Source organism: Mauremys reevesii, linkage group 9 (genome assembly GCF_016161935.1).
Source record: "Mauremys reevesii isolate NIE-2019 linkage group 9, ASM1616193v1, whole genome shotgun sequence".
In the NCBI taxonomy this organism is placed as follows: Eukaryota; Metazoa; Chordata; order Testudines; family Geoemydidae; genus Mauremys; species Mauremys reevesii.
Genome location: NC_052631.1, coordinates 34,908,217 through 35,196,574, shown reverse-complemented (window position 1 = coordinate 35,196,574; position 288,358 = coordinate 34,908,217). Strand labels below are relative to the sequence as shown.

Genomic DNA, 288,358 nt, shown 5'->3' with positions numbered 1-288,358 from the left:
TGGGTTTGCTTGATTAAAGATTGGGGATTTTTTTTTTCCAAATTGCTGTAGGGGAATCCAGCAGTTTATGAGAAATTAGATTAATTTGAGAGATGTGGCTGTACAAACTGGTCAACGACACAGATAAAAAGTGAAATTTGGCAGAAAAGAGCCTAATCTTTGATAATAAAGTCACCATATGGAATTGTTTCTCTCTTGATGATGCATTTGGATATCAGAAGAAAGAAACAGTATTTCAATCAAAGCTCTCAGCAGTTATTAGTGGGATCTCTGTTCCCGTCAATTGTTCTTTTTCTCTAATTTGCTTGTAAGTAATAATTCCACAGCTGTGTCTTGTGAAACCAATTGCAAATCTATAGGTCTCTATATTTAGATTGCATACAAACGCACACAAAAATTAACAAAGATATAAAGAATACTGCTTAGCCTTTAGCAAAATCATACAAAAGAGCTAATGAAGCTTACTCTAATAGGCTATGCAGCATGACCAGCTGTAAACCTGCATTTGTATTCCACAACAGGGATGCTCATTGTTGAGGAGAAAGTTACTCTTCTTCAAAAGAGATCAAGTTACTTTTTCAAGGTATCACATGAGCAGGCAGCAGCAGTTCCTTGCCCCCATAAGAAACACTATCCAATGAGTCAATTTATCTCATCTAAAAGCTGATACTGCTCCCCAAAACAGCAAACTTCATGCGGTAAACATGGCACTCACTTTTACTCATTGTCTTTCTAATTTAAACCAAGGGTTTAACTAGTTACCTAAGCCTGTCCAGTACCACAGGTGTGCTGGTGTCAGAGGTAATGATGGTATTAGTGCATTCCTCCATCACTAATCTCTTCTAGCCACCCTCCTCAGCAACCATCCAATTCCCTATATGCATCACATCCTCCTCTTACAGTCTTTCTATTTCTGCTCCCTGTTATGTGTCATGACAAGCTGAACCAAGTGGGCACGAATTCCCAGGGTAAAGAAAAGAGCTTAAGGCCTAGCCTTTTGGTAAATGCTATTCTGCCATCCACTTAGACATGGAGCCCTTAGCCAGCACCTTCTTATATTATGCGGCATGCCTAAACTGTTCCTTGTTTGCAGTAAAAAAGAAGTTCCTTCTGTGGTTGTTGCATACTATTTTGCCAGACAGTTTATATAGCAGTGTTGTAAAACTGAAGCCTAATTTAAAATCAGATTTTAAAAAGGATATAGAAACATAAGAATTACCTTGCCATTTCAGGCCAATTACACCTGGCTACTGTCAAATCTGTACACCCATCTACTGTCAAATCTGTAGTTCCCTGATGCATCAGTAGGTTGCAACAGAGTGCTAAATACAGTCTGAAATCAACTCCCTCCCACTAAGGTTCTGGGATAAAAAGAAGATAAAAAAATAAAACATGATAAAAAGATTGTGTCTGAGCTGATGGATAAATTCTTCATCCAGGGACTGGAGGGAAGATGACCCGTACTCATGATGTAAGGTATTCTGACAGTGTGGATGATAGGATACTACTATCCATCTTAGAGACATAGCAGATAACTGTCACCCATCACTACTTCCTTGGAGAGATGTGAATGTTAAAACTGGATCCATTTCATATCTGTTCTCTCCTGCTAGTTGTCTGAAGTGGGACACAAGTATCCCAGTGTAATGCATCAGAATAGGGTAGTATCCCTTTAAATAGACTGTGAGCCTTCTAGTGGTGCTGACCATGTTCTATGTTTTATAAGCCAGCAGAACCCAGGCAGAACAGCAGTGTGCAAGTGTGTGTGTATATAGCTAGGCATTGAATATTGTGTATATCCAGCAAACACAGTTAATTTAGACTCCACTGTGCCCACGTGGCTCCTCCATTTTGTTATTCCTATAAAGATCAAAAGATCCAACACTCATGATCAGCAGAGTCAAAATGCTTTCCCCCATCTTATTTAGCAAGAGCAAGAAGCCATAGGAGGAAAATCATAAAACATCATGGACACAAATACAGTACTAGCAACACACAAATGGTACTCAGCTCTAGATCTTCTTCACTTCTGATGCAGTTTACACCATCTCCCAATATCCCAGTCTCTAGTTGAAATTAGCACCTGAACTAAAAACAGCTTTTTCAAGCTAAACCCAGAAAAGATGTAGGTCATGTCTGCGGAGAGAGGGAAACAGCTCAAGCTACAATCATCAGTACATCCCTGTTCTGAGGGTGTCTACAGATCATCAAATGTGAGCATCTGAGAGGTCCTTAACTCATCAGTCCTGGATACTTCAATAGCCACGGCTACTAAAAATGCCTTCTTCCATCTGCACCTGGAGAGATGACTATGCCTTGTCTGTGGGAAAATAGCTGGGCCACAGTGAGACACAATTTGTTTACCTCCACATTGGCTTATTCAGCCTTACTGTATCTCACTATACCTAGGAATGAGCACATCAGCACAGAAGAAGCTTTCATTTGGTCTTGTATTCAACAACAGGCATCAACGCAGTGCACTGTTCATTACAACACCGAAGAGAGCTAAGTACTGGGAATAGACAAAGAAGCTGGTAAGGAAGTATAATCAGCATATCTCAAGCTGATAGCATTGCTAAGTATTTCAATGGGAGGTGCTGTATGGGGAAAGATTCCATGTCCTCCACAGTGAGTCTGTGGGGTCTCTCTGGCAGGAGATTCTGCAGTGGGCTAGGGCAGGCCCTCACTCATCTCTGCCTGGAGCTGGGAGGTTTCATAACCCACTCAGGCAGCAATGTGTTCTGGTGAGGGGTCCCTGAGTCAATGGGAGAGGTGCGTTGTCCACTCTCAGACCAATTCCTACAGAGAGGGCTGAAGGTGGTTCGATCCAGGCAGCTATATGGTCTGGTGTGGGGTTCCAGCAGGGGTAGTGGGAGGGATGGCAGCCTGCATCACCCATCGTACCCTTGTTCCTACTCACTGTCAGAATGGCGACAAATCTCAGGCCCTGCAGAACTAAACGTAAAATTCACTTCAACTTTCCTTCAGTCACAGCCAACACAGCAATAAAGATTATGACCAGAAGAGGAAAGCTAGAGAGAGAAAGGACAGCTTAAAAAATGTCCCTACTGCTTGGGGAAGCAGAGAGGAAACTAAAGCACAGACCCATTTTAGTTGTCACAGAAGTAAAAAGACCAGCAGTTCAATGCTGTCTAGGGGTTCTGTTTAAAATAAATAAAATGTTTGGCTCAAGTGCTAATTTAACATGTTATCTACTTGTAGGAACTAAAAATCAAACACCTCCCACCCCAGTTACCTTACCAAGCATTTCTGCCCACTTTGAATCACTCAGGAGTCCTTAGGAACATGAAGGGCATTTGTCGTTGCACTTGAGAAAAACACAATAACCACATATTTACATATAATAAAATGGACAAAGTCCAAACAGCGATGTAGGGTTGTGGCCAGCTCCCAAATCCCAGTTAGCAATTGCCTGACTTGCTGAGGCCTGGAATTCTAATTTGCAATGCAATCTCCAACCACCGAAAACCTCACTCAAGAACCCTATTAGACCCAGCACATAGAGCTAGTTGGAAAATGATCCAGCAAATTCATCAGCCAGCTATTTAAAAACTCTTGGATGCAATTTATCTGGACCTGATATAAAAATGTCTTACTTTAGTAGCTTCTGTTTAACATCCTCCAGAGATGCTAGTGGAATGGAAAGAGCATTATCCTAACCATATGATACTATATCATCAGTTTTTTCCCCAAATATAGAACAGAAATATTTATTGAACACTTCTGCCTTTTCTGCATTATTATTGATGATTTTACATTTCTATCTAGTAATGGACCAATATCATTCTCAGGATACTGTTTGTTCCTAATATATTGAAAAAACTCCTTATTGTCCTTAACTCTGCTGGTCATTGGTTTCTCCTTGTGTCCCTTGGCTTCCCTTTCCAATTTTCTATAATTCCTAACTTGTGCTTTATATTTATTATGTATGTCCACTTTTCCATTTGTTGTGTATTTTTTAAATTATTTTTTACAGTTGCCTTCACTTCCCCTGTAAACCAGATTGTTTTTTTTAACTAGCAAAGCCTTCTTCCTCAGTTGTGGGATTGTGCCTTTTTGGGTATCTAATTAGGTGTCCTTAAATGATTACCAATTATCATTCACATTTTTCTGATTAAATTCTTCCTCCCAGCAGATATGGCTTGCAATCATTTTCAGCTTTGTGAAACTGGCCCTAATAAAAAATATCAGATATCCTTCCTCTTAACCTTTATTTATATTAAAAACCCTACCCTTATTAACAAAACTTCATTTCAAATGATCCCAAAACCATGTTTAAAAGAATAAAATTATCTCCAATCCACAGGGAAACTTATTACATTAAATATAATCCACTTATTACAAAGTATGTATAAAAAAAGATTCCAATAGATGGGAGAGCTTTAGTCTGACTGTCTAGAAATTAAATGATTTATTCAAGATGTGCATATTTTCATGTTACTTGCTTTCTCTTGATGAATATTCTAGTAGGTTTCCCAAAGTCCTGGTTTAATGAATATGAAACGATGTTCACACTGTTTTTTTGTTAAGGAAAAATGCCAAAAATACAGCTAAAGAGGCGAGGTTTGTAATGTGGGAGGGACAGTTTGGGAATTCCTAATTTCCCTCTATTTTTCTGACAGCCAGTATGGGATTTCCAGTAGAAAGGACCCTCCATTAAGAACTGAAACAACTCTCCCATGGTTTTATATTGAGAATACATTTCTGGGCTCAAAGTGTGATGGCTATATTTTAAAGGCTCTTTGGCACCCACAAAGTCCTTTAAGAAATCTGAGTTCATTGATGTTTAGTAAATCTGTTAAAGTGATACTGTTGCTAAAAATTGGAGGCCTCTGCTTGGCCGCCTACCACTCTGGAGAGATATGAAGCTCAGGGTTGACAGGCAGCAGTGCAACTTTGAGTATTGGGAAAGAAAAAGAAAGCGGAGACTCGAAGATATCCTCCAGAAAGAAACTTTAAAGAATTTCAAACAAATTATATTAGAATACCAGATAGGAATAAAGGAGTCAAAGTAGTGAATCAATGTTTAAGTCAAAACACCACATTTTGCTCTCATTTACAAAGGTGTAAATTTGGAGTGATTCCATTAATGTGCATACTGTTACTCTGGGTTTACCCTGCTGTAATGGAGCAAAATTTGGCCAAAGGAAGGCTTTATTCCCTGTACATATACATATTATGTATAATACACATAATGAAGCATTGTGCTTAGAATATATATATTTATAAAGAATCAAAGGATGGGAACATAAATGCTATTTAAAATGGGTTTATGGAAAATAGATCCTGTCAAATTAATTTGATTTTTTAAAGAGATTATTACCTTTATCCACCAAACTTGTAGTGTTATATAATATACTTAGACTTCTGTAAGGCATTTGACTTGGTACCACACAATATTTTGATTAAAAAAAAATAGAAAAACCATAAAATTAACAAGCCACACATAAATTAATTAAAAACCAGCTAATGGACAGGTCTGAAAATGTAATGATCCACAGGGAATCATCATTGAGCAGGTGTATTTCTAGTGGAGTCCCTCAGGGATCGGTTTTGCCCTATTCTATTGATCATTTTTATCAATGACCTGAAAGAAAACACAAAATCATTGCTGATTATGTTTGCAGATGACACAAAGATTGGGGCAGTGGTAAGTAATGAAGAGGACAAGTCACTGATATAGAGCAATCCGGATTGCTTGGCAAATTGGGTGCAAGCAATCAATATACATTTTAATGCAGCCAAATGTAAAGTTATACACCTGGGAACAAAGAACATAGTCTGTATTTGCAGGATGGGGGACTTTATCCTGGGAAGCAGTGACTTTCAAAAAGACTCAGGGGTCATGGTGGAGCTGAAGATGAGCTCTGAGTGCAATGCTGTTGCCAAAAGGGCTAATACAATCCTTAAATGCATAAACAGTAATCTTAGTAAAAAGTGTATGTAGCACTAGTGCAACCTTGATTGTAATCGTTCTGGTGTCCACAATTCAATCAAGACAAATTGGAAAGGTTCAGCAAAGAATGATTAAAGTATTGGGAGACATGCCTGATAGTGATAGACTGAAGGAGCTCAATCTATTTAGCTTAACAAGGAGAAGCTAAGGGGTGACTTGATCACAGTTTATACGTAAGTACACGGCGGAACAAATATTTGATAGTGGGCTAACAGACATAGACAAAGCTATAACAAAGCTATAGCAGAGCGGACAGGGAGCTGCAGACAGGGGAGTTTGAGAGGGAGAGCAAGAGATCCCGCTGCTGAACAGGCTACCGGGTGAGAGTACTAGCTGTTGGTGTGAGTGAGTGTGCTCGACTGTTTGAATTTTAATTGTGATTCTGATTTCAGGTGACTTCAGTTTCAGTTACAGCTGCTGTGGCAGTTGGAACGGAGTGCCTGACCTTGTTCCCTTGATTGTTCCCTTGATTGCCTTTGATTGGCCTTCCCCAGTGTCACCTTATAGACTAACAGACGTTTTGCAGCATGAGCTTTTGTGGGTGAATACCCACTTCTTCGGATGCAAGCAGTGGAAATTTCCAGGGGCAGGTGTATATATAAGCAAGCAAGAAGCAAGCTAGAGATAACGAGGTTAGATCAATCAGGGAGGATGAGGCCCTGTTCCAGCAGCTGAGGTGTGAAAACCAAGGGAGGAGAAACTGGTTCTGTAATTGGCAAGCCATTCACAGTCTTTGTTTAGTCCTGAGCTGATGGTGTTAAATTTGCAGATGAACTGGAGCTCAGCAGTTTCTCTTTGAAGTCTGGTCCTAAAGTTTTTTTGCTGTAGGATGGCCACCTTAAAATCTGCTATTGTGTGGCCAGGGAGGTTGAAGTGTTCTCCTACAGGTTTTTGTATATTGCCATTCCTAATATCTGATTTGTGTCCATTTATCCTTTTCCTTAGAGACTGTCCAGTTTGGCCGATGTACATAGCAGAGGGGCATTGCTGGCATATGATGGCAAATATTACATTGGTGGACGTGCAGGTGAATGAACCGGTGATGGTGTGGCTGATCTGGTTAGGTCCTGTGATGGTGTTGCTGGTATAGATATGTGGGCAGAGTTGGCATCGAGGTTTGTTGCATGGGTTGGTTCCTGAGCTAGAGTTACTATGGTGCGGTGTGCAGTTGCTGGTGAGAATATGCTTCAGGTTGGCAGGTTGTCTGTGGGCGAGGACTGGCCTGCCACCCAAGGCCTGTGAAAGTGTGGGATCATTGTCCAGGATGGGTTGTAGATCCCTGATGATGCGTTGGAGGGTTTTGAGCTGGGGACTGTATGTGATGGCCAGTGGAGTCCTGTTGGTTTCTTTCTTGGGTTTGTCTTGCAGTAGGAGGCTTCTGGGTACACATCTGGCTCTGTTGATCTGTTTCCTTATTTCCTCGTGTGGGTACTGTAGTCTTGAGAATGCTTGGTGGAGATTTTCTAGGTGTTGGTCTCTGTCTGCGGGGTTAGAGCAGATACGGTTGTACCTCAGTGCTTGGCTGTAGACAATGGATCTTGTGGTGTGCCCAGGATGGAAGCTGGAGGCATGAAGGTAGCGGTTGGTAGGTTTTCAGTATAGGGTGGTGTTAATGTGACCACCACTTATTTGCACTGCGGTGTCTAGGAAGTGGACCTCCCGTGTAGCTAGGTCCAGGCTAAGGTTGATGGAGGGGTGGAAGCTGTTGAAATCATGGTGGAATTTTTCCAGAGTCTCCTTCCCATGGGTCCAGATGAAAAGGATAAATGGACACAAATCAGACATTAGGAATGGCAATATACAAAAACCTGTAGGAGAACACTTCAACCTCCCTGGCCACACAATAGCAGATTTTAAGGTGGCCATCCTACAGCAAAAAAACTTTAGGACCAGACTTCAAAGAGAAACTGCTGAGCTCCAGTTCATCTGCAAATTTAACACCATCAGCTCAGGACTAAACAAAGACTGTGAATGGCTTGCCAATTACAGAACCAGTTTCTCCTCCCTTGGTTTTCACACCTCAGCTGCTGGAACAGGGCCTCATCCTCCCTGATTGATCTAACCTCGTTATCTCTAGCTTGTTTCTTGCTTGCTTATATATACACCTGCCCCTGGAAATTTCCACTGCTTGCATCCGAAGAAGTGGGTATTCACCCACGAAAGCTCATGCTGCAAAATGTCTGTTAGTCTATAAGGTGCCACAGGATTCTTTGCTGCTTCTACAGAACCAGAGTAACACAGCTACCCCTCTGATACTTCCCCAGTGTGACTCACGAGGGGGTGGGACAGACCTAGGCAAGCAGGCTTTAAAAGCCAGAGGCAGAGCGACCAGGGGAGCAGAGTGGACAGGGAGCTGCAGACAGGGGAGTTTGAGAGGGAGTCTGACAGAGGGAGGCTTACGATGGTTAGGAAGACCCGCAACACCTGTGCCAGCACTGCTTCTGTCTGCACCTGTAGCCAGACAGAGCGCCTGAGCATGGATGCTTCTACCCAGATCCTAGTGCGGTTTTGCAGGGACTGTAACTTGCAATTTTCATTTACTGATATCCAGGCTGGAGGTGGGTGCATCCAATGTGAAAGGTGCCTACTGGTGGAATCTCTCAGGCAGCAGGTGGGAGAGCTACAGGAGGAGGTGGCTAGGTTGAGGAGCATCCGAATCTATGAGCAATTCCTGGACAGTGTCCATGTGGAGACAGCTGAGGTAGCTGTCCCAGTACACAGGACTGCTGACAGACCACTGGTGGAGGAGGAGATGGCTCAGGGTGGGCACTGGCAGCTGGTTACTTCTGGAAGTGGGCAGTGCTCCACCCCTGTTCCGAACCCTCTTGCCATGGTAATAGGTAACTGTTATGCTCTTCTTGATACAGGAGAGAAGGAATCACCCCCTACAGTAAAGGAGGAGAAGCCTCGTACCCCTAAGGCTGAGAGGTCTGCTGTCACCATTGCAAATAGGAAAGGTAGGGTGGTGGTGGTGGTCAGAGACTCTGCTGAGGGGGACGGAGGCGCCCATCTGTCGCCCTGACATTTCATCTCGAGAGGTATGCTGCCTGCCGGGGGCCCGTATCCAAAACGTTACAGAGGCATTGTCGAGGATTATCCAGCCCTCTGACTACTACCCCATGCTACTCATCCATGTGGGCACAAATGATACTGTGAGGTGTGACACTGAGTGGATCAAGAGTGACTACAGGGCTCTGGGAGTACGGGTGAAGGAGTTTGGAGCACAGGTGGTATTCTTTTCGATTCTTCCTGTCAAAGGTAGGGGCCCAGGCAGAGACAGATGCATCATGGAGGTGAATGCCTGGCTGCGAAGATGGTGTCGCCAGGAGGGCTTTGGCTTCCTCAACCACAGGATGCTATTCGAGGAAGGACTGCTAGGCAGAGATGGCGTTCACCTTTCAAGGAGGGGAAAGACCCTATTTGCACACAGACTGGCTAACCTAGTGAGTAGGGCTTTAAACTAGGTTCAGTGGGGACAGGTGAGCAAAGCCCACAGGTAAGTGGGGAACATGGAGACCTGGGAGATGGGTCGGAAACAAGAGGGAGCGTGGGCTATAATGGCAGAGAGAAAGGAGGGTCAGGGCAAAACTGGGAGGGAAGATCAAACCAGAATCTTAGATGCCTATATACAAATGCAAGAAGTATGGGTAATAAGCAGGAAGAACTGGAAGTGCAAATAAATAAATACAACTATGACATTGTTGGCATCACTGAAAATTGGTGGGATAACACGCAATTGGAATGTTGGTATGGATGGGTACAGCTTGCTCAGGAAGGATAGACAGGGGAAAAAGGGAGGAGGTGTTGCCTTATATATTAAAAATGTACACACTTGGACTGAGGTGGAGATGGACATAGGAGACGGAAGTGTTGAGAGTCTCTGGGTTAGGCTAAAAGGGGTAAAAAACAAGAGTGATGTCATGCTCGGAGTCTACTACAGCCACCTAACCAGGTGGAAGAGGTGGATAAGGCTTTTTTTAAACAACTAACAAAATCATCCAAAGCCCAAGATTTGGTGGTGATGGGGGACTTCAACTATCCAGATATATGTTGGGAAAATAACACCACGGGGCACAGACTATCCAATAAGTTCTTGGACTGCATTGCAGACAACTTTTTATTTCAGAAGGTTGAAAAAGCTACTAGAGGGGAAGCTGTTCTAGACTTGATTTTAACAAACAGGGAAGAACTCATTGAGAATTTGAAAGTAGAAGGCAGCTTGGGTGAAAGTGATCATGAAATCATAGAGTTTGCAATTCTAAGGAAGGGAGTACAGCAAAATAGAGACGATGGATTTCAGGAAGGCGGATTTTGGTAAGCTCAGAGAGCTGATAGGTAAGGTCCCATGGGAATCAAGACTGAGGGGAAAAACAACTGAGGAGAGTTGGCAGTTTTTCAAAGGGACACTATTAAGGCCCAAAAGCAAGCTAATCCGCTGGGTAGGAAAGATAGAAAATGTGGCAAAAGACCACCTTGGCTTAACCATGAGATCTTGCATGATCTAAAAAATAAAAAGGAGTCATATAAAAAATGGAAACTAGGACAGATTACAAAGGCAAACAACACAGGAATGCAGGGGCAAGATTAGAAAGGCAAAGGCACAAAATGAGCTCAAACCAGCTATGAGAATAAAGGGAAACAAGAAGACTTTTTATCAATACATTAGAAGCAAGAGGAAGACCAAGGACAGGGTAGGCCCACTGCTCGGTGAGGAGGGAGAAACAGTAACAAGAAACTTGGAAATGGCAGAGATGCTTAATGACTTCTTTGTTTCGGTCTTCACTGAGAAGTCTGAAGGAATGCCTAACATAGTGAATGCTAATGGGAAGGGGGTAGATTTAGAAGATAAAATAAAAAAAGAACAAGTTAAAAATCACTTAGAAAAGTTAGATGCCTGCAAGTCACCAGGGCCTGATGAAATGCATCCTAGAATACTCAAGGAGCTAATAGAGGAGGTATCTTTGGAAAATCATGGGAGATGAGAGAGATTCCAGAAGACTGGAAAAGGGCAAATGTAGTGCCCATCTATATAAAGGGAAATAAAAACAACCCAGGAAACTACAGACCCAGTTAGTTTAACTTCTGTGCCAGGGAAGATAATGGAGCAAGTAATTAAGGAAATCATCTGCAAACACTTGGAAGTTGGTAAGGTGATAGGGAATAGCCAGCATGGATTTATAAAGAACAAATTGTGTCAAACCAATCTGATAGCTTTCTTTGATAGGATAATGAATCTTGTGAATAAGGGAGAAGCGGTGGATGTGGTATACCTAGACTTTAGTAAGGCATTTGATATGGTCTCACATGATATTCTTATCGATAAACTAGGCAAATACAGTTTAGATGGGGCTACTATAAGGTGGGTGCATAACTGGCTGGATAACCATACTCAGAGAGTAGTTATTAATGGTTCCCAATCCTGCTGGAAAGGTATAACAAGTGGGGTTCCGCAGGGGTCTGTTTTGGGACCGGCTCTTCATCAATATCTTCATCAACGACTTAGATGTTGGCATAGAAAGTACCCTTATTAAGTTTGCAGATGATACCAAACTGGGAGGGATTGCAACTGCTTTGGAGGACAGGGTCATAATTCAAAATGATCTGGACAAATTGGAGAAATGGTCTGAGGTAAACTGGATGAAGTTTAATAAAGACAAATGCAAAGTGCTCCATTTAGGAAGGAACAATCAGTTTCACACATACAGAATGGGAAGAGACTGTCTAGGAAGGAGCACAACAGAAAGGGATCTAGTGGTTATAGTGGACCACAAGCTAAATATGAGTCAACAGTATGATGCTGTTGCAAAAAAAGCAAACGTGATTCTGGGATGCATTAACAGGTGTGTTGTGAGCAAGACACAAGAAGTCATTCTTCTGCTCTACTCTGTGCTGGTTAGGCCTCAACTGGAGTATTGTGTCCAGTTCTGGGCACCGCATTTCAAGAAAGATGTGGAGAAATTGGAGAGGGTCCAGAGAAGAGCAACAAGAATGATTAAAGGTCTTGAGAACATGACCTACGAAGGAAGGCTGAAAGAATTGGGTTTGTTTAGTTTGAAAAAGAGAAGACTGAGAGGGGACATGATAGCAGTTTTCAGGTATCTAAAAGGGTGTCATCAGGAGGAGGGAGAAAACTCGTTCACCTTAGCCTCTAAGGTTAGAACAAGAAGCAGTGGGCTTAAACTGCAGCAAGGGAGGTTTAGGTTGGACATTAGGAAAAAGTTCCTAACTGTCAGGGTGGTTAAACACTGGAATAAATTGCCTAGGGAGGTTGTGGAATCTCCATCTCTGGAGATATTTAAGAGTAGGTTAGATAAATGTCTATCAGGGATGGTCTAGATAGTATTTGGTCCTGCCATGAGGGCAGGGGACTGGACTCGATGACCTCTTGAGGTCCCTTCCAGTCCTAGAGTCTATGAATCTATAACAAAGTCCAATAGCCAGAAGTTTAAGCTGGACAAATTCAGACTGGAATTAAAATGTACACTTTTAACAGTGAGGGTAATTAACCATTGGAATGATTGACCAAGACTGTGGTGGATTCTCCATCACTGGCCATTTTAAAATCTAGTTAACAGGCCTTATTTGAGGAAGTTCTATCGACTGTGTTATGCAGGAAGTCAGCCTAGAAAAGATCACAGTGGTCCCTTCTGTCTTTGAATCTATGAATCTGTGTAGTCTCTGCTCCAAGATACATACAATCTAAGGACCCAAAATTACATTCCTTGCACACCCAACACTGCCAGTGACTATTGGGAATTTTACAAGCAATTTAGGATCAAGCCTATAGCACATATAATTTTCTACTTCCCATTCAAAAACAAGGCTGAAGAAAAGACATCCCAGGAGTTGAATATTTCATTGCAGACTTTGATTGAGGAGTATGGAAATAACTCATGAAAGTCTCCCACCCAGCAAAACAAAAACAAATTAGATGCTAAGATCTTCGGGACTATTTTTCCCTATGCATTGGTACAGTGCCCAGCACAATGGACCCCAATTTTGATTAGTGCCTCTGGGTAGAAGCATAATAAAATAATAAACCTTACAGCATACTGATCAGGTCATACATTGTTCAACAAACAGTAACAAAATTATCAAAAAAATATGGAAAAGTACATTGCAAGAAAATTATTAAACCCTTAGGTATTGCATAATTTGGGGGCTGTCATATTTCCTCCAACTTTTTTGACTCCTGCAGGTCCCAAATAGAGCAGCATTCATGATCCAAGGATATAAGTCTAGAAAACAATAGACTATGTTCTAACAGTTCGAGGCATGTTAGATATAAATCAGAGATCCAAATCTCTCTCAAAAAACAGTTTGTCTTACACACACATTGTATTTTAGACATACTAGACCAAATTCACCCCAGGATAGTGCCATTGCAATACATTGTTTAAAATCAGTTACAGTTAGGTACAGTACTTCTTGGGTGCTATAATAGGATACGGTCTCTGGCATTATTATCAGTGCCTGTAAATAGACTGATTGACAGTATGGGGTGGGAGGAATCAACCATTAAATGCACATTCTGCGTGTTGTTTAGGGCTTTATTATTTACTGAATGTTAACAGTGTGCTTAGCGCTGTACAGATCAAAGATCCCTTCCTGTGATTCAGTGGGTTATTGATACTGAAGGTTAAGTTGGAGAATAGTCAGAAGAAGTGAGAAATATGTGGAGGAAAAGAAGAAAAAAATAGTGCAAGTGTAGAATAAAAAAAAAGTATGGATGTCAGGAGTGAGAGGTAACAGAGATTCTACTTCTTAGGTGAGATTTATGAGCTATTCCATCTTGTAGGTGCTCCCAGGAGAAAACAAACTGATCCAAGTTGTTTCCTGACAGGGTAATTCTGACAGAGTGCAGGTGGCATTATCTGCTTTCCAGTGCACAAAGAGTTCCCTCTAATTTCACTTTCTTCTGCTCCCCTGGCACTCGTGTGTAGGTGAGTAGTTGTAGCATCGAGCAGCTGCAGCAGAGACAGGAGGAAGAAAATGCCTGGTGGAAGGCAGCTTTCCACACCAAGCTCCTGAGTGATTCCCCAGCTGGGGGAATCTCATTTGTTATGTTTGTTTTGCTGATGGTAACTTGTTTTGATTTCTTGCTCTTGCTGAGTCCTGCTGTTCAGTTTCTGCTGAGTCAGAATCACCATCGTACAATGATCTTCTGCATGATGAGTGTTAAGAACATCTCCTCTCTCGATTCACTTAAAGAGAAAGGGTCTTGGACTTTCCAAACATTTAGGAAACTTCTTTTGAAGAGGTCATTTTTTTTAAAGATGCTAGAATAGACAACGATGATGGAGAAACAATTAACACCATGTGAAAATTCCTCCCGGAAGCAATAAGATCCTGATTTCAAAAGTGCTGAGCCCCCACAAAACCAGTTGAAGATGCTTTGCATGTCTGGAAATAAGATCCTAAACTTCTCAGAGATCAAGACCAGAATGGGGAGAGAGAAGAGGAGCGGGGGTAGGGGGGGAGAGGGAGGAGGCAGGGGAGTGCCCAAATCTACCATTCCATACATTTTCAATAGATAGCATCTTATTCATTAATTCAATTCCTGCCATGTCTCCCACCTGAATTAATAGGCATCTTTCTCTCACTCTCCCTGTAATCCTTTTACCTTCTGCCAGGTGTTCACCCCCCTACCACCAGTTCTTACTTACCTTCACCTGTGAATAACAAAGTTAAACTCACCAAAGCCAGTCAGTTTCACTGTGAAGTCCTGCAGAGCAGCACGGTGGGGTCTGTGCTGGATCAACTGCAGGAGAATGAACAGTGGAAGGAAGAGAAGGGGCAAACAGGGAGGAGGAAATGATGCAAAAGGAGAAGGAGGGAAAGAGTAAGTGGGAAGGAGGAGGAGCAAACAGAATTGAGATGGGAAGGGGAAGGATAGAAAGAGGAAGAACCTACGAAGAATAGTAAATTGTAAAGCATTGACTTACAATAAAATAGGGGAAGTATTCAACTGAAAAAAAGACACAGAATCCAGGTTTTTCTGCCTGCCTATGGGGTTAGAATGTTGCGCCATAAGAATTCACGAAGAGCATCCGGCTCTCTCCCATTCACTCCAGTAATCAGTTGGAAGTCATAGGCAACTCTGCTCTCTCACTCCGCTTAACACATAGTAGTGCTCTTTGCGGCTTCCTTTCTCTGGCCAGCTGTGACTTACATCCCCACCAACTTCCCTACCCTCCCTTGGCATTTCTGCCTTCTCTTGTTTGCCCGCCACAGCCTGATAGCTGTATAACTCACTGGGGGTGGACACCTTTGTCCAAACCTCTAGACCAAGACTGAGAGGTGTGTGAATAGTCCAGAAACTTTTTATCCTTCATCAAATCTCCTTAGAGATTACACGTTATGTCTACACAGGGAAAGCAATGGCTGGTCTGGGTCAGCCAACTGGAGTCTGAGCTCTGGAACCTTGTGAGGATGGAGGGTCCCAGAGCTTGGGTTCCAGCCTGAAACATCTACATAGCAATTTTTAGCCCCGCAGCCCAAGCCTCATGAGCCTAAGTCAACTGAGCCTAAGTCAGGGCCAGCCATGACCATGCCATGGGGCTTCTATTCCCATGTAGACATACCCACAGAGTTCTCAGCTCTTTGAGGGCACTTGCCTGAAATTACCCATGACAGTAATCTTAACAAAAACAGCATTTGTTAAAAATAGAGAGAAACTGAAATTAACAATAAAATAAATAATTTGCTTAACATATCTAGACTTACACTTAGCATAGGTCAGAGACATGTCTGCCTCCCAGACTCAATCTCCATATCTGCCTCCATCAAGTATAGTTACCCCAACCCTGCTTTCAAAACCATTTTCCCCCAAAGACTTTGGCCTGGTCCACATTTAAAAATTAGGTCCACATAGCTATATTTGTCAGGCATGTAAAGAAACCTCCCCCTGATTGACATAGCTATTTCAACAGAAAAATGTTTCTGTCATCCTATCTACCATTGTTCAGGGACATGTTCCCATACCGACTGAAAACCCCCACTCTGTTGGTGTAGGCTGGATCTACGCTATCGGATTATGCTGGCATAGCTACAGAAATGTAGCTATACTTGTTTATGTATACTTGTTTGTGTACACTATGTCTGTAGTGTAGACATACCCTTACCTAAAAATTTGGATTTCCGTTCCCACCTTCCTGGAAATGGTCCACAGAGAAAAAGAAAATCCTTAACAATGATAAATGCTTTTTAATGAGTCAGTGGCCTAGCACAAACAATGCTTTGAACAGACTGTGACCATAAGAACCCCTGAGTGCCAACTGGCAAAGGGTTCACTGTTCTGTCACCAAGTACTATCAGGCTTGAAATACTCACTATACCTAATACATCGCTGTCATTTTTATCTATAAAGAATGTTGTTTGAGGTATCAAGTGAAAGCCAGTGACATGCTGACCATTAATATAATTGTGAAATACATGTATTAACATTACATGAGGAATATATATACACCTACTGATACTATGCTTTAAAGACTTTACCAAACAAAGGGAGAAACAGGTCTCTTCCAGACAGGAGGGAAGGCAGTTATCACTATGTCAAATGCAAACTAAGTATGGTAAAGCTGACACAAAGGAAGCCCCATTTGCATGCAGTCAATAGGAAAAACAAGTTGACATGGGAATGTGAACTCAACATGGTGCCAGCATGCTGGAGAACAAGCTACAGGGGAGAAGAGTCTTATCTGGGGGTGCTCTTCAAAAAGACTCATTTCAAAGGTTTACCAGTCTTCTCTGCACAAAGACTTTGAGGGCAAGAAACTGGGGTTTAGATAAGGGGTGTAGCCTAAGTTAAACTTCAGTCTCTAGAAAGCATGTTAGACTTTCATTTGTAACCATTTGTTTCCATTATTCTTACTCAATACTCACTTGAATCTGTGAATCTCTGTTCTTTGTTAATAAACATATGTGTTTTCATATACTTGTTGTTATAAAGAACTCGGTCCTAAGGTGCAACCTTGCAGCTCTGTGTACATGTCTTTTTGGGAGCAGCTTATCTGGGTACTGAGAGTGCCCAGCTTCAGGGGCTGCTGGACACTGCAGGGGATGCTTCTGGAGAGTTTGGGGACTGGGGTACACCAAGCATCACCCTGAAAGGCAAAGTAAGGGCTGGAATAGTCCTGAGGAGATTGTTGGGGTGGCTCACTGACTGAGAGTACCAGAGAACTATCACACAGTTTAGCACCAGCAAGACTCTGTCCCAGAGGCAGAGGGATAATACAGTAACCTGTGGTTCTGGAAATATCACACAGACCGTCTTGTAGCCAGTTTCAGTCAGGCTTCTTGACAAACTCCCTAAAGCAGTATTTGCTTTTTTTTCCTTTTCTCATGAGCTATGAATTATGGACAGAGGCCCAGGTCCTCTGCATCACCAGGTTTTTCAGGTGAGGAAAGCTAATGTGTGGAGCAACTGATGGAGAAGAGCTCCTGGGTGATGAGTGGCCACTCCACCAAGAGAAGTGTGATGAGGAAGGAGATAGGTATGCAAAAGTGGTAGATAGAATTCAATCAAAGCTCAAATATACCAACAGAAATGGAGGGGAGGGGAAATATATCAGAATAAATAACTGACAAGTCTCTCCTTCTCTCTTTTTCCCTTCGTCCTACACAGAAAGTGAACCTACAACATTGCATTAGCTCTCCTAGAATCTTTTGTGACATTATGGACCAAGTTTCAGCCCAGCCATATTGTGCCATATTCGTGCAAATAATTACAAGAACAAACAAATGGAGAAAGGAGAGGCCAGAGTTTGTAAATCTGGCTGTATATCAAAGACCCCCAATCCCATAGGACAGCAACAAATGAAGGATGGAAAGCCCAGGTCCCTGTAGTGACGTGGTAAGGAGTTGCCTGAAGATTGAAAATTTCAGCCCAGAGTTGTAAATCCCAGCAACCCTACCAAAGGGGTCTTGGCCCGTAGCTAAGGCTCCTAGGAGCTATGGTAATACAAATAATAAATAATCGCAAACCCAAGCTGTATTTCAGATTGGTAACAAAACCATTCAGGAAAGGTAGGCTCTAGGGGCACATGTGATTTGTGAATCTTATTGAACCTTTCTGGAGTTTCTGGATGATAAAGAGAATCTGAAATTAAGCAAATTTCAGCTGGATTTTCAGTTTCACTGTGAAAGGCTTACAGTTCTCTGAGAAGAAAAAAGCTGCTTTTTGTTTATTAAAATTCTCAGCTCCTCAGCACATAAAAATTAAGAATATTAAATAATTAAAAGAATGACAAATAACATGGTCTGAAAAAAATAAAACCTAACATACAAATATCCACTGAAGTTCCCATCTGTTCAAGATGAGAATGCTAATGAGAACTGGAAAAGGCAATTGTATTTTTATTTTGTTTTTAGTTGCTCTTTTCATCTATTCATAAAGTGCAAATGGGAAAACTTGAATAAATTGTCATAGTTTTATATTCCTGCATCTGATCTCCACAAACACCAAGGATCCCTTTCACTCCTAGTTGTCTCTTTTCCTTCTAGGTCCTCCAGGCTCTAGGAGAATCTCATATCTTTGTATTTTCATTCAGAATCCTTTGCAATTTGGCTGTTGACTCCTATCCTATCACTTAGCTCTGGTTGCTGACCTGAGTCCCCAAAGCCCTCAAATCTTCCTGAGCTTGTGATATCTCAATCAGAGATTTTCTCTATTTCCCTGCAGGCAGCAGCTAAAAACTGCTCTTCAGTTAAGGACTGCACATTTTGCACTCTTACCAGGGGCAGGACAAGGCAAAGCATCACGGAGACAATTTCTCCTTCCCTCTGGATAACCCTGAATCTTAATAGCCACTTTCACCCAATCAAGATTTTTTTAATGGGGAAATTTTGGTTACTAGCCCACAGGAGCAACTCATGACCCAACATGAGGTTGAGACCTCTGTGTTGGAAAACCATGACATAATGCTAATATGGTACTGTGCTGCAGAGTTTTGGTGGGTGGAATTTCTGTAAGTTGATCTAAAATGCAAGCGTATCTCTAGCTAGGCATAGATTCTCTCTTGCTCACCTACTTATTAAAAACACTTATTTTTCTAATTCAGCTCTGTAATCTTATGTACTAATACTCCAAAAAACAAAGAGGGAAGATGCCATTGTAATTAGGGAAATATTTTATTAATGTAAAGTCTGAGAATAAATTATGGTAATAAGAGTGACAGGTTTACACCAAAGGCAATATCAGAGGTGTGTTCACTCAAAAGCTATTCACATTACAAATGACAGACCCTAACTTTAAATACAGCATATGCAGAGAAATAATTAACTGCTCAATGTCTTCATAGTTGAGCTGTTGCACATTGTTTATTCCATTGTACCTGACTGTCATTTGAAGTTGTATTATGGCCAGCAGCAAGTGGTGCAAAAGATTGTCCCTGTTTTCCCTCATGGTCTTTCACTGCCTTGTGTATTCTGGCTGTAAGCTTTTTGTCTCTCACCATGTGTTTGTACAGTGCCTAGCACACTGTGGCGCTGATCTTCAGTCGAAGCCTTTAGGGGTTACTATAATTCAAATAATAATACACCCAGTTAGTAATATTTTATTTTAATTGTAATAGAAAAAATCATAGATGCCCATCTTGGTAAATATCCCATGGCTTTGCCTCAAGCTAAAATACAGGGTAAGTGGGCTAGAACTAATAATGTCATCTTTGTGATCACTAATGCCTTAGTTAAATGACTATAGTTATAATCAAATAAATATCTGAATCTCATTGTATGAAATGCACAAAAATTGTTTTAATTAAACCTGATTACAAAACAACCTATATTAAAGCAGCATTTTTTAGTATTTCAGCTGTTTAATGGAGTATTAATCACTTTGATTTTCACATTTGAGATATTACACAAATAACTAGAAGTAAATGGAATTGTTTTCATGTCCTATATAAATTCATTGCCAAAAAACAATGTTAATGGAAAGTTATAGCTGAGAAATGAAATATATGAGTCTGGAAACTCAGTAATGGTTTCCCCAGAAAACAGACCTTTTTCTGTGCACATGTAATATTTTGGATTATTACAGACAATGTTAAATTTTTAGGTCTTAATAGAGACCATATGCATATTGTATATGTGCTCTGTGGTGGAGTTACAGTTGCTGTGGGAACCATCACTTTGAATTTCCTAACAGCTGTGTTTATATTCTCAACCAAATGGCTGAATTAAAATAGTGTTTGGCATTGGTATCTTTGTTTGCTTTTTTATAAAGTAAAAAGAAAAAAATGTTTATTTCTGTGACTGTCCAACTGCAGATTCAAATCAACACACTAGTGAATTGTGAGAATTTGAATATTCTCTCATTGCTAATTGGCCACCCACTGAAATAAATGCACTTGGAAATCAATTAATTTCTTTGACACATTGACCTAAATGACCTTATTTCACTTTGCTGGGTTTTCAATCTGGAGTGACATACCTCAGTGTGCTAAGGTGACTGGAAAACCTCTGATTGTACATGGGCAGTAAAAGCCTGATTTGGTCAGTGCCTTTATTTCTCATTGAAGCTAGGGTAGAAGAGAAGCCTTAAGAGATTCCAATACTAAACCCTGACAAGCAGTATTAGTGTTGAGCCTCTTGCCTGCAGGAAAACTATGGTAAAATAAGGCCTGTAAGTAGAAAACAGGAATAGCTATGAGGAGGGAAGACAGCACACAGTCCTTGAACTTTAATATTGAGTTCATTTTCTTTTCTGCAACACACATATCAATTTACAGGTTCAGGTCTGGGAGGCTCTCTTTGCAGTCAGAATTGCTAAAAAATTATTTTTGAAATGAAAGTTTTAAAATCTGCCAAAACCAAGTATTCTCCATAGGTCTAGGCAACTGATGAACACATGACAATATTCCACCTCTTAGTGACTACCAGAATTGGTGCTTCCACCATATACATTCAACTTCAACTTTTATTAAAAGACATTAAATGTAGCTGGTGACCTCAGCTGAGCCTATTTCCTGCTAGAATACCCAGCAGAACTGCCTCACATAGAAATCGATGGTTTTTTTGTAGATTATTAGAATGAAGCATTTCTGATGAGCTATGAAGGAAATGTGAAATTTCAAGCTTATGAAGTCAAGATCTCAGCTGGCATAGATCAGCTCCAATGTAGGTACGTCAATGTAAATTAGGTGAGAATCCAATGGTAGGTTTCTTTCTATGCTCAGTGGTCCAGAGTGCATGAGGTGTTATAGAAGTATTGATATGTCTCTCTCTCTCTCATCAGCTTTCTGTACCTAACTGTCATTTAACAATTCAAGTTGAAATTTCACTCCAACAATGGGATTCTGGTTTTAATTTCCTAGCCAGTGCAAGACTGTCTTCCACTGCAGCTCATTGAGACTAAAAAAAAACAATGAAGTCTTTCTGCTGCAATATTTGTTTGCAGTTATTATTGCCTTTTCTGCAGCCCCATTAGCTAAAAGTAATGGTAATGAGGACTTGTGGTAATCAGTGTGCTGATCTCTTATTTCTGTAGCTATGAACCTTTGCTACTATAAATTAGGTCCCTGACTACTGTTAATTCTTTTGGCATATACCACAAGCATACGCACTTTTGAGGTTTCCAAAAACCTGGCTTCTGGTTATCCCAGGTAAGCTATCCTGATATATCTGGAAAAAAGTCAATAACCACTAGATATTTCTACTCTTCTTGTTCACACAAGCTACCATTAACCTGGAAAGGGGCTCCATTTTATGGCTCTTTTCTTCTAGCCCAATATAAGAACCTGACAAATGTCATGTCGTATTGAAAAAAAAGTCTGAGATCATTAGGGTTGTCACCACCACACAGCCATATTATCTTGTTTGAGGAATTGTGTGAGCCCTGGTGACTGTCAGGAATTCAAACAGTGAACTTAGTATAATAATCCAATGCTAGTAAAGCAGTAAGTTTCTCACTGTTCAGACATAAACGGCATAAAATTTCCTTATGGTTTAGGAACATGTCTTGGACAACCCTTGGGGTGTATTAGAGGAGAATTTATAGACTTCTGTGACCTTATGCTGTTTTCCCCATTAGCCTTTACTTCTCTCTTGGCAGTTTTCTAGTCACTACTTTTTCCACAAACAACCCACAGGCTGACTTGAAAGTGAGTCAGTGACATAATTTCCTTGGAACATGGTCTGTCTTAGCACTAAATCTTGTAAAGCAAATCAAGCATCAATGATATCAGAGAAGCACTTTATTTTTACATCTAACACTGTAGCCTCTGTCTCCCACAAGTCCTGATGGCCCCACCCCACCCCACCCTGAAAAGGCTGAAATGCTAGTATGATAGTTACTACTGATGTTCTGGTGACATGCAGGATGAGCTGCTTCCTGCTGACTGAGTGCCCAGGAAAGATATTAACTTGAGCATCATGGGGAATCAGATCAGCTGGCATGTTAGTTCTAGCTATGGCAAATCCCTAGGTCTCCATCCCTTCTCCACCTACTCAGACAGGAAACCTCCACTCACTTCTCCCCTGTCTCCATAGACACAAAATTTTGGATACATTCTCTCTTGTTTATACCTTGCCCTGATTTGTCATTTGAGACATCTGAGATGGTCACATGCAAATATGTAAAAGAAGGTTTATAGTTGAACAACTTCTAACTGAGTTCTAACTTTGCCTGAACCGACCCGTTATTTAACACAGCACATAGACTCTGAGCTTCTCTGGCAAAATAACAAAGGAATCCTTCCGGAACTTACTGTTCTCTCTCAGTTCAGTCCAAGAGAAATTGTAGGTTTGGTGCAGTCCAATGGTAGAAGTATCTGTGCTTCATGTTGCTGTCTTGTTTAGTCAGAGCAGTGGTACTGATCAATAATGGAAAGTATCTTGCTCTAACAATAAAATGTGATTCACATGAAAACTATTATATGCCCTGGCTCTATTCTTTCCTTAATTTTGCCCATTTCAACCTTCAGTATTTGAATTGTTCACTTCATCCTGAGGAATTGATTACATTTCCATTAAAGGTGTGGGTTCCATATTTATACAATCACTCAATTTAACATAATGTGAATAACAACTCTCACAGAAAAGGGCATAACTTTTATTCTCTAAAAAAATGCCATCGCTTTTCCAAGCAATTTTCTGATATTTGTCACATGGCTGTAGCCTCTCCCTTTATGTCGAAAGGCATTCATTCACAATTAGCATAATGGCACTGTGACTGGTTGGACCCCCCCATCCAAGTTGCCGCCTGATGTGCTGGGGTTACACTGAGCCCACACATTCCACCAGCCTGGGCTTCCTCACCCTATCTTTGCTATGCCAAGCCCTCAAACCTTCTCTAGCACACATGCACAGGTAAGGTCACACCCAGCTGCAGACACAGACTGAAGTCAGCTCTGTGTGAGAGGATTCAGCTTGGGGATTCACCCAGCACTCAAGTGCACACTCCCTTTAGGGAGTAAATCCAAAATAATATTGTCTTGCGCTGTACAGAAAAATCTGCACAGTGCAAGCTCATAAAAATCACCCTCTCCCTCAATGTGGAAAGAGATCTGCACAGCTTCTTGTCCCTCCCCCCCAGATATGAATTGCACAAACTGGGTTATGTTATAAACAAGAAATAAGTTTATTAACTACAAAAGGTAAATTTTACGTGATTATAAGGGATAGCAAACAGAACAAAGCAGATTACGGAGCAAATAAAACAAAACAAGCTTAATACACTGAAGAAACAGGTTACACACACTAATTTCTCACCCTAAATGTTGTTTTAGGCAGGCGTAGAGTTTCTGCAGCTCAGAGTTGCAGATAAGTCTCTTTACAGGTTAGACCCCCGTTCTCAGCCTGGACTCAGCCCTTGGCTTTCCCTAGCTTAGTTCCTTGGTTTCTTCAGAAGCTTTCAGCAGTCGTCCTTCTTGGGTGTGGAGGTAATGGAGAGCCAAGATTGCCTTGCTTCCCAGCCTTAAATAGAGTTTACATAAGGCGGGAAGTCTTTGTTTCCACTGGAAAAATATCAGCAATGTCCACCGTGGTATTTTGTACCAGGTGACATTATCACATGACCTTGCAGTGTCAGGGCAACCGTGATACTAGGTTTATTTGCAAGGTCCACAGGAAGGAACTCCTGGGAGGATAGGGGATTCACATCTTCGAAGACTCATTGTCTTTTCCTAATGGCCCATTAAGGCTGATTGCTTACTGTCTGGTGGGCGTTTCCCAAGAACATACCCATACAGTTGTAATTGTTACATAGACAATATTCCTAACTTTAGATACAGAGATGATACATGCATACAAATTAGATAAACACATTTAGTAAATCATAACCTTTCCAATGATACCTCACATGACCCATCTTGCATAAAGCATATCTTAGTTATGTCACATTCATATCATAACAATATTTCTATGAAGAATATGGGGTGCACCGTCTCAGGCACTTCCAGACAGAAGCAGCAGCATCTTCCTTCAGATTTGATAAAGACGTTGCTGCAGACATTGTTTAGCAGAGTTCAGTATTAAGGCTGTCTTCCAGTGGAATAACACACTGTGAGTCAATCAGCTTTCACTAAAGATATGCTGGGCACTAGAAACCTGATTCTGGAGTTTAACTAACTCTCTGGGTACTGATGCTGCACCATTAGCTTAGTTCAACAGGCCATTATAATTATGGAAAGTGCAAATTCTTTATTAAAGGTCAGAGAGGAATCACTGCAGCGTTTGGGTAGGATTATAATGGGACATTGAATGAAATGGGTCACTCTAAAGCTCTTTTCCCTTTTCACCAAATTTATTTGTGAGATTAAATTAACATTTTGAAAGATGTACTGAAGCTCAGGATTGATTCTGTTTGGCTTTATGTTGAAGACTTTTTTAGCCTTGATGCTTTAATTAGCAACTCTTGCAAGTAAAACTTTAAGTATTAAAAATAGAGAAACAGTAATATAGTGAATTACATCTATGTAGCATGGCCCAAATTTTCAAACTTTGGTGCCTATGGTTGGGGACTTAAATAAGAGGCCCAATTTTAAAAGGTCTGGAGTATCCACAGTTCCTGATAAAGCCATTAGTTGCATAACTATAGATTTAGTGCTTAATTTTAGGCACAACTTTCAAAGTTAAGAATTGGTATTCTGGAAAAAACTTGATTGTTTGAATCCTGATTTTCTTACAATGCAAAAGTGGAATTCTGAAATTAGAATTCCCAGTTTCTGAAATTCTAAGTTTTGGCTAAGCCTCCAATCATCTGGATAATTGAGGTGTACCTGTGCATAGATGAGAACTTAGATTATGATTAGTAAAAGATTTGCCCACATTGTGGCTTAAACTAAGTTACAAAACCATACTTTAAACTCTCTCAACAGGGAAAATAATAGTTTGTCTCTTAAATGAAGCACAAGGGGGAATGGCCACCCATGAAGGATCCAGAACATGGTCACTAATCATTGAGACTCTTCCCCCAAGGAAATCTGACAACCTGGTAAGAGCAGGAAGTGACAAGAGCAGATGAATGACTGAACCACTGGCATCTCTAAGTTTGCCTAAAGCAAATCAAAATGAAAATAATAGGCTCAGATTCAGTTTTAGGTCTGTGTGAAAGTCCCTCCCCCTCCCCTTCTTCTTCTTTTCTTTCTCCTTCTCCAGAATGAGATGAATATTTGAATGCAGTTTGCTATGACCCTGATCCAAGGAAGAATCTCCATTCAGGAAATCATTTAAAACACACAATTAAGCACTTTTCTGATTCAGGGCCTATATCTTCATTTTAATAGTGCTTTCATGCAAGCATATGAAAAGTAAAAATCTGAAGAACATAGTTTGTTTCTAACCTGCTTTTGCCAGCAGTATTCTGTTAAGAAGGATTTCATAACTCTTTACTCTTTAAAAAGGAAACTGCATAAACCATTAAATTATGAACCTTTTATTCCCATTGGAAATGGGACTAACTGCTGTCAGGGGACTGCTTGCCCCTGAGCATGAGGGATTCTCCATCCGGCCTTCTATTATTAAAATAAAACACTCTCTGCTAGATTTCTTGTCTGGTGCACTACATGTTCTACTGAATGTAAAAAAAAAAGTTATTTTATATAATTCCTGCAATCTACCTTATTTCAAAACTAACTAGGCATGTGTGTGCTAAGGGGAAAAAAAAGCAAAGTGCACAAATTGATTAAAAAATAAACACAATTTGTATACAATGTTTTAACTGACATCTGAAAGTATTTTCTTTATCAGGGTAATTGAATGATCTTCTTGCTGTGTAGTCCCTCGGCAGCAAGCCTTTTAAGTAATCTAATAGTGTAAAATAATATAGCTTTCCCGAATCAGTTTGGCATTCTGCCATACTCAATCTGCCAGTCAGTTGTTTGGTATGCAGTACGTGAAGCCCTCAAATGTGATCAGATTAATCCTCTTCTTTTGACTTAAATTCACCTTTCTGTTCACTATTTATAAGTGCAAAAAAGGAATTGAGCCAAATTCTGTTTTTAGTACACCTGTGCAATTCCATTCAAGTCAGAATAGAAGAGCAGAAATTGGCCCAGTTTGTTCAATCCTGCTTTGATAAACATACAATACAATCATAAATAAGATAGTAGCTTCTTGTCTAAATTGTGTATAGTGTATATTACTACTAATATGTAGTGAGTGCCAGCAGTGTGCATAGTGCTGCAGAGATGCAGAAGAGTACAATCCCTGCCTGAAGTAGCATATGCTCTGTGGTCTTGTCTACATACAAACTTGCACTGGTTGAATGAAAGAGGTGTAGTTACATTGGTGCAACTCTATGGGCATTCTTATTTCAGAATGACAGTGACTTATTGCAGTGTAGTTTAAATCTGTTCCTAATTAACTTAAGCTAAGCCCAAATAAGGTTGGTTTAAACAAAGTGTCCACACAGCCTTTTTGTACCAATTTAAGTAAATCAATTTATAAATCACATCTTAAGTGAAACCCATGCAACACAGAATGTAAACAAGCCCCAAGAAAGAATGAGGATTAGATTCTGCTGTCACCTGTAATATAGTCACTCCACTCTGGTGGAATTATTGCAGATTGACATCGGTATATGAGGGAAAATTTGGCCCAGAAAGTACAATCCAAATATAGTTGTATACATACAGTAAAGCACTGTGGATTTGTGGGTAAAACTTTCACTCTTGATGGAGTATTATTAATTTATAAATTTATGTTCAGTATTTGGTGGATCGTCATTAAAACACCTCATGGACAAAAAAAATGGTTTCTTGAAGGAGGGGTCCAGTTGTGTAGAGAGGAATTTCTCACAAACCAGGAGCGGTGTGAATATCATACTGTCATCTCTCTACCACTCTAGGAAGAGGAGAGAAGATCCTGTCTCCTAGCTCAAATGGAGAGAAAAAGAAGCACAGGGCTCCAGTCAGGCATGGCATAGTCCCTTGACCCAGATAGAGATGGATGAAGACAATACACATACAAGACCCTGTATATCCCTTCCACTCGGCCCTGGGAGCAAAGTGGAGTACCTCACTCTTTACCTGCAGTCCTGCACTCCTTGGACTAAGGTGTGGAACAAGGAAGAACCCCCAGCTTGATAAATACCATTTCCTTGGTCCAACTGGGTCAGAAAGAAGAGGACATTCCCCTCCTCCCTCCCGCCCTCACCTTTTCCAGCAGATTGTTAATTCTCACTCTCTTGAGTCAAAAAGGTGGAGGAGAGGAATGGGTAAGAGAACCCCTGATGGCCCCAAAACCCCATTCCACTGCCTTAAGTGCCCCAAATCACCAGGGACGGCTCTAGCCATTTCGCCGCCCCAAGCACGGCGGCACGCTGCGGGGGGTGCTCTGCCGGTCGCCGGTCCCACGGCTCCGGTGGACCTGCTGCAGACGTGCCTGCAGATGCTCCACTGAAGCCGCGGGACCAGCGGACCCTCCGCAGGCACGCCTGCGGGAGGTCCACCGGAGCCGCCTGCTGCCCTCCCGGCAACCAGCAGAGCGCCCCCCGCGGCGTGCCACCCCAAGCATGTGCTTGGCGTGCTGGGGCCTGGAGCCGCCCCTGCAAATCACTATGGGCCTGATTGTGGACCCCTTATGAGCATCAGTGGGACTAGTCAGAAGAGGAACTTCTCACTGTTGTTTAAAGTTTCCTGTTATATTCAGCCTTGTATTTGAAAGCACGTTACCTACCAAATAGCTGTATGAGGAAATGTTTTGTTTGTAAAAATGAATCTACAATTAAAAAGTACAAGAACCTAAATCTATGGAAAATTAAAGAAATAAGATCCCCCCCCCGCCCCTGATAATGAGGGACTCGTTTGATGGATTCTCATTTTTGTACCTGAGGCAAAACTACATCTGTGACCCTCAGAACATATTTTGCATAAGCCAAAGTAAAATACCACTTCAAAAGCACACAGTCTGAAGAGGTAGTTATTGTACATTACTATCCACGGACTTTTTCTTTTTCCAATTTCTAAGTGTGAAAAGGATTAGGATCACATCCAACTACTTGTATATTGGATTCCTTGCCGAATTGGCTACTGGTGTATTAGATATTTTGCAAACAGCTATTGCTTAGGATCATCTTTGCCCTCTGCTATTTGTTAATTAAAAAGTTAAATCCAAAACACTAAGAAACCTGGCCTTCCTATTTTTAGTTTCTAAATTCCTGTTTTTAATAAAATTTATTGAAAACTAAACATTGAAGTTGATTGAAAACATTCAGCTTCTGATTCAATTTAAACATGTCGGGCCAAATTAACCTCTCCTGTAACTCTCTTGGAGCCACTGGAATTACACAAAGGACATTAAATTACACAAAGAGCATTAAAAATACGATTCCTGCCCTAAACTGCTGGCAGACACTAGACAAAGAGCAGCAGAAAGGGTGTCACTTTTTTCATTATTGTTTATAGGGTACTATCAGGCAATTACTGTTTGATGTAATGGAGAAAAAAGGTAGGTTTTAAGGAGGGATTTGGAGGAGGAAGGAGAGGGTGGGTGAAATACAGGTTCAGGGAGGGTATTCTAGTAATAGGGGAGAGAATGGCATGGGGTGGAGGAAAGAAGGGAACAAAGTAGGGTGAGGAGAGAGGTTGACTTGCACCGCAGAATCTGAATGGATAGTAGTGGGTGGACCAGTGAGTGGCAAGATGTAGGTGGGGAAGAGCTGCTCAGAGCATTGACTGTGAGGATAAGGAGCTTGAAATGGATACAGAAGGAGATGTAGAACTAGGGAAAGTTGAAAAAGATTATAATGGTATGTGGGAAGATGGCTGGAACAACAGGATAGGGGAGATGAGTTTGATGGCAGCATTTGATACAGAAGAAGAGACTCAGTCAGATGTTGGATATTGGGTCCATGATTTATACTATTAATTCCAGTCTGCTTCCTGTCTAGTTCTTAACACTAAGAAAACCTTGCATACATTTGCAGTGACAATAGCAAATCTTTGTTCCTCCTGTTTAACTTGCAGAATTTCAACATTTCTGATTGTTAACTCTTGTTACAACACCAGCATCATTAGATTGTTTATCTGGCACTGATTGGTACAGTTGAAACGTTAGCTTTTGACAGCTCACAATAAATCATCATTGGTCTTCATATATCTAACATGTTTTTTGGATGCTTTAGTGATCCTCAGGGATTTATCTTGAATCCCATTTAATTTTACTTTTCTTGCTCTTACTGTGTGGTATCATTCAGGCCCAAGGTCTCAGTGCCAATAAAAGTATGATGATGATACATGGTTTTTCTTCTCTGTCTAGACTTCACAAAAGCTCTCTCAGTGCTATATGATTGTTTGTGTGACACCGGGGCTTGATGTCTTTACATTTCCTGAAGTTAAATGTCAGGCAGTTTGAATTATTATCTATTGGTCCCCTGCAGCATCCAACTGATTTGTCATCTTTGATACTAAGTCTAAAAGTACAGTGCTTAAAACCTTTGGGTTGCATTTGAATGGTCTTGCTGAAAGATTCAGCAGTGTCCTCTTCAGTCTTTACTTGGATTCAGCTTTATTGAATGAAACCTGCAAGGCATCCAATTTACTCAAAAGGGTAACTTCTAGCCTTTCCATTGCCCTACAGAGAACGGTCAATGGACAATTAGCTTCCACCTCCAAAGCAGCAGACTCCACTGCTTTATTTCTAGGAACAAAACTATGATGACACTACAGCCCCACTGGCTTAAAATGCAGAAATAACTGGGGCTGAGAGCAGAGGCTTAGCTATCTAGAGAGATCAGACATCAGGTCACACATGCTTCCATCACCTCTTATCTTGTTGACTCAGTTTGCCCCTCCTCAGGTATTTGGATACTCAGGCACATTAGTGATTGTAGCACCTTGACTCTCAGGCCAAAGCAAGAGTCTTCCCCTTCCAGGATCAAAGCCCAGTTAAAATTCCAAACAAAATGAAAAACCCCACAGTCTTCTCACCAGTTTCTTCACTGTGTCACAGCCCCTCTACAAGGGCCTAACCTGCCTGCACCCATCTCTAGGATGTAACAACACTTCTGGACTACAGTTTCCTCTCCTAGTTCTTCCTTTGTTGCCATGGGCTTCCCATCACTTCCCGGTGGCACTGTTGTGGAGCCTGGGCCCTCCGTCTACGCCAAGGTCTAACCCTCAAACTCCAAACCCATCTTCATTCTTTCCAGTGCAGCTTCTTACAGTGTCTTTTTCTAGGCCAACTACCTAGTCTCTACCCTGTAGTCCTCTGCCAAACTGCTGCTGTTCCCCAAGTCTTTCCAGGCCTCTTTCTTTGGCCACTGGAGTGAACAACACACCAGATCTTGTCCCAATCCATGTCTCTCTCCTACCAAAAAACTGCCTTTTAGATTTCCCAGCATGGCTCTCAGTCATGTGATGTGTGTGTGTGTATATATGGCTGGGGGTGGGGAGAATGGGGAACCAGTTAAGTTCCAAGCTAGGAATTGAACCAAGGAGTAAGTGACAAGAAAATGGTAAGAGTAGGGCCAGCTAGGAACAGCACTGTAGTAGCAACAGAGAAGACAGACATCAGTAGCAGCACAGCTCATGGGTAGCCCAGTGTTGAGCAGAATCTATTGGATCCATTATACCCCCAACTATTACATGATCTATATTTAACACACAGCACTGGACAGAACAGGTCGTGCAGGGGGAGGAGTGGCACTATATGTGAAAGAAAGTGTAGATTCAAATGAAGTAAAAATCGTAAGTGAATCCACATGTTCCATAGAGTCTCTATGGATAGAAATTTCATGCTCTAGTAAAAATATAACATTAGGGATCTATTATCGACCACCTGACCAGGACAGTAATAGTGATGATGAAATGCTAAGGGAAATTAGAGAGGCTATCAAAATTAAGAACACAATAATAGTGGGGGATTTCAATTATCCCCATATTGACTGGGAACATTTCACTTCAGGATGAAATGCAGAGATAAAATTTCTCGATACTTTAAATGACTGCTTCATGGAGCAGCTGGTACGGGAACCCACAAGAGGAGAGGCAACTCTAGATTTAATCCTGAGTGGAGCGCAGGAGCTGGTCCAAGAGGTAACTATAGCAGGACCGCTTGGAAATAGTGACCATAATACAATAGCATTCAACATCCCTGTGGTGGGAAGAACACAACTGCCCAACACTGTGGCATTTAATTTCAAAAGGGGGAACTATACAAAAATGAGGGGGTTAGTTAGACAAAAGTTAAAAGGTACAATGACTAAAGTGAAATCCCTGCAAGTTGCATGGGCCCTTTTTAAAGACACCATAATAGAGGCCCAACTTCAATGTATACCCCAAATTAAGAAAAACAGTAAAAGAACTAAAAAAGAGCCACCGTGGCTTAACAACCATGTAAAAGAAGCAGTGAGAGATCAAAAGACTTCCTTTAAAAAGTGGAAGTCAAATCCTAGCGAGGCAAATAGAAAGGAGCACAAACACTGCCAACTTAAGTGCAAGAGTGTAATAAGAAAAGCCAAAGAGGAGTTTGAAGAACGGCTAGCCAAAAACTCGAAAGGTAATAACAAAATGTTTTTAAGTACATCAGAAGCAGGAAGCCTGCTAAACAACCAGTGGGGCCCCTTGATGATCAAAATACAAAAGGAGCGCTTAAAGACGATAAAGTCATTGCGGAGAAACTAAATGGATTCTTTGCTTCAGTCTTCACGGCTGAGGATGTTAGGGAAATTCCCAAACCTGAGCTGACTTTTGTAGGTGACAAATCTGAGGAACTGTCACAGATTGAAGTGTCACTAGAGAAGGTTTTGGAATTAATTGATAAACTCAACATTAACAAGTCACCGGGACCAGATGGCATTCACCCAAGAGTTCTGAAAGAACTCAAATGTGAAGTTGCGGAACTATTAACTAAGGTTTGTAACCTGTCCTTTAAATCGGCTTCGGTACCCAATGACTGGAAGTTAGCTAATGTAACACCAATATTTAAAAAGGGCTCTAGGGGTGATCCCGGCAATTACAGACCGGTAAGTCTAACGTCGGTACCGGGCAAATTAGTTGAAACAATAGTAAAGAATAAAATTGTCAGACACATAGAAAAACATAAACTCTTGAGCAATAGTCAACATGGTTTCTGTAAAGGGAAATCGTGTCTTACTAATCTATTAGAATTCTTTGAAGGGGTCAACAAACGTGGACAAGGGGGATCCGGTGGACATAGTGTACTTGGATTTCCAGAAAGCCTTTGACAAGGTCCCTCACCAAAGGCTCTTACGTAAATTAAGCTGTCATGGGATAAAAGGGAAGGTCCTTTCATGGATTGAGAACTGGTTAAAGGACAGGGAACAAAGGGTAGGAATTAATGGTAAATTCTCAGAATGGAGAGGGATAACTAGTGGTGTTCCCCATGGGTCAGTCCTCGGACCAATACTATTCAATTTATTCATAAATGATCTGGAGAAAGGGGTAAACAGTGAGGTGGCCAAGTTTGCAGATGATACTAAACTACTCAAGATAGTTAAGACCAAAGCAGATTGTGAAGAACTTCAAAAAGATCTCACAAAACTAAGTGATTGGGCAACAAAATGGCAAATGAAATTTAATGTGGATAAATGTAAAGTAATGCACATTGGAAAAAATAACCCCAACTATACATACAACATGATGGGGGCTAATTTAGCTACAACGAGTCAGGAAAAAGATCTTGGCGTCATCGTGGATAGTTCTCTGAAGACGTCCACGCAGTGTGCAGAGGCGGTCAAAAAAGCAAACAGGATGTTAGGAATCATTAAAAAGGGGATAGAGAATAAGACTGAGAATATATTATTGCCCTTATATAAATCCATGGTACGCCCACATCTCGAATACTGTGTACAGATGTGGTCTTCTCACCTCAAAAAAGATATTCTAGCACTAGAAAAGGTTCAGAAAAGGGCAACTAAAATGATTAGGGGTTTAGAGAGGGTCCCATACGAGGAAAGATTAAAGAGGCTAGGACTCTTCAGCTTGGAAAAGAGAAGACTAAGGGGGGACATGATAGAGGTATATAAAATCATGAGTGATGTTGAGAAAGTGGATAAGGAAAAGTTATTTACTTATTCCCATAATACAAGAACTAGGGGTCACCAAATGAAATTAATAGGCAGCAGGTTTAAAACAAATAAAAGGAAGTTCTTCTTCACGCAGCGCACAGTCAACGTGTGGAACTCCTTACCTGAGGAGGTTGTGAAGGCTAGGACTATAACAATGTTTAAAAGGGGACTGGATAAATTCATGGTGGCTAAGTCCATAAATGGCTATTAGCCAGAATGGGTAAGAATGGTGTCCCTAGCCTCTGTTCATCAGAGGATGGAGATGGATGGCAGGAGAGAGATCACTTGATCATTGCCTGTTAGATTCACTCCCTCTGGGGCACTTGGCATTGGCCACTGTCGGTAGACAGATACTGGGCTAGATGGACCTTTGGTCTGACCCGGTACGGCCTTTCTTATGTTCTTATGTTCTTATGCACTTTGATACTTACTAATGGACTGGCATAAAATAATTATGCAATTAGAAAGAAAGACTAATTATATATCGTCATATATTCAAACTAGTGTAACTCAGCCACTCCTCTCTTATTCATGAGTGGATCTGCTCGCACTGAGAACTTTAATTTTCCTCTTTACAGACTCTCTCAGCTCCAACCCTACCAATTCCAGTTTATCCAACATGCAGTGGCCAGGTCTCCCACCTGCACCTGAAAGCACCAGCTATGTCCTGAGAAATCTTGACTAGCTTCTTGTTCATTTTAGGGTAAAGCACTAAATATACGTCCTAACCTGAGAAATCTTTCATGGTTATAATCCCCACTTCTCCAAACCGCCTTCTATTCTCTGTGTTGCATGTACTACTTGAATGCTACACCTCTTTCTGCCCCTCCCCCCCACCTTCCTTGTAAAGAGCTGATGTAAAGAGCTACACAAAAGAAGCTATTTGCAGTCCACAGTAAGAAGTAATTTTATTGATCAAAACCCAGGAGCTATGCTACATGTTCTTAAGCACCACTTATGGGCACCTTATTTATTTACATATATACGGACATAGAGCATTCTCACAGCATTCTTGTTTCTCCACAGCAAGCACAGTTCCTTCTCCAACTATTTTCCCTCCTACTTTGGGCATGGCTACACTTGCAGATGTAGCGCGCTGTGAGTTAAACCTGCCTTCGGAGAGCGCAGTAGGGAAAGCGCTGCAGTCTGTCCACACTGACAGCTGCAAGCGCACTGGCCTGGCCACATTTGTGGCACTTGCAGCAGCATTGGGAGCAGTGCATTATGGGCAGCTATCCCACAGAGCATCTCTTCCCATTCTGGTGCTGTGTCTTGTGGGATGGGGGCATGGAGTGCAGGACATTTTGGGTCCTGTCCCAATGCCCCGTGATGCATCGGTTTGCATCCCAGCAATCCCTCTTCTTCCGTCCACATTTGGCACCATCTTTCAACATTTTTGTACTGCACACTCTGTCTTCCCTTTAGGTCTGCGGGAATGGAGCTCGAACTGCTGAGGAGTATGCTGACACGTCTCACCAGCACATCACATTTGGCAGTCGAGTTATTCCTTATGATCCAAAGTGACAGTGAGGGATCCGACGATGTCGACTCGAGTAACGTATATGACATGAGTTTGCTTGTGGCATTCACGGACATGCTCACCACCATGAAACGCTGCTTTTGGGATCGGGAAACAAGCACTAAGTGGTGGGGTCACATCGTCATGCAAGTCTGGGATGACGAGCAGTGACTGCAGAAGTTTCAGATGAGAAAAGCCACTTTCATGGGACTGTGTGAGGAGCTCACCCCAACCCTGCGGCGCAAGGACACGAGATTGAGAGCTGCCCTGAGGATGGAGAAGTGGGTGGCTATTGCAATCTGGAAGCTGGCAACTAGCGATCGGGTGCTAACCAGTTTGGAGTGGGAAAGTCGACCGTTGGAATGATGTTGATGCAAGTTTGCAGGGCCGTTAATCGCATCCTGCTCAGAAGAACCATGACTCTGGGTAACGTGCATGGCATTGTGGCTGGCTTTGCACAAATGGGTTTTCCTAACTATGGAGGGGTGATAGATGGCATGCATATTCCAATTCTGGCACCAGTCCACCTACCCTCCGAGTACGTTAATCGAAAGGGGTATTTCTCAATGGTTCTCCATGCGCTTGTGGATCACCATGGACATTTCATTGACATTAACACAGGCTGGCCTGGAAAGGTGCATGACACATGCATCTTTCAGAACACTTGCCTGTTCAGGAAGCTGCAAGCAGGGACTTTTCCCCCAGACCAGAAGATCACCGTAGGGGAAGTCGAAATGCCCATTGTGATCCTTGGAGACCCCCCTTACCCTTTAATGCCGTGGCTCATGAAACCCTACACAGGGAGTCTTGACAGCAGCAAGGAGCAGTTCAACAACAGGCTGAGCTGGTGCAGAATGACAGTGGAGTGTGCTTTGGCCATTTAAAGGGCTGCTGGCGCTCTCTGTATGGGAAGCTGACCTGGCCAATGACAACATCCCCGCAGTTATATCCGCATGCTGTACCCTCCATAACATTTGTGAAGGGAAGGGTGAAAGATTCACTCAGGCATGGACCTCGGAGGTTCAACACCTGGAGGCTGAATTTGAACAGCCAAAGAGTAGGGCTATTAGAGGGGCCCAGTGTGGGGCTGCAAGGATTAGGGATGTCTTGAGGGAGAAATTTGAGGGTGAAAGCCACCAGTAATGTCTGGTGCCCTGCATGGGAACGAAATGCAGTGGTTCCAGTGTTAGTAGGAATCTGTGTTTGCTATACTGACTTGCAGTGCCTGTTTCTTTCCTGGGCTAAGGTATCTTTTACTTTATGAAATAATAAAGAATGTCTTCAAAGCCAAAAAATCCATTTATTGAAAAGAAACACAACTGCTTGGGAAACAGAAAGGGTAAGGGGGGGTGGGGTGAGGAACGATACAATCACAGATTTGTGTATGTCCTGTCTGGAGTGCTGTGCAATGAGTGCTGTATTTTAGGATGGCTATACTGCATGGTGATGGGGGTTGAGTGCAGTGGGTAAGGGTCGTAGTTTTCAGGGCTGAAGCTACAGGTGTTGGAGGCAGCTGGTGGTGGTAAGAACCCAGATGTTGGGGAAAGTGGGTTGGAGGTGACATGGGGGCACAAGGGAAAGAGTTTTGGGACAAGGACTGAGGGGGGGTGGGGCGACATGGTAGAGCTCCGCCTGCATTGCTACGAGCGCCTGTATCAAGTCTGCTTGGTGCTCCATTATGCTTATCAGCCGATCATGCTTTGCTGCCGGAGCACCTCGCTTTTGTGCCGGCACTCCTCGTTCTGCTGGTGGACCCTCCTTTCACTCTCCCGCCACTCCTGCACTTTTTGATTTTCATTACTTGAATGCTGCATAACTTCATGCAACATGTCTTCCTTGCTTCTGTGTGGCCTCTTTCTGATTCTTTGGAGTCTTTTGGCAACAAATGTTATTCCACTTGCCGAGGTGGAGTACCAGCAGCGCTGTAGCCACGGAGTCAGAGCGCTCTACGTGCCTTGCCAGTGTGGACAGGGAGTGAGTTAGAACGCACTGGGCGGCTTTAGTGTGTTCTAAATTGCAAGTGTAGCCAAGCCCTTAGAAAAGCCTTCTTGTGCCTAACTATCCTAATGACTTGTCCAATTCCAACTCAGGATCCATCTTTCCCTTGCCCTGTGACTCCTAAAATTATCTGTAACAAAATAATCACATCTTACATTATTATTCTTGTGCTTGCCTCTTTCTCTTCAACTTGGCGTTTCTATCCTTCTTATCTGCAATCTACCTGTAAGGGCTAGGTATTTTTCTTATATTTTGTTATTGTTATGACACAACCATACAGTATCTTCTAACCTACACATGATTCTTGTAATTATGTGTAACAGTTGTAGTCAGCTGGGAAGAGATTTTTGATATTTCTCAGTGAAAGCAGTTCTTGAAAAGTAAATAGAATTGTAATGTTTCTCACAGATGTACAATTATTTCTTAACACTGTTTATTTTTGAAAGTACATAGAAATGATGTAAAATATTTTATAATAATAAATATGTTTGTATTATGCTTATGTGCTCAGGGTGGAGTATTTTCCATGCATCTGATAGAGTAATAATTTCATTTTTAGCCACTATGTGCTCCCCAACTAAGTCCCACTGTCAAAGTTATGGTCACGGACTTCTGTCCAAGAAGGAATGCTTGTGGCTCCCATCACAGTTCATCATGGCCTCCCCTTAATGAATGCCCAAAGCACTCTGACTACCATCAACTGAGTGCACTGCATCCATAATACTTACACAATTTCTGCTTGGTTTAAGAAAAAAAGAGACCAGAAGTGGGTACTCTTGCATGTGAGTACAGAACTGTACCACTGCACCACCTGTACAGCCTCTCTTTTCCTTTTCTCTATTTGTTACTGTTTTATATTTTCTAATTTAAAATCTGTAACTCCCTGATTTCTCCAGTTCAACAAAAAACACACAATGTCACTGCTAATCTCTCTCTCATCACTGAGCAGCACTCAGAGTATATGAAAACGCACAATGCCTGCAGCCATACTACCTTAAACTGTGATCTTGTCAGAATTCAGAAGAGCAACTGGATTTGTATTTGAATGGCAGGTCTCCAAGAGAAACCCAAGTGAGGCTAGAAGTTATATTGGTAAATCAGTAGGTGGCACTCTACTTTCAGAGGGACATATTCTTCTCTGATACATACTCCTCCCAGCCCAACTGAACTCAACAGGTGAAATTCAACCCTGCTGTGAGTGGCTACAATTTGGCCCAATAAGATCACATAGTATGTAAAAGAGGGCAGAAAGTGGCCCAGTGGCAATGCTAAATCAATATCCCAGCTTTGTGTATGGAATCATTCTAGAGGGAAGTGCTATCTTTTGCATGAGATGTAAAACTAACATCCTTGAATGTTTGTGCCATCAAAGATCCCACAAGACTTTTTGCAAGAAAAGGGCTGTTAATCCGGGAGTCCTGTCTGAATTCCAATTTGAGCAGTTCTTCCTTTATAAATTCCTTCTGTAATTCCAAGTGGCCATGTTGCTATTCTTGAGATCATTAACTACCATGCTGTTAATTTCTTGCTATGTTTTCCCCAGAAATGGTTAAGTGATTTCTAGACACTACATATAGTTTGTACAATCTGTTAGGTTAAAGTTTGTAAAGCATTTTGGGATCCAGTTGGATGAAAGCTGCTATGAAAATTTAAGATTACTATTATTGTTAATATTCATTGAGTGGGCCAAAATATGTATTTAGGAAGAGCTACTAAAATAAAATCTGTGTAACAGTAATATTCAATATTATAGATGTAAACAGATTTTTCACCTATCGCTACACCTACAGGGGGGGCATGGATCAGCATTCATGTTGCACTCCCCATCGGTACCTAGCCCAAGCTGGGGAAGCTAATGATCCAACCAGTGGACTGAAGTCAGTGATGAATCCTGGTCACGTGCCACCTGAGGCACGTTGTGCATACGCTAAGACCATGACTACAGCTACAGATAGAACACAGTGTCTCCTCTGGTGTAATGATGTATTTAACCAAGTCCTCTGGAGGCATTAAGAAAGAGCTTAAGTCAAAGCTGGTGCTAAGATAAAAAGTTCTCTCAAAAATGAGATTTTCAAATTCTACTTGCAATATCTCACATTTCACACATCTCTGATCTAATGGACCATATTTATAGTTTATTTTGGCATCCCAAATATCATCCCCAATCCTCTGTTTCTGCCCAGAAGTGCTTGGCAGAACTTAATGGGTAGGAGAGGGCAAAGTTAGCTTTAAATCCTCACTTCCCTCAGCCAATTCTTGGATCCCTCCTCACTGGATCAGTCAAAACCAGAGCAACCTGCACTGATGGCCAATGGCCACAAGGGGCTGCTACAACAGACAGGGATCTGCAAGGCAAACGTCAATCGTGGACATGCCTTTTTTTCTTGGCCACATTGGATAAAAGCTGGGAGCTTCATAGGAGCTGCTATGGCAGCTCTCCACCTTTCACAGATCTCCTCTTCACTATGTTGGGGGTGATTCTCCCATGGCTGGGTGGCACAAAGCTGCCCTTACACTGGAGAGAATCAAGCCCAACATATGTCGCTCTGACTCTGTGTGGTAGCAAGACATCTAAAATGTTTTGGAAAAAACATAACGAGGCCCCTGGGCACCGTGCAGCAAACCCAGTAGTAAAGAAAACATAACAGTCATTTATTTTTAAATACCCAACAGCATTAACTCATTTTAGGGACAAAAAAGCCTCTTAAAATACAAAAAAATTATCGGATGGCGGTTTTGAAACACAAAAAACAAATAGATATGATACCCCAGCTGAGTTCTCATGCAAGATTTCAGTCTGGAACATTTTACGGCAAAATGATAAATCTTTGAAAACAGAAATTTAAAATGGAGACTCTGATGGCTACTAGAGTCATGTTAAGAAGGCTTCCTCCATAATAACTATTAATTTCTGAGCCAGTAGTCATGTATCAAAGAAAGTACACCTCTACCCCAATATAACGCCACCCAATATAACACAAATTCGGATACAACGCGGTAAAGCAGCGCTCCGGGGGAGCGTGGCTGCGCGCTCCAGTGGATCAAATCAAGTTCGATATAACGCAGTTTCACCTATAACTTGGTAAGATTTTTTGGCTCCCGAGGACAGTGTTATATTGAGGTAGAGGTGTAATATGTCTAATAAACATTACTCAGTGGATTTCATAGATACAATGGAAATTACATTTCATATTTTAAAGATGCATGTCATTGGGTCAAATTTATGTCAAGTGTAATAAAAAATATTTGGAAATCAGTGGTGTTAACCCCAGGGATGTATTTGGCCCATAAGGTTAACAGCCTGATAAAATAATATCCCTTGCAAGTGCCTGCTTGTAAGTGACTTAGTCACACACCCCTCATTTTTAGAGCATCATGACGATGGCTGTTCACATGAGGTTGGGTTAACTGAAGGTTTTGATATGGACTACATCATTTTTTTGTTTTTAATACTCTACCTCTTTTCATTCAAAGGTCTTAGAGCACGTTATAAACATTCATGCAGAAAGTATCACAATGCTCCTTGGAGGTATGTATTTGAGATGTAAAAACAAAGTGGTTAGCATCTTTGAAAAGGTTTCTAGAGTCTGTAGAATTGTAATTAATTCTAGGCTTGGGTATCTCATAGGCTCCTATTCTGGACCCAATCCAAAGCCCATTGAAGTCTATGTAGCACAGCAGTTTGAGTTCAGTAGGCTGGGATTTTCAAAGGACAGCAGATACTGAAAGCCCATTGAAATTGGCCACCTAACTCCCATAGACCTCTTTGGAAGTCCCACTCTTGGTGACTAATTTGTCTCCATTTTCATATATTTCCTGGAAAGTGTCTATATTTTATATTAACTTGCTCTAGTGTCAAATCCTGTATGATCCATGTATCATTGTATTATGTGGTGTTATGATAAATTCATACACTATTTCATATATAATCAATATATGCTAAATAGATGTAAATTGTAGGATTATAGAAGTATAGGACTGATACATATTTAGGATTGATGAGCGTGTGCTAGGTATACAAGTAAAGCATGGCTGGAATGCAAGGCTGAGACCTGTAAGACTGTTAATTCTATGGTCTAATATGGCTAAACTAAGAATGCTTGACAGGAGTGAGTGACCCAGGAATAACCCTATGCCATCAAGATCACAAGATTACTGCATATGATGTGCCAATAGGTGAGGTTACAGAAAAATGGATTGCAATAGACCTCTATGTATTGTCCAAGACCACAAGACACCTGATTGTAGCATCTTTGAGTGTTGTGTGTAGATGCTAATGAGACTAAGAGGAACTAAGAACAAACTATGAAAAATGGGGCTCTCCAATATTAATGGGGTGTGGAAGTATAGATAAGGAAAAGAGGGTTGACACTTTCATGCATATGCATAAGGTGTTAGGTGTGGCCAAAATTACAATATAAAAGTGGGTTCCTTGGTTGGATAAAAGTGGGAAGACCCAAGGGATGACCCCATGGGAAACCGCAGCAGGAACCATCCCTCCGGCAGTGATTGTCTATTGGGAGGTCCATCAGACCCTAGAATATTTTTGAGAATGTCAGTATGACTACAGTTATAATTATTGGATAGGTTTTTGTAGGATTTTTATATGCATGGGTAATTGTAACTTAACTTATTGCTTTAATAAAACTTGTCGTACAGATAAGACTTTGTACTTGTAATTGTGTCTGTGGTCACTATCCTTGGACTTCATGTATTCATAGAGTCTCCAAACTGAGATCAGTACCAGAGGTTATTTTCACTCTGAGCTTGAAACTGTAGCAACTGGAGCCAAACCGATGGTAGTGTAATATAACATCCCTAAATTAACTTTAAGCAAAATGAAAGGCCACACCTGACTGGCCATTGGGTCCTGGTGTTCTTTAGCTGGAATGGAGCATTGCCTGGTAGGGCACACAGCACTGGTCCTCTGATGGGGAGCAATGTTTGTAACCTACTAGCATTTGCTTCTGCCCACAACATATACACTAGCTGGCTGGAGACCAGATCACACCACCTTACCTGCTGACTACATGCCCATGGTGATATGTGGTTTAATCCTGTACCCATACAAGTCAATGGAGTTATGTCATTAACTTCAGCAGAAGCATGACAAAACCCATGGGGCCCAGGCTAATGTATTCATCATCCTTTCTCCAAGGGCTTTCAGGTGCTATGAACAGCTCCTTCTCTTCTGGTAGCATGGGAGTAAGAGGCTCTGCTTTCCATGTTCCTCCTCTAAGTGCAGCAGGATTTTGCTCAGTGTTTCAGGACACAAATTTGTCTAGTACAGATTGTTAATCTTATCACAGAGTTCCCCAGAGTAGGATGTGTGTTTAGTCTGTCATTTTGTTTTCTGAACTATAGCTAAGTCAGGGCATGCTCATTGATCTCTGTCTCTCCAGGTACTTCTAAAATGCTTATCACTGTGGTACCAGAGCTGCTGTTGCTATTAGCCTAAGTTTCCATCATAACTGGGAAAATGCTGTATTTGGTTTGTGATTATAGATGACCAAACTTCCATCCTAGAAAATATTTATAAACACAAATATGCCATATATTCATAAATACAGTGCCATGCAGTGCAAAATGTGACAGCCAATCAGAATACACCACTGATATTTGCTGTCTCTCCCAAAATTTCCTTTTCTTACGTGCAGGAAGTCAATGATGTCAACCTGCAAGACATACGAAAAGGACTTAGTTGTCCTGTGATGACTTTAGCTGGAATGGAGCATTGCCTGGTAGGGCACACAGCACTGGTCCTCTGATGGGGAGCAATGTTTGTAACCTACTAGCATTTGCTTCTGCCCACAACATATACACTTGCAGCAGGCTGAGCAGTGAACAGTAAGGGGGATAACTGCCACCCGTGAGTGGGGTGGCAGGCCCACCCACTCCACTGTGTCCCGGCCCAGGGCCCTAGGCAGCGGTCGTTACTGCTGACGGTCAGTGGGGATCCTGACCGCAACACACTGACATGGGTATTGTCTGATCAGTAGCCTGACTGAGGTTGGCTGCCCCCGGGCCACTTCCCATATCCCCCTCTTGTCCTACCTGGTCCGCGGCGTCTGGTCCCGGGAAGTCCCACTGCATGGGCTCCTCACAACCCGGGCTGGGGGGTAGATCGGGTAGTTCCCCGGGGAAGTCCGGCCAATCCTGCTCCGGGGGTTCCTCGGGGTAACAGCACGGTAGCGGGGAAGTTCCTACGGGCTCCTCATCGTAGGTGGCGCGGGGAAGCTCCGGCAGGTCTTCCCAGTAGCGAGGTGGGGTGCTCTCCGGCCAGTCCAGGCAGCTGCCCGGGGCTCCAGCGGTTCCTCCGGTAGGAGCTCCCTCAGGCAGGTCTGCTCTCCCCGGTGGCTGGGCACTGACTGGGCTGGAAGGGCCGGCTTTTATCCTTCCGGGTCACCGTCTGACCCTCTGAGGGGCGGGCTCACCACTCTGTAGCCCTGCCCCTTCCTGTGTCCGGGGCTCAACCCTCTCCGGGGAGGAGGGGAGCCACACCGGCCCGCTACATTCCTCCCCCTCCCCCCCAAGCCTGGCTCCCATACCTTGGGGCCAGATCCTTCCATCTCCCCAAGGCGGGACAGGAAGTCGGCATTTGCGTGGTCCTTGCCCGCCCGATGCCGGATGTTAAAGGCATAGGGCTGTAGGGCTAGGCAGGGCCGCCCAGAGGATTTCGGGGGCCCGGGGTCTTCGGCGGCGGGGGGCCCTTCCGTTCCGTGACCCGCTGCCGAAGTGCCCCGAAGACCCGCGGCGGGAGCCCCCCGCTGCCGAATTACCGCCGAAACGGGACCCGCCGCCTAAGTGCAGCCCGGTCTTCGGCGGTAATTCGGCGGCGGGGGGTCCCCGCCGCGGGTCTTTGGGGCACTTCGGCGGTGGGTCCCGGAACGGAAGGGCCCCCCGCCGCCGAATTACCGCCGAAGACCGAGCTGCATGTCGGCGGCGGGTCCCGCTTCGGCGGTAATTCGCCACTGGGGGGACCCCCCGCCGGCGAAGACCAGGAGCGAAGAAGCTCCTGCGCCCTCTTGCCCCGCCCCCTCTGGGCGGCCCTGACCCTATCCACCCCCCCCCACCCCAACCCCCCCCATGCCATGTCCCCTCACCCCCCCCAACCTCTGACCCCTCCCGGTGCCCAGACTGTCCCCAGGACTCCCTGCCCCTTAGCCAACCCCCCCGGCCCCAGCCTCTTACCCCCTGCTCCCTCCTCACCAGAGCCTCAGCGCCTCGCCCGACAGCTGCAGCGTGTCTCCGGCGGGGCCTGAGCTCTGTCCCGCTCCGAGCCGCGTGGTGAGGCGGGGCTGCAAGCTCCACGCCGAGCGGAGGGAGCTGAGCTCAGCCCGGAGCTCGCAGCCCCGCCCCCTCACCACGCGGCTCGGAGCGGGGCGGGGCTCGGGGGCCCCGCCGGAGACACGCCGCTTGATGTGCTAGGGCTCCAGGAGAGGGGCGGAGGCGGGAGCCTCAGCTGTTCTCTTGGGGGCCCCTGCGGAGCCCGGGGCCAGGGGCAAATTGCCCCCTTTGCCCCCCCCTCTGGGTGGCCCTGGGGCTAGGTACCACCGCATGATCCGGGGGTTGTTACCCTTCATCCGCATTAACCATTGGAGGGGGTGCATGGTCCGTGATGAGGGTGAACGGGGCACCTAGGAGGAAGAATTGGAGGGCATCACAGGCCCACTTCACCGCTAGGGCTTCTTTCTCGATTACTGCATAGTTTCACTCGCGGGGGAACAGTTTCCGGCTGAGGTATATTACTGGATGGTCCCCCCCCACTCTGCTTCTTGAGACAGAACCGCCCCTACGCTGGTCTCCGATGCGTCCATCTGTAGGATAAACGGTTTGTCGAAGTCCGGGCTGTACAAGACCGGTTCCTGGCACAGGCGGTCCTTAAGGGTCTGGAAGGCCACCTCGCACGCGGCCGTCCAGCGTACTTGCCGGGGGCTATTGTTCGTGAGGAGTTCGGTTAGGGGTGCGGCAATTGAGGCGAATTGCGGAATAAACCGCCGATAATACCCGGCGAGGCCTAGGAACTGCCGCACTTGGCATTTCGTTGTGGGTGTGGGACAGTCCGCAAGGGCTTGTACCTTGCCCACCAGGGGTCTTATTCATCCTCCACCCACCGCGTAGCCAAGATAGGTGGTCTCCTGCCAGGCGATCCTACATTTCTTCGGGTTGGCGGTCAACCCTGCCTCTCTCAAGGTTCGTAGGGCCGTGGCGACCCGGTTGAGATGATCTTCCCAGCGGCGGCTGTAAATTACCACGTCATCCAAGTAGGCGGCCGCATACTCCTGGTGGGGCCGCAAGAGGTGGTCCATCAGCCACTGGAAGGTCGCGGGGGCACCATGGAGGCCGAAAGGCATTCGATTGAATTGATAAAGGCCTGAGGGGGTAGCAAAGGCCGTTTTCTCTTTGGATGCCTCGTCGAGTGGGATCTGCCAATATCCTTTGCTCAGGTCCAGGGTGGTGATAAATTGGGCTTCCCCCAAGCGGCCCAGGAGTTCGTCCACCCTGGGCATCGGATAGGCGTCAAAACGCGAGATGGTGTTTACCCGACGGAAGTCTATGCAAAATCGGCGGGTGCCGTCCGGTTTGGGGACCAGCACCAACGGACTGCGCCATTCACTGCGGGAAGGCTCGATGACCCCCAAGGCCAACATGGCTCGGACCTCTTCTTCTACCTCCTGCCGCATCCGGTATGGCAAAGGCCGGGTGGTTTCCCTGATCGTTTTCCCTGGCTCGGTCAGAATCGTGTGACAGGCCAGGGTCGTATACCCTGGGACTGCCGTGAAGGTTTTTTGGAAAGCCTGCAGGAGACACTTAGTCTGCTTACGCTGCTCTGCCATGAGCGAGGGGCCTATCGGGGGTTCCTCCACACCCCTCGTCTCGGCCGCGTCCGGGCCCAGTTCTGGCTCAGGCGGGCAAGGGTCGATCAGTAGGCCCTCTCGGTCACACCATGGCTTTAGCAGGTTGACGTGGTAGACCTGGAGCTTCTTCCGTCGGTCGGGTTGGCGGATTTCGTAGGTCACGGGTCCCACTTGTCGCACCACCTCATAGGGCCCCTGCCAGCGGGCCAACAGCTTTGACTCGCTGGATGGAAGAAGCAGGAGGACCCGGTCCCCGGGAGCAAACCCCCGGGCCCGTGCCTCTCGGTTATAGTTCCGTCCCTGCTTCGCCTGAGCTTCCCGCAAATTCTCCCGGGCCAATGTCCCGGCTTGAGTTAAGTACTCCCGTAGTTGGAGGATGTACTGGAGGAGGCCCTGGGTTGGGGAGGCCGACTCCTCCCATGTTTCCCGCATCAAATCCAGAAGTCCGCGGGGTCTTCGCCCGTACAACAGTTCAAAGGGGGAGAACTTGGTCGACGCCTGGGGAACCTCCCGGATGGCCAGCAGCAGGGGCGGTAGGAACTGGTCCCAGTGCCGCAGTTCCCCAGGGGGGAATTTCTTTAGCATGTCCTTAAGGGTGCGGTTAAACCACTCTATCAGCCCGTCGGTCTGCGGGTGGTATACAGACGTGTGAAGCTGTTTCACCCCCAGGAGTTTGCAGACCTGTTGGAGCAGCCGGGACGTGAAATTAGTGCCCTGATCTGTTAGGATCTCCCTAGGCAATCCTACTCGGGCAAAAATCTTCATCAGTTCCCCCGCAATGGTCCGAGCGGTGATGCACCGCAGGGGGACGGCCTCGGGGAAGCGGGAGGCATAATCCACGAGGACGAGGACATATTGGAACCCAGCTGCGCTTTGGGGAAGTGGGCCTATCAGGTCCATGGCAACCCGTTCAAAGGGGGTCTCGACCACCGGCATAGGGACTAAGGGCGCCTTGGGTAACCGCGGCGGGGTGGCCAGTTGATACTCGGGGCAGGAGGTACAATATTGCTTCACCTCTTGGTGGATACCGGGCCAAAAAAACCACGCCAGGATTCGGGCGAGGGTCTTTTCTTGCCCCAGATGCCCGGCGGCAGGCACATCATGGGCCAACTGCATCACGGCCCTCCAATGGCAACGGGGTACCAGCAACTGCGTCAAGGGTTCCCGGGTGCGCGGGTCTCGGTCGATGCGGTAGAGCCGATCCCGACGCAGCTCAAAATGGGGCCACTGCATGGCCCGATGAGGATCCACTACGGAGCCGTCAACGGCCGCAAGTTGCTCATAGGCCCGACTAAGCGTCGGGTCCACGCGCTGGTCGCGGCAAAAGTCCGTGTCGAAGCAGGGCTCAGCGAGGGGTTTTCCCGGTGGTGCACTGGCTTCTTGGGCTCCTCCTACGTCCTCCTCGCCAGCCTGCTCCGCCTCTGGCGGAGGTGTCTGGGGTTTGGCTGCCAAACCTGGCGTTGACCTGAGGATCCTCTCGAAGGTGGGCCAATCCCGTCCCAGAATCACGGGATACGCCAGGCAGGGCGCCAAGCCAACTACTACCTGCCGGGTGATGCCGTCCACCGTTAGCCGGGCCCAAGCGCCCGGGTAGGGTCGGACGTCCCCATGGATGCACTGCAATTGGATCGGTTTCAGACGGGGGTCGGCTGGGGGTCCCAAAGTCTGGCGAACCAGGGTCTGGCCGCACCCAGAGTCAATCAGGGCCCGTGTGGCTTGGTCCCCCACCATCACTGGGATTGTGAGCTTGGGTGCCTCTGGCCGTCGGGCCCGGCCGTCCCCTGCGTAGACCTGCCTGAAACTGCAGTCCATTTCGGGACAGTCGCGTTGTCTATGTCCCGCCTTCCCGCACCTAAAGCAGGGACCGAGCTCAGGTCGCCCACTCCGAGGGAGGCCTGTCTGGGTACTTGGGGGGGGGGGGCTTCGACGGCCCTTTGGAGCTCCCTGGTTGGAGGCCGGGGTGGTCAGCCGGTAAGCCGCCTCCGAGCCCGAAGTCTGGGATCCCGGTTGAGAGTCTGGCCCATGGCCCGAGCCCCATGGGCTGGGCCGGTCCGACGTCTTCCTCTCCTCACGGGCCTGTTCGGGCCCGGCGATAGGTGGCCGGAAGGTGGGCCCTATAGAGGCTTCAGCGGCCAGGAAGCCCTCCATCAGCGCGACGGCATTAGCCAAGGTCGTCGGCCGGTGGTGGAGTACCCAGGCCCTCCCCTTGGCCGGTAGGGTATGCACAAATTGTTCTAAGACCACCTGCTCGGTAACCTCCTCTGCCGTCCTGACCTCTGGCTGCCGCCACCGGCGGCAGGCTTCTTTTAAGGTCTGGGCCACTATCCGGGGACGGGCGCCCGCAGGCTGGTGTAACGCCGGAACCGCTGTCTAAACGTCTCGGGGCTGACGTCCAAAGCGTCCAGGACTGCCGCTTTTACTTGGTCATATTCCCTGGCCTCTTCGGTCACCAGCCCACGGTAGGCTGCTTGGGCCGCCCTGGTCAAATAGGGGGCCAACAGAGTGGCCCATTGGTCTCTCGCCCACCCTGCGACGAGGGCCACCCGTTCAAACGTGACCAAGAAGGCCTCGGGGTCATCATCTGGGCCCATCTTGGTCAGGCGCAGGGGGGCCGCCGACCGTGGGCCACCCCCAGCACCCATCCCCGCTGGCCAGTCGGCAGGGCGGGGTACGGGCCCCAGGAGGTGCTGTAGCTGGGTCCCCAGCTGCTGGACTAACTGCTGTTGCTGCTCCAGCTGAGCTGCCTACTGCTGCTGCCGGAGCTGGGCTGCATCTCGCAGCTGCTGCTGTTCCAGCTGGGTGGCATGCTGTTGCTGCTGCTGTAGGAGCTGAGCTGCCTGTTGCCGCTCCTGGTTTTCCACCAGCAGCTGGAACAGCCGGTCCATATCCATTTTCCTGGCTGAGAGGGGGCATACTGCCACCCTGTTACCGGCCCCTTCTCACAGGGGCAAGGGATCACGTCCCTGGTCAGGTGCCACTTGTAACAGGTGGGTCCGGGGCTCAACCCTCTGAGGGGAAGAGGGGAGCCACACCGGCCCGCTAGTCTCACGGGGGCTCTGTCCTGTCCCTTTAAGGCTAGGCAACAAAGAGTCAGTTGGGGCTCAGGCCTTTTGCTGCAAGGCTGAGCTGCAAATAGTACAAACAGTCTCGGAAAGGCCCAGGCCCTCTGGTACAGGGGCTGGGCAGCAAACAGTACAAGGAGAGCTCAGGCCTCTTGTAGCAGGCTGAGCAGTAAACAGTACAGGAGCTCAGGCCTCTTGTAGCAGCCTGAGCAGTGAACAGTAAGGGAGCTCAGGCCTCTTGCAGCAGGCTGAGCAGTGAACAGTAAGGGGGATAACTGCCACCCATGAGTGGGGTGGCAGGGGGTACACAGGCCCACCCACTCCACTGTGTCCCGGCCCAGGGCCCTAGGCAGCGGTCGTTACCGCTGACGGTCAGTGGGGATCCTGACCGCAACACACTGACATGGGTATTGTCTGATCAGTAGCCTGACTGAGGTTGGCTGCCCCCGGGCCACTTCCCATATCCCCCTCTTGTACTACCTGGTCCGCGGCGTCTGGTCCCGGGAAGTCCCACTGCATGGGCTCCTCACAACCCGGGCTGGGGGGTAGATCGGGTAGTTCCCCGGGGAAGTCCGGCCAATCCTGCTCTGGGGGTTCCTCGGGGTAACAGCACGGTAGCGGGGAAGTACCTACGGGCTCCTCATCGTAGGTGGCGCGGGGAAGCTCCGGCAGGTCTTCCCAGTAGCGAGGTGGGGTGCTCTCCGGCCAGTCCAGGCAGCTGCCCGGGGCTCCAGCGGTTCCTCCGGTAGGAGCTCCCTCAGGCAGGTCTGCTCTCCCCGGTGGCTGGGCACTGACTGGGCTGGAAGGGCCGGCTTTTATCCTTCCGGGTCACCGTCTGACCCTCTGAGGGGCGGGCTCACCACTCTGTAGCCCCGCCCCTTCCTGTGTCCGGGGCTCAACCCTCTCCGGGGAGGAGGGGAGCCACACCGGCCCGCTACAATGTGCCGTATCTTATTTATACTGTCCTGCATTTAGAGTTCTTCCAAATGTTTCTGGTTTGATGCACAATTATTTAATAATGGTTACTGATATAACAAACACATATGCTCATCTTGAGAAGAGGCAGAAAAAGAAGATGTATAGTACAAAGATATACAAACAGGGATTTTGTTCCTGTACCAAAGAGACCTAAGTTAAGGACCTTTGTCCTTGGATTTATTAGTTTTCAGCATCATTCTTGTTTTAATATTCTTTTAGACTCAAATTCAAATGAGCAGGAATTTGATAAATAAAATGTGAAATACTGTAAGCTACACCAAAGGATACCGTTGAGGCCAGACAAGCACATTCACATTGCATTTCTGCTTTTGTCTAGATTGTTGACTGGAATGTGAATGATTTTTTTAAACTTCTTTCAAGATAAAAACATGAGTGGATCTTAATTTTTAAACCAAAGAGGTTTATTATTAACATAACTGGATTTGTCTAAAGAACTGCTCCTTCAAATCTGCCTTCATAATCAGATGAGTCATTTGTTTACTTCATTTCTTTTTCAAACCTGCAAGGGGGTTTCCAAGCTGTCCCTTTTTCAGCAGATGGAATACTCTTATGATTCCATCCCCATAGCAACCACAGCTGCACCAGGCAACCAGTGCTCTGTTGATTTCCACATGCACGTGAGGTCACTGGAGCCTGCAAAATCTTCTTTATACCGACCCGTGTCCTCTTTGATTTAATGCAGTTTAACATTTGATTTGACCCATATCCCAGAAAATATTACTAATACTGAAAAATAAAATGTAACATTCATCTTAAAAAATATGGCTGCATATTTAATCCTGGGAAGTGTAATTTTTTAAAAAAAGAAAAAACTAATACATTTATAGCCAATAATTATTAATAATAAATATAGTAGCAATTATATTGAACTTTTCATTTACAAAGCACAACTTATAAATAGTATTTAAAGGAACAAAATGCAACATTTTATTTCTGTCCTATACAAAAGTATTAGATGCATCACATTACCTTGTTTCAAATGAAATAAAATCAATATCTGATGACCATTATGTAAATATACAGTACTGCTGTTCCACTAAACTAATTTTTAAACTTATTTTTATTTTTTTGCAGAAAGTAGCTAGTCTTAAAAACAGAATATGAACCAGATTCTTCTCATTGGCAAAGAAAACAGTGGTATGTGTTTTTTTGGATTTTGTTTGTTTAGGTCAGTATTTTCATTGCATAAACATAAAAATGCAGTCTGCAGCACCTTTCTATGGCTTTATTTAATGTTGTTGTAACATGTCAGTTACCATTTATATTAAAAATGAACCATTATCCTCATGTGTAATGTTCTCTTCTGGTCAGATAATTCCTGGATAGAGGTTGAATGTAAGTACTCTATATCAGTGACATCATTTACTAATGCATGATGTCTCCTTAACACCCTCCCTTTGTTATAAATTGTTAACAAATCCTCTTCAAGTGACAAATTATAACATTTTAAAAAAATCATGTGTAAGACAGATTTTACAGAATGCAGACTGGGTGAAGCCCTGACCCCACTGAAGTCAATGACAAAACTCCCATTAACTTCAGTGGGGCCAGGATTTTACCCACAATTCCTTGTGGAAGGCGGGCTTTGATGACTTTTTTTTTCCTGTGTACTACAACTTTTAGTTCTAGACACTCTTCCTGTATATGGAGTCCAGCAAAACTCAGTGCAGGCTGTCAAAGGAAGCACACACTATTGTGTTCTTTCACAGAGATTATTTTTTTCAGTTGTTTCATTGTTTTCTCCATCAGATCATCATAATTCCATATATATATTTGCTCTTTATGTATGGAAAACAATAAGAATTATAACGCTATCTTTTCCAAATGGCAGAACATGAATTTTGAGAAATTGCCATTGAAAACACTTGGTAAATACTCCCAGAGGAAATTCACTTGTTTCACACCACCAAGAGCACAATCCCTGTAGAAATTATTTAATTTTAAGATTCAGTGTAGTTTTGTACAGTTGGCTGCATATTTGTGAAAACAACCTAGTGTTAACATGAAGGTTGATATTTTTATGAATGGGATTATATGATGAGGTTGCTTGCAATACCAGAGGACTGAACTCAGTGACCCAGGAGGCCCCTTCTAATCCTATGTCCCTATGTAAAATTCAGATGTAAAACAGCCTAGAATTTTGTGGAATTTGAAAATTTAGGAAAAATTATCACCAGATTTCTATTGGGCCTGGACAGATGTGTCAGTTCTTTGAGGTTTTTCGCCTTCCTCCGCAGCATGGGGCAGGGGTCGCTTGCTGGAGGACTATCTGCTACTTGAAGTCTTTAAATCAGGATTTGGGGACTTCAACAGCTGAGTCAAGGGAGAGAATTATTTCAGGAGTGGGTGGGTCAGCTTTTGTGGCCTGCATCTTGCGGGAGGTCAGACTAGATGATCATAATGGTCCCTTCTGATCTTAAGTTCTATGATTCTATGATGAAGTGTGTAACACAAGGAATTCATGATAACACCAGATACTATTAATAGACATTCTAGATTGACAGTATTTCCCTAGGCATCATGGTAATTGTTTATGGCTTGCTGTAAATTCCACTGACATTTTTGTATTGATAATTTTAGATATGCTTTATGTTAGTATTACACAAAATGATGTGTGTGCTTCAGATGTGCACACAGTTTGCCCTAAATTAAAGTATGGTAGATTTAGATTTCACATCTGATTCCAGCCTAACAGTGTCTGGAAGATTGTAACTGTGTGCACTGTTTAGAAACCTGTATCATCTAAACACTGGTCCTTCTTTTAAGTGTGGATGAAAATTCTTAAAGAGAAGCAGTAATGGTACTTTGCGAATTCCAATGACATAATCTAGCATAGTTTCAGTTGTTAATATTATGTCACTAAGAGACTTCACAAGTCATTTTAATAGATAAATACTTTAAAAAGGAAATTATTTTATTAATAATCCTTGGACTCACACATACACACAAAGGTCAGCCAATTAGATACATACACTGTCAGGATTATAACACACACAATATTTGCATATTAAATACAAGTCTCCAATAGGATTGCACATGGGTCCTTTGATTCAGGATTTAGGTTTGGGTTCAGATGAGGCTTGAGAAAGTCTGGCAGTTGACTGAGTGAGGTTATTATTTGCATTATTGTAGTGTCTAGAGACTCCAACCAATATCGGGGCCCCACTGGGATAAGCAATGGGCAAACAGAGTAAAAGACAATCTCTACCCCAAAGAACTTCCAGTCTAAAATCAGAAATAAACAGACAAACAATTGTCAACCCACATCTATACAGTACAGCATTGGCCACTGTCGGAAGACAGGATACTGGGCTAGATGGACCTTTGGTCTGACCCAGTATGGCCGTTCTTATGTTCTAACATATCAGAAATAGAGATTTTGTTATTTGCATTTTCCTCCCTTTTAAAATTTCCCTAAACCAAATCCTCCACACCCACCTGCTTCAGCAAACCCCAAGAGCTCTCCATTCACCCTGCTCACACCACATAAACAGCATTCTGGTGTGTGTGTGGGGCTGGGGGGAGGGAACCAACCGAAAAAAACCTACCAGTCCAACCAGAAGCATCTAAAGGCATGTTCACTGGCTGCTTCTCTTCCCCCAATCCCCTTGCAGGAATGGACTGTGCCCACTGGAAGGGGACACAGGATAATAGGCAATAGGCTAGCTAAGAGCTTAGTCAGCTGAACTTTGAACAAATTGAGCTGTACTTCAATAAGAAATTTTACTAACTGAAGCACTTGACAGAAAGGATTCCCCAATGCAGCAGTGCCTGGGGGTTCCCTGGCAGCACTGTTCCAATTATCATTTATATAGTGGTATCACCTAGAAGTTGCAGTCATGGACCAGGATCTCACTGTGCTAGGTGCTGTACAAATGCAGAACAAAATGAAGGTCCTTTGTCCAAAGAGCTCCAGTGGAGTATTGATGCTGAGGTAGGGGTGAGCCCAGGCACCAGAGCTATTACAACACTGGGTCTCTGCCTGGATGGCTCTGGCCTCATGCTGACAATACATGATCCACAGTTTTCAGGGTAGATCCTGCATCCTGTTTCACTGGGAGTTCTGTGGAAACCCTAACCCACTGTAGAGCTAAGTGAGGAAATCGTAGAGGGTTTGTTTTTTTAATTGCAGGAGGAAAGTAATCCAGCTCATGGAGTTTGGGGGATTTGTGAGTATTTTCACGAATACCTGGGACCCGCCTGAATACCCATGAGAAAACAAATATGACCTGGCGGCTTTATTCACGAATCACTGTGAATTACATTCAACCAGCTCTACCCAAATGCAATGGCACGTGCCTCCCACATTTAAGGCTCCTATTCACCTCTTCCTTCTGAAGCTTACTGCTTGAATTATTATAAAGCAAGTCTCCCAGACAGTCCTTTGATGTGATTAGAGAGGTGATATGGATAGAGCTGAGTCTGAAAGAATGACCATAGACCATGCTATTTATTCAGTATTGTTACTTTAAGAGATTGTTTGGACATGCTGTCAAAACTGATCCAGGAAAATCTATCTCAAGCATGTTAGGAATCGGCTAAGTGGTATGATCAGCAGACATTAGAAAAAAGAGCTTTCAAACAAAGCAAGGTGTATAACTACAAAATAAATAAATCAATGAACACATACCACCAATCTCAGGGCCTCTCAATACAGAGGTATTGGTACCCAGAACAGTATAAAAATATCCCTGTATAGACAAACACCCACCTCCCCCATTAACTTTGAAGGCCCCTATCAGACATTTAAAGAAAAAAGATGTCAATTATATTTGAACTTTTAATTGCTGTTTGTTACCCAAGGCCCTCATGACACTGCAGTCAGATCTGTGAAAGCAAAAATTCAAACACAGAAATTATATATATAGAGAGATATAAATCTATTCAAAACCCTAAAAATGTAAGATAATGTACAGTAAACCAAAATACAGTGTACATGTGTGCAATGTGCTGAGGCCTAGTTTAATCAAGCTGATATGGAGTTGAGACATTAAAGGAAACCAGAAACCTCAGTGGTTAAAGGAGGCGGTACAATCAGGTAAGTACGGCATGTTGGACTGAGTTTAATTAGAAATCAAAAAGATAGACTCTCCCTTGCAATTAATGTCACTTACTGAAGTATAGCCAGTAGATTGATGGCTCAGGAGATATTAGAGCTTTTCACTTTTATTTTGCCAGTTCAAATCTACCTCGACTCACTATTGGCCAAAAGATATTGGATACAAATTCTGCATTCCTGGCCCACTCACCCCTTGTACAAGATGGTGTGTGAAATGAATAGACACAAAATAAAAATAAAAAAAACAGCAAAACCCAATGCAGGACTCTTTACACATTTTGTTTTGTCAAAATCAAGGTGTTTCCTGTGAACACGTCAATTCAATGAAATTTTAATATTTAATATTCTATTATACTGTTCAGAGACTGTTGAAAACAAAATGTGTATCATCTTATAGAAATGTTTTTAACCTTATCAAAACAAAATGTTTAAATGGTCCTGAATTGACTTTTTTTAAAAAATTTTTGCACCATGGAAAATGATGGCTTTTCGTTCTGATTCAAAATTCCAGTTTCCAACCAGCTCGAAAAAGGAGTTTGGAAGATTAATTCTTTTTCAGAGTGGGTAATTTCTCCACACCACTATACCACCATTAGCACTAATTGGTCTCTTTGTTGGCAGTCTCCTCTGAGAGACCAAGGACTGACACTCTTAGAGAGAGTACTGTATACTGTTCTTTTATTTCTTAGCAGGTCTCTTAGCCTGTCAGGATTGAAGCTTGCATTGTTATTTCACAGGCAGTTACCTGGTCTGTGATTGAACAGAGGACTTTACAGGGTTGTCAGTTTGGCACCTTTCATCAGCACAGAAGAAAACAAAAACAGAGAACAGCATTGGATAGCTGAACACAGAGTGCTGTGTTGAAGTGTGACAAGACTAATAAAATACAGAGTTGTCAAAATGGCCAATTTTTTGACCAGTCAAAATCCAGCTAGATTTTGATTGATATGAGATGCCAGATGCTGTGTGTGACTAGCTACTCCTGTGGCTCAGATGTGCCTTTAAGGCATTGGCCTGCCCCAGGAGGCGTTCTGGACCCACAAACACCCGGGGGGGGGCATGGTAGCCTCTGATCCCCTTGCCCCAATAGGGTTAGTATTCCAAGGAGGGCAAGTAACACAACTGAAGCCAGCCTCTGCACAGGTTCCTCTGTGACCTACCTTTACTCACCAATCCACACGCAGGGGCTGACCACGATTTGGCCCCCAAATCATTGTATGTGAAGAAAAATGAAAGGCCCCACATAATGAATTGAAATACATTTTCATGTCTGCAAAAAACTTAGGGCCTGATCCAAACAGGAGTCTTTCATTGACATGATTGGATTTTGGATTAGGTCCACCACAGAGCCACTTGTCTTAACCATATAGAGCAACCTAGAAACTCAGAAAGACTCTATATTCAGATAGCTATATTTGTAATCATGCATTATGATTTATATAACACCAACAGCATACAAGGATCCTCCAAGCTAGGTACCATAAAAGATTGCCACCACTAGGTCGAAATGGGGAAAATGTCGTGGTATTTTTCCACCCACCAAATACCCACATGAGTAGTAAAATAAAATGCTGCTCACAGTAGATTGTGAAGATGTTCAAAATACAGTTGTGCAAATAGCCTAGTGGAGCTCAGAGAGCTGATCTGAGCTTCCCCTCAGTGGGGCTTGAATATGCCATGGGCTCTGGTAATCTCCTTGGACTTCGCTCTTTCTTGATCAGGAAAAATAAAAAAGGAGTAGTGTGTACTTCCCAAACACCATCCACTAGTGGCATCAAAATGAGGTGTCTTACACATCTGTAAGCCTCCCTCTCTTCTCTTGTCTGAGAAACGAAATAGTTAACAATAGTGTGGTACTCTGTCCCCTTCTACTTCTGGCTGGGCCATATATGGAAGTTCATGAGTCAGTTGCAGCCTTGGCTAACAGAGTTGGGTCTTTCAGCTAAGGCACTAGAGACTCATGTTTTCAGTTCAGAGGTCCCATCTTCAATCTCTGCAGCAGATGACCCACCCAGAGACCATGTCTTTATATATATTTCAGTCTTTTAAAGAGGCATCTCATTCCAAAATTATAAAAGATTTAAGCAGGCTTTTGCAGTTAACTTAAGAGGCTACGACAGCAAATGTTGATGCTTTTATTTTTTATTGTAGACAACCTCTTATAGTAATAGTAACTTTTCTTAATCCTACAACACATTTTTTAAAGAATATATCGTGTTTACTGCTGCACAGACAGAAATGCTAGCTGATAGTATAGTGATGTCTCCTCCAGACAAATTGGTATTCATCATTCAAGCAGAAAAATAAATTAAGTGCAACATTTAGACTCTCTATATGATGATGTTAAAAAGCAACAAAAAAAAACAAATCTTATGTCAACTATTGACTATAGAAATGGGATAATTGAGGAAAATGAATTGCCTACATTTGTACAATCATATAATTCAGTATGTACATAGAAGTACGAGAGTTTTTAATAGTTTTTGTGGGGATTAGCATTATGCTTTAAAAAAACTGGGATCTGCTTTATAAAAGACACAATTTTAATGATAGCACCAGCCAATTTAAACAATTTAATTCAATAATATAATAAATTAGAGTAACAGTGTTATTAGCATTGAAAATTTAGCGACTATTAATTGTGTTTTGCTTCAAACTGTTACATTATAATAAAGCTATATCTCACATTTCTATAGTGTCATCAACACTTCAACCTCTGCAAAAGCAGAGAACAGGAATTGAAGCGTATTGTATCCATCTGAAATGGGAGGAGGAAATTATTTCATAATGCACTCTATTACTGAGCTTTCATATATTAGGTCTTAATCTTGCAAACACTTACTATGGAGCATAGTGCTTATGATCACAAGTAGTCCCACTAACTACAGTCATCATCATTAGATATTTTACATCACCCAAAAGCTATGCTAGTAGCCTATCAAAAAATAGAAAAATATACAATTTTGAGTAGTTCAAATGATTTCTTCCGATGTGCATTGCTGTGTCAATACTAAATGTCATTTAACACCATGCTGCCCATTCACTTAGCTACATTTAGGAATTCCTCACTCTGGATTAACCTAATTAATTTTGTGTCATTTTGTAAGTTTTGTCACCTCACCGTTCAGCCTCTTTTCCAGGTCATTGATAAATGTATTCCACATTGGTCCTAGTACAGAACCATGGGCCAGCCCCACAGTTAACCTCTCTCTCTCTCTCTCTCTCTCTCTCTAAAAGCCCATCATTTATTCCTACCCTGTGTGGTTGTGGTGGTGGTCATATGTCCTCGACCAGGGGTTCTCAAACTCCATTGCACCGCAGCCCCCTTCTGACAACAAAAATTACTACATGACCCCAGGAGAGGGGATTGGAGCCTGAGCCTGCCTGAGACCACCTCCCTTGTTGGAGGGGCCAAAGCCTGAGCCCCACCACTCTGGACAGGAAGCACAAAGGTGAAACCTGAGAACTTCAGCCTCAAGCAGGGGGCCTGTAACTTGAGCCCTGCTGCCCAGGGCTGAAGCCAAAGCCTGAGCCCCGCCACTCAGGGCTGAAGCCCTCAGGCTTGGGCTTCGGCCCTGGGCCCCAGCAAGTCTAAGCCAGCCCTGGCAGCCCCAGGTTTGAGAACTGCTCTCCTAGACATAACTCTGACCCATGGTAGTGGGAAGCAGCTAACTCACTCCCAGCCTCTGATAGGACTGACAATTTTAACATGCAGAAACTACTTTCATAACTTTTGGAGAGCCAGGGAAAAGTTGTTTCATCTGCTCTCCCACTAACTTCATGCATTCCTGTACACCATAATCACACCACTACTCAAAGCACCAGCCTAATGATTTTGGGCACAGTTAAGCCACGTGATTTTTGGAATAAATCCCAAACTTAATTGACTTATTTTATCTGAGGAATGTGTGCACAGGGGAGATCCTGCTGTGGAATTTGAGCCCAGTTGCTCCTTCCTTCCTTTCCATCCTAGCAATCAGCTTACAGGGTTTGCATTGGGGTGCATAGATTTCTGTTTTCAAGGCTTTTGGCAGCACAGGCTGGGGCATGTAACCGTCAGTGCTCTGCATGGCTACAGCTGTAGTGTAACACCTATTGAGTGCACTAATGCAACTAGTATAGTTGCCAACATCTAAAAAGTGTGCAGGGACAATTCTCCAAATAAGCCAGGGGTCTGTGATATGCCAAGCCCCTAGCCACTGGAGGGTTGTGGTGTGTATCCTGGTGGATTTTAGGTTATTTGGATATGAATATCATAATTATAAAAAGGTTGAGGTTCACAATTATCAGAATGTGGAGTGCCTACACACCTGGATAGAAGCTTCCAATGCCTACAACATTCTGTTCCCAAACCATATGATCTCTCATCTGCAGCGTTCTAAGAAGGAAGGACATTGACCTGTTTGATCCCTTTCTATTGTCATCTTCCATGTGAGGCTGGAAATCCTATTGCTCCCCTCTGCCACCTTTAAAGGACATCCCTCCTCTTATCTCATCCCAGGGGATGGAAGCTTCTCTCCAACTGTTTCTCCATTGGGGACTTTGGACTTTTCATCTCTTTGTCTATCCTGTGAGATTGAGGAACTGGCATTTGCACCGTCCCCATCTACCTACTTTCCCCTTGTCAAATTCTACAACTTTGTCCTCTTACCTCCTGTGTCCCTCTATTTCTGCCCCTATCTCTCCATGCCCTTCCATTTTCCCTTTAGCCTCATCTCTGTGGCTCTTGATAGTCCCACTCTCAATACTTCAGGTGCAGTACAACTCTATACAATCTATTTATGTAGCTCCTGACATTTTTACATGCCACCTGTATATGCCATATAAATCCACAGTTGATGACTGTATTCCAAATGTTCTCAACAAAGAAACTCAAACCTAAGAAAGTTCAAGGTAACACTTGTGACTGACAGCGTACTCCTTCCTTTGCCACCAAGAACCAGTCATTTTATGAGCAGGAAAGAAGGTGACAAATGTAGTAAGTGGCAAAGGTAAGTAACATGATGCGTTATCACTACTTAGCAGTAGTACATTCAGTCAGAACTGGAAGCATAACAAACTTGATAGGGAGGAGAAGGGTTGTACTAGCAAGGTAAGTGTGAAAGAATAAGTGGATCACAGAGGCTGAAACTGGGAAGCTCCAACCAGAGACAGACACAAAGATAGAGGTAGGACAACCAAACGTGGGGGGTCTCAAAGACATAGGACTCAGAAAACAGAGAGACCATGCTATGGTGGGTCTAGAAGGCAGAAAAAATAACCCTGGAAGCATGTGTATGAAATTTTTCCTTCATAATTTTAGTTGATCATACTCTACATAAACTCCTTTCAACAATACTATAGAAAGGTTGGCCTTACAAAGTTTATTCTGTTTTGAAAGGTTCTACCAGTTCAGTAATGTTCTCTATATTTAAAATCTTTCTGAAAATTGAAGAGATGACCACTGTAGCTATAGTGTCTGGCAAAGCTGACACCTTCTAAATATATTAACAGAATTGCAGGATCTCTGGCTTTTACATACACTATTAATGCGACATACATACAGAAAACTAGGTTAGCCATCTCACTACCTATGTCTGGGGCAATGCCTTAGTGAAAAGCCCAGCCCGTCTGCCACCCTCAAGGGCTAGGACTACTACAGGAACTTTTTTTTCTAAACTCCACCTTGCATATTAGCTTCTGACTAGTAATTGTCTCAAACTTGATGCTGTTTTACTTGCTGGAGTGGAGGAGGAACTCCTGTTTCTTCATCCTTTTCAAGAGCTGTTCAGTTGCTGTGTTGGGTAACTCTCTGCTAGGGTCTATAGATGGCTGAATGATATTCCGGCAATAACTGATTCAATGACATTTTTCTGTCAATGTTGAATAAATCAATTTTTTCCTTCTTATTTGACCAGCTCTACTATGCGCAAATTGCCCTGCGACTGTCCAGCACAGCCCAATAAATGGTACATCACTCCTGTTTGCCTACCTCATCCTAGAAAGTCTACATAAACCACCTCTTGCCAACATCTGCCTACTATGACTTCCATAGCCACTTGCCTGATGCACTCTGTGACTGGGGTGGAGATTAGAATTGCCGCTTGCTTCCTATGTTTATCTTCTCCTTGTGCACAGGCACATTTCCAGCCCTTGCCAGCAGGTACAGGATTGTCCCCACAGTGCACTGTTTATTCTTCTAGCTCTTAGTCAGACAGCCTGATTAAAAGCCTAACGCATCTCCCATTAAAGTCAATGGAAAGACTCCTATTGACCTCAATGGGAGACTAGCTGTCCATGAATTTTGCTACACAGTTTTAAATTAATAACACTGTAGTTTTCCTTACTTGAAGTTGGTCATCATAAGGTAATTTAATTTATTGTGAATGAAAAATAATTGGCTGGTAAATTTGAACATTTGCCTTAGCATGTAAAGCTGACTTTTGTAATGCAGAGTACTGTATTGAGACGCTTCTGTATACCTGGAATACAGTACAGCCAACAGCTGTTATTCAAAAGGCCTGAGGAAGAAACCCCAGACACTTACAGTAATTCATCTGACCTACATATTTTTGTTAAATTATGTAAAATATATTTAGCAGACAATTTTCCAACTTTCTTTTGCCTTAACACTGATTATTAACAAAAATATAACATGTATGTAACTCTTATGTTTAACATTGTAATTAATTGTTATTCTTTAATAGTCTGTATATATCATTCACCATATATTTGAACTCTAGATGATGAAGACAGATGGACCAGCAGATGGACCTTGGACAGGATTGGTTAAAATGTCAGTGATAAAATAACAAAATGAAACACAGGAGATTGAAGAGGGCATTCAGCTGAAAAGCTTGTCTGCAGAAATGGGTTTTATTCAGACTCATTAAAGTACACTTCAATTAAGTAGTTTTGACATTTTCTGTTCAGCAAATCTTGAACTCACACAGCCTTCGCCAACTCTTTTGCCGATTCTTTTTGTTGAATTTTCAAAAAAGGGACCTCTAATATTATGTTTGCACCTATTAGCCTGCACAAAAAAATCTTAAAACATTTGCACATGCAAATAGCTAATTGTGTGCCCAGGCACCAGATTTGCAGTTGTGATTTGCATACACACATTCAGATTTTGAGTATACAAGTGAATGTGTGTGCAAAATTTAGGGGCTGGCTAAAAAAATAGCACTCAAGAATAAGCATGAAAGCTGACAGCCTGTTAACTTCTGAGTGATCCTAAGGTGACTTAGGCCCCTGATTCTGCAAAGACTTTGTACGTACTCAACTTTACTCATGAGAGCAATTGTATTGAGTTCAATTGGACTAGTCTTGTGAGTAAAGTTAAGCACATGTGAAAATATGGCTCCATTTGCAGGATCAAAATATATATATTTTCCATTAAATGTGCATCAGGAAGCAAGGCAGGATGGGTCTAAGGTAGATTCTAAGCAGATGCTGAGCAGTGACAAACAGAGATTTACTTACACAATAATACAATCAAGATAATATTTTCCTGATTTTATAAAGTTGTTAGTCTATTCTTTGAGAAAAAATGACTACACCACAACTAATGGTGGGCAGAATTTCTTGGAGCTTATCCAAAGAAGGGCAGCTCTGCTTTGGGGGGGGGGGAAAGAAGAAGGTCAGAAACTGCTGTAAAAAAGGAGCTCGCTGGTCAGCTGTGCAGTGGTGACTCATCCCCCCCTCCCTCTCCAGGAAGGTGCATAAAGGTACGGAACCTGAGCGGGGCAAGTCTCTTTGCACAATTTTTGTGGAAAATTTGGCAAATTTGAAATCATTTTCCATTTTATGGAGTTTTTAAATGATTATTTCATTCCCCAAATTTTTCCATAATTTTTTTTTCTTCAATTTGGACATTTGAGATCAGGAAATATTTGAAATAAAAATGTTTTCTATTTGACACAATTTTATTTTACTATTCTGAAGCTTTGTGTCCCTAGTATTGCACCCTAAATAAATAGCATACATTCTTTCTTTTTATACATTTGCAATCACTTGTGTCAATATTTTTGCCACCATTTTGTTACCACCCTGTAAATAAAATTTCAAATACCCAGTTAAGTGAAATCAGTAGTGTTAGACTGGTATAAGCTCAGAATCAGGGACCTTTTTCAATCTTTGGGGTATTCTTGGGTCACATTTTCAAGCTTTTCTCTACAACTATGAGGACTAGAAACGTACCTTTTAAAAAATGAATTCTCAAATTCTCACATTCACATGGAGAATTTCACATTCGCTGGAGCTGGGGCTTTAAGAAAACCACCAAATAAGGTGAGACTCAGGATAATATTGTGAGTTGGCAGCACTATTAACTCTAGCAGCCTGTATGTAAACATTACAATTTTTTTAGTACCTGTATATGGAACAATTGGCAATATCTCAGTTTTATAAGGTGGTACTAGGACCAAGAGAATTTATGATGTTCTACAGGGAGAGAAGAGAAGACTTTATAATTAAATCTCCATTTTGCCTGCATGTTGTATTCAGAGCTGAATGTTACTGACCCCAAAACTGGCTTCACTCCACAACCCTAGTCACCACCTTGAGCTTTCTGCATGAGGTACCCAATGATTAGATTAAAAATGGTTCAAGCAGCCTGTCCAGATTTCTCTTTGAATAGCTGGACTGGATACAGAAGCCAGATCTACAGGGTTCTGCAGCAGGGAAGAATATCATTTCCACCGAATATAGCCCTGAGTTATTAGCTTCCTCACATAAAAAGTTCTGGCATCTCATATCATTCTAAATGAAATGAGAATGCAAACAACAGTAGGATTTTCAATCTGTAAATCACAGAACCATACTAGAGGAACTAATAGGATTTGAACATGACTCATGAGGTGCATTTTGAAGTTCTTGATTATTATTTTGAAATGTCACATTTCTTTGCAGCACGGAAGGAATTACAGTCCTAACGACCTTTAGCTTTAGGTAACAGCCCAATTTAGGAAAATAAACGCTGAAACTTTAACATGATGTAGAGAGACTTAAAACAATGCAGGAATGTAATAAGCCAAAGAAATAATATTTTTTGTTGAAAAATTTTAAAAGAATGTAGATTTATGGTAAAAATATAGCCATGTTTATTTACAATGTAGATTAATAGCAATACAGCATATACTTAGGATGTAGATTTATGGTAATGAATAAGACTGTCACATTACTATGATTTATATAAGGAATTTTTTTATAAGCCCTGTGACTATCATACAATATATGTGTGTCCGTTGTGTATTTGTGTGATGGTTCTCACAGTCCTCAAGGGAATGTGAGTCACTTTGTTACCTCAAGTATCAGAGGGGTAGCCGTGTTAGTCTGGATCTGTAAAAAGCAACAAAGAGTCCTGTGGCACCTTATAGACTAACAGATATATTAGAGAATAAGCTTTTGTGGGTGAATACCCACTTCGTCAGATGCATGTGGATGAAGTGGGTATTCACCCACGAAAGCTTATGCTCCAATATGTCTGTTAGTCTATAAGGTGCCACAGGACTCTTTGTTGCTTGTTACCTCATGCCTCCACTGTGATGGAGTCTTGCTTGAGGTAACTGGGTGTTAACTCCCTAACACCACCAGCCTTTCAACCACTCAAACACTCTCATCCAGGTTGTGCCAACCCTATTTTTGTCTTGCAGGTTAACCAGAGGTGCAACCCAGTCCCCAAGTCCCCTTGAATCATTCATCTGTAATATGGAACTCCTGACACTGGCTACTCACAGAAGACCGAGATCCTCTGCACCCCCAAAGGAGCAAGGTGCCCCAGTTTAACCTTAAACCACTGCTCCTGTATAACACAAAGTAATGAAACAAAAGAAGTTTTATTTAAGAAAGTATGGAGATTCCACTAGAAACAAGAGAGAGTAATGGAAACGGTCACAAATACAAAACAAAATCAAAGTGCAAACTAGATCCTACACCTATTAATAGATACCTTTCCTATCTAATAAAGTAGGTTTCCCGCCAAGATTCAGTCTGTTGCAGAGCTGGCTGGCTTCACAGCAACCAGGAGCCACACTTTCATGAAAAACAACCCCCTCAACAAGATGTCTGCTTGGTGAATTGATACAGAATGCCTCTCCTCACCCTCTGTTATACTGAAACTATCTTTTGTCTTTATTCATCAACAACATTCATCACATATCTGTCATAATGTCCTTTCATACCTCAAGGAGCTTTGCCTGTTTACAGTTCTCTCCGATGGTTTTCCATTGATTGTTCTGTGATGGTGCAAGGGTAGACAACTGAGCCTTGCATACCCTAGCTAGCCAGGGAGGGGTAGCAACTCCTTCCTGCATGACTAGGCTGTCACCAAGTAATATCACTCCCTAGTGACTCCTTTTAATCTTAAGGGCATACACTTCAATATAGTTACATTATTCCTTATATAGTACCCATGCACACACAACACCATAGTTATGAACATCGATAAGTTGTAAGTTTTCAGTGGAGACCTTTCATGTTGCCCTTTATGGACAAATACCCTGTAAGAAATGTATTTGATGCAGTGAGTTTGTCAGATCTGAGTTGAGAGTTGTTTGTAAAGAACAGTGGACCCTTTGCCAAGGGGCCTTTGTGTCACAATCTGTCATACAATCTCAATCATGTATCTGATTTCCTATATTTGATAATGAAAATGGTTAATAATTTTTGGTAATCACTGTTAATGGGACCCAATATTAGAACTATGGAACATTGTCTAGCAGTGCCAGCAGTTCTCAAGTGAGTAGAATAATAGATTCTTGGACATTAATAGCCAAGTAGTCTTAGCTATTAGCTAGAAACAGAAAGGCTGTCCCCTCAGCCATCAGTGGAGTGTGTGCACTTTTCACGTTTTGAAAATATAAAATCCTCTCGTTAGCTTGCCCCATGTAATTAGCACAGAAAATCATGGATCTAGTTTTCAGACCAGAGAAACCTCATATTATATATATATATATATATATATATATATATATATGCTAATTTGATATTTTAATCCCAACAGTTTTTTACATAAACTGTTGGGATTAAAATATCAAATTAGCATAATTTTATTCTTCATTATTTAGTGAACGGTCCCCCTGGTTTGTTTGAGGCAGTTCATTACCGTGAGCACTACACCTGATAGTAATAAGCAAATGGCACTACTAATCAAACCCATAAGGTAATTCTGATTAAGAACTGGTAAGTGCTGATTATCAAATTCATTTTATTAGTGAAGGTATCACATGATCTCTGCATGCTGAGCAGCGAGGCCGCACACACTTGCATTGCTTAAACAACAAGGTAACACTCTTGTGACTGACAGCGTACTCCTTCCTTTGCCACCAAGAACCAGTCATTTTATGAGCAGGAAAGAAGGTGACAAATGTAGTAAGTAAAATTTTCCAAAGCACCTAATGGATTTGGGGGCAAAGTTCCTTTGACCTTCAAAGAGACTTAAGTGCCTATATCACTTTTGAAAAATGGGATTTAGGCCTCATCTAGACAGCAAGTTATGGTGCATCAAGCCAGGATGTGAATGAATCTACAGCATACCAGCTTGCCGTGAAATAACATCCCACATAGACACTGATACAGTGCAGTAGAAGTAGAAGTCCTGGAATGTGGCCCAGGACAGTCAGAGAATTGTATTGTAGTGGTGTCCACATGAGACATTACTATGTAGCAAACTGGTGCACTGTAGATTCATACCTTGGCTTCTTACACAACAACTTGCTATGTAGAAAAGCCTTAGAAAAGGTTTTCTGGTGTAGCTATACAGATATACAGCTATACAGATATAACCCTCCTAGTGGAGGTGTAGTTTACACCGGCAAAAAGCTGCACTCATTTGCCAATATAACTGCATCCACACTAGGAATTTTGCTGGTATAAAAACGTCTTCAAAACCATCACACCACTAACCAACATTACAATACCAGCAAAAGGGTAAGATCTGGCTTTGGGCACTTCTGAAAATTTTACCCTAGATGTAATTTCTAATATAAAAACAGAAATGGACAATGTTTTGGTAGGGTTTAGAGACAGCTTAGATTCAGATCTGAATCTGGATCTGAACTCTGCATCTTGAGCCAATCAACAATGTATGTAACCTTTTTTCTTCCTACAGAATCCTAAAGCACTTTACAAGCTTTATGAAGGAATTACAAACTATCTAGCGGTAAGTCTTATCACCACTGAAATGTCTGCCTAAGGTTGAATAGTGAAACTGTTCAGCAGCACACAGAAACATTATACAGTTATTTAGGTCAGGGAGAGAAGTAGAATACAACACCCAACTGAAACTGTAGGAGTAATTTAGATCGGCATGGTATAATTACCCAATTTGGAAGGCAGCCAGGAGAAGGGATTAACACACTACTTTTAGGAAAGGGCAATGAGATCTTTAATTACCATAAGAGCTGAGCATTAGTGATGTGAGAATATTCTATTATTTGGATCTTCATATTTGGGGATGTTAGCACTAGGGAAATATTCAGACCCCAAAATATGAACACCATCCTACTGATCTGAGTCCCCTTTCTCTTCAACAGACCTTCCCCTCTTCCCAGACTTCACTCCCCGCTCCAAAACTACAAGAAAGGCCGATCTGGAAAGCCACCAGCAGGAAGGGCCATCAAGTGGGATACACAAGCACCCACGACTTTGCATACCTTACTCTCTGTATCCCCATCTGAGCGTGCACCTACTACCCTCCCATCTGCTATCCTACTGAGATCCCACCCTGCATACCTTGCATGAGTAATCGGGGGTCAGTCATTGCTTGCCATCTAGTGACTTATATTCAACATCTTTCCCCTCCCCCCGGCCCCGCAGCTTCGGAAACCCTACCTGCCAGTGACACACTTGGCGATTCTTCTACCCACAGGACAAAACATTCTCACATGCCCCTAATGTCAGTTGCCTCTAACTCAAGTGGTTTCCAGAGTTCAATGGCTCTGAGCACCCCTGCTATACAAATTGTTCCAGCACCCCTGGCCAGCAGTGGTTTGCTTATGGTTGGAGGAACACCAAAGCGCATTCAACAGCATGTTCCACCATTGCTATCAGGATTCTTGTAGCAGAGCTTGGACTGCACCGTGTCTCTCTTCTCTATCAGTGCTGGAGGGAGAGTTGAACTTGGTCTACAGTGCATAAGGCAGCACTGCAGAGGTTAAGTAAAACAAAAACACACAGGGACAGATTCTATTCAGTGACACCTGTGGGACCCCTCTGAAGTCAATAAGGTACCAAGGATTGAATGTGGCTGCTAATTGTAGGTGCTCATTGACAGGAGGGCATAAAAGCCACTAGTATTCGTCACATGACTACACTGAGGGAGGAACATACCCATAGTGTCATTCACAGAATTCCTCTGATGTTTGGTAACATCTCTAAAAATTTATGAGAACTGTAGGCTGTTTCCCTAAAAATAGCATCTACTGCTTTGCTATCTTCCGCAATAGCTGACAGGATTAAATATATGATAATTCCATGGAGATCTCTTAATTTGCATTTAGTCTAATTCTTAAAACTGAAATTTGGTAAGGTTTTTAGAAAGCCTGATCCAAAAAGGATGATGAAGTTAGTGTATTGTGTAGCAATCTCTCCCTGTGGACACAGAAATAATCAAACTGGTAGTTGTGTACAGAGAAGCAGTGACCTTTCTTTTATAAATGTGAATTATTCTTTATTATTATTTTTATATATTACAATAGCACGTGGAGGCTCCAACCAAGATAGGACTTCACTGGGCAAGGGACTGTACAAATATGTAATGAGAGAGACTCTGTCCAAAGAACTTGCAACCTAAGTAGAAAAGACAAACTGGAGGAAACAGAGGTGCAAAATAACCTATCCAAAGTCTCACAGAAGGTCAAATGATAGAGCCAGGCTCAGAACCCACATCTGCTGAGCACCAATCCAGTGCCCAATCCACTGGAGTACACAGGCTCTCAATTAGTCAGAATTGTGTACTCATGTACCCTACATTTCTCTCATGGGTAACACTCCCAATGAAATCTCACTCCTGTTAAAGTTAATTGGAATTTAATCCCCAGCAAGGAGTGCAGGATCAGACCCTGAGAACATTATATTGTTTGAATTCATTACGTCTGGCTAATATCTTAGATCAGATATCTGCTTCTTTAAATGATTAAAGTTCAATTGTCAAGTCGCCATGCGTGAAAGCATTTGTTGGGATTTTGTCATGTGAGAAACATTTGCAAGGATTTTTAATATCCTTGGCCAGATTGTTCTCTGTGCATATTTGTTATTCCCACATCTTGACTTTTAATAAAAATGGCTAAGCCACTACATCTGCATAAGACAGAGACAACCTGTTTTTGACTGTCATTCATTATTACTGAATAGGACGTCCAGTTATTTATGAGAACTTTATCCTATTCACTTGCACACATCCCTCTTTTCCTTTTATCCACACAAAATGAACCACAGAATGATAATTACGGAACAATCTTACTTTTAGTTCTGTGTACCCACGTGTTCTGAAATGGCTTTTTCTTAGTAGATGATTTAGGGAGCTTGCATACATTTTGAAACCATATTAAGTTGTTGTCGTCCCCCCGCCCAGTTATTTACTTACAAACCGGGAACAGGATTCAGAAATAAGATTAGAATTCTGTTAGTACTGAGCATATGATCAACCATAGCACTTGTCTTTGCTAAAATACACAAGCACTGGCTGCTGCTTCTCATTTTCATACACATTGTGCAATCATTTAAATGTAGGACATGTTGATGCCTGGCACACATGAAGTGATTCAAGAGTTTTATATTTTGTAGGGCCAGATCCTCCAGGAGCATAAATCAGAGCAGTGCTGTTGACTTCATTGAAACTATGCTGATTTACACCAGCTGAGGATGTGGCTTTATATTTTTGTTTTTAAAAGACATTTAAAGATATGCATTGTTCTATAGTGGTCACAGTGTATTTCGAACACTTTCGGATATACGAATCAAGGCCCTGAACCTGCAGTAAGCTCTATGCAGTCAGACCTCAGTGCCTGCTCAGAGCCCCATTGACTTTCTTCAGGCTCTATGTGGGAACAAGAGTCTGATTGCAGGGAGCTGCTCCATGTGGACATGGCAGGGCCAGATTCATCCATTACCGGACCCTGGGCAAACCCCCACACCTGTCCATTCTGCCAGGGCTCCCCACCACTCCTGTTCTGGCCAGCTTTCCTACGCCACAAATCCCCATCCTTGCAGCTGGTCTTAATGCTGATGCTGAGCAAGTCCTGCAGGCAGAGCAGAAAGGACACAAGCTGTTGGAACCAGGGAAAAGCAAGCAGGCCTTTAGACGGGCCTAATTTGAGTGAGTGGCATTATGACATGGTACATAGGGTCAGAGCAGCACTCAGGTTGGCCCCCTCCTACAAACTGGGCCTAGGCATGTACCTAGGCTGCCTATGCCTTAATCGAGCCTGCCACGTGAAGAAACAGATGTCATCCTGCGGGATGGTTCACCCAGCAACTACAGAGGAAGGATGGTCTCAGGTTAGGGTGCTAGCTGAGGCTGTGGGAGACTTGCATTCCCAGCTCTGCCCTAGACTTCCTACATGGCCTTGGGCAAGTCACTTCATCTCTCTGTGCCTGAGCTCCCCATCTCTCACAGCACTGCCCCACCTCCCTGTGGGGTTATGAGGCTAAATACATTACTGACTGTGAGATGCTCAAGTACTATAGTGATGGGGGCCATAAGTACTTCTGATAAAGAGATGGCAATTTTCAAAAGGCTAAATTCACTTATAATTTTTAAAATAAGAAAACCTAAAGTGTTGTGTGTATAGCTGAAAACAAGGGACATTGTTACCTTCCCTCCTTCCTTCCCACTCCTAGCCTGATGTCACCCCATCCTGTGCCTTGAATCTAAAATATGTGATAAATCAGGACCATTATGAAGAGAGAGGAATAAAAAACTATTTGGATCCTAAAAGAGTAAATGTAGTGTGATTTGGTACTTATAAATAAATCTAATCTTCCTTAAGAAGGACAGTCTAGCAGATAAAGTACAGGACCAGAAGTCAGAAGAGCTGGCTGTTTTTGGCTTGAGCACATACCTTTGTGTGCTCTTAGGTAAGTTACTTCAGGCTGTTCTAACCACAGATTTTGTACCAACTTTAACTACATTGATTTAAAAAAACAATATAATAAATATGGTGCAACCACCTAGTGTGGACACAATTATACCAGTATAATGGTGCTTTTATTTGCCAGAGCTTATTTCTGTAAATTTACTGGTTCTAAACTGATACAGTTATAGCCATACAAAAAGTGTGTGTAGACAAGCCCTTAGTCTCTGTGCGTCAGTTCCCCACCTGTGAAATGGGGATAAAAATACTTAACTATTTGCACAGAGAGCCATGAAGCTTTCTAGACATTAATGAACTAGGACTATTGAGTCCTCAGATGGAAGATGCTTTGAGATTGCAAATTATTATTATTCAGATGCAGAAGTTAGTAAGCCAGCTCCTCAGCTGGTGTAACTCTGAATAGATGCACTGAAGCTACTTTGATTTATACCAGATGATGATCAGAGCAATTTTTTTAAATAAATGATTTTTAATAGGAATTAGTTTATTATAATTATCTTGAAAGTATCTACAGTTGCTAGGATATGAATCTTTGAGGCATAAACACTGATTTTGGAAGTAATTTCACAAAATGCTAAAGGAACTGCCCCCAGAAATCTAAGTGAATGAATAAATGCTACTGTTAAACCAAAAAATTATCTTTTGTTGCTATTTCAGCGACTTATTTAAGAAGTTCCTATTTCATGTAGAAAGTGCTTCATTTGGTTTCTGTGCTTCCAAATCTACATGCAATTTTGTGTGCAAATGACATTCTGGATAATACTGTCTTACAAAGTTGGGAGACAATCCTGCCACACACACACTGCATTTTCTGGATCAAGCACACAATTATCTATTAAAGATATATGAGCTGTCTGCAGTGCAATCAGGTTATTTGAAGTTAGGGGGGAAAAAAGATGTAAATGGTTCCATGGGAAACAGTCACAATTAACTTCATACTTACTCTAGGGCAGCCTGGGCTGGAGGTCTGAAATGTACTGCAACTAATGATGGAAGATCTTCACACAGTGCAAACTGTAGGAACTGTCCAAAGACTGAGGAAGAAGTCAGCTGGCAACACGAAGAAGTAAGAGACTACTAGGCATTGCCCCCCTAACCACAACCTTCCTCTACCAAAACATCCAAGGTAATAGTGGATTCCTGGAGCCTTTTTGGAGGGAAGGGAATCAATTGATGAATACCGAAGCCTCTTCCACATATGCAGGGAGACTTAGAGGTTCCTTTTGGATGCTAGAATTTAAATTCAAGCCTCCAAGCAGCAAACTCTCCTGGACTGATTTGTTTTCAGCCTAATGCAAATTGAAGTGGAGGGTTCACGTAGTGAAACTCATAATGAACTCAATCCTGCAGGATATGCTCAGTATATGTCATAAGACTGCTTTGTTCTGGGGCGTTGTGTAAACAATTTCAGGCCCCTATTCAGAGAGATTTTGAGTTGCCTCCTGAGATGCACAGAGGATTCTCAACACCCATTGCAGTCAACTGGAATTGAAGGCACTCACCTCCCCACTGAAACAGGTTCCTAGACATTAAGGTTTGTTCTTATTTGAAGGCATGAGGGAGTTATGTACTTAATTCACCTGCATATTGATGTAGCGCATAGACCATTAAGTAGAAGGCAGCTAAAGGCAATTATTCTGATAATTAAAAATTATAATCAGAATAACTTTGAATTTAGTATTATGCTACAGATACCAAGAGAGATATGGATAATCATAGGCTTAGTCACCGTTCCAGTTTCAAGGAGACTTGTATTAGACTTTGAAGTATTGAGTAAACCACCTTCAATGACTTTGTGTAGTATTTAAAAAAGAAAGATTTTGCTAAGTAACGTGACTTGCTTTCACAAACAAACAAAAAATGGATTCCAAAAATCTTGGGAAAGTTTGCACTAGTATTACAGCTGCATTTCTTGCATTATTAATTATATTTTAGGAATGAAACTTTCACAGAAAAATAATACCGCCCTTTCAGCAAAAGACAATGGCTGTAGTTTTAATGAGATGAGTCTGAATTAGAACCCTGGATCCAAACTTACTCCTCTAGCAGGGGCCTTAAGTACATCACAGTAAACCACATTACCAGGTGCTCTCCTTATGTCAAACTGATTCACATATACATTTGAAACAGGTAAACAAACAAAACAAGAAAAAAAAGAGTGCTACCCCCTATATGAACTGAAACACTGATAAAAACCAAGCTATACTGTGGGACAAGATTCTAATTGATTAAAAAGACACCTTTCAATTCAGATTCTGGTAGCTCTTCAGACACTGACAGTGTTGCACTCTCTTATTTCTCTTACATTTTCAGAAGCTTTTCTTGTTTGACAGAAAAAAAATATCATGCAAATTATCTTTCTAAATCACTCTCTTTAAACATTTGCCTTCCTTTTCATGTTTGTCACTGACCTATTGTAGACCCCCTTTACATGAAAAATTACTCAAGCACTTCTTCCACATCAGCATTCATTAGCAGCTAAGGGTTCCTGGCACACAACAGGGGTTTTGCCTATTATGCAGTTTGGGAATGTTCTAGTCAGAAACAGGGGCAGATAATGAGGAAGAGAAATACAAATCTATAAAATTTATATCACCATGCTCTCTTTTCCCTAGGCAAGCAGTAATGGGGAAATATTTTCATAAGTCTGGCTTCTTTTTGTACACTTTTTATCATCTTAAAGATAAATATCTTTGAGTCCTACTTCATGAGCTGTTATTCTATTTCCCCTTTTCTTATATAGGTTCTGGTTCATCAAGGTACTTGGTGCACATATTTAACTTTAAGCATTGATTTCACTGGGACTCAGTATGTGCATAAATGTTTGCAAGACTGGATTATTCATTAAACATATTTGCTTATTTCAGTTTGAGCATAAGACAAAACATCCACATTTGTAAAAAAAAGAGTCAAAATGCAGTAAAATAATCACTGCAGAAAACAGTCTTCCAAGATTTCAGAAAAATGGGTTCCAACAAAAAGGATTTAATCTCAAGCCCCCTGGGTCAGTGCTAGGGTGACCAGATGTTCTGATTTTATAGGGACATTCCCAATTTTTGGGTTTTTCTTATATAGGTTCCTATTACCCCCCCGCCAACACCCATCCTGATTTTTCACACTTGCTGTCTGGTCACCCTAGTGCTGAGGTGGATAGAAAGAGGATGTCCCTCAGAGCTGAAGCTGGCATAGGATAGAGGCAAGTACACAATGTGTGAATAGAAGGTGAATACCTTGATCCAGAAATGTGAACTGGTCTGAAACAGAACTACAAGGAAGTCAGTGATGCGAATGTCCTATGCTAGATTATCACGTTTTTAACCAGGAGGATATTACTTATGTAACCCTTCTGCCAGGCGGAGCTGGCAGCAACCAGGTCCAGGTTCAATATCTAGGGGTTCCTTTTCAACAGTACAACACAGGACTGGCTCAAGTCCCCACCCAGTAACCTGGGAAAATTACACAGCACCCGTGGGCGCCTCTGAGAGGCAATACTTCTCCACTCGCAAGCACAAAGTCTGAGTGTAGAAAAGAAACTCTGAATGAAAGGAGGGAAGTCACCTGACATTAAGGTGACCAGATGTCCTGATTTTATAGGGCCTGTCCCAATTTTGGGGTCTTTTTCTTATATTACCTCTATTACCTCCCACCCCCGTCCTGATTATTCCCACACTTGTTGTCTGGTCACCCTACCTGACATTAATTAGGGAAAATGCCACAAGTGGGATTCATAATCATAAAACTGTGAGCAGGACACCCACCCCAGAATGCATGGGGCAGTGCCTTCCACCTCATGTTCTTGAGTTCTACAACCAAAAGTTTATTTTCTGTGCCCCTCTCTGCTCCCTCACCATACCCCACTCACAGTGGTTGCCTTTGGTCAGTGAGGACCCAGGGTTCAGAAGTGCATCTATGTGAGTTCACCTCTCACCTAGGGAAAAAAGAACCTTGCTTGTACTTGCTCTGGCTGGCTGCCCCGCCAGCCGTGGTTCCTCTCCACTGGCCACCCTGCCAGCCGCTCGTTGCCTCACCAGCCACTTGTTCGCTGGCTGACTGTCAGTCACCTTCTCATGCCACCTGCCTCTCTGCTGTGACCTCTGCACATCAGTGTCTCAGTAATTTTCAGCTGTTTGAAGGCTGGGTAGAAACACTGCCCCATCCCAAGTGATTTCAGCTCTCATATGAGCACTTTAACATAACAAAGATGCTCCCAATGAAACCTATTTATCTCTTAGAGAGATTCCACACCTCCTGGCTGAGACACCTGTCTCCACCTCTCTTACTTTCACAGGGGTCTGGATTCAAGCTCCTGGCTTAATGAGGTCCTTTCAGCTGAGGGTGAACCCCTCATTTGGGACAGGTTAGGCACAGTTCTGTTCCCCTTTATTCATACCAATAATAACAGCAACACTGATAACAGTGTTTCACTACCCCTACATTCAGTACTAAAGTGAGTTGTAACCCAACCCCTGCCAACGTTGATTATTTTGAGCAACACCTCTCTATCTGCTGGGTATCTAAACAGAGTAGGTGTGTTCATGTAAATACAGTTTGCTCCTGAAGTCTCTCCCTCTCCCAGCTAGCTGTTGGGGAGAATTCATTCAGACCCTGCTTAGACTTATAGTGAAAAATCTTCAGTGACTGCCCTTATTAGCAACCTAATTTCTTTAGAGACTGCCCCAAACCTATTGAGTGCAGCTATATTCCATTTTTATTGGAAGGCAAATTCTTTCAAGAAGCTGATTTTGTTGCTTTGTGGAGAGGTGCAGATACACAGGGCTTCTATATGAATGAACCTTTGTTCCCAAATCTGGCAGAAATATGGGTAATGTCACCTAAATTTTTACCAAGGGGAAGTAAACCCCCTCCCCCAGCATGTTGTGGGGCAATCTCTGCAATGAAAAATATCCCAGTCTATCCCAGGCTTTTCATGCAGGGGCCAGAGGGTGACAATCCAGCTTCTTGTTTAAAGAGCAGCTAATAAAGTGAAAATGTCCACTAAGTGATAGGAAAGGGCCAGGTGAAGGAGTCAGGTTAGTGCAATACACTCCAAAGTTCAGGTAGGAAGGTGAACTGTGGTTCTAAAAGAGACAGTGGTGGTAAACACATGGAGAATACCCAGAATGAAGAGATGGGCTTTCAAGGCCACTTCAGTCACATTATTTTGCATTGCCAGGCTTATTGGTCTTGATGAAGGCAATGGGAGTTCACTGAATGTGGTAATACAGATAATCAGGTCAACAGAATCTCAGCCATACTACAACTAAAGGGCACAAACCCTTGAGAACTCCATACCACCACCCATTGTTTCTTTCTTCGTTGCTTAGCCCATGTACAATGCACATTGGTAACTTTTAAAATTATTATTTCCTATCACTTTACAAGCTCTCTGTCCTTAAATGTCCTTAATTCCTTATGAGTCCCCTAGACCTTTTTCCTGCTAATTTTGTTTCTAGAACATGGCAAGAATGTCACAGATGACATGCTTAAGAAATGTCCCCAATCAAATTGTTCTTTTAATACAAATCGGCTTAAAATTTCCCATATTCCTTCAGACTAGCATATTCTCTACATTTTGCAGACTTATTCCAACATGCTAAAACTGTTTTCAAAAGTGACTGTCAGTTTGAAAAATTAGCCTTACTTACCATGCTTTCTATACTGGAAAGGAAAGCTGACGGGTGCATCAGCAGCAAATAGCCGAACATTTCTATGATTAAGCCTTCGAGTTCACATCAGAGCAGATGAAAGGATTAAAAGGCTTAAATCCTTAATTTTTTTTAATCCTAACTGAACTTTAAATATTTAATGATTCTTAGAAGACTTTAGGTTTTTATATCTTGTTTATATAATATTTTAAGAACAATTTCAGAAGGTCTTCAATTTCTTTTTAATTTTCTAACCCATTCCTTTGTTTTAATTGGAGGAGCCACTTATCTAGTTGGGAGAGGGATTTTGATAAAAATGATGTAGGGCTTAAAAGTAAAGCTAGGTGCAATCAGAATTCAAACAAGAATTGCAAAAGTATCCAAAACTAATCTTAAAAATTGTTTAACTATATTGTACCCCCTTAGTATAACACTTTTTCAGAAAAAAAAACCCAAAACAAACAAAAAAACTATTTTAAAAGATATTTTGTTTTCTGCATTTTCTTGCCTTCTTAACTGCATCACATTACAAAGTACATAATAAAATTATATAAATAAAAAGAACCACCTCATCACATATGGCACCAGTTCTGGACATCTTATATATGACCAGCTCGGCCTTTTAGAGCATAAAGTGATTGCCTCTGTGGGCTTGGCAGTGACTCTTCTCCCTCTGGTAAAGTACTGAATTGTTGGCCAGATGCAGTTGGAGCTTAATCCAAACCCAGTGAAATCAATGGAAGGACTCAGTGAGCTTTTGATTGGGGCCTTATCTTGCTATCTTCTTCTGAAGTATCGAGTACTGCAGTTGGAGGTAGAATACCAGACTAGATGGACCAATTGTCTCCTCCGTATGAAAACATTGCTACTTGCACTTGGCCTTGTCAACCAAGAATAATAGTATTCTAATTAAACAATATTTTTCTACACAATCTAAGATACTGGTTAGTATTTTTATGCAAAGTACTGTTGAAAAAATAAACCGTGCATGTGCCATTCTCATTTTAATGAAACTCAGTTTCATAAAATAATTCATAATAATAAATAATAATAATAAAATCACATAATGAAACTGATGCCCAAATTGCTCAGCAAATTAAATTCTTATCAGATAAGATACTCCACTAACCACATATTCCTTTACTACAAAATGCCCCTTTGAAATCAATGTGGTCACTCTCCTGATTTGTAAAGGAATTCGCATAGTAAAAATGTTATGTGATAATATTTTATAAACGAATCATACAGAAAGGGAAAACATATTGTGAAAACTAACCACTCTGCCTGTGTGTTAGCAGTCAATCTCTGGAACATAAATCACTCAGCAAATTCATTTTTCATAAATCCTTTTCTTTTTTTTAAATAAAAGAAACAAAATAAACCAGGCAGAGGGGAAAAGAAAAATAAGCAAAAGAAAAAAAATCAAAGTGCTGAGCACGGACTGTGGCATGGGTAGGTTGTGGGAGGGTAGGTAAGAGAGTAGGTAGGTATACCAAGGTGGCATGCCTGCACCTAACTATGTTCTAGCTATTTTTACTTCCTATAAGTGTCCATAGGAGGCTCTGACTTATGCAGGGTCAGCCTCAGAATCTTTACATCACCTTTGCCTGCTACCTTCTTTCCTGAGACTAGCTCAGCCTCAGACAGACCAGAGAATTGGGGCCAAGATGGATAATGGAAAGCATGACCCAGCATTAAAAGAAGTGGCATCCCCAGCAATGTGATATTTAGCATATTTTTCCTACAATTACTTTTGTATTTTTTCCCTTTTTTCAGTAAAAAAGTGAAAAGCATTCAGCCAGAGTAATTAGATCTCCTTTAACAAAACATTTGGGGTTTGATTCACATTTAAAGAAACAGCAACTGTTTTTGCAGCAGTCAAAAAGGTAAAAACAAAACAAAAAACAGAAGCCTTATATTTTTCTGAAGTCTCTTTCAGCAACCAAGGTATATCAGATTAGGAATCGCGTATCATCCTCCACCACATACAATATTATCATTTACTGGTCTCAAGTTTGTGTCTATTAAACAAACAGATTTAGAGGAGTTACACTTAGCCTAGCTTCCCAAAAGTGAGATAAAAGTTCAAAGACAAGGAAATCGTGTGTCACATATGAACAGCCTATTTAATTATCTGGCTGAGGCAATAATGTTACATTCCAGCAACAAAACAGCATTTAATTACATTGGCATGAATATTACAACAAGAACTATACTTAGAATACACACAAACTAAATGCTGGCATAATCTTTTCATAATGTACTTAACAGTCGCAATAACAGAATTGATTTGTTAAAATGTTATCTCACAAAATAGAAAAATATTCACTAAAAATACCAGGCCACATGTTCCCTTCCTGGAAGAAAGCCCATGGGAAGGGCTCAAGAAATGTTGTGGTTTACTTACCAGAATTTCTTTTGCATTTTTCTCTCAAAGAAAGGGGCTTGGGAAAACCAAATAACAGGCAAGACCTAGAAAAAAAAATCTATGGAACCTTAGACTACGGAGATATGGTGAAATCCTCCACTCCCACAGTGAAATCTATAACAAAATGCCCATAGACTTCAATGGGGCCAAGATTTCACACAGTGTCCATATGTGCGAATCACAAAGTGGTCATATGAGAGGACTGGCACCTTCATAGTACTCCCAGACATTCTGTTCACATAGAATCATAGACTTTAAGGTCAGAAGGGACCATTATGATCATCTAGTCTGACCTCCTGCACAACGCAGGCCACAGAATCTCACCCATCCACTCCTGTAACAAACCCCTAACCTATGTCTGAGTTACTGAAGTCTTCAAATCGTGATTTAAAGACCTCAAGGTGCAGAGAATCCTCCAGCAAGTGACCCGGGCCCCATGCTGCAGAAGAAGGCAAAAAACCTCCAGGGCCTCTGCCAATCTGCCCTGGAGGAAAATTCCTTCCTGACACCAAATATGGTGATCAGCTAAACCCTGACCATGTGGGCAAGACTCACCAGCCAGCACCCAGGAAAGAATTCTCTGTAGTAACTCAGATCCCACCCCATCTAACATCCCATCACAGGCCATTGGGCATATTTACTGCTAATAATTAAAGATCAATTAATTGCCAAAATTAGGCTATCCCATCATACCATTCCCTCCATAAACTTATCAAGCTTAGAGTTGAAGCCAGATATGTCTTTTGCCCCCACTACTCCCCTTGGAAGGCTGTTCCAGAACTTCACTCCTCTAATGGTTAGAAACCTTCATCTACTTTAAAGTCTAAACTTCCTAATGTACAGTTTATATCCATTTGTTCTTGTTTCCACATTGGTACTGAGCTTAAATAATTCCTCTCCCTCTCTGACATTTATCCCTCTGATATATTTATAAAGAGCAATTATATCTCCCCTCAGCCTTCTTTTGGTTAGGCTAAACAAGCCAAGCTCTTTCAGTCTCCTTTCATAAGACAGGTTTTCCATTCCTCGGATCATCCTAGCAGCCCTTCTCTGTACCTTTTCTGTACCTTTTCTTAAACATGGGAGACCAGAACTGCACACAATATTCCAGATGAGGTCTCAGCAGTGCCTTGTATAACGGTACTAACACCTCCTTATCTTTACTGGAAATACCTCACCTGATGCATCCCAAGACCACATTAGCTTTTTTCATGGCCATATCACATTGGCGGCTCATAGTCATCCTGTGATCAATCAATACTCCGAGGTCCTTCTCCTCCTCTGTTACTTCCAACTGATGTGTCCTCAATTTATAACAAAAAATCTTGTTATTAATCCCTAAATGCATAACCTTGCACTTTTCACTATTAAATTTCATCCTATTACTATTACTCCAGTTTACAAGGTCATCCATATCTTCTTGTATGATATCCCAGTCCTTCTCTGTGTTAGCAATACCTCCCAGCTTTTTATCATGTGCAAACTTTATTAGCACATTCCCACTTTTTGTGCAAAGGTCAATAATAAAAAGATTAAACAAGATTGGTCCCAAAACCGATCCTTGAGGAACTCCACTAGTAATCTCATTCCAGCCTGACAGTTCTCTTTTCAGGTTGACCCACTGTAGTCTCCCCTTTAACCAGTTCCTTATCCACCTTTCAATTTTCATATTGATCCCCATCTTTTCCAATTTAGCTAATAAATTCCCCATGTGGAACTGTATCAAATGCCTTACTGAAATCGAGGTAAATTAGATCCACTGTGTTTCCTTTGTCTAAAAAAATCTGTTACCTTTTCAAAGAAGGAGATCAGGTTGGTTTGGCACGATCTACCTTTTGTAAAACCATGTTGTATTTTGTCCCAATTACAATTGACCTCAATGTCCTTAACTACTTTCTCCTTCAAAATTTTTTCCAAGACCTTGCATACTACAGATGTCAAACTAACAGGCCTGTAAGTATCCGGATCACGTTTTTTTCCTTTCTTAAAAATAGGAACTATGTTAGCAATTCTCTGAGTTTACAGATTCATTAAAAATTCTTGCTAATGGGCTTTCAATTTCATGTGCCAGTTCCTTTAATATTCTTGGATGAAGATTACCTGGGCCCCCCAATTTAGTCCCATTAAGCTGTTTGAGTTTGGCTTCTACCTCGGATGTGGTAATATCTACCTCCATATCCTCATTCCCATTTGTCATCCTACCATTATCCCCAAGCTCCTCATTAGCCTCATTAAAGACTAAGGCAAAGTATTTGTTTAAATATTGGCCCATGCCTAGATTATCCTTAACCTCCTCTCCATCCTCAGTGTTTAGGTCCCACTTCTTTCTTTGTTGTCTTCTTATTTATATGGCTATAGAACCTTTTACTATTGGTTTTAATTCCCTTTGCAAGGGCCAACTCTGCATGGCTTTTGGCCTTTCTCACTTTATCCCTATATTTTCTGACCTCAATAAGGTAGCTTTCCTTGCTGATCCCTCCCATCTTCCACTCCTTGTAGGCTTTTTCTTAATCACCTCTCTGAGCTGCTTCCTCATCCAGCTTGGTCTACAATGTCTGCCTATGAATTTTTTCCCCTTTCTTGGGTTGCAGGCTTCTGATAGTTTCTGCAACTTTGACTTGAAGTAATTCCAGGCCTCCTCCACCTTTAGATCCACAAGTTCTTCAGTCCAATCCACTTCCCTAACTAATTTCCTTAATTTTTTTAAGTTAGCCCTTTTGAAATCAAAAATCCTAGTCCCAGATCTATTTTTGTTTATCCTTCCATCTAGTTTGAACTGAATTAGCTCATGATCACTCGAACCAAGGTTGTCCCCTACAACCATTTCTTCTGTGAGGTCCTCACTACTCACCAAAACCAAATACAAAATGGCATTCCCTCTTGTTGGTTCAGCATCTACTTGGTGAAGGAATCCATCAGCTATTGCATCCAGGAAAATCTGAGCCCTATTATTATTACTAGCACTTGTCCTCCAGTCTATATCTGGGAAGTTAAAGTCTCCCATGATCACAGAATTCTCATTAGTATTTACTTCATTTAAAACATTAAAGAGGTCTCTATCCATATCCAGATCAGATCCTGGTGGTCTGTAGCACACCCCAAGCACTATCTCAGGGGAGGCTCTAGTAGCTTTCTTCCCCAATGTGATTGGCAGTATGGTTCTCTCAGATCCTATTAATTATGCTCTGGGGCTTATTTTTTGTTTGTACCTTCTTCCATCCTCTAATGTTCTGCAACATTTCATGTCTTGCCCCTCTAGTTACATGCTTGCAGTACCCATTTCAGACATTTAGAAAGGAGCTGTCATTCAGCATGAGTTTTAAGGGGCCAACTGAGAGGAAAGCCTGCAACAGGATGAATTCACACAAAAAAGGTAAGTTGCTCTAAGTGGGAGTTAGGCACAGAATGGTAACCTACTAGCAGAGGTAAGTGGTACTAAGTATAGATAACTGAAAATGTTAGTTAGGAAATGGACAGGAGATTGCAAACAGAAGAGTTGCAAACCATCTTTGCCTTGTTTCTCTTTTCACTTGACTTACCCTGGTTTTAGAGCCATGTAGCACTATTTGCTTAAATGAAGCTATTCTTGATTTGCACAAGTGCAGTGAGAAGAGAATCAGGCCCCTTGAAACTGATAGGTTCCAACAAGTAAGGAGAGATTCTGAATTAAGGAAGGTTTCAGAGTAGCAGCCGTGTTAGTCTGTACCCGCAAAAAGAACAGGAGTATTTGTGGCACCCAAGAGACTAACAATTTTATTTGAGCATAAACTTTCGTGGGCTACAGCCCACTTCATCCGATGCCTGCAGTGGAAAATACAGTAGGAAGATATATATATATATACACACACACAGAGAACATGAAACAATGGGTGTTACCATACACGCACTAAGTGTTCTCTGTGTGTGTGTGTGTATATCTATCTATCTATCTATCTTCCTACTGTATTTTCCACTGCAGGCATCTGATGAAGTGGGCCGTAGCCCACGAAAACTTATGCTCAAATAAATGTGTTAGTCTCTAAGGTGCCACAAGTACTCCTGTTCTTTTTTAATTAAGGAAGCAACTGAAGAATCGCAGCAGCCTCTTTATGCACAAAGACTACAACAGGACAAAATTAAAGCTGAAGGGAAAAAGGCAGAGATGCTGAACTGTTAGGTGAAGTTAGAGATAGAAACAAAGGAAGCTAAACTACAGAGCTAAACTACAGGGAATGAGGTGTTCCACCTTTGATAAAATGAAGGAGGCTAGATGGCAAAGAACCCAAAGAAGGTCAATAGTCCAGCCAGCGACCAAGAAGCAGGCTCTGAAAGGCAGTCATCAGTAAACAAAGAGGTAAGCAAACCTAATTAGTCACTCAAATTTGCTTAAAAGCAGGCTGGGCGGAGGTGAAGGGAGTGGAAAAGGACAGGCATGATGGGCCAAGGAGTGCCCAGACTAAAAAGTAGCCTCCAGTTTTAATTCATCTGGCGCAAAGGGCAGATTTTGCAGCAAATGATGTGACCAGAGAATATAGGCTCCAGGCTGCATATCTCAGTCGCCATGTGCCATTTTACACGTGTTACAAGCAAGCAGAGTACTTCCAAGTTAAACCCAGTAAGGCTCCAGGAACCAAACTATAGAGGGCATGAACATAACCAGCACTCTGTATCTTTACATTGCCCACAGAGACCAAACATTTCATCTCCATCATCAAGTTCTCTCTCTATTAGCCCAGGACCACTCTTGTCTGTTCCTATATTGCCTTTGTCAATCTCTCTGTTATTTGCGCTGCTGCTGTGCATTAACAAATGTGCATAGCATGGTTTGTATGGAGGGGAAAAAATGGCTAGCTGGTGTGTCCTGGAATGCTAAGAATCTAATGTTAATTAGGTATTGCTTTTTAAAACTACATATAACATTAATTTACACAAGTGTCTTTAGGTTCTTAATGGTGAATTAGAAATGTGGAGATATGCACTCTTCTAGGCTCTTTCCTCTCTTAAAATATATAGTACTTTACCACTTCAGGAGCACAAGTCTGTCATTTCCCTTAAATCATCCTGTGCTTTTAGTGTCAATTCTAATTCTGCAGGGCTGCAAATGACTCAGTTGTCATAGGAGACCGATTTAAGCATGATATCGCTTTCAAATGATTTATTTCCATAAAGTACATAAGTCATTTTCAAATACATAGGCTTAATACGCCAAGGGGGAAGCTATCGAATAAAGAGAAAAAAATCTTAATTTGTATGAGGGATGTTGAGAGAAAATCTCTTGTATTAAAAGAACTACTGATAAACTGGGTCAAGGCATTTTCACATTTTAAAAGGCCCATATGATTAAATCATTGGAGGGAGTGGAGGAACAAAATAATGCTACACCACACTGGACCTGCAGTCCATCAAGTCTGATGTCTTACCTGTCAGAGCAGCCAACACTTGATGAATCAAAGGAAGACATTTCCCCCTCCCCGTCAAAACCCTCACTGAACCTGGGCAGTTGTGCAAAAGTGATATAATCCACCTTTGATATGATAAAGAATCAGACTATGAAAGACCAGCTCAACTCCTTAACATTCTTTCCTGACCTCATTGAAGTAATTTTGGATTCCCTCATTTTCCCCTTTTATCTTCCACATCCTCAAAGGCACTTCAGAGAGATGACTTAATTTTTGCCTCAGAAGGAGGGCAGGAGGCAGCTCTCTCTATGGTGTATCAATATTACAATTGAATCAGAGAGAAGAGGTCACTTGAGAACAATACAGAATGCTTCCATTCCCCATGGACTGAATGAATTGTATCTGCATACTTCTAGATTCTGCTAACCCAGGAAACTCAGGCTCTGAACTCCGACCTTTGAAAACTTTGAGAGTATATTGCATTGCTGTTAGACTGCCAAGCTGGGCCATCAGGTTTTGTTGGAGCTTGTTATGTTTTAAATCCATGAAGACCACTTGTTGTTTTTCTTATGAATTTAATGGGCTATTGTAGGGAAATCGGTAATTACTGAAGATCAGCTCTGCCAAAAGCTAGTGAGGCCTAGTAAATTTCACACTATTAGAAGCTAAAACAAAAGCATTTCCCCATATAATAGCCCAGGAGCATTTGCCTCCAATTCTCATTGTTTCACTGGGAAATAATGGTTTCTACTAATTATCATGTGCAGATGTAACACGGCATGAAAATTTGCAAGTATCTAGAATGAAAGGTAGCAGTTATGCCCTCAGGACACAAAGTGTATGCAGGTTAGAACTGATGGTGGGGAAGTCATGTGACCTAGGCTCTTCTCCTGACTTCCACAATAAGATTTAAAAACCTTTGATACAAGGCCTCTCACTTACTGACCAACTACTGTGCAACAAATACTGCCCTTTCTTTCCTGTGGTTTCAGGTTATCTTGGCAGACTGACTGTTTACTGTTTTCTCTCCTCAACCCATCAGCCACTAAGTAGGTTTCCTTTTTCAAGGGTCAGCTCAGAGGCCTCTTCCATCCCTCCCAGTGCTCTGTGTCCTCTTCACTTTGAGTACCTTATGCTCCCATTCTCCACTGTGGGTCAGGCTCTCTGGCCAGACTACATCTCCCATGATGCACAATGACCACAGACTTGGATGACACACACCCCTCCCCCATCAAGCAGGGAGAAAGTGGTCATCATCATCATGGTGCATCCTCACAATCCCATTGCACATCCCCAGTACCCTTTTCACCCCTCTGGCTCCCCAGTGTCTTTCTCCTGCTTTCCCAGGCAAACACTGTTATGTTTTTATGCATATAAAGAGCATATTCAGGCACTGGCAGGGTTTGGGGAAAGTTGAAACAATTGGGTATTCCAGAGCCCAGAGGAAGCAGCCTCAAATATGGGTAGGGCTTCTTTGGGGTCTGCAGTGACATCAAATCCCAGCTCCGTCCTTTATATTACATCAGCCTTGAACCTGAACTTTGAACCTTTGTGTAAATTTAACACAGATCTAGATTACTGTCCATCTCCAGTCTCTATTTATATATGGCTCCAGTGATATGATCCTGACCCTTTCCAGGAGATAATGTTCCACAGATATTTTCCTCAGAGGCTGTCAAAATTTTTCTTTTGGTTAATTTTACCTCATTACTTCTACCTTTGCATGCTTGGAGCATCATAAACAATTCATCTCCTTTCTTGGCAGTCATACCTTTCAACTGCTTGTTGACAGTTGTCAGATCCTCTTCTTTGACACTATTTAGCTGCTTTATACATATTTGATTCTTTAGATCTTACCCCTTAAATCAGTCCTGCTATATCTTTAATAATTGGCGCTGAATTCCATTTAAAATGAATGGAATGTTAAGATGTGACAAGCATACCCGGTCACACTGTGTAAACACCTCAAACGGGATGTTCCCGGCTAACAATATGTAGCTGGTAAGAAGGATAATAGGATTTCACACTGAAAACCTCATGGAAATAACATTCTGTTATGGAGATTGCCCCTCACCATTGTACAGGTGTATGGGCTGGGAGTAACCTCCCCAGTTGGCCCCCACCCTCCCTGCACAAGGACTACAGATGACAGCAATTCCTGTTCTATGGGGAGTGCTGGGCTGTCTCCCTAGGGTACAATCCACCCCAGATTGGACAGGGAGGAGAGTTCCTTCCCTGCTTCACACCACAGACTGGGCATGCCAGAGGAAAGATACCACCCTCACTCCTGTTCTACATGCTGTGGAGGAAATTATGCCTTCCTTTAGGGGTGGCTCCTGACCACACCCTGAATGAGTAAGTGACTAAATGACACAACCTGGCCTTTTGTGTTCTTATTTCAGTCTGATGGAGCACTTATATTCTGCTGGATACTTATGTGCACTCATCTGACGGCAGAATTTGGTGATTAATACGTATGTGGTCAAGTCCCAACATTCAGAGTCTTTGAACCCCAAATTTCAGGAGTATTTGAATCAGCAATTTGGTTTTGCCCTTTATAAGGATAGGAGTCATTTGCAAACCTGAGCTTCAGATCCAGGTTTGGATTTCAGCCCCTCCTGTAAAATATGAAGCTTTACAATTAACTGGCTTGATTTGCATTAATTTCTATACATCAGAAATACAGTATTTTAAAACACCCAACAGCTTAAATTCTAGAGAAAAATGTCATCTAAAGAAAGCCTTTAGGGAGTATCCTAAACACTCAGAATTTGTGCACTTTCCATATCTGTGTGTTGCTATAATCCTTTTCCATCATCCTTGATTGTGATGCCACTGAAGTTGTGGGAGGATGGTTTTGTCTGTTTTTTGATGGCTCTAGAAATTCATATGCCTTCAAGAGAACTAATTCAAAGTGCTCATGTATATGTTACAACTACAAGGCGACTGACCAAAATAATTGGGAGGTTCCCAGAATCCGTGAATGAGAACACTTCATTGCCTGCCTTCATTTTAAGTGCCTTAAAAAAAATAAGAATGCGAGAGAAATAGGTGATCAGAAATGTATATTGGAGATAGTCTGTTTTTACTATCAGCAGGAAAAACCTCAAACTGAAACTGCTTTGTTGAAAAAAATTTATGTGTTACCACTCACTGGGGGGAGGGGGTAAGAGTTCCATTGTTTACATTTTGCTGCATGTATAGCGTGAGAGGCTGTGACATTTCATTCACAGTTGCATAGAAACAGACTTTGTGATGATGAGGTCTTTTGAGTACACACTGCTTAAGAATCTTAAAAAAACCAAACAAACACACAAGGAATGTCTGTTTCTTTATCAGAAATAAGTTACCACACGATAAACATTCTGCATACATCCAAGAATATTTTTGACTAGTTAACAGCTGAAATCCACAGGAATTATTTTTAAATAATATTGGAAGCTTTATCTCCTGGAAAATGCTATGGGCTTTCAATTTTTCATAGCTCCCTCTTGATAGACTAAAGGTAAATGAAAAGTATTCCCTCAGATGCATTAAGGTAAAGTATGATTCATTCTGCTCCAGTTACTGGAAAGACCAGAGTAGTGGAAATAACTGAACTCAAAAATCCTATATAATATACAACTCCTTCAGCTTCTGTAACCTAGGATGCTTTTCTTAAATCAGGATCTTCAAAAGCTCCTCTAAAATCCTAACCAGACCAGCAAACAGTGCTTTAGAAAGGACTGTGACTGCATAAGGCTGCAGTGGAGTTATTAAGCATAAATCTTTTTCAGGGTTAACTATTTATTTGACAGGTAAAGTGCTACTGGTTATCTAAAGGTACCATCTTACTGAACAGAAACATCAAAGAAATCAAATCCCACAGTTAAGGAGAGCGCAATGAAAACTTTGTATTTTTAAGAATACAGTAGTTGTTATCCACTCAGAGAGAATCCACCCTCTCTGAACACAGCTCAGGTAAACAAACATTATACAGTAAACTAAGGATAAGTTTGGGGAACAAAATGCCCCTCCCCCACCAAGCGGCCTTAGGCGGCAGGATTGCAATATAGCTTGTTTCATGCAGCTATTTCAATCTATGGATTAGAATAGTAGCTAGTGTTTTCCTTCATCCACTCTAAGGAGAATGCCAGTTAACAATACTGATCATTAAATGTTTAGTGTTCATTGATCAGCCATCACAGAGGTAGGTTAAAACATAACTAAAAGCAGTACTTATAAAGTGAAGCCTAGCCCAAATATACCATGCAGTGTAGCAAAGAGGAAAAGAGTTGTATGGGGTGGCATTGCAAAGGTCAGTCGGGCAGAAAAAATATTACAAAGGGACTTAGAGGTATCAAAAGTCTGAGTAGAAATAACATTTGATTCACTTTCAAAAACTGCCAGTCAGTATATTGAGAGGAAAATGATCCAAAACACATACTTAATTGGCATTAGAAGCTTGGGAAGTAGTAATATAGAAAGAGATCTAAAGTGTAAGAATAGGCAGTAAATCAGACAGGAGCATGAAATGTGATATAGAGGCAAATGCAAGCGAAAGTCAATATAATTTTGGGTCACATACAGACAGGGCTCACCTCACAAGGCAGACAACGTCCCATTCTATATAGCTCAGAAATGACTGTGCCTAGAATATTGTATTAATTTATATATTCATTTTACCTGCATAATATTGAGAAATTGGAGGCAGAGAAGAGCAACAGAAATGAATCAGGGACTGGAGGAACTGCTGTGTAATGTCAAAATGTGCTCTCTCTTTGGGAATAAGAAAGGGAAAATATACCAGAAATTAGTACTCACCAGCTGAAAGAAAGGGAACTGTGGCAAACACTAACCAGTTACAAAATAGCTGCTTCAGGGCCACAGCTGCTCAGCTCTCCTGAATGTAAAGGACCAGTCCCTGCAATGGCATCTGGGAGGTGAAGTCGGGGGGAGATGAACCCTATAAAAAGGTAAACCTGAACTAGAAGAGTGTTGTTAGTGAGAAAGTAGTCAGCTAAAGTAGGTGTGCCTCCTGTGTGTTGCATATCATTCCTGTATCACATATAAAGAAAGATTATGAGTTAAATGCATATAGTTTAGCTAATTGAAGGCAAAAGAGCAACACAATAACCTACAGATATGACATATTTAAAGGGATTAAACACCACTGAGAACAAGGAATTTTTATGGTAATACACATGGGTAAATCTAGGTCTAATGGGAGGAAAGGAAACAATATATTCTCAATATCAGGAAAAATCTTGAGAGTAATATTTATTAGGTTGTAGAATACAGCCTCTAGGGAAGTGGTAGAAACACAATCACTTAACTCTTACAAAACCAAACCAAACAAAACTGTAGGGAATAATCATATACTGGCAAAGGGATATTCAAAAAGGTCTTCTCTATCTTTAAAGTCTCTGATTCTGTGCTTATAATTTTGAGTGAAATAAAAAGAGCATGACATACTCAAACTACATGCATAAAATTAAAAAAATCATTTTAAAATCATCTTCATTAATATATGAGCCTTGGTAATTTCCAGATTAGATTTAAATCTGCGTTTATTTTAGCAACATTGTATTGTGAGTATGTAGTTAAGGTAAAATACTCCAAGGACTGGGTATTTGTTTGGCTGATATTTTTTGTGTGTGTAGTGTCTGAAGTTAAAAAGGAGATCTGGAAGTGCTTGGGAAAGAATCCAACAATTTCTTATACTCCCGGTAGCCTATTCTAAGCACTAGATAATATTTTCCCTAGTGATATACCAAGATGCAATAGCAATAATAATAAACATCTATTCCTACTAATACACCATCAGTGAGGTGGAGAAAAAATACCTTGGCTTAAACAAATAAAATGTATAATATTATATAGTTGCCTTTGTATGTTGTGAAACTCTAAAAGAACACAAAACCAGTAGTAAGATCTTTTGGTTTCTAAAGCTGACTGGTGGCCTGCTGTTTGCAAAACAAGCTGGTAGTGCAAGTTCACTCTGGGTATATGTCACAAATACCACTGAATCTAGTTGGCACTTAATACCTAGTTGCTTCATAGCCCTTTTCATAAGTAGAGCTCAAAGTGCTTTAGAAAGAAGATAAGTATTGTTATTCCCATTTTACAGAGGGGGAAATTGAGGCACAAAGAGATGAAAGGACATGCCCAACATCATCCAGCACGATAGTAGAAGAGCCAAGAATAGAGTTCCAGTCCAGGGCTCCATCTTCTAGGCCACACTGTGGATAGTCTCAGCAGACAGGTTAAGGACTGAACTGGCACAAAGTTGGTCCTTGTAGGGTGAAGCACATTAGCTGGAGAGTGTGGGGAGCTTGCTTTGTTGCTTTCTATAGTGTGTCTGTTCCATGGTCAGAGAACTTTAGACTGAGGCTGCCTAATGGATATGGGTGCCCATTTCCCCTTAAAATGAATGGAACCAAATCCTCCAGGTAGCTTTGAAAATCCTATGCTTGGTTTCCAGTGCTATCAATCTGTTACCTTTCACAAGCACTACATTCACTTAAATAAAATAAACAGTTATAAGGCATGCTGACACAAGACACAAAGCTCAGTGGTTTGAGCATTGGCCTGCTCAACCCAGGGTTGTGAGTTCAGTTCTTGAGGGGGCCACTTAGGGAATCTGAGGCAAAATCAGTACTTGGTCCTGCTAGTGAAGGCAGGGGCTGGACTCAATGACCTTTCAGGGTCCCTTCCAGTTCTATGAGATAGGTGTATATCTCTCTCTATATGACTGATAAAACCAATTTTTAAGCAGCAGAAGGGGTTGAAACAAAACATTATATAAAAACATTCTCTAGAGGTTCCCGTGATAAAACACTGCATCTCGTGTAGGGTGAGATCCCTCACCCCAGAAGTCTTTGCATAATAAAATCTTCCACTGAAGTCCTTGAGCAATTGTCTTACACAAGGAGCACTGAACTGGACCTTTACTGTGTTCTCTTGCAGATTAGGGCATCCATGATCACTTTATTGCAAAAGGAAGGGTTATGGTACAAGAGAGTGCACTCTAAGGCTAATATAATTTCTGTAATTGCGTTTTCCTCTGTACTTGATATGATTGTGTTCTTTATGCTCATGCCTTCCATTAAGAGGCATTTCTGTAGGAATGAGTAACAATTGGGAATGCTAATGGGATTCATCTAGTTTATCTGCTAAGTGTGTTGTACGCATGGATTTCTGAGAGAGGGTTGTTTTACTAGCTATTTGAATATAGTGGATCTTAGCAGTATATTTAGACAATGTAATATCGTATGTATATATGCTTTGAGAAGTAATCCATGCATTTCATCCTCAGGTAATTAATATCATATTTACATTCCTCAGTCTCCATTCAGCAGCACCCACTGTTTAACAGCGAGGAAGTTAAGACCATGAAAGAAGCATCATGGGAGGGGAAGCAGGGGGTGGGAGGGAATGAAGTAGATTTCTCTGACTTAATCTGCTACAGCCCAAAGTATCATCACTCTAATGTCTCAGGGAAGATTCCTTTTAGCATATCAAGAATATTATTTCTTTGGAGTTCTCGCTATACTGTATCTGTCATTTATACCCAGTCACTTTAGTTACTGTTGTGGGACTAAAATTAGCTTTTAAAAAATAACCAAAATCTATTCCAAACATTGTTACTGAAACTACAGCTCCACACTTTCCATTTCACCAAGGAATTCCTTTGGGACAGAACAAACTAACAAACATGCTCCCTTTCATAATTACCAAACTTTTCAATTGCAGCTTCTGCATGTTTAAACACATTGAAATATTGACCCTGCAGTCTACCCCACAGCAGCTTGCAGTCAAGTACCATTGCCTCTGACGTAGAAAGCAAGGCTAATTTTCTCTACCTTAGCCTCTGTGGGGAAGCCAGAGGCAAGTAATGTTCTCAACAAAAGGAGTCTAGAGAAAACTGTTATCCCACCACAAAATAGTAAACAAAATGCTTCAAAGAGCTGTTACTGTAACTGAAACGACAGGAAAGAGGAAAACTTTTCAAAATTCAGTTCTAGATATTATCCATTCTTCACTGAACACCCTAAAATGGTCCAAGAAATGAAGCAGAAAAGCTCCTTAGAGAAATAGAACACTCATAAAACAACTCCATTTCCAGGAGTAAGTGAAGAGTTGTCACAAGTGAATTGTTCCTTAGACTCGCTGCTGGGACATTCACCACCTGTTTATTTTCTTCCTCCTTAGACCAAAAGAACACTGATAGTAAATACAAAGGCAGGAGCTTCTTGGATTATAGCCTGTAGCCATACAATCTCAAGCTGTGATCTCATCAGCTTTCATAAATTAAGTAGGGGAAGCTGTGCCAGAGCTTGGATGAGCAACAGCTAGGGAAATCCTGCACACTATAGTAAATGCTGCTTGTAATTCAGCTGAGGGCACTCTCTTCTCGGAGGCAGAATTGAACTGGTGCCTGGCTATAGTGTTTAGGGAGAATGTGCTGCTGGAGTTGCCAACTTTCAGTGGAGACGTAAAAGTTTGGTTCTGACTCCTGACCACTTGCGTCCAATAAAAGGTAGATTTTTCACCTCTGTGCCTGCAAAAACACATGGATATTTGGACACACAATTACCATGATTGTTTAGACGTAAAATTGAGATATTAATAGTTTAGTAACTAGTTGCTAATAACTGCTCCTTTGTGCAGGCATTGCCAGAAAAGGATATGCAATCATGGTAAACGTGCACACAGCTGTATGTACACAGTTCTGAAAATCTGGCCTGAAATATTTCATGGCAATATTCAGAAGGAAGAGTGAGTACTACTTCTAATGATTTGGCCATATATCAATTTGTATAACTGCATTCTGCCTAACTACACATTCTGCTACAGTTTCAGATGGATTTAGGGCAGTTTTCTTCACTGCCCAAACCATGACCTTGCTTTGTATTGTGAAATAGTTGTTGCAGAGCCCCACATAGTTAGATAGTGGAAAAACCAAGTCCTATATACAATTGTTGCTACTAAAGTTTGTGTTGCACTTTGGGATTCCTTTGGATGTGGAATACTATATAAATGTCTAACAGCAACTACTGGAATTCAGTGGGTACGAGTGACCTCTATCATCTGACAGGGTTGATTGAAAATTTTCCACTGAAATAGCTTTTTGATGGAAAACGTCCACAAAAAGTGTCTGCTTTCCATAGAAAATGTTTTGTAGAAAACTTTTTGACTGAAAACTTGTGGTCTTCATTTTTTTAAAATGGAAAGTCACAAATTTCCACCCAGCTCTAGTTAACCTTTTTTACCCTGATTCTGGTCTGGTGATTAAACCCAGGAAGTAAAGTTCAGTCTTTCACTCTTTCAGCTCCCCTGCCTGCTACATCTTTATTACAAAGTTTAAGTTCACAGGACAGTGTTTCTAAAACTGCGGTGCAAAGCAGGCCATAGCACAGACGGAGTGTGTTGGGAGGTAGCCCATAACTAAAGGGGTCTTATAAAGGGGTCCAAAGAATGAAAAAAGAAACTTCCCTGGGCCTACTCAGCTGTGAAATTAAGCATGTGAGTAAGTGTTGATGGGATGGGTGTCTAAGTCTCTCCTGTGCAGAGTTGCCCTCTTATGGAACTCTTTCTTAGTAGGCCTTTCTGAGGCTGTCCAAGGAGCTCTGATCCTAAGTAGCCACATTGTGTAAATCAGGGGGTCGTGAGGTTATTACATGGGGGATCATGAGCTGTCAGCCTCCACTCCAAACCCCGCTTTGCCTCCAGCATTTATAATGATGTTCAATATATAAAAAAGTGTTTTTAATGTATAAGGGTGTCGCACTCAGAGGCTTGCTGTGTGAAAGGGGTCACCAGTACAAAAGTCTGAGAACCCCTGGTGTAAATAAATTAAATGCACCTTTTATTTATTCTATTCCAGTTGACATATTTGTTTTATTTGGTAAAATAATATTTTTTTGTCGGAGAAAGGGATACATGATGGGTTTGCAATTAAAAAAACAAACACAACAAATTCACAGTATGAAGCCTGACTGTGTTGCCTAGATAAATTGGGATATCTTCTCTAGTTGAAGTACAATTGATAACCACATAAGCGGAATGAGTCAGAGAGAAAAATGTTTTCTATAAAAGTGAGAGAAACAAGGTAGACAAAGTAATACTTTTACTGGACCAATTTTGGTTGTTTGAAGGGCACGCTTGACGAAGAGCTCTGTGAAGCTCAAAAACTTGTCCCTTCCAATAAAAGTTATTACCACACCTACCTTGTCTCTCTCATAACCTGGCATCAGCACTGCAAACATTCTATAAAAATGTAACTTTCTGGCTATAGCCTCCACTTTATGGTAGTTATCAGTGCAATTTGTGTTCATAAGTTCTTTGTCCTAGAATAGATTGTTAAATGGGTTCTCATAAAAGGAAAATTTCAGCTGATCAGCATCCAAAAATAAATATACCGCCTTGGTTTCACCACCATCATATGGTGAGTGTGGTGTATCACCCTCTCTTACCAGCTGTCTCCCAGAATCAGTTGTGTGACTGAAGAACAAATAAAAGCAGGCCTGGATTAGAGTAAGAACAGGGGCCATAATGTGTGGGAGATGGGACAGCAATGAGAAACTGCAATGCAAACCTGGAACTTTAATTAATGTTAAGAAAAGCCTCTCTTTCCCCTGTATTAGACACTCTCTTGTTCCAGGTCTCTTCATTATAAAATTGTTACAGTTTTAGGACTTAGCTGCACACTGTGGGGTTGTGATTCGTAAAGTGCACTCGCATGAATTGGTCTGTGTAGACCATGCTAGTACATATTAAAGGTTCCCTAGTGTGCATTAACATAGTGCAGACTAGCAGGTCTACAGGGGCCAACTAATGTGCAACACACTTGTGAGCTTTAGAAATCCCACCCCCATAGTGTGCATGGCCCCACTGTGTAGACAAGCCCTTTTTTTAAAGTTGAAAGGGTATCTGTGCTGTTGTAGTGATTTTATCGCATTGTGTGTCTGAGCTATCTGTGTGGCACCTTGGAGGCTACACCAGACATGGACTGTCTGGTTTATTATTGCTACCACATCACTGCCCCTATTGTCTTCCTTTGGTGACAGTAAGGTTGCACTGTGTGACAATATAGTCCCCGCTGCTCCCTCCTTGTCTTGTGTCCCTGCAATTCATTTGTCAGGCATTTGCAAACACAATGTATCCATCCCAAGGTGCACATGGGTGGAGAGGAATAGTCAATAATAAGTAAAATTAGCAAACGTTTTAAAAAATACAGTGTAAGTGTAATAGGCCAAATCCCTGCCTCCTTTGAATTCAGTTTGTCAGTGAATTAAGATTCTATTGACTTCAAAGTGAATTTGTCTTGTGGGAAGAATTTGGCCCATTGTGATTCCAGATGAGTTTGAATTGGAACTCAGGATCTGAATCTCTTGAGATCAGAAATCCAAAATTTGTGGTATGAGGCTATCTGAATAATGGCCTTGAACTGGATCCCAGGATCTACACACCTCTGAGCTTTGGGAGTGTTACAGATGCATAGGGAGCGCTGTAGTTTTTAAATAGTAAATGCTCACCGGGGGACTGCTGTTAGTACCCACAAGTTGTTGTCTGGGGGAAGAAAAAAAATTGACTAGGCATTACTTCTTGGGGCTCCTCTTCCATGCAGGTGGACAGTCATCCATATTTCCCCCCCCCAAATAATAAGAGTTCATTATTGCTGCTAACTAAATTGTGATTATGTGTGTTCCTCATTACACAAATATAACAGGAAGATTAGAAGGCCTATCTAACTGTGCTTGGTTATAAAAATTGCTCTCTACCTCCTAAAGGAGCAGTCTCCTATGCCCTGATTTAGCAAGGTACTTAAACATGAATGGCTCCAGTCCCATGCTTAAGTCCCATTGGGGCCTGTGATGGAATGTTCACCCCCACCCAAGAAAGAGCAGGTTAAATTAGTTTAATTAACCTTATAGGTTGCAACTTGGCTCAGCAAGTGCTTGAAAGGCTGGTTGAAGGTGCAGCCCAGCTGAGAAGGAATAGGCAGTGCTGGTATAAAGCCAGAAAGTTGGTAGCACAAGGGAAATAGTCTGCAGTAATTTCTTGAGAGAAAAGAGCTGTGTTTGGGGCTATAGATTTAGCTAGTCTGCAGTCACTCCCTGGAAGGAGGGAGTTTGGGCTGGTATATCCAGAGACTAGAAGATATAGGGTGGGACTAGAAGATATAGGAAGGAATCCTGTGAAATTGCCACAGGGGCTGGGAGAAATCAACCACAGTTGCTAGACAAAGGGTCCCTGGACTGGAACCTGAAGGAGTGGAATAGCCTAGGTTCCCCTACTAGCCACTGAGGAAGTGGCACAGACTGGGCAGTGGAGTAGAAGTCTGTCTGGGACATCTGTCCAATAGGACTTGACTACCCTGACCCTTGACTATAGTGACCTGTCTAGAAGGCAAATCTAGGAAGAGAGAGCACCCTGCATAGAGAGGCTGTGGGGTGTGAGAATCAGCAGCAGCTGGGGTATCAGAGCTGGAAGGAGATAATCCCCATAGCACAGTAGAAGGCTATTTAACAGTGAATGAACTCCATGATAGGGCCTTAGGGAAGATACTTATTGTTTTAGTTATTACAAGTTTCCTACGCTACAGTTGTCCTCCAGTAAATCTGAACATCTTGCTATTGTCTTACATAGTTTTTTTTTTTTAAATCAAATAAGGTCAGGATTTCTGATTGAAACCTCTAGTTAAGTTTATGAGGGTGGGGAGAGAGGAGAGGAGAATCTTGACATGGGCAACATAGTTTATTACTTTTCTGTAGATCGTCAGATCACATGTTTAGTGAAGAAATTATACATCTAATGCAAGAAAGGCAAAGGACAGCAGAAATGAGCCATCTGGTGGGTGATATGGTGGTGAGCAAGCATTTATGCATTACATTCACATATGAGCACGGGGAAAACCACCACATTCACTATGCAGAAAATAATATGGGGGCCCAATCCTCTGTATGCAGAACTTCCTTGGGGCAGGGGAGAGAAACATCCTAGGGAGCAGACCCCTACTGTGTGTAGAATGTTTTCAATACACTCTCTTCCCCCTACTCCCCACTGTCTGTTTTTCACAAATTTAATATAGGTGATTTGTAATTCATACAGTGGCATAGATGTGCCTGGTCTTTTACACACACATGAAAGGACAGATCCTTACCCTAGGAGAGAACAATTAAAATTAGGCATAATATAAAAATAAGCAAAGGGAAAAAGGAGAGAGAATGAGGGGAGAAGGGTTGTAATGGGGTGTAGAAACCAGGTAAGGAGTTGCTATGTGCTCCAGCACCCCGTCCTGCCACACCTACAAATGATGTGAGGACTGGAAGAAGGGCCTTTTTAAAAAAAATAAAAAAAGCCTGGCTCCGTTGGCAGCAGCCTTGTGAGGAGGAAAGACCTCCAAGCATCAGCCACTCTCTAGTCCAGAAGCTGGCAATAGGGGCTGTGGCCATTGCCTGTCTGAATACCTTGAGAGAAAAGGGGGGCAGAGTTACCAGTAACTCTCCAGTAGGTGCTTACCTGTGATGGGGCCTGCAGAGGGTCCCTGGAAGGTCCACAATGGGCTGCTGGTGGTTGTTCATATTTTCAATTACAATAACCCTAGAACGGGTAGACCGCTGTGGGACTCAGACAGAGAGCTAAATCTCCCACATCTGGACTTGTGTCTTTTGACCACTGGATGCTGATGATTGGAGTCTGGATGAGTCCAAGGCCCCGACTCACCTCGAAGCGGGGGTGCGTGTTAAGCCAAGCGCATGATAGGTTGCCTTAGTGTGAGATCATGTGGTGTTTTCAGTGTTCTATTTGCATTTTGTTGGTTCTTCTGAGAATATTGCTGTTCCTGCTTTAAATCTGAAGCAGGAAGCCAGGCAGAATAGGGTTGGGGAAGCTCCTAAGCAAAAATTCTGTAATGAAAAAGAGAGGGATGGACTTTGCAGACAACTGTTCCATTATTCTAATGAAGGTAGAACATTAGAAAGAGACTCTGTGATCCTTTATATTGTCACATAACACGTATGCTGTCAATTTTTTTTTATTTTCAAATTCATTATTAAAATGTGCTTCTCCTGCTTCACACAAAGACCAATACAGGATATAGGAGCATGGTCCAGGTGTAAAGGGTAGCATGGGAAGCTTGGAGTTGCCTCTGGAAGAAGGGGCAAAGGGATTAGCTATGAGAGATGAGTTGGCATCTGACAAAGTTACCATGGCATTTTTTTTAATCCCTTTTCCTTTTAGCTAAGCATTGATCTGTCCAGTTCCTAAGAAACCAAATATTATCTCTTGCTTACTTCACCCAGCCCTTGTCTGCAACCTCTCTTTCCTGGATTTTCATTTCTTCCATTGTACCCCCAACCTACTTGTGACCAACCATTACAGCAGAACTTTTCCCTGTTATGGCAACAAATGGGATGTAGTATCCTCAGAGGGTCCGTGAACTAACATGAATAGAGTTTTGTAAGAGCTGTGCACTTGGCATCTTCCCTCCAGAGACATAAATGACACCTGTGTCAAAACTGATCACAACCAGTGCAGAGAGCAAAGTAAAGTCTCTCTTGCCCTGTCTCCTACAGCCGATACAGGGGAGGGAGGAAGAAGGGGCGGGAGAGGGTTGTATACTTGATGCTTTTTTTTTTTTTTTTAATATGAAGGAGCAGATGAGTATGGATGCATTAGAGTGAAATTGGTATAGCATGAATAGTCCTCTACATGGTGAATGTTTTCTTGTAGTGTATTTTAAAGAGATACGAATATCAGACAAAGCTGTTTCTGAGTTATGCAACCAATAAGTCTGTGAGAAACATTCCTGTCACAATCTTTCTGTTTGTTTGTTTTTAAATATCTATTAGGAATGTCATGTGTAGATCTGCACTGTTTCTGAAGTAAAGCACTCAAGTATCCTGCATACAGCATGTGTAGGTTGGGTTTTTTTTTTTTAAATGAAAGTGGCCCAAAGGCTAGAATTCAGAGTCAGGCTTATGTTCATTTCTTCATTAACCACTTGAATTGCACTGTCATTGTTACTAATAGACAATAATACTCAAAATGACACTATTCCAAAACTCCAAACAATTCTGCATTCTGCAATTGTTCGCTTTAAATAACAATGCTTTGCTTCATCATAGCTGTCCAGCATGGTAATACTGATATTATAGTAATGAGAGTGGGTTATGAAATAGTAGGCAACCAGTATCTATGGTTGTCCATTTATCAGCTTTAAAAAACAATTTGTGGTGAGATAATCAGATAGCACTTTTCTGTTCTGACCAGCTAAGGCAGTCAGATTGGAGGATAATGCACAAAAGAGGCATTTTGAAAAAAAAGACTTAAAATCAAATGCATTTGAAAAAGCTGCCAAGAAGAAATTCGTGTTAATTACCTTTCATCTAGAAAGTTTAGAGCAAACTCTAGGTTGACCTCTAGGTCAGTCATTTTGCAGTAATACAAATGCCTTACTTAAGGAATATTTAAATATTGCAAGATGGGAAAATATCTAGATATTGTTACTGTAAGTGTATTTCTACAGCTACATTATTGAAGAGCTAGAAACTCAAAAGCACATTAATCTCAAGAATCAAAATTGGATCTAAAGAAGATTTCTACATAAGTCTTCAGAATAGAAGAACAGCAGCAAATTTGCCTGCTTCACTGCTGCTGCCACATGGAGCCACTCTGACTAGCTGAGCTGTTAGAACCAAGCAGTCTTACCTCAGGCAATTTAATCAGTCCTTACGATCATTATCAAATGCAGTGCTTTCAATGTGGGCATAAAAAGAGGCTCTCTGAGGTGTCTCCCTAGCTGGCTTAGGCCCCTTGCCACACCCAGATAGCACCAGCAGGTCACCCCAGTTCAGGCCCCAGCCTCTTCAGCCAGGTCTACAATACAGACCTATATCAGTATAACTGTCACACAGAGTGTGAAAAACCCACACTCCTGAGCAACTTAATCATAACAACCCAACCCCCTACATAGACAGCTATGCCAATGGGAGAAGCTCTCCCATCAGAGTGTCTTCACTTACGTGCTATAGCAACACCACTGCAGCATTTTAAATATAACTGCCCTTGATCTTTGCAGTGGGCCCCAACCTTGCAGGCCTGTTTTCAGGTGGGAGTTCAAACTCAACACAAAACATGCCCCTCCCCAGGTGAACACCCTTACTTCAGAGGTGCCTGGGATCAGCATTAGTGGAGTCCTTACAGCCAGCTAGCCAAGCCAGTCTCTCCCTACCAGACTTACCCCTCGGGTTTGCTGGACTCCTCACAGAACTGAGAATTCTCTGGCCTGGGGAGTTCCTCCTGCTTCTTTCAGGAACCATTCCCTTCTCAGAGCTTCATCCTTGCAGACTGCAACATTCTCCTTTTAAAGCTCTCCTCCCTACCATGTATGACTGTCAGGCCAGGACAGGGCTACCTTAGCCTGGTCCCTGTCAGTGTGGGGTTTATACAAAGCCAGCAAAGACCCCGCACTGACAAGCAATTGCCTCTGGGATGATGAGGCATACATTTAATACATATGAGAGGGAGGTTTGGCTGGGACTAAAAATTTAGGTTTTAAGTGTCTCAGGTGAGTGCTAAGCTAAGCAGAAACTCTCTCAATACCTGACCCAGAATCCTTTATAGCATTTTAAGTAAGTCTCTTTATAAATGCAATTTAAGTGCCTGTTCTGTCCCATTTCAGACACTAGAACGTTAGAAAGGGGCTCTGAAATTCGATATTCCAAAAATGGCACTAACCCAGAGATAAATGTGTATTGGATGTTTGAAGCTAAGTGTGTATTATGCATGGACCTGGATATAGATATACACAGAGCAACCAGTTACCATTTTGACAATATTTTTTTCAGCATACATGAAGAAAGCTGTGATACGAATGAAATATGATCTAGACAATTTTAAAAAATATACAGCCTTTCATTACTGCAAATATAACTATAAGTCACCACCCTGGTCTGTCTAGGTTTGACACAAAAGCTTGCCCACTTACATTGGAAAGTATAACATATTGAAAACACAACAAATGTTTGTACTTCCTCTGTGTCATCTACCTAATCAGCAACCAGATCATCCTGTTTCACAGTTCTCTTTGACTTAATGTACTGTACTAATATCATCATTGAGCTAATTGTTAGGGGCTCTTTCAAAGTCCATAATGATGCTATGAGGATGTATAATTTACTGGCTATGGCTAAATATAAGATGCATGTTTCTGTAGGCCCAGCTTCTTTTCTGAACATGGATTTGAATTATAACCCCAGATTGTAACTCCTGGATCTAGGGAATTTTAGATCCAGATTTGAATTTAGCATCTGTGTCTAATTCTTTAAAGGGCTGAATCAAAACCCCAAATCTGAACACCTCCTAATGTTAGGTTAGATCAGACTATATACAAACTGTGTGACTCTAGACACGTATTTTTTGGGAGGAATAAGAAACCCTTCTTCAGGACCTGAGTGCAACAATATTAAGCCATTATATGGTATGAACAAGTAGAGCTGACTGAACAGATTTTTCGATTCATTTGCAAATTTTGAAGAGTTGAATAAAACTGCATTTTGGGTTGAACTAAATATTTTTTTTTTCAAAAAACATTTTGATCATTTTATAACACTTGATTTTTTAAAAATTAAATTAAAGGAAACTTTGAAATGAAGTAATTTCAAACAAAAATCAAAACATCTTGTCTGGAAAAGTTAGATGAAATCAACATGAATTCATGATATGTTTTAGTCTTGCTGAATCTAAACATCTTGCAGAAAAAAGAAAAAAAAGTTGACCAAAAATGTTACCCAGCTCTATGAATGAGCCAAGCATCTTGCACCATAGATTCCCCATGTCCCTTTAGTAGTACTTCTATTCCGTGCCTACTGGAAAAAATGAAAGCCTTTCCTATACCTGGAGCTTCCATGTAATTCTCTGCTGTGCAACCAATCAAACCACTCACATTTGGTCTCAAATGTAGAGTCATATCTAGACAATTTAATTGACCTTACATTTTAATGGCATATAAACAACTCGGGAACACAGTGCCAGAGTCTGCTCTCATTTGCACCACTGTTATCCCAGAGTAACTCTACTGTAGTCCATTTGAAAAAGAAATTTAATATTTCATGTTTATAGTTAACTTGAAACATAGCTTACAAATAGAAAAAGAGAAAGTCAGGACATGCTTTAACATCTCCACCCTGTAGTTTGGTTAGGGCTGTGCTGTTGAAGATGTGAAAGTAATCTGTGCTTCGTAATAGTAGAACAGAAGTCATTACCAAGCTTGAAGTGAACTAGTAGTGAAACTGTTGTGGCAGAAGCAATATTATTGTTTACAAGATTGTATGGATCATTGGCTCTTGATATTAAAGTGACCTATTAGTATGAAAGACCTCTTTACAAAAACTTCCCTTTTCTTACACAACATTAAAAGGGGAGAGCCAGCACAGTATCCAACATAACTATAGAAAAACTGACTCAAAGCAGTAGTGGGGTGATCAACACACACACACAGTCCCAAGAAGCTTCACCATCAATGTGTTACATAGTGGATGCAGGTTGCAGCAGATGTGGGGTGGATAACGGCCTTGTTTTTCCTAAGGTTTTGGCTTACATCTTCATACTGTTAGTCTATAAGGTGCCACAGGATTCTTTGCTGCTTCTACAGAACCAGACTAACACGGCTACCCCTCTGATACATATCTTCATACTTGGGTCCTATAGCGAGGTAACGACTCACTAGCGCGGCGCCTCCTGCTAATTGTCCAGGGAATTAGTTCTTTCCCTCAGGAGCACCCTCTGCAGCCCCATGCCTCACTTGCCGCTGGCCCAAGTGTCCCTCCCCAGACCCTGGTGCCCCTTCTCTGGGGGTTCTGCCCCCTGCAGTACCCCCCAGTCTTGCTGGGTCTCCCCTCCCCAGGAAACCCCCAACCCCCTATCTCCACCTCACCGTCAATCTTTGGCTACTGCCAGTCACCGTCTAGCCCCTGCTCACTGGGGCGGACTGCAGTATAATTGCCACTCATCATTGGCAAGGAGGGTTTGGACCTGCTACCTCTGCTTACCCTTGGGCTGCCCCTCTGCAACCCCAGTACTCTTCTTGGCCTTTAACAAGGCCTGCAGCCTGGGGGTTTTCCAGGCCAGAGCTCCCCAGCTCCTCTGGCCTTTCCCCAGCCCTGGTACAGTCTGGGTCCCCTGCTCAGCAGCCAGGCCCTCCTCTCAGTAGCTAGAGAGAGACTGTCTTAGCTCTAGCCTCGCAGCCCCTTTATAGGGGCTTTATAGGCCCCCTTGATTGGGGTGTGGCCCCATCTGAGGCTACTTCCCCAATCAGCCTAGGTTTTTCTCTCAACCTCGGCCCTCTCCAAGGCTGCTTTTACCCCTCCGGGCAGGAGCGGGGTGATTACCCCTCTACAGGTCCCTAAAGTTAGGCTCCTAAATTTAAGCTTAGGCACTGTAATAAGAGTGGTCTGATTTTTTTTAGAAGTGCTTATCATTATCTTCACCTTTCATTGTTATCAAAGGGAATTGATCTTTTGGCAGAAATGAGGAATGGAAGGGATTAAGGGATATGTGTACATGTGCGCTCATAGACAGTCTTGCCAAATGTGCTGTTCTGGTAGAATTGTGAGGGCTGTGCTGAAGACATGGTGTAAGATGCCTGATCTTGCCTATTTGATGCCGCACTAGAGTCAGGGAAGGGATACTGGTCTGGATGAGGCCCATAGAGACCACCGTACAATGCATTATTGTAGGTAATGTAACTACCAGCTGTTGTTGACATTGTGCATTTGCAGTTAGAACACCAAGAACTTCAGAGGCAACCAAGTGATCTGGATGCTAGGGTTGCCAGTTTTGGTGGGACATATTCCTGGAGGTTTCATCACATGACATAATCTTTAATTAAAGATTAATCTTTAATTGCTGGAGACTCCAGACGAATCCTGGAGGGTTGGCGACCCTACTGGATGCCGCCCCCCAGATTCCATAGGCAGCTTTGAAAAAATATTTTTAAAAAATCCTGAAAATTGGTCTATATAATGGAAGCACATTGACCTGTTATCAGCAGTTTTAGGATTAGTTGTTATAAGAACTAAGACTTCAGTAGGAAAGTTCTAGCAATTAAAAAAGTATCTATTGTATGAATCTAATTCATACAAATGATAAGACAGTGTGGTGAGTTCAGCCTGATCAAATGAAGTAAACCATTTTTATCATCTTTCTGCACAAGGGTTTGTCATAATATCCAGAAATACTATAGCTAAATCATTGAGTGCAGGGCTGCCAGTCAATATAAATCCTGCCAACACTGGGAAAGCCACTATACAAAAGAAACAAAAGCCAAAAAGGAATAAAAAATACACTGTGCTAAGTGTTAAAAGAACTGAACAGTTGGCAAAAGGCTAAAAACATCTGTTTAGCCTGCAAATGGTTGTCGATCTGGCAGGCCTGGATCTAGGCCAAGAGCACTGACAAAAGTAGCACACAACTAGAGCTGTTTGATTAATTCAATGCAGCCAAAAATGGGTGGAGAATGACATTAAGTATATATTTCTTAGAATTTTGTGTGTGCATGGGACCTGTCTGGTTCATTGCTAGGTGAGATAAAGTTAAATTGTTGGAAAATAAATTAACATGCACCAAGAATGAGTTCATTAATCCTGATTAGTTGTTAAAATGCAGTGGGAGGTAGAATTAGGAGGAGGAAGACCTTTAAGTTTCTGGGATGTATCTTTTGTGGAAAATGGAACCATATAGTAACAGGCTGTGGCCTCAATCCTTCAAACCATGGTGCCGTGAGGGGTTTAAAGTTAAGGATGTCCATCTGTGTTTGTAGGACAGGGGTGTAGATTTGATAATCTGGCAGAAGAATAAATTTAGAAAACCCAGACACAAGATACCAAAAACACAGATGTATTTTATTTAAATTTTTTAAAAGTAGGTGTCTCCACCTTGCTAACTGTTCAAGCTATTGGATTTTATTTAACATAACAATTTACAATCACCATTCCCCTAGGACTAGTTACCAGGTTTATGGATCTCATGATGTACAGCAGAGCTGCAACAGCAAACCATGCACACATTTCATATGGCATGATCGCATTCTCTAAATTGTAGGCGATAAAGAGTAAACCCCTATTGACTTTTGACTTGGCTTCATAATGATAAAAATGTCATGCTTTATTATAATTCTGTTTCATTAGTGGAAATCCTGCTTCATCTTCCACAGGTCCCCAGATGCAGTGGAACCAGTGTTGTATGGGCAGTCCACACAGAAGGTACACATCCTCTTTCACATGGGGGCTCCTAGTATACTTTTGTGCACAGAGGATGGCTGCAGAGCAAGGCGGGCAAAGCTGATAGATTCATTGCTACAGAGATTAACAGACACTGCCGCCCATGGAACAGGACTGTGGGAACTATAGTAGCTTTAAGCAGTGGTGTAGCCAGGATGGGACATTTGGGTGGGCCCCGACTTCGGCTGGGTAGGCAAGCCCCCACTCCCCAACCCTGCTCAGAGGGTGATCAGATGTCCCAATTTTTTAGGGACAGTCCTGATATTTGGGGCTTTTTCTTATATAGGTGCCTATTATCCCCCACCCCCTGTCCCGATTTTTCATGCTTGCTATCTGGTCACCCTACCTGCTCCCCAGCTGGAGCGCTGGGCGAGCCCCTGGCCTTGCTTTCTGACTGGAGTACCAGGCAGAGTGGGGTAAGCCCCCACACCCTGAACCCACTCCCCAGCAGGAGCGCTGGGTGGGTGGAGTGGGGCAAGCCCCCGCGTCCTGAACCCACTCCCCAGCAGGAGCGCGGCTAGCTCTGGACCCCACTCCCTGGCTGGAGTGTGGGGCAGCAGGTGGGCATAATAGGGCAAGCGCTGGGGCTGGAGCACAGTCGGGGCTATGGGGGTGGGTTGGAGGCTAAGTGGGTGGGCCGTGGCCCACCCAGGCTCACCCATAGCTATGCCCCTGTCCCACCCAGGCCCACCCATGGGTATGCCTCTGGCTTCAAGACTACAGGTAGGTGCTGTGGACTAGGTGGGATACTAAAGTACAGACACTATTGGATTCCTTTCTTTCCCACCCCTCTTTGTCATGATCTACATGTCTCAAATCTGGGTCTGCCAGGCTTTTGGGCTTGGGTGATCATTATGCTCCAATCCTCCACCAGCAGGCTTATTGGCATCACCTAGAACTAAGACTCCTTGAAGTGCAGCTCAGATAGGACCCTGCTTGGTTGAATCCCAGAGATCCTGATTGGCTCATTCCCCCTACTTAAGCCAGAAGGAGGAACAGGAAGTTGTCCCACTGAGTCCCACCCTGCTTTGGAATGTTCACCCAGTGCTACCTGCTCTTCTCTCCTGGTCCTGACCTCCTGGTTTCCTGACTCAGCCTGATTCCTGGTATCTTAGCCTCAGTTTCTGGCCTTCTGATTCTGAATCCAGACTGGTGTGGGGGGGTCCCAGCCCTATGCTAACCACCAGGCCTGGCCACCTATTTCCCAATCCTACCATTCATAGAGAAACCCAGACCACTGCACCACCATTCAGGCTGTGTTATAAGTCAATGATTTGTCCTTTAGGGATTAAGGCCCCAGTTCAGCAAAGCACTTTGAATCAGGACCTAAATAACAAGGACAGAATATTCTATCAATATTCCCACAGTCACCCACAATAAACTGTATTATGATGAGTGTTGATTTGGTTAGTTCTTTAGGGCACTTGAAGAAGGGAAGTGGAAAGCAGAATGTAAACTCTTTGTTCTGTGTTTTGTGCAGTACCGGTCCCAGTGGTTTGCTAGCACAACATACCTAGTAAATAATAATGGCTTGCATGCCAAATGGTTTTAATTTCTTTTACAAATCTATGTAATATTGTCATACATAAAGAAATGTATATCGTATCGCTAGGTGAGCCTATAGACAAAGTTGCACAAAAAGAAAATTTCACCTGTGTACTTGTGTTTGCACCAGACATCCTTGTGCACTCCTTCGGGGACCAGGAACAACAGTAGGTGACTTTCTTGACCGACTGTAGCCAGCTAGGACATTATGAATAATGAACACCACACTACCATAAAAAGCTCTTTGTGCGCAATCAGCCGAGTAAAATAGATACAATTGAAAAATAAATAAAATGGTCATAACTTTTGGTCACTATTGACTTGATTGGAACTAATAGCTTAGCCATGAAAGGATCTGAAGCTCATTGCTGGTCCCTGGAGCCATCCAATCCTCCAGCAGTCAGGATTTCACATAAGCAGCCCTTCCTTTTCCCTCTCCCCACCCCCAACCAGCTGACAAGCTAATATAAATGGTATGAAACAGAAGGGTAATGGGGGGTGGAGAGACTGATTCAACGTAAACAAATTAGAGCTGTTGACAGTGTGGGTGATTTTGAGAAGTGCATTTCCATTAAATTCACAGATACAAATCCTGACAGATAACAAGCCACGGTAATTTATATAAACAAGGAAAGAGGACTAAAAATGAATGGATGTTAAAATCTGACAAGAATTAGGTTGTTAGTCCAGCACAAACCATTCTGGCTATATGGTTAAAGAACCTCAGAAAGCACCTGCCATTATAAGGCCATGTAAGATTCCCATATGAAAACATCTTCCCAGCATGTCACCACTGCCCAGTCCTAGAAATGTTTCCTTCTATTGAACATGTTAAATAGCTATGCACCCATACAATTATTACTTACAATATCTGAAATACATAACAAAGACATTTAGTCCCCATAGATTAGATTGTAAAGTCTTCAGGGAATTTGACAGCCTCTTGTTGCTCCTACAATAAAAATAATCTGTAGTACAGTAGATCTGTTCCATTACTTCAGCTAGCAGAAATGCTATAAAAAACAAAATCAACCATCTTCTCCTGTCTGCATCTCCCCTGCAAAAAACAACAACATTCCTATATGAGATTTCTTAGGATCAGTCTTTAGGAGCCAAACCTGCAGCTCTTACTTGTGTAAATATAGACTGCGGGATCAGTTCTTCAGACCAAGATTTCCAGAAGTGACTAATGAATTTGGGGCTCTCAATTTTGGAGGGTCTAACTGAAGTTGCCTAAAAGGAACCTGATTTTTCAGCAAATGCTGAACACCTCCCTTTGAAAATCAACCCCCTTTAAGATGTCCCAGGTTGAACACATAAAAATGGTGGCATCCAAAATCCCTGGTCACTTTGGAAATCTTGACTGTTAAGCCTGTTTTTGATAATGCTGTGTAAGAGTGCAATCCTGTTCTGTGCTGGAGGCCAAGGGAGTTGTGGGTGCTCAGGGCTGCATAGTCTTCAGCTAGTAGCGATTATGGGAATTAGGCTGATGCTTCATCACTTGGAAACTTTTTAATCATTCATTGTTTCATACAACTCAAGTTGAATCTTAATTTTGCATGCTCTAGGTTCAAAGGTGATCCATTGATAATAAATTCAAAATTACTCCCTGCCCCTGGGCATGTCAGAAGGTGAATATCCATCTGTTTTGTCAAAAATTCTAACTTTTCATTGAGACTAAAAGAAATGGACACATCTATTCAAAAATTCAAGTTCTTGTATTTTTTTTAATGAATACTATTAATTATAAATTTCTAGCCATCTGGTGGCTGGGATGAGCAGTAGTGGGAACAAAAGGAAGACTTAAGAGGGATAACAAAGAATTCTTTGGGAAATAGTCTCTGGTACAGAAATTTTATTTGCCAAATGATTCATCTTGGTTTAACAATGGCACAGCGGTTTGTAGCCTGCAGTGGTTTTGATTAAAGAATGGATTCACTCTTTCTGTATCCTGTGCAATTGAAGAACGTTTATTAAAAAAAAAATGCCACAAGGAAAGCCAGATGGCTGAATATCAGCACCTGAAATGAAAACAAAATACTCAGCAATGCATGTGTTAAATAAACTTTTTAACTGCAGTGTATCCTAGCCAGGCTTTTTCTGTATTGCTTTGCAATTTGACTTTTTATATTTGTTTTGCATGTAGTGATCAATCTAAAACAAAAACATGGCTATTTGCTTTCAGCCCTCAAATCACAGATATGGAATTCAGATTCTGGCGAGGAGTCATGTTCTAGGATAGTGGAGGTCTTTGCAGTTAAGGTTTGTTGTGTTGTTCTTGCAATCTGAAATTATTCTTTTAAAGCTTTGGAGCTGGTCAAGGAGTTTACAGGCAATGTTTCATGGTGTTAAAACATATTCTAATGATGGTTTTACTATTATTTAAGTCTTTCATCATTAGTACTGTATCTTCATCTGTATCTATGGCATCCTTATTATCAGGTGTCCTGTTTTGAAAGACAATGAGCAATTCTGGAAAACACATGTACAGATAAGTGTATGATGCCATCAGCTGAAAAGCATAGTGAATATATATAAAAGCATCAATGTGTTTCTATAGAAACCCAGCCAAATCCTTCAGCAACTTTCAAAACATCCAGCAGGGATCCAACACTTTTTATCTGACATAGGCTATACTGGAGTCTCCAGAACATGATAACTTCCTCTTTGGTGGAATAGTTTTTTCTATTTCTTCTTCCCTTTAATATTAGAGCTGAAGAGTTTAGGAGGGATATTCATAGGTGATGTTTAATGCGGCATAACCTGGACTCGTATACTCTGTTATACCTGCCTCAGAATTCCTTCAATTCCCTTATAATCACAGACTGATGAGTGAGTATAAGGGAATCTAAGCTGCTGTCAACTGCAGGCCAAAGTGCTGAAAGAAAGCATAGTAAGATGTACATTACAATAGGGTGGGGACTACTACAGTTTATGCCTCGTTACACTTGCCTTTCTTTTGGTCCCGCAGTGCAGACCTTATAAAACTTTGATGTGCAAGACGGGTGTGTCTGTCTGTCTGATTCTCTAGTAGGTTGCACCTTGTCTGGTCAATTACACCTATGCTCATGCATCTGTGGATGCAAAGAATTTAGGACAGGAAGGTGTTTAACCAGGAACTCAGATCTTGTCTATGGTTAACTGGATGTGCTCTAGGTTCCATACCTCAGAGTCCCCACCCAGCAGACTTGTTCCCCCAAACCGCATCTATCAACAGAGAGGAAACTAAGGACAGGATTAACTATAAAGAAAACTGGTTTATTAAACAGTGACTCAAATAGGAAACAGTAACTTGTAGGACCCTCAGCAAAAGAATACACAAAGGTACAGGTTGGCACAACAAACTGACATCAAGTCAAGGTCCCAAACCCATAAGGACAAAGAGGAATTTACTACAGGTAAGGTACAGAGGTAGACAGCATACTACTCCAGATTCAGAGGAATGGACCCACGACCGAGGACATCACGGATGGAATACATCATTACATCAAGGTGAGGACACAGGAGTTCAGGATACAAATAAGAAACTGATAGCTGGAACTATGGAGTTTGGATCTTCTTCTTTGGTCTTCTGTAGACTCCTTGAAGTCTTAGCTAGGACATGTACTGTGCTGCCACCAGGAAGGACAGCCTCTCCTCTCCTACAGCAGACTTTTATGCTTTCCTGTTACTAGGTAGAACACAGGCCATATGCCCTTTGCTCTTTCCCACCTTAGAGAGAAAAAGGTGCCAATTGTCTCAAGAAGAAGGTTACCAACATGGTAAACTAACAACAACTCCTTACAAACAAAATGGCGAAGTGCCTAAACAAAATGGAATTTGCAGTTTTTCCCCTACAAAGGGACCTCCCCGGTCATTGAGTCCAGTCCCCTGCTTTCACAGACAGCATCATTAAATACCATTAATAAAATAATCAAACACTGGCTGCCCCAGGATCAGGAGAACAGAAAGATAGGTCAGAGTTCCCCTCCCCCATTCATCCATTCAGCCTACAGTCTCTAACTTGAGTCTAGAAGGAGATTAGGTAGGCACAACATATACACTGATGGAGCTAGAATGGTGTGTTATACCTTGGAAAGGTCCGACAGAATTTCCCTGGAGTGAATCCTGATTTACAATGGTGTGAGAGGAGGATCAGGCCCTTTATGCCTGTCTGAGTGACAGTGATGCCCAGAATACATGTAGAGTCCCAGTTCTGACAAGCCTGGTTAGTAACTTTCAGTGCTCTACAGTGAAAGCAGAATATATAATAAAGTCAGGGCTTAGTACAAAAAGAATATTGAAGTTGATATTAATGTTAAAATGCATGAGTGGTTTGTTACAGATTTTTTTTTGTCAAACGCAATATGTTATCAACTGTACTAAAACTGGGACTTTCAATCTTATTTTGAAAAGTATTAGTAATTTCACAAGGGTTTTTTTTAACTTCAATTTTACTTAAAACCCTCCCTGATCACTGCTTATTGGTAGTTTCAGACTGGTGTTATCAAACTAAGTTTTCATAATGGAGAAAATTATAGGCAGGTAGCAAATATGTAACAGCTGTTTCATGATATTTATAGACTTTACAGCATTGTCTAAAGTAATTAATTCTAAATTTACAGAAGTTTCAGGTCAGCTACAGATAGCTCCATCTAACTCATGCATATGGACATATAGGGTATGATTCTCCTATGGCCTCAGTAGAGTTAATCCTGATTTATGTGCCTGATTCAAAGTCCTTATAAATCAATGGAAAATCTCCTGCTCATTTCAGTGGGCTTTGGATCAGGCCTTCTAGGGGAGAGGGTCTCCACTGCAGCCCCAGCCCAAATGTCTACACTGCAATTGTATAGCCCCACAGCCAGAACCCCATAAGCCCGAGTCAGCTGATGCTGGCCAGGCACAGGTGTTTTACTGCAGTGTAGGCATACCCCGAAAGTCCTTTCTACAGTGTAGGCATACCTCCTAAAGTCCTTGACTGAAAGAAGGGGGGGGAAGGGAAGGAAAAGATTTTCAGGGACCACTTTTAAACCAACATGAATTTAAGGATAACTCTTTGTATTTGACTTGACGCCAATCCTTTTTCATGAAACTCCGCTCTCCACCAGTGGACAGTAGACACCTGTTTAGTAGTTTTGCAGTGTCAGTTGACATCAGGATGATTTGAATTTATATCTCCAAGTTTATGTGTATGTAGCATTTGACCAAATTCCAGGTCTGGCAAGTGCTGTCCTACAGAGGACAGGAAACCTAAGTCACAACTGAATTAATGAGTAGCTGGGAATTTTAGATGAATAGCACTCCAAATAGTGCAAAAGCTGATACCGTATTGTTATTAATTAAACTGACAATCATTAGCTATTTTAATCCTGTTGTATTCACTCAAAACCACAAATCCAAATCAAATTGAAAATAACCCAACTTCCTTTAAAAAACAAACAAAAAACAAATCACATTAAGAAGATATTTTTGACTAATTCTATCACTTGCTATAGAAAGTTACCACTTCACCAAGAAGGTATGTCAAAGTTCTGAATAAATTTGAAAAATAGAGCTTGAGGAAGTCTAAAGGGATGACAGAGTATAGCTACAAGCAAAAGTTATTATTAGTGACATCATAAGTAGTACCATGTTATACAAACTGTGGCATACACCTTGGTGGTCATGTGGGTAAGAAGATCAGCCATTTAAGTAAATCAAAGTGAAAAGAATGGCTTTGTTTAAAATAATAATTAGCACCCACATAACACCTTTCATCTGAGGACCTCAAAGCATTTTATAAACATTTAATTTGCATGCAAGACTTAAAGGATATCATTTAATTGAAGGTGATGGTGTTAGGATCTTTTTGCTCCATAAGCTGGAGCACTGACTATATGGTGGCAGGCCATAGGTCCAAAAGGCTGTTTCGGGGGTGGAGGAGTGGGAGGGGGTTAATATAAGGATATATTTTGGTCCGTGTCTGAACATTCTGATCTAAAATTCTGGGTAAATCTGTATCCCAGCAGCAAGGCTGGATTAACCTTCATCCAGTGCCAAGAAAAAAGTTACTTTAACTGTGATGTGTGGGCCTTTTGTCCCCCAAATGTTTTTAGAAACTAAGAACAATTCTTTAATATTTTAGGTGAAAAACATTATTTAATTAGTGAATTGAAAGAACTAGCAGGAGTCTCGTTCAGTGTGAGCCTATATCCAATTTCACACATCAGCATTGATGCGGAGTGGTCAGTGCATACAAATTCACTGCATTTGCCACATTGCTTGCAGTTCTTCTGGCCAGCTGACCTTGGGCAAATGTGGCAGTTTGCTCCAATGTGCTCCAGTGGTGGCTGGTTTTCAATGGTAGCCAAGGTACAAGAGTGCTGCTTTAATGGGCATAGTGAGATGGTGGGTGACATGTTCTGAGATGCAATCCCAACCAGTGAGGGGTTGTGTCACTGCTGCCCTGTGACCATGAATGCCTCAAAATGTTCTGCTGCTGTGGTTCTCTTGTCAGGACACTTCCAGCCAGCGGACAGTGTGTGTGGCCAGAGCATGCTCTACAGGGACTGGCTCCTACAAAGTGACCAAGACAATTTCAAAACATGTACATTGCAGTGGAGAATTTTATGGGGTTTCTTTTTGTCTCCTTCTACAACCTTGACATGATGTATCATCAGTAGCATTATTACTGACTTGCCCTTCTTTGGAACATAGGAAACCAAGGTGAGTGGCCCAGGAAACCCGAACGCTGATGACAATTTTTAACTGCTGCAATGTGGATGCATCTTACTGGGTATATCTGGCTTGTTTTGTTGGATTGTTCCAACATAGGTCAAATTTTTGTTGAGTAGATCTTCAGCAAACTGAATATTAGTGAAGAAATTACCATCAACTACATTTCTTCCAGTCTCATACCAGGATTGAACACAAGCATCTTGTTGTTTGAAGATGAACCTGATGAACAATCAATGGAAACATGGTTTTCCTTCTCAGAGCAATTCTTGACACGAGGTGGCATAAAGTCTCTATCATCTAATATGTTGTCATCACATTACAACTCGTTTTCTGAGTTGCAGATCATTTTTATAAGGACAGAAGCAGGATATCATGCCTGTTGGCTCACCATCTTGAATTATGCAATACAGAAAATCCTCTCAAGAGTCTCCTGAGTCTACAATGTTTGGCACATAATACCTAGGCAGAAAAATCTGCTCAAGAATGTTAGGTAAAGAGAGCCAGCATCTATCTACTTTCTGTTGAGGATACCTAACTAGCCTGGATTTGAAGGGACCAACCTCCCTGCAGCCCCTTCTACCTTAGGGTGACTGTGCGCAGGACCACAGTCATTGCAATGTATTATCAATTAGCACATGCTAACTATTACAATACAAGATACTCTCATTAGAAGCAAATATACATAGAAATACTAAAAATGCAGGATGCCAGTGCAATACCTCTGGCATATATTTGTACCCAACGTACTTTTTTTGACACAGAAAAAATGTTTTTCATGCTAAATTGCTTTTTAAATTTTTGTTGGGCTGAATTGTATGCATATAAAACAGCATTGTTGGAGGGCCACTAGTTCATGAGTTACCACAGCATATATGCATATATGGATGAGGGTTAAGGCATCTGCACAACAGCCATGTGCCTAAGACCCTGGCTCCCCCTCCAGATTTATAAGAAGATACCTGCCTGTAAAGCTTTCATTTTAAAAAGAAATTTGTTTCTAGCCCTCAAATTTCTGGGGGAGAAAAGGTTTGAAAATATGAACTGAGTGTAGCCTTAATGTCTGCCTAAGTCTTCAGACCACCCCGAGAAGTCTCATAAAGCCAAGGAGGAAATCTCCTGGTTCCAAACCAATGTCCTGAGCAGAGCAGATCCCTAGCTATACTCCTGTCACTGCTAGGTGGGTGTAGGAGCCATCACCAGCAATCTACCTTCTGATATGGTTGTGGCTGTTAGGTGGCCATCTGGTGCTGTGCCTGTAGTCTGAGATTTCCTTAAAACCTGACCCAGACTATTAGGATGAAGACACCCATCCTTGATACTCAGTAATAGATACTCATTCTTGCTTGTCACTAGACAAAATGCCAGTGCTCAAAATGTGAGTTTGAGGAGGGAGAGACTGGCATGAAATGTTTTGTCATGTTTTCTTGATTTGCATGAAGGAATATTATTAATGCACCACCCTCATTAACCATCCTTTCTCTAAAAGTTTTTTCTAACTTAGCTAGTTATATTTTTTTCCTGCATGTTTGACTGATTCTTGGGATTTTTTTAAAATTTTTTTTTCATCCTACTGTTCTTGGGCTTCACCCAGTGGTTTACTTTTGTCATTTTATTAAGCACAAATTCAGTAGATTAACATCTTGACATACTTTCTAACCATCTGCTATCAGAAGGTGATATTTAGTGCAACTGTCTGAGCTGAGACAAATTCAGAGTGAATGATTTCTGTAGCCATAGTATTAGCATGTTACCTTCATTAATATAGTGAGATTGTGGGGCCATGACACCAACATCCCCTCCTTTGCTGCCTCTTTGGAGCAAGATCATCATGGCCTGGTAGAACAATTCTTTCAAGACAGAGTGGCCTGAAAGAAAATGGCCTCTTTGAAATTACCATAATTGGTGCCTATGCTTTTTTTTGTAGAGGTTTCACTGCCATTTATAAAGGTGAGAAGGCATCATTAACCACAGGTTTTGACCATGTCCTGTTAAGAGCAAGGTATGGTGGCCAAGATTTTAAAAAATGGATGCACAAAACGAGGCTTCTAAATTCATATTTAGGCAGCTACATTAGCGGCTCCCATTGAAGTCAACTGTATATTTGTGACTTGTACTAGTCATTGATATACACTATGTAACTACAGTATATAGTTACATCTTAGAAAATGCGTTCCCTCCTTGTAGACAGTGTGTACAGAAACATACATTTCTTTGGATGCATGCAAGATAGTGGCTGACATGCTTGTATTACTGGTGCAGCAAAGGGGTTAAAGAAGTCATAAAGGATGCTAACATCTTAGGTTATTGTTCAGAGAAAGTTAGTGGAAAATCTATATCAGGGAAAGGATTCCTGTACTCTTCCAAGTGGGTCATGCAGTCACGGTTTATACACTCTGATTAGTGCCAATCATGTGAGACTGTCTCAAGAGTGCAATGAGTTCTGCACATCAAATGTGAGACACCTGTTCATAGTCTTTTACTCACTTACAACCTCTTGCAAACAACTGGTAGCTGGTATTGTCATACGTTATATCAGCCAGGAGAAGAGGAGGAAAGGTTCTTTCTAAGGCTGCTGTCAGTGTCACTGCATGAATTACCCATGGTTTCTGATAGGAAAAATGGGTGTGTAAGAAATCTGTGACAATTATACAAATGATATGTATGTGGAGAGTGGGGACAAGAATGCCGTTGCTAAAACTCTATCCCTTGAACTAAAGAAGAAGCTGGTGGTGTGGTGGTAGCAGAACCCTTATTCCCCGGATGTACCAACCTCTAGAGGACAACACTGCTCTCTCATGTAAACAGGGCCAGTGTGTTTGGCAGAGTAGGGAGTGCTCAAAATATTTTTTAAATTGGGGTCATAGGTGCCAACTCTCTGGGTGCTCCATGGCTTAAGCACCCACCAAAAAAAAAAAAGTGTGTGTGTGTGAGGGATGCTCAGCACCTGCAGGTCTAGATTAGTCTTTTGTAGGCCCCGGCGCCCAAACTGTTACCTTGCTCCGCCTTCTGCTCAGCCCAGAGGCCCCGCCCCTGTTCAGCCTCTTCCCACTGAGGCCCCGCTCGCACAGGGGGAGGGTGCAGAGAGGAGCACTCACCGGAAAAAACAAAAGTCAGCCCCTGTGATTGGGGCTAAGTCCTAGTCCCCTTACTTCACTAAAATGACTCGTGTGTAAGCCAGTGCTCATTTTAATCTATGAAAATCAGTTTATTTCAAAGCACACATCCATTCCAATTTGGGATTGTAGTCCTTGTAAGAGAAACCAAGTGGAGTCAGTGGAACTTTGGTATCGTGTGCCAGTTATATTACTCTTTGTAACCATGACCTAGGTCAGGTGACGGGGACCAAGAAATAAAGTTAAGTTGTTCTCAGCACTCCTGAGTGTCAGACCCTTATTAAGTACCCTTTGAGTTAATTAATTTAAAATTGTGCAGTAACAACATTTTGCTATTTCAAAATTAAATACAAATTCTGCAGTCTGTGTTTTGCATTGTTGTCTCTTCTTTAATCCCTTGCAGATATTTGTAATTAAACTAGTAAAATATCTGACATCAGGAATGTTAAACTATCTTGGCAATGAAGTGGAATGAAACAGATGAATAATGAGAAGCAACAGATAAGAAGTAATAATGCCCCTTTCATTCTGGAGTTGACGTATGCTCACAAAAAGTTCAGGTCACCTTTATTATTTCGTATCCTCTCTCTGAATCATTGCTATGATTAAAAAGAAAAGCCCCACAAAAAGAACACTGGTTCTGTTTAAATTATGGAGATGTTAAAACTTCAAGGTCTGCTTTGCTGAAGATTAGGGAGTACTTGTGTGTGTTCTGTGGAATTAAACTTAGGAAAAAATAACATGGATAATGGACAAAAAAAGAGAACTTTATGTATCTTTCTTGGATTTGTTCATTTTGAGGACTGAATCTATGTAGCTGGAAAAATATCAGAGACTGTTTCTTTTTTATTGATTCATTCAAGTGCTGGCCTCAGATACCATATGGCTGATGGATAAGGGTTGGGGGTGTTTGAGTATGTGTGTGTGGAAAATGTAGAAACTATGATTGTTGAACAAAGAACATTGAAGAGGGGGAGATCATATGTTGAGAAGAGTTTCCAAGATAGCTTCCTTGGGCCACATGCTTCTCTACATAACACTTATAGATCTAACAAGTCTTTGTGAACCAGATTCCCCTCTCACACCAATTTTACAATGGCATCAGTCCACTGACTTCAGTGAAGTTACTCTTAATTTATCCTAGTGTGAGACGTCACTCAAATACTACAGTGGAGTTGCATCTTACGCGGGGGTTAGGTTCTAAAGTCAGCAAGTAAGGCAAAAATCGCATATAGTCAAAATTACCCTTGAAAATCCCTTAAATCACCCATAAAGTACAGTATACTGTACATGGTTGTGTACAGTATACAACCCTGTACAGTAATATGTATAAGTGTATAATGTATACACTAATGTACAGTATATAATAAAGAGTACATATGCAAAATATAATTTTACAGTACTGTATTTTTAATTACAGGGGGTAATTACAGGGGGTCATCAGGGCTTGATGTCGACCCAGGAGACAAAGGTGACAGAGAGCTTGGGTGAAGGAGAGTGAGTCGTAGACTAAGTGGTTGGCTCTGGTTCAGCTTGAGAAGTTGATTGCGTAGGCTCATCTGCTGCTGGTTGTTTTTCCTCAAAAAACATGGTGATTGGCAACTGTCGCTGTTGTCTCTTGAGCTGCTCAAACATTTCTTGATACAGTCTCAAATCGTCCATAATACTATGTGTGATTTTGAGGCTTCATTCCATAGAGGGATCATATTCAGAAATTCAATCATTCAAGTATTTCACTGCTTGGAACACTTCAGCAAATGTATGAAGATTCCAACCTGCTGGCTCTTCCTGTTCATCATCTTCTGCAGACGATTTTATCAGTTCCTCTAACTCTTTGTTAGTCAATGTTTCTCTATGGCTCTCAATTAATTCTTCAATTTCTTCCTCAAGGATGTCTTCGAAGCCGTCACCACCCACTTGCCTGGCCACCTGAACAATGCGTTTCACTTCTTTGTCAATGGTAGGGAAACCCTTAAAATCATTCACACATTCTTTCCATAGGTTTCGCCAACATGCATTAACTGTTTCAGGCTTGATTGCATCCATTGCCTGTTTAATATATGTGATGCAATCGGCAATGTTGAAGGACTTCCAACATTCCATCACATTAAGATTGGGATCAGCATCCATAGCACTACATATCCATAAGAACGTAAGCCTCGTGTACGTCGCCTTGAAACAGCGAATCACGCCTTGGTCAAGAGGTTAGAGGCTGGAGGTGGTATTGGGGGGGGAGAAAGATGACTTCAATGTCGTTATGTGAAAACCAGAGTGCCACAGGGTAGCCAGGAGCATTGTCTATGATCAGCAACACTTTAAAGTCAAGTCCTTTATCTTTGAGGTACCGCTTGGCCTCCAGAAAGAAACACTTGTGGAACCAATCCAGAAATAATGCTGCCGTCACCCAAGCCTTTTTATTTGATTGCCAGAACACAGGCAGGAGATTTTTGTTCTTGCCTTTTAGGGCATGGAGATTTGCAGCCCTGTAGAGCAAGCCTGGCTTTATTAAATGCCCAGCTGCATTGCCACAAACCAACACAGTCACACGGTCTTTAGCTGCTTTGAAGCCAGGGGTTTGTCTTTCTGATTTTGAAATATAAGTGTGGTTGGGCATTTTTTTTCCAGAAGAGCCCAGTCTCGTCAGCATTAAAAACTTGTTTAGGAAGATAGCTCTTTTCTTCTATGATTTTCTTTAATTGTTCGGGGTAGGCTTTTGCTGCGTCTTCATTGGCAGATGCAGCTTCACCAGTAGTCTGCACATTTTTGAGGTTGAAGCAGTTCCTAAAACTGTTAAGCCAACCTTGGCTGGCTTTGAATTCCTTCTCATCAGAAGGCTGTCCCTCTTCGGCAGGAGGTTTGAACAGTGCGTAGAGGCTAAGAGCCTTTTCTCGCAATGCGTTGCCATTGATAGGCACACATTTACGGTTCTTCCAGCCATAAGTTTAATGCCTTTTCAGTCTCCAGTAAAGTCTTATCACGCACCTGGCTCATCACCTTAGTGGTTAATGGAGCACTTGATGAATTTCTCTCTCTCAAATCTTGATGGCACAGATGCTAGATTCGTTGCGGCCATATTTACGCACCACATTGGAGACTGACATACTGTCTCTCAATAAGTCCAACACAGCCAGTTTTTCCTCCAGCGTTGGAACAGATCGCTGTTTCTTCTGTTGAGCACCAGATGAAGTTGTTGGCTTGCTCTTAGTGGCCATGTTGTACGAAAAATACGTATCTTTAAACACTAGAATCACACTCAGCACGGCGAGATGCTCACACTATGAGAGGCATGTGGGAACTGAGACCGACTGAGGGAACAGCAGATTCACGTCTCCCATCTCACACTCACTCTGGGGCATACGCTCATTGAGTGGAATGGCGGGTGGAATCACCCACACTATTTACAGGTATCTTGTTGTTTTTCTTTTTTTTTTGCCAAGCACGTATAGTTGAATTTGCATAAGTTAAATGCGCATATGATGTGACTCACCTGTATATTATTTAGCAGTGCAGTCCCCTATAAGATTTCCCCAAATTCTGCCCCCATTTTTGTGGGACTAAAACATTACTGCCCTCTGTCCAAGGCACTTGTCACTGTTGGGCATGTTGCGGAGGCTTCAGAATTTACCCTCTAGGTATATGAGAACAAATTTTGATATTAATATCATAATATTTATTTAGCATCATTCTTAATTATCTGGAAGCAGGGATAACCAGCCCATTAAATAAATTTGCACTGGATGCTAAAGTGGGAGGTTTTGCAAGTACCAGTGAGGACACAGGAACAATGCAAAAGGACTTTCAAGAAGAAATAAAAATACTGGGCTTCTCAACATCAGAAAGATGTCAACAAATGGGAGATTTTAGAAAAGAACAGCATGAGTGTCTAGACAGAGATCTAGAGGTAAGATTAGAGAGACTAAAGGTGAGTAGCTTGGCTAGACAATTGCTGAGATTGTGGGGAGAGGAGTATTTCAGTAAATTAAAAGTACTTCAGATATTTTATGGGCATAAACACCAAGGAAGTGAGAAATTATGTAGAGTGTTCCAGGGAGTTATTACCTGGGATAAAACCAAGCTAAGGAAAATGTACGTGTACTGTTGTCTTTTCGATCCTCAGTGCAATGAAAACAAAATCTTTTGAATGTTGTCACAAAATAGAATTGTCAAAACATCAATTTTTTAAATCAGAAAGCTCAGGTTTTCAATTTCTCTCTCTCTCTCTCTCTCTCTCATAACTTCTGATCAGAGAGGTCTGGGGAAAAAAAATCCTCCCCAACCAAAAACTTCATAAAAATGATATGGCTCAGCAAAATGTTTTGGCTTTGATGGAATTTCATTTAACTGAAAACATTCCAGATAACTCTAATTATACCCTTTCCCCCCTACCCGTTGTCTGCTTTGGTCTTTCAGATTGTATGCTCTTTCAGGAAGAGAACATGTCTTCCTCTCAGCTAGCACATTTTGGAGATGACTAATCTAAATAATAAACAGGAATAAGCATAATTTTCTTTTCTAGGCCTGTGATACTCATTTTAGGTCTTCAGATTGATTAAATCTGTGAACAGTTTAAAATACTAAATTTAAGGTTGCTTGAAAATATGATTGTATCTGTGCTACTGTTTGACTTTCTCCAATTAATCCAGAGTCTTCAGTATTATCTTGGATAAATGGTTTATGAAGTAGTAGGTCAGAAACAGGCTACTGAATTTATCATTGGCTGTCTGTGCACTGTGGTATCCAAAATAATTTCTTTTCTTCTTTTGTATCACGTGGTTTACATGTTGGAAATAACTATTAAAAGCAGAATCCTACAAACAACAAAAAGGTAACTTATGTTTGATACACAAACTCCAGGCAAGCAAGAAGCACATTATTATAGGCTGGTCTATTGTGCCTCCTTCCCCTATATCCTCTTAGAACAACAAGTCAACTGAATGATTATGTTTGTAAGCAGTTTAGATGCACAGTTATTGCAGCAGTGTATGCACACAGTCATCGTGTATACACTTGCTAGTGGAGTTCAGTTGCTTAGATTCTTCTAGGCAGGGGTTTTGTCTTCATGTGTCTCTAAATGTCATTCACATCAGTGTTGCTATATAATTTATAATGATAAATAATTATGCACAACTCTACTTGAGCAGCAAATATTGACCCTTGGCCTTCTGGACCGTAATCTATTAAAGTTACTAAAGGGTAGACAACAACCACAGGTGCTGTTGCTGGAGGATCTTCTGTGCCCCACTAGTAGGTCGCTTTATCCTCTGTGCTAGATGTTTGGCCATTCACCTGCAATGGGTCCAGAAAGAGCTAAGTGATTTTTTCACATTGTTAGTTCTATAGACAGATATGGTTTGGTATTACAAAAATTAAAGCAGTTGACATGTTGAGAATTTACTTTTCTTTAAAAAAAAAAAAAAGGTTACATCGATAGCAATACCAGTTGAATAATGTAATGTAATTCCTTTCAGGCTTGGAATGGGGTATGTGAAATCTCTAACTCCTTCAGGTACATTCTATTGGTTAACACTTTTTGACCAGAGTAGTTAGCCAAAATTCAGAGTCTTGCAGTTTTTCAGTTTGAAGAAGTTGATGATGGAACCAGATATTTCTCTGATGCAATCCTGTTTATTTTCAAAGCATGTACGAAGTCCTATTTCTCTAAACACAATAAGAATCAAACAGCAGGAGACAATTTCTTTGACAGCTCCAAACCCCTTTCTAGCTAGCACTCAGTCCCAAAAGCTCTCTTAGCTTTTTCTCGGGACCACATTCCCAGTTTTTTCAGGCTGTCTCTGGTGCTTCCTTGTTGCCTTCTCTCTTTTTCTCTGATTTTCATGTCTCTATCTCTGACACAAAAACCTTCATAAAATAATACCCAAGGAAATCCCTCTGCCTACATGTGCCTTGCATGTGCCTATGTTTTGGGTGGCAGCTGCTATTGTTTCAGCTATCTGATTCCATAAAGGAGCTTAACTGCTTCTTACATTTATCCCAAATGAAGGGCAGCTGTTACACCCACTGGTTTCAACAAGGTTTAACCCACCCCATAACACCAGTTTACAGGATTCTGGACTGGAGTGCCTGTACTTTCACTCTATCACCACCATACATTCATTATTTCCTGTAAGAAGATTTTGGGATTTTTTGGATTTGTTTTTACTATGCATTCAGTGTAACCTATTCAAGGCATATACGTGCCTGTTATAGCCCCATGATAAAGAAAATCTTGTCAGTGTTAGAAATCAGGTACAGCACAAATGATGAACTAGAAATTAGGCTCAGCATATTTGGTGTCATGTAATCATACAAAGGCCATAACCTTGCAAAAACTTGTGTATGTTCTTAACTTTATGAAAGGGAGTAGTCCCATTGAATTCAATGGAACTACTCCTAGGGCGCAAAGTTAAGCACATCTATGCAGGATCAGAACACCTAGAAGGCTGTATTTTCTTCTTCTAAAGTTTGTGGGTTTTGCACACACAAACCGAGCATCAAAATACAACTTAGTTCTTTTAATTGATATTTCAATATGCATAATGTACATAAGATGTGTTGGGATTTTCAGTTTATCCAAATACATCTGATAAAAAAGCTCTAGCCTCCCCAAAAGTCAATCGTTCTTTATTCAACACATTACAGCTTTTTGTTGCTGAGTGGTAGTCCATTTACATGGCCTGGATTTAATTAGTTCACATCAAAGCTACATTGCCTCCGAGTGAGAATAAAGTTGACAGAAGAATAAGTTCAATAATTAGGTGCAAGTTAAATACTTAGAATGTTGCCAAAGCATTTTACAAGCACCAGTCAATACCATTGTGAACATACTGAGAAATATAATGGTGAAACCAAGAGTTAAATTGTAGATTAGGATTTACCTCATATGGCTTTTTTCCTGTCTGTATAAGCAGTGCTTTGTGTTTTTCTTTTCGCTCGTACTCTATAAAATGTTTAAACATGGTTTTAATGTTTCAAGGACCGACAAATGCAAAATATATGAACATGTTAAATTTGTAATGAATTTGACATACAAAAATCTGCATTACAATAATGAGGAGAGTGTGGCTTAACCATAAAGATGTCAGGGGATTCTGAGCTATTAAGGCTGAACCCTTGTCCTTAATTCACCCTGCAGCGTCTAGGAATTATAGCACATACCACAGAACATAACCCACGGTCCCAAATCTCCTGAAAAGATGATCCTATCATCTAAGCCATGTTGGTTGAAAGGAGTCTGTTTTGGACAAAGCTTCAAACTGCAACTTTCACCATATTAGTCTGAGAGAGACCTCTACAATTATTTAGGGATTTTTGTGGGTTTTTTTGTACATGAGATAACTGTACTAATATTGAGAGAAAAACATCTTGCAAAATTCCGCAGTATGTTTTAATGTACATTAGCAGATGTGTACATACTTAGAATGTAATGGCTCAAAGTAATGTGTATCCATATTTTACCTCATTTGAACCATGTATGTGGTGCCATGTAAATCCATGGCTAAGTTTTCAAGGTGATTAGCCAGGATTTAGCTCTGTACGGCTGTAGGGGGGAAAAGCTCTAATGGAAATGTTGACAGACCATTAACTAAAGTATCGCTAATGGGTGCTATAATAGATAGGGATATTTTTTAATTGTAAAGAGGTTAATTGGTATTCCACATTTGCATTCTTTAATTCCTTCATGGGGGAAATTTCAGCACATCCATTGATAGGAGTAGCTATTATACCAAGAGAGTACAAAGGATCACAATATTTTCATGAAATAAAGGGGGGCAGTGCAGGAATATGTTAAACTCTCAGTATCCAATTATTAGCTGACTATGGTCATGGAGCTATGACTTTCTTAATTGTTTATCTAGAGACTAACCAGGGAATGACTGTTTCCTTGGTGGTTCACAAAAAAAGTGAAATGCGAGTTTTTTACATTTTACTCGGAGCCATTTTCAAGTTCAATTTTGCCAAAATGGGTGCCATAATTTGTGTGTTGTTGCTAAAAAGGAGTTCCCTTTTATAGTGAAAAATAGCCTTTTCTCATGTGGGAAAGGACAAGTTTAAAGAACAAAAGGGGCTATTAAGTTTATCTAATTTTGCATAGAAATGTGTACAGTTTCTTATAATAGCAAAATCTGATGGGTGCAAAAATCTTTTAATTTGCTGCCTCACTGTGCCAAGTAGACCATCCTCCACTGCCTCCTCAAATCCACCGCTTAGAACACCCCTTTCTCTCCAAATCTAGCTCTCTGGACTCCTAACATCCTTCCCTCATCAAAAAAATATAGAAGCAAAAATAAATGATGCTAATTGTAATGCCATGCGTGTCTTCCTGTCTTGAAAGCCTTCTCTTTGTCTCTTATCTCCCACTTTCCTCCTTTTCTTTCAGCTCCATTCCATTCTCCTTATTTTTCTTCTTGTGGGTTTCTGACTCCTTTTCTCTAATCCCCTTCTGCATTTTGTGTTCTTTTTTCCTCAGGTATCTCCCATCTTTCCCTTCTTCTGTTTCCCTTCTTCTGTTTACCATCTCTTTCCTCTCTGTCTAGCTCTGACCCATTTCATTTTGGGTTATTTCCTACTAAATAAAAATTCCATGATGTTTAAAGAACTTTGGATATTTGCCTACAAGTCTCATTGGTGACTCTGGGATGTCCAGAGCTGACCCTACAACATGGCCCTATGTATAAAACATACATAGAGTTCCAAAGAGATCACAAAACTGCTGTGTCCAGCAAAACTGTGACTGGATGCTAGGCATGGGATCAAGTAAAATGAAGTATTGTGCCTTGTCCTCTATAATGAATAAAAATGAGTCAAGTTCCTAGTGCTCTTGCCCTCTTATTCTCAAGGGTTCAGGGAGAATGTGTGTCTGAGAGGACATAAGCGTAAATGTGATGGCTCACCACATGCAAGTCAGGTGCTTAGTTATGTGTTTCTCTCTTTGGCTTCAGGACTGCTACTAGGATGAAGTAACTTGATGACTGCTCATCACTATTCCCCTTGTGCTCAGACATGAAACATGTGCTCTACAGCACCAATGAACCTTCCTTTTCCATGTTAACCACTGTTTCGCGAAGTGTGCGTTCTCCTCTTGCAGGGAGAGCATAAAGGACTGGTTGGTGGGTGAGGGGTGTGTGAACCGTCTTCTAAATTGTTCTCTAGTGTTTCAGCTTTCATTTTTAAATTAAAACAAGTCTTTCAGTGTCATGGTTTGCGAAGAAAGCCCTGAAAATGTGAAGTGAGGTTAACTGACTCTGAGCTGTCTGCCTGAATTTGCAGAGAGCCTGAAACAATAGCTCCAAGATTTGAACTTTTCTATTCATTTCAATGGAATCTAACTTCCAATTATGATTATTTAATTGTCATGGTTAACTATGCCATTTATCAGACTGGAAGAGAGGAGAGGCCATACATAAAAGGCAGGGACATATATTATGAAGATTTACACTAGCACATAACTAAGATGGGTAGCCCTTTAACAATACATGGTGAGGTTGCAGCTGAGATTCAACTAGTTTCATTTTCCAGGAGTGGGGTTCAGCTTTCAAAAGCTTGGATAGCACCAACATAAACAGGTTTGTAGCAACAAATATCTTATACTCATTTTATTGTATACTTCTGAAAACCAATATATGCTTTAGCTTTTTTAAAGGTAAGGTAAATTAGATTGAACAAAGTCTAATAAATAGCCTGTTTTAATTATTATAAAGCTAAATGCATATTAAAAAATAAATGAAAAGTGGAGTTTAGCCAGAAGCAACAATTTACTTTTAAATAGCTTCTTAAAAATGTAGCAAAATTGATCAATTATTTACATAGTCAATGCATCTCTTATTTTTGTCTGTGTCTAGAGAACATTAGCACAAGATGCTGTCTCTTCCTTGAGCTCTTTCATTCCCCTATAATCCTATCATGTTTGTGTTTATCTAACAGCCTGATACTTTGAGGTACTGAGCAACCACAAATCCCATGGAAGTTGCAATGGATGCTGGATCCTGGACAAAAACCCTAGCTAGACAGGATTTAGTTGTCTACAGAGCTGCACAAAATATTTGTAGATTGTATTAATATCATAAGATTTCAAGTTTGAATACAAGTTTATGAAGGCAGATTCAAGGATCAAACAAGAAAGAAAGAAAGTGGTATTCTTCTAAACTCCACCCACAAATTCATCTTCACCAATGTGAGACATCAAAATGGGATTTCATTCACAGTAGACTATGCAGGTGTTCAAAATAGGATTGAGAGATCTGGTGGGCTTCTCAGATTTGCCTTTCCCTCCGGGGTTCAGAATGTAGCTATTTCTCCCTGGGGCTTGGGTCCCTCAATGCACTCTGGATGATTAGCGTACACGTAGCCATGGAGGCTGTGTTGGTATAGCATGCTGGTACAGCCCCCTAGAGTAGAAGCAGCTAACACAGACAAGAAGTTTTTCTGCCACTTCTCCCAATGACACTTTCACTCATGCTTAACTTTGTTTATGAGTAATTCTGTTGACCAAATTACTTGTATGCTTAAATCACTGCATGATCAGACTAAGCCGCCAGTGCTTATGGTTGCAAATAAAGCCTTGAAAATGTCAAGTCTGCCTGAGTTTTCAGAGAGCCAGGAACAATAGCTCTGAGAAATATGATCTAGGACTTTATGCTTTTTTAAAACAAAAACTGAAATTCTGGAGTACCGTGGTGGTGAGCTGGCCTAATTCAAACCCTGTCTTAAAATTTACTTTTTTTGAAACACATTTCAGGATCCTATATAGAAATGTGTCTTATCAGCTTTAATAGATTTTTTTTGCAGGAGATCACAGGGTCTGTAATTGCTACTTAAAGCATTGAACATACACTGCCCAATAATTAAAGGGTTTGGATAGCAACCTTGAATCTAATCTAGTTTTAGAAGAAATCCATGGTCATTGAAATCCATTAAAAGAAATTAAAATGATCAATACAATGAAATATTTTACATCACAGTTCAGTTTACAAACAGCCCTGCTGCCCCAGAAGTCATGTAGAATAAGTCATCTTCATCAGGACACGATCTTTGTGGTGTATGCAAATACATGTAGGGCTTTGTTCTTCACTCCTTAATCAGGCAAAGCTCTCCATGGATTTTAGTGGAAGGTTTGCCTAAGCAATAACAAGATCAAACCAACATGGATAACTTGATCACTGAGGGACAATGGGAGAGATATGCAAGGCACAAATGGCAGTTAGGTGTCTAACTCCCATTGACTTCCTAGGTGAATTAGGTGCCTAACTACTATTTGTGTCTTTGAAAACTACTCCCAGTGCACTGAATGGGGTCTTGCTGGGATGTGATAAGAGTGTGATATCCTGCACAGCCTAAACTCCTATTGACTCATTGGGTATTGAGGATAGTCAGCCTCTTGCAGGGACAGGGTTGACGTAGCCAGGGCCAGTTTAATTTTCCAAATATCAAAAAAATCAGAAGCGGTGCAGTTCTGCTCCCACAAAATGGAAAGTTTGCCATTGCCTTCAGTAGGAGCAACGCAGGGCCCAAGTAAGATGGCCTTATTCACATTTACTGCGGGGTTTTTCTCATTGAAAGGTAGAAATAAACTGGTTTTTAAATTTGTACTTGTACGTGAGCCTGCAAACTCTTACAAGAGTAGTTCCAACTGACTTCATGTGGCCTACTGCCACAAGTAGTGACTATTCAAGTGAATTAAAGTTTCTAGATCCTCTATCGCAGTAGTCCCCAAACTTTTTTGTCTGGCGGGTGCCAGATGACGAGCCACAGAGGACCGTGGCGGCAGACGAGCATTCGCCAAAATGCCACAGACAAGCGGCAACGTCAATAGGCGTCGCCACCGAAATGCCACTGACAAGCAGCGTCATCTAGAGGCGTCGCCATCAAAATGTCACGGTGACGCCTCTGGACGAAGCTGCTTGTCAGCAGATGCTCGCCGCCAGCCAGCACGCGGGCGCACTTAGACGCCCTGGCGGGCACTGCGTTGGGGACCCCTGCTTTTCCGCCATAAAAGCTTATCTTCCATTCTATTTGTATTTAATAAAATGCAATTAGAAGAATATACACTCTTCGTGTCTGTATGTAGGTATGTACAGCAACAAACAAAGTTTGAACATTGCATTGGATAATTCTGTAATTCCTAGTGTTGCAGGCAGAGGAATTTCTCTGGCGCCCCTGGCTGCTGCATACACATCACAGGCAGCAGCTTCACATGCTGCTTTCTCTGGGTGTACAGCTCAGCATACAGAAGTAACACTGTGTGACCTTCTAATAATATAGTTTGAAAGCCAACGTCTCAGTTAGTGAGCTTTTATATCAGCTCATCAGAGCAGAGGAGGCTAGGATATGGTAAATAGATATTAAACATTTTAGTATGTAGCATTTACAAATGCTAGTTTCCCCTTCAATCTTACCTCACAGTGTAAGCATGATTACCGTGTTGGTCAGGTTTCCGCTTACATTTTTGGTACATTGTGTGGTAAAATTCAGTGCAGAATGGAGTAATTAGGTTTTCACTGAACTATATCATTTGCTTAGCATGGGCAGAGACTGGTACCAACTGCCCAATACAAAACCAAAACTCACAGCATAATTTACATTCAGACAGGCTGGTGCAGTTATCATTGTCTTTTGTGGATGTATATTCATAATAGGTTGTTGCAGGTTGTAGCGGTGCCTCCTCCCTGCCCCTCCACAAACGCAGTCAGAGACCAACTGAAGTGCAGTACCCGTGTCCTTTTATTGTTTGTCTCCGTTCCCACAAACCTCTTATTTATAGCTATTTACAGAGACCAACACTCTGGGAGACTACTAACTTCCCAGCCAGAAGGGATCCAGAGCCCACACTCCTCCCTTTCCTGTCTCTCAGCCAGCTTTATAGGGCAGGCTCACTACCCAGGCCTGCCGGTGGATCAACTCTGGTAATTAGGGCGTGGCCCCTCAGCCAGCCCAACTACTACCTTTCTTCTTCTGGAACAAAGCTAACAGGGGCCTGGCTTGTTTCTCCTAGCCAGCACTGTTACATCCCTCCCCCCTTAAGAGGCATACGGTCCGGCCACCCTCGGACCACCTGCCTTTCAGCCCTTTCACTTCTTATTTTCACTCGGTGTGGGGCTTTCTGAGGGGAAGGTTTTCCCCAGAACTGGTTGAGCCCCAACCCCCTCTGCCAGCCTTTGCTCTATCCCCCTCCCACAGAAGGTACACTGCGGAGGTAGTGGCAGCCCCCCTAATTCTGCCTCTGCCCGCAGATCATCACACCAATCACATGGTGGCAGGGGCCCCAACCCCTGCTCCTCCTGTACCTGAGGGACAGGGCTGAAAGATAATCACTCATTCGGTGGGGTCTTCCCTGCTTCAGTTTCCCCCACATCTTTGTGTGGCTTCGGGATCTCATCCGCAGGTGCCGTTTCCTGGGAGCCCTTGGCAAGGCCCAGCCCTTCCCCTGAGGGACCTAAGCTCGTGAGTTCCCCCAGGCAGGCCTCCCGTGGACTCGCCCATTCTGGGCTCGGTTGTCTAGAAGTTTCATTTGCCTCTATGGATCTAGGTCCGTCCCCAATTCCAACAGCCCCCTGGCTCGGGCAGCATGCCCCCCTCTTGGGGTTACCCCCTTTCTTCCTTCTTGGTAGTAAGCCCCAGTCCCCACCCACCACCACTGGATACAGTAACCACTCCAGGACCCCCCACTCACTTCCACCTGAAGCGGCCCTTCACTTCCAGGGGTACCTGGGCCACCTGGCAAAACTTTGTCCCCATGTATACACTCCAGGGCCATTCTTGCCCCCCAAACCAGCCAATGCAGTTTTATCAATGCCTACTGTACAAGCGTACAGCCAGATGCTGTATCCAGCACGCCAGCTTGGGGTCTTCTTCCCACTTTCACAGGGACCGTGGGCAGGGTCCGTCCTGTCTGTCCCGCTATCTGCGTCCACCCACAAAACTCAGCCCACCCACACTCCATCTCTGGGCAGTCCCATTTTGTATGTCCTGGTTTGCCGCATTGCCAGCGGGTAAGCCTGGACGGTCGGTCAGTCGTCCCTCAAGGCTCGCTCCTCTTTCCTGGGGCCACCCTGGAGGACGGCTTGGGTAGTTTCCTCCCTGGCTCCCTATCCCTCCAAGGCCAGTCCTCCCTCCAGGGTCCCTTGGCCTCCATATACTCTTCAGTTAACCTGACCGCGGTCTCCAGTTGGTGCTGCCTTCCCCAGACCCATATTGCCTCGGGGAGGCTTTGTAACAACTGTTCCATGACCACACTGTCCATAATCTCCACCATGGTCCGTATCTTGGGCTGTAACCACCAGGTCGCCCAGTCCATTAACCTCTAGGTAAAGGCACAGGGCCGCATGGCCACCGTTCAGCGATCAGCCTGCAGCTTCTGCCGATAGCGTTCGGCTGATAGGCCCACCTGGTCTAGAATAGCAGTCCGCACTGCCCATAATCCCAGGTGTTTTCTTCACTCAGCGCCATATAGGCAGCTTGAGCCTCTCCCACCAGGTACGGGGTGAGCCAGAGGGCCCAGGTTGTCCTTTCCCACCCGGCGCCCATGGCTACCCACTCAAATGTCCCCAAGAATGCATCTGGGTCATCTGCTGGGCTCATCTTGCCTAGCCCCCAGCCTGGAGCCCGCATACCCTCATTCACCGCAGGACTCACCACCCACTGTAGAAGCTGTGCTTGGGTATTGGTCTGCTCCCTGATAAAGTCCTGTTGGCTCCGTTGTTGTTCCACCTGCCTGGTCAGGAAGGCCTGCTTCTCGGTCTGCTGGGCCAACTGGACATTGACCAGGGCCTGCTGCATCTCCTCCTGATGCTTCACCAGCCATTTTAAGGTCTCTTCCATCTCCAGGGCCACCAACCACAGTCGCTGGCATCAGGATCCCAGACAAGCCCCCACGTGTAGCGGTGCCTTCTCCCAGCCCCTTCACAAATGCAGTCAAAGACCAACTGAAGTGCAGCACCTGTGTCCTTTTATTGTTTGTGTCCGTTCCCACCACCTTATTTACAGAGACCAACACTCTGGGAGACTACTAACTTCCCAGCCAGCAGGGATCTAGAACCCACACTCCTCCCTTTCCTGTCTCTTAGCCAGCTTTATAGGGCAGGCTGGCTACCCAGGCCTGCAAGTGGATCCACTCTGGTAATTAGGGTGTGGCCCCTCAGCCAGCCCAACTACTACTCTTCTTCCTCTGGAACAGGGCTAACAGGGGCCTGGCTTGTTTCTCCTAGCCAGCACCCTGTTACACAGGTTTTTTTAAATAAGTGATTATGCAAATTAAGATTTAGAAATGCCTGAAAATCAGTAATTATATTTCTCTTTTCACTGAATAAAGTCCCTTTTGGGATTCTGTCCTCTTCCTTAACCCTGCAGCTTAGTTGCATTTGCCCACCTAAAAACCTCAGACAGCCTTACTGTGATTAACTGAAGAAAGGTGATGTAACAAAACGGAATGGCCCATAATATAGACAGAAGCTTTCATTTGTTTCCTATACTTTCTGCTCTAATTAGCCTACTGGTGTTCTTAAATACTTATTAACTCAGTTTGAGCTTAAATAAAGTATAACAGCCTTTTTCAGTAGAAACAGTCTGCAGCTTTTTGCATCGCAGGGGCTGTGTGGAGATGCAAATCTTTATCCTACATCTGAAGATGACATTTGCTGACAGCAGAGGAATGGTGATGCATTATTATTATTATTAATAGTGTCATAGCTGCTAGGAGCCCTAGGCATGGACCAGGCCCCATTGTGCAGAACCAAAAGACAATTCCTGCCCCAAAGAGCTTACAATTGAAGCATAAGACAAAACATGGATGCAGACTGAAGGGGAGTACAAGGAAACAATGAGACATTATTGATCAGCATGATAATCTTTGGCCTCAACACACCAGCAGTCTAATGTTGTTAAGTTTTTTGTAAGTATTATGGCAAAGGAGAGTTGGAAGGATTAGAAAGAGGAGGAGTTAGTTTTGTTGATTAGATGGTGCCAATATTCTGCAAATTCATTTTTTTGTAGAACATTTTTCACATTGCAATTGCTCTTGTATTATGCATTTTTTTTGAGAAAGGGTTGGGAATGATACACTGAATTTTATTTTTACACTAACAATGACCTTGACATACCTTTTTGCTATGATTGTTAATTCAACATGTTGTTCTGATAAGTTCATTGTGAAAAAAATATGTTATGGATGGTTTCTAAGTTGCAAGATCGTGGTGTTGTCCACAGAGAAAGTAGGTAGTGGGAGGGTTTGCAGGGGAAGATTAAGAGCTGGTTTGGCCATGTTGAGTCTGAGCTGATGCTGAGATGTCACAAAGACAGGCTGAGATTTTGGTTTGAACAGAAGAAGATAGGTCTGGAGTAGGGTGGTAGATCTGTGAATTGTCCACCCAGAGAAGGTAGTTTAATTGGTGTTTGCAGGTGAGATTGCTGGCAGCAAAGGAAAGGTCAGACTTAGGAATCTTGGGTTCCATTCCGGACTCTGGAGGGGACTGTGTCCTAGTGAATACAGACACTTCTGCCCAATCCCCTCAAACCTGACCCCCTCGGCTCCATCCTCTCCAACCCCCTCCCCACAACTGGCTTCCAGTCCTCACCAACCACTTCAGTGTCCCTTCCCCCAATCCTTTCCTGTCTCCTTGCCCTAGTCTCCCTCCTCCTAGGCTGCTTGCCAAAGTCTCTTTGCCCAGCCAGTCCCAGTTTTGCCCCTGTACCCCAGCTCCTTGTTGTATCTGTCTTCTCTCCCTCCCCACTCCACTGGTTCTAGTTCCAGTCTCCTTGTCTCACCAATCCCAGATTCCTTGTCCCTCCAGCTCCTTGTCCGACCTCAGTGGTTTCCAACCTCTCACCCCCATTTCCCTCACTAGCTCCTGTTCCCAATCTCCTTGCCCAGTGTGTTTCAGAGAGTTTCTCAGTCTCTCCACTCTGCTCCTTTCCCTCCCTGCTAGTCTGTTTTTTTACCTCTCAGCCATCGACTTCGATGGCTTTTCCCTCCATGCTGCCAAGAGCACAGTAGAGACAGGCTCATTGGTCTTATTTCCAGTGCCTGGTCCCAAGTAGCTGGGAACAGCCATTACAGGTGAAGTCTAGCTTTGTGCCTGTTTCCCTGGGCTAGAGCATGCTCAGTCACTGTGTAGGAATGGCATGTGTGCAGTTCTGTCTCAGCTCGGAGCTGTGAGGGGATGAAGCATGCTCAATTGCTCTGTAGGGGTGCACATATGCAACCTGGTCAGCAGTAGGAGCTGAGAGGCTTAAGTATGCTAACTGAGGATGGAATCATCTGATGTTTTTGCTGCTAAAGCCTTGGAAGTTTTTACTGAGCATGTGCAGATGACAGCTTTCCAAATGTGTCTAGCTTAGCCAAGTTTGGAGAATGAGAAAGTTTGGAGAAACCCATAAGCAGTTTGTTCTCAGCTTTCCCCTTATAGCAGGGAGAGCTGGACACTCTGCCCCACTCCAAGTGGTCAAATAGCCTGTAAAAGGGGCCTTCCCTTCCCCAGAGAAGCCCTTGGTTTGATCTGCTGGCTGCAGACGTCAGGCTACCCTTGGAGTCTGGAAGGAATGTCAGCCCTTTGGCAGAGCAGCCCGCTGCTGAGGCCAGTCCCCTTTATGCTCTGAGACCTTCATTATTCACTGAAGCTCTTCCTCTGGGCTTGCAGTTTCTGGCAGGTATTGCAAAGGGGATCTGAGTTCAATCCTGTTTCCGTGGCAGATTATTAACCCCTCTTGTCCTGACCTAGTGTGGGGTTTTCACACCTGGTGGCATGTCCTTAGCCTAACACAAAGTATCTTCAGAATGCTGTATAATGGAGGCTGTGGGCTTCTGGTAGGTGGAAGCTCAGTGCATATAGATCAAATTAATTGTAAAGTGCCAGAGTCAGACAAGATGCTGTACAATAAGTGACCACCAGAAATTTGGCACAGAGCAAGGGAGGTGGGGACATCCTGAGGGGAATATTCCACATCAGTCAGCTCTGAAGTGTGGCCCATCTGCATGCCGTTTTCAGCAGGAGATCTGGCCATTGAAATGTTGAGCAAATATGGTTGTGTGTATGCTCCAGTCTTGACCATAGTTCCTGTCAGCACTAAGGAGTGGCAGCTAGCTACTGCACAATCCAGGTTGCAGTTCAGTTTCTTTTTAAAACTTATTATTGCACCTCCTTGTGAGAGAAACACACAAAAGAAGTCAGATGGGCCTGAATATTTTAGGTCACGTGTGAAGCCAGGGGAGAGAATATGAAGTAGGGATTCTGAGACAGGTCACCCTAAAACTGAGCTGTTAACATTTCAGAAGTCTTCTCACATATTTTTGCCTACATCTCAGTTAAATAGTGATCAGGAGAGGAAAAAAATACATCCCTAGTTTCTCCATGGTGGGAACAAGGGCATACCACCAAGAAAGGTGCACAACTTGGAATATTAAACATGTAGTGACTCATTTTTTATACTCCATGCGATTGCCCTCTCTGTGGAACACGGGCAGCCCCTACAGCTCAGAGTCTATAGCTGAGTTGTTAGCGGAGGTCCTGACAGCTTCAGCACCAGCTCCCCCGTCTCTGTCCCCTCCATGGTCCCTGTTATACTCAGACTGAGGGAGCTGGAGCAGAAGCTCTATCAGGAGGGCAGCTAATGCTCAACTCCACCAGCAGCTGTCCCCAGCTAGCCAACTATAGATTGTTCATCAGACTGAGACTTGGTTCTTGAAGCCAAACCACATCCTTGAGAGCTGGGGGAGTATTCCTGAAAAGGGGGCAAGAGGGGGTAAATAGGCTCCCTTCTCCACCCTTTGGACCAACACAAACAGGCTGGACACTTTTCAGGTTTATAAGCAGCAGTGTGTTATTTACTAGTTCCCCCCCAACAGTTCAAAAGTTTACAACCATGTGCAGCAACCTACAAGTTGACATAAACTTCCCCCTTAGCCAACACTCCAGGGAGAGAGAAGAAATATCTCCTTATCCTGAGATCCTATGACTCCTGGTCCCAGCCAGCTTCCCCCTTGCACTTCCTTCTGATTTCTAACTGTTCCCATCTGATAGGTTGATTGTTCTCATTAACTTGTTAGCCCCATGCCTAATTTAGCCACTGAGCACCCATCTCCCATTTAAGTCTACTCCAGGGGCAGGGGGGAGAAGAGTTAGGACCAGGGTGCTGGGTCAGCTCTAGGCTCCTAGCTCTCTGTCAAAGATGTTGTGGATGGAACTGGCAGAGATGCAGGGATAGAGACATCCCTCTACCCCTGGCAGCATACTCCTCTCACCGCCACGCTCCCCACACCCACACAGAAACACAGGACCTGCCTGACGGTCCCTAAGTTATGCCCTTCCTCCAGCCTTGGGGAAGGTATTCCCTTTCCCCTAGTGTCATAAACAGATAGTTAAGGGTTAAGGTCTCTTTTACCTGTAAGGGGTTAACAAGCCCAGTAGACCTGGCTGACACCTGACCAGAGGACCAATAAGGGGACAAGATACTTTCAAATCTCGGTGGAGGGAAGTCTTTGTTTTGTGTTCTTTGTTTTGGGGGGTGTTCTCTCTTGGGATTAAGAGAGGCCAGACGTACATCCAGGCTCTCCAAGCTTCCTGAAATATTCTCTTCTATTCAATATAGGGAGTATTAGAAAAGGCAGATTAGTCTTTTGATTGATTTCTGTATTTGCAAATGTGTGTTTGCTGGAACAATATTTTATTTCTGTTTGCTGTTATGTGTGTTTATGCTGGGGAGGGGGGGGAGTCCCTTTAGTTTTTATAAGCTGTATACCCTGTGAGCATTTCCATCCTGATTTTACAGAGATAGAAAAAGTAAAAACTTTCTTTAAGTAAAAGCTTTTCTTTTTAAGAACCTGATTGATTTTTTCCCCTTGTTTGAGACCTCAGGGGATTAGTCTGACTCACCAGGAATAGGTGGGGGGGGGGAAAGGAGGGGGAAGGTGAATCCCTCTTTGTTTTAGATTCAAGGAGTTTGAATCAGTGTGGAGCCTCTCAAGGCAACCCAGGGAGGGGAAAGGAGGGGGAATGGTTAATTTCTCCTTGTGTTAAGATCCAAGGAGTTTGGATCTGTGTTCCCCAGGGAAAGTTTGGGGGGGAACAGAAAGTGTACCAAAACACTATATTTTTGGTTGGTGGCAGCAGTACCAGATCTAAACTAGGATTTAAGTTTAGAAGGAGCCATGCAGGTCCCCATCTTTTGGATGCTAAAGTTCAAAGTGGGGAATAAACCTATGACACCTAGCCATTCCATTCCAATGCAGGGAAAGATCTCCATCACAACACTGCTCACCCAGTTGAAGCTCATGCAGTGGTATGGGCAGAAGTTGATTCAAGGAGGGAGCTGCTAGCTCTGCTCTTGAATCAGCTTCAGGGGCATCTCTTCTCTCCTGCCTTTGGAGACAGATTTAAGGTTGATTGAGATGCTGGATTGTAAGCAGTCCCTTGGCTGTGCAGTCCCTGGTTTTCTCAGGTTTTAATAAGTTTACAGCAAGGTTTTCTTAGAGATACATGGAAGGATCTTAAGTTAGCATGTCCTAGTTCTCTAGTGCAGAGTTTGGGGGCCCTGCAATTCTGGAAGAATAGGCAGAGCACAAGGCACTATGATCTGGCAGCAATCTTAACTCCACTTTAAGCTTTTGGGCTGATCCACCATCAGAGGAAGGGGAAATAATGCTCCAAACAGCACAGTCCCAGTTCCTCTTCTCAGGGAGTTTCTTTATGAAGTTAGAAGCAAAAACCCAGTGTGACATTGTTGGGACTCACCACCACAGCACCTCCTTCTGTTCAGTCTGGGAATTAGCTCTTAATAGTCCTGGCACCCTCTGCTGGCGGTGTCTCATCTGTCTCTTATCCTCCGTTGGGGTCCAGACCATGTTGCTCCTGCTTGGCAGCATCCTCTTGTCCAACTGTCCCTGGACCACTTCCCCTCTGGCCCCATCTAGGCCCTTTCTAGCAGGGCCCCCAGTCTGGCCCATTTTGGGCCAGAGCCCTACTATGCTTCCCCTGAGCCTGCCCAGCACTGATCTGTCGGAGGTGCTGGTCTCCTGCTCTGGAGACAGACCTTCTTGGGGGAAGGTCTGGGACAAACTGCCTACTCCCTTCCTGGGCTGCCTTTATATAGGGCCTAGCAGAGCCTTGATTGGCTGGCTCTAGTCTCATCCCTGATTGGCTCTCAGTAGGCCCTTCCCTAATTGGCTACCAGCCTACACAGTTGCTCTGGCCTACTCTAGCCCCCTCTCTCATGGGGGTGGGGTAGCTGCCCCACCACACACAGCAACCCAAACACTCACTGCCCCTCAGGTTCTTGTCCTAGTTCCTTTCTCTAGATGCTCATGGCCCTTACAGCCCTCTCCAGCTGGCTCTTGCTTCCTGCAGCTGTGTCCTTCCCAGGCCTTCCACCTGACAGAGGCAGGGCCTCTCCCAGGACCTCCTCTGCCCCGGGGTCCCTCCAGCCTGCTCCCTGGCCTGACCGCATTATATGAAATTTCCTGTTGGGCACATGACTAAGGAGCAAGCACATGACCTACAAACTATAGCTCCCAGTTTTAAAGGATCCATAAGCCATAACAGGTGCAGTGGGATGTGGTTGTGCAGCCCAAGGCTGAGTATCCTGGCACAGCCACCTTCACAAAGTACATTGTAACTGAATTATTTATTATTGCTGTTTAAACAATTTTTAGTATCGTGCTTCTCAGGCTGGAGCTCAGATACCAAGTTATTCCACTATTCGGGAAGCTTGCAGTTAAGTTTTGCTCCTGTTAAAGCTTCTGGGTGGATATAAGAAGTGCCTAAACAGAGCATACGCCAATATTCCAGCATAGACATAATGAATCTGCACAAATTATTCCTATCAGAAAGGTACGTGTGTGTCCTGTCTAAGGGGCTGCTTACTGCTAGTGTTCATGTTCATAGTAATACTGCCTTTGCAGTGTATATGCACCAATTTGATGGGAATTTATCCAGTGAGCCTCACTTTTTATTTTTTCTAAAATCACTCAAAAATTAATATAATATTAGATTTAAAATTCATGCAAGGTAAAGAAGTGACTGTGATTCAGTGTGCAGGGGCGGTGGGGGGAAGGTGGAAGGAATTGATGTTAGACAATGGTGTAACTTACATTCTTGTGTACATTTTGACATCTCTATTTTCACTGGCTTCACGTTTTAGGACTGAGCGCCTTTGCTTTGTGTCTGATCTAGCAGCTTTGGGTGACAGACAAGCTGCACTAATTCCAGGAAGAGCAAATAGAATATGAGCAAATACAATTATATAGTGAAAAATTAAGAAACAGAAATAAAAGTCTTCCTTGAGAAAGTGAGTTTGCAAATTTAGGGAGCTATAAAATTGCATAGTTACATTCTGGATATTAATAATGGAGCATGCTGGATTCTTGAGTGCATCTCTCTTTGAGAAAAAAAGGCAAGCAGCATACAGATCATGCTTATTCTGTCCAAGTGGGATAGTTTTGTTCTCATGCAATGGGAGCAGGTGGTGGAAGGTTGTTTTGATGAGGTTAAAAAGCTCCTCCCATCTTTCCCCAAGCAGCAGCCTAATCTGCGTCAGCAGTAATTGTGTGCCTTGCACTGCTTTACAGTGAGGGTGAGTGCAAAAGATATATCAATATGAGGTATCAAACTGAGACCTAGATGTTCTGTTTAAGTGGCTGCTCATTTCCTTGAGCCATAACATGGGCTAAAGGTTAACTTACCCATTCTCTGAGGAAGAACAGTTTTTTTCTTTCTTTTTCTTTTAAGGTGTGTGTGTTTCATATTCTTTCCTACCTACAGAGGCTAAATATGATGTACGGTGTTGTTAATGCAGATTTTTTCCCCACTGGATTATTTGCTAATCAGACTACAGTACGGTGGAGATAAAAGAGAGAATCTGTTGCCTAGATAGGCGGCTTTAATGAGCAACTGAACCCCTGGGAGCTGAAATCTGAAGTAGAATGATGCTGTTTTCGGGTCTCTTGTCATTTCTTCACTTGCTTCTTCTCATCCGTTTTCCAATGGGCCTAGTGAGCAGGAACTATCCAAGGTACTAGAATGCTGGCTGCTTGGCTGCTGAATACAAGCGGATTGCAGAAAGAGAAGAGAACCAGGTTACTGCTTATATCAGAAGGTAGGCTTGCTCTTTGTTTGAGAATCCCTGATTAATCAACAGCAGCATCAACAGACTAAGGCAGCTGGAGAGAGCAAGCCTGCCTGTAAGTCACGGGGGAGAGAGACGATGCCACAAGCTAGACTGCTTCAAACCTTCTATATCTAAGTGGCAATGAGAGAGAGAGCATCTTTTCTGCTGCAAGAAGCCATTTGGATAGGATGTTTTCTATTCCTTGTTTTCATTTATTTTTGTCTCCACAGAATACATTCAAATGAGGCACCTTAGCAATCTCTGTGTTATTGCATATGACGGTGGTGTAATCTTCTACGTTGTAAAGTGGGTAAACATCATCCAGTTTCTTCTCAGCTGGACCTCAAAGCAGGGTGCTGTTTGTACCCTCCTATTTTCTATGCCCTCTGTTCTCTGAATGTGGATTTAAAGAAGCAAGCACCTGTCTTCTCTTGCCACTGCATTTTTAAAAGCCAAACTTTAAAGGCCATTTTAATTCTATACCAAGAAGATCTTTAACATAACCCACTGACTTCTAGTGATGCAGAATTCTACAATCTGGGCATCTTTGCCAACAAGATTTAATGCACTTTAACTGAAGAAAAACTGAGCCTAATTGCAAATCTGTTTCTTATGGTGCTGAAATATTCCTTCAGACTGCACTGAGATAACCACAGGAAAGGGCTTTTACAGACAAAAGTCACCTTTGATTATTGCACTTAGCAGTCCCCGTGGACTTAAATTTTGGTATGTACATGTTTTTAAAAATTCTCTGCGCATGTTAATAGAATACAGTGCTAATTAGAGAAGGATAAGCAAAATTATACTTACAAAACTGGAATAATTTGTAGTCAGGGATGTCTAATGCCAAAGTTTGCTTATCTGTTTTTGGCAGATTAATCAAGCTATTTCTTAACTAAACAATGCTGTAAATGTACCTCAGACTATTTTATGTAACTACACACATTAGCTGTGTTTATAATAGGAACATTTTGAGCTGGATTTTTCATTTGTAAAAAGCAGTGCTAAATTATTAAAAACATTCTTTGCTATATTCTGATGTATTAATTGATATGATTCAAAACATCTGTGTTAGTTACTTATCAGACATGCCACACTATTAATATTTTACAACATCTGAATACATTAGTCTTAGTAGTAAAATCTGTTTCATTTTCTTTAGGGAGGGAAAAAATCATGTACACAAGAAGCTGATCCTTTCTTTCTTCTAAGTTCAAATACACATCTCTGTTTGCCCATAAGGTTTTTCTAATTCTCCCCAGTAGTATCTGGATAATCTAAATCTCATAATTACACTAAGTGCTTGCTGTTAGGAATGCAGATTTGTTACATTTTAAGACATCATGGATTCGGATGAAACATATTCAAGCTTTTTGAAAAGGCACCTTGATCAAAGTGTCTTATTGCAAAGTAAACAACAACAGCTCTCTAAATTCTAAAGCAGAGAGGAGACATTGTAGGCAATGATCTTTCTGCTGCCCAAAATGCAGCATGAAGTGACCCAAATTCTAAGGTTTGGGGAGTATTTTTTTAGTTATTTTAAACTCTTGATTGAATTACCTTTACACTTGAAAGATGAAAGTTTACAGCCACAGGCTATTTTCTTAAATATACATAGCAGGTTTTTTTTATTCTTCCCAAACAGCCAATTTTAACCTCTTTAAGTGAAGGTTTTAGCATCACTTAGCTTCTGTGGCTTTCACTCAGGTGCTGGTGCTCATATTGTGCAGTGTAATGAGTGCAAGATGGATAGTATGTAATCTAAGCAAAGATAACTTGTAAATAATTATTTGCATTTAAGACTCAATTAGCCTCTATTTAATACAAAAAATGACTAAACTGCATGGAATGACTTAGGAAAGCCTGAGTGCCTAATTCATAGAGACTTTGCTCTCTTTTTGACATTAGAATCTAGTGTAGTACTACTTAGACAAACAACATGCCTGCTCGTTATTTGCCTTTTATTGATGCACTGCTTGTTCATGCTTCTCCTTTTAACAATTAATCAAATCAAATATTTAACATATGGAAGCTCGCCTGGCACAGGGGTAGAAATATTATGAGAGATATAGAAGCGATTTTATGGAAGGCTGCATCTCTTTCCATTTGCTGATGTATTTGCAGTCGCTTCTTTTGGAGAGGGAAAAGTATACTGTCTCCTCCCCAGTACCACGAGGCCCTTATTAGTGGGGCTGTAGTCATCAGTTTGTGAAAGTCAGATGTGGTCTGGCTACTTTGCACTTATTGACTTGCAAGCAACTGGAACACTGCAGCACAAACTCAAAGGGGAGGGTGGCAATTTAGCATTCTTGATCTGTGCAAAATGCTTTTGAAATGTTGCGTTTTGCTGAGATAGCCGACAAGTAACGCTAAAGTGAATGGGGTTTAAAATTGAGGAGCGTGAGTATGCAGGGAGGAAAGCAGGAATGAAGTGGAATACATATCCCCCACGAATCCAGGGTTGGATTCATGACATGTACTACACCACTGTTGAGTTGTGTCAGCCTTAATCCTCCTATGTTTAAAAAACAAAATGCCTCCCATTGATTTGAGAAGAAAGCAATCAGTGCCTTTGTCACTATTTGAACAAGCTCCTTCAGTTTAATGTCAACATTGCCAGTTTTCAATGTAGCACAGCTGCATTTTGAGTCTATCAAGCAAGGTGAAAAACAACTGTGAAGATTCTTGGGGTGGCCTAACCATGAATAAAGGTGGGGCCACTTCTCTGAATTTTACAACATAGCAATAGCATGATATTACACGCAATCACTTCACTTAGTACTCTGACTTTTAGCATTCCTTGCACATGGATTGTGCATTTTCTGGATGGATGTTAGTTTTTTAATACTAGGATTCTGTACATTATGCATCAGATCAAATAGAAAATTATATTTCAAATATATAAAGATATGCTAGAGTATGTCATAGCAGCTTTGTGAAACACCATCCATTATTTACCCACATTTTCAGAAATCACATCTCAAGTATTACAAGTGTCTTACATTCAGTCCTGTTAATAGGCAAAAATCAGTCAGGGAACTGCTTGCTCATGCCAGTAAACTGTATACAGTGGTAGAAGAGTTGGCAAAAATCTAGTTTAATTTCTTTCATATGGTCACCTGATTGCATGGGCAGTGTCACTGTAAGCTGCTCCATGTTGCCCTGATAATGTCTCTCAACTTTGACTTGGAGGAGAGGAGAAGGTGATGAGACTTTCAGATCTTGATGTTTTTTGAAGAAGGGGTTGTCCTGCCTGAACTGCAAAAAACTGTCCTGCTAATGTACAGCGATTAACTTCCAAGGCCCTCCCCAAAATGCTTACTCACTGATATTATGGAACATCAATATATAACATTCTTGCATTCTATTGTGTACATTAATAAATATAATGGTATTCACAGTAGCATAGCACATTTATGGGGATAAATATAGGACCAGTTTGTATAGGATTGCCAAGTCATCCAGCATATACAGTTACACTTGAGAAAATGTCCAGATTTACTGTCGTCATAAAAGCACCCATAGAGTAGTTGAATACAATGAATACAAACATATGGACTGAGGTGTTTTCTAAAACCACCTAGACATCCAGTGAACAGAGAACAATAAGAGCCCTAGCTTTTCTCAGGATGAGATTACTCGTGTAATTGGCACATATACCTTCATGTAATTTTTTAAGAAATGAAGTGTATGCCTTGGATACCTTTTTAGCTATATCCTCACTGTAGGATCGATTGTCAAAAGTGCTCACTGAAATCAGTGGCATTGACTTATCACTACTATGCCATACCATTGACTTCACTGGGAGCAGAATTAGGCTGACATTAGGTGTTTTTGAAACAGGCCCCTCCCCATGTATATATATATACACACAGAGAGGGATGGAAAGTGGTACAAGAGAATTTTTCAAATTAAGCAACCTCCATGTAATAATTAGCCAGTATTTTCCAGTTTCAAAAATCAAACACACTGAAAACAAGTTGATTATGCAAGATGCAAGTAGCCCTATGATTCTCTTCCTCTCATCACCAGCTAATTAAAACTCCAGGAGCACTGTATGCACAACAGGGTTGACAAAATGTTGCCTCACCTCAGGCTTACATTACATATTTAGTGACTTACAGATGTGTAATCAAATGTAAATGTACTCAAACAGAATACTTGCTTGACTTTTATCTCCTCTGATAGATGTCTGGAAATGGTTTGTTGTCTGAGTTTACCAGAAATTAAAACCTTTGGTCAGCAGTTGATCAGTGTTATCCACAACCAATATTACCAAGAGAGAGTGTCAGACAATGCATATTACGACTCAAAGGGCCACATGTATTGGTTACACATTCTAACCAGTCTGGATATTCAAGTAATAAAATGTCTGAAGCAACACCATTGTGTATTAACAAAAATCAGTCTGTCATATTACACAGGATAGATTAATAAAGTAACAATATTTACAGTAATAAGTACTCTAAGCTTTGACTAGTCCCTGCTGTTTGAAGTTTATGCCCTATTTAAGCATGGCAGATACAAGTTTCAAATACTGGCAAATGCCATGAGATTGCAAAATTCAAAAATTATATCAGATACTTAGGATCTGATCCAGCAAACACTTGCTACTGATCTCACTACTTATTTTAATATGTAGTGCCACTGATGTCAATACAACACACTGAATCCTATGGGACTGAGCTGACAGTGATATGCTTGGTATAAAGTGATTGCAGGAGTGGCTTTAATGGGACTATGACAGTAGTTAGAATTGTGATCAGTAGTGTTTGCAAAATTGCATCCTTAAATTGTAAACTATTTGTGTCAGGGAATGTGTGTCACTCTATGTTTCTAAAACACCAAAGAAATGTATAGTGCTATCTGTATGATCAGTAATAAATAGTAACTAATACTAATCTAATAAAATCTAATAAAACACAATCTAATAAAATATCTGGCCAGTGCATACAACAAAACAGAGACTCGTCTCTATTGAGCACATGTATGTTTGCCTTCTCCATATTGCTTTGACCTAGGGATTAATATACTCCAATAAAAAATAAAATTCTTTGTAACATGAGCCTTAGCTAAGCAGCTCTTTCATATTGTTAAATGCCTGTATATTTTAGGCCTCAGAAAAAGAGAACACGGAATAAAATGCAGTAACCAAGTCATGTGGAGGACATGTAATAAACAAATAAAGTTCTGTATGCCTCAGTGAAAAAGATCAGAATAATCCTCCATTTAATAATTCTTTAGGGCCTGATCCAAAGTCCACTGAAGTCATTGGGAGTCTTTCTATCGGCCAATGAACTTTGGATCAGGCCCCAAAGCCTCATCAACATACAGTAAATATATTCTTCAAAGGTGAAATTCTGTCACCAGTGAAACCAATGGCAAAATGTCCTTTAACTTAATGGAGCCAGGATTTCATGGTTGAATGTACCTTACCTTAAAGGAACTCTGTCACTACCACGTGTTACTGTTTATGTACACTGAAAGGGTACATGTATGCAGCATTTTGGACCGAATGGGAGAAAGCCTTCCAGCCCAAGTCAACAGACTCAGCCTAGGGGGGCTTGTGTTAGAGCTCTAAGAATAGCTGTGTAGCCAGCACTTCGAAGTTGCAGTTTGGGCTGGAGTTTGGGCTCTGAAGTCCATCCCCTGTCCTAGGTTTCAGAACTTGAACCACAGCTTCAAAGCACTCTCTATACAGCTATAGTTAGAGCGCTGGCATGAGCCCTACTACCCCAAGTCTGTTGACCCAGGCTGGGAGGCTTTCTCCCGCTTGTTCCAAAATGCTGTGTAGACATACCCAGAAAGTGTTTGTCTATATGTAAATGACCTTAAAATAAGGGAAGGGACTAGATTCTAAATCTCTAGTTAAAAGAAAACAAACTGTGGAGACAGAACAATTCTGAATCTAGTCCTGTTTTCCATAATCAGGTAGAATTTAAATTGAAGGCAATAGGAGGTTTGTCCGAGTAAGGGCTGCCATCTCAGGCCTTATAGTTCCATAACTGACAATATTATAGAGGTAGCCACTTTGGTCCAAATTCACTTCTGTTGAAATGCCAGTGAAATTACACAAAGAACAAGGCTGCCAGCTTGACTCTGCTCTTAGATCCTTAAGATGGGTGCAGATCCTGCGTATTGTTCTATGCAGAGAGACTCCTGTGCTCACTCAGAGCCCCAGTGGATTTAAAAGGGGGACTTCTGCATGGGTGCAGAGGGCTTGCCTGGAGCGAATAAGGTTGGATGATTGGGGCCTTAGTCCTTTCTGACTTTTAAGATTTTAACTGCCCAACTTTAATGTTACTCTAAAGTCATTTTTGTAAAAAAAAGGGAAGTAAAGGCAATGAAATTGTCTGTATTTAATGGGACACCAAAAATATTTCCGTCTGAAATCTGACTTACTTTTGCTACCAGTAACAGCTAAAATTACTAAACAGAAGAGAAGATTTTTTTTGGTCGGTGGGGAGGGGAGGACCTCTGCCTTTCCCAGTTTGGTTTCCTTTGTGCATTTAAAAGCACTGTGGTCTCATGGTGTGGGCTGTGCTCACAGGTGCACAGTGATAATTGGAAACTATTAGAGATTTTCATTTTGTGTTTAAAACTAATAACTGTCCAAATCAGAATTTTACTTATCCAGCAGCACGAAAGAATGATGAAATGGGCCTGGAAACATAACACTATATAACAAAGAGAGGAAATATTTTGATGCTAGTTAAACAGTGGCTCCTATGCTACAGTCCACATGCAGACAGAACTCTCATTGCCTGCTCAGTAAAATCAGTTAAGGTATTTTCACTGTCCTGGCATTGTTCTTATGCTGTATTATGGTTACATAGACTCAGTACTTGTCTGAGAAATGATACCATCCTTCCTTCCTCATTCTACCCAGACCCTGCATGACTTTGGACAAGTTACTTTAGTCTCTCTGTGCCTCAAATCTCCCTCTGTGAAATGGGGATAACAGTACTTCTTTCATAAGGGCGTTGTGAGGATAGCTACATTAAAAGAGTGTGAGGTGATGGACACCATATAAGAACTTAAGACAGAAAAAATGTTCACACTTCATATGAAGAGTCTATTTATAAAGGATTGACAAATGGTTAATATATATTAATAAATAACCAATTGTTATAGAGTCCAATAAATTGCTTGAAACTATGGCTTACAACTATGCATAACCCCTATGTTTATAGCAATATATAATGCATACAACTTATGATTAATATGTTACAATCATTTATCAACTCTTTATAAATGGCACTTCAAGGTATGATTTAAAAACATTAGTAAATAATATGAACCTAGGACCTGAGGTAGAATCCTGACTCCACTGTGCTGAACACTGTACAAACACAAAGGGATCCAGGGTCCTTGCCTTGAAGAGTTTACAATCAACTCAAGGGCAAGATGCAATTTAGTGAATGTAATAAACAATTGGAAGGGGAGGAGGGAAAGGGGAGCAGATAAACAGTATTAAGATCACATGATAACACGAGCTTACAATGTCCATAACCTGATGGTTCTGGGCAACTTAAATGAAAAGGGAGTTGTTTTGTTTTGCCTTGTTTGCTATAAATTTAAGTAGGAGGCTGGCCTCAAAAATATTTCCTGCCAAGCACTGCAAATTGCTACTGACAACATATGATCTGTAATAAACTGCAAGCTATTTGCTCACTGATTAAGGTATCATGTGTCTTTCAACCTGCAGGAAGTGTTGCTTTCCTTCATCCATTATCTCCTGCAAAATGATGAATTCTAATCAGGAGGAGGTCACGTTGGGCACTTTTCTCCAGTATATTGAAGATATGGGGATGAAGGCCTATGATGGCTTGGTTATACAGAATGCATCAGACATTGCTCGAGAGAATGATCGCATGAGGAATGAAACAAACCTGGCTTACTTGAAAGAAAAGAATGAAAAACGCCGTAAACAAGAAGAAGCAATAAAACGGTAAATATATCAATAAAAAGAACATTGTTTGCCAGGAAGTGACGATGAGAAAATAATCCCATTGACTATTGGCTTCAGATGTATGGTCTGTAAAACTGATTGAAAAGTAAAGGGCCAGACCTTCAGCTGGTACAAATCAGCATAGCTCTAGTAACATCTTTGTAGCTAATGTTGATTTACACCAGCTGAGGAGCTGGCCCCACACTGAGCTGTTCATGTCATATGTTTTTCACTAAGCATGAATGACAGAGTGGGTCTGTCCTCAAAAATGTGAGAAAGACAATACTCCTAATTAACAGAATATATCTCTAACCAAATGTATGAGTTTGGGGCCCTCACCAGTGTGATTTCTAAATAAAAGTTAGGTTGGTGTGAATTAAATTGCATTTCTTGGGAGAGTTAGGAAATGATCCTGCAAACACTTTAAAATGTGTAACTTGTACATCTGAGTAATCCCTCCAATGGAACATCTCATGTGTAAAGTTAAATACATTCCTATGTGTTTGCAGGATTGGGACATTAGGGAATATTCCTTGTGGATCAAAATAGATTATTCTTGATTTGATGCTTTTATATAAAAAAATACTTTAATAATAGCAGAGAACTCACAGAACTTAGTTGCTATTTATGGGATCTCTTCATCATCCTGCTCTCTCTGAAGCCATCGGAAACTTTATCATTCATTTCAATGGAAATGGAATAGATCCCATATATGCACAAAAGGTTGGATTCTGTAAATGTTCTATATACAGAACTCCCATAGATTTTAATGAGTAGCTTAAGAATAGAGTGCTTACTGGATCTAGCCTCAAATTCCCAGGGATGTCAATGAGAACTATGCACTTTCATGGACAGGAAAAAAAGGATGAGCAAAAGACATATTTACATATTCAAATCTTACATTGCTTTGAGGGAAAGGACAAATTGTATAATACAAACCGAGTAACCACCCATCTAAGTACCAAACTTGCATATGCAAATGAAGGATTTGAACACACAGAGATAGGAGGCTCTTTGAATATTTCCCCCAGTGTGAATCTTCAGCATAGTAATATAAGTGATTAAATGTTGCAAAATGTACCATGTACTGTACAGGTAAAACAGACCTGCTGTGCTGCTGAATATTCCAGGGACACCTTAATAGCCCATTAATTCTGATGGAATGTTAATAGAGCACTAGAAGTAGATCTGGCGCTCTGCATGGAAAAGCAACAAAAGCTGAAATTGTGACTGCCATGTTTGCTGATGTCTTTGGATTTTCTGTTTGAATGCTACTTTTGTGTTTGGAGAAGGGGGAAAAGACAGTGTGACATGGTAGGGGAACAGCGATAAGTAATCAAATGTGCATTTTGGAATCTTCTGAGGGTAGGATACCCTGACAGGGATTTGTGGGACATACTATATTTACAGTGCTTCAGAATGTTCGGGAGTGGAGAATGTAGGGCTTCTTTGGTGGTTCAGTTGTAATACATATGAAGTGATAAGGTTATATTAACTGGCCATAAGGAAAACAGGTTAGTTTTCTGTTTTGGTTTATGCTGGTTGTGCTTTTGTTTAATCTGTGCCATCTTTGTTTCCTTTCTGTTTTCGCTATGTAAGCGAACTAGCTATATAATGTATATGTTTGTTCTTCCCCTCTCTCATACATACACATACACAAACACACACAACTTACCTACTGTTGGGTTTTAACAGGTAAATGTCTGTACAACACATTAACACAGAGAGTTCCACAGACCTCACACTTGGGAAGGAAGAAAAGACACAGAAGCCACATCTGCCCTAGAGGAATATTGCTGAAAATGGCCTGTTGCTGCTAATGCTGGCTCTAGTGTAGATGAGTTATTAGTTACTAGCATCACTATTCACTGTCACCTACATGCCATTGCAGGAGGCAGCCTGTCTAGAGTAAGATGCCCCAGGTGGAGCTAAACTGATTCTAGCAATAGGAGAAAGTTGTTGATAAACTTCCTTGGTGTAGACAAGGAAACAAGAAAGGTGTTAATGTGTTTGGTTTCGTTTTTAGTTAGTGGATGGCAAATAGAGCATTTGGCAAATTGTTTCAGCTGGGGAAAAAAAGATTTATTTTTTTTTAATGTCAAAGTCATTCAAACCATTTGGACACTTTGTTTCGGTGATAAAAAGAAACTAAAAAAACCCCACTGGGTCAAAATAAACCAATTGTTGGGTTTTTTTTTAATTATTATTATTTTTCAATTCAGCCACCAACAGCCAGGCCATGCTTCCCAGATTTGTGTGGTAGGCAGGTGTCGGTGGGGTAATCATTTCTCCTTTCTCAGGAAGAAAGGAGTCAGGGGTGTGCTGGATGGAAGTAGATCTGGGGATGGATTTGCATCATGCCACCCAGTGGCCTTTCAGGAAGGATAATAAAACCTGAGGCCATATTACCATTCTGACAGAGCCCACCCTTAACAGCAGGGATCCTCTTGGGGGCTGTTGCTGGCCGCAGAAGCGCTTGCAGTGGGGAGTCACAGCCAGGGAGTTGGTATGTCTGAAGGGCACCACGGCTCCATGGAGGCAGAAGAACTCTTTGAAAATGGCCCTGGCCTCTTGCTGAATGTTCCATGGACTGGGAAACAAGTTTTCCTTCCCTTTAGCTCTCTCCCACAGGCTTCCCTGCACACAGTCTGGGGTGGGAAAGGGGGAGGGGCTATTCTCCCCTTTTATTAGGAGAACTGAAAACTGTGAAGAAGAAATCTGACTTGTCCTAATAGCAATGACATCAAAAGCCATTTAAGTTGATTGCAAGCAAGTCTGCTCTTTGTGGAGACCTCAAGGGATTTATCCAATGCCTTGTTCCCTGTTGACAAGTGGCAGGCATAAAATATGGCATGGGATTATTACTTCCCTCTTTGTTTCATTCAACTATCCTTAAGTATGTGCACTATTAACTTTGGTCTTTTAGATTACTTTTGGTTCCTGCACATGTGATCTAGAGAGAGACAGTAGTTGCTAGGGAACATATGCAGGCATAAAATCATGAAAAGACCAGAGACCACATGATGAAGTGTGCTGAGGTAAAAAAACTCAAAACAAATATTGTTGTTTGGGTTAGAAGTGTTCCTGACTGAGGATACAATTTTCAAAACATTCCCTGGCATTAATAATACCATTTTTGGGAGCCATTCATTTTGAGTATAAAATGATTCTTTTTAGAAGAAGGTTAATCACTGTTGCTAACAAAATAGCGTGGACTAATTTATTTATTTTCTCAGTTACATGGGTAGAAACTTTTAAGATAGATAAAATAGTTCAGTTAAATGCATTAGATGGTGCAGTGTTCTGTAAATACAATGTGAAAAAGGACCTACAAAAATTAAAATGCCCTCGTATTAGAGTTGGGAGTGCTACATCACATTGTATTTGTGCACTAACAGTGGCATTGATGTACCTTTTGGTATGATTGTTAATTCAACACATGTTGATAGGTTAATTATGGAAGAAATATTGTATGGATCATTTATAAGTTACAAGAAATAAAACATGCCTCATATTGGACTGAGCAAAAATTTAGTCTCTCTCTCTCATCTTGCTTGACTGAGTCAGCTGATCTGATCTGAATTTGTGACCTAATTTTAGCCCAGTATTTAGTGATTATGTAAAGAAAACAAGGATAATGTGCTGAGAAAGGGCTGAGATTAAATAGTAAATATGTTTTCATACATAGTTAGCACTTAATTTCTGGACATATTGATTTTTTTGTATCTCATTTTTCTTACTATTTTATCCCAGAGACAACGTGAGAGAGGTAATATCATTTATTGGACCAACTTCTGTTGGTGAGAGAGACAAGCTTTTGAGCTTACACTGAGCTGTTCTGTAAGTTTGAAGGCTGGTCTGTCCAGCATGACAGGAAACTATTATCGGAACATTGCCATATTGCCTACAGAGTTTATGTGTTATAAATACAAAGCTAAGAAGCATTATAGCTTTCATTAGGAATCTAGTTGCAATGCTGGAAGATGCATGTTAGCCACTCTTAATAGAAAACAGTGCACCACCTTCTGGAGGCAGCACTTCTGGGAATAAAACGCCTGGTTGCCTCATCAATTCAGGGTGCCCAGGGGAAGGTTGAGTATTTTGGGTTTATCCTCAGGCACCCATGATAATAGGCATTTGCCTGCTAGCTCAACCATAGTTGAAACATAAATTCAAATACTTTAAGCCTATTAAACTTCCTTACACTTTTCTATGCTGTCTTGCCCTATATAAAACTCAACTGGAAAGCATTTTTTTTAAATGCATGAATTCAAATTCTCATGGGAAAACTGAAATAACAGTCACATCAGCCATATGAAGTCACTGGGGTTGCATGGCATATACATTGTGTAAAAATGGTGCCTGTACATTCAACAGTTTTGTCCTACAGTCTTCCATTCCTCAGCTGCCAGTTCTATAGAGAATATTTTTATCTTGATGCACATGTAAAAATGTAACTCCCCTCATGCTAATTTGATGGTGTGAGTGACCACGAATCTCCACCCATCGAGATTTGGACATAGCTGTAAGAGTATTTCTTCCTGTTTCAAGCGGTTAACCTTGCTCGCAGCCCATTTTTAGGACTGTGAAATGGCATTGTGGAAAGCTTTGTTTTTGCTTGTTATTGAGAGTAAATAGACAGATGCCGACATGAAGGAGAAGCTTTTAGTAGTGCTGTTCTGTGGTAGAGCTAGCAGATATGGGCCAGCCAGCCAAAAGCAGAATTAAGCTCTTCTAATAAAGAAGGAATTGTAATGAACAGCTGTCATCCTAACCTCTCCTCCCCATGGCAGATCACATATTGAAGACTAACCCATCGGCAAAATGTAAGATAATATTTTTTTTCTCTATCTCTAAATATGTATTTTAAAGGGTTTGGAGGCAATTGAGTGGAGGCACTGTCTGTAGTTTTCAATGGTTATGTCCTTAGGTTCCTTTCTAAATAAGGCATAGGACATCCTTCAGCTAAAAGCTAGGCATTTGTAAATGTATGCAACAGCAAACAAGGATTACATTTTTTTTTTGGTCCTTGGCTTTATTTAAAAGCTAAAAGCTCTATTTAGCAGAGAAAGTGTGTAATCTTAGAGTAACAAAATAGTGTGCATGGACATGTTAAAGTGCTTCTACCAAAATGTTTATATCAGAATAAAAATAGCCTAAGGAACGTCTTTTCATTACCAATTTACAGTGCACAATGAACTTAATTTCAATAATATGTTGATATCAAGAAAATACTTCAGGCAAAAGAATGCATACACTCATTTTATTTTAAATAGTAAAAATATTTGCCAGTAGTTGAAAGTGTGCTCAGTCAACTACACATTTCAAAATATATGGTAGAATATTCATGCTCAGCAGATAATGTTTGCAGCCAGACCTCAAGGAAAAACACAAAAGTGGAATAAATGCAGCCATTGTGGGTGATAGGCTCAGTGGAAACATCTGCAAGTGCAGATATGGGGTTTTGTTGAGAGGTTGTTAATTATGAACTCATCAGTTTATTGCTTTACAATACAAGGTTTACTATTCAGTGACAAAGAGATTTTCTGACATAACCTGATGTTTTAATCAAGAGGCATGTGCTGTTGAGGAACTTGATGGCACCAGGAAAAATTCTGATTTTTTCATGATTCTCCATTACATGATATATAGTAACTCTTTGGAATGTATACTGGGATACAAGTCATATTATGGTGGAGCTGGTCACAACACTGTAGTTAAGGTTCTGTTAAAGATTTCAGCTTAAAACAGGAGTTTCAAATCTTTATTTTTGTGAAACTCTCAAAACATCTTACGATCACATATAGTTCAGTTAGTGTAGCAACATATTTTCTATCCATAGCAAGTAAAATAGTTGCCCTGTTGACCTCTGCATTTATTTTCTTACTTTTATAAGTAAATACACGAGATGATCCAGCTGACATATCCTCCTTACCAAATGCTCAGACCCATATAGCTACCCATATTAGTGCAATACAAAATAAACGAACCCCAAAGCAAATGTATTACTATTGTCATTTCTGGAAATATTACTTTAAGGAAGTCTTGCAAAACAAGTCAATATTTACCAGCCGAGGCAAACAACTACTTGTCATCCAATACTGTGACAGTACTGCCAACCCCAAGTGATCAAAATCAGAAAACAGAGAAAAATAATCATGAGATTGGTATAAAAATCATGAGGGTCATTTCAAGTAACTCTTATACAGTTTTGAGCGTCTCTTTCCAGTGATATTTAACTTGTAATGTGAAAAGGTGAGCTCCTCCAATGCTCATCACCCCACAAAGCCTAGCTAAGTCATTTTGACTTGGCTTCCATTAGCCAGATTTAAAAGGCCGATAGGGCAGAGGAATGGACATAGATGGCTCAGAGGACTGGTAATGGGATACAGAGCCCTTCCCCTTGAAGTCACCAGTTAAAATACAGCCCAAGTCAATAGTGGTTGAAAGTTATTGCTACCTGTTTGCTGTGTACTAACTGGTGTGAAATGGACTGCTGGCCTCATTCCAGTTTCTAGTGGCTAGATGTTCACATTATAACTTACAGCCTGGCTAGCATTCTTGGCAGACTGAATTATCATGGAGACTGCCTGGCTCCATCACTCTTTGTGGTACCCTACACATCATAACTGAGGCATATTGGCAAATGTCTCAAGAATTTTTCACTGCCATTTTTAATCCCTTGTTCTTCTGCTCCTCTCTTTCTTTCTACATTTCCTTGCTATCTCTTGCTTACATTTAAAAAAAAATAGCCAGGGTATTTCTAATCTAATGCAGAAAATGGGGAATTTTTTTAAACAAGTGGAGAGGGCTATAGAACTTAATAGAAATGAAACCACTACAGAGCAATAGAAATGTTATAGGGTTGTATAAAAATTATTCTGAACAGATGCAGAATTTATTAGAAAATTAATGAATTTTTAACCGTCGTACAGAATTTTACAGAAGGGAGATTATAAAGTGAAGAAATTAGTGGATCAAAAATAGGGTAGAAATGTTATCATTATCTACTAAATTCCATAGGACTTTTCCAGCAGGGGATTTAATGTTATCAAATAGAAACTGGGCAGGAAAAGAAGGAGAGCATATTTTCAAGACTACTCACTTATAGTCTTTTTAGTGAATTCAGAATGGATCTCATTAATAAAGAAATACCTTCAGTAAAACAGCAGAATCACATATATTAGCAATTAGTCCAATTCAGCTGGAAAAATTGCTTTAAGTATTGATCTGCTCCCATTAAAAAAAAATCACAATTTCAGTAATATATTCTATGGCCAAGTTCCACTGACTCCTGACAAACAGAGTCATTCCATGTAGTTTGAACTATAATGGTTACGGGAAAGGATGACGCTGCCCGAGGAAGTAATAGTTACGGAAGAGAGGCCAAAAAAACCTCTCTGAATTCATAAGCAGTAAAATGCAGTCAGTAGTGAAACACACAAACACACACTTCTGAGCTGCTGACAAACCAGTCGCTTGTACGTACAACTGGGAAAGTGCCGCTCAACACAGAGTGGGGGGAAGAAACAGAACCAAAGATGTATAATGACAAGGATAGTATGACTGGATTGTTTTTATGCCTTATGAAAATCCATCATTTATAAACACCTAGATATAAGCCTGAACAAAACTGAAGCAGGCAAATTGTTTTTGAAAGACATTTCAGGTCATTCCCTTTCCAGGGCTGTAAATTCTGGCTGTACTTTGCACTCATTAATAATAGAGGGGATTATGTCACATTCCACCCAACTGGCTGATAACTGTGCTTGCCCCTCTCTCTAGACATTAGTACCCCTCAGCTATTTCAGGTTACAAATATTTTCATTACAATTTATTTTTATGAGAAATTGACTTGAGCACACACTATGGTGCCTTGATAATCTAATCAGTGAGTTCATTTACTTGTGACAAGGAGAAGGGGACCCTGTTTGGATATGCATCAGAAAAGAAATTATTGTAGCACATGCCTGCTCTGCAACAAAAGCCAACATATGTTGATGGGTATTACTTGTGTGCTGTGTGCTAGGTGGAGGACTGAAATTATATGAAAACATTAAGGTAGGGGACGGTTTATTTTTTGTTGTGCAGATTAGAGTTGTTTGTGATTGGATTAAAATTTGAGAAATGAGAGATTAAAGCAGAAGCAGATTTTGGAGTATGTGCGGGGGGGTGGGAGTGGGGGGTGGATGGGACTGCTTAGTAGCTAACCTTTTCTTCCTCTAAGGTTTTCCATTCCAATTTGGCTTGAAGTCCTAAGTAAACTCAGTTTAAAGGTGTCAACAAAATTCCCTGTTGAAAATTTTCCTTGGCACAAAACCTTCATTCATAATTTAGTGCCAATGACAGTCTCCTCTCCAGAGAGCCACAACTCAGCTAACATGAAAACAGGATGACCTCTCACCTCCGCAGAGTCAGAGAGGTTCAGTACTGGGTTGAAAGTGCTGGTGGACTGTTGTAGGAGAGCTAACACTACAACTCCCTACCAAGGGTGCTGCATAGAATGTGAAATGAATAAATAAAAGGACTTCAGTTTCCATAGCAGAAGTCCAGTCATAAGTAGAGAGTTGTTGCTATTTATTTCTGTTGCAGCAGTGCCTAAAGACCCCAAATAGGAATTAGGGGCCCATTATACTAGGCGCTGTATAAACTTATAATGCAAAGACAGTCCTGGCCAGAGACCGCTCACAATTTAACATTTAGACAATACACAACCGGTAAAAAAACCCTTATGATTTAGGGGTTAAACGACTGCTCATTTCCTGTTGTATTGTAGTACAGGACTGGATAAGTTAAAACAGTTCCCTAGTTGATGGGATATACTGAGAAGTTCCATCTAACAGCTATTGTTTGAATAGCTTGAAATCTTAATAAAAAGAGTTAATAGGCATGTCTAGAATGTGTCCATAGTGAAAGAGCTATAGGTATCTAATACCAATACCACTATTCTTGGCTGGAAATGAGTTACATTAGGCAATCATAATTTTAAAAGATTGAAAATATGAACAATTGTATGGCTTGCTACTAATTAATAAAATTTACCTACATTTAATCCATTCCCTCTTCTGGTGGATTATGCAGGACATATCTCACCAGTAGATTCTCTGCTAACTGAGGGCACTTCAGTTATTAAGTTTAGATCACGTGTGCTATTAAGTGAATTGCTTGGTACAGCCTTTCCCTGAACGCTAGAGCAAATGCAGTATTTCATACTTTGGCTAATTTTATACTATAATTTAATTTCTGAAACATGCTTTTAATTGAATTTTTAAAGACAAAAGGAAATGAAGGTGCAGTGTCTCTTACTATTGGTGTAGGATCGTTTTAAAATGCAGTTAATCAAGAAAAAAATCTTCTATATTAAACGTAAAGATTATTGTGCTTCTCTGCATGCTGTTGAGGGACAGAAAATTTCTCAAAAAGCTCAGGGCTGAAACTGAGGTGTTGGTATACATCAGAAGTTATTTTTCTCACACTCAGCATTATAACACCAGCAGGGACAATATCGCAGCAGTCCCAGATTATGTACATCAGAAAAATCAGTAAACAAAGAGACTAATTTAAATTCATCTGCTGATACCAAAATCACATTAGTGCAAACTAACTAGCGATTTAATTTTCCCAACTTTTGGAAGTGAAACTAGAGGGAAGTGTCAGCAATTTTGTAATAAGCTAAAAGTTACTGTTTTGCAGAGGAAAATTTGCTATTTGCTTCCAGAAACTTTTCTCTATACTTTAGAGATGAAGATGAATATCAAGGTCTAAATACTATATGGTTTATCTTTGTTTCAGCTGAAATCCACACATTCAGTTCTTAGTTTCATGATTACAGAGTCATCTAGATGAGAAAAGTGATGGTGGTGTCAGTTGGGTGGACATCAGATTTTTAAAAAACTAACAAAGCAAAAACCAGAAGACACTAAAATTCACTGTGAATAGAATGCTATATTGTGTATCTATAGTGTGCTGTATTTTAGTGTTGTGATCCTTTTAAATCAGGACACTGAATGTAATGATTATTTTCCCTTTTATTTCTATGGGAGAGAAAGTAGCACGCAATGGAAAGGAAACAGAAAATATGAATGGTAGGAAGAGCATAATTTATCCTTTTTTAACACTAATTGAGAAAAAGGAAGGAGGCTAGAAGTACCCAAACTCTCAAAGTATCTCTAATAAAAGGGGAAAAAACAGTAGCAGTCTCTCATTCCCTTCCTGTGTTGGGGAGGCCTCTGCTCTTTCTTTTGCCTCATTGAGTCAGTAATGGGCTCACCTCAGCTCAATGCAGTGAGTTCTTGTGCAGCTGGCCAGAAGAAAAGGGTTGTTGCCTCTTCAAAGGCTCCCCTTACAACAAGTGTTAGAGGAGGACAAGTGGGGACAGTTTACAGGGACAGAGTGAAGAAGGGCAGGAAGTAGCTGGCCAGATAGGATAGGGATTGTGCCTTTCCTGCTGACCAGCAGTAGGGGTATTTCTATCCCCATGGAGGCCTGGAGGAGCCCTTCTTCACCTGGATTGGACTGGCAGCATCCACCCATACACACATGAAATTTGCAAAAGGACCAGGTTTCCTCAGGACCTGCCGTGACATTATGCTAATCACCCTTACACAGGTCTGCTCAGGAACAAACATTTTATCACTTTTGGAGGGGTCTGCTCCCCCCCCGCCCATGACCAGAGGGGCTCACTCTCCTCCTGCAACCGAAGGAGCTGTCAGCTCCCATCCTGGCCCCAGGGCCAGATGAGTTCTATGCCCCTGCTTGCCCCCTCTTGTGCACTTTCCTGCACCATTTTTTCCTTGCGGGGGTGGGTAGGAAGGAATTTTTCCCTCATTACCAGAATGGCTGAAGAAGGGTGATGGCTTTATTTTTTGTTTTGCATTCCTGACAGCAGGTCTAGGACCTGGTAGGATGGGACAGGGGGTTGTTAAGGGTAGTTAGCATGAGCAACTCCATTTTGTAAGTTTCCCCATTTTGTATCCATCATTAACTAAAAACGAGCACATCACATACACAGCTCCCAAGGGCAGCATTAAAGAAAGATAAAGTCAGGAACAGGAAAGAGGATAGGAACACAGCTGTAGTAACATAATTAAGGAAAAATTCTAGCATGCAAGGTAACAGCTGGACTGCGCACTAGCCAGCACGTGGACAGTGATTAACTGTAATAGGCTAAAGATAAGAAAATGGCTTGTTTATTGGTTAAGGCTTCCGATTCACGAGGGTAGCATGCACTCCTAAAAGGTATATAACATCTATGTAATCTGTAGCCTGGGTCTCTCCCTGACTAGCAGGGGGACACCACGTTCAAACGTTGTTTGAACCTTGCACAATAAAACTTTGTTATTTGGACACTCTGTAAATCTTTGGTTTTTGTGCCTCAGCCTAGAAACGAACGGTGTGTGGCCTACAGGTATAATTCGCAACAGGGTTAAGTTATAATTAAGCAACTTAGTACATAAACCTCATGGTAGATGTTCAGTTCAGGTACCTCATGATCACTGGATAAAACTCCTTGAGTCTAACAAAGAAAAGGTTAAGGGGTGACTTGAGCACAGTCAATAAGTACCTTCATGGGGAACATATTTGATGAGCTCTTTAATCTGTCAGAGAAAGATATATAATATGATCGAATGGCTTGAAATAGAAGCTAGACAAATTTAGACTGGAAATAAGGCATATGTTTGGTTTTTTAAAAAAGTGAGGTTTATTAACCATTGGAACAATTTACTGGAGTCATGGTCTATTCTCCATCACTGAGAATTTTTAAATCAAGATTGGATGTTTTTCTAAAAGATCTGCTCTAGGAATTATTTGGGGGAAGTTCTATGGTCCGTTTTTCACAGGAGGTCAGATTAGATAATCACAATGGTCCCTTTTAGCCTTGAGATCTATGAATCTCTCCCTTTGGAGCTGGACTAAAACCGTCAACTCATTTTACACAGATAGCTGAGCATAAATTAGATGGTAAAGCTTTTGGGGCCAGATTTACAGAGGTATATAGGTGCATATAGATATAAATGGGCACCTAACTCCTATTGAAAGTTCAGTTCAACACGAGTTAAGCATGTAACTCAGGATTTTCAGAAATGACAAAGTTTCTATTTGCATCTTTAGGTGCCTAAGTACCTTTGTAATCTGGCCCTCTGTTACTAATGATTTAGGCCATGTTCAACCAGTCAGCTAGAAGTGAAAGGCTATGTAGTCCATTATCAACCAAGTTAGCCAGTCTCCTAACTTTAGTATCAGATATTAATGAAATTCCATGATGTCTCTTAGCTACATTTCGCACAAGTTTCTCAAAGCTGACAAGCAATCTGCGGATTACAATGGTTAAAAAAGCTCCTGTTGAACTCTAATTTTTAGATACATTTTGGTCTTGTTATAGTAGTGAAAAAAATGCATTTTCTCCCAGTACTGATTAGAACCATATTTTGGTAGCTAGAATATTATATTTTAGTGTGCACTTGAAATGGGAAAACACATTGATATTCATGTATTGTAATGTGTGTGTGTCAAAATTACATTATTTTTGATCATACTGGTAACCTGTAATTTAAATGTCTTCTTTTGGAGATTAAAAACTGGCTTTATCTGTATTACACTGATTACTACTGAACAGATATTTTACTTAAAATTCTGTCAGATTCATATCCAAACTTAAGCCCGGCCTAGAAATGCTTTTTCGTACAATAATATCCTTGCAATGTTAATTTGAATTCTGAGGCATCTGTGATGGAGCAGATCAGAAAATTGCATATGTACTTACCATGGCAACCCTTGCATCACATGATACACATGCTAGTTCAGAGCCAAAGAACAGAGTAGCTTCTTAAACAAACACACAGTTGCCTTTTTGTCATGTGATCTTTGCTACACTTGGCAGATTTTTTAAAGGGGAAAAATGTCAGTAAACTGACAGACCACCAGGGTTTTGCTTTTATTTCATGGTTTTTAACCTGGAGATCTCACTAAAGCAATATTTTGTCCAGTTCACCCCCCCTCCCCCGCACACTCCACTTTATTTCTTACATTAAAATCAGGAGGACAGAGATGGATGGAGACTGCTCTTTTGGCGTTTTCTTCATTTCTATTTCACTAATACCATGGTATTTCAGCAACATTTATTCAACAGGATAAAACACTGACCATACAAAGGTTTATAGATTCCATAAAATAGGCAATATTGTGCCATTGCTTTTTAAGTAGAAAGGCCCTTTGATTTCAATGGGGCATTAATGGCACTGCAAAGGGCTTCACTCACCACAGAAGCACCCCTTATGCCCAGGCATGGTATAGCAGCTGTCTTTCAGTGTAGCGCCCCCTGCTGATTGTCACTCTGGTGGTCTCTCTTCCCATAACTCAGCCTTCTGGCCAGGTCATGAGCCAATGTAATAGAAATCCCAACATAAAATAGTCTAATATCCTCACAAAAGAGGGTCTTTGAACTCAACTCCAGGTCCTTGATCCTCATACTCTTGTCCCTTCCTCCAAAGTCAAGCCACCTTGCCAATGGCAGTTGGGGAACCCAAGCCCTTCCACTATAATAGGTTCCAGCCCAGGGACCCTATAACCAGCAGCAGGAGCGCCAGGCAGAATTCGGGGGGTGGCATTTTGTGCGCTCCCCACAGGGCGCGTGGGAGCTTTCGGTTCCACTCCCACCACGCCGCCGAAGAAGGACCCCCTGCCGAAATGCCGCAGGCGACAGCGGCAGTCATTGAGCTGCTCAATTGCCTGCCGCTGTTTTCCGCCGCACGTCGGCAGAAGGTCCTTCTTCGGCGGCGCAACGGGAGCGGAACCGGAAGCTCCCGTGCGCCCCATGGGGAGCACACAAAATGCCGCCCCCCAAATCCTGGCCCCTAGGCAACCACCTAGGGTTGCCTAATGGAAGTGCCAGTCCTGACCAGCAGCCGAAGTCTGTGCGGTCCCACTCCTTGCTGCTGTTTCGCTGGAGTCCCTCCTATAAAGCCTTTCTCAGGCCTTTTTCCCTCCAACTTTTCTAGGTTGACCCTTCTTTCAGGGTCCTCCCCTCAAATCCCATAACAAAATCCCATTATAAAAGTATATCTATATATAAACAACTTCAGCCCTCCTCAGGCTTGCCCTTTCAAAATTCTTAAGTTCCCCTTACTCTGGTCCTCCACAGAACTCCTCCTAAGGTTCTCTCTGTCTGGCAGTTCAAATCCTGCCCGTCTTTCAAGGTGTGCCACTAGAGCCTGCTCCATCCCAGTAGCTGCTTTATGCCTCCCCAACTGCTTGCCAGCCTTCTCACCTCCAGCTAGAATCCATGGGCTTATTCTTTCCCTGTGGGTTTCTTCTTCTCCACCTCTGTATTCGCAGAGAGTGACTGCAGACTCTCTTCCCTGACAGTCCCTTCTGCTCCCAACTATCTACCACCAGTCTCTCCCCATCTGGGCTTTATCATCAATGAAACCTGGCTTTCTCTCTTTGGAAGCTGCTCTCAGGTATGTTAATTGGCCTCTCGGGCCCACATTAACCCAATCAGGGTCTGTGTCGGGTACACCCCATCACAAGCACTTATATTGCACAATACCTTTCAGGCCAATTTTCTGCCTTCAGTTTCACATGTTAAACCCTATAGATTTCAAGAGTGTAAATGAGGTCAGAACTTCAGCCTTTACTTAAGAGCACTTTAGGAACATTAAGCAGTCATTATCAGTGCCAGGTCATGTGCTAACCTGCCAGGACAAACTGCAGACCCCCCACCCCACAGGCTTATGCTCAGAGTATCTGCATATTTCCCTTAAAATATCTGGGAGGACAGCAGAGAGTGACCTCGCAAGTCCCAAGCCATCCTTATGGAGCATTTGAACCTCCATGGTGCTCCTGTCCTTGCCCTTCTTTAGAAGTTCTGCTGCTGTTGTTTACCTCCACTTCCCCATCTGCAGCTATGCTTACCCATCAGAGAGAGCAGGCTGGCAGATTCAGAGGGGGAGTTACTGCTAGTCTGAGCCCTGGTAACTTATGAAGAGAGCATGCTGCGAAGACAGTCTGCTCTTCTACACTGTCTCTGCTCCCCTAACGGCCCTGAGCATGTACACATGAGGGCCTTTGTGATGTGTAAAAGGCCAGCAGGTGGTATGCTGTTGAGCTGCTAGCCTCCTGCCTCCGCAGGGACTGAGTCTTTACTGCTGCATTTGTCTTTCTACACGTTGCATAGTGGAAAGGCGCACATGGTCTATAATTGGTATTTATGGCCACTTAAAACCTGCCCCCAATTTGACACAGATTTTTTCAGTACTGCCTATACAATCTACATGGGGAAAAAGTCAGTGAAGAGAATGAGATCTGACTGAAATAGTGTGTATTTTTTATTCACGGTTTAATGAGGACCTTAATTTGCTTGGCCAGTACTTTGTTAGAATAAAAATATATCTTGAAGTGTGTACACTTGACTAAAATGGAGAAGTGGGACTTAGATCAGACATGCATATGCACATGAAGCAGTTTATTATTAAACAGTAGAATACGAGTAAAAGCAAAACAGTTGCCTGCCTTTGGTTTTATCAATTTAGTGCATTATAAACAAAACAATAGAGTTTATGATTATCCTTTTTGATTAAAGTTACAGTCACTACACATGACCCCATAGTTACAGTGGAGGAGTTATGTGGAGCAATGTGCTGCATCAACAAAATGAGGGAGGAAGTTTGGCAGAGTGACAAGAAGGTATAAAGAGTATGTTAGTTTAATTAATAAAAAAAATCAATTATTTGGCCTTTTGTTTCAGCTATGCAGCTATCATTTAGCTCCAGTTATATAAAGGCAACCCATTTTACAAAGAGGACACCTTTCAAGTCCCTATACGCTGGAATTAATGATTCCGGTGATTTGTAGTGTAGCTTTTGAACTTGAGGAAAGCCTGTTTTCGATTTTCAATTCAAGTCAATCACACTTTCATCTTTACGTCCCAAGCAGTCACATTTATGTGGAAATGTTTTTAGTTAACACCAGTGCATAAGAAGCTGCCTAAATCCTGGTTTCTGTTTTTGTTTTTCGGTAATCAGTTTGAAAGTGATCCACAATGCAATAGCATTAGCTTAGTCTGGGAATTAATTTGCAAGCGGACTTGTACATTAGCATGGTCACTTAAAGGGTAAGCAAATGTTGTATTCATTATCATGGAAAACTTGAATATTCTGACCCTGACACACATTTTTGGCTTAAACAAAAAAAAACAAAACATTCAGAGACATTTTTTTTTTAGATACAGAAGAGATAGTGTCTTGTTATTGAGTAGGGTGATATACTTTAGAATGCTGCTTTCATAATACCATGTCAAGTATCAGAGGGGTAGCCATGTTAGTCTGGATCTGTAAAAGCAACAAAGAATCCTGTGGTACCTTATAGTCTAACAGACGTTTTGCAGCATGAGCTTTCGTGGGTGAAGCCACCCTTGGGTGGCAGGCCAGTCCTCTCCCACAGACAACCTGCCAACCTGAAGCATATTCTCACCAGTAACTGCACACCGCACCATAGTAACTCTAGCTCAGGAACCAACCCATGCAACAAACCTTGATGCCAACTCTGCCCACATATCTACACCAGCAACACCATCACAGGACCTAACCAGACCAGCCACACCATCACCGGTTCATTCACCTGCACGTCCACCAATGTAATATATGCCATCATATGCCAGCAATGCCCCTCTGCTATGTACATCGGCCAAACTGGACAGTCTCTAAGGAAAAGGATAAATGGACACAAATCAGATATTAGGAATGACAATATACAAAAACCTGTAGGAGAACACTTCAACCTCCCTGGCCACACAATAGCAGATCTTAAGGTGGCCATCCTGCAGCAAAAAAACTTCAGGACCAGACTTCAAAGAGAAACTGCTGAGCTCCAGTTCATCTGCAAATTTGACACCATCAGCTCAGGATTAAACAAAGACTGTGAATGGCTTGCCAATTACAGAACCAGTTTCTCCTCCCTTGGTTTTCACACCTCAACTGCTAGAACAGGGCCTCATCCTCCCTGATTGAGCTAACCTCGTTATCTCTAGCTTGCTTCTTGCTTGCATATATAAACGTGCCCCTGGAAATTTCCACCGCTTGCATCCGAAGAAGTGGGTATTCACCCACGAAAGCTCATGCTGCAAAACGTCTGTTAGTCTATAAGGTGCCACAGGATTCTTTGTTGATAATACCATGTGGTGATTATGTCTTTATTTTTTGTCTCCTTCAGGTGTTTCTCTGTTAATATCAACGTTGTAGGGAGACAGTTTGCAGGATCATTTCTTAATCTGAAGCATTATATAAAGCCAAGAGCCATTCACTGCCCAGATTGTCATTAGCAGAAATTCAGCAAAGATTTTGGGCAAGACAATTCTATCAATAAAGACACCACTAAAGTTGAATAGTCGTATTATTTGCTGAATTAGCACAGTGAAGAGATATTGACCCCCCCCAAACTTTGTTTATCTTGATTCTGCTATCTACATATTTCTTTTAGCTGTTGTGATGGGATAAGTTTATTGGTAGTATGCCTAGTGGTGAGGTACCTGAGTCACAACACTCCCCCAGTCTCTAGTTCACACAACAAGTGGTCACGCCAGTGTGGCAGTCTCCTTTCTAGTAAATAGTACTCAGCCCTCCAGCCAGGTTACCAGTTGAGTCCATCCCCTTTCTCCATAACAGAATCCAACCAAATATTTAAGTCCAACATCCCTTACAAAGGAAGAGAATTTTCAGCCCATGCCTATAGTCCCCTATAGGCTATGACCCCTTGCCTCATGTTTTACAATGCCTCTTTCACCCACCCACCCACATTTCCAGATGGGAAAGGGTTTATGCCCCCTTCTTATGAAGCCCAGGTCCTCTCTCTCCATTAGGCTCTGGCCCAGGGCCCTACAAGAGGCAGTGGTATTAAACACACACAAGTGCTTAATTCCTACCACTGACCCACCCAGTCCAGGACATGGTCAGAAAGCCTCAGGAGTCACAAATCCACCAGATGATGGAGTGAAGCGTTCCCTATGACTAGGGGAGAGTTAGTCCCTGGGGTAGTTGCTAATGCTGCTATACAGACTTCTCCCCTGCAGCCAGGTGTGCCCTTATTCAAGAGCTCCCAACGTAGCTCTCTCCTCATCATATCTGCCCCTTTCTGACCAGTCTGGCTCTCTTTTAGGCTCTTCCATCAACTGCACCGAGAACTGCTCCTTAACCCCTTCTATCGCACTGTGGGGTTTATATACCCCATCACAGATGTACTCTGGTAAATATAATGTAATGCTATTGATGGATTGTGGAATGCTTTGGTAAAGTACTTATAGTTGTTCTTGCCTCAGAATAACATATTCTTAGTTTGAGTAATAGTGTGTAATATTCTTGTGTTATGAAAATATTACTGATGTCTGCAGACTTCCATTTAAGCCTGATCACCCTGAGTCATTGCTGTGTGTGTATATATAACATCTGTTTCTTTCTCCAAAGGATGTTGTGTTGAGTTCATACTTTGAGACTACCACTGATTTTTATTTTGAGTCAGCGTTAAGGTTGTATTGTAATGAAATATACATTGCTCAGTAAAAAAAAATGTGCTTGTAGTTATTATTTAGGTAGTGTAAGATTTATGCTATCCTAAACTATTCATTTTCTTGGATTTAAGTGCATGAGTTTTGTAAAAGAGGTAACTTTTTTGTTTCTTTTTGAAACCTCTTTTAACATTTTCCATTCTTTTTTCTTTTGTGGAGATAAAATAAGATGCATCTTTAAAATACATCAAATGCACAGGATTGATGCGTTCACCAGATTATTAAAGGAAAAAGCGGCTCTGGACAACTTAATGATGTCTTGAAATCGGGTAACCATATGTCCCGTTTTGGCTGGGACAGTCCCTTTTTTAAGCCCTGTCCTAGTTGACAAGAGCAAATGGGACAAATGCCCTGTTGTGCCAAAAAAGTAGAGGGCGACCCTGAGCAGGGCACAGAGAAACGTGCGGGGAGGGGGGCAGGGAGGAGGGGAAGGGATGAGCAGCAACATCAACCGTGCATGGGAGGGAGGGCTTGGGAGAGTGATTGGGGCCTGGCCAGCCCTCTGTTGGCAGGTGGCAGGGGGTCTTGGGCCAGCCCCACGTGCAGGAGTTACAGTGGGGCCTCAGACCCGCCCCATGCATGCGGGTTGGGGGAGTGGGGGCTTAGGTGGCTGGGACCCTTGAGCTAGCCCCATGTGAGGAGGGGAACGGTACTCAGGCCAACCCCACATGCAAGGGAGAGAGGGGAGACCTTGGGCTGGCCCCGCATGGAGTGGAGGGAGACGAGGGGTGGGGGAGGGCAGGAGGGGGGCTTGGGCCAGCCCTGGGTGGTGTTTCATTTTCAACTTTGGGAAAATATGGTCACCCTATCTTGAAACTAATATTCATATTCCCTTAGTAGTTTTGGAATTGTTGTGGCAAGCATCTGTCAGTGACCATGCAGTACATCATTCCAGAATCTTTGTAAGGGTCTTAGAAAGCACTCAGTGATGACAGAGTGCTGGGTAACAGTGGCATATTGCCCAGTATCTTTGATTTTGCCATAGAAGGAATCTACTGAGGACAGAATATATTCTCTGTTAGCCTTTACTTTCTACTTGTTGGTCCAATGTGTTGTCTAGAGCAGGCCAGAAAATGGAAAACATTTTCATGAAAAACTTGTCCTTGGTTTTCATTGAAAATTTTCAAATTTAGATATTTTTCAGCCAGCTCTTCTATTTCCAAGCCACTTAGGACAGCTCCTTTGTGAAAGTCAATCTGCTCTGCTTTTAGGATGATCCAATGTGTATCCAATAACATCTGCCCTCCCTTGGAGGAGTCATCCTCATCTCCTTTCAATATCAAACTTGTTTTCTGATTCTTTTGCTGCAGGAGGTAGCTAGGTTAAATTCTAATTAAATCCATCTTTTGAAATCTGCATCACAAATGAGAAAGCTGCAGCCACAATGGTCCATTTCACATGTAATCATCTTTTTAACTTACACTGATAGCAGCCCCAAGGCAGCGCTCAGCATAAATAGCCAAAGGATTAAGTCCCAGTAGTCGTATAAGAAATGATATCCACCAAGCGTCATGTGGCAAACTGTCTGCTAGATCATAGGAGCTCAAAGGGGACTTCCTGGTGGCTGGTTACTTTCTCTTTTGGGACTGTTTTCACTTGCTCCTATGTGTGAGCCAGCCCACAGACAAAACTGCCTGCTTCAGTAAAGGAAGGAGAATGTCAGCTAATGAAGGCTAGGGAAAAAGTGACAAGTTTGATTGCTTTGAAAAACACACATGTTGTGTTTGAACACAAAAAGAGGTGAAACTGGGGAGACTGAATTTTACAGTTATTTTCTTCATGGGTTTTTTTATATTGTAGTTTACCTGTGCTGTAAACTATTACGTTCCTTCTCGCTACACTGTCAGGGAAAACTCACAGCTTCGGGGAAATCATATCCCCTTCCCTGCTTTGAACTAGATGCGCAGTTATTCAAAAGAAATAGGAACCTGCTTGGAACTTAACTCTAAATTTGAACAGCCATGAGCCTATCCTGCTTCCACTGACTTGTTTGATACAATCATTTTCATTTGTTGCATGCCTCTACAGATCTAGCAATCCATTCAGCTCGTATTTGGCTCTTGAAGAGTATTTGCAATGCAAAATGCTTATGTCACAGAATTTCCATGGGAAATATCCATTTTCAATTATGGGGTGGGGGGGGGGGGAAGGGAAGGGAGTTGTTGAAAAGTCAGAAACTTAGAAAATCAGTTGTTTCTCAAGATTTGCTCATTGCTGGAAACTGATAAAAAAGCATTTTGGGGTTTTCTATTTTTTAATGAAAAAATGTTGTTGAAGAAGAATTTTTGTTTTTCATTATCATCAGCTGTTCATGTGGGGTGGTGGAAAAAAAGCAGTTCTCGGATAGCTCTACTGTCAAGTGCATCAAGAGCACACCTATCATTTTAGACACCAAACATACAAACTCCTTTGTTAAAGAAAAATGTACACACTGAATATCGATTTTGTAGATGCTATATATAAGCAAATGTTGTATATATGTAAAATTACAATTCTTTGAGCATGCAGTACTTCCAAGACAATTCTTACTGTATAACCACCAGCCACTTTCCCACAGCATATAACATAAAAAGAACACAAACAAAATCCAGATGATGACATAACAATGAGTGATTCAAAGGTTGTCTTTCCTTTTGCACATATTCTCTGTTTTGAGATGTTTGGGATATTTCTGTCTGCCATTGTTTATTATGCGGTCCAGCCTTTTTACATGGTGTTTATCTGCAACAGAGAACTGATAAACTTTGATGGGATCTGTGGCTCCAGGAGGCTGTTTATGTTTTTATTGAATTCAAAGAGGCTAAATCACCATTCCATACACACACACAGGGAATTAGCAGTGTGCTGAGCATACAGGTTTGCTGCAATAGGCTATTTGATTAGATCTTGCACAACTTGAATAGCATTTTCTTATGATGTGTCCCCTAATGTTATCTACACTGTTTTTCTTCTTTGTCCACACTGTAAGCCTCTGACTGCATGATGGATTCCACATTTAAACACCATAGAATAAACCTTTTTATGGTTTGAAATAACAATTCATACACTTAGTTTTCTACACCTTTTTTAAACCACTTTCATCCTTTTACATATGTGGTTAGATCATGGTCCATTGCACTTAGATAGAATAAGAGGCTTTTACGTCAATTGCCAAGTGAAATCTATTACTAGGAATCAATACTACTGTACCTGATGCTTTTAAACATACAGTTAATTTTTTGTTGTTGTTTTTGATACTTTGTCATTTCTGCTGTGCTGAATGGAACTGCATTAACTTAGGTTACACATTTCTTAGTATTATGCTCATATTCCACGTGACAAGTAGACAAGCTTTCCGGAGTTTGATCCCTTATTTTTACTATATCTGACTCTCATTCTTAGATCCTTTTGTAAATTAAGTATTGCAGCCCCAAATTCCGGGGTGCTGCATAACAGCAGCTAACACTCTGTAGGAAAACTTGGGGTTGAAATCACCCTGGTACTATGGCTATTTTATGCCAGCCTAGATGGCTGGCTCTGTGATCTCCCTTAGGATGCATGCTATAAGTAAAAGGAGGCATGGCCAGGCCAATTTTACACTTCAGTTATTCCCCAGCTGCTGCAAACCCCATAGGGATATGGCAGCCAGTGCAAGATAGGGCTGCCCTAACCACTGCTGCTGCCGGACTAGCACCTGGCAGCTCAAGGACCAGGGATGTGCAAGCTGCCTGCACTCCATTCTTTTGCCAGGCATCAATGCAGGAATGATTTCAGATATAATCTTTTTATCTTGTGTTTCTTTCAGAGGGGAGAAAAGACAGGAAGGCATTTCCTTTGATTCCTTGCAAAAGATTCTTCCTTTGGAGGCAAACCAGAAATAACTCCATACTTGCCCTCTAGAGACAGACTGATAATGGTAGAAACAACTCCCTGCTTCCCTTCTAGAGGCATGGTGCTAATGACAGTACATCCAGTAACAGAGAAACCCCAGTAGCAATAAAACATCATTTTGTCCCTGTAAGACACTGGAGGCATTTTTGGGAGCAGTAAAGAACCTGCACACCTTTAGCCAAAAGACAATTGTATTTCATTTATTTGCACAAAAATGCAATGTATCATATTTCATATATAGTACACTTGCAGCTACACATAGCGTCATTACAAAAAGCTAATATCAAATAATGTAGGCCTTGTAACAGGGTAGCCTGCCCATTAAATGAAACTGGGCTCAGCACTCCTGTTCTAGTCCACGTGCTTCCAACTGGGCTAATTAAGAGGGTGGGCAGCATCTGGGGGCTATAAGAGGCCTGGTGAGAAAACAAGTGGGGGAGTTCAAGTGGACTGGTTCAGTGAGAAAGGGCAGGAGATGAGGGCTGCTAGAGAAAGTGGTCCCTGGGAAATGTTAAAGACAGGAGAGCAGCAAGAGGGGTTTGCTGGCTGGCATCTTCGAGCCAGGAGCAGAAGGTAGGAGAAGCAGCAGAGGGAGATGCCTGCTGGCTCTGACCTGGAGCCAAAGGCCAGAGGGTGAACAGTGGATGGGTTTACCTGCTGATGACTGCTTGCTGGGGAGGAGGGATAGCTCAGTGGTTTGAGCATTGGCCTGCTAAACCCAGGGTTGTAAGTTCAGTCCTTGAGGGGGCCACTTAGGGATCTGGGGCAAAATCAGTACTTGGTCCTGCTAGTGAAGGCAGGGGGCTGGACTCAATAACCTATCAAGGTCCCTTCCAGTTCTAGGAGATAGGATATCTCCATTATTTATTTATAGAATTGGACCCTAAGGAATGGTGAAAGGGCCAGGGGGAGTGAGGGATGCTCCCAGCAAAGGCTGTGGGGGTTCTTGCTGGGAAGAGTGGGATTCACTGCAGAAGACAGGCTGGAGTGGCTGTCCTGCCAGAGAGACAGAGGAAGGCTGATAAAGAGTCTGGGTGTGGGAGAAGACACCACAATATGGTATGTCTTATGTCAGTGGCCAAGAGGTTCTATGATTTTAAAGACTACTTGCGCTGGGGTGATATGGATTATGCTTTGGGACTTTTACACTATATTTTATTAATAAACTATGTATGAATAGAAGATAAGCGTCATTGGAGTTTCTGGGGACTCAAAAGGGAAACTGAAGTGAGGGACGACTTGCAAGGCTGTCACAAGGGTGTGTTTGGGAGGAGGCCACTTGTTTACAGGGCTGTAGGCTCTACAGCAGTGGAATCTATTCTAAATGGCTATATTATTTAGAATGTGAACTCTTGGGGATGGGGCTTATCTCCTGTGTGTATTTAAATCACCTACTGCAACGGGGTCCTGATATCAGTTGGGCCCACAAGGGTCTTCATCAAACAAACAGTATCTGTTACAAGAATTGACTTTTTTGGTATGGAATAATACATAGCTCTTCAGCAGTTTAGAATGGTGTCTAATAAACATGCATGTTGCTTACCATAGTTTTTGCATTACATCAGTGACTTCTTGTGTCAGAGCAGAAATATTGTACTATATTAGACAGCCCATTAAAGCATCGGAGAAACCAGCTCTTGTGTGAAAAGAAGAAAAATCCAGACATGGCTGCTGCATGAGAACTTGCCAAAATACTACTGCAAACAAAAGGTTGCAACTCATTAAAATTCTACTCATTTTATGCTTGAAGGAACAACAGAAAGCTGAATGCAAGAATGTGAGGGCAGGTAAATATCTCTAATCTCCACCTACTGGAACGCTGCAGCCAGTGGCCCCTTACCAATACCCGTGTTGCTTGCTTGAATAAGACTGACTAGAACTTGAAGTCAAAAGAGATATTGCTGCAGACTTTTGAAAAATAGATTAATCTTTTGGGTTTGAAATTTTGGTTTCTCCAAATACACTGAGGTAACTGGAGACCTGGAGGAAATGGATTGTCTTTCTGTTTCGCTACTTGGAGTCATATTTTCCCCCCCTTCTCTCTGAAACTATTATTTCTGGAAACAATCCTTCTGGCATTGACTTTACGGTATCTGATCTGCTTAATTGACTTTACAATATCTGGATAGTTTTATGTCTAGTGGTGTGATGTCACTTTTGATTGTAATGCCATTTAAAAACTGACACTTTCCAGAAGTAACACATTAAGCAAGGTAGTAAACTATCTGATCTACTTGAGTAGTAGCAGAGCATACCCCTCCAGGCCCCCTCTGAAACAAGTCACAGTTTCTTGCCATGACTCCAATCCCACAATCCTTTTCAGCTGCAACAGACTTGGGGATCAGAGGAGGGCAAGAAAATGTGGGTGATTTCAGAGGTGGCCTGAATAGAGAATATTTGCACTCCTGGTCTAGCATGCATGCATACACAAGCTACACACACACATTATGTGTCAAACAATATACAAATATTTTTATATTCGTTAGGAAAGTGGCATATTCTACACTGCATATGCTAAACAGTTTGTTTACACATAAGCAGGGGCAAGAATTAAACAGGCACTTTATGAGCCATGTATGGGGCTTCCATTAATCCATACATGGATCGCCTATCATCATGGATGGAATTATACATATGACTGAGAGAAGTAATTATTACTTATGTATATCCCTTTGATTGACACCTTCTTTATCATTAAGAGTTCACTATTGTGAAGGTTGGCCAAGTTATCACCTGGTAGTATGAGATACCAGAGTTGTTTAAAAAAGGAAAATATATGCCAAAAACATGGTTGATGAATATTAACTTTTTAATGGTTGTAAACAGAATGACATTTTCTCTTTTGACTTTCAAAACAATAGAATTCTACAGCCCACACTGCAGAAAACAGTATATACTGCAAGGTACACCTACAAATGCTAATGCTACCATTTCCTCTAACAGTTAGGACAAGGGAGGAGAAAGAGCCTACAACTAAGACATCCATTTAATTTGTCACTCTCATTTCCTTGTTTTGTCTGAAAAATATCTACAGTGAAATCTGGCCATGTCAGCATTTTTGCTATTTGTTTATGAGGCATAAAAATGGACTTTGTTATTTGTTTATCAGGCATAAAAATAGCCCAGGGGTTATTTTTGCCAGTTTTGTGAAAAGCATCAGGCAGAGGCTTGTTTCTTCTCAGCTAGCAAAGAACTGCTTTCACTGCTTTTCACTACCTCAAGCAATCTAATTCTAATCTGAGTGATGGTGGGGCCAACAGCCAGGAGATTAGAATACAGCTCACTGCATGACTTGGGTTTAGCTTGAAAGCTACAAATATGATCATCAGACTTTTCTGTTCACAATGGTGAGGCATAACAGGGTGGCTTGCCCCTTAAGGGCTGGAGCTAGTGAACCCTGATTACGGAATAAGCCACACCTGAGAGATATCAGGGTGATTGGCCTACAAAGAGCATCAGGAGGCTATGACAAATGGGGAATAACATTCCATTCTAACGTGAAGATATGGAGTATTTCAATCAAAACAATCAGAATTGATATGTTCCCACAAAGTCTTGTAAAATTTTCGGGTGGAATACTTTTCTTCTACCAGCTCTAGTATTAATATTAGGACAGTAATTAAGGAAGCATTGTGGAAGTAATCATGATATTTATGCAGCTTTGTTACAATCCACCATTCTGTCCTTTTGATTTCTTCTCCCTGGATGAAGAGCTTTACATTTATTAGCCCCCAACTGCTGTAATCACTCCAGGACACTTTGATGTTTTGATCTGCCTTGTGTGTTTTGTTATGCTTCCTGAGTTGGTGACAACAAGAACATTTTGATCATGGCTGAACTTTGACCAAAGACACGAAGCAGCAATGAATAAAGGCTTTGTTTAGTTTAGCTGGTCCTAAAGATCTCTAAGAATTCTAAAAGAGGCCTGAATTGTCCTACAACTAACAGTAAGAACAATTGTTTGAAGACTGCCGGAAATAGCTCCATAGGCCACCTTGACATACTATGTGGACCATTCATGATCAATATATATACCTAGATTTAAAACTGGAGCTCTCTCTTCACCAGTCTCTGAGAGACAGAATTTTTTTTTTACCCTTGATGAACGTTTTTATTTGAAGCCATTATATGAGACTGAACAAGTATTTAATAACTTCACTGATGATAAAGAATTTATCACAAAAACATGGAGCTATTAACACACGCACTGCACTCTCCAAAAGTATTAAACTTTTGAAGTCTATGAAACCTCAACTCTACGCAGTTTTAAAACCACAACACAATTCTGGCTCGCTGAATTCAGACATACTAGCAAGAGTTTGCACATCCTGTTTTATAATTCAGTGTTAGGTTCTCCTGGAGAACTAAACTTACCCTGAACAGATTGAATGAAATGGGAAACTTGCTATCAGACTAGAACCTGCAGAGGTTGTAATATAATGAGCAGCTTTTCTCACATGTGGCAAGAATGCCCCAAAGTTAAATTTTTGAGGGGATTAAGTAGCCAAATACTGAATAGAAATACCATAGCTTGAGAGCAATTTGTATTATCTCCTCCATATGACCTGCTGGGATTTGAAGAAAACTCTGCTGGACTTAAATCACGATTGTAATACAATAACTAGAGCTGGCTGCCTGAATTGTTGTTATGGCAGAGTGGTGTTAACCCTAATACACAGCCACTAGCTAGATGGATTTCAAAAGTCTGGTTCGTGTGCGGTGATGCGGATAGGGTTCAAGTGGAAAAGTTGATTAACTATACTATTGACTTGAATGTAGTTCCTTGCTGTACTCTGTAACCTATCTCACTTGGCACTGTGAGGCCTCAGCTGGAGTATTGTGGCTAGTTTGGGGCACCATGCTTTAAGATAGAGGTGGACAAAATTGAGAGAGTCCAGAGGAGAGCAACAACAATGTTAAAGTTTAGAAAACCTGACCTATGAGAAAAGGTTAAAAAGTCTGGGTATGTTTAGTCTGGAGAAAAGAAGCCTGAGGCCGTACTGGATGAGCCTTCAAATATGTTAAGGAGCTGTGGCAAACAGGACAATGATGAATTGCTCTCCATGTCCACTGACAAAAGGTAACTGGCTTAATCTGCAGCAAGGGAAATTCAAGTTAGATATTAGCAAAACATTTCTATTTAACCCTGGAACAAGTTACCAAGAGAGATTATGGAATCCCTATCATTGGTGGCTTTTCAGAACAGGTTAGACCAGGGGCAGGCAAACTTTTTGGCCAGAGGACCACATCTGGGTGAGGAAATTCTATGCAGGGCCATGAATGTAGGGCTGGGGCAGGGGATTGGGGTGTGGGAGGGAGGGAGTGTGGGAGGGGTGCAGTGCACAGGAAGGGGCTCAGGGCAGGGGGTTGGGTGCAGGACGAGTGTGGCGTGCGGGAGGGGGCTCAGGGCAGGGGGCCGGGGTGCTTGAGGGGGTGTGGAGTGCGGGAGGAGGCTCAGGGCAGAGGATTGGGGTGAAGGAGGGGTGCAGCAGAGGGTTCAGGACAGGGGGTTGGAGTGTGGGGTGCAGGAGGGGTTGGGTTGCGGGCTCCAGCCTGCTGCCACTTCTCTGGCTCCAGGGTGGCAGTGGTGTACAATGGGGCTAAGGCAGGCTCCGTGCCTGCCCTGGCCCCATGCTGCTCCCAGAAGTGGCCAGCATGTCCAGCAGTGGGTCCTGGGGGTGGGGTGGGGTGGGGCAGGTGGCTACATTGTGCGCTGCCCTCGCCTGCAGGCACCACCCCCCACAGCTCCCATTGGCCACGGTTCCCCATTCCTGGCCAATGGGAGCTGTGGGGGGTGGTGCCTGCAGGGGAGGGCAGTGCACGGAACCCTCTGTCCCCCCCACCCCCAGGGACCACAGGGATGTTGTGCCAGCCGCTTCCGGGAGGGGCATAGGGCCAGAGGAGGCAGGGAGACTGCCTTAGCCACCCTGTGCCATGGAGCTGGCAATCCTACGGGCCAGACTGAAAGCTCTGACAGGCTGGATCCAGCCCACAGGCCATAGTTTGCCCTTGCCTGGGTTAGAGAGACATCTGTGGGGGATGGTTTGGGTGAACGTAACCCTTAATCTTGCATCAGTGTCGGAGGATGGACTAGAGGACCTCCTGTGGTCCCTTCAGCCATACATTTCTAAGACTGAGTACTGTACCAAACCTTTTAATCAAACACACATCAGGAAACTTCTCTCCATATTAAATGGGCATTGTTGAGTTGCTTCTTTTGAAAACTAGCTAATCATTTTAACTGGATTGATGATTTAATTTTTTTTCATAAAAATATTCCTTAGGGATTTTCTGTTCTCCTTCAGAGGTCTTTTGGGTAGGCCCAGGAATGATATCAAATATATTGGTGCATATGTTCTGACTGCTGCTTTTTCATTTTCTGCTTTGCTGCTGCTGTTTCTCTTCTGGAGCCTGGGGGGTAGAGTGCACGTACATTTCCCACCAAAGCAGTGCATCAGAGGGAGGTTCTCAATAAGAACATAAGACAGGAAAGGTAATTGACTAATATGCAAAGTGTTGTCAAATGTGCAAAGTAAACCAATCATAATATTTTCTCTGATCTTCCAGTCATAGTGACCTTAAGTGTTACTACAGTAGGAACAAAATCTTCGGAGAAAAATGTGATTCTCAGGTGTGTCTTTTCTAAGCACTAACCCTCAGCTAAAGTTGATGAAGTCTAAGATTTTTGCAGTGACATAAATACAATCCAACGAAGTGGGTATTCACCCACGAAAGCTCATGCACCAATACGCCTGTTAGTCTATAAGGTGCCACAGGACTCTTTGCTGCTTTTATAAATACAATGTTAAGCAATTCATATAACAAGCTGCAGTTAGAGAAACACATCTTTTTCAACAGAGTGGGGCATATATATGCTATGGAGCAACTTTGGATCTACTTTGATTTTATTGCTGTTGCACAGATGACAAGCCATAAATTGATCCCACAACTTTACAAGAAATGTTACTACAAAATCACAATTTGCCCGGAAATATTTAGGGCTGTCATCAGCCCTGGTGCAACTTTATTTACTTAATGGGGTTACACCAGTGATAAATTTGGTCCTGTATGTTATCTGTAAGAAAACAAACAACTATTTTTCATTTCCTGGTCTGGTTTGTTTACAAATTGCCCATCCTACTAGGGTGCTGTTGTAATAAAAGTACCAAAGATCCCTATTCAGTCCTTACTCGTGCAAACTTCCATTAATCTGAGCTCCATTTGAATAGTATTTGCCTAGCTAATGGCTAACCAAGAACCTACATGCTATCACACTGCTGCCAATAGTGAGACAAAAATGTCACAGGCAGCACATAGCTCATAACAATACTTTAGCTTTCCGTAGGACTTCATAAACAAGTAACAAATATACCATGCAAACCAAACTCCCTTTCTCAGCACCTATATTTTGCATTGCAAAATTATTAATGATTTTTCATTGTACAAAGTCGTTCAACCACAGGGAAGGTGAAATTCCATCTGGAGAAAACCTCCTGCTTGATCTGATGCAAGTACCAGCTGTCATGCATCTCTTCTCCCTCAAGGTGTGGAGTGACTGAAGTGACTGCTCACATTGCGTGCAATGGCCAGCATGTTTTATGCATGCTTATGTTCAGTCAGGAAATCATGAATGTCAAATTAAGGCGGTGTGCAACACATGCCATGTGACAGTAATCCTGTGCTCAATCAGCTGCCACTTGTACATGAATATACCATAGAGGGACCTCTCATGTGAGCAGAGCATTTTTTTGAACTGCAGGTTTGGTACTCCACACAGGCTGGATTGTGTCAGAGCCCAGTGGGGATGCTCAGGGAATGAGGGCAACACGGAGGGTTTGTCTACACATAAAGCATGGCAGCTGCACTGAAGCAGGTGCGCCACTGTAGTGCTTAGTGAAGACACTACCTATGCCTATCGGAGAGCTTCTCCCATCAGTGTAGGGACTCCACCTCCCTGTTGACATAGCGCTATCTAAATGAGGAGTTTGGTCGGTATAACTGCGTCTACACCCCTGAGCAATGTCGTTATACCGACATAAGTCTGTAGTGCAGACCAAGCCAAAGAGTTCTTTCTCCCGTTGTGATCATCATGAAGGGGGTAGACAATAGTACCTCCAGTTTGGAGGAATACAGGAACTCCATCTTTCCTGAAAAGATTGGGATTGCTTACCTTAGAAAGAAAAGTAATAAGAGGAGACATGATACAAGTATATAAAATAATGAGAGAAGGTAGAGGGAGAATGTATATTCCCCCTGTCTCATAACACAAAAACAAGGGGCCATTCCATGAAACTAAAAGGTAGGAAAATCAAAACTGAGAAAGAGACCTACTTTTTCACACAAAGTGTAATTAAACTGTGGAACTCACTGTCACTGGAAGTTGTTGATGCCAAGAACTTAACAAGATTCAAAAAGGGATTGGATGTTTATATGGATATCAAGAATATCCATGGTTATAATTAATAACATTTGTACAAGGGATATTAGGTCTCATGCTTCTGGGATTAAGCCTATTTCTAAACAACGTGGGGGGCAGTTTATTCCATATCTGCCTACAATGGGGTTCTTACACATTCCCCTGAAGCATTTGGCACTGGTCACTGTCAGAAACAGAATATCAGAGTGGATGGGTCTCAGGTCTGATCCATTACAGCAATTCCTATGTTTCTGTATACTACACGGTCTGCCAAGCCTACCAGAAAAAACAGCATGCGGCTGGATACATCCCTTCTATTGACTGATTGATTAATTATATTCAGATTACTTGGCTAAACTGGCCACAGAATGAAATCCTCTAAAAATGCAGCTACAGTATAAGTGCATAACTAAATTATTAATCCATAGATAGAATCCACTTAATAAGCATTTTCTAGTGACTTTCTGTTGCAACTTAAAGAAGAGCTTTAAAGTTACTGGCAGTGCTCACTCATAGTCTCTCTGTCTTTCCTGGCCAACTCACTTTTAAATCATTTCCTTTAATCTCTGAGACTGTCAAGGCTATTTCCAGTCTATGAAGGATTCTCTGACAGATCAGCTTTATCCATATTCACTCTTCAGGGTCAGAGTTGGTAGAGTGAATCCCAAACTGTCAAGTTATAGCCTTTGGTAATTTAGCCTACTGTGTGGTATTAGAATTGGTTCTGGAAGGAGTTAATAACTTGCTTTTCTGTGCACAGCTTTGACAGAAAATCCCATAGAAGGACTTACTCTAGTATTTGGGGAAAAAATAGCTCATCTCATGTCACAGAAAGAAGAGATCATATTTTGCATGTGTGGCTATTTGAAAGCCCGTTTGTTTCATCTAAGGTAGAGATAGTTGAAATTATTTGTGGAGAATAAGGTATTTGACAAATTCAGTCTAATTTTCTGTTCATTGATCCTGATGTCTACAAATGTATTTGTTTATTCATACGGATTCACAGAGTAGCTTATACAAGTAAATTTCAGCCTGTAGGGTACCAGTGAATTGTTTGTTTTCTCTTTGTTGTTCCTAGTATGTGACCAGTCACCTAAGTCACATGTATTGGTGCTGCTCCTGATTGGATGACTGAAACTTTTAAATAGATTAACAGATAACATTGAATAAACGTAAAAGAATAGTGAATATTATTGCTCATATAAAGCTAAGAAGATTCATATGGCCATTTGCCAATCATTAGTGCATTAAAAGCTTATTCATGAACAGTGACAAAAAAGGGAAATGAATATGGCAGAACCAAATAGCTGTTCAGAATTTTGAGCAAAAATCCATGAACACTTCTTGCAAAATATGACCATCTGTGTTTGAGTCACAGGCCACTAACCGTTTGGTCTTATCAACCTGGGCTTTAATTTCACACCCCATAATCCTGCTAAGGCATCTGTTTTCATGACACGTCCCTGCCTTTTTCCATCCAGATTGACACAAGTGCAATTTTTGGCATGTTCAGTCAGAGGCAGCTTTTTGAAAATATGATCCATCTCTTATTCAAAGAGGGAAAGCAGTAAAATACAGAAATAAAAAATAACTCATACATGAAAGGCTTTTGAAAATAATGTATATTTTGCATGAGTCTTCAACACAAATACTGAATAGGTGTCACAGTAACTATATAGTGTGATGGGGCAAGGCCAGATGGCTACAGTAAAGTAGTAAGGAACAGGTATGTTAGCCCTAGGCTAACCAAATCCCTAGTACCATAGTAACCAAATGGCAGTTGCTCCAGGTTAATCAAGACACCTGGGGCCAGTTAAGATCTTTCTAGAAGGCAGTGGAGAGAGCTACATTGATTGGGCCACCTGAAGTCAATCAAGGGCTGGCTGGAACTAGTTAAAAGCCTCCCAGTTAATCAGTGAGTTTGGTGTGTGTGAGGAGCTGGAAGCAAGAGGCCCAAGGAGTTGAGAGTGTACTGCTGGAGGATTGAGGAGTACAAGCATTATCAGACACCAGGAGGAAGGTCCTATGGTGAGGATAAAGAAGGTGTTTGGAGGAGGCCATGGGGAAGTAGCCCAGGGAGTTGTAGCTGTCATGCAGCTGTTACAGGAGGCACTATAGACAGCTGCAATCCACGGGGCCCTGGGCTGGAACCTGGAGTAGAGGGCGGGCCCAGGTTCCCCCCAAACCTCCCAACTCCTGATCCAACACAGGAGGAGTTGACCCAGACTGTGGGTTCCACAAGAGGGGAAGATCACTGAGGTGAGCAAATCCACCAATAAGCGCAGGACCCACCAAGGTAGAGGAGGAACTTTGTCACAATAGGTAGTACAATACATGAGGTTATGTCTGTAGTCACTGTTGGATTTCAACTGCCAGAACTAGAATTTTGGGGAACTTTCCTTTAATCTGATCTCCTAAAGTGGTGGACGGGGTATTGAAGTAGGAATCAGGAGACCTGCATTCTGTTCCTGACTCTGTGATCTCGGGAAAGGCACTTTGCCTTTGTTTCCCCTCCCACCCTTGCCTGCCTTGCCTACTTAGACTGTAAGCTCACTGCGGCAGGGACTGTATCTCACAATGATTGTACAGTACCTAGCACAATGGTTGAGGTGTGTAGTAGGCTGTGAGTCAGAGGTAGCCACACCTAGCAAGTCCTTAAATCAGCTTCACCTTGCTATATCCTGGACTGGAGGATTCGTTCCTCCCTAGTCATCCCTTGTGGGGTGAGTTTTGTTCACCTCTCCTTTCGCAGTCTGAAGATACAGTCCAAACACCTAGTCTCATTCTCCCTGCTCCATCATATGCATCTGATGGAGTTGTATAGTCTCGTATGTATGTGTGTGCGTCTTTGAAGATAGTAGAGTCCTGGTAGAGGCTAGCAGCCAGACCTGTGCCAAACAGCAACACTCCCTCTATGAAGGAAGAGGCAGGTTCTATGCTAATTTCCTTCCTGGAACCTGCCTTCATTCTCTGAGAGAGAGGAGAACCCTGCCCAGTGCCATATGAAGTCTCCTAGTCCAAGCCTTGAACAACCCAATAGTTTGGGGTCTTTCTGGACATTGACTGCTACCCCAGAACTACCTCCTTTCTCTCAACAGCTGCCTCTGTTCCCTGGGTCTCTGTGTGGAGCAGAACACCTGCAGTGGGGTAACCTGGTCTCCAAGTTTCCCCCTGCTCCTCCCAGCCTTAAAGGGCCAATATACCTCATTACAGGCTGCTAGGGACTACGCTAATACTACAATAAGAAGTAATAATGGGATTCTTCCTTTGAACACCTAAAGTTCTGGAATTACACTGGGACAGAAATCTGTAATAAAAGATTGAAAACAATTTCTCAGGTTTTCTCTTCATTATGGAGTTGTCAAAAAGAGCAGATAAAGTCTTCCTTTACAACTGTTGTTGAGGTGTAAATTTTAAGGTTACATCACTTTCTAGCTGATCTGTGTCACTGACAAATTCCGTTTCAAACTGCATTTTGTGGAAAAAATAGATAATTATTCAGGGTAAGCTGCAGTTTGCCAGAATAAACCTTACTGTGAATTGAGATGTCAGAATTCTGCAATCTAAAATTCTGAAATCTCAATTCACAGTAAGAACAGTGAATTTAGAAGTCTAATGAGAAATCTTTCCAAATAGTATTCCCACCAAATATCTATCAATGCAACCATATGTTTTCAGTGAGGAATGAGATGGATGGCTCGGAGGAATTGTGATGAGAGTTAGAGATTTTCTCCTCTAATACACTGGCTCAGCTTGGTAGTGACCAATAGCCTGTCCCATTTTTTTTAATATCGTCAGATGATAGATTCGAGGTCGATGTGAAATTAATTGACTTAATTGGTAAAGATCCTCATGGGGGAAAAAAGTCCACCATCATTACTCAGTATTAGTGATAGCCCTGAACTAGGTCTTCATCCCCTAAAATGGTGGATTGGAAACTGAACTTTTGGTTTTGGCCTGAACCAAAACTCTTCCAAATTCATACAGCCCTGAACTCTGGGAAAACTCAGCTGAGGAACTAACTTTGGATTTAAATTTCGTAACCTTCTTGACACCCTCATTGGCAGTGCCAGTTACTGAGCCACATAAACAAAGTTATGCTCGTCAAATGAAATCTGACCAATAGTTCTGGAAGAGCAGGATTGAACGGCTGTGGAGAATACTTTCTCACACCTACAAATCATTCTTCTGCAGGGTGTTTAATTAGGAAAAACTTCTGCTTGTTCTGTCCATGTTGTATGTGTGGTGTGGGTAGAAGGTTTCATTCTCAGGGTATGTCTACGCTGAAATCATGGGGTATGATTGCTGACATACCAAGCTAGCTTTAATCTAGCAGCCCACGAGTTATTACCCAGGGTTCCTGGTAGGCTTGCACAGCAGTACTTAAGCATGCGCTGCTGCAGCTTTACTGTTGGTTCCAGTGGATTAAAACTAGCTCGAGTATGTCTACACCCCCTGATTACAGTGTAGGCATGTCAGTGTTGCCAATCTGCCACCTTTCATGAATACTAAATTCAGGTAAAACAAAATATAAAACCAAAAAAAAAAAGTCTAAACTAACAGGCCTTAGCAGTTTTACAGGCCCTCAGTTCACCTTCAGTACAGTACATTTAATATGTACCACAATAATGATTACAATTGAACAGATGACTCCATTATGCCATATGCCTTTTTACTGGTCTCTAGGGAGTGTTTGTAAGTACCCAGAGATAAATGTGATTTATTGCTCTCATGATCAAGCCATGTGTGTCATATGGCAGGTATAAATAATACACTTAAAAAACCCCCTTTTCCTTCATTAAGCAACATTCTATCAAAACAGCACATAGGCCTTTTTGTTCTAAATTACATATATGTAAATATAAATATATGCAGCAAAGGATCAACATTCCATAAATAACAGTTTAAGTTTATTTTATCAAATGTGGAAATCCCAGAAGAAGTATCAGTGTTTGTCCTTTGACATACTGTGCTTAAATGATAATCTTTCCCTTCTTCTCCTGCTTTACTGGGTACTAATCATCTGTGTAATTGAATTGGCAACGCTTTCATTGCTAAAGCTATCACTCAATATCTTTTAGTAAATGTTGCCATCCTGATGTCTGAAAAATATATGGGCTGGGGGTTGGGGAACCTCACAGCTGGGGATTCTAAGATAAGAGATCTCCATTATTCAATAAAAATCTGAGACAACAGATCTTAGTTCATCTCTTGTTGATGTTCTTGCTTCAGGTTTTCTTTTCTGGTGTTAAGCACATTGTAGAGTTTGTAGGTTGCATGCTTAAAATGCATGTATAAAGGTATTTAAGTGGCAGAAAAATATTTCAATACATTTTGCAAGTGGAAAAATATTTTTATTGTTTTACAATCAGGGAAATAAAGACACCATAGTGGTGGGCATAGATAAACCCTAAGACTAGCTGTTCCCAACTTCTAATATTGGTGCTAAGAAAATCATACTATGAATTTCATAAAAGGGACACATGTCCAATGTTTAAAACCCTTGTTTATGTGAGGAATTCCGAAGAAGCACTGGCTTCTTCCAGGGCTTGATCCTGCACCATTCACGTCAATGGGAGTTTTCCCATTGACTTAAATGGGAGATGGATCAAGCTACCAATGAGGACAGAGAAATCATCACATGGTGGAAGCTAAATATTTTTATGCATAAACTGAATGAAGCCAATGAAGAAGAAAGTGACCCTGAAACAAAGAATGAATAATTACTGTAAAGTCTGTCCAGGGCCTTGTTACTGTTTCAATTGAAGTTGATGGCAAAACTCTCTTGGGCTCAACTAGGGCCAGCATCAGGCCCCAAATATGTTTTCAGCATTTTAAAATAAATGTAAATACCTTAGCCATTATTGACAACCTGTCTTTCAGGAAACTGACCCACTATATAAATTTTATTAATCAATCGGAAAATATATCTGACTTCCTTTCTATACACAGATCTAAGCTGATTGTATTCAAAGTGATGTGTACCTTCCCTTTCCTATGTAATTTCACTTGAGAAAGTAGCAGAGAAGTTAAAGCACTTCAAAGAGACTGAGTCATATCCCTTAGCTACTGTATAATTAAACAAAAATGTATTGATGTAGGTTCTCCTTGATCTTTAAATGTGAAAACAAAACAAAAAAGGCACATTCTATATTTGTCTCATCTAAAAGAGGAGCATTACTTTTTTGCTGAAAATTGGATCGGTTTGGTATGAAAAGAGAGCCACGGCTACGACAGGAAAATTTACATGCAGCTACAGGAGGGCACTAATATAATCTGCATTCCAATTGATTAAATTGTGTGGATGTTTGATTAACAATTACTTGGCCAGATGTGACCTTTAAATATAGGACAGAAGATGTGTGCAATGACTGGCAAGATGTAGTGTGGTGTTTTAAGTTGCAGACAAGGGGACACCTTGCTTGTTCCTCTTGCTCAGCATGTTTCAAATAGGTTTTAGCTGTAGCAAATTAGGTATAGCTGCATGAAATGAAAACCACCACCACCTGAGTTTGCCAGCTTAAACAAACAGATTCAGCATGTTATTTTTAGATATCATATGAATTTAAATATTCCAGCTTCATGGTGGAGAAATGAAGTTAATCTTCCTTTAAAGAGACTTGTAATGTTTCCACATGGAGTCTATTCTAGATGGATACGGCGTTTCTCTTTTCCTTATGACAAGATTTAATTTTTTTTAAAAAGCAAATTGATATTTAGGGCCAGATTTTGCTACAGTGAGTAGATCCTTACTCCAGAAGAAGCCAGATCCCCCAGCTGTTTTAAATTGGCATAGTCCCATAGACTTCATTTGAGCTATGATGATTTATACCACCTAAGGATCTGGCCCTTTGACTTCAGTGGGATTGCTCAATATGAGAGTGGAGGGGCATGATCACCTGGTAAGATACCATCAGCATAAAGGCTAGGGTGTGGAGAAGAATAGATTGTGTATGAAATAGCATATGTTATGTAAGCTACAATAGACTGACTCTTATATAGGGCCATAGAAAGTCAAATCAAACCTTAAAAGAGATTTTTGTATGTAGCATTTTTTTTAGTTTTGAACTTAGAAGATAGCATCTAAAAACAAGTTTCTTCTTTTTTTTGTTATAGACATAAATCACTGTATAGAATATCTTACTACACTGTTAGTGTTGCTGAGTTATAGGTAAAGCATTGAATTGGAATGAAAAGCATTTCATAGAGTCTGGCTATTATTATTATTAGGTGTAGAGCAACAATATATTTTAGTGTGGCCCAGCCCAACTCCTACAAACCGTCTCTATGGGTTGGTTAAATGTCAGAATGACATGTACATGGATATCAGTGCCATTTTCTGAGTTAAATCCTGCCCTGTGCTCTTGATCCCTGTGCCCTCCATATAGGTTGCAGGCATCCCATAATGTAAAAATCTCTTTTCACACAAAGAACCTGTCCAAGGAAACTAATGATCTTAGATGGGTTTTCTCTAAGGAAAATGTCTTTAAATCTTTTCAGCTTTAATTAGGCAAAATTCCTGCATTTCTGTCTGCAGAACCCATAATTGTTAGCATATTCGTGGGGAAATAGATGAGGGTGCTGGCATGGCAGCCTTGGGAAAACTGCAAGCAAGCACAATCTGGAATTCAGGCCAATTTGATTTTAATGACTGGCTGACTTAGTGGCTCTTATGAAAACTCACTTAATATTTTGTGCAAGGAGAATGCTTTAGATATGCCCTTTTCATAACTGGAAATAACCTCTCATTCTTGCCATTATGAATTAGATTGTACCATGAAGGCACATGGAAGGATTGTGCTTCAGGAAGGGATTGCACCTTTCGGGTAGCGTGGCCTTCTTCTCCCTCCAACCCCACTGATATGTCCAGCTTGTTCCAGGTGGTGGCTCCATCTCCACCTCCACCTCACTTCTCCTGAGGCAATGAGTGCTCCTGGCACCTTTTCTACACCGGACAGAGTGAAGGTCGTCTTATACCATGGTTCCATATCTGATTCCTAGCAGAATGGCAAAAGCTCTTTCTTTCTTCTATTTGATCACTTCTTCTAGGTGAAGAGACTTACATGATTATTTTTATGGAGGAGTGTGTATGTGTGAGGCATGTACATGTGTATCTTCAAACAATAACTACCTAGCTTTCTAGGTGCTAAAACAGTTTTTAGAGTGGGGGTGCTGGGCAGTGCCCCCGCTTACTCCTGTCTACTCCCCTCACTGCCCCCTAGAGCTGGGGCCGGGAGCAGGGCCATGGCTTCAGGAGGCGGGGACGTGGATGGAGTAAGAAGGCTGAGGCTGGGGCCACAGCTGAGGGTGGATGCGGAGCACCAGACCAGGTCTGGGAGCGAAGCCCCGGCCATAGAGCTGGCAGCCTGGACCTTGGATGCGGGGCCGGCAGCCGGGAGTGGGACCCCAGGCCAGCAGCCAGGACCAGGGCCAGCAGTGTAGCCCCTGGGCATGGAGCCGGCAGCTGGGACCCCGGCCAGCAGCTAGGACCCCATGCAAAACCTGGGGGTTCTGCAGCACCCCCTGCACTCCTAGTTGCTACGCCTATGCTCTCAGCCCAGCAGCGGCTCCAGGCAGCAGCGCCCCAAGCGCGTGCCTGGGGCGGCAAGCCGCAGGGGGCACCCTGCTGGTCCCTGCGAGGGCGGCAGTCGGGCAGCCTTCAGCGGCTTGCCTGCGGGAGGTCCGCCAGTCCCGCGGATTAGGTAGCAATTCAGCAGTGGGTACGACGAAGCCGTGGGACTGGCGGACCTCCCACAGGCGTGCCGCCTAAGGCAGCCTGCCTGCCGTGCTTGGGGTGGCAAAAAAGCTAGAGCTGCCCCTGTCTCAGCCTGATTCTCATCTCACTTACACGAGGTTGTAAACCAAGGTATAGCTTCACTGAATTAAATGGAGTTACGCTATTTGTCATTGCTGTGTAAAACTGATGTGAAATCAGACTGTGTTGGCACCAGGGAGCGAACAATTAGCTGAAGACTTTCATTCAACATCAGGATTCACTGTATGTTACTCTGACATGTGCCATGGCTGAGACTTCCAGAAGGACCCTTGTTGCTCATAGACAGCAGGCCTACCAGATGAGATAAAAGAAAGATCCCACTGCTAGTACATCACACTAGCTTTTTACTTACTAGTTACAATGGAATTTATTATTACAGTTTGTTACCGTAGCTCATTATTAAGGAATTAATTAATAGGATTTAATTTTTACTTTTGGTTTACAATTCATTATCCCCTTAATAAAAATAAAGGATTTAATCAATTGATTGATTAGACTTTTCTGACAGTCCCGTTACGTCCCAGGCTCATACCCAGAAGGGTAGAATAAAAATGAGCCATGATAACAGGAAACTGAATGACTAAACACAGGGTCATTAAAGTTATGATGATAAAGATATGATGTTTCAACAAATGGAAAATACAATTATTTGACTCCAAACCATCCTGATCCATTTACTGATTTATTTATTTTTAAAGTGTTTTCCCTGTTATTTATTTGAGGAAGGGGAAATAGTCATGATTTTATTTCATAACTTTTACTGCTCCTTGTAAATAACTGATAAACTGCTGAAGCTTTTCATTTCTCATAAAATTGTAATTTGCCTTTGAAAGTAGTTAAACTATTTTCCTCCTTTGTACCACCCCCTCCCCCCCAAACACATACACACATTACAAGAGATACAGGCCAGATCCTCAGCTGGTGTAAACTGGCATAGTTCTCTTGACTTCAGTGGAACTAGGGTGATTTTCACCAGGTGAGAAGGGATAAGATGGGGGAAGAGAGGCATCTCTGACAACATACTCAGTACTGCCTGACAGATACTAATGGGATGCCCATGCTCTCATTGAAGTCCATGGGATCTTTGCTGTTTACTTCTATGGCAGCCGGATACAACTCTAAAAATATTATATTCATTTGGACATTTATATACAAATTGATAGAAGTTTATCAATTTGATTAAAAGGATTTTTGTTGTTGCTGCTGCTGCTAATTTTCTGTACCCTGCATTAAACTGGTTTTATTAACCTATTAAATGAATGACATTTTCAATGTCCTGTATCTCTGTAATTTGCTATGACAACCCCTTGGACACCTGTTCTGACGTTTCCTAATTTTTTACCATTTCTGATAGTACTTGCACATAAGGCTTTTTAAATTCTTAAATCACTTTGTGGGTGACATTATTGCCTATAAAAGAGAAGGAACAGGGGTTCTGAAAGCTTCTCCATATACCTCTGCCAATGCATCTCAGTTTGTACCTGTAAAATACCCTCTGACTTTCTTCCAAGTGGCTAAAATACTTTCCAAATACATCTTCTCTGGAGGGCTACATTCTATCAAATGTGTGGCTTGGATCCCGCACTATGACCTGGCAGAATTAAGTACCTTTGGGGATCAGAAGCAGAATCAGAGCCTAAGCAATTGGACATATAGACATCACATGTTGTACATGAGAGCGCCCATATATACATGTCGTTATCCAACTTCAGGATCAAAAGTTGATTTTTGTGGATGCAGATTTGGTTACACACACATGCGTATTTGTGGCATATAATTTTGTGCTGACCATTTGCCTGGTAGAAGAGGTTGACAAAAGCCCCAGGCCTATTAGTCCTGGAGCCCAACTGCCAATCTTGGACCCACAAATACTATAGCTGAGCATGTTAAATAGACTCCGCATGTTAAATAGACTCCGCAGCATGTGTTGGAGAAGGATTCTTTCCTTCTCCCCACCTTGGGCCCCATGCAATTCCCCAGCACAGTGCCTGGGTTGTTCCACATGAGCACTGGGAAAGAGATTTCACCCTTAGATACCATTTAGTGGCATTATTTTAGCTATCAGTATGATTCCCCACTTTGTATACAGAGAACCATAGTTGCCATTCTACAAAGGGAACTGTCTTTACATCTGAGGGCAGAAATTAGCCCCTAAGTCTTAGTTGCTAAGAAAACTGCCCAAATGGCTAATCATTTTGGTACTCTAGTATAGTTCCTCTGATTGGCTGTGAAGCGCACTTACTCTAGGCCCAAGCTGTAAGAATGTCTGATGATTAATCTTTTATTATTATTATTATTATTTTAAATGTTAGGTTTTGGCAGCATTGTAAATAAGAAAAAGCCTCTCTCATTTTTGTATCTTTTTTGTTGAATAATTTATTTGAGTCAAGATATGAATCATTCTTTGTTGCAGAATCCAAAAGCAATCATAACCTAGTAATAGAATATCAACACTAATTAGCTGGAAATAAAAATTTCAAAGACACTTGATCCTAATTAGGAATGTATTGGTGGTGTTATGATGTTAGCCTGACTTTCCTCTCAGTTACATTGTAAATCTGGAGTAACTCCAATGAAGTCACAGGAATTGAAGCAGTGTAAATGAGAAGAGAATCATGCCTTGTATCTCTGGCTGCAATTTGGAGCTAGCTCCATAGATTAAATTTAAACTGCTTTATTTTTCTGCTAACATCTTCAGATCATTTATTTCACAGTGGGTATCTAAAGCATGTAAATTTTAGCAACTATCTAATTCAAGTAGTGGATCTGGATTTGCTAAGAAAAATTCACATCTGTTTTGGGACTTATATACAAAAACAGTGTGTATGTAGACAATATAAAAAGTGGTCATAAAATATGTAAAATTCATAAATTTGTAAGTCCAATAAAATTTATGTTGATGTACATGGCAAATGCCTTCCAGATCTTCACAATGTCCAGTTTGAAGTTATCCAAACCCTTTGAGTCTCTTTTCCTTCCATGTTTTCTTTCTCCATTTCTTCTCATTCCTGTCTTCAAAATCAATCAATCATCTGTCCCTGTGTCTTTCATTCCAAACCCTAAAACTTTCTCTTCCTGATCCTGAACATGTCCTCAGTGTCCCTCAACTCCTCCTCTAGCCCCAAGTCTCTCCACTTCTAGACAGGCCACCTAGCTCCCAACTAATGCTCCCAATTCTGTAGTCAATGGCAGGATTAGGGACTCATTATTTTAACACTTTTGTGTAGGGGACCACTGGAATGCAACAATGTTGCCTTTTACTGTTCTGCAGTAAACCAGAATTAGAAAAATAGCAACTGATTTTATTAAGAGCTAAATTCAACTGCAAGAACAAAACTGGAAATTTTTGGTTTATTCCAAATCTACCTTCCTCCACACCCCCATAATATTGAGCTGAGAAAATAATTCATAGCAAATCATAACTGACAAATTTTGCTTTTTTTCCTTGCTGTGAATTACCTGACAGCAACTTACAAATGTATTCATTATACGTTTATTCATTATATAAATTATTTGTTGGATAAATTCTACAAATAATGCTTTGTCGTTAAGAGTTTATGAGCAATTTGGTTTGAATATTTTAGATTCAAGATTTCAGTCTTTGTGGACTTTGAGCTCTTGGAGACTGGAACTGTAGGTAGTATTTGTTTGACAGAGCCTAGTACAATGAGTCCCTGATCCCTGTTTGGGGTCTGTAAGTGTTTTACAATAGAAATTATTTAATAATAATTGTGACTGGAATCAGGTTACATGGTTGATCTATTTTCTCCTTGCCTGGATGAGCATGACTCTTGGTGCTAGGTTTCAAGTGTAAATATCCCTATTTAGGAGTTCAACATTTGCTGTCCATGAATATTCTCTAATATTCCACCCTAAAGCTGCTTAAATTTGTACCAGAACCAGCCCCAGAATCAAGGTAAGTGTGCATGCAAAGAGCACTCTTTGGTGATTGCCCCCCCCCCCCAATACACTGAGTACCAATGAGCCGCAATTTGAGATTTGGCCTTGTGACTTGCCCAAAGTCACCCAGGAAGACTCTGGTAGAGCAGTAGTGTAACATGAAACTCCTTACCAGGAGCTTTAACAAGATGACCATCCTGGACAAATATGTGCTTTCCTTTCCATCTGGGTCTAGAGTGAATGTCTAAACACTGTTCACCTATCGTAGTCTCTTTTACCATCTTGATTCTTCTCGTTTGGGGGAATATAAGTCTGGTCACATTACCCAGGCCCGGCTCCAGGTTTTCTGCCACCCCAAGCGGAAAAAGAAAAGTGCAATAGCACAATCATGCAGCTCTACTCTTCGGCGGCAGGTACTTCACTCCCATTCTTCCTCTTTGGTGGCAGAGGAAGAGAGGGAGGGACCGAGGGACTCTCCGCCGAAGACCTGGACGTGCTGCCCCAATAGCATTGGCCGCCCCAAGCACCTGCTTCTTTAGCTGGTGCCTGGAGCCAGCCCTGACATTACCCTTCAGTATTGCCTACTCATTAGCACAATTTGAAGAGGCTTATTCAAGAAGCACACACATTCATAGTGGCATGCCCTCTGTTTGTTCATTTATTTTGTTGTTGTTGCTAAAAGCATCCTATATAAGCAAAGAGTACATTCAGCACTTTTTTCTGAAGAAATCAAGTGCAAAAACCCATCCAGTAAAGGGGGAGAACTATTAAAACCTTCAGCATGTTTTGGGTTTTGTCTTGTTTCTGATCTGGAAATTCTAAATCTAGTCACTTTGTCATGGTGACTTCCCCCCCCCCCCACCCCTTGCCTGTTTGCTGGTATATTCTCTGTCATTGTGCCGTTTCAGCATGCTTACTCTTTCTGTGTTCTCTGTAGGCTTTTAGCAGTAATCGTACATGAAAATCTGCTGTCAGAATGTCAAACATGTTTGTGACTTCTGAATCATAATTTAAATTTTAAAATTGGTTTAAAAAACCTTAAGGTCTGTAGTGCAGTATGCAGGGATTTAATCACATATCTTATCTGAGTGGGGATCATGCAGCTATATCTCCACCTCTTACACTGAAAAAATCTCAAATGTTCTGTGCATGTTATTTTACCCTTAGGATAAAGGCTAATCTGTAAGTATGTAACACCTGGGAGTCTAGTCAATTAATTGAGGCTACTGCTAGGCCACTAGTTATAATAGGAACTACTATGTTACAGAGAAGGGAAGTTTTCTGGTTGCTGGAATGTGGGGCAGGTCAGTACCCTTGGGAAGGAGTAGTCTTGACTTTTCCACTTTCTCATGGAAAAGCCCATTTCCCCTGGACTGCTTTCCTGCTGTGACCACTTTTCCCTACTGCCAGGACTTCACAACTTCTCCCTCAGAGAGAGGGTGGGCTATATCTGGACCTTTAGGTTCCCCCCTCCCCACCACCCAAAAATGATTACTGCATAGGCGGGACTTGATGAGTCTGTTGGAGGGGTAGTAGAGGGGAGGCAGAGTATTGGGATGCTACAGGGTCTACTAGCACTCGTGTGTGTTGTGCTCCCTCATAAAAAAATAAGAATATACATTTACATCTCAAACTACATTTATTTTAGCTTAAGAAAAATACAGCAACAGTATTGCTACCTCCCATGCATCAAAAATCATGAGTTAGGCCCCCCAAAATGATTGGCTTAAAATGATATTTTTAAAAGCAATACAAATCTTTAGGCTCACTCTTTGCCTCCTGTTTTTCAGAAATTTTAGGGTGCACTTAGGACACACTTTCAAACTTTCTTCCATCAGCATGAGAAATAGAAATTTCCTTCTCTAAAAAATGAAAGCTGAGATTCTCAGGAAATAATGTGACTGCAGAAGCTGGGGCTTTAAGAAAAACACTGAATATTATGAGACCTGATAAAATCATTAGCTTTGGAAACAGCGTAGCAAGACAGAATAAAAGTAAAGTCACAAAGAGAGAGCACAGTGTGTCTCCCCTCTTGTACAGGTTGTAGTCACACTAAACAAAATGGCTACGGTCTTGGCATATGGGCAGAATTCTTAGATATTTAAGAAATATTCAGAAAATAATGGCAGAAAAGTGTAAAGCTACAGAAACCTCACCAAAGGCAGCCAACAGAATAATCTCAGCTTTTCTGTCTGAGTGCCAACTTGACCTTATCTCTTATCTTGCCTACATAGCAATAATATGGATGCTCTGAAGTTCTTTGGATAATGCCTTTGCTTAACAAGATTAAACAGTGTTACCATATCAATTCTCATACCCAATTTCTTTTCCACTGGTGAGGAAGACCATGTTGTTGGCAAGAGTTTGGCCTAAATTGACAGAAATAAAGGAAGCCCTGACTGGAAACCTACATTGTCCTTTAAGTCAAGGAGTGACATCCCGGCCGCACTGAAGTCAAAGGCAAAGCTCCCATTGACTTCAGTGGTGCCAGGATTTCAGTCAGGGAGAGTTTACCTCAGGGAGGAAAAGGAAAGTGAGCTTCATAGTACAAGTTTTGGAAAGGAGCATCAGCCTGAATTTACAGGTTTGCAAGGTTGGCATTGTTTAGTAATACATATGTAACAAATTACTGAATATTTTTTTTACTTTCCAGGGAAGTTTTTTAAGTTATAAAATGTGCAAAATATGTGTTACTTAAGAGACTGGAATGGATTCTTTCCAGTTTGATCTATAGAGTAAAGACATACACCTTTATCCCAATATAACGCCACCCGATTTAACACGAATTCGGACATAACACAGTAAAGCAGCGCTCCAGGGGTGTGGGGCTGCATGCTCCAGTGAATCAAATTAAGTTCAATATAATGTGGTTTCACCTATAATGCGGTAAGATTTTTTGGCTCCCAAGGACAGCATTATATCGAGGTAGAGGTGTATTTAGTAAGTATTTTAAATCACTTATTGAACTACCCAAAAGAGCTATTTTTTTTCTAGACATTAAATCAATATTTAGGTAGTTTTAAAACCATTTATTAGTCATCTGAGATGTCAAAATGGCTTATTGTGCCTCAATTTATTTCTGTAAGCAGATATTTAGAAAGTGCTATGCAGTTCATTGGAAGAATAGATAAGATAATTTGTTGACAGCCATGTATGGGGAAACTAAAATGACAAGGACTATTTAGTTTGGAAAGAAGAGTAAAAGGAAATACAATAGAGGAACAATCATATTCCCTGTGACTCTTCTCCTTTCCAAGCAAATTTGATTAATGGGATACAGGAAGCTTTCTGGGTTGTCCTGTTTGCCCTTCTCTATAATATAAACCAGCACATTTAAAACAGATATATTAAAAATAGTATCTAGTTGTAACATAGTTAATCTGTGGAACTCACTGCCATGTGATATTGTTATGGTAAACAGCCAAGGGCGTTGTTAAACCTATAAAATACATGGTCCTCTGAGAGCATAAGCAGCTAAGTAACATTTTACATGCGCATTGAGGAAGTAACTTTGCCCTCAGTACAGGCAGCAGCAATAGCTCATATAAGTAACATTTTTGTTAAGAAAATAGTAGTGTTTAAATATGGCTCTTTTATGTTTTCAGACTTCCCCCTCAAAATGCTAAATGTATATTCATACCCAATGGCTTGTCAGATTGACTTCTCTAAATATCTTATTCACTTTGAGATGGATGAGCACACACAATCATGGGAAGGGCCCAATTCTGAAAACACTTTGCTCAAGTGCATAAGCACTTGCAGGATCAGCCCTTTCATCATTAGCTTCTTTTACAAAGATTTAAAACTGATGAAAGCAAAGTTTTGGGAAAAGTTTCTTTTATAATTAAATACGCTTATAAGGAGAACATAAGACACAGGTAAATGTCAACTTCATCCAGGACTTTCTATGACATTGTGTATATGAATGAACTCACATTGGGGAATATACTAGAGATGTTGATGCCCCAATCAATTTATATTTGTACTTAGCAATTCTATTAACATAACTTGTCCCCGACATGTTCTGAGGAAAAAACACAGCCTTCCAACTTAATGATCAGCCATTTACTCCTGCCATAGATAGTAATGATTGATCTGACTTTTACCACCTTGTAAACATCATAGTGCACAGGAATCAAGCAGAGAAATACATAAAACACATCTTTATTGATTTATATGTACAATGACATTTATAGTGTGTGGTTGCCCACAATAACCACCTGCAATTTGATCTGAGCAGGGATACAAGTTCTCAGGCTTTGTCTCAAAAATAAATAAGAGCTGCAAATTGGAATCTGGGGAAATAACAATTGAAATATTCTAAAGCAGGCATTGTTCTAGTTTACATGTGTTGGACTCAACTCACCAGATCAGCTCAGTACATTAAAATAGTGGAGGGGGAGGTTTCTGCTTTTCAAAGCCACCTACTGTACATGAGAGTAATATGGATGACTGAAGTATGCCACTTAAAAGTCAACTGTTACCACACCAAGGTATCTGTCATACTAGCATTAATTCCCTGTTCTAAGCAAAGGGATGTTATATACGGTATCTCAGATACCATGGCATCCTATCAGTTGATAAGAGCCAACTCTTTTGAATCACAGCCATTTTGGCAGATCTTGTTCTAAATCTAACTCCACTTTAGTTCATGCGAGTTTTTATGTATTTATCAGATCATTAATAGAGATGGACTTGCATCACCAAAACACAGGATACATGCATATGTGAACTCTAGGACATCTTTGATCCACATGTGGATCAAACTGCATGCTGGCCACTATCTCTGTAACATGCCTAACCAAAATCCTAGATTCAAATGTATCCTAACCAGAACTTTGTGGCTGTTTCCTACATCTAGTCGCTATAGCAATCCTGTGCTACAAAATGTATAATCGTTTCAGTATTCCAGGTACTCATACGGAGAAGCAAGCATTGGCAGTTTGGTATTTATATACATATCAAAGCTGGAGAAAGTTCTGCTCTGTTTAAACACTGAGATTGCCATCAAGTCCACAGGGAGGGCAAACATTTTCCTGCCTACACTGTTGCTAATTTGTAGCCTGATGGAAACTCCAGTGGGGTTTGGATCCAGGCCTTAGAAAATACCGTTTCTCTTGCCATGCTGTAACAACATTCCCAGACGCACTGGCTTAACAGTAGAACTGCATAATAGCATAGTGGGGGGTACAAGCAGAGAAGAGCAGATGGTGTTGGAAAATAGCTTTTTATTCCCAGGTCTTTAACATAGTCGCATAGTCATAGCAAAGTATTCATGGTCTCAAAACACCCATTTGCACTGAACACCCATTTCCTTTAGCAACTCTGTCATCAGATTGCATCCCATTTCCTCCACAATTCACTTGAGCTGCTTTTTTAGAACACAGTTTTAAAAACAAGCTTTATGGTGGTGATTTTTGTAACATTTTTACTCCACTTGGCTGCATGAGTTTAATTCCAAGGTCAGTGTGCTTCACAGGCTTAGAGCTCTTTCTTGCAGTATTTTCATAGGTAACATTCTTATTTATGTCAATGTGAGCTTTGCTTTTGAAAGGGCCATAGGATTGGACCCTTAGGACCCTGTTCTCTGTTGCAGCCAAGCTGTACTGGGGAGATGGGGGACATGAGCAAGCTGCTTCCAGCTCCCTGATCTTGACAGAAGGTCTGCATCAGCCCATGTCCCAGTCTCAATAAGACTTAGAGCAATTAAGGGACTGATCTAATTTGCACGCTAGCATAGGGTTTCTAAAAGTATGTCTACACTGCAGTGTAAACCCAGGGTTCAAACTCAGGCTCAAGCCTTATCCCCCTTCCATCTACCCACAAATAATGCTAATCCAGAGTTCAGACCAAGGGTCCCAGGACCCCCTGGGAGTGGGTCCAAGCTGGGACCCAGGATTCAAGCTGTATTGCTTTGCAGTGGAGATGAAGCCTCACTGGACTCGTGCTCTTGGAGTTTGCCAAAAGTATCCCACAATCCCATGGAATAACTTTCTTTGTCCCCTGGATGGTCACGATTGGTGGACAGTCAAGTTTTCCAACATTGCCCCATGAACAAAGGGCTACAACAGCCACATTTTGGGAGGCCACTAGGAAGGCTAGGATATGAATGGTTGGACTCAGGCCCACATAATATAGTGTAGACACCAGAACTCAAGGTTGGGACTCAGGGTTCAACAATTCCTAACCTAAGATTACAAATGAGTGTAGATGCTCAAACCAAGACCCAGGGTCTGGCTAACTTGAGTTCTACAAACCCAGGGCATTGCACTGTAGACATACCCTAATGGACTCTATGCCAGTGGAGGATAGGCACATGCTTCTACAGCTAGAGGTGGGCGGCTGGGACAGGTACTGCCTCTGTCAGCACAGAATTCCCCTATACTAAGGGAATTTCTTGCTGGCTGCTTATGGACAGATTTAGGCCCATTTGTGATGTAAAGGGGCCAGGTCCCAGTAGAGAATCTGGCCCATAGTCGTCAGTGTGGAATGAAGCCTTGTAACATATTTAATGTTTGAAAATCAGCTTCCACGGGCACACAATAAGAGTCTTTAGTCAAGTTTTTCATTCAGTTATACCCAAACTAGGCTGAAAAAATCTCACAATACAGTAACAGATTTTCCTTTATTGTGGGTAGGACGTGTCTCAGATTAAACCAGAAGCATAAAGAATAATTAGTCAGAAATGCATTATTGTAAATATAGCTTTTTTTATAAGTATCTAACACTCATTTCTACTTCCAGACTTTGTTAGAACCAGTAAGTGCAGAAGTGAGGACAAATGAAAAGTGATAGGGGCAGAGGAAAGGATGATCAGCAGTTAAGATGCCAACCTGAGACCCTTTTCCAATTCCCTGGTTTGAGGATAAATATTTCAAGATTTTGAGGCACTCAGATACTATGGTAAAGGAGGCCATAAAAGTAATTAAGATAAATAGGGAATTATCCTAAATTTCTCAAACTTCAGAAGGGGCTTAGTTGGAGTTTTCAGAGATTGATACTTTATGAAAAATCAGTTCATTCATCTCCACTTTCTAATTCCTCCATGAATGATGGTGATACTAATGTTAGACTGATATTAGGCCCAAAGTTTCATACCAAGAGCTTCCCCTTCTTTCCCTGTAAATTTACAGGTGAACTCTTCTCTACTGAAATGTAATGGGCTCATTGAAATAAGTCACTGCTTTCAATCCAATGTAATTTCAATGAAAGAGTCTTATCGCAAGATAGTCATAACACCAAAACCTAGACTGTTATGCATTGCTGTAATACTGAACATCAAACTGTCTACATTAAAATGTACTGTCGATACTATCATTAACTGTGCGTTGACAAACTATATTGTGTCAGTGATCCAATTTTAATAGGGTCACATTTTCAGCCAACACAATACTCCATAATTGCTTTTTTGGACCAGTTTCAAGTTGGGTGTAAATATTTAGTAGTATTAGTGTGTGTAGGTTCCTCTGTTTCAGTTCATCTGCAGTGCAGCAAGTATGGTTTTATCCAGGCAGCACCTTAGCATGCTTACCATATTCCCCATACCTGACTCTGCAAAACCAAGTAAGCCTCAGCCTCCTGCTTTGGTTCCCCCCAACCCTTAACAGCCCCTCTCCCAATTTGGGCACATATTTGTGTAATTACGATGAAAAGTGTACCAGTTCAGTCACAATGTATTTGTCCATCCTTTACCATACGTTTCTCTTATCACGACAAAAGTACCAAACATGCCAACATTGTCATTACATACTAGATTTTACTGGGCTTCGGCTATGTCTCTTTGAGGGGTGTGTACGTGTGTATGTTTATCATTAGAGTATGTGTCTCACTGCCCTCTTTCTGCCTGATTTGGCATGTGCTGGAGAACCTAGAAAGATGAAAAGGGATGGGATGACTAGATAGCTGCAGATAAGCCAAAAGCACATTCTGCCCTTGCACTTCAATGTGAGACCTCATTGCAGGCCCCCTTTATGCTCTTAGGCTTGGCCTTTCCTGAGAGACTGCCATTGTCAATCGTGTCAAATGGTAGTGAATTCTATTTTGGCTTTGTAATGTCAACAGCATTCTGCTAAATTAAAGTGACTCATCATGGCTTGAGAGGCAAGTGTTCAGATACATAGCTGAATTATAAGGGTGAAATCCTGGCCTAGCTGAATTCAGCAGGAACTTTGCCAGAGAGGAAGGCTGACCCTATGGGTAGGGTGATACCCGAGTTGTTGGGAAACCTGAGTCCAACCCCTGCTCTGCTGTAGACTTCCTGTGTGACTTAGGTCACTTAGCTTCTCAGTGCCTCAGGTCCCATTCTGTAAAATGGAGATAATAGCACTTCCCTTCTTCACAGGGTTGTTGGGAGGATAAATATATTAGTGTGGGAAGTGTTCTGATACTATGGTCATGTGGGATATAGAAATACCTTAGATCAGTGGCTCCCAACAAGAGGTACATGTACCCCTGGGGTACACAAAGATCTTCCAGGGGTACATCAACTCATCTAGATCAATGTTTCTCAGGGTCACAGGATAGATTTAGGGGGGTCGCAAGTGCAGGGCCAGCATTATGGGGTGGCAAGCAGGGCAGTTGCCTGGGGCCCTGTGAAACTAAGTCACATGCTTCAGCCCCAGGTGACCGGTTCGGGCTTCCTGAGTGGTGGGGCTCAGCCTTGTGGGGCCTGGGTAGTGGGCTCAGCTTCATACTCCTGAAAGGGGTACAGTAGTTGGGAAAGGTGAAGAACCATTGCTTTAGATAGACCTCAGTGGGGCCAGGATTTCACCATGAATTTTTTCTGTTCCATCCCCTTTTCTCCATTCCTTCCTTTCCCCAAACTGATCCATCCTCTAATTCCTTGGACCCAACTCCAGTACATTCAACCAAGTACAAACAGTGCCCTAGCTGCATCTCCCTCTAGTCCCAGCGATTCCCTCTACTTCCCCTGAGGCGCCTCTTTCCCATCCCTTCTTCCTAAAGTGATAAACTCAGGTGAACAAATGTGAAACACTATTTGAAAAGAACAGAGGGGAGGAAAAAAAAGGACAACAGAAGAGATGAGAATAAAATCAAAGCTAAAACCAAGAAAGAGCAGTGGACTATTCTCTCTGGGACGTCCCTGTGATATTTAAGCCTCCTGCTGCATGCAAACATTTCATTAATATACTGAACAGATGATGACTTGATATTTTCCTAAGCCAAACAAATTGCTGCAGTACGTTCTTGAAAATTGGCTAGGCCTGTAGTTAAAAAATACAGTAATTGCCAGTTGAATTTCCCCTTCACTGTAATCAGAGGCTTTTTACCCAAACACCTAGTTTTAGTGTTCTTGGGGTGTGAGGTAGGCAGGTTTTCTGGCTAAAGCCCAGGACTGCGAGGGGAAATTGTATGCAGGGCCATGAATGTAGGGCTGGGGCAAGGGGTTGGGGTTCAGGAGCAGTGTGGGGTGCAGCAGGGGGTTGGGGTGCAGCAGGTGGACAGGGGGTTGGGGTGCAGGGTGTAGGAGGGTTGTGGGGTGCAGCAGAGGACTCAGGGCAGAGGGTTGGGGTGCAGGGAAAGGTGCAGAGTGAGGGAGGGGGCTCAGGGTGGGGGGCTAGGGTCCAGGGTGCAGGAGAGGTTTGGGGTGTAGGCTCCAGCCCGGCGCCACTTACCTGGAGCAGCTCCAGGTTGGCAGCAGTGCGCACTGGGGCCAGGCACCTGCCCTGACCCCACCCTGAGCAGCTCCCAGAAGCAGCCAGCACCACGTCCCTGTGGCCCCTGGGGGAGGGAGGCAGAGGGCTCCGTGCACTGCCCTTGCCTGCAGGTCCCTCCCCTGAAGCTCCCATTGGCCGCGGTTCCCCATTCCTGGCCAATGGGAGCTGCAGGTAGCGTTGCCTGCAGGCGAGGGTAGCGTGTGGAGCCCTGTTCCCCTCTCCCCCAGGGGCCGCAGGGATGTGATTCCAGCCACTTCTGGGAGCCGCCTGCAGTGCCACAGGGGTGGCAATCCCATGGGCCGGATCCAAAGCCCTGACAGGCTGGATCTGGCCCGCGAGCTGTAGTTTGCTCACCCCTGCTCTAAGCACTTGCAATCTAAGTAGACAAGGCAGACAAAGAGTGGGTGGAGGAAAAGCTAAAGTGGCTAGCTCGTGCCTCATGGTCATAGGGTGGGTCAGTGACAGAGTCTAGTTCTTCCAATTCCCAATCCACTGCCTTTTCCTATTGGTCTCAAGTTTGGCACGCAAAATGAGTGGACACTTCTGAGAATGTAGTGTAGCTTCTCCATGCTGCTTCTGTATCTTGAAAACGTGATTAATAGTTACTAACTTACTTCATAAGATTAGTCATAAGGCATAAGTCATTAAAATTTATAAATAGGCTTGGCAGAACTGATTTTTATTTTTTATATTTATGACAGATAATATCAATGTTTATTTGAAAACACTTTTTTGAAGTTTTATCAACTTAATTTCCGGCAACTGTAAACATGTATGGGGGTGGGTCAGACAATTGTTTAACTTTAAATCTCAGCATATACGGTCTTTAAAGTTTTATAAGCCATTAAAACACAAATTTGTCACCATCACATGTCAAAACGTACAAAGTAAATATCCTTTCACTAGTTCCTTTGTAACCAGCCTAATTCATTAGTCTGAACCACTGGACTTTTACTCTAAATTCTTAAAGTGCATTTTTCTTTCTTTGCCAATCTGTAAATTTTGATTATTGATGAAAACATTTTTTCATAGGTTGTGTGTGTACAGTGAAATCAACATTTACCAATTTAAATCCTTCAAGCCTATTTACAAAGCTCTTGGAGATCTTTGCACTTCTATAATGGCCTCCAGCCAAAGTTTTCCATTACAGGCTGAGTGCTTATTTTCTGATGTCTTTCCCACAGTAACTCTTTCTATTTTAAAACCTAAAACTCACTTGCTATAAATTGATGGGTTGAAACGACAGGCGAGACAATGCTTTATATCTAACCTGTTTCTTCTGTGACTGAGTTCAGCGTCTTTCCCCTTTGCTGTGTGCTTTTGCAGGACTCACTCTTCGTTACTGATTGCATTAGCAATAAACAGTGCATGATGTAAACTCGTTAGCCATGGTTTATTTTAGCTCCCAGAGTATTTGTATAAAGATTAAATGATACATAAAGAATTTTAAAATGTTTTATTAATGTGAGTAAATTATGCAAAGACAAGAAACAAGGTCAGACTTGAATAGTTTTGGGGTATAACTGATTGATGATAAAAGTCTTGTCTCATACCTGCTTGTGCCTTGTTTATTTATTTTTAATAGACCCAGCTACACTGAAACAGGAACTTCAGAATTATGTAGTAAGGGCCTGGTCCTGGAAAAATCCAAGGTAGAATTGGCTGGGAATGGTGAAACACGGCCACTGGAAACTGCGGGCAGCCGTGCAGACAGTCAACATAAACAAAATGCCTCGCGGCCTGCCAGTGGATACCTTGATGGGCTGTGTGCTCAAGATTGCCAACCCCTGAGCTAGCCTAAAAGTAGAAAATGTAGCAAATGCAAGAAGATAAACAGTCTTAATACAGTAGAACCTCAGAGTTACAAACACCAGAATTACGAACTGACTGGTCAACCACACACCTCATTTGGAAACACAATTATGCAATCAGGCAGCAGAGGGGGGGCGGGGGAGAGAACAAGCAAACACTGTACCGTACAGTACTGCATTATATGTAAACTACTAAAAAAGAGAAAGTTTAAAAAAAAATTCACAATATAAGGAAACTATTTCTGTGCTTGTTTCATTTCAATTAGGATGGTTAAAACAGCATTTTTCTTCTGCACAGTAAAGTTTCAGAGCTGTATTAAGTCAATGTTCAGTTGTAAACTTTTGAAAGAACAACCATAACATTTTATTCAGAGTTATGAACAAACTCCATTCCCAATGTGTTCATACTCTGAGGTTCTACTGTATCTAGAAAAGGTGGGTGGAGCTGACTGAAACAGATTCCTTTTGTAAAATGGTGTTTCATTGAAACTGAAATGTTCTGTGAGAACTTGTTCATTTCAACAAAATTTCATATAGGGAAAAGTTTGCAAAGAAAAAGCATCTATTTAAGCTAGAAGTGTTGTGTTCTAAAAATGTCATAACAGAACAGATCGGTTTTTCATATCAAAACTTTCTGAAACATACTTTACATTTTTTTTAAAAAGTCAATTCAAATTAAATGTTTTATTGAAAATGTGTTGATTTGACCTGAAATGACATTGTTTTTAAAAATTCATATAATGCAAAATCATTCTTTTTTCCCCATTCTGATCCAGAAATGGAAATTCCGGTTCCCACACATCTCTAATTATGTGACCCTGGATGGAAATAAACACAGCTATTAGAACTGAACTAGAGTGTTTCTGGGAAGTAGGAGTTCCAAGCTTTGTTGGTACGGGGATCAAAACAGTTGGTACTGTCTATAGACAGTGCAGTCAGTGGGGACTGAGAGCATCACAGAAAGGACAAAGGTGAATGTGGTGATGAATTATACAAATCCATTAAGCTGGACTTGACCTCTGGTTCCAAAAGCAAAATGCTAGTGACTTTATCCACTTTGACATATGGGAAACAAATGTCTGTCTCTTCCATAGCCTCTGATATTACGTTCTAACACTACTTATCTGAATTCTCTCTGTTGAAGATGTAATGACTGACTTAAACCTTATATGAAAGTCATGTCTATGGATTTTTAAAAAGTATCTTTAACTGCTGTAATAACCATGTCCCATCATTAATAAACAGGGACTTTGGTCTTTAATTTCTCTCCAGTATTTTCTACTTTGAATAAAAGTAAGAAGTATTCATAGACTATTTTTTTTCTTTTTTTGACTTCTGCGTCAGTTCATCATTTTTGAGGCCCAAAACAATTTTATTGTACCTCTGTCATATGCCGTGTATTTCTGACACACAAGTGTATTTCTAGCTGTCACTTTGTACTATTTGCAGTATATAAGTGGGAAATTCTAATAACGGGCTCTAGCATCTGTTTGCTTCCCTCTTTTTTTCTGTTGTGCACTGCATGATTCCATGAAGACATTGCCATGTTTGTCTCCTGGAGTTAATCATTAAAGCCAGTGCTATTCACTTTTACTACATTTTAAGGTAGTATATCTGCTCCTAGCACAGATTTCAGGTGGTCTGATATTCCTACTGTATTTGCTGAATGAAGAAAACACCCTGTTCAGGTCTGAAAAAGAAACAACTCAAATACAGCTATCACAAATCTTTTTGTTGATGTGGGTCTTCTCTGACACATATTGATTGCCTGCCACATTCTGTAAATCAAAATTATGTATGTGTGTGTTCCATAATACTGCTGCTAAAAAAGAATCTAATTGTTCTTCCACTCAGCTTGAAGGGGAATAAACACACACTAATGAGCATGAGCCTAAAGAACTCATAAGTACTATAAAAATTATAATTCATATTTATTTTTATCAGCAACTCGGGAATTATAGATGTAGACATGGAAAAGGCTCATTAGACCACCCAGTTTCCTCACCTTTGCAATGCAGAATGCTATTTCCTTGATGATATTTTCCAGCATATTGTGTTTTCATGAAGTAGGGGTCCTATTGCTTCTGTTAATTTTAGGTTTAAATCAAAAGTGTTTTGAAGAAATTGACAGGTACAGTGATAGTAAACTACCTGTCCACGCTGGTAGCTGTGTATACCTACAGCTGTAATATGAGTCCAAAATGTTGTGGGTTTGGTTTCAACAAGATTTGCAAGCAAACATTTTCTTTGAGTTTCCTCTTCTTCCCTGAGGTAACACTTAGGTTCTGAATTCAGGGCAAGTTCAGATTTTGCCTTCAGCATTACTGTCTCTGCATTATGGCTTCCTATAGCTTGCTGGTAGGTCCCTTTGGTTTGCCTCCCAGCATAGGATGGACCTGACTGAATAATGGCCTAGGTGGCAGGGAGGGAAGCTCAAAAACTGGAAGGCTAAAAGCACTTACAATTTAGTATTTTAAAAAAATATGATTTTAAGCCAATCTCATAATTTGTTGTGGTGTTCCGTTTTATTTTTTGAGACGTAACGCCGGATTATTGAATGTTTGGGACTGGCAATACTTTAGTGGTCCCTCTTCCCTGTACCTCTGATCTTCCTGCTCCTGCCAAACAAAGCATTCATTATGCATTGAGCCATAAAGTATCCATTTGCTTTTATTTAACAAAATGACTAGCCTTTATTTAGTATACGATAGAAAGGAAAATCCTGTCTACCGAACAATACATTAGTCTAGCCACGTACAGAAACTTACTGTAACAGGTTTCTATGTATAACCTTGCTATTTTCAGATCTCTTCAGTTCAGGAGATAACACACACTATTCTACAGATGCATACAGGTCCAGCACTAGTGTGTAGACTAGGACATTGCTTATATTTTGACTCTCCAGTATTCCCAGGAGTACAGCTGCTAACATGGACTCCAGCTTAGCCCATGTATTGTCCAGAACTCATTAATCTTTTATTTACTATATTTGATTATTATGCAAAGTTCATGTGTAAAACTGGACTAAAATATATTTGCTCGGAAGCTGTTTTTAGCCTCCAGGTACACAGAATATGAACAGAGCAACCATGGAAGGAACAGGACATGTATATGCATAGGCCTCTCCAGCCTAAGAAATTTTTATCTAGCTCTTAAAATGATTTGCTTTTGGGTCATCCTACCAAAAAGTAAATGTTCTGCTGCCTGTGCAAGAAAGAGCACAGTAATAGGTGTGCAGTATTACAGTAATTATTGTCTATCTGTGCACTGAGGAGGGGGTGGGAAGAAATGTTTAGTGGTCTTCCGGTAAACAGAGAAGCTATAGGACTCCGGTGTAACGAATGCAAAGCTGAGTCTGTGTTGAAGCTACTGGATGTACAGCTATCCTTTAATACTTCCTAGTTCCCAGACTGACTGACCTGGCCTGTGATACCTAGTGTATTTACACAGGGCCTCCTTAAATTCTGGCCTGGATTAAGACATCCTTGAATAGAACATATTGCTGTAGGGTAAAATTTTCAAAAAGGCCTAAATCCCTGAAAGTTTTACCAGCAATCTTGCAAAATTAGTAATAAAAATAATCCTTAACCCAACAAAAAGAACAACACAATGTTGTGCTCTTTGACACCTTTTTTGTAAAATGTGGCTCAGACTTCATTTAACTACAGCATCTCACTCTGTTCTGGATGCAATGTCACACCATCACAACACACAGCAAACATTATTTTGGAAAGTTCAAAGGTGGAGCATACACAGGTATAATTCAACTAATGCCATGGCTTACCTCCCCTTACAGAGGGTTTTTTTTTTTCTGGAATACTTGAATAAGCCAGAACCTCATACAGACTTTCACAGCATGGAAGACAACACTTTTTGCTGAATTGGGCATGGATTTCATTTCACTGCAGCTTCGCAAGCTGTACTGAAAATCCTTCGGATTATATAAGAAGGATGCCAATCAGCTACAGTAGCTCCACTTTCTTTCCATTTGCAGGGGCAATTTCTGAGTGATAGAAATTCAACACATACTGATTTTTTTCAAGGTAATCTTTTTACCTGCAATTATTGTAGCCATAGCTGGTATTTCATTCCTGACCATGAAACTCTGTGTTTAAGGCCCCATAGGATTTACTTCAATGGACTTTGGTTCATGCTTCTAATACTTAAGAGAATAAGCATCCCATTTTCTTAGCCTTTGTGAATACATAGGGGAAGAAAATTTAAAATCAAATGTTGACTTTGCACATGCACAACTCTCATTGATTTCAGTGGGAGATGCATGCACATGTCAGCAGGCAGAATTTGCTTCTTAATATGAATTTTATGCTGGAGCATTATGGTAAGTACATGTAAATGACATGCAGTCCTTTGCTGGGTAGTTTCTTTTAGTGAGCTAATTTAAATCAATGAGTCTTAACCATATTCTCACATTGTGCCACGCAATTTTAAATCAACTTTGTTTATAAAAATACAATTTCCGTTTTCCCCCACTTTCTCCCAGTATAGGTGCTTAGTTTATTATAACCATCCATCTGACAAAACTGGCTTAGTAACTGGCATCCATTAAGGCAGGGAAAGATTTCTTTTTATTTTCAAATGTAGGCCTAAAGTATGTAATATTCTCTTGTGGTGATAACTATCATTTTGTTATGAATAGATGTGCCATGAAGAGAGCCACAGAGAGCTGTTCATTGGGAAATTTGAATGTTACTGAACAAGCCCCTGCAGCCCTTTAGGGTTGGATGCAAAGCGACTCTGAAAGCTGCCAATATTGATGTACAGTATTTGATTCGGTTGTTTTATCAGCTTGAGACCAGTCGGGGGTGTGGGGAGAGTGAGAGAACAGACTCTATTTTCAAAACCATATGATATGCATTGCACATTGTGCATTGCATTCTGTATAATGTCCATATACAGTCACACCTCTGAAAAATGTGCTTAATTTTCAGAGGTTGCAGTAATTTTACAAGGTACAAGAAGCTGCTAGAGTTGAGATACGATACATTTATTTCATAGGGTGGCGATCAAGGAATGAGTGGGTATTTTGCTTCCAAAATATAATGGGCTAGATTGTGGATGGTGCCAGCACTTTGCACCATGCTGCTGACATATTCTGGCAATAAAGCCAAGATAACGGGCTCCGGGAGGAATATTCCAGTGGAAAGGGTATTCTCTAGTAATGTAGAGACACTATATTTTCCTCCTAATGGTGGATGGGATGTGGCCAGGGTGCAGCCAGGAGGTGTTTATGCTGGGGACAGTTAGCAGTTGTAGTAAATCAGAGCAGCTGTCAGGCTGTTCTAACTGTGCCTGCAGATCAGCCCTATATGCAGGGGTCCCATGACTAGGGAAGTACCAAGGTGGGCTTTATGCTACCTTTGCAGCTCCTTCAGACTCACACTGTGCCTTCCTCAGTTATAGATGAAAATCTGGCCCCAAATTTTGAATCACATAATTTACTACTAAAACACAGCACATCAGCAACTTTTCATTTTAAATTTGAATGCGATACCTATGTATTAAGGGTCAGTTTTCAATGCAGCATCTAAAAATGCACCTGAAATATTTGAGAACACACCTGTTTGTGTAGGCAAAACCCTGTATTCTTCTGTTTACACAGGCATTTGCACACAATGACCTGATTTTCATGCAACAAACCTGGGGGGGAGGGCTTGCTTGTAAGGGTGAGGGACTGCCTAAAGGGTGAAGCTGGCAGAGTAGCTGCAGAAAGCAATTCAAGCAGTTACAGCTGCCCTGGAAGGAGGTGGTGACATCAAAACCAGCAGGGCCCTCCTTCCTCCACCTCATCCCCTTCACCCACAACTGCAGGTAAGAAACCCTCTGGGGGCACTAGGACTCCGGTAGCATTCCTCTCACATGGCTTCAGGGAGAAGCCAGCCTGAGAAGCAATTCAAGCAGGGAGTGGAGCGTATGGATACTGATGTCTCAGGCTATTCTCTGCAGTTTTCACTCGGAACATTCTGCCACTGGCTATTTGCTCCAACCCACTACCTTAGCAAGACAAAACTAAAGAAAACTCAGAATTAATATGCTCTTTGCAGTTAGCATGCTGATCCCTCTGTTTTTATGTTCTAGCCCTTTTCCTTACCCTTTCTCTGTCATGTCTGGGTAGCTTGAATCTCTTAACAGCACAGTTTCTTTTTCTTTAGCTGTACAGCACAGGTGGGGCCCAATTTTCAGTTGACCCCCTAGGCATTACCATGGTAAGCATCATTATTATTTTAAGTAGTAGAAGTAGCAGTAGTAGTGTACAAATATTATAAGTCTGATTATGTTCTCATATGGGTTTCACACTGATTCAATTGTGTTGACTTCAGTGGTGTTTCCCCTGCTTTACAGACCAGGATTAGGCAGCATGGGCCCAGCTTTGTTGGCCTTCTGGAAATCTCACACTACACCTTCTGCTGTGGGAACTGACATGCTATTTTAAAACCCTTAATGTTTCCGTTTGCGCTTGCTACTTGAGCTGTATAGTTAAAAGCAGAGTTGACTGATATTGATTAGATGGCATTAGAAAAGTGTCTGTAAATCATTGTTGGAAATAAGCCTGCTGCTAGAAATGCTAGAGACCAGGTAATACTTTGGCAAGCAAAGCACAGCTCCTCGGTGCTTGACTTCCAAATCCCACTTCCGAGAGCTCCAACATGTTTCATTTGTTTGTGCCAAGTCTAAACTTTTTCCAGTATCTGAGTCAAAAAGGAAGTCTTTATTCCTTTCTATAAATGTCCTCCCATGAGAAATTGTCTTATCTATCTAAGAATCCTCTGTCTACTGATTCAAGCCATAGAAATATTGTAGCAGCTAAAATTCACAACTAGAGGCTTTCATATGTTAATTAATTTACATATTTCATTTCAATAATTACTTGGTCAGTCATCCACATGCACCCAGGCATCATGGATGCTGCCCCCCACATGATTTTCCATTGAAAGCGACAAGTGTACAACTTTGTCGTAGCTCCACCCATTTCTGATAAGGTGCAAACATGCATTCCATTCAAGTGAACACAAATTTGCACTCAGTTTAAATATTGCATATGGCAGGTTTCTAATCTGAAGTCACTCACAGACTCTGAGGAAGTATATGAGCTTTCATTTCTTGGCTTTTAGCTGCACGTCTCCCATGCAAAAATTTTAAAACGTAGCCAATCAGAATCCGCTTCACTGATGTTCATTAAGCTTCCCCTATGTTCAAAAACTAGGAACGTTTTTAGACTGTTTCTTAACTGTCTCTAGATTGTGACACTGAAGCATCATCATCCAGCCCTGAGGGTAGAGCACTGGAGATACTCCACCTCAGCGAGATTTCACACAATGCTACACCCCTGTAAGGGGAGCAAGATAGTAGTCACTTGTGTTGCCAGCAAGCTATGGCAATCCATGGCTCCACCTACTCTGTCTCTTTCCGTCCCTTTAGGGGCATATTGCATTTCCTGAGGAGTAGTCGGTGAGCAATTCTGCCCAGTCCCTAGGATAGCTGCATATCTTTATACGATCTCTTTATACGATTTGCTGTAAACATAATATACCATAGTTCTATTTTAAGACTCTTTTTTTAAAGTACCTTCTCTAAATTCCAATTATTGGTAGGTTTCCAGTGCTTTTATTATGAAAAATAGGTATCAGTAGGGGCATGGTAAGCCTTTCTTTTGAGAGAAAATATTAGACCCTTTATTCAACCCTGCTGTGAACAGTCTCGATTAGTAGCTTAAAAATTTCTGCTTTTGTAACCTGTCGTCCAGTGTGTGTGTTATGTATCTCCCTTCATGCCCAGTGAATCTATTTCAACATGCAATTGCAGGGCATGGTCCTTTAGGTCAAGCTGTATAGGCTAACACTGCTAGTGCCAAAGTTTCCAATTCATTCTCCAGTGGTGGCCAGGATGGTGAATGTCTGGTGCGGGAGTGGGAGGCCCTGGGAGGGTGCTGAGAGCTAGTCGGGGGAGCTGGCAGGAACATAGGGGCACGGGGGAGCTAGGGGTAGCCCTGGGGAGCAGGGAGTGATTCTCCACAGAGTCTGTGCCTGGCTCCTGCTTCCAACGGGGAGGGAGCGGGGAATCGACTAACTGGGTGGCCCTGCTGCCTGACTCTACCCCACGTTCTCAGCCGTTTCAGATCTCATGCTGCCCTGCCAGGTCACAGCTGCAGCGATCCCAGCTCCCTCCATGCCAAACACGTGTGACACTGGTACCTGCCAGCTTGTAAGATGCTCTGCAGCCAGGGAGGAAAACGAGCTGCCTGGCCCAGGGCTGGCAGAAGAACTGGGACTCCTTGACTTCCCCACCATCCCCCAGAAAATCTGCTGGAATGCCGTGGCTGTCACACTTTCACAAGAGCAACGTGTATAATTCTGCTAGGATTCCTGTGGCAATGCAATCACAGCTAACAGTGCTGGCATGTGATATCTAAGAAATCAGCATTGATGTTGTAGGTAGAGATGGACCCAGCTACAATCTGGGATCACCCCCAAACTTTGTGCCTGTGGGGAGGGAAGATGCTCGTACACATGTTAAACCTCATGCTTTGGGCTTAAATTCTTATGGAGTATTTCCTGGAGCCCTCTATTCCCCCACCACACTTCTCCATGGGGGTTCCAGGGATCAGGAGGTCTGTCCCATGGGGGATGGGTGTGCACCAGAGCTCAGGGCTTAAGCTGCGGGGGTGGGTGGGGGTGGGCTTGGGGCTTTAGCCCTATGGGGCTAAAATATTTACCGGAGCTCCACTCCGGACAGCTCTGGTTGAATTTAAGCCCTGCTCATGCTACAGGGCTTTAGCTTATCTCTGACTATTACAGATCAGGGTGAGACCTAATGTGGAAACCAGATTATCCCACATCTGCCTACTGAGAGGCTCTGACAATGAGGGATCCTATCTGGTATGGATATTGCTATGTCCTATGACTTGAAGCTAAACTCCTCTGAATTGGGTGGCTGCCCCATTTCTGTAAAGGGAAGAGCCATAACCCCTGATTCAAAATCAATTTCTGGCTCTGGATCCAAATATTCTGAGCTCAGACCCATCTCTTAATTTTAAGATGTTTTATATGTTAATGGGGAAACAACTAGTAGAATTACATGCTAGTCTGTTGGGAAATGATTTTGCTGGATGTATAATATAGTATCAGAAAGAGCTCCAGGCTACATGAATCTTCTCTTGCAAATGGTATAGATAATAGACAAATGTGAATCATCTCAGTGATTTCAGCAGGACTACACATGTGGGTAAGGGAGATAACTTGCATGTGTAATGTTTACAAGATCAAACCTTATGTTTATAGACTTGACTTCAGTAAAAAAGGAGCCAAGCCTAGCAGTTCACAGCAGTACTGAGTGCTGTGTCATAAGAGACCTGAGTTCTTGAGCAGCATCTGATCTCTTGTCACTAAAGAGGAGGCATATGGCAGAAGTGAAATATTTCATCTGCATGGAAGTATGTGTTGGTTGCTCACTGCATCAGCTGCTCCTGGTGGCCAGTACAGCAAGTGACATTGGAGTTGATTTTTGTGGCTCTTTACTTACACTTCAGGCCTGTGTTTCAATGTTACAGGTTTTATTATCTTCCGGATCCTGATAAGATGCTGATGTGGGATCATCGTGAGCCATTAGGACCTTTGGTTTGATTGGGCTGTAGCACGATGCAGAAATTCTATGCTTGGGAGAGGATGGGAAAAAATACAAGCAGAATCCTTTTAATTTTGAAAGCTCCTGCTGTTCATGTGTGCAGTTCCCAGAATCCATGGTTGTGATCCTACCTTTCCTGCCCCCTCGCATCTATCACTATTATATCTCATGGACTCATGAAATCATGTTTGAGGATAAAAATTGTGGATGCCAAAAAACTGAAGATACTAGTTCCAATTTACAAATATAATTTTATGCTAATCTTGAAAGGGCGTTTCTGATACAAAGTTAAATGTGTCATCCTAATATATACATATGTAATTTATTCTAAAGGGGAATAGACATTTCAAAGCCACTTTAGTCCTTTATCTTCAGAACACTTGAAATGAACAGAGAATGTGCATATTAATTGGCATAAGAGTAAACAAGGGGTTAAAGTATCCTAAAATAAGTTACTGTTTGCTTAACTGTGACAATACTAATTGCTTTGAGTAATAAATTGCTATTTATTCAGCCAAGAGACTGCCTGTAACCAGAAAGCACACAGTTCTTGAGTCAGATATTAGCACTATATATACAATAGGTCATTTTGTTGTCTTTCAGCATAGTTAATTTCTGTAATATCTTCTTTTTTCCCCTGCCTCTGAATTAATGTATCCCGTTGGACCAGACTGACCTACTATGGAAGTTATACCAGCTGGGTCTATAGGCTTCCTATGGTAGCAGGCTTTGCAATGATTTGTGGTACACTACTCCACAGATACACGCTCCTGTGCGTTTTACCATTGCTGGGGGCCCACAGCCTGGATTTTGCCAGCTAACCCAAGAGATGAATCAGGCCAGCAACTGCTATCAAGTGTCTCTCCTTGCTCAGAATAAGGAGCCGTCACTACTATAACTTCCTTTGGGTTCCCATAGTCAGAACAAGAAGCCTCTTTTTATAGAGGCAGAGCACAGCTCTGGGTGGCTTGTGAATGACAAAGGTACATGCAAAGGTTCTGTGCAAATAATATAATACCTTGCAATTCCATGGCATCTTCTAGCTACGAACCTCAAAAGTAGTGTTACAATATCATATACAGGAGCACCGAAGGAGAAAAATAGATATCTTGCAGTGGATATGAAGTACCTAAAATGAATGCTTGTGCCTGAGGCATGAAACCAATAGGTCTGAACTGGTAAGAAGGGCTCAGGGAGGATGTGACTCTACAGTATTTGAACATCATGGGATTTAAGCAACCACAATAATTCTGAATCCCTCCAGCTTTACTCAAAACTGTGATATTATAGGGTATTTACAGTTTCTAAAATAAATATATAAATCATATAATTGTGTTAGTTTGCTGTACAGCATTTTAATTACATTTCTGCAAGTAAGTAGTGAAGTAATTTCCATAGAGCAAAGTAACAGAATAACTTTCAACCCATTATTTGTAACACACATTAGGGAAAAAAAAGTGAGGTAGAAAGACTCCACTGTCTGACAAGCAATCTCCAAATATTAAGCAAATGCCACCATTTCTATTTGGCCACGATTTCTTAATTAATGTAAATTCTCTGCCTTCAGTATCCAACTTCAGAGTTAAGAAGCTTTTTATTATGACTGACTAGTAAAGCAAAATGGAATTAAAAAAATAACCAATACTCTGTAGGTTTTTATTATTTGTTCAGGATGTTGACCCCTTTTCTTTATTGTTGTTTGTAATAAAATAAGTCATAATAACCATATCAAAGCCCTTCAGTTGCCCCTTTCATCTATCCAAGCACCTAAATATTAACTACATTAGACTCAGAGAGAGAGAGAGAGAGAGAGAGAGAGAGATCATTTCACCCACCAAGGAAATGCAGCTTCTTCTAGGGTAGAATGTGGCACTTTTTCAACAACTCTATATCACAGTTTGAGTCAGAAAGTGAAGACTGACGTATTCAGTTGACAGTATAACACTGGCACTCAACCTTTCTAAACTATTGTACCCTTTCAGGAGTCTGATTTGTCTTGCATACCCCCAAGTTTCACCCCCTTAAAAACTACTTGCTTACAAAATCAGACATCAAATACAAATGTCACAGCACACTGTTACTGAAAAATTGCTTACTTTCTCATTTTTACCATATAATTATAAAATAAATCAATTGGAATATAAATATTATACTTACATTTCAGTATATGGTGTATCGAGCAGTATAAACAAGTCATTGTATGAAACTTTAGTTTGTACTGACTTCATTTAGTGTTTTTTTTATGTAGCCTGTTGTAAAACTAGGCAAATAACTAGATGAGTTGATGTACCCCCTGGAGGACCTCTGCATACCCCCAGTGGTATGTGTATCCCTGGTTGAGAACCACTGCACTATAATACATGGGTAGAATTTAAATAGGCTGAATATGATTAGCTGAGTAGTTATTTGGACAGGACTCCAGAGCTATCAATCTAGAGATGGGCAAACTATTGTTATTAATAGCATTTGCTACAAATTTAGTCTGTTTTTTAGGTTAGTGAATTCTAACCCTGCCTTGCCCAATTCTGACCTCAAAAAGGACTCACTTGAGATGGAAACCCTGAATCTGAGGCCACAACTTGGCCCACTAGGTTCTGAGTTCAGTTGTGTTCAGAGTTCTTGTGAACTGGGGTTCCCTCCTTTCCCTGTTGTCAGATCAGCTTTGTTCATCATCTATTGTTCCTCAATCCGGGTGAAATCCTGGCCACATCAAAGTCAATTGTAAAGCTCCGATATCATAGCATTTAAGGCCAGAAGGAATCATCAGATCAACTAATTTGACCTCCTGGGGATTGCATCACCCAATCAATACTGCATGAAGCCCAACAACCAGTATTAGACCAAAGTGTGTTTGCCATCAGAAGACTAAACTATTATGTGCCACAAACAGACAACAGGAAGGACACCTGAGGCCCCTGAAATGGTAGGGAATTTATTTAGTCAGATATACCCAGCTGATCCTAGCATTGACTTCAGTGGGGAAAGGATTATAGCCTATGTATTTAAAAAAGACAAAAACCTAGCTTGAAGAATGACTGTGCATGTTTTAGATACTGCAGTTTTCCTCTTAATTTAAGGTAAATCCTGTCTAATATGAGTGTTGGAATTGGACCCTAAGTGTCAAATTGTAGCTGTCTCTAGGGGAGTAAGAGGAAACAGGAAGCTCTGTTGACCCCTAATTCATCAAAGAAGAAGGTAGCTAGTGTTCTGGCAATGTTCAGTGGCCCAAAAAGGGCATGATTGAGTGAGCTGTATGAAGCACACATTACATACTTAGCCACAATATGTCATATCAATGTCCCACAGGGCATCTCCAGCTCCAAGAACCATCACTTTACTCTGTCTATAACACGGGTGCTTTACATGATTAAATGTTATCACTGTGAAATTCACCCCTTATATTAGTTATTGCTGACAAATGTCTAGTTCTCTTTTTGTTTTGTTTTTTAACGTTACTTGGGCACATTTTTTTCTATGTCATAGCAGCCGTAGAACCTAACCAGTTCAAACTGAAATTTCCCAAGGGAATAATCCAAATCTGGATTTCCATATATATTAATAAACTGTAACATTTTCAGCAACTCATATAATACACATTTGAAATGAGAGAGAACCTGTTACCAGTACAAAGGAGAGCACAGGCTCTTTCCTGTCAAAAGTAATGGAGTGAGATCATCTACACAATTATTTCTAGTAGCTGGTCTCAATAGTCCTCTATGCAGCAAAGTATATATAAATCTTTCTCAGTCTGCTTTGCTGTAGCAGGACATTCTAGCTCCAGCTAGGTCCTACTTACAAGTTGGAGGAGTACATAAATAAATCCTTTAATTCTCTCAGTAGCTCAAGGCATTGTAATGTTGGAGACTCCAGTCCAAAACGACTTCAGCGAGTTTGTTTGTTTGGGGGGAAGACAAAGGTAAATGACAGGTCCAGATCATTTTGATTTCATTTATACTGGTATAAGTCTGGAGTGACTCTGTTCACTTGGACTGAATTATTCTGGATTTTAGCTCGTGTACCTGAGATCAAGATTTGGCTCACTGGCTCTAGTGAATGTGAGGAAAGTGCCAGACATGCTTCTAAAGAGCTCCCACTGCTGTGCAACTAACAATTGCATCAATAGCATGAGACGGGTATTAACCTTTTGTAACCATGTCATGTAACGGGGACCAGGAACAGTAGGCTAATCTTTTACTAGCATTCTTTGATACAGGTGGTAGCTTTAGAAGAAGCTGTTCCTTATTTTGTCCTTTGGGGAACTCCAGAGATGAATTCGGCTTTGTGTGTCTGCTCTACTAATAAAGGCCATTGTGGTGGTTACTAGTGTACATGTGTAAGAATTAGACACAAAATGAAAAAAATGTCCTTTGGATACTTGCTTGGGACACATCAGTTTGTTCTGGCTATTTGTGTTCATACTTCTGTCTTGTTATAGGTGCAGACACTGCACACCTCCTGGAGGGGCAGGTCTCAGGAAATCTTCAGTAGTTAGTATCATGAAACTGTTGGAGGGCAAATATAGTAGACGTGTAAAGTTTACTATTTAACTGGCATGCAAGTTATTGTATTGGTGCACTTTGAGCCAACTGAAAGCACCACCATTCCCTGGCAGGTGTGTGGGTAGTTTAATATGTCAATGTAATTTATGGCACTGGCATACTCTTAGCCGTGGGGGTGTGTGCGGGAGTAGTAGTAAGCATCTCTTTCAAGAGCAGGCGCTGATTGCTAGACATTTCAAAGTGACCTCCAAATGCCCACTTCTCTGCCAAATAGGAGACTTTCCATGATTTACTATACTATAGGAGTACCACAGCTTTTAAAGATGGGAAAAAGCCCAAGACAAATCAAAATCTTTTGGAATGTCAGCCTGTGATGACTTGTGGATAATTTAGAAATAAATTTGGCATATAACATAAAGATTTGCAAATCTAGAGGAAACAGAATTTTTATTGGGGAGTGTAAGATCATTTAAAGGGATGATAAAATCCACATGCATTTTTCCTGGTCCTACATTTTCTTAGACAAAGGGGAAAACCACCACCACAATGAAAGTTGTGTACATGAATTTCTAAGGACAGAATTTGGCCTATGGTATACAATCTAAACATCTCTATATGGAAGTGAAATTATTACTTCTGATTAGTGTATTCTATTCACAGCATTGTATACATACAAATGTGCCTATATATATATATATATAGCATTGGTCAGCTCATCAGCTGACCAATGTATAATTCCTCTTGCAAATATGGCAATCACACGAGGATTGTAGGTGCTCATAATAGTGCTGTTCTGTCTTCAATTGGCTCAAGGTAAAAGGGTTATGTCAAACAAAAGAAAGGTCATATATATATATATGTAAATACAGTAGAATTAAGGATTAAAGTGGATCTCTTACCTGCTTCCTTCAATATGTTTAAATAGTAATCTTCTTTAAATGATGTGACAGGCATTTTTTGTTGTGGAGAATCAGAGGATTATACTATCAGAACAATTTATGGAAAGATTAGCAGAGACATAGTTGATCGTTTAAATCAGCCACTGGTTGGTTGATTGGTTGGTAGTTTTTAATTATTAATCTTCAAATTGTGGAGGAAAACGAGTTCTTCCTTTGATTGTTTTTTGCTTGAAAATCCCTCTGGTATCGATGCCTATTATGATTCAATAATAAGTTGGTTGTAAACATGTACTAGTTTATATATGATTGCACCACTGCCTCTAATGGATAGAATATGTCAGACATGTTCAATATCTAGCCTTTTGTAATAGACTTGCTTTCTACTGTCTGGAAGTTAGAAAAGAGAACATACATGGAAATAGGATTGTGAACCAATAGAGAGTCTCCCTGAGGTCATGTGATAGAGAACTGCTTTTGGAGCATATAATCTTGAATGTGCTATTATCTCATCTGGTACACAGTGTGTATTTGATATAAGTTGTATCTTATCTCAAGAAGTATGTAATTAAACAAAAAAAAAGGTTCTTATGATTCCCCAGAGATCAAAGGGAGGGAGGGCAGCATAATGTGATCCACGGGGCTTGCTCTTGCTCAAGTGAGCTGTAGAAAAGTGGCCTTAGCTTTCGGAAACAGAGGTGTATTTATTGCCAGATCCCTTACTCAGTATTACCCCAGTGAAGGGTCACTTCAAACAGAGTATTAAAATGGGAGCAAGTTAAACATTTTACCCACTGACAATAAGTATTGAGTTGAAGTTGTATGTATTGTGACAAAAGCCATGTGCTTCTGGTGTCCGTAACTGAGTATGTATGTAACTAGCTGTCTGAATGGTTCGGATAGCTGTCACAGATATAATTCCCATTCATTTTACTGTGTTGAGGAAGGTTTTTTAACTGAAACACACTCTGTGTTTTGCATTCCAGAAATATAAGCATCAATAAGCACAGCATTCCAGAACTGATAAGTACCGCAGGAACAATACTGTGTGCAGAACTGTCATCCCCAGTACATTTTGGTACCTGTCTCTGTACATTCAGATCCAAGTCAGCTGAGATTCCCTTATACCTATGATTTACTTAAATTGTTCCAGGTTATTTTGTCTCCTCAGAATCTGAACTGCATTCCCATTATCCACTCATGTTCCACACTTGCACCTCACTACCTTGTTGCCGCTCCCATGCAGATTCATGTGGATTTGATGGGATAATAAGGTGGAGTTTACATTTCCCCTGTATAGGAGTTATTTTTGGAGCATTTTTCCCTTGCATTTATTTTTATTCCAAAGGGATTGATTAGACCCCATTATTTTTATTTCCTGAGATGTGTGTATGTCTACAGTCATAGATGAGTACCTGGAAGTACAGATCAATCCATGGTGCTACATTTCTAAACTAATACTCTTTTTTGCAAGACCAATTTCCTCTCTTCTTCCAAAAGCTTCAGTTTTAACTTTTGATGTTTGGGATTTGTCCTGTGGGCAGGTACTTGTCACACTGCTATAAAATCTGAGCTGAGTCTAAGTACTACTTTTAAAGTTTCAAGCATACAATATATCAAAGACTAGATATAGACACAGACTGATAAAATGCACTAATTATATCTCGCCAGATGTTGTTCTCACTACATACACAATTTAGAAGTAAACTGCTTGTTACCCTAAAATAACATGGGATGAGCATTTTTTAATGCTTTATTATTTTATTGTTGTTTATTATTTGTACTATGGTAGCACCTGGGGAGCCCTGGACACAGGTCAGGACCCCACTGTGCTTGGAGGTGTACAAACCCAGAACAAAAAGATGATCCCTGGTTCAAAGAGCTTACCATTTTGTAGAGTCTTCAGCTTTTCATGTGGGATCAGTAATAGAAAGTGCTTGGGATATGGCAGTAAATATAGATTTTACATTGTAACAGGATTTTTGACTTGACAATGATTTCGGTGAACATCCCTATGAAACTTTATAAACCAGAGATAAGAGTGAAAAAAGCAATGCAGGAAACCATTTAAAAAGAAAAGTCAGAGTGGGAAACAGAAAAATGTATTTAAAATAAAAAAGTCAAATTAACAACTTAAAGTAGTGTTATCTTAGGGGGTTTCAACTGTTTGATAAAAATATAAAAGCAGTGTTTGTAGAATTGCAGTAGCTATTTCATAGTTAAAACTGAAGCTGATTTCCTCTTATTACTGATTTTTAAACCTCGCCCTCTAACTACTTCAGAGAGAGAAAGAGAGATTCTTCCTGAACATTTGCCTACTGCATCTTATCCCAAAGGTGGCTATTACCTGAAAAGTTTGGTAAAAATCAGAAGAGAAGTTTTAATGCTGTGATGATTTGAAAATTTTACCTCACATTCACTTCTGAAGACTTTTCTGTGTTGGCTTATAATAGCTACAGAATGGTTTTGCCTGGTTTGATTTTCAGCCTTGCTGAAGAGAAAAAATGTACATATTGCTGAAGAGCTAGAAGGGAAATTAAAAAGTTTTAAACAACTTGTGATACTCCACACTGATGTAGGATATATGGGTTCATTAAAGCAGGACTATAAAGTAAAGCCAGTGGGTAGGTAGGTCCCTGAGGGAAAAGAAGATCTGGCCCAAATCAGCCATGACACACCAACAAGTCTGGAACACAAGAAGGAATTGTGACAGTGACGGACCTGTATACTATCTAAAAGAGGTTTTGCAAGTTAAGAACATGGGCTTTCTCCATCTTCTCACTGACAGTTTAGGCCCATTTCTCTTAGAACTGGTCAGTATTTTTGGAATGTCAGAAAAAAAATCATGTTTTAAAATTTTGAAAAATAAATAAGAAAAAGTATTGACATTTTTGGCAACATTTCCTTCTCATGCACCCAATGGACTCTTTACAGAGCTGGTTAAAATGTTTCAAATTAAAAAAGGAGGAAAAAATTAAAATTCTTAATTTGTATCCCTTTTCGTTGACCATCTCAAATCTCTTTAATTCCTAAGGCTAGATCCATATCTCAGTTATATTATTTTAGATTTGGACTTACTGTGGATTTACACCATTGTAACTGATCTCACAATCTGTTTTTATTTTCATTGTCTTTGATTAAGTTAGCTAAGTGCACAGATTTTTTTTAAAAAAGACTAAAAAATATCCACACATCCCCATTCCATTGAAAATTATATCACTGAAACTTTTTTGTATAAAAGCTTTTATGATGATGTTGATTATTAAATATTAATGTCCAGAGGCCCCATTTTTAGGTGCTCTTCAAACGCAGGTAGATCCCTTACCTATATGTGTATGTCTTTTCTCTTACAGCATAGGTGGAGAAGTCGCGAGAGGAAGTGAAGGAAGCTATGTGGGCAAACATTTCCGCATGGGATTTATGACAATGCCTGCTCCTCAGGACAGACTGCCGCATCCTTGCTCTAGTGGCTTTACCGTGAGATCCCAGTCTCTTCATTCGGTTGGGGGTACCGATGATGAAAGCAGTAGCTGCTCTCGTAAACAACCTCCACCCAAACCTAAACGAGATCCCAACACCAAACTGAGCACCTCATCTGAAACGGTCAACTCTGGAACAAGTAAGAGTGGGAAACTACCGGACAAGACTGAAGGTAAACAATACAATTATTTGAAACATGGTGGTAGAGAGACCCAATGTTAAGGTCAACCTATTCATAATGTTTTCCTGAAACACTGCAAACATGTTACCTGTAGTTTATGTAACCATGCCAGTACTGTTTTCCTAGACAAAGTTACATTACAAGAGTACTTACAAAAGTATATTCTCTCTCTGAGCTATAGCAGTAAAATATTGCCATAGGTAAAAATAGTTGCAGAGGTGGTTATATTGCCCAGAGGCAATATTGGCTTTTGTAAGGAATGCTAAAACAACCATTATTAGATGAATCAACCTAGAAGGATTCTTGCCTTTCTCCTGATCTTCCCAGTTTAGGGCAAAACTTGTGCCCTCTCTTTCCACCCCAACCGCTCAGCAGAAAAAGTGAAAAGTAGGCAGGGTACGAGGTCCTTCCTTCTCCACCACAAACTGTTTAGGAGGCGACAACTTATTAGGATCTTTCCTTCCTCCCCTCCTTGCTAGAATTGTCTTTAGTGGAGCAGGAGGACTAGCTGTGCTCCCTACTACTGGGAGATATCAAGCTAGTTCTGCTTCCTAGTGTGAGATGTAAATGGGAGTCCTTAGGGTCAGAATGACTCAGATTATTTTTGGTCAGTGCTGGTCTACTTTCATTCCCCACATTAAATATCAGTTATGACACTTGATGTGGTGTATTGCTCTCCATGTGTGTGTCCATGGGTGCTGGGTTGTGGTCAGAAATACTTGTTAGCTTTGTTCATGCTATAACCCTTCTTTAACCAATCAGATTTTAAAAAGGCAATAAAAAAATCTCAAAACTTCTACCTCAACTGGCTATTTATAGACAGAGATTAAATGAGATCATAGTTTTATATCTCACATATGTTGGTAGGTAAAACAATCTGAAAATGGAATTTATCATGCTTATTTCATTGTGTCACTCTGCCCACAGATCCAGATCCAACTTCTAACGCTCCAAACCCAAGCTTTAAACTGCTGCCATTTAAAAAACTAAGCTGTTTGCCATAATTTTCCTTCATTTCCTCCAGAATTTATCCCCACAATATTTCACTGGCTCAAGGCCCAAAAGAGACAATAGTCAGCCTTGTATCACTGACAGGTCTGATATCAAGTGACCTTTTGGATGTCTGTGCTTTGGATTGGGGAGATTCAACTATGGAAAATTATGAAACAAAGCTGTTGTTTCTGTAAACAAATATAGGATGTTTTGCAAAGATGTTTGCACAAAAATGGTGCAGGTATACTTTAATGGCAACTCGTGATAATTCCAACTCTGGTGTCTATAATCTGGCCCACTGGCTAATTTGGAAGAAAATTAATTTAACTTCCCAGGCAAGAGAGATTTGTCAACATCATCTTTAATATAAAGCGTGTTTTCTTTTTCTTCTATTCTATAATGATCCATTTTGGAAAAAAATGATAGGGCTTCTGTCTTGTGACCCACTTTCTCTTCCTCTTCCTGATGCTGGTAAAGTCAAAATATTGAATCTGTCACATCACAATAATTCCATAGCAATAGATGTTTTAAATATGACTCTGACAGTAGATAGGAGAAACTTGACTGGGAGTTAGCAAGTCCTTCCTTGCTTAAAACATAAGAAGAAACATAAGAATAGCATAAGAAACAGAAAGGTAGTGGCTCCTTAAATTGCTTTTGGTATAAGAATTCTTGTTTCCAAATTTGCTAGTGGGTGAAAATCTTTTTAACTTGTGCTGACACACATTAGCCCAACTTCATTACACAGCAATGTAATAATGCTCCAGTGTGTGTTTTATCACAGCACATTCAGGTTGCCTGTGATTTAAGGAGCAATTTCTAAGACAGGGAAATGCCCTGTGACCTCTCTTTAATTTGATCAATATGTTTCTATATCTCTGTGTACACTATCAGGCTATATTATTCTTTCTTCTCTCTGCCCCTCCCCTTCCCCTTACTAATTAAAGGGCCTTCATCAGGTGACATTTGTTCTACATGTTTGGATTTATAAAACTGAGCCTTTACAGAATCTAAGGCTGTCTTTCCATGGAGATTTAAACTTCCAATAGAAACAGCTGTTTTGCAACCCATATCATGTCATTGCCCTAGTGCTTGGCAACCTGAAAGAGATATTTTAGAAAGTAAGCTCCTTCCAGGTGGGGACATTATCTTGCTCTTTGTCTTGTATGGCACATAACAAATATAAAGCGGAGTGAAACTGACTGACGTATTTTCACTGTCCAGGCTTAAAGAAATACAGAAGGGAACAGACCAGAATAAGGAGTGACTGTGTAAGCTCTTAGGGACAGGAACCCTCTCTTTGTTCTGTGTTTGTCCATGGCTGTGGGTCCTTGGCACTGCTGCAATATAAATAATTAAATAATAAAAACCAGTAAAAAGAAAATTAGATTTTAAAAGTTGATTTTGTTTTAATCCTTTAACGTGTGGTTAGTAAAAAGGGTGAGGAATGCACAGGAGACATTTTTTTTCCTCAGAAGCTGTGATTTTCAAAAATGCTGAGCTTTGGTCTAACTCTGTCCCTGCTGAAGTCAAGGGGTGTTTTACCATTGACCTTAATGAATGCAGAGTCAGGTCACTCTTGAAAATCCTCACTTATGGTGTCCATGTGAGAGAGAGAGAGAGAGAGAGAGCGCTGTTATTGGCATCCAGGGTATTAGCAGATATCCCAGAATGCTTTTAACTAAATTACTCTCTTTGTTTTGTTATGCAGCCTCTCTTTGTTTTGTTGTGAACTCGGAGCTCCGGTGCTCCAGGAGCTGCTTATCAAACACCTCCTGTTTGCTGTGATCAATCTGTACCTGACTGTGAACAATCAAATGAGATAACCCCTGTGAACGAGGCAGGCAGGGAATGAGTGTTTGCTTGACAGAAACAGCGGGGGCAGAGGGGAGAAAGGGAGTCCGTTGGCTGCAGGCTGTTTGCAGTTAAGAGTTAAGGGTAAGGGATCGGGAACATTTTCTGATTTTGCAAGACAGGAAGCTAATACACACAGTGTTGGCTCCAAAAATCCACTCTCTCTCTCTCCCCCACTCCCTGTCACACTATGCCCCACCCCAACCCCCTCTTTTGAAAAGCACGTTGCTGCCACTTGAATGCTGGGATAGCTGCCCATAATGCATCACTCCCAACAGCGCTGCAAATGTGGCCACACACCAGTGCTGGTCCTACACAGTTTGTACGACCAGTGCTGTAAACTCCCAGCGCTGCAGCTCTCAAGTGTAGCCAAGCCCAGAGAGTGTGTGTGTGTGTGTGTGTTTTACCTGAATGTGAGGCATCTAGCCCGCTGCTCTGTAACTCTGTCTGATAGAAGCATTTCTTCTGCTCAGTAACCTCTATAAGTAGTCAACTTGTGGAGGATATTTAGCTTTGGAGCAAGGCAATTACTAATACTATAATTGGAGTTGTTCAAAAGGCAGTGCCTCTCATAAATTCCCAGTTACCTACACACCCAAGCTGCTAACCACCTGCAGTGAGCTTGAACTGTTGCCACCTGAGCTAAACAGGAGTTGGACTGAAATGAATTTAGAGCTTTCAGTAGCTTTATGCAGTTCTCAATTCCTTTTGTTTCCTATATTGTCTAATAATTTATTTAAAGAATGATGTTTCCTGGCTTATAACCAGCTTTTTCCATCTTAGCTGTTTGCCTGTTAATGGAAGAAATATGTCAGAAGATCCTTATTATGCGATACATTTTTTCCCATTCCCTGGCTGTTGCTTCATATTTCAAGGGCAGTGTTCTTCCTTGACAACTCCTTGTGTGACCCTATAGAGTCTTGTTGTATGGATATGAATCAGGGCAGCATTTGGCCCTCAATAAGTATTCACCCCAAATACCTAAGTAGCTTTTTCTGATATTATTTTGCCAGGATCCTCACTCTGCTACTAAGCTGAACTACCCTTAAACTACTTATAGCTAAATTACAGCTCTTCCCAAGCAACAGCTGTGCTGTGGGGTTGCGAAGGTGTAGCACCTAAGTAGGAGTGACTGCAGACAAAGGAGGAGATTTTCCAGATGGCAGTTAGGAGCCCAACTCCCGCTGAAAATTAATGGGAGTTGATTCCCTAACTAACATCTCTGCCATTGAAAATCTTCCCCAATATGCCTAAATAGGGCAGAGGTAGACACAGTGCCTTCAGTGGTGCTAGAAAAATGCAGTCATCGCTTTAAAAAACAAAAACAAAATGCAGCATGCATTTCCCCCTAGCTCTAGCCTTCAGGCCAGAAAGCCACATTACCCTTTCATTCAGGGATTGCAATCAGCAGGATCAGGTCCTGCCTGATTTTGCTGGTGGGGACAAGGAACATCTCCCTGTAACTATGAGTGTACTTGCCCATGCAGAAGATAGCCCCAGTTTGGCCCTTGAGCTGCAACAGTTGCTTGTTCCCAGTTGCCTGGATTCTAACAGGAACTAACAGCAAAGAGCTCAGTCTAGCCACTCTGTTAGCTCTAAGATATGCAGTCACTGATGGTTGTCTCCTTTGCTTATTTTTAGCTGAGGTTGCCACTGCAGGTTTGGATCTGCAATTTCAATAACCACGTTTCTGCTGCAATCCCCCTTTCCTCTGGCAGACTCCCACAGTTGAATTATTTTTCTCAGCATTCCACACCACCTTCTATCTGCTCTGGTGTATGTTTTGTTCCCTCCAATCAGAAAAAAAGTGGAACAAAAGCAGAGGTTCCAATGCAGCTGTAATAGCTTTCTGCCAAGAACAATGAGCACAATGTGATTTTTCTGAGGAATTTGTAAACAAGTTTTGAATCCACACAGGAGTATCTTCTACTACTAGAGGCACATATGCCTACTCATTGATGTTAATGGAAGCATTGAATGGAGAATAGACCATGCAGTATTAAAAGACAGGACCACCTAGTTACCAGGTTGGGAATTATTCCATGCTGGGGAACTGATTATTAGTACTGTAGCTATGACATATGAGCCTGCACTAGGATTTGTGTGCTTAATGGCTTTTTTAATTTGATGAAGTCACTTTATACATAATACATTTCACATTTCTATTTTGTGTGTGGACATTGATCATTTACTTGGTGACATTCCACATGCAAAAAGAGCACAAGATGAGAAATACAGCCTGCCAGCAATATCTATAAATGTATTTATTACACTTACGTTATATTATGTTTAATCTAGTGTATAGGTACACACGGCTAATACTTTTTCATTGTGTTGTTTGCACCTCAGGGAGACATAATAATGGGCCTTTTCATGGTATTTCTACTAGCCATGAGCTGAAGTTCTGTGAGAAGACCAGATCTTGGATTATTTTAGTCTACTGGATGTCTCCCTAAAGCATTAAAAGTCACTGGAAAAACAAAGCTTGGGTTTCCATTTCCTCATTGCTAGAGCTGACCTGAAAATGTTGAATGCAATGGCACTACTCAAGTAAGGGTTTGTGGGATCAGGTCCAAATATTAAATCCCACACACATCCTTAGAGCTTATCCATTGTAATACCTATGTCCTGTAAAACTCATGTGAAGCTACAGGAAAGAGAACAGAACACAGCTGAACTCATTATTCCATAGAAAATAAATTAGATTTCTATCCTCGTACCTTTTCCCTTACCTTCTTGTTCATTTAGGCTCTAATTTTACTCACATTATAGCTAATGGCAAAACTCTCATTGAATTGAATGGAGCAGGAACTTTAAAAGCATTTCCTTCCTAAGGAGTTGTTCAAGCAAATTGCTGAGCACCTTCAACTCACATTGACTTCAGTGGAAGTTGAGGGAGCTCAGCCAAAATGAGCCCTAAGAGATTTTTTGCCTGGTTCCTAGTAAACCTGTTGACCATTCTCCAGTTTATTATTTATTATTTTATTATTAGTTTGTCACTACTTTGTATCCAATCACTGTTTGAATATAATCCTCTTGGTTGGTACACAAAGTTGCCACTTTCATATCATCCACATAGATTAATGCTGGGTGACATCAAGTAACATATGCCTGACATGCTGCAACTGTGTTTGGCACTTCATGCTTTTCAGTTTATAAGCATGCTGTAAATACAGCAAACAGTGCTATGTTAGGATAACATGCACACTACGGTCAGCTAAACAGAACACATCATCCTCTCCACGAGGTCACAATGGGCCAGAATGGGACTTTAAAAAATGCAGGGGCAAAACCAAAAATAATTTGGTGTTTGTTTTACTGATTCTTCTTCTTGTTATGTCCTCAAACTGCTTCCAACCATGTCTGTGCACATGTGATTGCCCTATCATTGCACTCTGCCAGGTCACTGGAAGAGCATTCATGCTCAAGCAACTGTTATTGCAGGAGATGCTTCAAGTTTCTGCTGCAGTCACAGATCCGGGGGCCAGTGATGTAGCCCCACTTGATCAGTGCATCTCTAGATGAGCCAACTCCACTATGGCATTGATTAGGGGCATGTAATCCAGGGCTGATCTGCACCAGGTAGGTGCTCGACTGCTGGGAGCTGGAGCAAAGGGATTAACAAGGTCGTTCTCCACTTTTGTTTGCCATAACTGAACACTTGTCTGTTTGGGTGACAATGTTAGGGTTTTAACAATGGCAAGACAACTTGGTTGTGACTTCAGTTGGCTTGGAGCCAGTGTCATATAGTGGATATCTTAGATCTGCACATTAGCTTTGTGTGCTCAACTCTACTGTAACTTCCTGGAGTACCTCCAGAGGAGCAATACCTCTGAGGATGTAGAGGCTATTGATATGAGTAGGCTTACGGCATCCTGTAATATAGCAGCAGGCAGTATTATATGCAGGGTCTAGCGTCTTTGTGTGAGGGGATTGTGCCCATGCTGCATGAGTGTGTTCACCAAAGGAGTAGCAATGTGCCAGTTGACCGCACAGTGGACAGGTCTGCACCCCACTTTGGTGTGCTTGCTGAGAATATTGTTTTGTTTGCTAACTTTGGCTTTCATTTTCTCGATGTGGGTTCTAAAGGACAGTGTGTGTTCGAGAGTAACACCAAGGTATATAGGATTTATGGAATGAGTAAGTTTCGTTCCAAGCCATCTGATGTTGAGTTCACATTTGGCCTCTTGGTTTTTGAGATGGAATGCACTGATGGGTTGCTGCAGGGTACTTATATAAGGTGTTAAGTACATTCATCTACTCGCTACTATGCCACATTCCTTGGGTAGATGAATAAACCATCTTGTGCCAGAGCAGCTTGGCTGGTCATTTATGTAGATGTTGAATAATGCAGGTGTTGAGACACTACTTTGTGGGAGGCCATTCTTCTGTTGTCACCAGTGTTCACAAAGTTCACAAAGAATCTCCATCATTGTCTGTATTAGCTTCATGCCATGGTGGTTGTTCGTTATCGTTCGTACCTTAGCAATTGTAATGGTCACTGCTTTGAACTACAGGCATCTCAGCTGGAATACACAAGTTCAGATTCACATTCTGTGGAGTTACACTGGTTTCAGTGGGCTTGCACAGGATTGTAAGAGTGGCCAAAATGTGGATAACAGTACATTTGACCTCTTTGTTGTCAACAAAAGAACTAAAGACCATAATTTTGTGTCCACTCCTTGATGCAATGTTATAATTCTTGTCACAGCTTTTTTTTAACACCTTTTGGAGATGATCAAGAATAATATTTTTTCAGTAAATATTATTGAACTGGTTAGCATGTAAATTACACTTGAGTAATTCCAGCTTTTCAGAGGATTAATAGAAAAATAAAAACAAAACTGCATGCACCTAACACTAGGCTTAAGTGTGCCACTAATGTATGGCTCTGTGTTCAGGGTGTGTGTGGGAGGGAGAGGGGGGAGACTTGGTGGAGCTCAGAGAGGAATTCTGCTATGTAGAATCCCTCCAGCTCTCCAAAGGGTACAGGTGGAACACCAGGTTCAGTTGGCACCCCACACCAGTACCAAGCCAGTGCCACACCAGTACCAAGCCAATGCCACTTTGTGTGCTAGTGCAGAGTGGGGAGCAAGACCACTCCTCAGACTTACTCCCCCTCCCCCCAACATCCCCCGCCCCAAGGGAGTAGAGAGGGAACAGTCCCTGTGCTTCTTTGGTTATGGCTATACTAGGCATGATATCCCTGCTCATGTGCACATACTTGCACTTGCATACTAATTGAGCCAGCATGAGTATAAATAGCCACAGTAGCACAGGTAGCAGGAGCATAAGCATGGCTGAGCCATGCTGAGCACAACCTTGCCTGAAACAGCTCGCTCTGTACTCTGCTTGGCTCAGCAGTGCCTCTGCTGCTACTACCTGTGCTACTCCAACTACACTGCTATCTATGCTTGTGCTAGTGTGGGTACGCGTACACGAGCCGGGGAATCCCACCCCAGCTCACAGTGTAGATGTAGCCTTTGAATGCAGTTGAACCTGGCCCTTTATCATTATTTATTTATATGTTACTATTTGTTTTCCAATAGCATCTAGAGGCCCAAGCTGAGACCAGGGCTCCATTATGCTAAGCACTGTCTAGCAAAAGACACAGTCCCTACCTTGGAGAGATTATCATCTAAATAGACAGGGCAGACAAAGCAGAAGAGAAAGGAAATAGCCATCATTGCTTTACAGGATTAACTGTCTCCTCCATAGGGACAGTTTTGACTGAATTAGATTTGTGTTTATAACAATGGACATTTTTAAATGTTTGGGCTTTATTACTTAGGGTGAATAAATACTACAACAGCAGCAACCAAACACCCCTCAGTCAGGTAATCACGGGCCCTAAGAAAACTCTGAAACAACAATGAAGTTTACTTTAAAGCTGCCAGTAATAACAATACCCCAAGCCTGATCACCCCTATGGAACTAGTTTATATTCTTATATGTGAGCTTTTAAAAACAAAAACACAGAAGCCCCAAATATTGGTCCATTGCTCTGAATTATTTATTAGTTTGTCTTCAAAGCTGAGATGAGTGATCTTGACAGCAATTATAGGATGCTATTTACATTCAAACCCTTACTCCATGCAAATAATTAGTCCCATTGTAGTTAATGGCCTAGTGGTTAGAGCACTAGAGTAGGACTTAGGAGACCTGGGTTCAATTTCTGGCTTTGCCACTGGCCCACTGGTTGCTCTTGGTCAAATAATGTCATCTTTCTATGCCTCATTTACCCTATCTGTAAAATGGGGATAACGATACTGCCCTCCTTTGTAAAGCAGTTTAACATCTACTAATGAAAAGTGCTACATAAGGAGATAAGTGTTATTGTTATATATTACTCAAATAAATTAGGAGTAATCACCAGATCAAAGCTGTGCAGGATCAGGTGCTAGCTGACGCACTGGTGACAGGTGGTATAGTGACCTCTGGAACTGCAGCAGTAAATAGATGAAGAAAGACATTCTGAAAAGAAAAAAGGCACAGAAAACCTCCTGGATTTCCCCAATATTTGGAGTCTCTCACTGCTGGCAATAATGTACTATAAGGAAGGCTTTGCGGGTTTTTTTGTTTTGATTTGTTTTTAAAAACTCTCTCAATTACTATGGAAACAGAAGTCTATAGTAACATAACAAAAGAGGGAGATTTGTTTCAAAAATCGCTCAAGATCTCCTTGCCAATATTCCTGTTGATGTCAATGATGCTACCCAATGTGAATAAGGTGGCAAAGTCTGGCCTGCAATCAGCCTGATCCTGCAAGATACTTGGCATCTCAAGCAAGGTGTTGAGCACCATTAGCTCACAGTGAAATCAGTCACAGGAGGTGCTAGGAGACCTGAGTTTCCCTCAGTGGTGAGGCTGCTCTGTACCACCCTTCACTATGGGCTATGCCTAAATGACATAGTGGAGTTCTTATTAAGTAAGAGCTTCATTTTTCAGCAGCAGCAGAACAAGCCAGGTTATAAATACTGTGCAATAGCTAGTTTCCGCTTTCCTCTCACAGCCTTAGGACCCAAATGCGTGAAGCAGTTCCTGAAGTGAGCTGATTGAATTCAGTGGGAGCTGAGGGCACTTGGTGCTTCGCAGGAAGTGCTCAGCACCTTATAGGGCAAAGCTTCTTAATCTGTGGAATCTTGCTTGTCAGAAGAGAAGCTGGATCATTGCTGTAGCTGTCATTGCAAAGCCTTCATACTTGGTATCTGCTAATGCACCATAAGTGGGATCCCTTTAGTGGGGGCAAGGCATTATTATGACTTGAAGCACCAGGAGACACATCTTCAGATAATGTAAATTGTCATCGCTCCATTGTCTTTGGTGGATCTGTCCCAGATGTCATATGCAGGGTTGTTCCTATGCAAGGCCATGCCAATGGCTTCAGTGTGAGCAGTTATGTGAAACACACCAACTCTATCTATTTGCCACTTTTTCTCCACATTATTTCCTTCATGTCTGTTCCAAGTGAATAACGTTAGCGTCTGAGGTTTCAATTTTTAATGGGTTTTACGTAGGTATGGAGAAAAAAATCTAGTTCCTTTCTAAATGAATTTGTGCTGTGCAACCAATTTCAAGAAGGATGTGCCAACAGCAATGATAGGTGAAGGATAAGGGGAAAAATAACAAAGAACTTTGTTTCTGTAATAAGCACTTGGGGTCAAATTCTCCTTTCATGTATATCCAGGTTACCCCACTGACTTCAATCAAATAAACTGAAATCAGTGGGGTTGCCTGGCAGTAATTCAGAGAAGTCTGTTTACAGTGTTTTGCTTTCTCCTTTGACTGTGATCATCTCAGATTCATATGAAAGAGGCTCAGACTTTAATAAAAAAAGCCCTGCTTTCACCATTTTGGTGCAAAGAACAGCTTTAAATGACAATACTATGGTCCTGAGGAGGGTTACCAGATAGCAACTGTGAAAAAACGGGACATGGGGTAGGGGGTAATAGGTGCCTATATAAGAAAAAGTCCCAAAAATGGAGACTGTCCCTTTAAAAACAGGATATCTGGTCACCCTAGTACTGAGTCTCATGTACACTAGAGCCCCTGTGCACCATTTGGCAATACACAGGGGCCTTAGAATGAGTGTGAATGTAATTTATGCCCCCTTTATGGTGTCACTGCCAGAGCAGAGATTGGGGAATATATTTCACTTCAGAAACACCAAAATATTCTTGATGTTAGAAAGTTTTGGTGTTTCTGAAATGAAATATTGAGGAATTTCAGTTCTGTGGAAACTTTTGAGTTTTTGGCTTTTAGACACAGTTCAGGACAAAAACTTATGAAGGCTCAAATTTTTTTGTGGAACTGAAATTCCATTTCCCAGCCACCTCTCCCCAGCAGGCTTTTAAGCCAGGCATTTTGTCTTGCTATGAATTCAAACTGAAAGGGAAAAACTACATGATATGCAGTTATGCATTCCTGTCAGGGAGAACAGAGGGAGCCCTTTCACTTCTATGTCCTGAGCCTCTGTTTCCTTTATCTGGGGGCTGCATTTTACTGTAAGGTTGGGGATGCAGTAACCACTGTGGAGCAGCCACAGGGAAGGGAAAGGAGGAGGAACCTTGTACCCAATGAAAGTCACTTTCAACACATTCTTTTCAGCTGCAGGCTACTTTCTTCACCCTTCCTCCACCTGTTGTGGAGATAAAGATAGAGAACTTTCCCTCAGTGGGGCTCTGTCCCTCTTCCAGTTGAGCACTGTCTAAAAGTGTACCAGAGGGGTTTTCAAACTGGGGGTTTTCAAACCCCCTCAGGGGGTTGCAAGGTTATTATATGGGGGGTCGCGAGCTGTCAGCCTCCACCCCAAACCCTGCTTTGCCTCCAGCATTTATAATGGTGTTAAATATATAAAAATGTGTTCTTAATTTATAAGAGGGGGTCACACTCAGAGCTTGCTATGTGAAAGGGGTCACCAGTACAAAAGTTTGAGAACCACTGGTGTACCACCAGCTAAAGAGCCCCGATTTACACTAATGTATCATCAGTGAGGTCTAAATCAGGCCCTTGCTACCCGTAGTAGTTGGGTTGAACCTTAGTAGTAGTTGAACCTTAAAGTGAAGGAAAGCAATTACTTACAGAATGGTGAGTGCGAGCATCAGAGATAATTAAGCTTATCTGAGGAAAAACTCACACTTGGCCACTCTTAATTCATGGCGATGATTTATTCTGTCATGGGAAGGAGGAGGAAGGCGGAGCCACCACTATGGAGATGGAACTGAAATGTGAAATTGCTTTGAGGCTCTTTTCTTAAATCTGATTACACTGAGCATTTGAGAGCTGCTCAGCTTCTGACCGCAGAGATGTTATATCTGCAGGCTGCATATCCCAGTGAAGTGCAGCTGAACTGTTCTAACAATGCTTTGTTCACTCCGACTACCATTATAATCACCCCAGAAAATGCTCAGTGACAACCTGCAGAATCTGTTGCTGTGGGGTTATCCTGTGTCCTTTTGACAGAAGCGGGATAGCTCCTTTAAATGAACTCTTGGTCAGTAGGTATAATTCTCCTTCCTGATGCTTCTGCTGTTGCATCTCAGCTGGCCCTTTTGATTGGCATTGTGCTCCTCTCATTGTGATCCTGCCTTTCTGAAGTGTAAGTGTCAACACAGAAGCCTGCCAGAGGTGTCATTCATCCTCAGCAATGTGGTTTATTTAACAAAGGGCTCAAGAGAAAGGAATGTACAAAGGGCACAGAACTTCTGTCTGGGGGTTACTGGAAGCTGCTTGTTCTTTGACACCAGTTGAAAGCATTTAGGAAGTGCAGAAACATTTCTAAGGACTGCCATACCCATGTAATAGCCAGAAGTGATTTATTGCAATCTACAATCCATAATCTGCCAGCCTCCTTTGATGGGCTGAAATTATTTTGGAAGCTTGGCAAGCACATAATGAACAGTATAAACGAATGGTAGATTTGACATCAGCAGATGGAAGAGGAGTGGATATAAACAACTGGTAGTGTCCCCCATCTGGTGGATGAATTCTCCACGCCTGTGTCCCCTTGCACATGATCACCATTGAGTCCCTGGCCAACTACCAGGTGAGCTGAAAGGGAGCGTTTTCCTGGCCAAGTCAAATAAGTGAATTAAATTTACTGTCCTTCAGATGGAATTTACTCTTTGTATATCCTGTATTTTTTCTCTCACTCCAGTAGCTGCACGCAAGGGTGGCCTGTCATCTTCGCCCGCTGCTGAGGCTGTTCACTTGTTGTCCTGTGTGAGAGTACAGTGAGACCCAGTGTTGCAGTTTTTCTACATTGCAAAAACCTCTTTGCAATGGCTAGACTCAGTGGGCCAAGTTGAGTCCTTGTGTAAATGGGCAGTCAGAAGAGTTGCAAAGGCTGAATTTGCCCATATGCATGTGTACATTGTGTGCATTACTTTGTCCGAGCTCAAGGTTCAAAAACAGTCTAAGTGACCTAGTTCACTCAATCTCAGTGTGACTTTCAGTGGGATCAAGGTGCCTAAGTCACTTAGATGCTTTTGAAAATGCTCAGCTGAGTGAAAAGGGATCTTGTTGAGCCAGTAGACATTCTGCTAAGCTTGCCTTAGCAAACTGCATAGCCTATAGAAAGCTGCAGACAATATGGTAAACGGAAGTACTATGGCACAGAACACACATTTTTGTAAGGCATTCAGCAAATATGATGATGAGCATAAGATAGATAGATAGCATAGGGAGGACATTTGTCATAGAGCTGGGCTATCATGACAATAGCACAGCTCAGTTGCTGTGGGAAAAAAAGGCTGTTTTTAGTTAGCTTCTTGCAGATTCTTAATTCTCAATATGAATTGCAGTCAGTTTGCTGGTAACTATGAGAGTATAGTGATATCAGTTAATTTATAGTAGAATAGCAAATGCCCTTAATTTCATCTCCCTGATCAGGGGCGGCTCCAGGCATCAGCACGCCAAGCACATGCTTGGGGCAGCAAGCCACGGGGGGCGCTCTGCCGGTCGCCACGAGGGCGGTAGGCAGGCTGCCTTCGGCAGCTTGCCTGCGGAGGGTCCGCCGGAGCCGTGGGACCAGTGGACCCTCCGCAGGCAAGCCGCTGAAGGCAGCCTGCCTGCCATGCTTGGGGCGGCAAAATGCCAAGAGGTGACCCGTCCCTGATGACAGTGAAAATACATGCTGATTTCAAATTTAACTGCTTTACTCTTTTGTTACTCTGTAGATGCTTTTCCATACTCTCATAGCGAATGTGATGAGGGCGGTTTTTCATCCAGCGCTCCAAACTGTTAAGCTACTGTACATGAGCCTTAGGCAGACACTGCTAAAATACAATATCAGACTAGTTAGTAAAACCAACAACAAACAAGCACATATGTTTTGTAAATTCATTTCTTTCTGAGCATGGTTCAGTAGTTTTATTTGTACATGCTTCATGTAATTCATCTAGTGATACTTGTTATTGATCATTTCGTAGACAGGTTATATATTCAGGTCCTCCAGATTGTAGTACAATTGCAGTATTTTCATATCCGATCACTTTAGTTCTAGTCAGGTGAATGCATATTCTGTAGAATGATGTAGTTTATAGATGTATCTTCTGAAGACACTGGAGTGGATACTGCTCTTGATTACACTGGCATAAATCAGGAATAATTTCACTTATTACACTGGAATTGTTCAAGCAATATTCAAAGAGGGTTTTTTCCTAAATCATTACCCAGCAATGTCTGCCTGTAGAGGGACTCTTAAACATCCACTTCTTTATTTGCCAGCAGTTGAGCCTGGTCCATCATTTCCTTTCTGGAAAAGGAGGCCACTTCAAACTGACAATTGTTTTCAACCAAAAGGAGGGTTTTTTCCACCTTTGATGGCATTACATTGCCTGAAAACAAGAGCTCCTCACACCATGAAATAGTACAGAAAGGCTTAATGGCATAAATGTTCCATTTGTTCACCAAATATTGACTTTTTATTTGTCATTTGCTTGCTCACTGTCATCTCAGTTTTCTGGACAATTAAGGTTGATCAATTATTCAGTCTTGAAGGGATCTAGGATATGCAACTCAAATTCAGAGATACAAGGTCTGTAGTTGAGACGGGAATCAGTTATTTTATAATATTCTGGGAGTCTTTTGTAGATTCTTCATTGTGAGAAAGGTTAATTAATGCAGCTCAGTATGCCAGAGAAATGCACAGAGAAGCAGAGGTCTAGTATGGTTGAAAGGAGAAGACAGCTTGAAAGTCTGATGCTCCTAGGCCTTGAGTATAGGAGGAGTGTCCCCTCCAGCACAGAAAGCTCTAAGGCCCAACCTGGCAGTAGCATATCTTCAGGCCATGGTGTTTATCCATTCTTCGATATGTTGATGCAACATTGAAGGAATTGTTGGATTAAATGCAGGTGCAAATTTACTATCAAGGGCCAAATTCTGCTCTCTTTCATACTGCTGTTAATTCTGGATTATCATCTCCTTTTGAGTCAATTGGTTTACACTAGTGTAAATGAGTGTATTTGGCTTTAAAGAGGTGAAAAAAATTATGACCAAAATCTGAGATGTAAATATTCTTGAAGAAGCTTCCTTAAATGTAGCCTGAAAGCACCTGAGGGCACTGAGGGTGTCTCTCCACAGCCAGGGGAAGCCTGTGGCAGTAAGCCTCTGAGCCCAGATCAACAGACTTGGGCTTATGGGGCTCACCTTACCATGCTAAGAACAGCTGTGCAGACAATGCTTTGAAGTTGCAGCTCAGGTTGGGGCTTGGGCTCTGAAACCCATCACCATGCTTCAGAGCTCTAGCTCCTGCCTGAGCCACAACATCTACACAGCTATTTTAAGTGCTATAGCACGAACCTGAATCTGTTGACCCAGGCTTGGGAGCTTACTGCCACAAGCTGCGTAAACGTACCTTAATTGACATCAGAGTGGTATTTCATGAAGCGGTCTTTCAGTCCCCTCACTTGACTGTCTGAATCATTCTTTAACCACCCACCAACATTAAATTTCTGTCAAAACCAACTACTGCTAGAAGGACCTTTATACTGAGTGCTCTTTAATCTGTTGTCCCTTCCTCTCTGTACTTTTTCTTATTAGCTTGTTATTAGAAAACTGAAAGCTGGTCTGCGTAAAAAAACAAAAACAAAAAAAAAACCTCATGGACAATAATACTCTGAGAGCCAGCGTTGGTTGGTGACAAAAATATGCTCCCTAGTGTTAAAGCTAAAGCAGAGATGATGTTTAGATGGTCAGGTCATCTGCCGAGAGACAGCTTCATATGTTTTATTGATGTTAACAGATCAAGAACATTTGCTATAGCAAGTTCCTCAGAGAGGAAAAGATGGATGTTCAACATAACGAGAGTTCAATACATGTTGTCCAAGCCTCTTTATTTTTTACTATTTGTATTACAGTAATAAATTTTGGGCCCGTTGTGCTAGGCATGGTATAAACACAAAATAAGGAACAGTCCCTGTTCCAAAGAGTTTGCAGTATAAATAGACAAAGAGTGGTAAGGGAAACAGAGGCATGGAGAAATTAAATGACTTGCCCAACATCACGCAGCAGGTCAGTGACAGAGCTGGAAATTTAAACCAGGTCTCCTGAGCGCTGGTCCAGTGCACTATCCATTGGAGCATGCTGCTTTCTCAATTCTACATGCCAAATTCATCTACAGTACAAATGAAATTAGAGACATGTAGATCCCGATCCAGCAATGCACTTAGTCACATGTAACTTTAACCAGGAGTCATCCCATTGAAGTCAATAGGCTACTCAAATGCTTAAACTTACATATGTGTATAATTGATTTGCTGCTTTGGGGCCATATTTCCTTTGATTAAATGGTGTATATAGCAGAAGAAAGTAATCTGTGATCTACAGTTTGACATCCAGTAATTTCAGGGTTTTAATGAAAGGAATACTATAGCTTTTTGTTCTGTGGGTCCTTTCTAAGGGAGACACAAATATAGACTGAGCAATTCCTATTGCTAAGCAAATATAGTATTTTAAGAAGAAAATTTTTAAATTTGTAGTTTAAGCAGCCGGAAATCTTTTGTTTAGAAAGAAATTCAGCTTTTAAATTACATTTGATGTGGCACCTTTTAAACATTGAAAGGTAGGAGTTTAATTGTTTCATGAACTCAATTTTCCTCGTGCAGTGGGCTGAACTGCACAGTACATTGACTGTGTGTGGGTCTCAAAATCTGGTAAACAGTGAAGGCACAATAGAAAATGACAAACTCATTTTATTTAAAAAATTGTCCTTTTTTCCATACACTGAGCAAATAATGAAAAGAAATGCCACAACATGATTTCATAGTTCAGTCTCTGCTTAAAGAAGAAAAAGACTTCCAAAGGATAGGATGACAAGAAGCAGGCTGAATTTCCAAAATTAACTGTGAAAGGCAGATTATTTAGGCATGTCTGAAAGCTATGCGTAACCTTTGTGCTACAAATATCTCATTTCAAAAATGTCAGACTCTGCTTATTCAGGAGGGCTGCCCAGTAGGCTATTTTAAGCTCCTTGTTTCTAAAGTACAACTGCTTCTATATCTTCATTTATTAGCCATATTTCTTCATTCACTCATTAGAGGTATTAATAATGGTGGTAGAATTCTATTCAATATGGAGATTTGATATCAAAGTAGTTTTAAATTCACTAAAGTTTAGCAGCTGATCACAGTGGCTCCTATCCTCAGCTGTGGCTGGTTTGGGTTGTTTCAACAGTACAAAGCAGCACTAAAGCTAGGAGATCCAGCTCTTGTAGGATCCTCTGAGCAATTGGGATTCCACAGATGATGTATCAGAACCACCATAGAAACTCCTAAACCATCCCTCACCCAGCCAAGTTTAGAGTTCCTGCTAGGCTTTCAAAGGCTGCCTACCAGCACTGTATCCATTTTATCTATATGGACCACCTAAGGTACAATTCCTCCCCGAGCTTCCCCTGGGATGACAGTGCAGCTCTGCACTACCTCAGTACATAGCTAATTCTTACAGGCACAACTTAGTTGTGAGTGTGGTAACCATATATATTCATCTCTCCCTCTAAAGATAACACTGACAAATTAATCATTATGGTAAAATGAGGCACAATTTTACATTGCTCGCTAAGGGAATGTGCACCTTGCACAAAGGGATGGAATCCTTAGTCCTAGCCTGCTCTTGCTGGGGTTGGAGCTGCTCCATGTCTGAGACCACAGGGTCTGAGCAGGAAAACCAGTTGTGTGGTACAAATCCCCTCATGTGACTTTGTGGGCCAATGGATTTATGCAATTCACACTCTCACTGACCATGTCCTCTGCCTTCTGTCATGCAAGCCCCTGTGGAGATTGGACCCATGGCAGGCAGAAGACTGCAAAAAAATCCCCCTGGCTGATATCACAGTTGGATCATGCTGATTCTGCTGCATTTGGGGCTTTCTGATGCTGGGATTGGGGGAAGATTTGGTAGCAATGTACCAAAGTTGTATTTTCTTTTCAACTAGCCATGCAAATGCTAGTGTGATGCTTGTGAAAGAGTATTACAAACCAACCACAGTACACAGTCCAGACACTTAATGCTCAATCTTCCATCTCAAAATTGTTTCTCATAATCCTGTTAAAACCAGGAACAGTAACTTCAAATAATCTAAAATTGTTCTATTTTTTCAGAGTTTCTCAAGTATTTTTAACTGTAAGCAATACAGTTGGTCAGAAAAACATTCCTAGAATCATTTTCTGATGGAAAATGCAATTACATCAAAATGAAAATGCTTCATAAAATCATGTCAATGTTGCCAAAATTTTATTTCAGAGAACAAAAGGAGGAAAAGTTCCAACAATGTTGAGATGCTCCATTTTAACATTTTTCAGAAGTTAAAAACTTTGTTTTTTTCCTTTCAAGATGACTTCATCTTGATTTTTTTAAAATTTTGTAATAATATAAAAAAGTCAAAATCAAAATGAAATGTTTTGATTTTTGTCAAAACAAAATATTTTTATTGGTCTGAAAGAATTTTTCCCCTGAACGTTCTTTCACAGAGAATTTCCAAAGCTTGGTGGTTTGTTTCTAATTGGAATGAAAACAAATTTTGAAATCTCAAAATCCTTCATGACACAGAATTTCTGTTCTCCACAAGTCCTAGTAAATATTATTTTTCTAAACCTTAATATATCAAAATTTCATTTTAATACATCCAATACAAATCATCCATCCAGGAACAAGGTGTGCAGGCCATGCTTACAAGTTGGTGTGACAGTATCCTGGAAAGCAGGGACTCTGAAAAGGATCTAGGGGTCATAGTGGACAAGCAACTGAACATGAGCTCCTAGTGTGACGCTATAGTAAAAGGGACTCATGTAATCCTTGGGAGTTTAAACAGGGAAGTAGTGAGTGGGAGTAGGGAAGTGATTTTTACAATATGGCAGTGGTGAGACCAGCACTAGAATACTGCATCTATTTCTGGTGCCCACATTTTAAAAAATGATGATGGAAAAATTGGAGTGGGTGCAGAAAAGAGCCACAAAAATAATTCAAGGGCTGGAGAGGGCAAAACATAAAGATCACAATCTGTTTAACTTATCAAAAATAGATTGAGATGTGACTTACTGTATAAATATCTTCATGGGGAGAATCCTGGGTACTAAAGGGCTTTGTAATTTACTGGAAGCTAGTATAGACAGGCATAACAAGAACCAATGGCTGAAAGCTGAAGCCAGACAAATTCAAATTGGAAATAAGGCACAGATTTTTAACACTGAGAATGATTAACCATTATAACAAACTGCCGTCAAGGAAAGAAGTGGATTCTCCATCTTTTGATGTCTTCAGATCAAGACTGGATGTTTTTCTGAAAGATATATTTTAGCCAAAACCAAGTTATTGGGCTCAATCCAGTGGTAACTAGGCAAAATGTAAGGGCCTGTGGTATATAGGAGGTCACACTAGAAGGTCTTTAAATTCTAGGTTCCTCTGATTTTTTTCATAGATACACAGGATGAGACTGTCATGGAGTCTGGTCTATGCCCCAGCCTGTCACCAGTCTCCTGGGAGTGACCCCTCTAGTGTGGCAGGCCCCAAGGACCCACACAGTTCCACAGGGCAATCCTGTGGCCTCCAAGACTGGGCAATCGGCACCAGCAATCCCTCCCTTAAGCCATATAGTCCATTTTGGTCAAACAGTGCCCTGATAGGCCAGCCAAGCTGTGAGGGACTCCATCTCTGGCTAACTCTCTCTTTGTCTCCTCCAGTCTGGGCTCCTGAGTCCCTCCAAAAAGCCTCCTTCTTCCACTCACCTGACACCTTGTTTTTCAGCTCAGTTCCCAAGTCCTCCCAGCTGGGGTTTCCTGCAGTTGGGTGTTGATTATTCAGTAATTGCGGCATCTCTTTGTCTTGCTGGAGCGAAAATGGGACACTGCATGGGGCTGGCATAAAACACTCCCTCCACCTCCCGCGTGGGGCTGGCCTGAGGCCCTCCACTATCCCCTGAATGCAGGGCTGACCCAAGACCCTCCTGCCACCCAACTGTGTGTGGCTGGCTCAGCCTGAGCCACTATCCTGAGCACTCCCTCCCCCACACAGCTAGCATTGCCATTTGCCCCCTCACCCCGTATGTTCCTCCATGCCCTGACCCCAGTTTTTTTTTTCAAAACAGGGCATTTGTCCTGTTTGCTCTTGCCAACTGATGATCAGTTGGTAAGAGCAAATGGGAAAAATGCCCAGTTTTGCCAAAAAAGTCAGGACAGCCGGGACAGGGATTAAAAAAGGACTGTCCTGGCCAAAACGGGATGTATGGTCACCCTATGCTGGACCCTCTGTAGATCTGAGCCGACTTCAGCCAGTTCTTTAATGATCCTTTTCATTCCCCACCCAGACAACAAGGTGACACACACCTCCCATCTCCTAAGCTATTCCAGGAGAAGCGTTAGTCCTTTTACACTCACTGGTTAGCAATGCCATGTACAGATGGAAACTGAGGCATGCTTAAGATTCATAAAAATATTACAGAAAATTCTCACTTTGTCACAGTAGATGATGTGAAGATGAACAAATGCTGGAATGTTTAGAGACGGTCCCAACAGGCTGAGGTGCTGAGCAGCCACCACTCCCATTGACTTCAGTGAGATTTGTGGGTGCTCAGCGCCTGTCAGAATAAGACTCCTAACAGCATGATATGAGGACCTGATCCAAAGCCCACTGAAGTCTATGAGTGTCTTTTCATTGCTGTCAGTGAGCTTTAGATCAGGTGTTTAGTGCTTAGAAGTAATAATACTAGCAAGGTAGCGACGGCAGGTTAGTAAGAACAAGTGACCAGTGGCACAGTAATCCATGTTGAAAAGTATTTAATTATTCCATGCTTATAGCAGACAACACTGCAGTGTGCGTGTATCACCAAAGTGTCAGCCATGGTTGCTTTTCATAGGAGATTGTGTTCCCAGTAGGCACACTGAATGCTTTCCTGGCCCGATAAATGTCAAGTACTAAGACAATGCTGCCTGTTCCGCTCACAGAGATTGCCAAATAATCTGCTTTCATTAACTATGGGACCTTGGCAGAGCTCCTCGTGTACAGCTATCTCTGCCAAATGTTGGTTATACATACATTTGCAGACACATTGTCTGCACCTTTCATTACAGTTGCACAGTTTTCTTAATTGCAGCATTCTTGTGTTTCGTCTAAAATTCTTTAAATAGGTATTTCATTATTCTGCAGCCGTGGGTCTTGCTACAGAAATGTGCTCCAGAATCTAAGCCTTTACAAAATAATACTAACAATAATTAATAATAATGATAAGCCTGAATCATTGTGGTGTTAATTCAGTTTGACACCTGTCTGACTTCATTGCAATTGAATGAAAGTACACTGCACCCCATATAGGTGTGTAGCTTCTCTGCTCCCTTTCTTACCCAGAGGCCTCTGCTGTTCTCCCCACCCCTGCACACACACCAGTTTATTTGGCTAGTTTCTCTTGTGTCTTATAGTACCACATATTCCTGGTAAAAGTAATATATAGTAAGTTCCTAAATTAAAAAAATAAATATAAAATATTTAAAGTCCTACATATTGCTGGGGGTGGGGGGTGGGGGAAAGCATCTAAATTATGTGTTGCTGTTCTACTACTAAAAGAACCCCTGCTTAACTCATTTAAACTATGGTAAAGAAAAAAAATAACCTGGGGGGGAAAAAATCACCCCATAGGTATTTAACTTCCACAGGGTTGGGTCAGTTGACCTTTCTGCTGATAAGGGCATCATGTGTCAGTTGCAAAAAGACTGTGTGTGTGTGTGTGTGTGTGTGTGTCGGAGAGAAGCAAGGCCTTCCCCACAACTCAATAGGAGTCCTGTTTTTCTGTCTTAGAGCTGGTTGGAACATTAAACAAAACATTGTTTAGTCACAATTTACAGGTTTGTCAAATAGAAAAGTTTTGTGGAAATGGTTAGATTTTGATAAACTGTCTACTGAACACAGGGAGGGTTCCATCAGAATCCTGCCTGGTTTCGAGACTCCTTGCCTGCCCACCTTCTTGGCAGCCCACCTGGTGAGTGCCGGGGGCTTTCAGGGTCCATGGCTCTGGGGCAGCCTTGCCATCCAGACTCCTGGTCCAGCTGACTCCCCATGAAAATTCCAGGGGACATATTTCATTTCAGAAAACACGTTTCAGTGTTTCCAAAACAAAATATTGCAGGATTTCAAAATATTGAAAAAACATTGACGTTTCAGCTCTTTGTCCCAATTTAGGTCATAAAGTTCCAAAAATTCAAACATTTTCACAGAACTGAAATTTTGTTTTCTAGATAGCTCAGTCTATTTGTCTGTAATGTGAAAACGTTTGTATGCCACATCGGATCAGTTCCAAAGTTGCAGGGAAAGTTCTATGCATCAATGACAGAAAGAACCCAATGATTTTGGTGAAAATTGGAAAAATGATAGGAGGGAAATGGGGGACACACAGAGTCCCTTGCAACTAGTTAGCAGATCCAGGAGCTTCAAGCACCTTTGCAATTGTCTAGAATGGGTTGCATTAGCAACTTTTGGCATTCCATCTCAGCTCTGCCCATCCTCCCATCTGTGAGGGACCACACAGCAGGGCCACCCAGAGGATTCAGGGGGCCTGGGGAAAAGCAATTTCGGGGGCCCCTTCCATAAAAAAAAGTTGCAATACTATAGAATACTATATGCTCGTGGGGGCCCCTGCAAATTGCCCCACTTGCTTCCCTCTCTGGGCAGCCCTGCCACACAGCATCTCTGGCAGAGAGAATAAGGGACACAAGTATGGGGGGAAGAACAATATGGGGCACAAATAGCCCCAGGCATGTGGCAGAAGAGGGAATGTGAGGGTAAACAAAGCTCCTACCATGGTGAGGAATAGGGAAATGAGGGAAAGAAGGGATGGGGAGACTGGGGACAGTGGTATGAGGGAGAAAAATATGTGTGTGGGTGGGGGGTGTAGACAGACAGTGGCGTGGGGGATAATAGGAGAGGGAGGGAACACAAGTGAATTAAGTTAAATCTAACTGAGGCCACTTTACTGCTGAATGAGAGCATTAGCACATGAGTATAATGTACTCTAAATCAGTGGTTCTCAAAGCCGGTCCGCCACTTGTTCAGGGAAAACCTCTGGCGGGCCAGGCTGGTTTGTTTACCTGCCACAACCACTGGTTTGGCCAATCATGGCTCCTACTGGCCTCAGTTCACCGCTTCAGGCCAATGGGGGCTGCGGGAAGGGTGGCCAGCACATCCCTTGGCCCGCGCCACTTCCCTCGGCCCCTATTGGCCTGGAGCGGCAAACCGCGGCCAGTGGGAGCCACGATCGGCTGCACCTGCAGATGCGTCAGGTAAGCAAACCAGCCCGGCCCGCCAGGGGCTTTCCCTGAACAAGTGGTGGACCAGCTTTGAGAACCACTGCTCTAGATAATGTACTTTAAATTCACACCTTGAGTCAATTTAGGGTAACTTTCCTGAGTCTCCCTGTGTAGACATGCCTTTAGGAGTCTTAAGCCTGGTCTACACTGGGGGGTAGGGATCAATCTAAGTTATGCAACTTCAGCTACATGAATAATGTAGCTGAAGTCGACCTACTTAGACCTACTCACTGCGGTGTCTTCACTGTGGTGACTCAACTTCTGCCACTCCCCTGTCAACTCTGCCTGTGCCTCCCGTGGCGGTGGAGTACATGAGTTGATGGGAGAACGCTCAGGGGTCCATTTATGGCGTCTAGTCTAGACACAGTAAATCGACCCCCACTGGATCGATTGCTGCCCGCCAATCCGGCAGGTAATGTAGACATACCCTTACAGAGTCAGGCTCCAAGTTGCTAAGGCTTTGACTGCACCACTGTAGTTCTTCAGTGTAGACACTCACTATAGTGGCAGAAGGGCTTCTCTCATCACTGTAGTTAAATCTATCTCCCCAAGAGCTGGTAGCTAGGTCAATAGAAGAATTCTTCCATCAACCTAGTGCTGTCTACATCAGGGGTTACGTCGGCTTCACTACATTGCTCGGGGTGTGGATTTTTCACACCCCTGAGCAACATAGCTAAGTCGATCTAACTTTTCAGTGGAGATCTGGCCTCTGGCTACTACACTATGGAGCTTATGTCAGCATAGCTGTCAGCCAGCCCCCTGGTGTAGATGCGGCCTACACCACCTCCCTGAATGACAGTAACTATGCTGCCTGAAGCATTCCATCAGGGGTGTGGTTTTTCACACCCCGATGAATGTAGGTGTGCCTGAATAATTTTGAAGTGTAGACCAAACCTAAGTCACCTCTGAAAATGTTGTCCAGTGTCTGTATTCTCCTCTATGCTAACTAGAGGGTCATACATCTTGCTGCTTGTCAAGTATCAGGGGGTAGCTGCGTTAGTCTGTTTCCACAAAAACAACAAGGAGCCCAAATAAATCTGTTAGTCTTTAAGGTGCCACTGGACTCCTTGTTGGCCAAGAGCACTGCACCCACCAGGGGTTCTTTTCATTCCTCCATTCTCTCCACTCACACTTCCCATTTGCCACCTTCCCATTTCCCTCTATTAGGGGCTCCCTACACATCTCCATGCCCTTCTTCATGCCAGGGGCTCTCTATGCCCCCCAGCTTATTCCCTTCTAGTGAGTAAGCTAAACTGAACTAATGCCACTTTACTTCTGAATGAGAGCATCCACAAGGGCTAATGCACTTTAACTGATGCATTTTAAATTCACACCTTTAGTGAATTCTTAAGTGTCCCTGTGGAGACCTGCCCTAAGAGACTTTTGGAAATGAGAGTTAGCCTCCTAAGTGTATGCCTACACTATGGGAACTATCCTGGCATAGCGATGGCCCTGTAGCTACGCTAGCATTAACCTTCAGCGTAGACGCAGCCTATAGAAACAGAAAGGGATACTACCTCCCTCTATCATGGTAGCTGGGTCAATGAAGCATTCTTGCATTGATCTAGCTGTGTTGACACTGGGGTTTAGGTTGGTATAGCAACATTGGTCAGCAATGTGGATTTTTCACACCGCTGACCAATGTAGCTATGTTGTCCTCAATTTTAAGTGTAGACCAGGCATAACTCATATAGGCCCGTCTGTAAATTTGACCCCTGACACATTTGAATACATTGTAATACAACTTTTATGGTTTTAAAAATCTGGTTAAGTTCCTATTTTCTCCCTCCCTCTCAGAAGAAATCCTTTTTACCCATTATACTTATGCAGATAGTATTGGCATGAATGTGGTCTCAACACTCAATATAAACCCAAGATTACTTATTCTTAAACAGAACTAGCAGTCTATTTAACCTCAACCTTTATTATCACAGTTTCTGTGTAGATGATGGAGCACTGTCTTAGCAGTAAGCAGTAATGATATCTTATGTATCAAAGCACAAGTATGACAAAATAGCGATAATAGTATGCTAGAATCCTTCCCCCCTAAACAAAACAGTTCAAACGCAGGCCATACTGCTAGCCTCTCCTACCCCAGAGCTGGGATCATAATCAGACTGTCAAAATATGGTCTTCCAGCTGGCAGAACAATGTACTATTGCTGACTTTAGTGGTGCATTTGAGGCTGAGCTTCTAGAAGGGGTCCTTTAAGTCCACAAGTGCTGCCTGGTTGGTTTAACGTTAGAAACTCACTAGATGTTTTCTGATGGGTCAGCAGAAGGTACTTGGAAAATTCTCTAAGTGTAGGGTTGGCATCACAGAGAAATACAGTATAAGTAACATTCTGGAAGATTGGCATGTTAAACTGAGCTATGATTTAGGGCATTTAGAGCTGTGGGATACATCAATAAGGTATCAGGGTTTTCAACATAGGGGAGATATTTATTCTACAAGAATAGAGGTAAGGGCTAGGATCCTTGCTGATTTTTCTTGCAAGTGAGTTGGCTAAGTCCATTTAAGAGGATAAACTGACTTAACCCCAACCTTTAATGAGATATTTATATAGAGAGACCTACATGTAATTTTCATGTGTGTGTTTCTTGTTGTATCTGTAGAGGATAGTTTCTATGAAATCCTTGACCTCTCATATCAAATGAATTTCATCATAATGTTTCAACTGGTAATTTCAAAAACAGATTTATAAATTGTTTCCAGATTTAAACTATTCAAAAGGTTCAAATCATTTGAGGTGATGAGTCCATTCAGCTTCCATTGAAGTCTTGGCATCTCACAACATGAAATCAAAATGATTCATTAGAATTATTTTGAAGATAAGTATTACAGTACTTACATCGCAGTAAGTACAAATATACTTCATCAGTAGGAGTAAACATGCAATTGTTGCACCCTCTACGGAATGGTCTTATAAATATAGGAGTCTTGATTCATCACTGTGTTACTCTAGTGCTACTCTAGTGTTACTCTGTCACTCCAGTGTGATTGTCTGGGGTCTTAAAGGTTCTTTTACATTCATAAGAAGTTTACTCCTAAGTACAACTGTTGTCTCTCAAGGGTTTTCATAATCCATAGTAATATTCCAGTAGAGTAATATTTAAATATGAAAAGTTCCCTGTCCAAAGTGCCTGAGAGAGGGCAGCCCTTGTGAAAGGAAAACGTACTCACTAAGAATATAATTGTGGCGCACTCTAGCAGAGTTGGGAAAGGGAAGGGCGTGTTTTGAATGGGTCATTATTTTCAGTTGGGTTGCACTAGAGCAGGACTCGGCAGCCTTTCAGAAGTGGTGTGCCAAGTCTTCATTTATTCATTCTAATTTAAGGTTTCACTTGCCAGTAATACGTTTTAACATTTTTAGAAGGTCTCTGTCTCTAAGACTATAATATATAACTAAACTATTGTTTTATGTAAAGTAAGGTTTTTAAAATGTTTAAGAAGCTTCATTTAAAATTAAATTAAAATGCATAACCCCCAGGGCAGAGTGAGTGCCACTGAAAATCAGCCCGCGTGCCGCCTTCGGCACACATGCCATAGGTTGCCTAACCCTTCACTAGAGTAACTGGAGTATTTCTAAGTGAATCAGGCTCCAGAAATCCATTCTAGAATTATAACATTGTAAGAAATTCTGTGTCCAAAGACGTTTAAATATTTTTTATGAATTTATATTACATTCTGTTTTCAGCATCAGCCAAACCAAGACCTCACAGTGATGAATATACCAAGAAGATCCCTCCTCCTAAGCCTAAACGAAATCCAAACACTCAGCTAAGCACATCTTTTGATGAAACGTACATCAAAAAGCATGGCCCCATGAAGACAACACTCACTAGGGATGCCTCTTTATCGCAAGTCAGCAGTCCTGCCCCAGACACAGAAGAAGAAGAGCCTGTTTATATTGAAATGGTTGGGAATATACTAAGAGACTTCAAGAAAGATGAGGATGACCAAAGTGAAGCAGTCTATGAGGAGATGAAATACCCTATATTTGATGATGTAGGCCAAGATTCAAAGTGTTCATGTGAATATGACCATCACAGTTGTTCTTCTCAGTGTGCTACTCCCACAGTGCCTGACCTAGAATTCACCAAGTCCTCAGTGCCATCTACTCCCAAGGGCTTGCTTTGTGATATCCCCCCACCATTTCCAAATCTACTTTCTCATAGACCTCCACTACTGGTGTTCCCACCAGCACCAGTGCAGTGTTCCCCAAATTCTGATGAGTCTCCTCTAACTCCACTGGAAGTCACAAAGCTTCCTGTATTAGAAAATGTGTCTTACATTAAACAACAAGCTGGAGCTTCTCCATCTTCACTGCCACCTCATACACCGGGCCATCAAAAACTGGAGAAAGACCAGACAGTATCTCATGGAACTACTACTCCTGGGCACTCCTCCTCACCTCCTCATCCTTCTACCTTATACAGAACACAGTCTCCACATGGCTACCCTAAAAGTCACTCTGCCTCACCCTCTCCTGTCAGTATGGGTAGGTCTCTTACCCCCTTAAGCCTCAAAAGACCTCCACCTTATGACTCTGTACATTCAGGAAGTCTCTCAAGAAGTTCTCCATCAGTGCCTCATTCTACAGCCAGAAACACGTTGCAAGAAGGGGGAAAGATGGTAAATGCCTCGGTCAATACCTACGGGTCATCATCACAGAGTGGTTCACGTTCTAGAACACCGACCAGTCCTTTAGAGGAACTAACCAGCCTCTTTACCTCAGGACGAAGTTTACTGAGGAAGTCGTCCAGTGGCAGAAGATCTAAAGAGCCTGCAGAGAGTAAGTTTTCAATACACTGTTTAACTGTCTCATCTACGTCATTATAACTCTTGTCATATTTTATTAAATCAGAACTGTGCAAATAACCACATAACTCAGCAACATGAATTATATATGTCTATTCCTTTCCAGAGGAAAGTTGATTACTGATGAAAACTGCTTCTATATTTCATGTTTTTATTTTATATATCAAGGTTTCAAAGCTATTTGTACTGTATTATGAAGGCTTGCAAAAGAGAACTGTAAGAGATTTAAGGCCCAATCCCTGCAAGGTCTTAAAGGTCTCTGTAGTGGTGCTGAGTTCTGTCCAGTGCCATTGAAGTGCCCTAAACTCACATGGAATTCATACCTCATGAACTCAGGCCCATAAATACTTAAATAATGTTAGAACATGAAAAATATCCTAGTTGTTTTCAACAAAAGAATCCCACACCTTTGTTTCCTGGCGAACAGTCTCACACATAGCTCCCATGAGCTTTGAGGATACTCCGCATCTTGCAGCATTCTGACCTTGAAACTACACAAGGTGTAACTCTAACTGAAGTTAGCAAGAGATGATCATCCATAAGGGTAAACTTGGCACAGATATTAGTATGTTCCCAAATCCTTCAAAGTCAGTGAAACCAAAGACTGTGTTTGGCCCTAAGCTTTTATAGATGAGCAAAGTCAGTGAGCTTGATATAATTTCTCAGTTTATGACTTTGATATCTTGAAGCCTGAATAGCTCAGATGCTTTTATTTGAGAATAACTGATTTTGTAGCGCTCTATTGTATGTTTTTACTAATCATACATTATACCTTTTTGGCAGAGATGTAACAAAAAAAGTGCCAAATTCTATGCTGGCTTTCATCCTGATAAGTGATGGTAGTTAGGATGTCTTCAGGCTACCAAAGTTTTATAGAGAGATTGGGCATTTTCTGAACTGATTTATAATCTCCGTATCCCCCTGAAGTCAGCACTTGATTCTCCTGTCGCTTACAGCAGTTTTACACCTCCCCTTGGGACCAATTCTCTTCTCATGTATATTAGTGTATATCAGGAGTAACTCCTTTGAAGCCTATGGATTTTAAACCGTGGCAGTGATAAGGGAATTAGGCTCAGTAGGATACACAGAGTATGTCAGTGCAAAAATTAGCCTGATCCACCTACGATAGTTTGCCAGCCTGCAGACATAAATGCATTGTATGAAAGCTTAGTTCCATGATTCAGTAGTTTTGCCACAAATAATTACAGTAATAAAAATACAATAACACCAGATTTGTGTGTGGGATGGAAGCAAATTTGGGTCTAGAATGAGAAGGTTCTTGTAATAAGGGACAAATGTGAAGTATGTTACAACATTTAGGAATAATTAAAGTGAAGTGGTAGAGAAACAGTGGAGGAGTAAAACTGGCAATAAACATTATTGCTTGTTAATAAGCAAACAAAAATCCAGCACCATCCAGAGAATGAATAAATTCTAAGGTTCTTTCTTTGTCAGTGTGTATAAGAGAGCTGACCTTAGAACCCTGAGAAAGTCTCACAGTGAATGTGTCAGTTCCAGATGCTGAAAGTTCAGGATCTCTTTGTGCTGCCATTTCACAGATGACCCCATAGGTGCTGGAACTAGAAGTGTAGGGAGAGGGGGGCAGAGGTGCTGCAGCACCCCTTAGTTTGAAGTGGTTTCCATTAGGTACAGGGTTTACAGTTTGGTTCGATGTCTCTCAGCACTCCCACTATACAAATTGTTCCAGCACCCCTGGCTGACCCCCAAAAGAAGTTCTCTATATTCCACTTGACTGCAATTGACTGTAGACTATCAAGGGGCATTTCAGATATGAATTTAAAGCAGATCTTGCCATCAAAATCTCCACAAGAAGCAGCTTTCTTATTGGCTGCCCTAGGAGCATTTTGTTTGCCCTTCCAAAGGAAGAGAAAGTGCTTGTTATTGGCCATTAGCAGTGAAAGAGAAGAGCAATTAGAGAAGCCAAATTTGGTTCTTTTCAGGACAAACCATCCATGTTATGTAGTGAAGCTAACAGCAAAAGACTCTGGAGTGCTGCTGTGTAGAGGAAGTAAACAGACTGTCGGTCTAATCCTGCTTTACTTCAACTGGTATTTACAGTATGATTTAATCTCCTGGGATTACCACAATACGCAAGAATAGGGTTTGTGTTCAAATATTATAGCAATAGAAATCACTGTAGGATGACCTGTAACCAAGTACGAGATGAGCATTATCTCTCGTGTAATTCTACAAAAAAAAATAAATCACAATAACACATTTAGAGTAAAATGTGGAGTTTGAACATATAATCTGACCAAGTTTGTCACATTTTGTGTGGTATAATAACACACAGTGGAAGACAATGTGGACTAAACTTGTCTTCAGATGTATTTAAGAAATTTTACTCATACAAATCATGCAGAAAGCCTGAGGCTGTCACACTATTTTGAATCAGGATATAATACTCTACATTTATTTGAACAAGAGAAAAGCAATTGCAATATATGGCAAACCAGCATGGGCCCTTTTTTCTTTTTGCCAGTTTAATGTAATTTAGTCTGAACAAATTTCTGGAAACCTGATGGAAGTAGAAAAAAAAAGAGAAAGTTGCGTCCATCTTATGAAATAAGAGCTCAGAAACTAATGAAAAAAAAAAAGAGTACTTGTGGCACCTTAAAGACTAACAAATTTATTTAAGCATGACACTAATGAATGTGTAGTTTGAAAAAATATATATATTTATTCTGGGCACATCTCAGGCAAGATTCTCACTGAAGCCTATGCAATTTGGCCTTCTCTCACTTATTTGAAGTACTCATTGCTAAATGTAAGTTTTAAAATTTGCATGATACAGGATTTTGGATTCAAATTGAGCGTAGTAGGAATGTACTATAGCAATTATGGAGCAAAGTCAACTCAGCTACTTGGTTGCCACTCCAGCTGACTTCTGTGGGAATTGTGCACAGGTAGCCAAAGGCAGAGTCTATTCAGTGGGCTTTTTTCAGTGTTTTTTTGTAGTTCAGAGTAGCTCTGGAGTAACTCTCTGTACTAACTCTATAGAGAGTTAGTGCACAGAAAGGTGAGGTGTAAATCCAGAACGCTGTCATGTGCTGCACATTAACTAGCTATGTGGATGCTGCTACGGTGCATGAAAAGGACCATAATGCACCAGCAGTAGGTCAAAGTGTACCTCAGAGCTTTTCATATCTGGTAGCAGGGGCAACACAAGCAGTTAGTGTTCAGCATGCTAGAGCAGTGTAGATTTGCACACTACCTTGCTGTGCACTACTAGCTCTCAGCATTATTCTCTCATTAGTTACAATTTGACCATGCAATCTTTTCACAAATAGAACTCCCATGAAAGACAATTTCAGGAAAGTTGCTGGCTCAGGGAAGAATGTGCATTTGCACCCATTTAGATCCCTTTGCAATAGGTTTATCTCAAGTTTCATTTTATAGCCATAAAAATATATTTTTCTGGGTAAGATAAGAAATAGGTACAGATGGTAAAAAATTGGAATTTCTGTCCTGTGGGAAATTCTGATATTTTGACATTTCTTTTCATCCTAAATTGGATGAATAGAAATTTCAATTTGGAAATGTCGAAACGTTTCATTTCATTTCAAGTAGGCTCAACATTAAGCTGCATCTGCCTGAAGTGCTGCAGGGCTGTAGTTTAGATGCTTCAGGTCCCTTTTGCTCTACACTCTGGACACCGCAGCTGAACTGCATCTTCATGATCCACTGCAGCAGTTCAGCCAAAGGGGAGGCTGTTGTGCATCGTGGTAGTGTTGCCTCTACAGAGGGAATGTGCAGAGGCGATCTTGATGGATTGTTGGGTTTTATATTAGCTTTAGAGGAGGTAGGAACCTCCTCGGTAGGCATAAAAGTGCTCACAGAAAGTTGGCTGTAGTGCTCCTGTAGTTGGCTGCAGTGGTCACTGCGGTGCTGATGAGCTCCTACTCTCATTAGCCTCCCAGGTCTCTTAGGGTATGTCCAAACTGCAGTGTAAGCCCAGAGCTAGTAGAACTAGAGTTAGCAGCCCCTGGGTTTGTTAACCTAGGGCTTGGGCATCTACACTCATTTGTAACCCCAGGCTAGGAATTGTTGAACACTGGGTCCAAATCTACGCTGCATTATGCAGGCCCAAGTTCAAACATCCATATCCTGGACTTTCTAGCGCCCTTCCAAAATGTGGCCACTCTAGCCCTTTGTTCATGGTGCAGTGTGGGAAAACTTGACTGTCCACCAAAGCTGCCTGTCCAGAGGACAAAGAAAGTCAGCCCAAGGTATTGTGGGGTACTTCTGACAGACTCGCGGAGCATGCATCGAGTGGGGCTGCAGCTACACTGCAAAACAATAGGGCTTGAATCCTGGGTCCCAGCTAGACTCAGGCTTGGACCATCCACCCTCATGGAGTCCTGGGACCCTGCATCTGAGCCCTCGGTTAGCGCAATTTGTATAGCTGGGGGGGAGGTGGTTAGGCTTGAGCCTGAGTTTGAACCCTGATCTTACAGTGTAGTGGGTACACGCCCTAAGAGTGTAGCTTAGCATTTCTCAAAGTTCTCAGTGAAAGGTGTTCATCCCTTTATTACCATACACATCCACCCCCATCCCTGAAAAAACCCAAACGTCAAAAGTACCACATGTGTGTGTACGTGCACGTGTGTATAGCTGTGTGCATATATGTAAAAACATTTAAAAATCATTAAAATCTTGGCAGGAATAAGAAAAATATATTTAGCAATATGATTCAAAATGGTTTCAAAATAGTGTCAAAACTAGCATGAGAAATAGAGAAGTCTGCTTAAATGGTGGAAAATCTATATAGAACGTGTATTATATAAATCTTTTCTAAAACTGCAGTACTTTTATTTTTTTTAAAGATATTTGAAATCTTTGAATTGCTCCTTTGGCCACCTTTAAATCTAACTGCTAAAGCCTTCACATTTTATTCAGGTCTTCAGTTTAAATTACTGTAAAATCTCTGATTTGGGATTATAATTTTTAGTCCTTATTTTATGAGAAATATATTTGTATATAATCTAATATTTATATATTTACAATTAAACTGTATACACCCATCAGGTCTTTTTAGCAATTTAAGATACCCTCGATTTAGTTAAAGGTTTAGAAATAAGTTACTTAAGGGATAAATTTAGTTAGCTAAAGGGTAACTTTTTAAATTATGGGTGGGATTTTCAAAATTTCGAAAGAGATTTAGATGCTCAGTTTTGATTAATTTTAAGAGCAAAACATAACCCATTGGAGTTGTCTGCTTATAGCAGGAATGGATTTGGCCATTCATGTGGATTTTTATGTTAGTAGCTACATTGTGGCCAAAATTTTCAAACTTGGGTACCTAAAGGGAGGGTTCTAAAGCTATAATTAGGAACCTCATTAGGTGTGATGAATTTGAAAACTGCTGAGCACCCAAATATTCCACTGAAATGAACTGGAGCTCCAGTTGTTCAGCACCTTTTAAAATCATTTTAGAGTTTTTATTTATATACCTTAACAGCAAGTCTAAGTGTAGGCACCTAGGTTTGAACATTTTGGCCAGTATTTATCTGCTATTTGCTTGGACTGAATTCTGCAGTCATCCTGCATGCATAACACTCCATTCAATCCATGTATCTGGAAAGGCTGCAGAATCAGGTTGGTATCTATTCATATAAGAAAACTGTAAGAATTATGTTAACCTAAGGTCAAAAATAATTTATGTTCCCAAATCTCTGTGCCTGAAACGGACCTCAATTATACATCTGAAGATGTAGGATAGCAATAGACAGTCTGCAAATACTCCCCTTTCAGGCTAAAATTCCAAATTCAGAAGGCCTGTGAATTGGAACTTAACCATGTTTTGGGAAAGTGAGCAATCTGGACAAATGCAGATTTGAATGGAGTACAAACCCACATTCATTAGGGCAAAATTCTCACCTTGAATCTACCAGACATACAAACTCTGATATCCTGCCCTTTCTACCTATGGAGACTCTAATGACTATGGTAGGAGTTTACCACACTTAGCTCAGACTGCCATACGGATCTAACAAGAGAATTTTGCATTTAGCTTGGTCTGATTAATTTCTGTAAACTTTCTTTTCCCATATTCTCTTCTGTCCGACAGGGATCCAAATCCATATGCTAGTTCCTTGGAAAGCACTAGCATGAAAATTTCAGCTTTCTCTCTATCACTTTGTGAACTAATTCCTTGGCATATAGCAGATTTGAAATCTCCGTGGGTGGATGACTGAGCTTGGAATCTGAATAAGTTCATTTTTAAGGTGGTTAGCCATCCTCCACCCCCCTCCATATATGTTATTTGAAAGATTATAATGAAATTATAATCCACAATTCAGTAGACACCAAAAAGGATCTGAAAATTTGTATAATTATCTAAATCTTCAGATGCTTAACTAAACCTCCATACCTTCAGAAAATAGTATATCACACATTTCCTCCCTGTCTGTCACAACTGTACAGTGAAGTGCTCCATAGGACAGAAGCCACAGACTCTGCAAGACCTTGTGGAGAGGGTGGCCTTACAACTATTGTTCATTGCATACAAGAATCTTCCAAAATGTGCAGAAATTCACAAACACACGAGTCTTTTTAGCAGTCACTACTAGAAACTACAACAAAGTTCCCATTAGCTTGAAAACGTGCATATAAACAGGAAGCTCTTATAAATTTACAGTAGGAAAGAAGACCAGTAATAAGTGGAAATAAATAATATGCAAATAGAAATTGCTGACCCTCATTGTGGCTTTCAGTAGCATTTCACCCAGCTAAATCAAATGGGCTGAAATGAATGAGTTGGAAAAGAGCATTATATATACTCTTAGATACAGCTGTATTGTAGTTTTAACTAGAGTCGTGTGTGTGCATCGCCCTTTGGTTCTGTGTTATCATCATGGTTGGCTACATATCTACATGATGTCAGAAAAGACAGAGGCACACAGAAAACAGCAGGAGAAAATCTGAAGGCTGTTCATTTCTCTAATTCAGTCTGCATTAAGGATGTGGATAAGACAGATCCTGCATATGCTCTGGGCAAACTGAGTGACTCAGTCAACATAACTGGATACAGTGGTCATGCTTAAATTCTTGTCAATTGCATTAGATAACTGAGTAACCCAGGATAACCAAATAATGTTGCTGCTCTTTGCAGCACTTCCCTCTAATTCCCGGTGATAACAATATACTATATATTAAAGGGATGCTGCCAATTTTTAGGTAACATTAGCAAGTTATCAGAACTGGCAAGGTTAATTACTAAACTTTGAGTATGAGCACTTAATTCTCCCTACCCCACTTTCCTTAATGCTTATGTTTATTTTCATTTGCTCTTTTCTTCCCACCCTTGTATTCAATTCCTTAGACATGCCTTTGCCTTCTTGTCTGTTGGTAAGAATAGGAAACACTTTCGAAAGAGCACAGCACCTGCCATCAGACCCAGATTTTCATACGTCTTCAGCTACCAGTTAGGCACCAGAATCACATGGCCAGCTTTTCAGAACAGCTTCAGTATGTTGGGTACTGAACTTTTCCCCAAATCTGGCCATCAGTGTCACAGTGGGAGTTGCTGGGTGCTGAGCACTTTTGAAACTCTGGCTGGAGCCTAGATGGAAGCTGGACTCTTTTGAAAATCTGGCCCTGAGGTGATAAACTTCTTAGTACTACCACTGAATTACCTCCGTTTTGCACTAATCTAACTCCATTCACTTCCATGAAAGGAATTAAATGGAAGGAAAAAGAACAAAATGACAGAACGAGAAAGAAAAAAAAGAGGAAAGCTTGTATTTCAGCTGCTTATATATTTATAAATAAAATATGGAGAACAGGCAGGAGAATGGGCCAAGAAGGGAGGCCTTCAGTGGAGTTTGAGAGGAGCAGAAAAATTACTGGTTTATTATTTAAATGAAAGAATGTCTTTATTACACACAGACTTAAAATAGAAAACACATATTTTGAAATGACACAATAGTTTCATTAATTGAGACCATGACATTTTCTCCTCTTCTAATTCAGCAATTCAGGCTCATGAAAAAATCAGATTCTCTTGGGACTGCTACAGTATATAGAATCATTGAAGAAGATGTAATTTCATAAATAATTACTCAGATTTTTTTTAAACAGCTGCTGCTTCTGACTGATGTGTATGAACTTATTTATTCCATTTGTTTGTTCCTCAGCTGCTTGATCTCTAAGTACAATTTCTGGTTATCAAGCCAATCAACATTTCTTTTTAGGAATAAAAACCCCAACTCTTAAAAATCTATAGTTAAAAAAGAAATTCGATAAAGTCTGTCTTCAATTTTTTGGCCGAGGTTTCACAAGGTTGAAATAGGCTTTATTTTTTGTTTATTACATGTACAGGGAGGATATGGGTTTTCTTGGCCATGTTAAACATGTTTAAAGAAATAGATCTTTTAAAAATAAATTAAATTACAGGCACCTATTCTGCCCTGTATTTAATAGATGCCACTGATAAGCAAATCAACACTTGCTTCATTTGAAGACCTGGAGTTTAATTATTTGCTCCACGTTTTGAGTGCCACTCATTTATCTGCACAGAATTTTCTAATCCACAAAAAATTATGTCTGTGAAAATTAGACCTCTAGGGCCAAATCCTCAGTTGTAATCTAGCATATCTCAGTTGAAATCAATAGAGCAGTGTCAATTTACACCAGCTGTGCATCTGGCTATTAGACACAAATCTGACATTGGTAATTACAAAAGCCCATATTGAAAATTGTACAGTCATCTAGCAAAACTGGCAATACATTATAAATTGAGAGTTTATTGCTGCTTTTTCTAAATATATCAACTGCAGAATGCACAACAGATTGGTGTGTGCCTAGAAATAATAAAAATAGAAATAAAAACATTTAACCTTGTGCTCTTTTCCAGAAATCCAAACATGCATTACTTTCAGTCAAATTGCATAAATACAATCTGTTGAAATTTATCTGTGAGTCCTTTAGAGAGGCGATATAAATATATGGTACCCATATATTCGTCAGTGAAAATAATAATGAAGTAATAACTAGCATTTTTAACCCAAACTAGCCCAAACTGATCACTTTGGCAAAGCAGGTCTGTCTGCTGAAGACCTAGGCAGAGTAGGTGTCTCTGCAAATAGGGTCTGCTCCTGAAGTCTTTTCCCCCAGTGCATGATTAGATGGCAAGGGAAAGCTCATTCAGACCATGCTTACATACACATGTGCATGCTAGCTCTCATCAAGCTAGTACGAGTATAAGTAGTAGTGTAGCCATGATAGCAGGGTTGTGGCGGCAGAGACACGGATGAGCCATGCTGATCCATACCCACCATTTTGAGGCGGGTTTGTATTTATCACAGCTCAGCAGTGCCTCTTCTGTCACTCCCTGTCCTACCACGGCTATGCTACTATTTATACTCATGTTAGTTCTCGGTGTGGGTATGGGTACTAGAGCAGAAGAATCATGCCCCTAGCTCATAGTATAGATGCAGCTTGTCTTTTTCAGAGTCTGACCTTCCTTTGTACCTTCCTTTGGGTATGTGACAGTATGGGCAGTTCCTCTGGCAGCCATCAGCTAATCAGGGAATCTTCCCCTCTGAGAGTGTTAATATGTTTCTTTAAAGACTTCACAACTGTGCCTGTACACAAAACTGTGGTTACTTTGAGTTTCATACTTGTAAGCTGGGATAGAACTCAAGTGCTTCTGTGGTTTCGAGACCCCAAAAATTCAAAGTACAGATCCTCCATATTTTCTATATAATAGAAAATGTTCTTTAGGACCAGCATGTTTATAATGCAGATTTTCACAGAGCTGGTGCAATCCATTGTAGGGACTAGTATATATGTGTGTCTGTATTCAGCATACATGCAGAATTAGCTTATTTAAAACAAATTGTAGTGAAGAGAGGTCAAAAAAATTTAGCAATTGTACATTATAGAAAACAGAATGATCATTTTTTGCATTTCCAAAGGCAACCGAGCTGAAACAATTTCCCCAATTTTACCATAAGCAAAAATTAATTTTGCTAGGAAAACTCTGCTTTCCATTTTCAAAATTAGAATGTGTACATCAGAGCTGCAGAAGGTCATCGTTAAAAGAAGACCTTTCCAACCCTTGCTCATGATCTGAATGCTAGTCCCAGGATCTCCTGAGCCACTGTCACTGCTTCTTGCCAAAGACAGAGGTTAATTAAATGCATTATCTGGACTTTTTACAGTAAAACAAGTTAGCTGTAGAATCTGTGTTATTGTAAGAGAGAAGGTGGTGGGAGCTGTGTATGGCAGTGAAAAGAACAAAGAAAAGAAATAAGTTCCTTCCTTAAGTTCTGAAATCCTTGCAACACTTGTAGCTACTATTGCCCTTCTTAATGTTTCTTAAAATGTCTTTTCCAAACTGATTTACATAATAAAAGAATAACAATTTCTTGGGTTGACTAAGTTGCTTATACATCAGCTTTGAAGTATCTCGACTTTCTAGAACTTCTGGTTTGAGTCCCAGCAGGGTGAGCTCAGTCCTTAAGTGCAGTCATTAAAGGATTGCTCCAAAGGCCAGTGAAGTCAGAGGAAAGACTCTCACTTTAGTGGGTTTTGGATTAGGCCTAAATTTTGGCAATGGGGTAAAAGGGCTTTACTTCCTGTGGGAAAAATTTGTTCCATACAAAAAGCCTCCCTGACTCAGCATACTTATATACTCGAACTATAGACACTAATATGGGGGATAGGGAGAATTAGTCAATGTGACTAGCTGGAACATTCCACATAACTTTTGGCCCATTGTGTCCTCTTACCTCCCTAAATCTCTCCTTAAAAAACCTGCCAGGAACATCTTATCTCAACACAACCAATGACATGTCATGGATGGGCAAACCTCAAATGTTCAGAGATGTTTTATTTGGTTTATCCAGCTCATCTTGATCTGGATATTGACCTGGAAAACTTGTGGGATTTCCAGCACTTCCTGGGTTCTGCTGAGGCTGGAAATAGAAATACAGGAGCACACAGAAATAATAATAATTATTATTACTATAATAAACAAGAAAGGGTCGAGTTCAACTGGGCTTTAATTCTGTACAAAGGGCCAAGTTGCTTTTAGTACTGAGTGGATTCATCCATCCGTAATAATTATTCGGTACAAAAATTAATATGCAATTAACATCTAATCATGTATTAAGTGGGAATAAGAGAGTTATTGATCATCTAACCTCAGCTGAAATTAAAAAATCTCATTGTTTGAACCAGACAGACATGGGTAAACCTTATTCTGACGTGTGATTTACATCCATAATTTAAATAAAAACAACTTGTTTTGGAAATGTGAATCTACTGTAGCACTGAAATGTATTAACCCAAGATAAAGGAACATAAGAAAGGCAGCATGGTGTATGCGTCAGTTTGTGACTGGGAGTCAGTAAATCTGGGTGTTATTCTTTGATCTGCAATTGACTTGAACATGACCCCACAAACATTTACACATTGCCTAAGCAGACATGTTAGGCCTGAAAGGATCAGGACGCAAATTGGTGGCAGAGTCAAGAATAAATCCCAGATTTCCTTACTCCTTAGTCATGTGCTTCAACCACTGAACTGCGGTATAAGGAACAAAATACAAACAGAATGTTTCTGTTAGTAATGAAAAGGAGGCACTCTCATTGGTTGAAAAATTAAACCATCAAACAAAAATTAGCGTTAATAAACATGTTATACTCAGAGCTGTTAGAAAAATGGCAATTATTTTCCAGGAAAAACTTTGAATAAAATCAAACAATGTTAGTTTCAGTTGAAAATTTTCATAAACTTTTTCATTGATCATCTAAATGGAATTTTTAAAAAGTGTTCAAATTTTATTTGATTGAAATCAAAATTTAAAATTTCTCTTTTTCATATATTTGATATTTATTCACCTTTTCTCTTTCCACTGGTAAAGTGGGGGAGGATGGGGAAAAGAAAGAGGAAAAAGGAAAATATTAAAAAATGAAAAACAAATTCAATTAGATCAGAAACATGAGTTTGTTTCAATTTCAGCATAAACAAAATGTTTAATAACTAAATGAAAATAAAAATGTTGTTTTGACCAAAAAAAAAAGGAAAATTTCAACAGTAAAATATTCATGTAAAATGTTGGTATAGTTAAAAAAGTTCTATTTTGATGAAAAACTATTAAACTAAAAATGTTCAACAGCTCCATTAGTTTCCATTGAAAGAGACTACATTTGCAAGTGAGGCTATAAACTTGTACCCATTAAGTCTGTGCTCTCATCTTTTTTGTTAAAGTGACCCTACAATTCAGCTTTACCAAGTCAGCACCACTTTCTCTTGTGCTGTCCCAGTGTCCCAGGATATCTGAAATGTCCTGCTTTTTCACTCTATCAGTCAAAACATCTTCAGCTGTTTTTGAGGGGAGATTTTTTTAAAATTAAAGTAGAAAATGTTTGTTCAAGACTTATTATTTCATTGATTGGAATGGACCCTGTGCTTACCAGGAATCAGTCCAACAGTGATGAACAGTGTTTGAAGCAAAGGGAATAGTTGAATTAATATAGACACTAACCAAGTTCTTTTATTCAAAGTGAATGTTAATATTAATTGTTCATTCAAACAGCAAGTTGATGGAAAAAACCCTCCACTCTGAGGATGTAGGAACACAGTTATTACTAGACTGGATTGTACCTGTGGTCCAGTATCCTCTCTATGACTGTGGCCATTACAAGATGCTTCAGAGGACGGAAACCTTGCAGTAGGCAGTGGTGGAATCATCTGTCCTCCACATTAGGTCTCAAATAGTTAGAGGCTGGCTTAAGTCCTGAAGTATGTGGTTTGATATTCCTAAGTGGCAAAACATTCTCTGAGCCCCAGAATAATCATGTATCTATGATAACATCTGACAACCAACCATTCATTTTCAGAACAGTATAAACCACAATATATTCACATTAATTTCCAGCAGTTCTTTCTCACAGTAAAATGTGCATTATATTCAGCCCCAACTGCGCCACCCATTGTTGAGTTCACAACTCTTATTATTTATATTGTTACAGTGTCAAGAGACCAATCCCTACTTTCTTATGCTAGGTTACTATAAGGGTAGGTCTATACTTACCCGCCCGGTCGACGCGTAGAGTTCGACTTCTCGGAGTTCGAACTATCGCGTCTAATCTAGACGCGATAGTTCGAACTCCGAACGCGCTCCCATCGACTCCGGAACTCCACCACCGCGAACGGCGGTGGTGGAGTCGACGGGGGAGCCACGGACTTCGATCCCGCGCATCTGGATGGGTGAGTAGTTCGAACTAAGGTAGTTCGAGTTCAGCTACGCTATTCGCATAGCTGAACTTGCGTACCTTAGTTTGACCCCCCCAGTGTAGACCAGGCCTAAGAGTCATACAGTTTAAGGCCAGAAGAGATGACCAGATCATCTATAGACAGAAGAAGACACTGTACCTGCCCCAAAATGTTTACATGCTAACACCCCAGTCCTGAAAAGACACATGTGCTCAACTTGATTTCAGTAGGACTACTCATTCTAGCAAAGTTTAGCACATGCAGGATGGGGTCCAAAAAAGATAAGCTAGAGAAATGATGATAAAAATAGACAGACAATAAACAAGAAAAATGTTTAATGAGGTTAGCTGCATGTCTTACTTGTCAGGTCTTTACATTTGCTAGTTTTAGTTTATGTTAAATTTTAAACCTTGTCTCTGCTATTATTTATTGTAATCCATGTCTTTTAAAATTTCTGTGGGCCAGATCTGATACACTTATTTCCACCAAAGTGTATCTTACTCCACAAATAGTCCCCCTAAAGTCATTGGCACTACTTTGAAGCTATTGTAGTTATGAAATAAGGTGCTTACCCAATAGGAGCCAAGCTTTCAGAATCTGGCCCTATTTTTCTATTTTGAAAGCCATTACCTATTTTTTAAATGTTACCTGTTTTCTGACTATTTTCTATTATTGTCCTTCTCTGTTTTCTATTTTTATGTTTCAGCTTTAATTCTTCCCTAATTTCTATTTTTGAATTACCCTAAGGCCTCCAATTCTAAGCTTTGAAGGTCTCTCTGCCCCTTCCCTATTCCATCTGCTAGCAGGCAGAGTACATATCCACTGTATTTAGATGTGAGTAAAAACTCACATTCCAGAAGCGGAGCCAGAATTTGAGCAGTGACAGAGTCAGAGGTGTCCGTGGGTCACAGGTGGTACCACCGTCAATTATATCTATTGGCCTAAAAAAAGCACCACACATACATCTAAAGGCTGCTGGGGTGGCAGTGGGGGGTGCCTCTCTATTAGCTCTGCTACGCTCCATTCCATGGACGCATGTGTTGAATTAATATTTAGATGCATTTCAGTCTTGTCTCCTTGTTTCTGAGACTCTTTTTCAGACATTCTATTGATTTTGCATGGAACTAGGTCAGAACTACTTTGAATTGAGCTGCTCCAATTCTCACTTAACTGTAAGAAATGAGTTTTAAAAATTGATATGAAAAGCAAACTTCTGCTTAATTAGCAACCAGATAAAGACAGACTAGACAAGCCACAAGCTTAATAAAGATCAGAAAAAGGCTTTCATTGGCAGTGTAATATATTCATAATTGTTTGTTATAAATATAATTTCTTAAAGCATTGAATCTTTCCTTTTGCAGTATTTATACCCTGTTTATTTTCTTTGCGGTGTTTTTGAATACATATTTGTACATGATGGTCTGCACAGATCAGACAAATAAGTGTGCATCAAGAAGTAAATATAATACTTTGACATTCCAAGATTTTAAAGTACCTTATAAAGATGAGTAAAATTTGATCCCCAATTTACAGATAAATAAATGGAGGCACAAAGGTTAGAGGTAGGATTTTCAAAAGAGCTTGACATTGGTCTAACTCTACTTGCTCTGAAGTCAATAGTAAAGCTCCCCTTGACTTCAATGGGAGGAAAGTAAAGCCAATGTTAAGTGCTTTTAAAATCCATCTCCAAGTGATTTACCAGGTTTCCATATCAACATCCCAATCTTGCAAAGACTTATGCACATATGTTTCTTTAGGTACTCTGAGTAGAAAAAAATATTCCCCAGATTAACAGAATTCTATGCTTTAAATGATTTTTTGTAATTTTAGATTTATAAAAGACAGAAAAAAGAAAGAATGAATAAAACATGGTTATTATTATACATTACAGATTACAGAGGGAAGGTTAGCAGAGAAGCCCTCATTTTCAGTTTCTTCACACTATTGCTTGTTTGCCTCCTTAAAAATTATTCTGCTGTTTGTCAGTTAGCATAACAATAAGAAGCCATCATGACTTAGAATTAATATGTGCCTAAGCATCTTGTGGCAGGCTGGCCACATAGAGTATATTTGTTGCAATGATAGCTTTTTAGGTAAAACATTTTCCCTAGCTCCAATTGTCAAATTAGTTTGCTGATTAGCTGGATTTCGCAGGTTGTTTAGAGCTTACACGTTCTTCAGAACCACAAATCACATCAAAACCATGCATAATAAATAAATGTGGAAAGAGCACATCTCTTAATATTGAAATACAGTGATATGTGAAAGTGCTTCAAGCATTTGAACTCCTTTATGGGACTCTTACTGAAGGGGTATCCATAAATATTTAAAGCAACAAATGGTTTCTTGACATTTACATTTTATGTGCTATTTTGGGTTAAGAATTATAGACCAATAAAGACACTTTCCATAATGATGTTCAGTTTTCAAAATTCAGCATTTAACTGTGAAAAGATTTACCTTCAGACATGTGTTTCAAAGAACTCATTAACACAGAGCTTTTGTGGCTCTGGCTAACTCCAGCCATCTGAATGAGATAATAACAGCATAGTATATCTTAAATCCAATTTGCATTATTGCGCCTTTTAAATAATAGGTGATGAGCCCTTTGTAGAGTGTATGTTACCTACTATCAATATGGGTACACTGAGCCCTGAAGTCCTTCCACAGCTTTTGTGCACGATTGCACAACTATTCCTTTAAGTTTTGGCTTGTCCCAACTACAATTATCAAACACCCATAAAAACATGTGTTTCGCCTTAGATAAAATAATAAAGTGACCTCAATATGGGTGCACCATGACGCCACATGAGTGCAGCTTTCTGCTCACACAGTATACATTGCAGGATCAGTGCCTGAGGCATTTATATAAAACAATGAACACGTTTTTAACTAGGGTAAGGGACACTGAGCTACGGTCCATGGAGTTCCATTTGCAGTAGCGTAGAGTAGTGTAGACTGAGACAGCCCAGATAACTGTAGAGCTTGTCATAGTGACCACAGAATGGTTCCAGTTATGTTCTACGGCCTGGGAGGGGAGCATTCTGCCCCTCTCAAGTCTTCGCTGGGCCAGCGAAAATACCGTAAGTTACTCTTCAGATGCAACAGGAAGTATTATGGTGAATTTACAAAAACATGGGATTTGAAGGAATAATATATATATCCATTATAATCCTGTATGTTTATAAATCAGAATATGACATAAGAATGCCTTTGGTCTTAAATTTGAAGTGTATGTGTATATATATATATATATATATAGTAGTAAAATTTTGAAGCTGAAATTATCCCCTCTTGTCATTTAAGTAAAGTAGGACCATCTTCAAAATGAGGTGACTGAAAATTAATTTTGCCATATACTTTATTGTTCTTGACATATTACAAAACCAGGTGAAATCAAATATTCCAGAAGGCCATGGAAAATATCAGCATATTGTTTTTCTGACAGTGCGTCAGTGTTACTGATAAGTATCATCCAATAACAATGTTTTGGGCCCTATAATGGGCTGCATGAGATTATAGTCTGATCCACTCTGCTTTTCATTTTTAGGATTTATTAGTTTTTAGATAACCTCAGAGCTGAAGCTCCCCAGGAAAGGATAGGGGAGTGGAAATATATGAAATCTGGGCTGACAAGTGAAAACTGATTTTCTACAAAATCTTAAGAAATAAACTGAGACCAGATCTTCAACTGGGGTAAATTGACATAACTCCACCAATTCCACAGCAGCTACACTGATTAATACCAGCTGAGGATACGGTTCTATTTTCCTACTTGTAGTATTCCAAATATATAAAACACTTTTCCTTAGTGCTGATCAACAAAGACTAACTAATGCAGATCAACTTTAGGGCTGCTCAGCCCTACGACATTCCAGGGCAGATTTTAGCTGGTGTAAACTACTATAGCTTCTATTGAAGTGAATGACAGTTTACACTGTCTCTCCAAAGTAACAGGAAGAGCCTGACTGCGAAAACACTACTATCTATAAGGTTTATGACCAGAGATGGTGCCATTGAAGCAAGTGATTTCACTAAGGCTGTTCATGGTAATTAGTATTATGCACAGTAGCAAGTTTGCAGGATCAGAGCATTTGCATTGCACTTCTTTTCACTCTTTTGTCAGATTACCTTATAACATCATGCAAAATTGATTGCCTGTTGGGTCTCATTGCTTAATCAATCTCTTTTAAATTGCCTTTGAGTATTTCCACAGCTCAGTTTGTTTGCAGAAAATTGCTGCCATTTGATTCAGCTGATAATAGAAGTAAGAGGTGACATTCAGAAGAATCATTTGCATCAAGTAATAAGTACAAATGCTGCTCTGTAAAGTGAATTGAAGTGTTTTTGATCCCCTATGTTCCACATGCAACTGGAGTGCTTCTTCCGTAGCTAAGGGATGACTTTGTCAGTGTGTGAAATTTCAAGTGGTTGTATTCAATCAGCAATAAGAAGTCACAAATATAAAAGGTTCTCACTAAAATAATCAAATTATCTACAGTGTCAACTGAAAGATATGGTGAATTAGTTCTTTTGAATGCTGCAATAAGATGATGGAGTTTTGGTAAAGTTACATACGTTCTTTCCATAACTTCAATGTGCACATTTCCTATTAGTTAGGGTCTGAATCTATGAGATTACATGTGCCCATCTCAATTTCTTTTTTTTATTGGAAAATCAGAACATTGAAGAAGGCAGTTAGCTCCTCCCAGGACTGGACCCTTATTCAGTGTCTTTGGTTTATATTTCCATCAAATTTCTGATATTTGTTCTCCTCTTCCACTTTCCCAGTAACATGGCATTTCCAGGAAGCACATGTTAGCAGTTTATAGATATATTTCTGCTATAATTATGTGTAAATGTTAAGTTAATAAAGCCCTGTGTCATTATATTTCTCTACATAGCTCCTTGCATTACCCTGCCTCTCTAAGAATGCATAAACAAGGCTTGGTGGCAGACATTCCATGCTGAAAGTCCCTGAAAAGCCTGTGTCATGTAATATGGATGCAAACTATTCTTCAGTGCTCTCCCTATGTAGCATTTTGGGTTACAAAGCAGGGGCCTTCCCCCTTATGATATTTCTCTATTAAAGTAGGCAGTCTAAAAGTTCAAGGAAGGGCAGTAAATAGTTGTTAGATTTTGAGATTATGGTGCTTTTGAGATTACTCTAAATATTCTTTATGTGAATCGTCAGATTGGAATTGTTTTGTGATATTCTATTGCTTTTTTTTTTTTTACTGTGACCTAAGAAAATCTTAAAGCTTGGGGATGAAAAAATGTCCCTGTCAGAAACATTGTTAAATCCTTATACTCCCTTCTCTTTTCAGTAGCAATCTTGTAAACTGACAGTAATTCATACAGTATCTTAATTATTCCATAAGAAACAGCATACCTGCTCATTAGAAATGATAAATTTGTCTTCTCATTAATGTTTTCTTGAGGTATTTTACAAAGAAAATGTTCATCAACAGACTATTCTGTATTTCTATACAAAATCTAACCGGGTATCTTTGTTCAAGGGACAATAAACAATTTTGTGTACCATTGTGTGTAGGCATAGTGTAAATCTCTCTGTCTCTTCTCCTCCAAATTATATAGCTAGTTAAACCTGTATTTACCTTATAGTGCTCCACACAGCGATGCTGAAGCTCAGAAGGGCCAGCATTTCTATTATAATCCTGAATGTTTATAAATCAGGAATATGACATAAGAATACTTTGAGCATAAGAAAAAAAATGGATCAGCAGGTTTTGAATAAGTGGACAGAACAGTAATTAACTGTTGTGATTTTAAGTCTCTTTTAAATGCTTCCCCTATGCATGTTTTTGATACAATTCATTCATAGACCATAGAAAATAGAAATGGAAACAATCTGTTGGAAGTGAGTTAGTTTTGAAATACGATGCCCCACTGTTGATGGGCCTGTCATAGAAGAGATGGGGGAAGAGCAAGAAGGGGCTCTGGACAGAATAGATAGTCACCAGGGATGGTAAAAGCTGCTAAAACCCTGGCGTCAACAGGGAAACCTGCTCTCCCATTTGTCTGCCTTCTCCACTCTGCACCAACTCTTGTGGTTGCAAATAGAGCAGCCACTCATTTGATGTCAGAGGGATTATTCAATGAGTTGTATAAGCAGAATTTAGCCCATAGATTATACTACTGGGCATACTAGAAATACTTAAATTAGTCAGGCATGGTAGATTGTGTGTAGCTTCCATTAATGCTCCTGGGAATCACAAGCCCATCTACTGAACAATATAAACCTTAGGAAACAACTTGCATAGAAAGAGAGAGAGAGAGAGAGTTCTAGAAGGATCAGTTAGCAGGGACAAGACAGCCGTAAAGAATTCAGATCATTTCCTAAATGTTAATTTTTAAAATATAGTTTAAAGAGCTTTGATTGGGGCATATGTTTTCGTACCATACGTATTTTCATAAAATATTGTAGTTCACTAAAAACAAGTGAATAAAAAACTGCCAGTTTTCCCCATCTCTCTTATTGTGGTGGTCATCACTCAACCAGAGGGATAATTAAGGATGATCGCTTTTTATACTAGTCTGTTAAGTCTAAAATCCTGCTTTATGTTACTCTGCTGTTTATATTTATTTACAGTACTGGATGATTAGTGAAAATGGAATACTGTCTGGGAGAGAATACCATAGTATGAATTTAATTAAACTGCACTAGATAATGGAATGTGAACTTTGTATATTTTGTAGAACCATTAGAAGAGTTGAAGATCAGAAGCCACAGTACTGAACCACTACCAAAGTTGGAAAACAAAGAAAGAGGAGGTCACCATGGGACAACTTCCTCCAGGGAGCCAATAAAAGCTCAGGAATGGGATGGAACACCAGGACCACCAGTTTTGTCCAGTAGACTGGGAAGATCCTCTGTTAGTCCAACGATGTTAGCAGGAAACAACAGCTCAGGTAGGTGGGAGTTTGTTTTACAAGCAAAACAAAGAAAGAAATCTCATGATACCATTACTAATATAGGACCCAATCCTGCAAGGAGCTGAGCTAAGGAAATTGGAAGTTGAGGGCACTTAGCATCAACTTTTTAAAGGTATTTAGTTGCCAAAAGATGCATATAGGTGCCTAACTTCCACTGAAATCAGCGTTTCATCTTTTGTGCTGAACTGTTATTGAAATCAATGGGAGTTAGGTACCTAGATGCTTTGGAAAATCCCATTAGGCACTTATCTGCATCTTTAGGCACCCAAAAATCTTTAAAAATCTGTCCATTATCACTTTGCAGGTTCAGGCTTTATATTCTGTATAGCTGTTTTCTCTATTTAGGCAGGATTAGGTCCTTAGTAGCTAATGATCAAGAATAAAATTGTACCATTCAAATATTTGAACAAAAATTGTAAATTACACATAATTTTGAGGGACATTCTGGCTAATAATCCCCCAGATTTCGCTTCATAGAGGGAACAGAATAAATTAAAATGTCACATAAGATAATGAGTACAACATGCTGCAGCATAAAAAAACCTGTCATATTGATATACACAACAGATTAAAACAGTGGACCTCTTGTTTTCTGCTTACATGTAAATTAGTCTAAAACTCACTAAAGATTTCAGAAGTCAATATTAATATTAATCAATGTTATTAATCACATTAACTATTATATATATATATATATCTAAATAGTGACGATATAATCCATTGAAATAAAAAAAAACAGCCTATATTTTGTAAAATGTCTATCTAAGCTGAATATAGCTGGCACATGTATAACACTATGAATAATCAATGCAGTATTACTTTTTTAAAATTTGACAGATCACTAAAAAAGAAGTTTTGTGGCCTGTTTGCCAAAAATATCCACTTTCATAACAATTGACATCAATAGTTCAGTAATCTCAGTAACAATCTTCTACGAGAGTAAAGACTGTGGATGGTGTCTCATATCGAAACTGATAAACAATAAGCCATTTCTTCAGAAGAAATGTTTTTGAGTGAATGGTAGCAGACATTGGTGTCTACATACTGTCATAACAATAAAAGTATGATATCTCTTCTCACTTAAAACACTACTTCAACGTGTGATAAGAGAAGTCTTGCTTCCCAGAGAAGAGAAGTCTTGATTGTTGCTCTGACAACAAGAACTCAGTGTAGAACTGTAACAAACTTTGCCAAAATGACAAAAGATTTGCAGCAATCTTTTACCCACTTTTTCCATTATAGATTTCTGTAGTTACTCTGCACTACATTCTGCAGAACATTTCTTCTGGTGGGGAAAAAAATGTCTTCTTTATAGATCCAATCCTGCATACCCCTCGTCAGTGTAAATCAGGGGGAGGCAATTTATGGCACGTGTGCCGAAGGTGGCACGCGAGCTGATTTTCAATGGCACTCACACTGCCTGGCCTGGGTCCTGGCCTGGGTCCAGGGGGCTCTGCATTTTAATTTCATTTTAAATGAAGCTTCTTAAACATTTTAAAAACCTTATTTACTTTACATACAACAATAGTTTAGTTATATATTATAGACTTAGAGAAAGAGACCATCTAAAACATTTAAATGTATTACCGGCACGCAAAACCTTAAATTAGAGTAAATAAATGAAGACTCAGCACACAACTGTTGCAAACAAACTGGAATTACACTGCAATGAAAAACAAAAAATATGGTTTAGATGTATCTGGATAGGTACAGGTACGTTTCTCAAGTCAATGTGATTTATTGTATGTCCTGTTAGAACTGTGCTGGCAATCTGGGACCCAGATTAACTAGGTTCTGGGGCCTGAGTCCAATCTTGTTTATAACAGTTTTACACAGTAATGCCACTATTTCGGTGGGTTACTCCTTATCTACACTGGTGCTAGTAAGGTTGGAATCAGAGCTCAGGCCTCTCCAAAAAAGATCATGGCCCCTTTTGGTGGGCACACAAAGTTTAAATGACCTTAGGTCACTAATTCCACCTGAGTAACAATTTTCACAGCACTGGATCATTCTCTCATCTAGCAGATAATTTTGCAGGGACATTTGCACCCTATCTGCATGATACTGTTTCTATCAGAGAGCTCCATTTGGAAAGAACTGCCAATGATCTTTCACGCACACCAGCATTCAAAACATGTCCTTGCGATTTCAGGGCAGAGCCACAGGAGGTTTACAAAATGGGAGGCACATATAATTTAACTCCAGGAGCTTTAAAGAGCATTTTCTGGAATGTTGCTCTCTTATTACTACTATGTAGCACTTTGCATTGCCACCTGCTGCCAGAGAGAAGCACTGCATTGCATTTTAAATAGTTTATAGAACTGGTTGTTGGGCAGAGGGGCATTGTTTTATAATCGCCATCTATTAGACGCTCAGCCAACACATTTAGCATTCAGGCTGAATATTCTGCAGATGATGGGGAAAGGAATGAGTATACTGTACTTAATCAGAGTTTGTGGTTAGGATTTCAAAGTGTAATCAACTGTTAACCTCAAGCTCTATGGGAGAAACATTAACCAAAAAAAAAAAGGCTCCTTGGGAGGCCTAAGAGATATAGAGCCCAATTCACCCCTGCTACCATGGCGCGGGACGCAAAGTACCCCAACCTATGCCTGATTCATCCCCCCACAAGGGAATGGCAGGCAGTAGCACTGCACTGCCAGCTATCACAGGGATTCTCCAAATGAGGGTAGCTTTAAACTGGCGGTCTGTGCTCCATTAGAGTCCAGCTGAAAGATCACCCAGGGGTGCGGAGATGCATATGCAGTTGAAAATAAATTTTACTTGTGCAAACAAATATGTGTTCACAATACACAGTTCTATCACTCCTTTCTACATGACAGTGCATACGCGCCTGCCTACCCCATAGAAGAAAGTATATTTTTTATAGAATACAAAGGAGACAGGGCACCCAGTAAGCTGTGAAGAAAATATGTGCATATGAAAAAATCTTCAGACTGTGACCTTTTACACATAAACACTGCACCGTTTTATGGCATATATGCATATTCAGAACACAGGAATTGCCAAATCATATCAGACTAATCATCCATCTAGTCCAGTATCTGACTTTGGCCAGTGCCAGCTGCTTCACAGGAAGCTGCAAGAAACCTGTAGTGGACTATTATAGAATAACCTGCCAATATGGGATGTTTCTTTCTAGTCCCCAGCAGTTAGTGGTTGGTATATGCCCTGAAATATGAGGGGTTTATACCTCCATCTAATTTAAAAATAAAAATCTATGTAACTCTTTTTAGCTCTGTATGAATGTCTAATCCTGTTTCTGAATTCTACTAAGATATTGCCCTCAGTGCTGTCTAGTAACACAGAGTTCCAGAGGTTTATCATGTATGGAATACAAACATTTCTTTTTAAATGCTCTGCTCTTAGTTTCAACACTGAATGCCTCCTGACGGCAGTCTCATGTCAAATATTTTTAAGAAAGAAAAATATTGAATGAATTCTTCCTCTACAGTACACCTCTACCCCGATATAACGCGACCTGATATAACACGAATTCGGATATAATGCGGTAAAGCAGCGCGCAGGGGGAAAGGGGGGGGCCTGCAAGCTCTGGCAGATCAAAGCAAGTTCAATATAACATGGTAAGATATTTTGGCTCCCGAGGACAGCATTATATCAGGGTAGAAGTGTTTCATTTCCAGTTATATTACAGATTATTTATATTCATTAGGAAACCAGGGAGGTTATGTCAGTATAACAATAATAGATGCAATTCGTTTTAAAATGTGCATGTTCAATTTTTTTGCATAGGATATACATCCTGTCATGTCTTATTGTTTAATTCAAGATGTGCTTCTTGGCAGCCATAATGCATAAGCAACTTCTATTTTCATGTGCAAAGGAGAGACTGCGGCAGGATAGGAAGCATCTCTAGTGTAAGTGACAGCCAGATAATTTTTTTAAAATTAAGATTAGGATAGGCAGAATGATGACTCCTTGGGATAAATAAAAGAGATCTCTTCTGATCAAACCCAGAAATAAACATCCTGCAGAACAGTTATGTAACGGATGAAGGCAGGAAATCACCTCTTGTTGTTATAAAACAAATCTAAATTATTTCAGAAAATTCTGGCCTTAGCACAGAGATGTCTGCTATGTTAGCGAAAAATACACCCTTACTTGTGGACAGTGGGCTATGCAGGTGCTCAGCATCTTTGAAGATCAGGCCATTTATACATGAGCATAAATGTAGATTTAGGTGCCTAATTTTAGGTGCTTTTTTTAAATGTATGCCCTATATTTTTATGGGAAATCATTATTTGCTTCTCTAGACACTGATCCTACAACATGATCCCATATGTCCATGTGGAGTTCCCCTGGGACCCTGCTCAAGCTCAAGTGTCTGTGTGTATGGATCCCATTGCTCAGGGCCTTATTAACACCATTGAAATATGAGCGTCTTTCTGCTGACTTCACTGAGAATGAGTCTGGCCCTTCGTGTGTGCTTCATTTCACATGACACAATGTGAAGGAACTGGCTTTTGAAGCTGAGAAAACTATCACAACAAACATTTCGTCAGTAAATATAGCGACTAAATCTTTTTTAAATATTTGTCTTTGATATAAACAAAATCTTGAAAACAACCCACTACGTTTTCAACGTGACCTGCTGAGTTGAAGTCACGTGATGCCCATTGATTACAACAGGCATCTCATTTGGCTCCAATCCAGCAAAGCACTTACCCGTATGCTTGGGATTTCCCTAGCATAGCAGGAGATCCTCAGGATCCTCAGGATCAACTGTCAGCAGTTGAGTGGCTAGCAGCAATGTCCCATGGCCACTGTCTCTGAGCTCTGAAAGGAATTTTGCATTTGGAATGGGGTGCAGTCTTTGGGACAGAATTGTTAGAACCAGAGAGTCCCCCAAGTTCTTACCACCCCCATGAGCTATATCAAAGCACACATTCCTCCAGTAATGGCCAAAACTGACTCCTGCTTTGTTGCCAAATGCATTAGGGACACACCTGGGGCTCAGCAAGGTTATGTTAGCACTTGACATTGGTCTATATCCACTTCAGGTTTGCCATCATGCTTTCCCTGGAAGCCAGCCCTCTGCTTTGCTGGTAAACAGTTTGGGACCCCCTTGGGGACAGCAGAAGGGAGTTTTCAAACTAACTCTGCCTGTTTGCTCCCAGAATCAGAATCTGCATGAAGCCACGAGCACTGTAGACAAGTTCAAATTTGTCATTTGAAACACACAACTCAGAAACTGAATTCACCGAAGGGGAAAAGATTCTGGACATCATCATATACAGAGTCCTCCTGCAGCTGTTAGGGGACCCTATTCAGAACTTCTTGTTCAAGAAAAATGCTCATTGTACTCAAAGTCTAGCTAGCTGAGTACAGGGAATAAGGCGTGCACAAGGGACAAACAAGACATAGCACTGGATATGGTGTTGTCAGTTGTACAGACCATATCTGACAAATCATTTAGGGGAAAAAAATTGCCTTCCATGCCACAGCATGAAGAGGTTAGTCATAGCAAAAATTTCTGTGGAATGTTCCCAATTCATTCAGTGTAAAAATAATCCCAGTGATATCAACTGCCCTTAAGAAAGAAATTCACCTAAACTTCTGGATGTGAAAAAGCAAGATAGGCATTGATTGGAAACTTCCCTTAGTCAGAACCACACTGGAATTTGCAATAGTTTCTGACACTTGAATATATTGCCAGGGAGATAAAAGAAGAAACTAATATTTCATCTGAGTTGGATGGATTTTATTTCTTTGATGCTAGATGAAAGGATTGTCTTTGGCAAGGAAACAATGGGCTCTCATTGCAGCACATATATCCAAATTGGAAATTGTGACATTTTTCTCTGCTTTCTCAAAGTAAAGAAAATAATTCAGAAGCAATGGCAGACAATGCCTTGGAGTTTTTGACATCAACAACGCTAACCAAGATAATGATGGGTGGGAATCTGATTTTGCTTAGCATAGAGACAGTGTAGCATCTGTCCTTAACAGATAAACAAAACAAAAATAAGCCCCGATTTTTCTCCCATGGAAATCAATAGGAAAACTCCAGTTGCTAGTGTATATTCTAGCGAAGGAAAAATCGGGTGCCTTTCACACAGTGTGAAGAAATAAATGATTTCAGATGTATAACAAATAATTTCAGAACAGCTCTAATCAACTAAACAGTGTACTGTCCTCATCCAGAGAGGCAAAACATCAGATTATGTACTGGTGCAGGCTGCCAGCTCTCCTGGAGACTCCAGAAGGAGTTGTGTCAGTAAAAGTGGGTGGTGGCAATGGAAGAAGGGTGGCCCGATGACCTGCTCAAAAAATGAAATGGAGGAAGGAACCCAACCAGCAACCACTGCAGATCCCTAAAGGCCAATGCTATGGAGAGGTGTGCTCTTGTCATCCAGGCATACACAGAATGGCATTGGGGGAAGATGTTCTTACCCAGACATGAGAAGACACATTTCTCTTAGACAGACATAGGCAGATAAGATATGTGAGAAGATATACATCAAAGCTAGACATGATAGGCCATCATCATGAGGAGCTGTGTGCCTTCAGCTAAACTTGGGCAGATATAAGGAGACACATTATTATTGTTTGTATTACAGCAGAGCATAGGGATCCCAAATAAAATCATAGCACCGTTGTGTTGTGCACTGTACAAACACAGAGTAAGAGACAGTCACTGCCTGTTTACAATTTAAATAGACAAGACAGATAAAGGGTTGTTGAAAGGGATATAACATACAAGCAGAATAAACACATTCCTCTGAGCTAGACGAAGGCAGACCAATGCTTGGAGAAGACATGGGCACTGCAGTTCTTTCAGGGAGCAGCATTTCTCTCCACCACAGATGGGCAGACCAGATTCCCAGGGAAATATGTTCTTCTAAACCAACTGTGGACAGACTAGTGCCATTAGGTAGTACATTTCTCCTAGCTTGGTCATTTATCCTGGGATCATTACCGTAAATTGCATTGTAACTCAGTGGGAAATCTTCCAGGAAATGTCTCTGGGTAAAACCAGGATAGGGAAATCAAATACTTCTGCATCAAAATTATTTTCAGGTGCCTAAGATCTCTAGCTTGTTTCATGGTATCCTTCACTTCTGTTAATCACTCCTACTTGGGGAACACACAAACTGGAGACAACACAATGCAACCAACTTCACAGACTTCATTGCTGAGGCCTGTGTCATGCTATTAAAACTTGAAGTTTCTTCCCTCTACTCTGTGTTCTGCGGCTAACCTTGACTCACTGTCAGCTACTTTCAGATTTCTGTGGGGCCTTCATGACATCACAAATCGTGATGTCTTGATTCTGGAAAATCTCTAACTTCCTGTTTTCCCCAATTACTCTCTCCCACCTTTGTCCACTTCCCCAAGAACTATGTCTTCTTTGTGATTTCCCTCAGCTTGTCTCAGCCCCACCAGCTTTTTGTTCTCTTCCACTATCTATCCTACTCAGCTGCTGAATGAGGGTATTGGGCCACAAGTTACCGCTCTCAATCGTCCCTCACCAATCACTGCCACATTATGCAAGTGAGAGAGTTGGGCACTGAGACGGCCACAGTGTGTGGGTGGAGGGCAGAAGGAAAATTGGACATGCTTCCTATCTCTGCAGCTCATTGTGCCACTCTTCAGCCTCAGAGATGCTACTGGAAATTATAGAGGTTGAGATGGCAAGGTGCAGGGAGAAGTCAGTTCCAGGCCTCTCTCTTGCCATACTGGTGGCTAGTGCCTAGAAGACAGCTTTTATTTATGACTCAGCCAACTGCCCAAAACATTGTCCAGGAATGTGTGCCTGGATTCCATACCGTGGGAAAGTCCTGGGGAGGTTGGCAGGCACGTCAAATAGCACTTACAGGGCCTATAGTTTTCTCTGTCACCTCAAGTTTCAATTTACTGCACCAACATCCACAATCCCATTAACTGGGCATATGTCTTCTTTTCTTTCCCTTCCTAGAGCCTAAAGCAAGCTGTAGATTAGGTCGATCTGCATCCACATCAGGTGTGCCTCCTCCATCAGTTACTCCTCTCAGGCAAGCCAGCGATCTCCAACCCAGCCAGGTACCATCGTTAGCCAATCGTGAATGACTTCATGTGATACAACATGCCAAATGTTTCTCACCTCTGTGTCTGTCATTTGTTACAGTAAATGATTTTTGTGTTTGTTTTTACTTTTGTGCGTTTGCGTGCGCGTGTGTGTCTCTCACTGGCAATGAAATTCTACCCTTCAAGGCTGGTAGAACTTTCTTTGCTGTGAATTCTTAAATCTTTTTTGTCTCTGATTTCCTTCATTCTGTAATATAGATGTAGTAAAACTATATATGTATTGGTTGGGTCTTTTAATTTTTTTTTCATGTTTTGTGTACTTTTTTACTGTCTAAAATTTATCAAAATTTGATAAATTTAATCTATGTTGTTTTAGTGTGTTTCTTTTAAATGTCTCGTCTAAAGCACTTGCACCAATGTTTGTCAAAAGACTTGTACATACCTTTTAACTTCTGCCCTGTTGTACTGTAATATTTGTGCCAGTCTTACATTTGTTTTGAGCTTGGTGCATGATTGTATTTCACTGTGAATTATCATTGTGCTTAAAATTGCTCACACAACGAGTTATTTTGTTTAAATATGGCAGCTAGCCTCTCTTCAACCTAAGGCCATATAGTGCTAATGGGACTATTAAATAGTCTGCTGTAGTTATGTTTATTGTAAATTGTAAAAAAAAAAAATACAAAAAATTGAAAACCAAACTAAGAAAAAACCTTACTTGCTTTAAATGGAGCTACTTTTCTCAACAATACCAAAAATACCCAACGGACACTTGACAAAGAAATCTAAGTGTCTGAACATGGCAAATGAGACCTATATTAGCACCTGGAGAAAAGAGATGAGAAATAAAGACATGGCCAAATTCACATGCAACTTTGTTTTGTCTGCTAATGTGGAGATACTGTTCACTTCGGTACACACAAGTGATGTGGTGTTTTACAAATGTTCAGAACTAACTGCAAATATTAGTAATGGGGCAATGACTACATTTAAATATTGTATTCATGTCTTCCACAAACATGAAGCATTTTGGTATTGAATGGTTTTCTTTTATACTTATATATTTTATTTCTGTTTACTTAGTTGTGATTTTTCAAATGGTCAGAAAGGAATAAGGCCCCTAAATCTCATTAAATTTCAATGAGATTTAGGGGCCTAACTCCCTTTAGGGCCCCTTTGCTATTCCTATACTTAATTGCATTGCAGCTTCATGAGTTTCTGCAAGCTCTGCTCTAACGCCTGTAACACTGGTGTAAATTGGCACAGCTAATGGAGCAATGCCTATTTACTCAACCTATTTTCCAGTAACATTCTAGTTGGACAACTGAGTCCATATTGGTTGAACTTCTCTAACTTTGCTTAACTGAAGTAAGAGCTGTTCTATTACAGTAGAACCTCAGAGTTACAAACCCCAGAGTTATGGACTGACCGGTCAACCACACACATCATTTGGAACCGGAAGTCTGCAATCAGGCAGCAGCAGAGACGACAAAACAAAAAACAAGGCAATTACAGTACAGTACTGTGTTAAATGTCAACTATTAAAATATAAAGGAACATTTAAAAAAAAAGATTTGACAAAGTAAGGAAACTTTCTGTGCTTGTATCATTTAAATTCAGATAGTTAAAAGCAGCATTTTTCTTCTGCATAGTAAAGTTTCAAAGCTGTATTACATCAATGTTTAGTTGTAAACTTTTGAAAGAACAATCATAATGTTTTGTTACAAACATTTCAAAGTTACAAACAACCTCATTCCCAACATGTTTGTAACTCTGAGGATCTACTATACTTTTGTGCCCTGTTGGACATGATGCCTAAAAAAAATAGTACACATTACCGAAAGGTATTTTAGATAAGCAAATTAAACCCCTAGTGTTGACTCACAATGACAAGCTAATTAAATGGTATGTTGAGAGTTCTTTCTTCTACAGAAAAAAATCAGAGCAATTGCACTTCTGAATATTTTTGCATGGCCCGATGTACATGTAATACATGATTTATGATTGATCAGGGTGCAAAGCCAATGAGACATGTTGCTGGTTACTCAGTCACAAAGGCACCTTGAATGTTATAAAGGATTTTTAGTATCTCAGTTCGGATTAAAAAAAACAATAAGCCCTGAAAGCAGAACTTGGTGTGATGATAGAGATAAGGAGGCTTCCAGAAGCCGCAGCCAGGGTTGATTAGAACTGTGGAGAAAGGATTCACTTCACTCTAGAGAGAAGAAAGGAATAAAGATGACAGGGAAAAATTTCAAGTAACTAAAAGAAGTTTTTGCTAACAGTGTAGTATATAGTGTGTGTTTTGGCTCTCCCTGAAAAAAAAACAAAAAAACCCTGCTACCCTAGTAATAGCCTTCACTCCATGTTAATCTTCCCTTTAAACTGACCAGTTGGGGGGGAAAAAACACTGGTGTGCCACAATACTCTATTATGATGGTATAATTATAAATGAGAGGGATGGGTCCTGCTCTCATTGAATGGCAAAACTCCCATGGACTTCAAGGGGAACAGGATCAGGCCCAGAGTTCCTAGGAGCAGTTAACTACATATTGCATCACATCCTGCAAATGGGGAAATGAACTTCGGAACTTTGTCGCAGATATTGTCATCTGATATTACCAAGCATTCCCTCACTTACGAAAGGGAAATGGTTAGGTGGTACCATTGCTTCTTGTGGCTCTGATACAAAGCTTGTTAAAGTATTATTCCATTCAGTTCTGTTGGTTCTTGGATCAGGCCTTATAGAGTTATAGTCCATCTCTTTTCAGTCTTCTGGTGTGTTCCATATGAAACTCTTTATATGTTAGAAACTTCATTCAACCTTTTTTTAAAAATGACATAGTAAAAATATCTTGTAATTACAGGGCGATTTTAGAGACTATGAGCCAAATTCAGAGGAGACAAACAGTGGGAGGAAAGAGTGTAAGCAGGCATCAGCTGCTGTTAACTAGTATACCTTGTACATTGATGGAGTAGGAAGGCAGGATTGCATCAGAAAGTGCAATTGACAGGAGGGTGTACGAAGATGTAGGATAAAGCAGGGGCCAGTAGAAAATCATGCTAAACACTGCTAGTTTGCAATGCTGTATGGGAAGATGGTCAGGTATGGGTGTGTTTGTTTGGGTACCTGTGAGAACAGCGAACATGGCAGCCCTAGAGGGTGAGTAACCTTATTGGCATGGTACCTTAAAAAGTTATGTTTGACAAATACCCAAAGAGAACTCCAAAATCACTGGTTAGTGTTGTCTCATCAGCATTGAAATACCTTGCCACTGCATGAATTAAATGAAAAGCCAAACCAAAAGAAAGCAGTGGAGATATGAGGAGCCTTAGCCTAATTGAGTTCCCAAGGAAGCCAATAGCCAAACTCTCACTGACATGAATAGTGTAGAATCAGGCCCTAAGTTGGGGTGGGGGGAAAATCCCACTGAGCTTCTCCAGTGAGAAGCAGGAGGAGAGGATGAAGGATAGTAGTTATATGATGTAGACAGACATCACTGGGATTTTTTGTGTAAACTCTGGCACAACTCAATCCATACTCTAGAGTTATATTCCCATATTACCATGGTATGTGACACCCTGGGTCAGGTGAAATGTATGTGAAGAAGGCTAGAGGCTGTCAGTCCACTGGGAGTCAGATCAGTTGTGGACTAAAGGGTATTATAGTCCTATGCTATCATTGTCTTAGAGTGCTGAGACTGATTTTCCTCAACTGCACCATAGCATTGGCAGCAACGGGCTTTCCCAAAGATCATTCAGGATTAAGAGGCAAGGAGCTTTGCGTGACATCCACCCCTAAATGTGTGAGGTGGGGATAACCACCACCCAGTGCTCTTTGCAGACAAGGCCCCAAGAAAGAAGAACACATAGGAAAAGGGACAGACTACTGCATTAGCCCAATTATCCCATATGTTCATGGACTTGGGTGATGCTCTTGAATAGGAAAAGATCCTAAACCCATTAACTGATTTCAGGTAGGTTCACATTTGCACTTGAACATTTCACAAAACCCTACCTACATTATAATATGGTCTTTTTTACACAAGGTGAGAAGAACAGGTCTAGTGGCTAGAGCATAGGATGGAAAACTAGGAACTCTTAAATTCTAATCCAGCTCAGACATTGATTATTCATGTAATCTTGAGCACCTAAACCCTCTGCTTCACTTTCCTCATCTGTATACTGGGGGTAATAACGGTTGTTAACATATTTCAGAGGGGTGTTGTGATGACTGACTAGTCAATGTGTGTCAAGCACTTTGAAGATTGAAAGTGCTGTATAAAGTGCTAAGCACTATTGTGATCTCACTGTATGAATAAAACAACAGGCAGAGAACATATATGAATTATCTAGTGCAGTAGGGAACAGCAGTTAAAGAAGCAGGGGGTTGGAATTGGGGATGGAAGGCCAGTGACCAGAATTCTCAAAGAGAAAGACCCAAAGCAAAAGCCATGTAAAGGCAAGCCCTAGCACTCAGCGAGATAAACCAGGTGTGCCCTTGATCATTTTATAATTATAAATGCAATAAAGAAAGATAGATGCTGGTGAGTAGCTGGGTAGTTCAAGGGATTCTGAATCTTTCACCATTAAGTTGCCATTTGAAATCCAGTCCAGATTGGAAGTAGTCAAAGCAACATCCGGTATGTGGCCTTCTGTTGACTATTAGTGGCTTCAGTTCCTTGTCTACATCACAAAATGCATCACCACCAGGTTGGTACCAGCTGGCAGTCTTACCAGAGAAGTCAAGCTTCCAATAGACAGAGGGTGCGGTTTTCAAAAGTGCCATGGAGCACAAATCCTTAGTGGCAGGTCAGTGGTATTCAGTGATGAGCTGCCAAAATATTAACAACCGGTTCCCTCCTCCTCACCCCATGAAGGGGTCATGTACCCCCCGCCCCCCGGGACTCCTGCCCCATCCAACCCCCTATGTTTCTTGATACCCCACCCCCAGGACCCCTGCCCCATCCACCCCCCTTCCCTGTCCCCTAACTGCCCCCTGCCGCCCCATCCAACCCCTCCTGTTATTCCTGATGGCCCCCCGGGACTCCTGCCCCATCCAACCACCCCTTCTCTCTGTCCCTGACTGCCCCCCACCACCTCATCCAACCCCTGCTCCTTCCTGACTGCCCCTCGGGACCCTTACCCCCATTCAATCCCCCTGTTCCCTGCCCTCTGACTGCCCCGACTCCTATCCATTCCCCCACAACCCACCAAACACCCCCTCCCTGCTCCCTGCCCCCTTACCACACTGCCTGGGGCCCGGACCGGGTCTGCACTGGGACCGGCGCCGTGGGGCCCGACTCCCCAAGCCAGGCCGGAGCCACTCGGCCGGCACCGGGACCAGCGCCGCGGGGCTCGACTCCCCAAGTTCATCCGGCTGGGCTGGAGCCGCTCGGCCGGGACCGGCACCGCGGGGCCCGACTCCCCAAGCCGGGCTGGAGCCGCGTGGCCGGGACCAGCCCGAGTCGGGGGCGCTCGGCTGGGGCCAGGGGGAGCCGGACTGGGCTGTGTGCGCCGTGCCTCCCTGGAGCCCTCCGCGTATCCGCTCCCCCCCGTCCGGCTTACCTGCCTGCTCCTTGTTTCAGGCTTCCCACGAACATTTGATTCGCGGGAAGCAGGGGAAGTGGAGGAGAAGGAGGGCAAAGCGTTCAGGGGAGAGGGGGAGGTGAGCTGGGGCCGGAGTGGACAGCTGCCCGAGCCTTTGTTAAATTTAAAAGCTTTTTTAGAACCGGTTGTCCTGGAACAACCGGTTCTAAAAAGGCTTCTAAATCTAACAACCAGTTCCTGCGAACCGGTGCGAACCGGCTGGAGCTCACCACTGGTGGTATTGCAGGGAACAGAACCCACATGTCCTGACTCCCTATTGAGTGCACTACCTCTTCCACCTCACTGCCTCTCAAAACTTTTTCTCAAGTTCTTGGCCAAATTCTGCTGGTGTCAGTAGACCCACTGTAAATGAATGGGACTCCTAGTATGTATATAGCCAGCAGGATTCAAATTTAAAGGGAAAAAAAATAGATGGGGGGGGTTCAGTATAATGATGCTCCCCAGCCTCATCTCACTCGTCCTCATTTTAAGGGAATATAAAAACCCATGTCTCACGTTTGTCTCAGGATAATGAAGGATGAATGGTTTCACAATACCAATCTTATGTGTTATACACATACACACATAATGTGTTATTGTAGGTACAAAAGGATAAACTTAAAGTTAACTGCATTGCAGATGTTAGATTGCTGTGTATGAAGGGATTTTTTTCAAATCATATTTTAAATTTAGATAAAACATCACCTCTAGGTCATTACTGGGATTCTTATAGACACAGTTTAGTTAAAAAATTAATGTGTGCAGTCTTGTTTGTTAACTAGGAAAGAATTTCGGATACCAGTTTAAAAAATAGCAAATGCATCTATTGCCAATTTGTTGCTGCAAATGGATTTTGCAAACTGATTTTGTTCATCTTGTTCTTGTGGTGTTAGATTAGGACTGTTACAGCAAAATTCCTTGTACTGAGTTGTATGATTATGGCAGTTCTGTTAGCACATATTAAGGAACAGAAACCATTGAGGAAAAAATCCTTTTGTAGTTCTGATGCCTGCATTTCATCCCTTTTGCAATGCAGAGCCTTGTTCAGGCCTATTTTTGTGAACCTTGTACTTTATCTGCAAAAATGTAGCATCCTTCATGCTGCCAGTTAGCTGTTTGTTTTGGTTTGGTTTTTTTCTTCAGTTGGAAGACAGCAGTGTAGCTCCCATACTATTGTCTCCAATCTCTGGTTGGTGCATAGACCGTCTAAATTCTGGTCCCTCCATGAATGGGGTTGGTGACAGGTATATTCAATGTAAGTGGAGTAAGAAGGTTTAAACTTTCCAGATCATAGTAGAATTCAAAAGCAGTGCCAGGATTAGGAATAATAACTCGTCCACAAGAAGCAATAAAGGTCACAGGACAGGTTTGTCTACAGGAGCCTCAAATTTCATTTAAAACGAGAATGGAAAAAGCACTAGACAATTACACAGTGCTGCAGGAAACGGTCTTGCTCTGAACTTTTAATGGCTCTTCTCTCAGCTCAGCCCAGTTAGCATGGTAAATAGTTAAGCAGATATAGTGGCTGTGGTGCAAATAAGCAGTCTTCCTGCCATGAAGATGATGTCTACAACAGGTTGCTAGTTGCTACAACAGGTTGAGTGACCTTCAGATAATCCCTTGTTTTCTTTTGCCTAAAGCTCCCATCATGAATCATAGAATCATAGACTTTAAGGTCAGAAGGGACCATTATGATTGTCTAGTCTGACCGCCTGGTATTTATTCCTCTGATATATTTATAGAGAGCAATCATATCTCCCCTCAGCCTTCTTTTGGTTAGGCTAAAAAAGCCAAGCTCTTTGAGTCTCCTTTCATAAGACAGGTTTTCCATTCCTCAGATCATCCTAGTAGCCCTTCTCTGTACCTGTTCCAGTTTGAATTCATCCTTCTTAAACATGGGAGACCAGAACTGTAAAGATATACACACCATACTCCCCCAAAGGAAAATCAGATTTCTATGGACAAGAATTTTAAAATCAGTGCCTAAAGTTTTGAAATGGGTGCCTAAATCCATATTTAGATATCTTGGGGTCTGTCTATACTGCAACCAGAGGTGTGACTGCAGCACATGTAGACATACCAGAGCTAGCTTTGATCTAGGTAACTCGAATAACAATAACAGTGAAGCCAGAGTGGCACAGGTGGCAGCACAAACTGTGCAGCCCTGAGTGGGACCCTGGTGATGTACTTGAGCAGCTATCTCATGCTGCCACAGCTTCACTACTTTGTTACTCAAGCTCGAGTATGTCTGCATGTGCTGCGGTAATGCCTCTGATTGCACCGTAGAGAGGGGTTGTAGAGCACCATTTGAAGTGGTGGGGAGAAGGTACTCCATACAGCACACTCGCTGTGGCAGGGCTGGCCATGCCGTGGATCCAGCGTGCTCATCCTGCTGCTGGTCTGGGCACTACTCACCTCTGAGCTCTACTTCCACCATAAAAGCAGGGCATGCTCTAGCTATAGGCAAAGTAGGCAGCTGCTTAGGGCAGCAGATTTCTGGGCAGCTGCCTCACAAGGCAGATTTGTCCCAGCTGCCCCATCGCAATGGACCCATGAGGCAGGTCACAAAGCCTCTCACTCCCATATGGCCTGGCTGCCCCTCATCACGGTTGGCATATGAGGAGGTTTTGCCTAGGGTGTCAGATTGTCTTAAGTGGCTTCTAAATAAAAAGTGGTCAGGCCATGGGCCCTCATTTATGTGGCCTATGAGTCTACACATCTTCCGCTTAAAGCTCCCATCATGTGGCCCTTATGGCTTCTCCCAAGAGTGCACAATGCAGAGTTCTGGGTGAGAGAATAACCCCAACCTCCCAATATCCCATGCAGGGGAAGAGTTTCCCTAAATAAGTGATCTGGTTTCCAGAACTGCCGAGCAAGCCACACTCCATGTAGAAAAGAGAGGCTCTGGGGTTTACAGCTAATGAGAACAGACCTTCATGTCCTCATTCTTTGGTTGCATAATTTTTTTACCTACTCAGAGCCATTCTACCCAGATTGAATGGATAGAGCTAATGAGCTGGAAGAACATTAGATTATCTGAACGTTGTAGGGGCCCTACCCGATCCAAAGACATTTGGGGGAAGATGTTTCCATGGAGTCTGTTCTCTTGCTAGGGTGTCTGGTAAGAAAATACAATGTATGCTTCACCTGTAGTGTGGCATTTCCTAGGGCTCATGGCCAAATTTTTCAAAACCAGTGTTAGGCTCCTGAGTGACCTCATTTTCAAAAGTGGCAGGCATCCTGTAGCTCCTCTTGAAGTAAATTGGTACCCATTGGAAAATCCGGTTACTTATTTAGGTGCCTAAATATTTACTGAGGCGTCTACCCTTTTGGCTCCTGTTCGTGAAACTCTTGCTCCCTGTACTCTACAATCCCACAGTGAAGGAATTGGCTGCATAATCTACCTTTGACTTCAGAATGTCACAAATCAGGTTTTTACTGCATAATCTAGTCCAAGTTAGTGGTGCTAATTTATTTACATAACTTTATTTGCATTGTAATATATGGAAGCTTTATGATGAATTGTACATCATAGGGCCAGATTTTCAAATCCTCTCCTCCATCCTAGTCCCAGGGTTATTTGCCCTTGCAAAGTTACAGCTGCAGAAATGGAGGCTGGTTAAAGATGAGCTGAAAATATTTTCCCACAAATGTATCTTTGAACTGTATTTGAAAACCAAAAGCCCAAAATTCCTCCCCATAACTGTCAACTCCAAATCTTACTATACCACCCCTGTTAATGGTACTAAGCAAAGGAGCAGAAAGCCCTGATATATGTTAAAAAAACAACCTGAAGAAGAGCTCTATGTAGCTCCAAAGCTTGCCTCTTTTACCAACAGAAGTTGGTCTAAAAAAATGTATTACCTCAGCCATCTTATCTCTCTACATCAGTGGCTCTCAACCAGGGGTAAGTTTAACCCCTGGGGGTACGGAGAGTTCTTCCAGGGGGTACATCAACTCGTCTAGATATTTGCCTAGTTTTACAACAGGCTGCATAAAAAGCACTAGTGAAATCAATGCAAACTAAAATTTCGTACAGACAAATTATTTGTTTATACTGTTCTATATACTATACACTGAAATGTAAGTACACTATCATACTTCTTTAACTTGCTGGCAAGAATACTGTGGGAGACTGTATCAAAAGCTTTGCTAAAGTCAAGGAATAACATGTCCATTGCTTTCCCTTCATCCACAGAGCCAGTTATCTCATCATAGAAGGCA

At 41.4% G+C, this 288,358-nt stretch overlaps 1 protein-coding gene and 2 long non-coding RNA genes across 5 annotated transcripts; 2 read left to right on the top strand and 1 right to left on the bottom strand.

Moving 5' to 3' along the window:
* Positions 1 to 50,959: 50,959 nt before the first annotated feature.
* On the top strand, positions 50,960 to 68,970 carry LOC120371286. The gene is made up of 4 exons (XR_005584253.1): positions 50,960 to 51,022; positions 64,580 to 64,698; positions 67,036 to 67,086; positions 68,624 to 68,970. It is a non-coding gene; the product is annotated as an uncharacterized LOC120371286 (long non-coding RNA).
* A 23,740-nt stretch (positions 68,971 to 92,710) lies between these two features.
* Positions 92,711 to 100,302, bottom strand: LOC120371498. Its single transcript, XR_005584403.1, has 3 exons — positions 100,168 to 100,302; positions 97,978 to 98,363; positions 92,711 to 93,013 (listed from the first exon to the last, which is right to left on the bottom strand). It is a non-coding gene; the product is annotated as an uncharacterized LOC120371498 (long non-coding RNA).
* A 9,164-nt stretch (positions 100,303 to 109,466) lies between these two features.
* NYAP2 (neuronal tyrosine-phosphorylated phosphoinositide-3-kinase adaptor 2) lies at positions 109,467 to 278,602 on the top strand. Of its 3 annotated transcripts, XM_039489832.1 has the most exons (8): positions 132,656 to 132,740; positions 139,871 to 140,170; positions 140,413 to 140,908; positions 147,891 to 148,133; positions 221,527 to 221,825; positions 249,168 to 250,265; positions 270,260 to 270,472; positions 278,457 to 278,602. In XM_039489832.1, the coding sequence occupies exons 4-8, from the start codon at positions 147,928 to 147,930 to the stop codon at positions 278,585 to 278,587; spliced, it is 1,947 nt and encodes a 648-aa protein (XP_039345766.1). In that variant the 5' UTR covers positions 132,656 to 132,740; positions 139,871 to 140,170; positions 140,413 to 140,908; positions 147,891 to 147,927; the 3' UTR covers positions 278,588 to 278,602. The 3 variants fall into 3 exon arrangements, with proteins under 3 accessions (XP_039345767.1, XP_039345766.1, XP_039345768.1); XM_039489833.1 differs by lacking the exons at positions 132,656 to 132,740; positions 139,871 to 140,170; positions 140,413 to 140,908 and adding an exon at positions 109,467 to 109,544; XM_039489834.1 differs by lacking the exons at positions 132,656 to 132,740; positions 139,871 to 140,170; positions 140,413 to 140,908; positions 147,891 to 148,133 and adding an exon at positions 180,909 to 181,003.
* The last annotated feature ends 9,756 nt before the right edge of the window (positions 278,603 to 288,358 follow it).

Coding starts and splice junctions, on each gene's coding strand:
- NYAP2 (XM_039489833.1), top strand. CDS start 147,928: ATGATGAATTCTAATCAGGAGGAGGTCACGTTGGGCACTTTTCTCCAG. Junction 221,826..249,167: donor ACTACCGGACAAGACTGAAG/GTAAACAATACA, acceptor TTCTGTTTTCAG/CATCAGCCAAACCAAGACCT. Junction 250,266..270,259: donor ATCTAAAGAGCCTGCAGAGA/GTAAGTTTTCAA, acceptor TATATTTTGTAG/AACCATTAGAAGAGTTGAAG.